Source organism: Chiloscyllium plagiosum, unplaced genomic scaffold (genome assembly GCF_037043375.1).
Source record: "Chiloscyllium plagiosum isolate Xiang-an unplaced genomic scaffold, Cpla_swu_hap1 HiC_scaffold_1, whole genome shotgun sequence".
NCBI classification, from domain to species: domain Eukaryota; kingdom Metazoa; phylum Chordata; class Chondrichthyes; order Orectolobiformes; family Hemiscylliidae; genus Chiloscyllium; species Chiloscyllium plagiosum.
The window spans coordinates 141,411,856-141,634,136 of record NW_028270139.1 but is presented as its reverse complement, the minus strand read 5'-3'; the positions used below and the strand labels follow the sequence as shown (position 1 = coordinate 141,634,136).

At 43.5% G+C, this 222,281-nt stretch overlaps 1 protein-coding gene across 4 annotated transcripts; it reads right to left on the bottom strand.

Annotated features, from left to right (window-relative positions):
- Positions 1-36,729: 36,729 nt before the first annotated feature.
- LOC122557992 (uncharacterized) lies at positions 36,730-202,042 on the bottom strand. 4 transcript variants are annotated; one of them, XR_015758372.1, is made up of 6 exons: positions 201,970-202,039; positions 90,959-91,080; positions 64,327-64,436; positions 47,867-48,034; positions 43,822-44,003; positions 36,730-39,577 (listed from the first exon to the last, which is right to left on the bottom strand). XR_015758372.1 is itself a non-coding variant. In XM_087991237.1 (6 exons), exons 5-6 carry the CDS (start codon positions 43,945-43,947, stop codon positions 39,239-39,241), a joined length of 438 nt encoding a protein of 145 aa, XP_087847363.1. In that variant the 5' UTR covers positions 43,948-44,003; positions 47,867-48,034; positions 64,327-64,436; positions 90,959-91,080; positions 201,970-202,039; the 3' UTR covers positions 36,730-39,238. The 4 variants fall into 4 exon arrangements, 1 of the variants encoding a protein (XP_087847363.1); XM_087991237.1 differs by having other exon boundaries at positions 36,730-39,550; XR_006313990.2 differs by lacking the exons at positions 36,730-39,577; positions 43,822-44,003; positions 47,867-48,034; positions 64,327-64,436; positions 90,959-91,080 and adding an exon at positions 166,238-166,795 and having other exon boundaries at positions 201,970-202,042.
- Positions 202,043-222,281: the final 20,239 nt, after the last annotated feature.

Genomic DNA, 222,281 nt, shown 5'->3' with positions numbered 1-222,281 from the left:
TAGTTGTTGCAAACTTAAGTTATGGCAAATAATCACTAAAAGATAAGAATGATTTAATTGGTGCTGGGGGCACTGCCTCACAGCAGCAGGATCCCAGGGTCAATTCCAGCCTTGAGTGACTGTCTGTGTGGAGTTTGTACATTCTCCCCGTGTCTGCGTGGGTTTACTCCGGATGCTCCGGTTTCCTCCCACAGTCCAAAAATGTGCAGGTCAGGTGAATTGGCCATGCTAAATTGCCTATAGTGTTAGGTGCATTAGTCAGAGTGAAATTGGTCTGGGTGGATTACTCTTCAGAGGGTCAGTGTGGACTTGTTGGGCTGAAGGGCCTGTTTCCGCTCTGTAGGGGACCTAATCTAATCTATGGAGAAGAGAATGGGAGCGGTTAGGCAGACGGTGAACTTTCTGAGTCTAGTCCATGGACCTGGCAGCAGCATTACATTAACTTGACTGACCTAACGTGGGTAGTTATCATCAGAGAATGCATCCTCACATGACATATCCAACATAGTTCAACACTCATCACTCACCAGGCAAAGGCACTCAGGACTGACAACTAACAGCTATGGACAATAAAGAGCACATGGGCATGTGAAGGGTTAAACATGATGACTGGTGGAATGTTACAAGGATCTGTGGAATACTACACTAATCGGGTATAGAACAATGGTGGTATAATTAATGTTAATTTGGTAATATAATTAGGGTAGGTACCAATGGCAGCACAATCAGGTTAATCAAAGCATGTGACATATAAGTAAATGTTAGCATATTGTAAAAGGGCCAACCTAGGGCTGAAGCCTTTTGTAATACTAAATATCTAATTGTAATATAGTAAAGTAAGATTAAGTTTGAAGTAGGAAAAACCATAGTGGCAGAAGTAGAGAGATAACATGAACTAACATTATTGGTTTGTTGCATAACTGCAAAAAGATAGCCCTAACTAACACAGTTGGACATGCTGATAAACTCAAAGAAAGCACGATAACTAAAAGATATAAAAAATAACGGACTCTGCAGTTCTGCGGCAATCATGAATTCGCTTTCTGGTTGTCACGGCTTTTGTTTGCAAATAAAAGATCATCTTCTTGAAGAACTCTCCGCGTCTCCTGGTAATTCTCCACAATAACCCCATCCCTCGCTGCCTCCAAATAATTCCAATTGTATATCTGTGGCAGGCACATCACCAAAATATAATGCTACACAATCATAGAACGTAGAACATAGAAAAGTACAGCACAGAACAGGCCCTTCAGCCTATGATGTTGTGCCGAGGATTAATCCTAATGTAAGATAAAAATAACCATACCTACGCACCCCTCAATTCACTGCTGTTCATGTGCATGTCCAACAGTTGCTTAAATGTCCCCAATGACCACCGCTAGCAACGCATTCCATGCATTAATAACTCTCTGTGTAAAGAACCTAACTCTGACGTCTTCTCTATACCTTCTTCCTAATATAGGTAAAAACAATGACTGCAGATGCTGGAAACCAGAGTCTAGATTAGAGTGGTGCTGGAAAAGCACAGCAGTTCAGGCAGCATCCGAGGAGCAGTAAAATCGACGGTTCGGGCAAAAGCCTTTCATCAGGAGTAGAGGCATAGATAATATCTTAAAACCATGATCCCTCGTGCCAGTCAATCCTGCCCTGGGGAAAAGTCTCCGGCTATTGAATCTGTCCATGCCTCTCATTATCTTGTACACCTTGATCAGGTCACCTCTTTTCTCTCTCTCGAGAAAAGTCCAAGCTTAGTCAACCTCTCTTCATAAGGCAAGCCCTCCAGTCCAGGCAGCATCCTGATAAACCTTCTTTGCACCCTCTCCAAAGCCTCTGAATCTTTTCTATAGTAGGGTGACCAGAACTGGACACAATATTCCAAGTGTGGTCTCACCAAGGACTTCTTAAACTCGATCCCCCTGTTAATGAAAGCCAAAACACCATATGCTTTCTTAACAACCCTATCCACTTGGGTGGCAACTTTGAGGGATCTATGTACTTGAACACCAAGATCCCTCTATTCCTCCACACTGCCAAGAATCCTGCCTTTAATCTTATATTCAGCATTTGACCTTCCAAAATGCATCACTTTACATTTATCCAGGTTGAACTCCATCTGCCATTTCTCAGCCCAGATCTGCATCCTGTCTATGTCACGCTGCAGCCTACAATGGCCCTCAATACTATCAACGGCACCTGCAAACTTTGTGTCATCTGCAAATTTGCTAACCTACCCCCCCAATCTCCTCACCCAAGTCATTTATAAAAACTACAAAGAGCAGAGGCCCAAGAACAGAGCCCTGCAGGACACCACTCAACACTGACCTCCAGGCAGAATACTTTCCATCTACAACCACTCTCTGCCTTCTGTCAACCAACCAATTCTGAATCCAGATGGCCAAATCTCCCTGTATCCCATACCTCCTGACTTTATGGATGAGCCTACCATGGGGAACCTTATCAAATGCCTTGCTGAAGTCCATATACACCACATCCATTGATTGACCTTTGTGGACCTATCTTGTCACCTCCTCGGAGAACTCAATGAGATTAGTTAGGCATAACCTGCCCCTCACAAAGCCACGCTGACTGCCTTTAATCATGCTATGCTTTTCCAAATAGTCATAAATCCTATCTCTCAGAATTCTTTCCAACACCTTCCTGACCACAGATTGACTGATCTGTAATTGCCGGGGATTTCCCTATTACCCTTCTTGAAAAGAGGAACAACATTCGCCTCCTTCTAATCCTTCGGTACGACTCCCTTGGAGAGTGAGGAAGCAAAGATCTTTGCCAGCAGCTTAGCAACCTCCTTTCTCACTTGCCGGAACAACCTAGGATAAATCTGGTCTGGCCCTGGGGACTTATCAATCTTAATTTTTGCCAAACTTTCCAGCACATCAACTTCATCAATCTTGATCTGGTCAAGCCTGTATCCCAGCTCCTCAAAGTAGGTCCCTTAGTGAAAGCTGAGGCAAAAAACTAATTTAGGGCTTTCCCTGTCTGCTCAGACTCCATGCACAATCACTGACATTCTACACTGCCTCTTTTGAAGCAAATGACCATCACAGAAATGGGACAGACAACAAGGAGTTGATGAAGGAGATAGTTGCCTACATTGTATGGCTGGATCCATGCTGAGAGCATTGCAGATGATTGCATGTTCCTCTCATATGTCATTTATGAACTCCCTTGCCATTTGGCACCATGAATAAATTACTGATGATTTGACCATGAATTCACACTTTACATTCTAAACCTGATTCCTTCATCTTATAGTTATAGATTTATACAGCATGGAAATAGACCCTTCAGTCCAACTCGTCCATGAAGGCCAGGTTTCCCAAACTAAACTAATCCCATTTGCCTGTATTTGGTCCATAGCCCTCTAAACCTTTTCTATTCATGTACCTGTCCAAATGTCCAAGAACTATTATGTGCAGAACTGCAACAGCCCAACGAAGATAAGCAAAAGCAACCAGACAAAACACTGGCTAACTAGCAGAAGGCAAAGAGTGGGGCAAAAGCTGTGATTGTCAGTGACTAGTTGAGTTCTGCAGAGGTCAGTGTGGGACCACATTTATTCACGATATACATTAATGATCTGGATGAAGAACTGAGGGCGTTGTTGCTACATTTACAGATGACACAAAGACAGGTGGAAGGACAGGTAGCGTTGAGGAAGTAGGGGGAGTGCTGCAGAACGACTTGGAGAGGCTAGGAGAGTGAGCAAAGAATGGTAGATAGAATATAATGTGTGAGGTCATGCACTTTGACAGAAAGAATACAGGCATGGTCTATTTTTTTAATTTGGGTAAATCTTCAGAAATCTGAATCGCAATAGGACTTAGGAGTCCTATTACAGTCCTATTAAGGTTCAGTTGGCAGTTAGGAAGGAAAGTACAATGTCATTTTGAGAGAGCTAAAATACAAGAGCAGGGGTGTACTGCTAAGGCTGTATAAGACTTTGGTCAGACTGCAGTTAGTATATTGTGAGTAGTTTTGGGCCCTGTATCCATCGAAGGATGTGCTGGTGTTGGAGGTTATACAAATGATCCTGAGGATGAAGGGCTTGTCATATGAGAAGCAATTGAAGACTCTGGATCTGTACTCCATGGAGTTTAGAAGGATAGAGGAGGGAATCTCATGTAAACTTACAGACTATTGAGCAGCCTGGATAATGTGGATGTTGAGAAGATGTTTCCACTAGTTGGAGAATCTAAGACCCAAGGGCACAGCCTCACGTGAAGGGTCGACCCTTTAGAACTGAGATGAGGATGAATTTCTTCAACCAGAGGATCATTAATCTGTGGAACCTGTTACAGTAGAGGGCTGTGGAGGCCAAGTTATTGAGTATATTTAAGACAGAGAAAGCTAGGTTCTAGTTTGGTAAGGGGAATCAAGGGTTACAGAGATAAGGCAGGAGAAAGGGTCTGGAACTGGGTGTGAACTAAGTATTTAGAGCCTAATCCAGCTGTATTTTGTCATGCAGAATGTGATGTTTCTTCTGCTCAATGTCCTCATCCTCCTTCTTGGAGTATTGCTCCGGCTCTCCCAGTTCAGTCTCCAACACAAGCCCTCATTGCCTGCTCCATTTGTGCACAATGCAGCATTCCAGGATTATGCATCACTCTCTCTCTTTGGAGTGTACTGTAAGCAGATCGAGCCAAGCAGTAGAATTGCAACTTCTTCGGCTCCATCACAACCGTGCTTGAAGAATAGGCTGCATTGTTGCAGTGCTCTGCTTCGGTTACTGATGGTGTCCTCAGCCATGGTTGCAATGGATAGCTATTGGCCCCCAGTAACCATCTTTCTGAGGCACCTGGTCCCTCAAATGGAACAGGAACACAAAGAGTTCTCAAGGATGTAGGAACTGCAGCAGCTGCTAAGGTGCCAGATACAAATGATTATGGGAAGGGTAGGACTAGTAGTTCAACATTCCTGGTTGTTTCAAGGATAAAGGAGGGGATTTGTGTGGACCCAGATGAAGTGGGTGAGTCCTTAATTGTACGTCACATTGATATTCACCAAAGAGTCACTTGGATGATGATAAGTTTAGAGAGGGGTTTGTTGATATTTTATAGCATGTCAATGTTAAGAAGGAGGACGTGTTTGCTGTTTTGAAAATCATTAAGGTGGGTAAGTTCCCACCGCATGATGGGATCTATCCCAGGATACTGAGGGAAGCATGGGAAGGGATAGCTGGCGACTTGACAGAAATCTTCGTATCCACTTTTGCCATGGACAAAGTCTCAGAAGACTGGAGAATAACCAATATTATTCCTCTGTTTAAAAGGGGTAATGGGGTAATCCAGGAAATTATAGGCTCATGAGCCTTACTTCAGTAGGAGGGAAACTTCTGAAGAAGATTCTTAGGGACAGGACTTTACTTGCATTTGGAGAAGAATACATTTAGTAAGGACAGTCAGCATATGCAGGGGTGTCTCAGAAACTTGATTGAGTTTATTTTGAAGAAGTGATGAAGCTAACTGATGAGAGTAAGGCAGTGTATGATGGACTTTACTAAAGCATTCGACAAGGTCTCTCGGGTAGGCTGGTCCAGAAGATCAAATCACATGGAATCCATAGTGAGTTGGCAAGTCGGTTACAAAATTAGCTTGGCCATAGAACACCGAGGTTATTGTCGAGGGATGTTTTTCTCATTGGAGGTCCGTGACCAGTGGTGTTCCGCAAGGATCAGTGCTAAGACCTCTGTTGGTCTTAATATATATATATAAATGATTTGGATGAAAATGTCAGCAGTCTGATTAGTAAATTTGTAGATGACATGAAAATCGGTGGAGTTGTGGACAACAAGAAAGGATATCAAAAGATGCAGCAGTATGGATCAGCTGGGAAATTGGGCAGAGAAATAGCAGATGAAGTTTAACCTGGACAAGTGTGAAATCATTTTGGGAGGTCAAATGCAAGAAGAAAGTAGACAGTAAATGACTGATCATTAGGAACATTGATACATGAAGGGATCATGAGGTGCAAGTTCACATCTCCCTAAAAGTGACAACATAACTGGATAAGGTGGTAAAGAAGGCATACAGCAAGTTTGCATTCAACAGTGAGAGCAATGACTATACAAGTCGGCAAATAATGGAGCAACTGTATAAGAGTTTGGTCAGGTCACATGAGTACCATGCACAGTTCTGGTCACCACCGTATACGAAAGATGTGGAGGCTTGGAAGAGGGTGCAGAAGAGGTTTACCAGGATGTTGCCTGGATTGGAATGTTAGCTATAAGGAGAAGTTAGACAAATTTGGATTGTTTTTACTCGAGTGTCAGAGGCTGAAGGGTGACCTGATAGACATGTATAAAATTATGAGAGGCATGGATAGGGTGGATAGTCAGAATCTATTTACCAGAGTGTAAATGTCAAATATTAGGGGGCACAGGTTTAAGGCGAGGGGGGAAATGTGAAAGAAGATGCGTGAGGAAAATTTTTTTATACAGAGAGTGGTAGGTGCCTGGAATGCGCTGCCAGGGAAGGCATTAGCAGATATGATAGCAATATTTAAGAGGCATTTAGACAGAGGCATGAACGGCCAGGGAATAGAGGAATATGGGCCATGTGGAAGCAGAGGGGATTAGTTTAAAGTAGTATCATGCTTGGCACAGACATGTTGGGCTGAATGGCCTGTTCCTGTACTATACTGTTCAATGTTCTCAATACCTTTGAAATGGAACTGGCGATCACAGCTCACTTGCACATTGATGGAATGAACTTTTTCTATTGATGAACTCAGCTATGTTCTTACCTCTAACTTCCAGGGCTGCAGCACTGACCCTGTCACTGGGGAATGAAATGAACCATAAGAACATTGTGAAATAGGAATAGGGGGCAGACCATTCAGCCCCTCGCACCTGCTCCACCATTCAATAGGATCATGGCTGGTGTGACATTCCTCATGTCCACTTTCGTGCCCTTTCCCCGTTACCCTTGATTCCCATGTGACCTTGCAAAGATGCCATGAGTCACATTCTTGATGCATTTGCGAATGGATGACCATGAGATCCTGAACAGTGCCCTGTGGTTCCCTGGAAGGAGACAGTTGCATAAAAGTTCAATCCAGCTGACATCTTGATAGCCACTCACTCCTCCATATCACAGGTCCTGATCCAGCAGTTGGCATAGTTCAGTGCCAGAGTTGAGGTACATCCTCAGTCTGTGAAGACATTGTGCCTCACTCATCTGGAGGAAACGTCATCGAGGTTGAAAGACACTGGCCCACCTCTGCTCTTAGACACATCCTGAGGTGCCCTTCAGCTGCAATCTCTTCGTTTGCTGGAGGCTGTTTTGTGTCTGCTGCAGTTCACTGCTATCAAGGGGTTGTTGGATCATTGGTTCTTTCTCTATCTTCATGTGGCTTTGTTGTAGTGGCAGTAATAATAACCCCTGTTGTGCCTAGGTCCATCTGCCATGCTTCTGTAGAATCCATGATGGGAACATAAGAGGTTCTCAGCAATGAGAACAGTCAATAGTCTCACCCCTTACAACTTAACATGCTCCTCCATGGAGATTAGGTGCATTCTGACTGAGGGCCATGTATTGACCCATCATTAAAAATCATACAAGACCAGGTTATAGTCCAAAAGGTTTATTTGGAAGTACAAGCTTTCAGAATGCTGCTCCTTCGTCAGGTAGCTAGTGGGGCAACCTGATGAAGGAGCAGTGCTCTGAAAGCTTGTACTTCCTAATAAGCCTATTGGACTATAACCTGGTCTTGTATGATTTTTAACTTTGTCCACCCCAGTCTAATACGGGCACCTCCACATCTTGCCTCATCATGGCACTTTGACACAGACCCATATTTCAACAATTGCTCCACTCGTCTTGTGCCAACTAGACAGCTCTTTGAGTACTGAACCCTTCTCCTCCCAGCCCCTCTTCAACCCATGTAACATGCCATTGAATGGAAGAGACTCTTACATTATATTTATAGTTCAAGTGGAGAGGGAACAAACTGGTTCAACGACTCAGTAATTTAAAAACCTCCTCTTAATCTACTGCTGAAGTTGAATATTTAACTTCCTTGACTGGTGCTCCTGAATTGTTTATTTTGTGATAATGATGGCGATGATCTTAAACTTACTCCTTTAAAGTCTTGCTTTTTAATGCATCTTCTAACTACTCTTACAACTATGATGTTTATAGGATTATGATGTTTTGGGACTGAGTCATTAATTAGGAATAAAAATGAAGATGGGTCATGTGATCTGCTCTGAAGTCTACCTGAAAACAGGCCTGGGGTGTGAGAGTTGTTAAAGATTAAAGATCCAAGGTGGTATTGCTAGGCAGACTGTGTTATCGGTTCCCACTTGCAGACAAGAAACTCCCAGGAAGATGTTTAGTATTTGGGGTTGTAAACACTTATGCTTTGAACTGTCCGTTTAATTCTGATTTGGGTTACATGGAGAGGGCAGGAAAATGAGTTTAAGAAACATATCGTCCATGATTGAATGGCAGAGTAGACTTGATGGGCTGAATGGCCTAATTCTGCTTCTATATCCTATGGTTTTATGGACTAAAATTGGGATTAAGGAGAGCAAATCAGTATATCTATCAGTATACAAGGACCATGTTGACAAAGAAATGGACTTGTAAAGATGAAAGGTTTTCAAGATATCCCTGAAACCTCACATACATACAAAACTAGACAGCATTGGGTTAGGGTGAGAGGGGAAAGATATAAAAGGCACCTAAAGGGCAATTTCTTCATGCAGAGGGTGGTGCATGAATGGAATGAGCTGCCAGAGGAAGCGGTGGAGGCTAGTACAGTTACAGCATTTAAAAGGCATCTGGAAGGGTATATGAATAGGAGGGATTTAGAGGGATATGGGCCAAATGCTGGCAAAAGGGAGTAGATTATTTGAGAATATCTAGTCAGCATGGACGAGTTGGACTGAAGGGTCTGTTTCTGTCCTATATGCCTCTATGACTCTACATAAGCAGCCTGTCAGTATCCTGGAGAGAGGAGGCAGCTGGAGGTAAAAATCTCTATGGTTCACACCACAGGAATGTGGGTGGAAACTCACCCTCTGATTTAAACAGTAAATTCATGAGGATTTGGAAAAAGACTAGAAAAATCACCCAGCTTACGCTATAGGGAGAATCACCAGAAAAAATACTGGGATGATTACTCTGGATTTGAAACATTACCAGCCTGGGAAAGGAAAAGATTAAATGTAAGCCTTTGGGTTCCAAAAATTATTTTGGACTCGGCCTAGGAAATTTGAATGACTGTGTAAAGGACAGTGTAAAGTATAACTGTGAGGTGGGGTTTTCAGATGTGTAAATGTAAAAGGGAAAGTATAAAATATAAATTGCCTACAAAAAAATAATAGGGAGAGACTGAATATGCTTGGGCTGTTTTCCCTGCAGTGTCAGAGGCTGAGATATGACCTTATAGAGGTTTATAAAATCATGTGGGACCTGTATAGGTTAAATAGACAAAGTCTTTTCCCTCAGGTGGGGGAGTCCAAAACTAGAGGGCATAGGTTTAGGGTAAGAGGGGGAAAGATTTAAAAGGTACCTACAGGGCAACGTTTTCACACAAAGAGTTATGTGTACTGTATATGGAATGAGCTGCCAGAGGAAATGGTGGAGGCTGGTACAATTACAACATTTAAAAGGCATCTGGATGAGTATATGATTGTGAAGGGTTTTGATGGATATGGATCAAGTGCTGGCAAATAGGACTAAATTAATTTAGAATATCTGGTCGGCATGAATGAGTTGGACCAAAGGTCTGTTTCCGTGCCGTATATCTCTATGACTGTATAATAGCGCTTTTAGTATATTTGTTACAGTACAAAGTCTGAAAACATGAATTTTTCTCATTCTCTCAGCAATCAACTGAAAGTTTGAACTTCTTTTTGTTAAAGTTATCAGTGTCTACAGTGTCATAACACTTTGAATAGGCAAAATTTTCTTTTTGTATGTATAATTAATTTCAAAAATGAACCGAGAATTTCAATCTCTCTTGTATCTATGATGTCCCTTGCTTTGATCCCTGGTATGTACCCAAATTGTGGACACAGATTATTGTTTGCTCTTCTTATTGATGAATCTGTCATTATCATGCCTGCATTAGATCTCCTCCCCTGAGTCACTAACATCTTTAGTGACATAGGAATGTCTGTTGCAGCTTCATAACTCAGGAGAGTCTGTGCTGCCTCTATCATTTCCTCTCCAGCTGTGAGGTGGCCAATGTGTGAAATGCCACCAATGTTTCTCAAATGTAATCCGTGTTCTCAGCAACTTGACTGGGAGATAGTTTGTTTTATGTAGAAACAATGAGTGGCTACAGCACAAAATGAGACCGTACAATGCCATGCCTGGGCATGTTGTCTGTAACAGATACTAATCCCACTCTACTGCCTTTTTCCCATAGTCCTTCATTTTCTTTCCTCTTCAGATGCTTATCCAATTCCCTTTTCAAAGTCATAATTGAATCTGACTCCACCACACTCTTAGGCAGTGTGTTCCAGCACCTAACCACACGCTGTGAATAATGTTTTGTCTGTTTTTTTTGGCAAATCATCTTAAAGCTTTGTCGTCTGATTCTCAATCTTTCCACCATTGAGAACCATTTCTTCCTATTTACTCAAACCATAATTTCATAATTTTAGCGCACTCTGCTCATGGTCAGGCACTTGAGCAGCGCAGATTCTGCTTGCCACTTGTAAACCTAAGCCTGAATGTTGTCAAATTTCACTTTGTGCATCCCAAAGTATTGCTGTCACTCACAATTACATCTAACTGCTGTTTGTGAGACATTCCTACATTCAAAAAGGGCTGCGGGGCTGACAGGCACCTGGAACTTATATGTAAAATATTTTAAGATATTTTTGAAGTTTTAAAATGACATAAACATCATGTTCAAATGATAATGCATCCAATACTTACATCAAACTAAAAAGACATTATTTGCTTACAGGGTGTGGTGCCATGATCAAATCCTACTAATTTACAAATACTATGTTTATAGCATCCAGAAAGGTCAGGATGGGAATGGAGCAGAGATTTAATTTCACTTGTCCCTTTAATTCAACTTTGGCAATCATCTTCCAAGAATCCTGAAATTCTAGAAAAACCTCAAAAGATTGAAAATCTACCACTGTTGAACCCATATTTGAAAGGAGTAGGGGAGAGGGACATTAAGAAAAAGGTCACTAAAGGACAGTTAGCTTAATATTTGTCGTTGGGAAAATGTTACGATATTAAAAAGCAGGGCATTTAGAAGTACGTAATATAATCAAACAGAGTCAACATGGCTTCAAGTACTTAATATGTTAAGAGCCCATGGTATGGGAGGTTCTATAGTAGCATGGTTACGGGACTGGCTAACTAATAGATAACATCATGCTATAACCATTGGAGTGCCACACGGATCAGTGCTGAGGTCAGAATTATTTATAATATATATTAATGACTTGGATGACGGAAGCGAATATACAATATCAAGATTGCAGATGACATGAAAACCATAAGATATGCAAGCAGAATTAGGTCATTCCACTCATCAGGTTTGCTCTCCTATCCAATCATGGCTGACGGGTTTCTCAACCCTATTCCCCTGCCTTCTCATCGGAACACTTGATTGTCTTACTAATCAAAAACCTATCTATCTCGGTCTTAAAGACACAAAGTGGTGGAAAGCAAAAGTGAAGATGACACAAAGCATCTATAGGGAGAGTTGACAAAAACTTGGCAGATGAAATATGATAAAATGTGACATGCATTTGGCAGGAAAAATAGAAAAGTTGAATATTGTTTAAATGGAGAAAGACTGCAGAAAGTGACAGCACAGGGGGATTTAAAGGTCCTTGTGTATGAATCACAAAAGCCAAGCATTCAGGTTCAGCAGGTAATCTGAAAGGCTTGTTGCCATTCATTTCAAAGGGGAAAGAATACAAAAACAAGGACATATTGCTATAATTATACAAGGCTCTAGTCAGACCACAGCTGGAATACTGAGAACAGTATTAACCCTCTTTATGTAAGATGTATGGTATTAGAGGGAGTCCAGAGAATTGAATTGAATTGAATTAGCTTTATTGTGAGTACAGTGAAAAGTTTACAAATCGCCACTAACGGTGACATCTTAGGTACTAAGGTACGTGGAAACTGATTCTTGAATACAAATTAGAGTCATAAAGTCATAGAGATATACAGCACTGAAACAGACCCTTTGGTCCAACTTGTCTGTGCCGACCAGATTTCCTAACCTAATCTACTCCCATTTACTAGCACTTGGTCCATATCCCTCTAAATCCTACCTATTCAAATACCAATCCAGATGCCTTTTAAATGCTGTAATTGGACCAGCCTCCACCATTTCTGAGGGAAAAAGGGAAATAAAAAGTCCAGCATTACAGATCTTCAAAATCTTACTCATAAATCAGAAAAACAAAGAAATAAAAGGTTCAGCACAACAGTCCTTCATAATATAATAAAGAGAAAGAATTTAAAAATAAGAATTTAAGACACAGTCCACTTAGTCCATTCTGGGTTCAAGGACCTGACCCCTGCTGGAATCCCGGGCTGTACCCACCATGACACTGAAGAAAATGCTGCATGGGGTCACTGACTGACTGAAGCCAGACCGATACTAATGAAAATCTCCACCAAAACGCTGAAAGAAATCCTTGGCTGCTGCCGAAGCTGCTGAAAGGAGTGAAGGAGTCCCAGGCTGGACCAGACCAATCATGCTGTTGCAAAGATATTGCAGAAACCTCAAGGAAACCCAGCCATTGGAATCCCGTCCTGGACCCACCTCGTCTTCAACCACCGTTGAAGCAGCCCAGTCAAAGGACCCACCAGGACACAACCACGAGAAACGGCCAGATACACACTGCATTCCCCATTGCAGCAGCCTGTCAGAACCTCCTTCCCCACCCGAAACCGCCATAAGAAGGTAAGATGAACTTGAGGTTAGAAAAAAATATTTAGGAATGTGGTAAAACAAATGTAGTATGCAGCAGTCCTGGTGTCAAGGAGCAGACAGGCCAGGATTCTGAATACTTCTTACCCTGCCACCACCATCTTGGTTGATTCTGGTTATGGAGGATTCTGACCAGGAGAAGAAGTTGAGTATTGAGTTGCTTATGCTGGTTGCAATTTAGAAGAATGAGTGATAACCTAATTGAAACATATATGAGTCTGAGGGGTCTTCACAAAGTAGATATTGCGAGGTTCATAGAACAGAAGAGGAAGGAAAGAGCCCACTGAGCTTGCACTGGATTGTTAAACAAGCAGTATTACCCACCGTCAAACTTATCCTTTCTCCCCAATCCCTTGCACACTATTTTTATCCAAATAATTATCCAACGCTCTCATGAATTCCTCAATCGAACTTACTTCCACACATTTTCAGGCCATGCATTCCATACCCTAAGTACTCACTAAGTGAAAAAAGTTCTCCTCACTTCACCTTTGCTTCTTTTAAACTTATGCCCTTTTTTTTTGTTCCTTTGATGAGTGGGAACAGTTTCTTGTTATGTATTCTATCTAGCCCACTCATGATTTTGAAACCTGATACCCTCTTAGCTTTCTTCTCTTCAAGAATAGTCCCAACTTCTTCAATCTGTTTGGCAAATGGGGTTAAGGAGAATCCAAAATGATACTACAAATACATGAAGGACAAAAGAGTAACTAGGGAGAGAATAGGGCACCTTAAAGATCTCCAAGGCTGTCTATTTCACATCAGTACTTATTGTGGAGAAGGACGTGGAAACTAGTGAACCTAGAGAAATAAAATAATGATATTTTGAAAAGTGTCCACATTACAGAGGAGGAGCTAGTGGACATCCTGAAATGCATAAAGCTGGATAAATTCCCAGGACCTGAGCAGAGTATCACAGAACTTTGCGGAAAGCTAGAGAAGTGATTTCTGGGCCCCTTGCTGAGATATTTGTATCAGCAATAGCCACAGATGAAATGCTAAAGACTGGAGGGTGGCTAATATTGTGCCATTGTTTAAGAAAGATGGTCAGGAAAAGCCAGGAAACTATAGACCAGTGAGCCTGTCATCAGTGGTGGATAAGTTGTTGGAGGGGATTCTGAGGGACAGGATTTGGAAAGGCAAGGACTGATTAGGAATAGTCAGCATGGCTTTCTACATGGGGAATTGTATCTCGCTAACTTGGTTAGGCTTTTTGAAGAAGTGACAAAGAAGATTGATTAGGGCATAGTTGTGGACATTGTCTACATAACACCATAAGACCATACAAGCAGAAATTAGGCCATTCAGCCCATTAAGTCTGCTCTGCCATTCAATTATGGCGAATAAATTTCTCAACCCCATTCTCCCACTTTCTCCCCATAACCCTTGATCCCTTTTACAATCAAGAACCTATCTATCTCTGTCTTAAATATACTCAGTGACCTGGCCTCCACAGCCTTCTGTGGCAGTGAATTCCATAGATTCATCATTCTCTGGCTGAAGAAGTTTCTCCTTATCTCCATTCTAAAGGGTCTTCCCTTTACTCTAAGGCAGTGTCCTCGGGTCTTCGTCTCTCCTACCAATGGAAATATCTTCTCAGCATCCACTCTGTCCAGGCCATTCAGTATTCTGTAAGATTCAATTAGGTCCCCCCTTATCCTTCCAAACTGTATTGAGTATAGACTAAGATTCCTCAAACATTCCTTGTATGTTAAGCTGTTCATTCCTGGGACTATTCTGATGAATCTCCTCTGAACAGGCTCCAGCTCAGTACATCCTTCCTGAGATATGGGGTTCAAAACTATGCACAATACTCCAAATGTGGTCTGACCAGAGTCCAATAGAGACTTAGAAGTACATCCCTGCTTTTATATTCAAGTCCCCTTTAAATAAATGTGATCATTACATTTGCCTTCCTAACTACTGACTCTTAAGAGAACCCTGGACTAGAACTCCCAAGCCTCTTTGCAGTTCAGACTTTTGGATTTTCTCCCCATTTAGAAAACAGTCCATGTCTCTATTCTTCCAACCAAAGTGTTGACCTCACACTTTTCCACATTGTACTCCATCTGCCACTTCTTTGCCCACTCTCCTAACCTGTCCAAATCCTTCTACAGCCTCCCTGCCTCCTCAATGCTATCTGTCCCTCTACCTATCTTTGTATCATCTGCAAACTTAGCCAAAATGTCCTCAGTTCCTTCACCTAGATCATTAATGTATAAAGTGAAAAATTGCAGTTCCAACACTGAGCCTTGTGGAACACCATTTGTCACCAGCTGCCACCCTGAGAAGGACCCATTTATCCCCACTCTCTGCTTTCTTCCATCCATGCATCTTGCCTGTAACAACATGGGTCCTTATCTTACTCAGTAGCCTCCTGTGTGGCACCTTGTCAAAGGCCATCTTGTGATAAAGTATTGGAGAATCAATGGTTAGAAGTCTCTATTTGTAATATGGTTTGCCTCTGGATGTAGGTTTGCTCGCTGAGCTGGAAGGTTCATTTCCAGATGTTTCGACACCCTACTAGGCAACATCTTCTGTGGGCCTCTGTACATGATTCCTGCTTTCTATTTATATGTTTGGGGTTCTTTGGGTTGGTGATGTCATTTCCTGTGGTGATGTCATTTCCTGTTCTTTTTCTCAGGGCCTGGTAGATGGGGTCTAATTTGATGTGTTTGTTGATAGAGTTCCGGTTGGAATGCCATGCTTCTAGGAATTCTCGTGTATGTCTCTGTTTGGTTTGTCCTAGGATGGATGTGTTGTCCCAGTCAAAGTGGTGTCCTTCTTTATCTGTATGTAAGGATACTAGTGAGAGACGATCATGTCGTTTTGTGTCTAGTTGGTGTTCATGTATCCCGGTGGCTAGTTTTCTGCCTGGTTGTCCAATGTAGTGTTTGTTACAGTTCTTGCACAGTATTTTGTAAATGTCATTAGTTTTGCTTGTTATCTGTATAGAGTCTTTCAAGTTCATTAGCTGCTGTTTTAGTGTGTTGGTGGGTTTGTGGGCTACCATGATGCCAAGGGGTCTGAGTAGTCTGGCAGTTATTTCTGAGATGTCTTTGATGTAGGGGAGAGTGGTCAGGATTTCTGGATGTGTTTTGTCTGCTTGTTTGCGTTTGTTACTGAGAAATCGGCGGACTGTGTTCATTGGGTACCCATTCTTTCTGAATACACGGTATAGGTGATTTTCCTCTGTGCTGCAGTGTGTGTTGACTTGTTCAAATAATGTTCTGATGCAGCTTCGTTTGTGGGTGATTGCTTCTGTAGTTCAATATTTGGTCCGTGTGTGTTGTTTTCCTACAGACTTTCAGACTACTCAGATCCCTTGGCATCATGGTAGCCCACAAACCCACCAACACACTAAAACAGCAGCTAATAAACTTGAAAGACCCTATACAGACAACAAGCAAAACTAATATCATTTACAAAATACTGTGCAAGAACTGTAACAAACATTATATTGGACAAACAGCCAGAAAACTAGTCATCAGGATACATGAACATCAACTAGACACAAAATGACATGACCCTCTCTCACTAGTATCCTTACATACAGATAAGGAAGGACACCACTTCGACTGGAACAACACATCCATCTTAGGACAAGCCAAACAGAGACATGCACGAGAACTCCTAGAAGCATGGCATTCCAACCAGAACTCTATCAACAAACACATTGAATTAGACCCCATCTACCACCCCCTGAGAAAAATAACAGGAAATGACATCACTACAGGAAATGACATCACCAACCCAAAGAGACCCAAACATATAAATAGAAAGCAGGAATCATGTACACTGCTTCACTGGAGGCCCACTGAAGATTTTACCTAGTAGGGTGATGAAATGTCTGGAAATGAACCTCCTGGCTCAGCGAGCAAACCTACATCCAGAACCTCAACCTGAGCTACAAATCTTCTCAAAACTCTCTAATGGTTTGCCTTACAAGTTCAAAATGGAAGCTGCAGTGACAGTGGCCATGAGAATCATGAAATACAAGAATGCAAGTGCCTTTCCATAACCTTGGAGATGTGCCTGTATACACTGCTCCCAGTACTAGAACTAGGCTGTTTTAAATTTTAATCAATAGAACATTGTTAACTACCTTGCTTTATCTACTTTCGATGTATGACAACAGTACCAGATGAGGTTACATTTAAATCAGCTACTTTGCTTCTCTACCTTTGACTTATGAGAACTATACTAGAGGTAATAAAATTAAATCATGTGGGAATGAGAAAAAGTGAATTAGTCATGCACATGAGGACTATAAAATATACTACTTTTGTGCTAGAGGGCAGAGATCTGTTAATGGTCCCCCAAGATAACTTTATTGCTACTCTGGGGTGTTGAACACTGATCTCTTGCTGGCTTAACTGAAATAAAGTGTGTGTTGAAATTGAAACCTTCGTGTGGTCCGAAACTTTTTGAGTCAATATTCTTGGTGCCTGAATAAATGACTGAGAGTTTGAATCAAGCATAATAGAGTGGTAGGGTGCCTGTGGTATTTTACCTCAGAGCATTCCTTGTGCTCGGACAGACGATCTGCCCCTTGCCCAGTGAGACTGGTAACTTGAAGGGATCAAGTGAACCATCTGAACCAAGATTATCAGGTAAAAGAGTTTTTTATGAGGTTACTCTAGGTTGCTGCGGGGTGACATTAGCTATTCTGTATTGTTCCTGAGATAAAGAGTCAGAACTGGGGACCACGGTCAGGGAAGTGGTCGCTACTACCTTAGTGAGCTGCCACCTTCAGATATGGCTGGTTGAAATTATAGGATAATAGAAAAAGGAGGGCAGACTCTGTTTTCCAGCAGGTAAAAACAATGACTGCAGATGCTGGAAACCAGATTCTGGATCAGTGGTGCTGGAAGAGCACAGCAATTCAGGCAGCATCCGACGAGCAGCAAAATCAACGTTTCGGGCAAAAGCTCTTCATCAGGAATAAAGGCAGAGAGCCTGAAGCGTGGAGAGATAAGCTGGAGGAGGGTGGGGGTGGGGAGAAAGTAGCATAGAGTACAATAGGTGAGTGGGGGAGGAGATGAAGGTGATAGGTCAGGGAGGAGAGGGTGGAGTGGATAGGTGGAAAAGCTTATCTCTCCATGCTTCAGGCTCTCTGCCTTTATTCCTGATGAAGGGCTTTTGCCCGAAACGTCGATTTTACTGCTCGTCGGATGCTGCCTGAATTGCTGTGTTCTTCCAGCACCACTGATCCAGAATCTGGTTTCCAGCATCTGCAGTCCTCACTTTTGCCTCGGTAAATTTCTCACTTGGATATGGCTGGTTGAAATTTGTTCATAGTAGAGCTAGGAGTCATAAGGTACAATGGGACAGTCCCTCGATGTAGTTGGAAAGGGGTCTCCCTTTCAGACTATGTGTGAGAGAATACCTGATCAGGAAAATGATTTACAGGGGTTAGAGGTCCTTCAGAGAAGTTGGACATTTTTGTAAATTCTTTGTGTGAATTGGGCAACTTATTAAATTATAATATACAAATTAAAGGATGTCCAATTTGAATGATTGCACGTGTGTGTGTGTGTGTGCGCTGTCCAAAGAATGGGGAACAACGTCTCTCATGAAGGGAACACCTTTAACTTAGATGTATGTCCATTACAGGCCTGATTCCAAAACAAAGACTTTGTCAACAAATGGGTGAAATGGGCACAAAGAACTGAGAAGCCATTTCCATCTGATGGCACATTTAATTATGATTGCATAAAACAATAGGCAGAAATTTGAGAAATCGAAAAGGCAAAGGAAACCAGGAGGGAGAGAGACAGAGAGAGAGAGAGACAGAGAGAGAGAGAGAGAGAGAGACAGAGAGAGAGACAGAGACAGACAGAGAGAGAGAGAGAGACAGAGACAGAGAGAGAGATAGAGACAGAGAGAGAGAGACAGAGAGAGAGAGAGAGACAGAGACAGAGACAGAGAGAGAGAGACAGAGAGACACCAGCTTTTGATGTTGCATTCACTGAAGTATTGGTCAGAGTATTGAGTACAGGAGTTGGGAGGTCATGATGCAGCTGTACAGGACATTGGTTAGGCCACTGTTGGAATATTGCGTGCAATTCTGGTCTCTTTCCTATCAGAAGGATGTTGTGAAACTTGAAAGGGTTCAGAAAAGATTTAAAAAGATGTTGCCAGGGTTGTAGAGACTGAATAGGCTGGGGCTGTTTTCCCTGTAGCGTCGGAACTGAGGGGTGATGTTATAGAGGTTTATAAAATCATGAGGGGCCTGGATAAATAGATGAGGATAAGTAGACAAAGACTTTTCCCTGGGGTGGGGGAGTCCAGAACTTGAGGTCGTAGGTTTAGGGTGAGAGGTGAAAGATATAAAAGAGACATAAGGGTGAAGTTTTTCACGTAGAGAGTGGTATGTGTATGGAATGAGCTGCCAGATGAAGTGGTAGAGGCTAGTATAATTGCAATATTTAAAAGGCATCTGGATGGGTATATGAATAGGAAGGGTTTGGAAGGATATGGGTCAGGTGCTGACGAGTGGGACTAGATTGGGTTGGGATATCTGGTCGGCATGGACGGGTTGGACCGAAGGGTCTGTTTCCATGCTGTACATCTCTATGACTCTATGAACTAAGTGTTAACTCTTTGTGGTCTGATTTGAATGTACTTTCGTTTGTTGGTAGTTATAGGTGGTCTTGTATAATATTTGTTCTTTTTTGTCCACTGGAACTCGAGATCCGGGACTGTTTTGAATTAATTCTACATTTTAGAAATGCATGCTGATTTGAAAATGTGGTCTGTGCCTGTATCAGAGTCGAGAGTGTGGAAAAGCACAGCCGGTCAGGCAGCATCCAAACATCAGGAGGATCGAGACCTTTCGGGCTTAAGCCTTCATCAGGAATGAGGCTTGTGGGCCGGGAGCTGAGAGATGAAGGTGAGGGAGAAGGTGATAGGTCAGAGGGGGGAGTGATGGTCAGGTCCGGAGGGCGGTGCTGAGTTGGAGGCTGGGGACTGGGATAATGTGGGCCGAATGGTTGCAGGGTCCTAAGTCGGAATATGAGATGTTCTTCCTCCAGGCATTGGGTGGAAATGGTTTGGTGGTGGTGGAGGCCCAGGACCTGCATGTCCTTGACAGAGTTGAAGTGTTCAGCCATGGGGCAGTGGGTTGCTGGGTACGGGTGTCCCAGAGATGTTCTTTAAAACGATCTGCAAGAAGGCGTCCTGTCTTCTCAATGTAGAGGAGACCACACCGGGTGTAAGGGATGCAGTAGATGACATTGGTAGAGGTACAGGTACATTTCTGATAGTTGTGGAAGGATCCCTTGGGGCCTTGGATGGAGGTAGGGGGAATGTTGTGGGCGCAGGTTTTGCACTTTGTGCAGTGGCAGGGAAAGGTACCAGGAATGGGGTGTGGGCTGGTGGGGGGTTTGAACCTGACGAGGGAGTCACAGAGGAATGGTCTCTCTGAATGCTGATAGGGGTAAGGAGGGAATATATCTTTGGTGGCGGGGGCCATTTGGAAGTCGTGGAGGATGATCCAATGTATGCGGAGGTTGGTGGGGTGGAAGGTGAGGACCGGGGGGTTCTGTCCTTGTTGCATTGGGAGGGGTGGAGTTCAAGGGTTGTGGTGAATGAAGTGAAGGAAATGTGCTGGAGGGCATCGTCAACGACGTGGGAAGGGAAGTTGCGATCGTGAAAGAAGGAGGCCATCTGGGACTTTCTGAGGTGGAATTAATCATCCTGGGAACAGATGTGGTGGAAATGGAGAAATTTGGATTACGTGATGGCATTTTTACAGGAGGTGGGGGGAGAAGGTGTAATCTAGGTAGCTGTGGGAATCGGTGAGCTTGTAGTTAGTCAGTTGCCAGAGACGATGATGGAGAGGTCCAGGAAGCGGAGAGAGGTGTCCAAGGTGGTCCAGGTGGATTTGAGGTCAGGGTAGAAAGTGTTGGTAAAGTTGATGAACTGTTCAACCTCCTCATGGGAGCATGAGGTGGCGTCGATACAGTCATCAATGTAGCGGAGGAACAGGTGGGGTGAGGTGCCTGTATAACTGTGGAAGATGGACTGTAACACGTAGCCAATAATCAGGCAGACATAGTTGGGTCCCATGCAGGTGCCCATGGCTACCTCTTTGGTTTGAAAGAAATGAGAGGATTGGAAGGAGAAGTTGTTGAGGGTGAGGACCAGTTCAGCCAGGCAAATTAGGGTATCGGTGGAAGGGTACTGGCGTGAGAGGAAGAAACGGAGGACTTGGAGACCTTCATCATGGCTGATCGATGTGTACAGGGACTGGGTGTTCATGGTGAAGATGAGGCGTTGGGGGCCGGGGAAATGAAAATCTTGAGGAGGTGAAGGGAGTGGGCGGTGTCCCGAACATAGGTGGGGAGTTCCTGGACTAAGGGGGACAGGGCGGCATCGAAGTAGGAAGAGATGAGTTCAGTGGGACAGGCGCAGGCTGAGACAATGAGTCAACTAGGGCATCAGGTTTGTGAATCTTTGGTCAGAGTTAGAATCGGGTGATGCAGGGTTCATGGACAATGAGGTTGGAGGCTGTGGGTGGGAGATCCCTGGAGGTGATGAGGTAGTGGATGGTCTCAGAGATGATGGTTTGGGTGATGGGAGGTAAGGTCATGATCAAGGGGGCAGTAGGAGGAGGTGTCTGTGAGTTGTCGCCTGGCTTCAGTGGTGTAGAGTTTGGTATTCTAGACTACAATGTGCCCCCAGACAGCCTCCTTCTTCCATGATTGCAACTTCCCATCCCATGTGGTTGACAATACGCCCCTGGTCCTCACCTTCCACCCCACCAACCTCCACATACATTGCTTCATCCTCCTGTTGAAGGCCTTATGCCTGAAACGTCGACTCTCCTGCTCCACGGATGCTGCCTGACCTGCTGTATTTTCCCAGCAACACACACTTGATTCTGATCTCCAGCATCTGCAGTCCTCACTTTCTCTTGTGCCTGTATCAGTGTGGATCATGCATGGTTAATCTAATGTCCTTTTGAGGAACTATCAATACTGGTGTAAAGTAATATCTGCCAGGAAATGTTGATTTAAAAAAACTGGGTCATAAAGGTGGGTAAAAATTTATCTCTTGGAATTGGAATTTATCACATTTGGAATTTCATTTTCTGGCCAGAGTGAATTTCTAAATACTGTTTTAACATAGAAGCTATTCTTTAATTCCTGATGACACAGTTTTCTCATTGTAAATGTACTTTGTGAAAATTGGAATTTTGGAAAAGCAATTCTGTTTGAACTAAGTTTTGGTAAAATGTTCTAAAATCTGAGAAAACTGATAAAGATGCGAGGGTGATGTTGAATGATATTCGGGTATTGAAGAGTTGCAGGGACACCTACCCGTTGTAAGTGCTATTGTAGCTCGATAACCTGTGATGCTAACATAATAAGAATCTCTTTAGGCTAGTCTTAAAAAAACTCTCCCTTCTCTGGAAAGAAGTAGTCTGCTGCTGTGGAATTAATATGTAGACATTTCAGCTAGTACTCTATGTAGTTATGGAGAGTAATGATTTCTTGACCCTTTCAGATAGGTTCACGTGCAAATATAACATTTACTCAGAATATTTCATGAAGATGATTATGGTAGCCAAAGAAGCAGTCATTTACATTTTATTGAAATGATAGAATTACTGGAATGGACACTAAAAGAGAAAATGCTGGAAAATCTCAGCAGGTTTGGCAGCATCCGTAAGAAGAGAAAAGAGCTGACGTTTTGAGTCTAACTGACCCTTTGTCAAAGCTCAAAGATTCCAGCATCCGCAGTAATTTGCTTTTATCTACTGGAATGGACAGTTTGACATGAGCATTCTAATCATAATCTGTTTAGTCACTTGGTTAACGGGAGATAAAATTTATGCTGTAACTGACATTTTATTCAGTTTTGAGTTTGTCCTACTTTTGTGAATGTAAAAATAGACATGATAAATCGATTATCTCTCAGGTTATAAATTAGTATGTTTGTGATCACATGTATATATTCATTTCCTATGTGGACTTGACCCATATTAAATGTTGGTTCGTGTGCACATAATAGGACAAGAATCGAGAGTGTAGTGCTGGAAAAGCACAGTAGGTCAGGCAGCATCCGAGGAGCAGGAGAATCGATGTTTTGGGCATAAGCCCTTCATCAGGAAGTCAATTCTCCTGCTCCTCGGACACTGCCTGACCTGAAGTTCTTTTCTAGCATCACACTCCTGACTCTGATCTCCAGCATCTGTAGTCCTCACTTTCTCTGCAGTCATAAAAGGACAATCCTGATACATTTTTCTGTATACAACCCTAAATAGATTTGAATCATTTTGTGATGACATTTAAGTCTGTTTGTTATTGTTTATTAATAGCAAAATGTCTCAGCCACTTGTTCAGTTTCCATTTCTCAATTATGGTTATATTAGTCAATATATTTTACACCATTTGTATTAGTGCTAATTTACAAAATCAGAATTAATTGGCAAGTTCAATTGATTTTTATACCTCTATAAATTGTCAGTGATCTGTGTCATTGCCTCATGGTTAACTTGAAGCATGGCTGTAATCATTAATGTTCACCTGCACCATCCTTTACAACAAATTGAGCATTGTACGTGCAATAGAAGTAAAGGCAATATGAGGGAAAGTGTAGGAAGCAGAATGAGAGAAAAACGTTAAGGGAGAGTGGCTCTGAAACAACTGGTTGAATAACCTTCTGTGCTGTTGCTATTTTGATTTTGTGTTACATGATAAGCTTGCTTAAGAGTAGGAAAAATCTAAATGTTGGGGTTATGTTTGAGAAATTCTTGAATACACAGCTATTTCTGGATAGTATGTAGGCATGAATTCTCTTGGATGTTCAAACTGGATGTGTTAATGACAGGGCAAAAAGGAACATTTAAAGAATTGAAAGCAAACGTTGCAAAAGACTGAGAAACCTTTCGGGGAAATTGCAACATTGGGCATGACTAAACTGATCAGCAGCCAAACTGACAGATGCAGTGGGTACATTGAAAATTTTAGGACAGAACCATAGTTAGTCAACTTATTTTAAAATTTAGAAAATTTAAAATTGAAGTGCTAGAAATGTTACTAATGATTGTAAATTTATTATTTAAACACTTTATTATACTATGTATATGACATTTAAGTCTTGATTCTGTACCCTCTGTATAGGTCAGGAAACTAGGGACCTGTCATACGGCCTATTGTGAACAGGCAGTAAACCTAATTTGAAAGAAAAATTGTACGAAAAAGTGGAAATGATTTATTAAAGAATGGAAGGATAAATCCGATAGTAAATGGAAAGATACTTTATTGGTCAGTTGGAGGAACAATGCAGGTGAAGGGGGGATAGAGGTATGATGTATGGCAGATGGAACTCCCAAGAGTTGGGAGACGTAAAAGCTGAGTGCGAATGGATAGACAGAAGGCAAGAAAGGGAGCAGGAGAAACAATGCAAAGACACTAAAGCTAAGAAAGACAGACAGTAAGTGTTAAAAGTACAGCGCTGTAAAATGAACTTAGATTCTACTCGGAATCCTGAGCCCAGGTCTGGCATTCTGACCCTCTTTGATGTGGGGCATGATACTGATAGAGATGAGGAATGAGGATGCTCTCCTAGATTTCCTGCTCCCCCTGTTTACCCGCCTATTCCTAATGCACTGTCCCTACTGCCGTACCAGGCTCTTGAGGGATTTAGTGTGACTGAACAGGTAAAATTAACCTCAGAAAGCAGGTTCAAAAGAAATCCTCTCATGAGGAGGACCAGTCCGATCTTTGTACCAGGGTTAGTGGACTCCAGATTGGTCTCAATTGCAGAATCCAATACGACAATTACCAAATGCCAGAGCTGCTGATGACGGTCAAGAACCAACAATTGGAGCTTCTGTCCCCTGGAAACCTCAAGAAATAATAATAGTAATGAACTTTCCCCCTGACCACAAGGAGAAACGGTCCAATTTGCTCAATACGTCCATAGGATAATACAGATATATAATGCCACTCCTCAGGACTTGTTTGCTCTTTGCCATATGATCCTGAAGAAGTTATCAAGTGGAAAGAACAGATGGGCTTGGGTGGTGCGGGGCCAGTCCACAGTTACAAAGAATTGAAGGTGGGATTCCCTAACAATGTGGCCCAGGTGGACCACTTAATCCAGTCAGCGGAACGTGGCTTTTACAACAACCTGTAAACATTAGTAAAGGATTGGAGTGCAGACCCAAACTGGGGGTGTTGGGAGGTGATTATTGGGAGCGGTTTGCTGTCTGTTACAGAAGATTTGCAGGTGATCAAGCCTTTAATTGAGAAGATGACTCACCTTTGTTTAACACTCTGCTTTTGCTTCGAGTATCTGCTTCTAGTATCGCTGACATGTTCAGGACAAACAATATGAACTGGTCCAAGAATTCCTGGTCGTAAATGAGGTGAGTGGTGGTCTTCTATTGGGATGGCCAGAATGAGCCCCAACCACAATCCAAGTTACAGGTAATAACTGAATATGTCCAGCCACCCTGTGTGCTAACCCTGATGTGGTTGATTGGGGCTTAAAAATATGTTGCTGGAAAAGCGCAGCAGGTCAGGCAATATCAAAGGAACAGGAGAATTGATGTTTCGGGCATAAGCCTTTCTTCAGGAAATCTTGTAGAGGGAGGAGGAGAGCTTCTTCAAGGAAGACATCCTTGCAAGAGGATTTGCAGTAGGTTAAAATCAACTAGAAGAAAGTGAGGACTGCAGATGCTGGAGATCAGAGCTTAAAAATGTGTTGCTGGAAAAGCGCAGCAGGTCAGGCAGCATCAAAGGCACAGGAGAATCGACGTTTCAGGCCTCTTCAGGACTTATGCCTGAAACGCCGATTCTCCTGCTCCTTTGATGCTGCCTGACCTGTTGCGCTTTTCCAGCAACACATTTTCAGCTCTGATCTCCAGCATCTGCAGTCCTCACTTTCTCCCTGTGGTTGATAGGGACCAGGATACCCAATGGGGGTGGAATCTACCTCAGATGTCTGTCCAGAGACCACTGCTGAGTTACCCTTTCCTGAGGGGACCCTGGAAAAGGGAGCAGGCAGGCCCCAATACTTCACCTTGGGGACTGGGAATAAGACAGCAAAATCCTCTACCCCCCGCCCCCCAACTCCCCCCGGGACGAATGGCAGGCCCTTATTTTGACCGTCGGAGATAAGGCCACTGAAGAGCAAAACATCCTTATCGTGACCATGAACTACCGCAGGGATTGACAGTCGTGCAATATGTGGATGATTTGCTCATTGCCAGCAATGGCGTGTCCAGCTGCGAAACCAATACCGCACTTTTACTGAACTTCTTGTCCTCCCTAGGATAGGAAAACATTGTTCAGGTTATGCGCTTGCTGAGATTGTTGAGCAAGCAGCATTTGAAACTTTACTGTCTGCACAGAAAGCTAAGTTTGTTTGCCCTGACTCGTGCTTGCAAATTAGCAAAGGGAAAATCAGCAAATATAAACACTGACTCTTGTTATGCTTTTGGCGTGGCCCATGATTACAGAGCCTTGTGGGAACATTGAGGATTTATAACTTCCACAGGACAGCCTATTAGTAATGCTGCTTTTGTGCATAACCTCTTGCAGGCTTTGCAATTGCCAACCAGTCCAGTGGTAATCAAATGTTCAGCTCACACCAGTGCAACAGATACAGTCTCCAAAGGCAATGAGTGGGTAGATGCTGATGCCAAGCAGGTGGCCTTACAGCCCATACGAGAGTTACCCCTTCAGGTAGAACATAGAACATAGAACATTACAGCGCAGTACAAGCCCTTCGGCCATCAATGTTGCACCAACCTGTGGAACCAATCTGAAGCCCTTCTAACCCACAGTGTTCTATTTTCATCCATATGTCTATCCAATGACTGTTTAAATGCCCTTAAAGTTGCTGAGTCTACTCCTGTTGCAGGCAGGCCGTTCCATGTCCCTACTACTCTCTGAGTAAAGAAACTACCCCTGATATCTGTCCTTTATCTATCACCCATCAATTTAAAGTTATGTCCCCTCATGCTAGCCATCACTATCCAAGGAAAAAGGATCTCACTGTCCACCCTAATGTAACCCTCTGATTATCCTCTGTTTCATTTAAGTCACCTCTTGTTCTCTCTAATGAAAACAGCCTCAAATCCCTCAGCCTTTCCTCATAAGGCCTTCCCTCCATACCAGGAAACATTCTAGTAAATCTCCTCTGCACCTTTTCCAGAGCTTTCATATCCTTCCTATAATATGGTGGCCAGAACTGTATACAATACTCCAAGAGCAGCTGCACCAGAGTTTTGTACAGCTGCAGCATGACCTCGTGGCTCCGAAACTCAATCCCTCTACCAATAAATTCTAATACACCATATGCCTTTTTAACAACCCTATAAACCTTGGTGGCAACTTTCAGGGAACTATGTACATGGAAACTGACATCTCTCTGCTCATTTACACTGCCAAGAATCTTACCATTAGCCTGGTACTCTGCATTCCTGTTGCTCCTTCCAATGTGAATCACCTCACACTTTTCAACATTAAACTTCATTTGCCATCTTTCAGCCCAGCTCTGCAGCTTATCTATATCCCTCATTAACCTGCAACATCCTTCAGCACTATGCACAACTCCACCAGCCTTAGTGTTACCGGTAAATTTACTAACCCATTCTTCTACGCCCTCATCCAGGTCATTTATAAAAATGACAAACAATAGTGGATCCAAAACAGATCCTTGCGGTACACCACTAGTAACTGAACTACAGGATGAACATTTCCCATCAACCACCACCTCTGTTTTCTTTCAGCTAGCCAATTTCTGTTCCAAACTGCTAGGTCATCCTCAATTCCTTGCCTCCGTATTTTGTGCAGTAACCTAATGTGGGGAACCTTATCAAATGCTTTACTGAAATCCATATACACCACATCAACGGCTTTACCCTCATCCACCTGTTTGGTCACCTTCTCAAAGAACTTAATGAGGTTTGTGAGGCACGACCTACCCTTTACAAAACCATGTTGACTATACCTTATCAACTTATTCTTTTCTAGATGATTATAAATCCTATCTCTCATAATCTTTTCCAACACTTTCCCTATAACTGAAGTAAGGCTCACTGGCCTATAAATGCTAGGGTTGTCTCTTCCCCTTCTTCCATTTGCTAGCCTCCACTCTTCTGGCACTATTCCTGTTGACAATGATGACATAAAGGTCAAAGCCAAAGGCTCGGCAATCTCCTCCCTGGCCCCCCAGAGAATTCTCGGATAAATCCCATCCAGCCCAGGGGACTTATCTATTTTCACACTTTTGAGAATTGCTAACACCGCCTCCTTGTGAACCTCAATCCTGTCCAGTCTAATAGCCTGTATCTCAGTATTCTCCTCAACAACATTGTCTTTTTCCTGTGTGAATACTGATGAAAAATATTCATTTAACGCATCCCCTATCTCCTCTGACTCCACGCACAACTTCCCACTACTGTCCTTGATTAGCCCAAATCTTACTCTAGTCATTCTTATATTCCTGATATAACTATAGAAAGTCTTAGGGTTTTCCTTGATCCTATCTGCCAACGATTTCTCATGTCCCTTCCTTATTCTTCTTAGCTCTATCTTTAGGTCTTTCCTGGCTAACTTGTAACTCTCAAGTGACCTAACTGAGCCTTCATGTCTCATCCTAACATAAGCCTTCTTCTTCCTCTTGACAACAGCTTCAACTTCTTTACAAAACCACGGCTCTCTCGCTCGACCACTTCCTCCCTGCCTGACAGATACATACTTATCAAGGACAGGAGAACAGATGACAGGAGAAATCGTGTGACTAGCCAATAGGAAAAGGAAAGCGTACATAGGGTCCAGGCAGCTGAGAATAGAATCAGGTGAATAGGACCAATCTTAAATGAGGAATCAAGCGGGCTAAAAGGGGTCATGAAATAACTTTAGTGAGCAGAATTAAGGAGAATCCCAAGGCCTTTTATTCATATATAAAAAGCGAGAGGATAATAAGAGAAAGGGTTGGTCCACTATAGGATAAGGAAGGCCATTCCCCTCAAGAACAAGTATACCGTTTTGGATACTTGTGGGGGGGATGACTTACCAGGGGTAAGTAACGGGGCTCAGGTCTCTGGCACGGAGCCTGTCCCCGTTACTCAGAAGGGAAGGGTGAAGAAGAGCAGAGCAGTAGTAATTGGGGACTCGATAGTTAGGGGCACAGATAGGCGGTTTTGTGGGAACGAGAGAGACTCATGATTGGTATGTTGCCTCCCAGGTGCAAGGGTACGTGATGTCTCTGATCGTGTTTTCCGGGTCCTGGAGGGGGAGGGGGAGCAGCCCGAAGTCGTGGTCCATATTGGCACCAACGACATAGGTAGGAGGAGTGCCGAGGATGTTAGACAGGCTTTCAGGGAGCTAGGTTGGAAGCTCAGAGTTAGAACGAACAGAGTTGTTGTCTCTGGTTTGTTACCCGTGCCACGTGATAGAGATTCGAGGAATAGGGAAAGAAAACACTTAAATGCGTGGCTACAGGGATGGTGCAGGAGGGAGGGATTCCGGTTTTTGGATAACTGGGGTTCTTTCTGGGGACGGTGGGACCTCTATAAACAGGATGGTCTACACCTGAACCTGAGGGGCACCAGTATCCTTGGGGGGAGGTTTGCTAGTGCTCTTGGGGGGGGGTTTAAACTAACTCTGCAGGGGCATGGGAACCCAGATTGTAGCTTCAGGGTGCAGGGCCTGGAGTGTAGGGAGGTTAGGAACATGGCATCAATTTCCAAGGAGGGTGTCTGTAAACAGGAAAGTGGCTTGAAGTGTGTATACTTCAATGCAAGAAGTATACGAAATAAGGTAGGTGAACTTGCAGCGTGGGTTGGTACCTGGGACTTCGATGTTGTGGCTATTACGGAGACATGGCTAGAACAGGGACAGGATTGGCTGTTGCAGGTTCCAGGATTTAAATGTTTTAGTAGGGTCAGAAGTGGGGGTAAAAGAGGGGGAGGTGTGGCATTGCTTGTCAAAGATAGTATTACAGTGGTGGAAAGGACGATGGATGAGGACTTGCCATCTGAGGTAGTTTGGGCTGAGGTTCGGAATAGGAAAGGTGAGGTCACCCTGTTAGGAGTCTTTTACAGGCCTCCCAATAGTCCTAGAAACGTAGAAGAAAGGATAGGGAAGGTGATTCAGGAGATGAGTGACAGTAATAGGGTGGTGGTTATGGGGGACTTTAACTTTCCTGATATTGATTGGGAAAGCTATAGCTCAAGTTCGTTAGATGGGTCAGTGTTTGTTCAATGTGTGCAGGAGAGTTTCCTGACACAATATGTAGACAGGCCAACAAGAGGTGAGGCCATACTGGATTTGGTTCTGGGCAACGAACCAGGCCAGGTGTTAGAATTAGAGGTAGGTGAGCACTTTGGGGATAGTGACCATAATTCGGTGATTTTTACTCTCGTGATGGAGAGGGATAAGTGTGTACTACAAGGCAAGAGTTATAGCTGGGGTCAGGGAAATTATGATGCGGTGAGGCATGACTTAGGATGTGTGGCTTGGAAAAGTAGACTCCAAGGCAAGAGTGTAAATGATATGTGGAGCTTGTTCAAGGAGCAACTATTGAGTGTCCTTGATAATTATGTACCTGTCAGGCAGGGAGGAAAGGGTCGTGCGAGGGAGCCGTGGTTTAATAAGGAATTGGAATCCCTTGTAAAATGGAAGAGCGCGGCCTATCTCAAGATGAGACGTGAAGGTTCAATTGGGGCGATTGAGAGTTATAGGGTAGCCAGGAAGGACCTGAAGAGAGAGCTAAGAGCAGCAAGGAGGGGACATGAAAGGTCCTTAGTCGGTAGGATTAGGGAAAACCCTAAGGCTTTCTATAGGTATGTTAGGAATAAAAGAATGACTAGGGTAGGAATAGGTCCAGTCAAGGATAGTAGTAGGAAGTTGTGTGTGGAGGCGGAAGAGATTGGGGAGACACTGAATGAATACTTTTCTTCAGTATTTACTCAGGAACAGGGCATTGTCGTCGATGTGAATACTGAGTCACAAATAAGTAGAATGGATGGCTTTGAGGTATGTAGAGAAGAGGTGTTGGAAATCCTGGAAAAGGTGAAAATAGATAAGTCCCCTGGGCCTGATGGCATTTATCCTAGGATTCTCTGGGAAGCAAGGGAGGAGATTGCAGAGCCATTGGCCTTGATTTTTATGTCCTCTTTGTCTACAGGAGTAGTGCCAGAAGACTGGAGGATAGCAAATGTGGTTCCCTTGTTCAAAAAGGGGAGTAGGGATAACCCTAGTAACTATAGGCCGGTGAGTCTCACTTCTGTTGTGGGCAAAGTCTTAGAGAGAATTGTAAGGGATAGGATTTATGCACATCTGGATAGGAATAATGTGATCAAGGATAGTCAGCATGGTTTTGTGAAGGGCAGGTCGTGCCTCACAAACCTTATTGAATTCTTTGAAAAGGTGACGAAGGAGGTTGATGAGGGGAAAGCGGTAGATGTGGTATATATGGATTTTAGTAAGGCGTTTGATAAGGTTCCTCATGGTAGGCTACTGCAGAAATTACGGAGATATGGCATTGAGGGTGAGTTGGAGGTTTGGATTAGGAATTGGCTGGATGGAAGAAGACAGAGGGTAGTAGTTGATGGCAAAGTTTCTTCATGGAGTGCCGTCACTAGCGGTGTTCCGCAAGGATCTGTTTTGGGACCATTGCTGTTTGTCATTTTTATAAATGACCTGGAAGAGGGGTTAGAAGGTTGGGTGAGCAGGTTTGTGGATGATACGAAAGTCGGAGGAGTTGTTGACAGTGAGGAAGGATGTGGCAGGTTACAGCAGGATATAGAGAAGCTGCAGAGCTGGGCAGAAAGGTGGCAAATGGAATTCAATGTAGCTAAATGTGAGGTGATTCACTTTGGGAAGAATAACAAAAAGATGGGGTACTGGGCTAATGGTCGGATACTTGGTAGTGTGGATGAGCAGAGGGATCTTGGTGTCCATGTACACAGATCTCTGAAAGTTGCCACCCAGGTAAATAGTGCGGTGAGGAAGGCATATGGCGTACTGGCTTTTATTGGTAGAGGAATTGAGTTCCGGAGTCCTGAGGTCATGATGCAGTTGTATAAAACTCTGGTGCGGCCGCATCTGGAATATTGTGTGCAGTTTTGGTCGCCATACTATAGGAAGGATGTGGAGGCACTGGAACGGGTGCAGAGGAGGTTTACCAGGATGTTGCCTGGTATGAAAGGAAGATCGTATGAGGATAGACTGAGACACTTGGGGCTGTTTTCATTAGAGAAAAGAAGGTTTAGGGGTGACTTGATTGAGGTGTACAAGATGATTAGGGGGTTAGATAGGGTTGACAGTGTGAACCTTTTCCCGCGTATGGAGTCGGGTATTACAAGGGGGCATAGCTTTAAATTAAGGGGGGGTAGATATAGGACTGAAGTTAGGGGTAGGTTCTTCACTCAGCGAGTCGTAAGTTCATGGAATGCCCTGCCAGCAGCAGTGGTGGACTCTCCTTCTTTATGGGCATTTAAGCGGGCATTGGATAGGTATATGGAGGATAGTGGGTTAGTATAGGTTAGGTGGGCTTGGATCGGCGCAACATCGAGGGCCAAAGGGCCTGTACTGCGCTGTATTCTTCTATGTTCTATGTTCTATGAAAGGTTGTGTGTCGAACCTGAGAAAATGGGTAATAATCTCAATGATGATTTTGCATCAGTGTTCACTGAGGAGAGGGACATGATGAAAGTTGAGATTAGAGTTAGAAGTTTGTTTGCTCTGGATCACATTGGTGTAAGGAGGGAAGATGTGTTGGGTAGGCTAAAGGATATTAAGGTGGACGAATCCCTAGGATCTATCCCAGGTTGCTGAGGGAGGCAAGAGAGGAAATAGCTGGGGCCCTGACAGATATCTTTGTTGAATCCTTAAACTCAGGTGAAATGCCAGAGGACATTTGTTGCTAATGTTTTCCCCCTGTACAGGAAGGGTAGTAGGGATATTCCAGGTAACTATAGACCAGTGAGCCTGACGTCAGTGGTGGGCAAGTTGCTGGAGAAGGTACTGAGGGATAAAATCTATTTATATTTGGAAAAGAATGGGCTTATCAGTGATAGGCAACATGGCTTTGTGCGGGGCAGATCAAACAGTCATAGAGTCATAGAGATGTACAGCATGGAAACAGACCCTTCGGTCCAACCTGTCCATGTTGACCAGATATTCCAACCCAATTGAGTCCCACCTGCCAGCACCCGGCCCATATCCCTCCAAACCCTTCCTATTCATATACCCATCCAAATGCCTCCTAAATTCTGCAATTATACCAGCCTCCACCACATCATCTGGCAGCTCATTCCATACACATATCACCATCTGCGTGAAAAAGTTGTCCCTTAGGTCTCTTTTATATCTTTCCCCTCTCACCCTAAACCTATGCCCTCTAGTTCTAGCCTCCCCGACCCCAGGGAAAAGACTTTGTCTATTTATCCTATCTATGCCCCTCATAATTTTGTAAACCTCTATAAGGTCACCCCTCAGCCTCCAACGCTCCAGGGAAAACAGCCACAGCCTGTTCAGCCTCTCCCTATAGCTCAAATCCTCCAACCCTGGCAACACCCTTGTAAATCTTTTCTGAACCCTTTCAAGTTTCACAACATCTTTCCGATAGGACAGAGACCAGAATTGCACGCAATATTCCAACAGTGGCCTAACCAATGTCCTGTACAGCTGCAACCTGACCTCCCAACTCCTATACTCAATACTCTGACCAATAAAGGAAAGCATACCAAACAGCAATTACTGTTTTACATGCTGTTGCATTATTTTTGAACTTTGGGGAAAAAAAAGTCAAAACAACAGCAGTTTTAAAAAGAGAAGAGCAGACAAAGGAAGCACATGGTGAGGACAGTGCAGGAGAGAGAGAGAGAGAGAGAAAGAGAGAAAGAGAGAACCTGCACAGTTACTGCCTTTGCTGTTTTTGAATTCGTGTATCGCTGGACATCGGAATGCATCTGGGAAAATTAACAAACAGTGAATTTCACAACTAATCTTGGAGGAACCGGTTTGACCGAAGTTCACAGCACAGAATCAGATAAGTTAATTGTTGTTTTAAGTCTGTCCAAGAGAAAGGCTGCATTAGTGAGTACAGTGGGTTATTTCTTGATTATATGTTTTTGGAGATAAGTCTCTTGATTAAACTTAAAATATAAGCCATAACTATTAATTTAATATCATGCCTTACTAACTTTATAGAGTTCTTTGAGGAAGTGACCAAGTTGATAGATGAAGTAAGGGCTATAGATGTCATATACATGGGCTTTAGTAAGGCATTTGATAAGGTTCCCCATGGTAGACTAATGAAGAAAGTGAAGTCACATGGTGTGCAGGGTGTTCTAGCTAGGTGGATAAAGAACTGGTTGAGCAACGGAGACAGAAAGTAGTAGTTGATTGGAGTTTCTCGAAATGGATATAGGTGACCAGTGATGTTCCACAGGGATCAGTGTTGGGGCCACTGTTGTTTGTAATATACATAAATGATCTGGAAGAGGGCACTGTTGATATGATCAGCAAGTTTGCAGATGACATGAAGATTGGTGGAGTAGCAGAAAGCATAGGAGACTGTCAAAGAATACAGGAGAATATAGATAGACTGGAGAGTTGGACAGAGGAGTGGCAGTTGGAGGTGATGGCAAATGTGAGGTGATGCATTTTGGGAAGTCTAATTGTAGAGCGAACTATACTGTAAACGGAAGAGCCTTGGGAAAAGTTGATGAGCAGAGATCTGGGAGTTCAGGTCCATTGTACCCTGAAGGTGGCACAGGTGGATAGCGTGGTCAAGAAGGCATATAGTATGCTTACCTTGTTTGGATGGGGTATTGAGTATAAGAGCTGGCAAGTTATGTTAAAATTGTACAAGACATTGGTTCGGCCGCATTTAGAATACTGTGTACAGTTCTGGTCACCACATTACCAAAAGGATGTGGATGCTTTGGAGAGGGTGCAGAGAAAGTTTACGAGGATGTCGCCTGGTATAGAAAGTGCCAGCTATGAAGAGAGGTTGAGTAGGTTAGGATTGTTTTCATTAGAAAGAAGGAGATTGAGGGGGAACCTGATTGAAGTCTACAAAATCATGAAGGGTGTAGACAGGGTGGATAGAGATAAGTTTTTTCCCAGGGTGAGGGATTCAATAATGACAGGTCATGCTTTCAAAGTGAGAGGTGAAAAGTTTAAGGGGGATACACTTGGAAAGTACTTTACACAGAAGGTGGGAGGTGCCTGCAACGCATCGCCAGCAGAGGTAGTAGAGGCAGGAAAGGTAGATTCATTTCAGGTGCGTCTGGACAGATGCATGACTAGGTGGGAAGCAGAGGGAAGCAGATCCTTAGGAATTGGGCAATAGGTGTAGACAGTGGTTTTGGATCGGCACAGGCTTGGAGGGCTGTAAATTTTCTTTGTTCTTTGACATACAGTGGCTGCTTCTTGAATAAGCTCCACATTTCAATTGTGCCCATCCCCTATAGTTTCTTTCCCCATCCTATGCATCCTAAATCTAAAGTACTCAAACTATAGTATTTCCAGTTAATATTTGGAAAGTTAAAGATCCCCCCATGACAACTACCCTATTCCTCTCACTCCTACCGAGAATCATCTTTGCTATCCTTTCCTCTACATCTCTGGAATTATTCGGAGGCCTATAGAAAACTCCCAAGAGGGTGACCTCTCCTTTCCTGTTTTTAACATCAGCCAATACTACCTTAGTAGACGAATCGTCAAATGTGCTTTCTGCCATTGACTAACAATGCCACACCTCCCCCTCTTTTACCATCTTATCTGTTCTTACTGAAACATCTAAATCTCGGAACCTGCAACAACCAGTCCTGTCCCTGCTCTATCCATGTCTCCGAAATGGCCACAACATCAAAGTCCCAGGTACCTACCCAAGCTGCAAGTTCACCCACCTTATTCCAGATGCTCCTTGTGATGAAGTAGACACACTTCAAACCACCTTCCTGCATGCTGGTACACTCCTGCGACCTTGAAACCTTATTTCTGACCTCACTACTCTCAACCTCCTGGACACTGGAGCTACAATTTAGGTTCCCATCCCCCTACTAAATTAGTTTAAACCCAAGTGAAGACCCTTAGCAAATATCCCCCGGGGATATTGGTACCCCTCTGGTTCAGGTGTAGACCATCCTGTTTGTAGAAATCCCACCAGAATGAGCCACAACTATCCAGTTATCTGAATCCCTCCGTCCTGCACCATCCCTGTCACCACGTGTTCAGCTCCTCTCTCTCCCTATTCCTTGCCTTACTAGAATGTGGCACAGGCAACAAACCAGAGATAACAACTCTGTTTGTTCTAGCACTAAACTTCCACCCTAGCTCCCTGAATTTTTTCCTTAAATCCATCCCTTTTCTGTCATTAGTGCCTATGTGGACCACAACTTGGGGTTGCTCCCCCTCCCCCTCAAGGATCCTGAAAACACGATCCGAGACATCACGAACCCTGGCACCTGGGAGGCAACACACCAACCGTGAGTTTCCCTCGTTCTCACAGAACTCCAATCTGCCCCCCAACTATGGAGCCCCCAACGACTAATGCTCTGCCCCTCTCCCTGCATCCTGCTGAGTAACAGGGACAGACTCGGTGCCAGTGACCTGTACCCCATTGTTTACCCCTGGTAAGTCCCCCCCCTCCCAACAGCAGCCAAAACGGTATACTTGTTATTGAGGGGAGTGGCCACAGGGGATCTCTGCACTGCCTGCTAGCTCCCTTTCCATTCCCCTGACAGTATCCTATTAGCGCGGATGAAATGATATCAGTCCGAGCCCAGAGTGTGGTTCAACAATCGGTAACGTTTATTACTGCAGTAACGCCGGCGGAGGTCAACCGAGGTTCGAACCTCGGCTGCTCTGCTGTTCCCGCGCGCAGCTTCATATTATATACTTTTAGTTGTCAGGATGTGTGGGATTTGAGGATGAATGGGATGATAGTTCCCCATCATCACTGGAGTAGGTGCGAATAGGCTGTTTCCTGCCGTCCCAGGAGAGTTGCAGGGCACGCACAATAGGGTGCTAATTGGTTTATGTAAAACGGGTCCGGGTATTATCTGCTTGTCTCTCTCTGTGAGGGCAGGGGCTAGCACCCCCCTTTGTTCCCTTGGGGTGTTGGTGTGTATTGGTCTGTCCGTACCTGTCTGGTGGATGCCTGTCCTTTGTGTCAGAATGGCTCCGTATCAATGGGTATGTGTGTGTTTCAGTCAGTCTCTTGATGTGATTAGGAGATGGGTTTCCATATTTAATTAATTCCGGAGTTTTGGCCCATGAGTCATGGGTAATGTTGGTCTAGTGTGGATTCCATCTGTCCTCTGTCTCCTATCTCCCGGTCACGTGGGCGGACCGGCGGCTGCTGAGTTCTGTGGGTTTAAAGCTGCGACTGCTGTTTAAAACACAAAAATGAATTCTTATTGTTTCCTGATGTAGGCATAGTCCCGTGGCAAATGCGGGGCGGCTCTGATGCCCGCTTGCAGTCCCCCCTTTCGGCAAGGGGTTGGACATGTCCATACCCCCGATGCCGATATTTTAAAAGTCAGTTCCTTGCCCAATACATTCCGCCGGCCGTCATGCTGCAGTCATGGGGCCTTTGGATAGTCCCGGGAGAAGGTCACATTAACTCGAGCCCTGTGAGCTCACGGTGCCTGATCGCCCGCCAGGAGTCGATGGCGTGGAGTTTGGTCTTCCTGGCCTTTTGTTTTTTGTGCTGGCGGCATGAATGACACGCCAGCAGGAGCCAGGCCAGAGCCAGCAGTAACTGTATGCCTATAATGGTGTGTGAGATGATTCGGATCCAGGGATGGATGTTTACGTTTAGGCCCCAATCCCACACCCTCTGTGCCCACCCCTGGGACTGCAGAGCTGTGTCTGTGTCCTCCTCTAGGTCCTTTACATGCGACTGCAACTGGTGATACAATTTCACTGAGTGTCCTACCCGGGTCCTAAGTTCCCGTAAGACCTCAGCCAAATGTGGGATTGGGGCTTGTTCAGGCCCCTGATATTTCCTGAGGGTGTCCCTGAATTTATCAGTAATTTGTATGGACTCGGGATTCCGTCGTCGGACCTCTGAGATGTGAGCTTGCCCAACCGTGACTGGGCGCCTGGGGGCGAAGCAGAACTCGTCCTGGGGAATCGGGCACTGCAGTCCATTATACCAAAATGAGGTTTCAAGAGTGGAGACACAGTATTGCCCCCCCCCCCTCCCCACCATATCCCGCCCTAGTGAAGTGGGGGCCCGTGGGTTCGATTTCAAGGGTGCAGCCCTGTGTCCGGTTGAACCCGCAGTCCGCTGTTTCACTCCTTCGTAAGGGGTGAGGGCAGATGGTAATCGCCCCCAGCTGCTTGCAGCCTGTAAGCGGCACCCCGTACACAGCGCCGTTTCAAGATATGGCTGTGTGATGAGCTAATCGATATTTGAGGGAAGCGTTTTCCCGTATGACTCCGATGTTCTCAATGTGAAACAGGGGAAATGGCCCCGACCCTGGGGTGACCACGGGGATCAGGAGGACAATCCTGACTCCTGTGGCCTCACTGACCTCAAAGTCGGGCATCACTGGGTATACTCTGGTCATACCCTTCAGAGTCCGGCTGTCAAGCGGCCCGGAGTGCCCCGCGAGTGAGGCCAGTTTGGCACTGTCGATCCAGTCGGGCACCTCCCCCCTTTGGACCTGGTCAAGATTATGTCGGATCTGGGCTACCATCCACAGGCCATACGCATGGCCTGGTCTATAAGGCGGTTAATGGTGTGGGCGTGTGTCTCCAGGACTGCAATGCCGTCGAGCTGGGTGTATGCTCCCTCTTCCCCCAGGCGTGCCTGGTCTGCCTGATTTGTGAGAGACCTCTGTAGCAGGTCCCTCATTACCCCTTTTAGTTGCTCGTTAAGGCCCTGGATGTCTAGGGAGTTTACTACGGATGTCCCCATGTTGAGTCCTGTGAGAGCATCGTTGACTATGTCCCGTCTGTGTCGTTGTGTGTGTGTGTTATATATGTCATTTCGGTAGTGGGTTGCCCCCATGGCGTCTATGGCCGTCTCTATAATCTCCTTCCCCATCATGGCGTATAGGGTGCGTACCTGTGCTGTGCAATAGTCCGGTACCTGGATGCCCGATATATTGGCCAGCACAGGCACGACCTCATGTTGGACGTTGCCATAAAGGGCCTCTCCCTCATCCCACAATACCAGTCCCCCTGTGGGCCCTGGTCCCAGAGAGGGGCATGGCAATATCTCGGGAGTCGTGGTCGGGGGCGGTGTGGTCGGGGCGGGTGGAAAGCACAAATACAAAAATACAAAGAGACTACTGCGGCATCAGTAGGCTCGTAATATCCACAAACAGACAGATCCCGTACAGTAAAGGGATCAAAGGCCGGGGCAGAGGAGAGGTGCAGAATAAACAGAGTGTCTGTACGCCCGGGAGGACCTGCAGCCAGGCGTTGTAGAACGCGTCGATCACATTGGGCTTGTCCCTTGCAGGAATACAGATGGCGTCGGACGCGTTGAAGGCAACACCGTGGCGGTAGAAGTTGTCATATATTTCGGGGAAGGAAGGCACTAGTCGTAGGGCGAAGAGGAGAGCAGGGAGGAGAGCGGTGCACCGGTGAAGCATGATCTGTGGGAAGAGAGGGAGAGAGGCACCCTTACCAAGGGTGTAGGGTTAGTGTGTGTAGGAGCAGGTCTCCCTGGAACCGGTCCACCCGTCGCGCTGTAAGGAGAAAGAGGGGCGGTTAGAGTCAAGTCAAAAGGGAGAGGGGTGGAGTCTGTCCGGTCGGGGCTTAAGGGTAGGGTTTAAGCTGGGACCAGTGTTTCCACCTGCCCTTTCCCTTCATGTCGACACAGGCGCACGTGTCGCTGGTGAGGATGATTTCATACTGTCCCAGCCACCGGGGGGCGAAGCCGGGCCGGTCGGGGGTGGCCCTGACTAGGACTTTGTCCCCAACGCCGGGAAGGGGTTGGGCGGGCAGATGCGGTTGCAGTTTTGCCTGGTCCCTAATGTCCTGCTCGTCGCGCGCAGTTTGTCTAAGGGCCCGCAGCTGCATGTCCAGCTGCCTGATATAGCACGTCACCCTGTCCCTCAGGGGGGCCATGTCTTCCCCCCCGACCATGACGTTCTCTGGTAGTCGCATGGCCCTCCCCGTCATGAGCTCGAAGGGAGTGAGGCCAGTGGAGCGGCCTGGGGTGGCCCTTAAGCGCATCAGTATGCAGGGCAGAACGTCCACCCAGCCCTGCCCTGTTTAGGCAATCGCCTGTGCGATCGCAGTTTTGAGGGTTCGGTTCATGCACTCGACCATCCTGGAGCTCTGGGGATGGAACGGGACGTGGAAGCGCTGTCTGATGCCTAGGAGGCGGCAGGCCAGTTTCATTGCGCGTCCGGTTAAGTTCGTGCCCTGGTCTGAGTCTAAACATTTTGAATTGACCTGCAGGGTCCAAGGCTTTTTACAAAGTGAAAGGTTAGGGTTTCTTCTACTCTTTGTGTGAAGAAATGCTTCCTGACATTATCCTTTTGCTGTCTGGCTTTAATTTTACACAGTCTTGCTCTTGATTCTCCTGCCAGAGGAAATCGTTTCTCTCTGTCTGCCCTTTCAACTCTTTTAGTTATCTTAAACAATCCAATTAAATCATCACCTTCATTGTATGGAGTATTTGGGTCTAATCAATGTGGAATTCATGCTCAAATTCTAATTGTTCTGTCATATTTTTGCTAATAGTCTTCCTTTCCAGCAGCTTCCTGGACATTATCTCCCCAGCTCAAGTTAAGCAAATCTTGCAGCCTCATTTTAAATCCTTAAAAATTTGGCCTTTCCAATTTGAGTATGAGGTTCCATCTGCGTTCCCGCAAGGTAAACATAGAAATTTGTTCTTGTTAACTTTGCTATTTGGCTTCCTCTTCGATTCTGGCAGATTAACTTGTGAACTTCTGGGATGTCTTCTTGTATCCAGCCAGATAGAAATGTTCATTCGCTAACCTTTAGTTTCCAACTATTGGACTCAAGTAAGTAATTTAGAGCAAAAATAAATTATAGTCTGGCATTCTCAATACCTGAGACTTGGAGACTAACAGTCTATTCACTTTTAACACAATCTACCATTGTCTACAAGTGTGAATATCTTCCCACGAAACCAACCAAGGGACACCTTTAATCTTAACAATCCAGTTTGCTGTCGGTAAAATTAAAATCTGCCTCTATGTTACCCTAATTTACTGACAGCCCCAAAATGTACCATCTTGTAAAAATAATTGTTTGGTAGTACTGAACTTAAAACATGTCTAAAAAGAGACATGAGGTTGAAGCTTTTTGGCTTGCACTCATCAGGATTGAAATGAAGCATAGCCTTAATAAGTTTCTTATTCTTGTCGGCTATAAAATGGGTAAGGGAACCCTCTGGCTCCCAATCTGGGTCTTCGGCCGCGCTCCCACCCATGGTAGGGGCGCAGCGGGTGTAACTTAGTGGGCGGCACGGTGGCACAGTGGTTAGCACTGCTGCCTCGCAGCGCCAGAGACCCGGGTTCAATTCCCGACTCAGGCGACTGACTGTGTGGAGTTTGCACGTTCTCCCCGTGTCTGCGTGGGTTTCCTCCGGGTGCTCCGGTTTCCTCCCACAGTCCAAAGATGTGCAGGTTAGGTGAATTGGCCATACTAAATTGCCCGTAGTGTTAGGTAAGGGGTAAATGTAGGGGTATGGGTGGGTTTAGCTTCGGCGGGTCGGTGTGGACTTGTTGGGCCGAAGGGCCTGTTTCCACACTGTAATCTAATCTAATCTAATCTAAATTTAACAGAAGCTACTTTAAAGTAAAGCTAGCAGGCGTGCTAAGGGATGTTGCTGGCACTGGCTTATTAATCTCCCAGTCGGGGAGCCCACTCCCTGTAAGTCGAACCCTAGCCCTGCGGGTCAACCTGGGAAGGGGGGGGATAGTTACAGACGGGGCGCGTGTCGATTCCCGAGCACGCAACCCCGGGTTTCCGTGAGTCTCTCTCTCACCGCCTGACGTTCAGCGGCCGTGTGTACCCCACAAACACTGGGCATGAACCAGGGGCCCGAGTGCAAGGGGGGGTGCGTGAAGTCAGACCTAACCGCGCCTGATCCTACAGAGGCCAATACCTCGGGACCGCGAGGTCAATCGGCAGAGCGTATAACTGCCGGTTGGCCAAAGGCCCCGCGTCTCGGGCTGGTTTGGAGGACTTCCCTTCTTGTAGCGCGCGTAGACCTCCCAGCCTCTACCGCGTACGCAAGGAAAGCACTAAAACCAGGCTCAACGTACAATGGGGTCCCCTAACTCCCACTGCAGGAAGGCTTGTTTGGTCGGTTTTTAAACAGGGGCGTCAATCTGTCGGGGTCTCGTACCTAAAGTCGTCAGTCCAAGGATAGTCCGTCAGTCACAGTAGCACATTGACAATAAACGACAATAATAATAATCACACACACTTTTACTAGTGTTCCCCGACTCCAATCGCCCACCCGCGAAGGATCACTCACACACACACACACACACGTTTAAAGAGTACTCTACCGTTACACGACTGCCGGACTCACTCTGTTCACAGGTTCAGATAACGGCCGGCAGTGAAGGCCCTTGCGGGGCACTGGGAGACTTTTACGCGAGAAGTAAAAGAGTAAAGATACTCACCCAGTGCCGTCGCAGGGATCCAGCAGCCATCGTTAACCAGGACGAAGCCCCCAATTGTTAGCGCGGATGAAATGATATCAGTCCGAGCCCAGAGCGCGGTTCAACAATCGGTAACGTTTATTACTGCAGTAACGCCAGCGGAGGTCAACCGAGGTTCGAATCTCGACTGCTCTGCTGTTCCCACGCGCAGCTTCATATTATATACTTTTAGTTGTCAGGATGTGTGGGATTTGAGGATGAATGGGATGATAGTTCCCCATCATCACTGGAGTAGGTGCGAATCGGCTGTTTCCTGCCGTCCCAGGAGAGTTGCAGGGCACGCACAATAGGGTGCTAATTGGTTTATGTAAAACGGGTCCGGGTATTATCTGCTTGTCTCTCTCTGTGAGGGCAGGGGGTAGCACCCCCCTTTGTTCCCTTGGGGTGTTGGTGTGTATTGGTCTGTCCGTACCTGTCTGGTGGATGCCTGTCCTTTGTGTCAGAATGGCTCCGTATCAATGGGTATGTGTGTGTTTCAGTCAGTCTCTTGATGTGATTAGGAGATGGGTTTCCATATTTAATTAATTCTGGAGTTTTGGCCCATGAGTCATGGGTAATGTTGGTCTAGTGTGGATTCCATCTGTCCTCTGTCTCCTATCTCCCAGTCACGTGGGCAGACCGGCAGCTGCTGAGTTTTTGTGGGTTTTAAAGCTGCGACTGCTGTTTAAAACACAAAAATGAATTCTTATCGTTTCCTGATGTAGGCATAGTCCCGTGGCAAATGCGGGGCGGCTCTGATGCCCGCTTGCAATCCCAATTATCTTCTACTTGTACCTGAGGTGTGACGACCTCTCTGTAACTCCTCTCAATAACCCCCTCCGGCTCCCGTATGATCCAAAGTTCATCCAGCTCCAGCTCCAGTTCCCTAAAGCGGTTCCCGCAGATGCAGTCAGCAGGGACCCAGGTGGTGATCCTTACCTCCCACATTCTGCAGAAGGAACACTCAACTGCCCTAACCTCCGATCCCATAATTCTAAATTCCCAAAGAGACTATTCAAAAACAAAGAATAAAAAAAAACTAGTTACCTTACCAATCCAGCACACAGAACTTTGTTTTGGTTTGAGGAAGAGGATGGATGGGAGACAGTGTCTCAGTAGTGTTAGAGGTAATGCAACCACCCAAATATATTACCTCACTTACTAAGCAGTCCCATGTCTGCTCCTGCTCAGCTTCACCTATTCATGAGGTAAGTTCTTAAAGCAATGATTCACCTTACCTGGTCGTCACCCCCGCTCTTCCTGCTGCTAGACAGAAATGGAGGGCCCCGACACTCGAAGTAAGCTCTTAAAGTAGTCCCATGGTTGTCTCCGTTGAGATTGTCTCTGGAAGGCCATATGGACATCAAGGGGACCTGGGGTAGTCCGATCTCCCCTTCCTGAAAGATTGGATATGCATATTCTAGGGGAGGAAGTGAGAAAATATCTGCATTAGTTAACCGAAACTCTTCAAAGTCTACAGTCACGGGTATGCCAAGTGGGCGGCACAGTGGCACAGTGGTTAGCACTACTGCCTCACAGCGCCAGAGACCCGGGTTCAATTCCCACCTCAGGCGACTGACTGTGTGGAGTTTGCATGTTCTCCCCGTGTCTGCGTGGGTTTCCTCCGAGTGCTCCGGTTTCCTCCCACAGTCCAAAGATGTGCAGGTCAGGTGAATTGGCCATGCTAAATTGCCCGTAGTGTTAGGTAAGGGGTAAATTTAGGGGTATGGGTGGGTTGCGCTTCAGCGGGGCGGTGTGAACTTGTTGGGCCGAAGGGCCTGTTTCTACACTGTAATGTAATGTAATCTAATCTAATCTATTGAGAGGGTGATGATTTGCTTGAAGGAGGTTACCTTACTTAGAACCTGGAGACTTTGTCCTGATTAAGAACTGGGACCGGCATAAGTAGGAGCCAAGATGGAAAGAACCATTTCAGGTGTTGCTGACCACCCCCATGACTGTGAAAGTGTAAGGACAACTCCGCTGGATCAATAGAACTGACTGTAAATGAGTGAAGGAACAGACAAGGATTAAGGAAGAAAACTACTTTGGATCCAGCTGACTTTGGTGACTTTTGGGGATTTCACTTTGGGAGCAGAAGGATTTCAGACTGACACCTCTATGTGCCTGGGAGGGTGACTAAGGAGACTAAGAATGCCTTTTTGTATTTAGCTTATCAAAGTGTCCATATGACAGGAAAATAAACTGATTGTTGGGTATATAGTCATGTGTTGCCCTATTCACAGGGGCTATTCCTTTGTGGCCTGTCTCCTTTAGCTGGCCCGAGATAGCCGAATGGCAAATACGCTGGAACTCTTCAGGTGATCCTGATAAAACTCAGGATGTTCGAGAATGGTGGTCAGCAGGGTACGATATGACTCTATTCAGAGATTGGTACTAATCTGGCTCTAACAGATCCCATCTACCCCCTTTTTTTTGGTAGACCTTAACAATACCAATAGCAACACTATTTAGCCAAGACAGGAACTTCTACATTTGTATAGGGTCTAGTTGGTGCTCGTTCATTATCCCATGGATTGGACCTAGCCAAAACGTAATGAAATTTGGTTACCTTTTGTTTGATTGGTCCGCTGTCCTTAATAAGACTGATGTCTTATAAGGCTCCCTCTGGAATGATCCTGCTCCCAATCATGGATGGGCGGATATTCTGGCCTAACGGCCTATAACAGCATCTATTTTATTTGCGAACTCAAAGCCAATCTGTGGCTTCCCTCATACTTGTGGGATCATGTTATATAGGATATGTTGTACTTACATTCCTGACAAATCCACCAATATTACTGACCTCTCCGAGCACGTTACCCAGGAGATCCAGAAAATCGGAGAAGTTGACTACGGCCTGCATGGGTTCAGTAAAAATACAGGATGGTGGCCGTTTGGGCGTCTCTTTGGGAATATTGGGGGCATGTTGTTACATTTCGGGATTATCATACTTACTGTAATTACCTGCATTCTTGCATTCAGATGCTTATGGCCACTGATATCTGATTGCTTTCATTATAGGCTTTAGGAATGACCTGATTGATCGTAAAATGATCAAAAGAAGGGAATGATAAAGTATTGGAGAATCAATGGTTAAAAGTCTGTATTTGCAATAATGGTTTGCCTTACAAATTCAAAATGGAAGCTGCAGTCACAGGGGTTGTGAGAATTACAAAGTAGAAGAATGCAAGCGCCTTTCCATAACTTTGGAGATGTGCCTGTATACACTTCTTCCCAGTACTAGAACTAGGATGTTTTTAGTTTCAATCAATACAGCATTGTTAACTGCCTTGCTTTATCTACTTTTGACTTACAAGAACAGTACCAGATGTAATAACATTTAAGTCAATAACTTTGTTTTGAATTATGTGAATAGCACTAGATGTAGTTACATTTAAATCAGCTACTTTGCTTCTCTACCTTTGCCTTATGAGAACTATACTAGAAGTAGTAAAGTTAAATATGTGGGAATGAGAACAAGTGAATTAGTTATGCACATGAGGACTATAAAATATACTACTTTTATGCTAGAGGGCAGAGATCTGTTAATGGCTTGATTGCTTCTCTGGGGTGTTGACTACTGATCTCTCACTGGCTTAACTGAAATAAAGTGTGTGTTGAAATTGAAATCTTTGTGTGGTCCGAACCTTTTTGATCAATGCCAGGGAGATAACATCCATTGGTTCTCCTTGGTCTCATCTGCTTGTTACTTCCTCAAAGAATTCTAGCAGATTTGTCAGGCATGATTTCCCCTTGATAAAGCAATGCTGACTCTGCTCTATTTTACCATACATGGACTTCAACAAAGTGTTCAACAAGGATCCACATGGTAGACTGGTTAGCAAGGTTAGATCACATGGAATCCAGGGAGACCGAGCCATTTGGACACAAAATTGACATGAAGGTACCAGACAGAGGGTTGTGGTGGAGGGTTGTTTTTCAGAATGGAGTCTGTGACCTGCGGTGGCCACAAGGATTGGTGTTGGGCCCACTGCTTTTCCTCACTAACCTACGAGGTATGGAGATTACACCAAAATTGGTGGTGTAGTGGACTGCAAAGAAGGTTAGCACAGAGTACAATGGGACTCTGATCAGATGGGCCAATGGGCCAAGCAGGGTCAGATGGAATTTAATTTAGATAAATATGGCATGTGGCATTTTGGTAAAGCTAGTCAGGGCAGGACTTATAGATTGAAAAATGTGTTGCTGGAAAAGTGCAGCAGGTCAGGCAGCATCCAAGGAGCAGGAGAATCGACGTTTCGGGCATAAGTCCTTCTTCACTTATAGACTTGATGGTAAGGTGCTGGGGAGTGTTGCCAAACCAAGAGACCTTGGAGTGCAGGTTCATAATTCCTCGAAAGTTCCTTGGAGGTGCAGGTTGACAGGGTAATGAAGAAGGCATTTGGTATGCTTGCCTTATTAGTCAGTGCCTTGAATATAGGAGTTGGGATATCGTGTTGCAGCTGTACAGGACATTCATTAGGCCACGTTTGAAATATTGCGTTCGGTTCTGGTCTCCCTGCTATAGGTGAAACTTGAAAGGGTTCAGAAAAGATTTACATTGGTGTTGCTGGTATTGGAGGGTTTGGGCTATACAGAGAGGCTGAGTTCCTCTTTTAAGGTATTATTCTTATAAACCACTTCTGCATTCTCTCCAACACATTTACATCCTTGCAGTATGGTGGCATCAAGAGTCTGTCTATGCATTTTTTGCCTCTTAGATACTTGATATTGCCTGTCTTTATTTGCTACAGCCCGATAACAATGAAACTCTCATGCTTTCAGCTCAAACACAACCACCTGATGAAGGAGCGATGCTCCGAAAGCTAGTGCTTCCAATTAAACCTGTTGGACTATAACCTGGTGTTGTGTGATTTTCAAATTATTAAAGTTAGTCATTGTCTTACTCACCCCTATGTATGGCACAAAGCAAGTTTTTAACTGTCCAACATTTGCCGAGGAATGTTTTGTCTTGATTGTTAGCCAGTTTAATATCAAAGCATACTTTAAATCAACTACTTTTTAAAAATTCCCTTTAAATTTCTTGGCAATTTTTCAAGGTGCATGAAGGCACACATAGAGCTAATATCACTTGGAGATATAATGGTATTATCCATTGGAATATTAATCCAGAGACTGGATAATGTTCTGGAGACCTGGTTCAAATCCTGCCATGGTAAATGGTGGAATTTGAATTCAGGAGTCTAAGAATGACCATGAAACCATTTTTGATTGTCGGGTTCACTAATGTCCTTCAGTGAAGGAGAATGGCATCCTTACCTGGATTGGTTCCTGGGGTGAGAAAGTGATGCTATGATGACTGGCTGAGTAACCTGGCTGTATATTGCCTAGAGGTTAGATGAAGGAGAAGTGATTTCAACTGTGATTCCAGACCTGCAGTAATGTGGTTAACGCTTCAATAAGTGCTGGCCTAGCAATTTTCTCATCCTGTGAATGAATGAAAAAAAATCACCACATTACATAATGGAACTGTTCCAGTCACGGTCTCTTCACCCCAGTTGACTATGAACTCAAACTGTTAAAGTTAATTTCTACTGCAAAAACAGAAAATTTTCCACTTCCCACAACCATCCAAACTTTTGTTCTATTGCTTCCGATCAAAAATTCTGGTTGTCCTCTTACAAGAAGGATATTAAGCTGGAGAGAGTTCAGAAGAGATTTTCCAGAATGTTGCTGGGAATGGAAGGTTTGAGTTATCAGGAGAGGCTGGATAGGCTGGGACTTTATTCACTAGATCATAGAAGGTTGCGCGATGACCTGATAGAGGTTTATAAAATCATGAGTGGTATACATAAGTGAATGGTAGGTGCCTTTTTCCAAAGAATGGGGGATTTTAAAACCAGGGGACATATTTTTAAAATGAGATTTAAAAAAGACATGAGGGGCAATTTTTTTTGCATTGAGAGTGGTGCATGTGTGGAATGAACTGCCAGAGGAAGTGACAGTCACAGGTACAGTTACAATGTGTAAAAGGCAACTAGACAAGTACATGAATACGAAATGTTTGGAGGGATATGGGCCAGGTGGGATTATGGTTGGGATTTAGTTTGGGATTATGGTTGGAGTGGACTGGTTGGAACAAACGGTCTGTTTCCAAGCTGTATGACTCTCTAACTGGGGCCAAATACTGTTAGCGCCATTCATCAAAAGTGGTTTACTAGGATTGGTTCCTGAGATGAGAAGATCGTTCTATGATAACTGGTTGAGTAAATTAGCTATATGTTATCTAATGTTTAGATGAAGGAGAAGTGATTTCACTCCACTGGCAAGGTTTTGACAGGTTTAACAGGAGAGGCATAGAGTCTGTTGAGCAGAGTAATCAAAAAATCAAAGAATCCTTACAGTGCAGAAAGGGGCCATTTAGCCCATCGAGTCTGCATCAACCCTCCAAAGAGCATTCCACCTTATCCCCATGACCCTGCATTTACCATGGCCAATCCATCTAACCTGCACATGGAATGCAGGGAGAAATCACAGCACCCAATAGAAACCCACACAAACATGGGATGAACATGCAAACCCCACAGAGCCACCCAAGGCTAGAATCAAACTGGAATCTGGCACTTTGAGGCTGCAATGTGAACCACTGAGCCATCTGTATATAGCCTCCTACCCTGGGTAAGTTGATTATTTCAGATGAAATTAGGAAATAGTTCCTTACTCATGGAAATTCTTGATCCCTAATTATTGTAGATGCTCCATGGATATATTTGATTGATTTATTGATTCATTCATTTATTGTTCACATGAACCTAAGTACAGTGAAAAGCTTTGTTTTGAAGCAGCAAAGGCAGATCATAGAGTGAAAAGAAACTAGACAGAGGCATTCAAGTTACATCACACAGGGCATGTGCTAGGCAAGATCAGCTTTATTTGAAATTACAGAGTCCATTCATCTGATGAATAGACTCTGTAATTTCAAATAAAGCTGATGTAACAGTAGGGATGTAACAGTAGGGAAGAAGCTGTTCTTGAACCTGTTGGTGTGTGTGTTCAAGCTTCTGTATCTTCTGCCTGATGGAAGAGGTTGTAGGAGAGCATTACTGGGGTCGGAGGGGCCTTTGATGATGTTGGCAGCCTTTCCACTGCAACGGATCATGTAAATGGAGTCCATGCATGGAAGGTTGGCATTCATGATGATCTGGGCTGTGCACACAACTTACTGTTGAAGATGTCAGTGAATACCTCTGCCAATTGACAGAGAGTGAAATGTTTGGTCTTTAAGAAAACCAAGGGATCTGGGGTATGGTTGGGAAAGTGGAGACAAAGCTGACGATCAGTCATCGTTATATTGAATGGTGAAGCAAGTCTATTTCCATTCATTTTTTTAAAGGCAATCTAAGTTAAGACTGACAAGCACAGAAAGATACTTGTCAGCCCATCAGATGTGGGTTCTTTGCAGAAATAATGAAAAGTCAATTCCACTGCCCTGGTCTCTGGCACTGTCTCTGTATCTTCAACTGTTTCATATATGTATCAACTTTCCATTAAATAACCTGTGCAACATGGCACGCATGGTTTATGCAAGAAATTTCTCCCAACTTCACATTCTGTAACAATTTTAAATTGATGAACTACCCAATGAAGCCATAATAAATATCCTTTTCAATTCTTCAGATGATATAATTGAAAATCGAAGGAACCGGTGGATGGACAGTAAGTACATACAGGACCAAGTCACTTGGGCTTTCAGACTCAGGTTGAAGGTCAATCCTTTTAATTTGAGGTCTTGCTGGAGACTTTTTAATTTTTTACTTACATCCTTAAGTCAATCCAACTTCAGTGACCTGGCCAAATATTCTATTCTTTGACACTTTTAAGAAGTCTCAATCATGACCCTCTCTCAGATCATTTCTTAAATTAACACAAGTTCAGTCCCAAGCATTGAAACTGAATTTGTCTTTTGTTTTGCTGTGAAATACACATTAAGAAAACATGATTAAAATGACAATGAGAAACCAGGCTTTATATCTGAAGTGAGGCTTTCTGGTCTGAATTCATCCCTGCCCAGAGTCGTAGAGTTGTAGAGCACAAAAACAGATCCTTCGATCCAACTTGTCCATACCGATCAGATAACCTAAATTAATCTATTTTGCCAGCATTTGGTCCATATCCCTCCAAACTCTTCCTATCCATATACCCATCCAGATGCCTTTTAAATGCTGTAATTGTACCAGCTCCATGACTTCGTCTGGCAGCTCATTCCACACACGCACCACCCTCTGTGTGAAAAAGTTGCCCCTTAGGTCCGTTTTAAATCCGTCCTTTCTCACCTTAAAACTATGCCCTCTAGTTTTGGATTCCCCCACCCCAGGGAAAAGACCTTGTCTATTTATCCTAACCATGCCCCTCATGATTTTATAAACCTCTATAAGGTCACCCCTCAGCCTCCGACACTCCAGGGGAAAAAGCCCCAGCCTGTTCAGCCTCTCCCTGTAGCTCAGATCCTCCAACCCTGGCAACATCCTTGTAAATCTTTTCTGAACCCTTTTATGTTTTATAACATCCTTCCAATACAAGAAAACATCAGTACTGAACGACTCTTTGGGACCCTGACTGAGCTGAGTGTAATCTTTATATCCATGTGATTGTTTCCCCCTCTGGGACAATCTGGATCAGGGTGCACAATCTTAGAGTTCGGTGTTACTCATTTAAGGCAAAGATGAGGAGGATTTTTTTTCTCTCTAAGAGGGTAGTGAATATGTGCAACTCTTTACTGCAGGGGACTGTTGTGGCTGGGCCATTAAGTATATCAAGGCTGAGATAGGCAGAGTTTTAATCAATAAGGGGATCAAAGGTTATGGGAAAATGACCAGAAGTGGCGTTGAGTATTAACATATTATCTATGATCTCACTGAATGGCAGAACAGACTAGCTGAGTGTTTTACATTTGCTCCACGTCTAATGATCCAACACAGACAGATTAAACTTCAACATTAATACACGCACAAACTAGTTCATTTTTTGTTTTAGCATTCTAGACTACTGTGGCATTTCCAAGGCAATTTCTGATAACATTTCTCTGGCTTGCATCCAAGATTTTTCTTGCATTCTACCAGATATTTTGTTTCCCCAGTTTGTCCCCAGGATTCCAATCTTTTAGATTTTATCTATTAGTGTTATAAAAATGTCAAAGGAAACTGCTTCCATCACCTTTTCAAAAAGAACATTCCAAAGACTCTCAGTCCTCTGAGAAAGAGAAATGGGCAACACCTAGTTTTGAAACATTCACCCTGAGTTCTTGACTTTCCCATAAGGAGAAACATCCTCTCCACGTTTAAACCCCTCAAAATCTTATATATGAAATCAAGTCACCTCTTCTTTTTAAAGTTAAAAAGTCGAACAAAGAAGCAGATATAAGTTTGAAGATTTCAGGGATAAGGTTCCAGAGAACACCAGAAGAGAGAATATTCTTACATTACAGAGAACAAAAGGAAATAAGTGCAGAAAGCAGAAGAGAATAAAATTCAATTCCGCAAACATTCAACTGGACAAAACTGGGCAGGCAACCAGCTGAAACCATTCTTTCAAAATAATATTTAAAATTTAACGTGCCATTGGGAGTCAGCTCCAAGCTGGACAAAGTAAAGCAAATCTAAATTGTAACAAAGCAAAAACCTTCTGAGGCAGAATATTCCCAATTCCTTTAGGGCGGCACGGTGGCACAGTGGTTAGCACTGCTGCCTCACAGCGCCTGAGACCCGGGTTCAATTCCCGCCTCAGGCGACTGACTGTGTGGAGTTTGCACGTTCTCCCCGTGTCTGCGTGGGTTTCCTCCGGGTGCTCCGGTTTCCTCCCACAGCCCAAAGATGTGCAGGTCAGGTGAATTGGCCATGCTAAATTCCCCATAGTGTTAGGTAAGGGGTAAATGTAGGGGTATGGGTGGGTTACGCTTCGCCGGGTCAGTGTGGACTTGTTGGGCCGAAGGGCTTGTTTCCACACTGTAATGTAATCTAATCTAATCTTAAGAATATGCGCCACAACAAGAAATTTGAGAAACTCAGATGAGATAACCAACGAGTACCATCCTGACATCGAGAGCAAAATGTCCAACCAAGTACTGGATGATGAGATGAGATTCTTGCTAGCGAGGGGTAAGATTCCTATTAACATGAATTCATTATCACCCTCGTTATTATTTCATCTCATCCCATTCTCCCATTCACAAGATTGAAAGAAGATGCTGAGAACTCCCAATATGGAAGTCAGAGCAGATACTCAGTGACTCCAGCTTCACACATACTGCTCTGAATCTCCACTTGGATACCCCACACCAACGTCCCAGTGCATGCTCCATGGGCAGTGGCTGCATGTACCTTATGCCCATAGACATTGGCATCAGACATGTATCAGGCACAGTTATAATGGTACAACTCTGATGCATGTATGTACGACTGCACTTTGGAGCACACCTACGCCTCTCATTGTATTGCTGTTGCCAGGAATGGACACTAAGCTCCTACACTGGAGCAGGCTGCATCTTAGTGCTGCTTGCTCACTTGCTCTTTTAGTGCTCACTCATTTTCTGCCCACTTGAATGCTCACAGCATTCCTGACTTGTCCCACTCAGTCAGAGCTTAAAGGCTCATAGTACTGTTGGCTTGTCTTTTAGCTCAGACTCAAAACCAGGCAGCTTGCCAGCAGTGATCAGTCAAGAGAGTGGACATATTGCTGTATGGTACCTACATACATCAATCTCACATCTCCACGAGGTGCCAGCTGTGTATATGCCAAACACACAGCATGTGCATCAACTGAGTGGCCACGTCTCAGAGTCTAAGAAGAATCATAGAATCCCGACATTGTAGAAACAGGCCCTTCGGCCCAACAAGTCCACACTGACCCTCTGAAGAGTAACCCCCCAAACCCATTCCCCTACCCTATTATCCTATATTTACCCGTGACTAATGCACCTAACCTACACATCTATGGGAAATTTAGCAAGGCCAATTCATCTAACCAGCACATCTTTGGATTGTGGGAGGAAACCGGAGCACCCAGACGAAATCCACACAAATATGCAAACTCCACTCAGACAGTTGCTCGACGCTGGAATTGAACCCGGGTCCCTGGTGTTATGATACAACACTGCTAACTACTGAGCCACTGGCCACCTGTCAAATGCAGGGAGATTCCCCTTAGGCAGGGGGTCCCAGTACAGCAAGTCAAGCACAGTATCTGTTACCAGTCTAAGGGCTTGAGCAAGGTGAATCTGTTGCTCATTGCAGTCAGGATAGACTCTATGACTCTATGACTGAGGAACTAAATGTCAGGCATTCCAACACACATCCACGTTCTTTCAGTTCTGTTGTGGGCTGTTTTCTCCTGGAATGAGAAAAAGGGAAGGATTAAGTGAGATGGAAGCGGCTGACACAGCTGTAAATACAGGGTGGCAGTGGATGTCAGGGAAAGGTCATGAAGTGTCCTGTGAGTGAGTAGGTGGCACAGAGGTTATTCAGGGTTAGTGGTGGGTGTGGGTGTGGGTGTGTGTGTGGTGGGGGAGGGGGGTTGGTTCGGGGGAGGGATTGAGATAAAATGAGGGAAGATGTTGTTGTAACATAGAGAATAGTGCAGAATGAGCCTTGGTGGGACCTGGGTGCAGTAGCAGAGATATAGTGAGTATGAGATAGCAGAGAGAAAATGGACTGGAAGTTCCTCTGGACAGCTGAGACTGCATTGACCCAGGCAGCGACCTCAGACCAGACCGAAATGGTCTGGTAATGTGGTCTCCTCTGTTAGTTCTGGGGGAAGTGGATATCCCTCTTCTGCACCATCCCATCTTCCAGGTCCCTGGTCACAAAGTGGGTCACTGATTTCCTCTTGTTTAAGGCATATGTCATGAACTCTACCAAGTAGCTTTAGAACATTAACCGTAACACTAAAAGGATACAATGAAAGCATATAAGAAAAGATAAAACACAATACAGCCACAACTGAAAGCATGTGGATCCCATAACAAGATTACTGAAAACATCCTGTTAATTAATAGTGTCTATAAAAGACTAAAGAGCATCTGGATGGATACCAAATCCTCATCATGTGCTGGGAGGTGGATGGTTTATCTGAATTCAAATGTTTTAAACAAATTATGCAGATTTGCATCATAGACCAAGTAGCTGCAAAACTGGTTAAACAAGACATGAACATTCTAATGTAGTCGATAACAAGAGGTTACACAAAGTCAATGCCTTGTGACTATCTGAACACTAGGCCTGCTAAGAAATGGAAGCTGAGAGTATTAATGAGTCAATTTTAGAAATTTGTCACTTAGAATCGATATCCTACAGGTAAGAGCATTAGCAATTGACACATCAGTTTGTCTGTGGATCTTGTATGATGAATGTGAGTTTTCTTAGAGATTGGACTGTTGGACTGGGTAATGAAATTGGTGATTGTCTCAAAGTTTAATCTCAGACCAGCTAAGGTCATCATGAAGTTGAGGTCACCTTCTCAACCTCTCTTGTCTGAGACATGGTGACCCTCAGGTTAAACTCACACAAGCCACCTCTCTTGCAATGAGGAAGCTGCCCTATGATTTGCTCAGACTATGGCAACTTTATCTTTGCTAAAATGTTCCAAAAAGACCTTTGGTAAAATACACAGGTAACAGTATTGATTCATCATTGACTGCTAAAAGATAGCAAAACACATGAAGCCAGTATGGCCGGACAATGGCAATCTGCATGAGAACCAAGAGAACAGCAGATGCTGCAAATCAGAATCAAAAACAGAAGCTGCTGGAAGTGCTCAGCAGGTCTGGCAGCATCTGTGCAGAGAAATCATAGTTAAGGTTTTGGGTCTCAGAACCATTCCGAGGAAGGGTTACTGCACCCGAAATGTTAAATCTAATTTATCTTCACAGATGCTGCCAGACCTGTTGAGCTATTCCAGCAATGTCTGTTTTTGACGCAATCTGCATGAATTAGGTGCAGCTAACAATATTGACATTGTAACTAGGAGACAAAAAGCAAACAAGCTTGTGACAAATGCAGTCTAATGCGCCCACTGCAAATCAGTCCTATGTAAGGGCATGTGGTACAAAAGGACACTGTAACATCAGTGCAATAATTCTGCAAAAAGACACAGCCAGAGCCTGCAGCAAGGAACAATGAAAGAGAAGACCAGTGCAGCTGTACAGTAATAACTGCATAAATATGAACTAATATGCAAAGTTCACAGCAAGACAGAACAAATTAAGAACAGGAAAAATTTACAATCAGCAGATGAAGATGCTTTTCATGTTCCAAATGTGACACATTGTACCAATGAAGGTAGGCACTCAGAAGCTATTGCTGCAATCAACATAATTTCCCAAGTTTGTGGATGCCACAAAAATAGGTGGGAGGGCAAATGATGATAATGACACAAAAGTATGCAAAGGGATAGAGAAAGGTTAAGTAAGTAGGCAAAAAGTTGGCAGATGGAATATAATGTGTGGTTCTGCACTTTGACAGGAAGAATATAAGAGCTGACTATTTAAATGGAGACTTTAGAAAGCTGCAGCGCTGAGGAATTTGTTGTACATGCCATCCAGACTATAAACACTGCTGTACCTGTTGTTCAGGGAGAGACGGCATGGTCAAATCCCACTGTTAGGGTCAGAATCACGCTGTCCCTCCCCAAAGTTTTTGATTTAATAAATTTGACTGACTTGCTTCTACATTTGAGTTTTATTAATTTTGCTACAACAAATTAGTGCTGTGAGCAGGTTCCTGTTCACGGTCCTGGGTAGGGTGACCACCTCCCAGGAGTCCGGGCAGGATATTGGACAAAAGCAGATCAAACTACAGAAGCTGTTGATCTTGTAAGAGTGAATGAGAGAGTGTCTGTTGTGTGGCCTCTGAGCTGAGTCATACTCAGACACCAATGTGATTGTTCCTCCTTGAGATAAAGGCTTAGGTTAAATAAGTGGGATAGGGGGAAATGATCACTCCTTAAAACAGGTACCGTCAGACTCTGATAGGAACGATTCCAGGTTTGACGCGGCCGGTGGGAAAACAGGCAGCAGTCGTGGTTGGTGGGTAAATGTGATCAACCGACAGAGGATCTGTAAGTATAAACCTATCTATGTTTTGGCAGGACAGGGAGATCAATAGAGACCTCTAGGGTCTCTCATTAACCAGTATATGATAGACAGACATTCACTCATTAGACAGATGAGAAAGAGCGGGTGGGATCTGTCCCAGACCCTAGCTCAACAGCGAAATTGGCTCATGGGTGAAAAGAAAGATAAGAAAATAGGTGTTCTTTTGGTCCATCATAGTTCAGACTTTGGAATCCACAAAGAAATAGACCGAGGAAAAACAAATGCTTCAATCCCGACTAAGGGAACTGGAAAAGAAAAGTCAGTTTCTGGAGAATAGTCAGTGGGGATCATTGCCATCTTATAATGCCTGGGAGGGCCTGGTCGCAGCCCCCAAAACCATCGGACAACCCTTCCAAGGATCTTACTTGGGCCCAGTAACTCATAGTGGGGGAGAAGCTAACGCAAATGCAAATTATAAGCCATTTATACCAGGTGAATTGTCGCAGGTTCTAGGTTCTCTGGGTCGCTTACAGCCCTGCAGTAATAACGCAAAGTTTTGGGCTGAATTAGATACCATCTGGGTGGACAACCAATTACATTTAAGGGATATCCACCAACTAGTCCGGGCTGCATGCCCTCCGGGACAAGTGGCGTCTAGCATCTGACATAGCCGATGCTGCACAGCAGTGAAGTCAAGATTATAGGAGAGGCAGATGGACCACCCCTATTAAAGCAGACATAGAGGATCAGCAGGAGCTCTTCAGCAGATTTAAGGATGAAAGCCAGTGTGTACTGGAGAAACTGTCCACCAATTGGCCAAAAATAACACAAAAACCAAACAACAGAAGGGGGAGGGTGCCTCCGAATATGGGGAACAACTCTTTAGGGTCTACTAAGAATGCTCAGGGCTTCCGCAGATGCTCTGACCAGGCATTCATTCAGGCTCTCAATGAAGGGCTGTCTCCCGCACACCAGGCCGTCCTAAAAATGGGGGTCGTTGTTCTCCAAGACTATGATGCCCTGGTAGAATGGGCAACAGGAGGACACAGTAGGAAAGCAGGAAGACCCAGGCGCCATCACAAAGACAAAATCCAGACCCACGTGTCACGGTTGTGGTAAGACGGGCCAATTTGTCCAGCAGACAACGGGAATCCCACACGTGTCTGTCAGTAATGTGGTAAAAGGGGCCACTCTGCAGACACTTGTTTAGATTAGATTACTTACAGTGTGGAAACAGGCCCTTCAGCCCAACACCGACCCACTGAAGAGCAACCCACCCCCCCTACATCAAATACATACAGGCAATTTAGCATGGCCAATTCACCTAACCTGCACATTTTTGGACTGTGGGAGGAAACCGGAGCACCCGGAGGAAACCCACGCAGACACTGGGAGAATGTGCAAACTCCACACAGACAGTTGCCCGAGGTGGGAATTGAACCCAGGTCTCTGGCGCTGTGAGGCAGCAGTGCTAACCACTGTGCCACTGTGCCACCGTGCCGCGATTTCAACCTTTTCTCACAACATTCTTCCCTTGACAAATCTGAGCTCATTCCATACACATACCACCCTCTGCATGAAAAAGTTGCCCTTTAGGTCCCTTTTATATCTTTCCCCTCTCACCCTAAAACTATGCCCTCTAGTTCTAGACTCCCCGACCCCAGGGAAAAGACTTTGTCTATTTATCCTATCCACGCCCCTCATAATTTTGTAAACCTCTATAAGGTCACCCCTCAGCCTCCGATGCTCCAGGGAAAACAGCCCCAGCCTATTCAGCCTCTCCCTATAGCTCAAATCCTCCAACCCTGGCAACACCCTTGTAAATCTTTTCTGAACCCTTTCAAGTTTCACAACATCTTTCCGATAGGACAGAGACCAGAATTGCACACAATATTCCAACAGTGGCCTAACCAATGTCCTGTACAGCTGCAATATGACCTCACAACTCCTGTACTCAATACTCTGAACAATAAAGGAAAGCATACCAAACGCCGCCTTCACTATCCTTTCTACCTGCGACTCCACTTTCAAGGAGCTATGAACCTGCACTCCAAGGTCTCTTTGTTCAGCATCACTCCCTAGGACCTTACCATTAAGTGTATAAGTCCTGCTAAGATTTGCTTTCCTAAAATGCAGCACCTCGCATTTATCTGAATTAAACTCCATCTGCTACTTCTCAGCCCATTGACCCATCTGATCAAGATCCTGTTGTATTCGGAGGTAACCTTCTTCGCTGTCCATTACACATCCAATTTTGGTGTCATCTGCAAACTTACTAACTATACCTTTTGTGCTCGCATCCAAATCATTTAAGTAAATGTTGAAAAGTAGTGGACCTGGCACTGATCCTTGTGGCATTCCACTGGTCACAGGCCTCCAGTCTGAAAAGCAACCTCCACCACCACCTTCTACCTTCTACCTTCGAGCCAGTTCTATATCTAACGGGCGGCACGGTGGCACAGTGGTTAGCACTGTTGCCTCACAGCCCCAGAGACTTGGGTTCAATTCCCGCCTCAGGCGACTGACTGTGTGGAGTTTGCACATTCTCCCCGTGTCTGCGTGGGTTTCCTCCGGGTGCTCCGGTTTCCTCCCACAATCCAAAAAATGTGCAGGTTAGGCGAATTGGCCATGCTAAATTGCCCGTAGTGTTAGGTGAAGGGGTAAATGTAGGGGAATGGATCTGGGTGGGTTACGCTTTGGCGGGTGGGTGTGGACTTGTTGGGCGGAAGGGCCTGTTTCCACACTGTAATCTAATCTCATCAAATGGCTAATTCTCCTTGTATTCCATAAGATCTAACCTTGCTAACCAGTCTCCGATGGGGAACCTTGTCGAACGCTTTACTGAAGTCCATCCACAATCTTAAAGGGCTCTCCCGACCCACAAAATCTTTACTGTACTGGATATCGTGAATGGACTTTGGTCTTCCTTCCCCCATTGTGACTCCCTAGATAAGTTTGCATTTACTGTCAGGGGTAAACGGTATACCTCGACCAGACTGCCCTAGCCATCTTTCACCGTGTAATGAGTGAGGTACTCAGGGAGATTGGAGTTGAGAGTGTGTTGCTGCAAAAGCACAGCAGGTCAGGCAGCATCTGAGGAGCAGGAAAATCGACATTTCGGGCCAGAGCCCTTCATCAGGAATGAGGCTGACTTGCCCCCCGTCAGTACAATACTCCAATATGTCGATGACATCCTCCTGGCTTCTGAATCCAAACCAAAACTTCAGGAGGCACTATACTTAGTTCTGAAGCACTTGTAGGACAGAGGTTTAAAAGCCAGCCCGAAGAAAGCTCAAATTGGGAAAACTGGGACATTTAATTTCCCAAGGCATGAAAGAAATGCCAGCAGACAGGAAGACAGCTATACAACAAATGCCATGGCCCTGACAGTTCGTGGTGTGAGAAAGGTCTTGAGTTTGTTTAATTACTGCAGGAATTTTATCCCTGGGTTTGCCAAAGTTTTCGAGCCCATACAACCATTGGCGAAAGGGGGTAAACCTGCAACGGACTCCGTTGACTGGGGAGCGGAGCAGGGCGGCACGGTGGCACAGTGGTTAGCACTGCTACCTCACAGGCGCCAGAGACCTGGGTTCAATTCCCCCCTCAGGCAACTGTCTGTGTGGAGTTTGCAAATTCTCCCCGTGTCTGCGTGGGTTTGCTCCGGTTTCCTCCCACAGTCAGGTGAATTGGCCACGCTAAATTGCCTGTAGTGTTAGGTGTAGGGGAATGGGTCTGGGTGGGCTACTCTTCAGAGGTTGGTGTGGGCTTGTTGAGCCGAAGGGCCTGCTTCCACACTGTAAGTAATCTAAAAAATGATGATTCCTATACAAAACTGAAAGCAGAGTTAATTTCAGCACTGGGACTGGGATTACCAGATGCTAGTAAAGACTTCCACATTTACTGCATTGAGATGGAGGTTTTTACTTGGCAGTAGTAGCCCAGCTCCATGGCAATAAGCAGCGACCTATAGGGTACTACTCTATTGCTGAGGGTCCCATAGTGAACGGCTTGTCCAGATGTATAGCTGCTTTAGACTGTGAGGGTCAGTGAGCCTATTGCGATGACAGGGAATATAGTCTTGGATACCAAACACACCCTCATAGAAATGTTAAATACGGGAACATTGCGCACAATTTCTAACAATGAGAAGAGCGAAATAGAAGGCTGTTCTTTTGCCACCAACCAAAGCCATTACCATTGTACGAGATACCTGGGAAAACCCAGCAGAAGGGATTTTAGGCAATGGTCAACCACCTGTATGTGGGAATGTGGACAATGAAATAGAGGAAAGTAGGATAAAGGATGTACCCATTGCAGCACCAGATGAGACCTTGTTTGTGAATGGCTCACGGAAATATGTTGACCATTCGCCACAAAGGGGATGGACAGTAGTGAATGTGGAACTACGAGTTGTCCAAGTGGGGAGAATAGAGGGAGGCCTGTCAGCCAGGTAGTGGAGTTAGTGGCCCTCACCCAGGCCTTCATGGAGGCAACAGGGAAGAGGGTTAGCATTTACACTGATAGTAGATATGTTCGCGATTGTCCACGATTACATGACCGCTTGGGGAGGTGGGGTTTTGTCACCACATGTGGCACCCCTGTCAAGCACGGGCAGATAATAAAGACCTTACTGGAGGCCAGTGAGCATCCATCGGAGGCTGCAGTGTTGAAGGTCAAGGCCCACCAGAGGAAACCAGATAAACAGAATCGTGAGTGACAAAGTTGCTCAAGCAGCCCTAGAGACAGAAGACATCCATCCTTTGTCTGCCACTTTTGCTGAGGCTGGCCCCACCATAAGCATTATCCAACTGCACCTGAGGGTGAATGCGTCAGGTGGAAGGTGCAGGGGGGCACACCAGACGAGAAAGGTGTCTGGAGACTGAATGACAAGGGTTTATGCCCGAAACGTTGATTCTCCTGCTCCTTGGATGCTGCCTGACCTGCTGCGCTTTTCCAGCAATACATTTTTCAGCTCTGATCTCCAGCATCTGCAGTCCTCACTTTCCCCATGTGCATCCAACATACTCTTATACAATTACACCATGGCATTTCCCACGTGGGGTGTAATGCTATGAGAACCAGCATTTGGAAGGAATGGTGGTGGAAGGGCATGAGCAGAGATATAGCTCGATTCTGTCACCATTCTGTGACGTGCGCCCAGCACAACCCAGGCAGGCCCATTACAATTAGAATGGGGCACCAAAAGGGGTCCTGGGAGCATTTACAGATAGAGTTTATGGGACCTCTTCTCAAATCCCACAGGAAGACGTATTGCCTTGTGATTATTGACCAATTCACTAGGTGGGTCCAGGCCTACCTTACCTGGAACTGCTCAGCTAACACTGTTGCAAGGATTTTAGCTGAGTAGGTGATTCCAAGGTGGGGCGGGGAAACGGGGGTTGCTGTCCCAGATCGACTCTGACCAGGGGACCCATTTTACTGGAAGATTTATAAAAACCATATGTCAGCTGATGGGCATTAAACAGAAATCTCACAAACTCTACCATTCACAAAGTTCTGGCATGGTGGAGCAAATGAACAGAACTCTTAAACCCGCCCTTGCTAAGGCCACGCAGACCTCTGACAAAAGTTGGACTGAGGTCCTACCTGCTATACCCATGCAACTCCGCTTCACCACAACCCGGTCAATTGGTCGACCCCTTATGAGTTGATGTCAGGTAGGGCAATGCAACTGCCCGAGACCATCACCATGTTGGCATTCTCCGTGATAGACTACGTCGCTATGTGCTTGAACTGAGCGCCTATCTGAAGGAGATGCAGAAAACAGTCAGGGAGAAACGGGGGGGGGGGTGGGGGCGGGATGAACAGAAACAATTAGAGGATTGTCTGGAGGTCAATCAGCGGATGGTAAGGTTATGGTTAAGACTCCACCCACTAAACCTGGCTTCTCCCCTAAGTGGAATGGTCCCTATTAGGTTATCATTAGCGGTGGCAAATGTGCCTGTATTGACACATAAGGGAAGGGGGTCTGGAAATACTGGTCACAACTGAAGAAATATACAGACACTGGTTTGTATATTTGTATATAATCCTCACCCTCTGCTTTCTTTACAGACTGGCTCCTCACGCAGCCTACTGATGTCATTTGTGTGTGAACAGTTGTTGTAAACAGACCAAGAGCGTGGGCTGTTGAGCGCAGGCGATATAGTCTTTGGACTATTTTAAAACTCTGGGATATTTCTGTGTATTTTTGCCTTTGCTTTTTGTCTAGTTGCCACTGGGGGGGGGGGGGGGGGGAGAGCAGCAAAGGAATTGTGCCTACTTCGGTTCACTGGAGTAGGCACAGGTTACAAGTTAATACTTACCTATACATGTCCTATATGCACGCGCAGCAAAATAATATCTCTAAATGGTGGGTCTGTGCTCGAAATCCCTGCACACTCTAGTGGGGGGATTCCCCTGAGACCCATTCCATTTAATAAATCAGAAATGGTAGAATGGTGGTTGGACCAGGACCTATCCTCACAATTATCCATTGGGGGGGGTGATGGGGTAGGTCTGACAGAGAATCTCACGAATCATTCATGCGAGGCCCTGACCAGACCATTTATGTTGCCAATAATAAGGTTACCTGGAAGACCGCAGATTATAATATACAAAACTATAAAAGTTGGGGTTCCAGTCTCACTACAATGTTTCGCATACACCCCTGGCTCTGTTCCTCACGAACATCACAGGTGAAGGGATGCCCACGGGGATTATTTGTTATAAATGTCAGGGTGGAATGCCGGAACCAGCAAATGTTCCCATTCCCTGCTCCTTACCCGTCTGGACACTGATCGTTTCTGTCTGGAAGTATTCTGAGCCTTAACGTTGTCAACGTGACTACAGGTAAAATGTTTAAAACCATTTGGACTGCAATTCAGACTGATTACCCGAGGATTTACAATGGGACTTATTTTGTCTGTGGTCTCAAGGCTTTGCCTATATGGTGCCTTTTGTTTTCCATTACAGTTCCCTCTGCCTTTATCCCAACCTACATCTACTTCAATCCAAATGGTCCATCACTGAGATTGTGCGATTCTTTATGATCGCCTTCCATGCCTATGGGATTACTAAGGCTGCTAGGGAACTGATCAATATGGCCTCAACCTTGGAAAGGCTGGCCAATGAGACTGCAGCTGTTAGCACAGCCATCTCCGAGGTGTCGGCTGAGGTCATGGCCACTCGTACTGTCGAGTTGCAGAACCATTTGGCCCTTGACTATTTCTTAGCGGCACAAGGTGGCACCTGTGCTGTTATTGGCCCCGAGTGCTGCACGTACATTCTGGATGCCTCAGACAACATAACTAATCGAGCGGGTCACATCCGCTTGGAGGCTGATAAGATCCAGCAGGAAGGGAAACAGGTCCATGATTATAATCCCCTGGGGTGGCTAAGATGGCTACAAGGCGGATATTGAGGTTCATACTTTTTGCATGTCTTCATCATGTTCAGTGTTATTGTCATCGCTTGTTGTGTTCTTATGGCTGCCCTTAACTCATGTTTTAAAGTTTTGACAGCGAGAATTATGCCGAGTGCTAGCCTCCACTTTGAGTCACCTGGGGGTCACCCCCCTTTCTGGCCCCACTGATGATTCCTGGATGTAGACGGTCTGTTTGTCACACTCCCATATGTCTCAGATCACAAGGGGGAACTGGAGACAGAAATTAACTAAAGAAGAAATACTTACAGAACACAATAGCGTGGTATGCTGCTCCCGGAAACAGCGATCTCTGCGTGCACATGCACAGGACACAAGAAACCGTCTTCCGTCATCTGGACTATTAAAAACTGCTGTACCTGTTGTTTGGGAACAGATGATGTGGTCAAGTCCTGCAGTTAAGGTCAGAATCACACTGTCCCTCCCAAAGCTTTTGATTTAATAAATTTGATTGACTTGCTTCGAAATTTGAGTTTTACTAATTTTACTACGACGCAAAGTTTATGGGGAAAAGGAATAAAGAACAGATTGAGGATTATCAAATTAGCCATAATTTAACTGAATGGTGGAACAGACATTATGCTGAATGGCCTGCTTCCATAATGTATGGATCCTATGATTTTAATTTGATGCACATTGTTAACAAATGATTCCTAGTAAAAGTAAAAGGGGACAAGTAACAGGATAGGTTAGAGTCAGCATGGATTTATGAAGGGGAAATCATGCTTGATGAATCTTCTGGAATTTTTTGAGAATGTAATTCTGAAGATGGATGAGGGAGATCCAGTAGATGTAGTGTACCTGGATTTTCAGAAAGCTTTTGATAAAGTCCCACATAGGAGGTTAGTGAGCAAAATTAGGGCACATGGTATTGGGGGCAAAGTACTAACTTGGATTGAAAGTTGGTTGGCTGACAGGAAACAAAGAGTAGTGATAAACGGCTCCATTTCGGAATGGCAGGCAGTGACCAGTGGGGTACCGTAGGCAGAGTGCAGGGACCGCAGCTTTTTACAATATATATTAATGATATAGAAGACGGTATTAGCAATAACATTAGCAAATTTGCTGAGGATACTAAGCTGGGTGGTAGGGTGAAATGTGAGGAGGATGTTAGGAGATTACAGGGTGACCTGGACAGGTTGGGTGAGTGGTCAGATGCATGGCAAATGCAGTTTAATGTGAATAAATGTATGGTTATCCACTTTGGTGGCAAGAACAGGAAGGCAGATTACTACCTAAATGGAATCAATTTAGGTAAAGGGGCAGTACAAAGAGATCTGGGTGTTCTTGTACACCAGTCAATGAAGGTAAGCATGCAGGTACAGCAGGTAGTAAAGAAGGCTAATAGCATGCTGGCCTTCATAACAAGAGGGATTGAGTATAGAAGCAAAGAGGTTCTTCTGCAGCTGTGCAGGGCCCTGCTGAGACCACACCTGGAGTACAGTGTGCAGTTCTGGTCTCCAAATTTGAGGAAAGACATTCTGGTTATTGAGGGAGTGCAGTGTAGGTTCACGAGGTCAATTCCTGGAATGGCGGGACTACCTTACGCTGAACAACTGGAGCGACTGGGCTTGTATACCCTTGAGTTTAGAAGACTGAGGGGATCTGATTGAGACATATAAGATTATTAAAGGATTGGACACTCTGGAGGCAGGAAACATGTTTCCGCTGATGGGTGAGTGTCAAACCAGGGGACACAGCTTAAAAATACATGGTAGACCATTTAGGACAGAGATGAGGAGAAACTTCTTCACCCAGAGAGTGGTGGCTGTGTAGAATACTCTGCCCCAGGGGACAGTGGAGGCCCAGTCTCTGGATTCACTTAAGAAAGAGTTGGATAGAGCTCTCAAGGATAGTGGAATCAAGGGTTATGGAGATAAGGCAGGAACAGGATACTGATTAAGGACGATCAGCCATGATCATATTGAATGGTGGTGCAGGCTTGAAGGGCAGAATGGCCTACTCCTGCACCTATTGTCTATTGTCTATTGTCTATTTTGATTCTGCTACAAACCCGGTACCAAAACGCTGGGAATACAGGGAACAAAGAAATGGCAGAAGAATTGAATTGGTACTTCAGATCTGTGTTCACTGGGGAAGACACAAGCAATCTCCCTGAGGTAACAGTGGCTGAAGGACCTGAACTGAAGGGAATTTATATTTGCCAGGAATTGGTGTTGGAGAGACTGTTAGGTCTGAAGGTTGATAAGTCCCCGGGGCCTGATGGTCTACGTCCCAGGGTCCTGAAGGAGGTGGCTTGAGAAATCGTGGATGTGTTGGTGATTATTTTCCAGAGTTTGATAGATTCGGGATCAGTTCCTGCGGATTGGAGGGTGGCTAATGTTGTACCACTTTTTAAGAAAGGTGGGAGAGAGAAAGCAGGAAATTATTGACCAGTTAGTTTGACCTCAGTGGTAGGAAAGATGCTGCAGTCTATTATAAAGGATGAAATTACGACACATCTGGATAGTAGTAACAGGATAGGTCAGAGTCAGCATGGATTTATGAAGGGGAAATCATGCTTGACTAATCTTCTGGAATTTTTTGAGGATGTAACTCTGAAGATGGACGAGGGAGATCCAAAATACCAAACCTTAGAAATGCTGAGCAGGTGGCCCAACTCATACATGGATGCAGATATACCAACTAATGTACAAGTCAATAGCATGAATATTGAGATGGAAGATGTGTTCAAGGTTACTCCAGTCCATGCTGGTTAACATAAAATGTGACCAAATTCACTCAGAAACTGCTAATGATCCAGACCTAAAGGCACTGAGGAAGGTGACCTCATTTAAGGATGGCCTGAAAAGGTAAAGAGTTGCCAGACATTCTCAAATACTTTTGACCTTTATAGAAATGAGCTTAGCATCTTAAGTGGTATTATCTTCAAAGGAAGATAAGTTTTTTTTTCTGAAGGTCTCTGCCAAGAATATCATCACAACTACACTAAGGATTTGTGGGCGCAGAACAAATGAGATGATCGCACGTGGTACAGTCAGCGACCGCAGATCAAATGTGACAATGATCTATCAGTGAGAATGTTTATCAGAGTCACCAGCCACAGAAAAATAGAGAACCTCTTCACCATCATGGCTCAGTGATTAGCACTGCTGCCTCATAGTGCCAGGGAGCCGGATTCGATTCCAAATCTGTCTGTATGGAGTTTGCACATTAACCTCATGTGGGAAACGTATGGGTTTTCTCCAGGTGTTTCAGTTTCCTCCCACAGTCCGTGGATGTGCAGATTTAGTGGATTGACCATACTGAATTGTCCACAGTATCCAGGGATGTGCAAGTTAGGTGGATTAGCGATGGGAATGCAAGGTTACAGGGATAGGATAGGGGTCTGGGTGGAATGCTCTTTGAAGGGTTGGTGTGGACTTAATGGGCCAAACGGCTTGCTTTCATACTGTTGGGACTCTAATTCAGATTCAAAAGTACCACTAATCTCTTTACCATAAATGTGGACTGTAACCTCGTGTTGGGGATGGAATAAATTATGCAGTGGGTGGCTCGCTCATGGCAGTCCACTTTGGAGGAACAATGAATCATGCCACATAAAACTTGATTCGAATAGATTCCCTACAGAATGCAAACAGGCCCTTCGGCCCAACAAATCCACACTGACCCTCCGAAGAGTAACCCACACAGACACATTGCCCTACATTTGCCCCTAACTAATGCAGCTAACACAATGGGCAATTTAGCATAGCCAATTCACCTGACCTGCACATTGTTGGATTGTGGGAGGAAACTGGAGCACCTGGAGGAAACCCACGCAGACACAGGGTGAATGTGCAAACTCCACACGGACAGTCGCCCAAGGTGGGAATCAAAACTGGGTCCCTGGCGCTGTGAGGCAGCAGTGCTAACCACTGAGCCACCATGCCTCCCCAGAGTTATTGGCTGTTTATTCGTGAGCTCACGGGGAGAGATATGTCGACCTAATGGTCAGATGTCACTCCGACGAGATATAGAAAGTTGCATGATTGAATAGGTTTCTATCAGCTAACAATTAGCAAACGGTTAATTTCAGTACAATGAGTAAGTAGGCAGTTTGCCCAGTCACTAGCCCCAATCACGTAGTGTCTGGGCAGTGCTAGTAGCTGATAAGCAAGTGTTGGTTTACATTAGATTCCTGTAAAAGAAGAACATTCCCATGCTGGGAAAGAGTTTCACTGTCATATGTTAGTATAACTGCAATGTCAACCACCTCACCGAGCCTGGGAATGCACACGCTTAGGAAGCAGACACTAACATGAGATTTAAAATGGTTTTCAGGTTTTTAATATGTAACAAGATGGCTGCTTTGGTTATAAAAGATTTCCCACACCTAGCCACCAATTATTTCTCCAAATTTACAATTGTCGGACAAGTATAAGTAAGTATAAATCTGTAAGGTTTTCCTCTGGTACCACCACCTTCTCTGGCAGTTTGTTCCATACGTGCACCACAGTCTCGTGAAAATTGGGCCCTTGAAGACAGAAACAGGGGAATATATTACAGGGAACAAAGAAATGGCAGAAGAATTGAATTGGTACTTCAGATCTGTGTTCACTGGGGAAGACACAAGCAATCTCCCTGAGGTAACAGTGGCTGAAGGACCTGAACTTAAGGGAATTTATATTTGCCAGGAATTGGTGTTGGAGAGACTGTTAGGTCTGAAGGTTGATAAGTCCCCAGGGCCTGATGATCTACATCTCAGGGTACTGAAGGAGGTGGCTCGGGAAATCGTGGATGTGTTGGTGATTATTTTCCAGAGTTCGATAGATTCGGGATCAGTTCCTGCAGATTGGAGGGTGGCTAATGTTGTACCACTTTTTAAGAAAGGTGGGAGGGAGAAAGCAGGAAATTATAGACCAGTTAGTCTGACCTCAGTGGTGGGAAAGATGCTGGAGTCTATTATAAAGGATGAAATTATGACACATCTGGATAGTAGTAACAGGATAGGTCAGAGTCAGCATGGATTTATGAAGGGGAAATCATACTTGACGAATCTTCTGGAATTTTTTGAGAATGTAACTCTGAAGATGGACGAGGGAGATCCAGTAGATGTAGTGTAACTGGACTTTCAGAAAGCTTTTGATAAAGTTCCACATAGGAGGTTAGTGAGCAAAATTAGAGCACATGGTATTGGGGGCAAAGTACTAACTTGGATTGAAAGTTGGTTGGCTGACAGGAAACAAAGAGTAGTGATAAACGGCTCCATTTCGGAATGGCATGCAGTGACCAGTGGGATACCGCAGCTTTTTACAATATATATTAATGATATAGAAGATGGTATTAGTAATAACATTAGCAAATTTGCTGATGATACTAAACTGGGTGGTAGGGTGAAATGTGAGGAGGATATTAGGAGATTACAGAGTGACCTGGACAGGTTAGGTGAGTGGTCAGATGCATGGCAGATGCAGTTTAATGTGGATAAGTGTATGGTTATCCACTTTGGTGGCAAGAATAGGAAGGCAGATTACTACCTAAATGGAATCAATTTAGGTAAAGGGACAGTACAAAGAGATCTGGGTGTTCTTGTACACCAGTCAATGAAGGTAAGCATGCAGGTAGTGAAGAAGGCTAATAGCATGCTGGCCTTCATAACAAGAGGGATTGAGTATAGAAGCAAAGAGGTGCTTCTGCAGCTGTACAGGGCCCTGCTGAGACCACACCTGGAGTATTGTGTGCAGTTCTGGTCTCCAAATTTGAGGAAAGACATTCTGGCTATTGAGGGAGTGCAGCGTAGGTTCACGAGGTCAATTCCTGGAATGGCGGGACTACCTTACGCTGAAAGACAGGAGCGACTGGGCTTGTATACCCTTGAGTTTAGAAGACTGAGAGGAGATCTGATTGAGACATATAAGATTATTAAAGGATTGGATACTCTGGAGGCAGGAAACATGTTTCCGCTGATGGGTGAGTGCCAAACCAGGGGACACAGCTTAAAAATACGGGTAGACCATTTAGGACAGAGATGAGGAGAAACTTCTTCACCCAGAGAGTGGTGGCTGTGTAGAATGCTCTGCCCCAGAGGGCAGTGGAGGCCCAGTCTCTGGATTCACTTAAGAAAGAGTTGGATAGAACTCTCAAGGATAGTGGAATCAAGGGTTATGGTGATAAGGCAGGAACAGGATACTGATTAAGGATGATCAGCCATGATCATATTGAATGGTGGTGCAGGCTTGAAGGGCAGAATGGCCTACTCCTGCACCTATTGTTTATTGTCTTTTGAAAAGGTTACTCTTCGGGTCCTTTAAACTCTTTTCTCTCTTGCCTTAAACCCATACCCTCCAGTTTTGGACTCCCCCACTTTTGGAAAAATACGTTGGCTATTCTTCCAATCCATACCCTTCCTGATTTTATAAACTTGTGCAAGGTCAGCCCTCTGCCTCTGACACTCTAGGGAAAAAAAGCTTCAGCCTATTCAGCATCTCCCTATAACTCAAATGCTCCAATCCCAACAACTGCTTTGTAAATCCTTTCTGCACCCTCTCAAGTTTAACATCTTTCCTACTGAAGGGTGACTAGAATTATGTACAATACTCTAAAAGTGGCCTCATCAGTATACTATACAACCCCAACATGACATCCCATCTCCTAATATCTCCAACAGAAAGCTATTAATTAGTTAATTGCATCTACACTTTCCTTTCATTTGATATAGTCCTTTTAACTACATCCAAATTGAGGCACTATTATCTCTATTTGAGGACATGTCAGTTTTCCCTATCACTATGCCATAATTCTCGGCATCCTCATTAATTTATCATTCTATCTGTATTGGGATCTCTAGAGAAACCTTCCAGTACAGCTTTTTAAAAAAAGTCCATTATATTTTTAAAACAGAAACCAAGTATGACTGTGTGGTTTCAAGCATCACTAAATTCTGCTTGTTTGCTCTTATATAAAAAAAAATTCTCAAAGGTATCATGCTAACATATACTCAACTTTCCTTTCTTTTAAAGTGATCCTAAATTCAAGGATGGCAACAGTAGACTTGAAGGTTTCTTTTATGTACAGCCTCAGCAGTTTTGTTCAGATGACAAGTTTCATTAGTGGTCAGTTAATTTCTTTCAAAATAATCTTTCCCCGCTTGATTTGATACAAATTAAATCGATCTCGGCTGTTTCCATTGGCTCTTGTTTTAAATTTCAGAAACAGTTATGTCCAGGCTTGGTGGTTTTAAACAATGATTTTATATTGGAAATTCAAGCAATTTTTTCAATTCAAGTTTCTCCTGTTCCCAAAGACTTTGTCTCAGCAAGATTTCCAGGTCCCTCATGGAGTTGTGAAATCTACTTAAAAACCCCAATGGGTTAATAATGCCCAAATCTATCTGTAAATTTAGAAATACAGAATTTATTCCTATCCAAAATCACACCCCACACCACACAGAGAAGCTTCATAGATTTCAAAGATGTCAACTGAAAGAGCTTACTTTGTTGGTCTGTGGAGGGACAGGGCCCAAATAACTGGGTGAAGTCAGACCATAAGACATAGGAGTAGAAGTAAGGCCATTCGGCCCATCAAGTCCACTCCGCCATCAATCATGGCTGATAGACATTTCAATTCCACTTACCCGCACTCTCCCTGTACCCCTTAATTCCTTGCGAGATCAAGAATTTATCAATCTCTGCCTTGAAAATATTTAACGTCTCGGCCTCCACTGTGCTCCTTGGCAGTGAATTCCACAGGCCCACCACTGTCTGGTTGGAGAAGTGTCTCCTCATTTCCATTCTAAATTGACCCCCTTTAATTCTAAGGTTGTGCCCATGGGTCCTAGTATTCCTGCCCAGCGGAAACAAATTCCCAGCATCCACCCTTTCTAAGCCATGCATTACCTTGTAAGTTTCTATTAGATCTCCCCTCAACCCTCTAAACTCTAATGAATACAATCCCAGGATCCTCAGCTGTTCATTGTATGTTAGGCCTACCATTCCAGAAATCATCCGTGTGAATCTCCGCTGAACACGCTCCAGTGCTAGTATGTCCTTCCTGAAAAGTTATGTTGTACTTTCACATACACTGTTTAAAAATCTTTCAAAATCTTCTGATAATTTCAATCTGGCTTTTAAAATTCCTGTCTTAAAAGAAACCTTTAAGATTTTTTTTAAAGACCTTCTTCAAAGAAGTAACGTAAGTAAGTAAGTATTCATTTCTCTTTCTAAATTTTGAGTTCAAGTTGGATATCGCCCAAAAGGATGACATGTTTTGAGAACAAGCTAAACCATTTTTTCCATTACAGTCTTTTCTACAGCAGTTTATAAAAGACACTTTTAATATTTTTTTCATGAAATAAGATTTGAAAACCTTAAACCTATGATGCCAACAGACTACGCCCTATTTTAGTACAGATTTCAGTCAGATGTAAGAGATGCTCTCATTGTAATTATCATGAGAGTACAATCCAATTCTCACAAACTGTTTATTTAACTTCACTGGGGGAAAGGGAATTGTTGATCTCTTCTTCAGCTGTGTCTAATGATTAATTTGCCCACCTCTTTCAGCTCCTTGGTGACATTACACACTGACTGTCTCAATACATCGGGATGAAACAGTGGGGAAATGCTTGACTTGTCTTTCATGTAATAGTCCCAGCTGTTGACTATTCAAATTTCTGTCTGGGATGTTTTGATGTCGCTAAATCAAAGGAGTGGTCCACGTTACCATCAGTTTCAAAGTCAATATGCTGTTTCTCTAGTTGCAATACTAAAAAAAAACCGAAAAAAACTACGGATCTGTAAATCAGAAATAAAAACAGAAGTTGCTGGAAAAGCTCAGCAGGTCTGGCAGCATCTGTGAAGAGAAATCTGAGGAAGGGTCATGGGACATGAACTCTGATTTCTCTTTACAGATGCTGCCAGACCTGCCAAGCTTTTGCAGCAATTTCGATTTTTGCCCAGTTGCAAGGTTGAATCCACTTGCAGCCTTTTACTCGTATTATGTATGATGGGTACATTACTCTCCTGTTGGTAATCATCTTTACCCCATGGCTTTTTTTAACCAATTCCTGCAGCTTTTTATTGTCCTTATGCAATTGTAAAGCACACAAATGGGCACAATAGGCTATCTTAATTTCAGACTGTTTCTAACTCTGTTATTCCTTCCATAACCTTTTTGGAAAGTCTATCTCAACACACTCAATTACTATTAACATATTTCTACAATTTTCAGTACAGTCCCTCTACTTATGATCCTAATTTTTCCAGTAAACTATCAATCATATTATGGTAACTAAGACCACTACTATCCCCACTTTCTCTGACTTAAAGCCAACTTAACCCCAACTTCTGTGATCCTATTGTCATCGCTAATTTTGTTTTAGGGATTCATGACATTTAAATTATGAAGGGAATAGATCAGATAGAAGTAGAGAGGATGTTTCCACTGGCAGGTGAAACTAGGACAAGACGGCATAGCCTCAAAATGAGGGGGAGCAGATTTAGGACTGGATTGATAAGGAACTTCTTTATTCAGAGGGTTGTGCATCTGTGGAATTCCCTGCCCAGTAAGTTGACGTTACTTCGTAAATGTTTTTAAGGCTAACATGTATTTTTATTGAACAATAAAGGAATTAAGGGTTATGGTGACAGGGTGGGTAAATGGAGCTGAGGCCTTGAAAAGATCAGCCATGATCTTATTGAATGACGCAGCAGCTCCAAGGACCAGATGGTCTACTCCTGCTCCTGGTTCTTATGTTTGTATGATATCAGTTACTTACATCAATGGAGCATTTCACTTGATTCCCATTGACTCCAGTTTTGTCAGGGCTTGTTGATGCTGCACTCAGTCAACTGTGCCTTCAAGGGCAGTCACTCTCATCTTACCTCTATAAGTTTGGCTCTTTTTCCCATGTTTGAACTAAGTCAGAGACAAAAAAAAAGCTGCAGATGCTGGAATCCAAAGTAGACGAGCAGGAGGTTGGAAGAACACAACAAGCCAGGCAACATCAGGAGGTGCAGAAGGCAACGCAGGGGCTGACCTGACCTCCCAGTCACCACCCATTTTAATTCCCCTTCCCACTCCCTTTCCGACATGACCATCTTTGGCCTCCTCCATTGCCGCAGTGCATCAAACTGCAAATTGGTGGAAGAACACCTCATCTTCCACCTGGGCAGCCTACAGCCCGAGGGACTCAACACTGAGTTCTTCAATTTCAAATAACCTCCTGTCCCATCACTCGAATCCCTTCCCAGTCCCTCCCCCTCCCTTCCATTTCTCTCATCAACCCTTTCTTCAGCTACCAACCGGAGTCATTCCTCCTATCGACCAACCAGATCGTACCCTTTACCAAGACAGGTATTTACTTATCCCTACCTCACAACTCCGTCCCTCTACCAACCCAAAACCCTCCACCACCATCTCCCCACTTATCTGCAGCAGCCCTCTGTACACCCAGTCCAGTCCTGAAGAAGAGTTACACCCGAAACATTGACTTCTCCACCTCCTGATGCTGCCTGGCTTCCTGTGTTCTTCCAGCCTCCTGCTTGTTTACCATGTTTGAACCAAGGCTGTAATGAAATCAGGAGCTGAGTGGTCCTGGTGAAACTCAAACTGGGCGACAGTGAGCAGATTATTGCTGAGTAGGTGCTGATGATATACTGTTGACAATTCCTTTCAGCAATTTACTGATAGACAATGAAGGCTATCCTCAATGTGAAGACAGGCCTTATCCTCCACAAGGACTGTATGGTGATCATTCCTATCTCTGTTAGGTCTGTACTGTGAGTGGGAAAAGAAATATCCAGGGATGGTGATGCAATATTGTCTGTAAGGTGCGATTCTGAGAGTATGACTACCTCAGCCTTGCTGACCCACCTGAGAGAAAGGTCTCCCAATTTTGGTGCCTGCCTCCAGATATTAGTAAGGAAGACATTTAAAGGTGAACAGGACTGAATTTACTCCTGTTGATTCTGGTGCCTAGGTCAAAGGTTCATATCAAGTGGACCCTCCAGCTTCGTTCCTTTTTTGAAGTTTTTGATTGCTTTGATACATCTGCTAAGCCTTTTTTTTCAATGCTTTTAAGAGTCAACCACGTTATGGGTCTGGAATCAAATGTCGACCAGACCAAATAAAGATAGCAAATTTCCTTCCATAAAGGTATTTGTGAACCAGATGGATTTTTTTTTATGACAATCAACAATAGTTTGATGGTCAACAACAACAAAACCAGAAATTGCTGAAAAAACTCAGCAGGTCTGGCAGCATCTGAAAAATCAGAGTTAATGTTTCAGGTCCAATGACCCTTCCTCAGAACTGAAGAATAGTTTCGTGGTCACCAGTAGATTTTTTTTTTAATTCAAATTTCACTCTCTGCCATGATAGAATTTGAACCAGGGTCCCCAGAATATTACCTGGGATCTCTAAACTCCTAATCCCATGACAATACCACTGTTCCACCACCTCTCCCTTTAAACTGCTGCTGAGGATCTCCATCCACTTTTCTGTCACTCTCATAGGCCTTCTCTCCCTCAATTCCTACTCTCCCATGTATTCTGTTCATCAGGAATGTGTAAGTATCCTATCCAGATGCATCAGGGCTTGGTATGGTAACTGCTCTGTCCAAGACTACAAGAAATTACAGAGAGTTGTGAACACAGTCCAATCCATCACACAAACCAGCCTTCCATCCATTGACTCTGTCTATACTTCCCATTGTGTTGGGAAAGCAACCAACATAATCAAAGACTCCTCCCACCTTGGTTATTCTCTCCTCCACCCTCTTCTGTCAGGCAGAAGGTGCAAACGTTTGAAAACATGTACCAATAGATTCAAAAAAGCTTCTTCCCCAATGTTATCAGACTTTTGAACAGACCTCTCATATATTAAAGTTGATCTTTCTCTGCACCCTCTCTGGAGCTGTAACATTAGATACTGCATTCTTTTCTGTTACCCTGACGTACTTATGAAAGGTATGATTTACTTGGATAGCATGCAAAACAATACTTTTCACTGTATTTCGATACATTTGACAATAATAAATCAAAGTCCAGTATATTCAACTAACAGAAAAGAAATTGTCATATTAGTTCGTGAATGAGGCAAATCGAAAATGATGAAAGGATAATGAGAGAAGTGACAATAGGACAGTGAGTCCAAGAGGGTTAGAAGTTGAGTACTTAGATCAGGGATAACCGCTGCAAGCTGACTCATCTGTAACACACCCACCAATGAAGTGCAAGACTGAGTCTATGTTCAAGATTGTGGATTTATATGGTCAACTCAACTCCCTTTTTGAGTCGCACATGCCCACATCCTGTTTGCTTTTCACTGTTTATCATGAGACTTGAGCTGTCCATGTAGATAGCCCATCCTTTGAAGTGTATTCCATAGTGTATGCTTTAAAGCCACTTTGGGTGTCTCATACTCCTGAGGCAATGTGAAAATAGGGCTTTCACCTGTAATTGAGGTTTGCTGCTTGTTTAGGGTCACTAATCATTTTTCCACTATAGTCTCATACCTTCCAAATAGAGGATCCATCTGGTGACCAATGCAATGGGTAGAATCCCTTCCTTAATTACCTCAACAAGGAACAGATGGGATGTAAGGATTAATAGGTTAATGGACAGAATCCTGTGAATACTAAAATTTCTCATAACTGAAAAGGTGGCCATTCAGCAATAGAATAATCTTTGTGTGTGACAGAATACATGGGAGAGTAGGGATTGATGGAGAGAAGGCCTATGAGAGTGACAGAAAAGTGGATGGAGATCCTCAGCAACAGTTTAAAGGGAGAGGTGATGGAACAATGGTATTGTCATGGGATTAGGAGTTTAGAGATCCAGGTAATATTCTGGGGAGCTGAAAAAGTGTTGCTGGAAAAGCGCAGCAGGTCAGGCAGCATCCAAGGAACAGGAGAATTGACGTTTTGGGCATAAGCCCTTCTTCAGAAATGAGGAAAGTGTGTCCAGCAGGCTAAGATAAAAGATAGGGAGGAGGGACTTGGGGGAGGGGCGTTGGAAATGCGATAGTGGAGGGAGGTCAAGGTGAGGGTGATAGGCCGGAGTGGGGTGGGGGCGGAGAGGTCAGGAAGAAGATTGCAGGTTAGGAAGGCGGTGCTGAGTTCGAGGGATTTGACTGAGATAAGGTGGGGGGAGGGGAAATGAGGAAACTGGAGAAATCTGAGTTCATCCCTTGTGGTTGGAGGGTTCCCAGGCAGAAGATGAGGCGGTCTTCCTCCAACCGTCGTGTTGCCATGGTCTGGCGATGGAGGAGTCCAAGGACCTGCATGTCCTTGGTGGAGTGGGAGCGGGAGTTAAAGTGTTGGGCTACGGGGTGGTTGGGTTGGTTGGTCCGGGTGTCCCAGAGGTGTTCTCTGAAACGTTCCGCAAGTAGGCGGCCTGTCTCCCCAATATAGAGGAGGCCACATCGGGTGCAGCGGATGCAATAGATGATGTGTGTGGAGGTGAGGTGAATTTGTGGCAAATATGGAAGTGTCCCTTGGGGCCTTGGAGGGAAGTAAGGGGGGAGGTGTGGGCGCAAGTTTTGGATTTCTTGCGGTTGCAGAGGAAGGTGCGGAGAGTGGAGGTTGGGTTGGTGGGGGGTGTGGACCTGACGAGGGAGTCACGGAGGGAGTGGTCTTTTCGGAACACTGATAGGGGAGGGGAGGGAAATATATCCCTGGTGGTGGGGTCCGTTTGGAGGTGGCGGAAATGACGGCGGATGATACATTGTACATGGAGGTTGGTGGGGTGGTAGGTGAGGACCAGTGGGGTTCTGTCCTGATGGCGGTTGGAGGGGCGGGGCTCAAGGGCGGAGGAGCGGGAAGTGGAAGAGATGCGGTGGAGGGCATCGTCGACTACCTCTGGTGGGAAATTGCGGTCCTTGAAGAAGGAGGTCATCTGGGTTGTACGGTTTTGGAACTGGTCCTCCTGGGAGCAGATGCGGCGGAGACGAAGGAATTGGGAATATGGGATGGCGTTTTTACAGGGGGCAGGGTGGGAGGAGGTGTAGTCTAGGTAGCTGTGGGAGTCGGTCGGTTTATAGTAAATGTCCGTGTCGATTCGGTCACCCGAGATAGAAATGGAAAGGTCTAGGAAGGGGAGGGAGGAGTCTGAGACGGTCCAGGTGAATTTGAGGTCGGGGTGGAAGGTGTTGGTAAAGTGGATGAACTGTTCAACCTCCTCGTGGGAGCACGAGGCAGCGCCGATACAGTCATCGATGTAGTGAAGGGAAAGGTGGGGGGTGGTGCCAGTGTAGCTGTGGAAGATGGACTGTTCCACATATCCTACGAAGAGGCAGGCATAGCTGGGGCCCATGCGGGTGCCCATGGCTACTCCTTTGGTTTGGAGGAAGTGGGAGGATTGGAAATAGAAGTTGTTCAGGGTGAGGACCAGTTCAGTCATTCGAAGGAGGGTGTCAGTGGAAGGGTACTGGTTGGTATGGCGGGAAAGAAAGAAGCGGAGGGCTTTAAGTCCTTCGTGATGGGGGATGGAGGTGTACAGGGACTGGATGTCCATGGTGAAGAAAAGGCGTTGGGGACCGGGGAAGCGAAATCATGGAGGAGGTGGAGGGCGTGGGTGGTGTCCCGAATGTAGGTGGGGAGTTCTTGGACTAAGGGGGACAGGACCATGTCGAGGTATGCAGAGATGAGTTCGGTGGGGCAGGAGCAGGCTGAGACAATGGGTCGGCCGAGGCAGTCAGGTTTGTGGATTTTGGGCAGGAGGTAGAAACGGGCGGTGCGGGGTTGTGGGACTATGAGGTTGGAGGCGGTGGATGGGAGATCCCCTGAGGTGATGAGGTTATGGATGGTCTGGGAGATGATGGTTTGGTGGTGGGAGGTGGGGTCATGGTCAAGGGGGCAGTAGGAGGAGGTGTCCATGAGCTGGCGTTTAGCCTCAGCGGTGTAAAGGTCGGTGCGCCAAGCTAATATTCTGGGGACCCTGGTTCAAGTTCCCTCATGGCAGAGAGTGAAATTTAATTTTTTTAAAAAATCTAGAATGAAAAATCTACTGGTGACCACGAAACTATTCTTCAGTTCTGAGGAAGGGTCACTGGACCTGAAATTTTAACTCTGATTTTTCAGACCTGCTGAGTTTTTTCAGCAATTTCTGGTTTTGTTGTTGTTGACCATGAAACTATTGTTGCTTGTCATAAAAAAATCCATCTGTTTCATAAATATCTTTATGGAAGGAAATTTACTATCTTTATTTGGTCAGGTCGACATGTGATTCCTGACCCATAACGTGACTGTCCTGCTCCTTGGATCCTTTCTGACTTGCTGTGCATTTCCAGCGCCACACTTTTTGAATCTGCTTTCTATCGTGCACCTCTAAAAATTGGTAAGGGTCATTGTGGAGTACTGCTCCAAGAAGGCACTAAAAACGTGGTGACTCTTTGCAAGCTGGACTTCCAATTCTCATTGAGCAATAGGGCTTATGCCGGAAACGTCGATTCTCCTGTTCCCTGGATGCTGCCTGACCTGCTGCGCTTTTCCAGCAACACATTTTCAGCTCGTACCTGTTGAATTACTTGACTCTAAATCTAATAAAACCCAAACGATTTTTGTTTGCACAAGACGTAACCTCGGTATAGCATAGATGATTCTTGATAGGAGCAAGAGTGACAGGGTAGTTGTTATGGGGGACTTCAACTTCCCAAATATTGACTGGGAATACTATAGTTCAAGTACTTTAGATGGGTCAGTTTTTGTCCATCGTGGGCAGGAGGGTTTTCTGACACAGTATGTAGACAGGCCAACAAGGGGCGAGGCCAGATTAGATTTGGTACTGAGTAATGAACCCGGCCAGGTGTTAGATTTGGAGGTAGGTGAGCACTTTGGTGATAGTGACCACAATTCAGTTATGTTTACTTTAGCAATGGAAAGGGATAGGTATACACCGGAGGATGAGAGCTATAGCTGGGGGGAAAGGCAATTACGATGTGATTGGACAAGATTTAGGATGCATAGGATGGGGAAGGAAATTGCAGGGGATGGGCATAATAGAAATATGGAGCTTATTCAAGAAACAGCTACTGTGTATACTTGATAAGTATGTACCTGTCAGGCAGGGAGGAAGTTGTCGAGTGCAAGAGCCATGGTTTACTAAGTTGAGTATCTTGTCAAGAGGAAGAAGAAGGCTTATGTTTGGATGAGATGTGAAGGCTCAGTTAAGGCAATTGAGAGTTACAAAATAGCCAGGAAAGACCTAAAGAGAGAGCTAAGACGAGCAAGGAGGGGACATGAGAAGTTGTTGGCGGATAGGATCAGGGAAATCCCTAAAGCTTTCTATAGGTATATAAGGGATGAAAGAATGACTAGAGAAAGATTAGTGCCAATCAAGGACAGCAGTAGGATTGTGCATGGAGTCAGAGGAGATAGACGAAGCGCTAAATGAATATTTTTCATCAGTATTCACACGAGAAAGACAATGGTATTGAGGAGAATACTGAGAAACAGGCCACTAGACTAGATGAGATTGAGGTTCACAAGGAGATGTCAGAAATTCTGGAAAGTGTGAAAATAGATAAACCATGATTTAGCAGTTTGGATCAGAAACTGGCTCGCTGGAAGAACACAGAGGGTGGTGGTTGATGGGAAATGTTCAACATAGAGTTCAGTTACTAGTGGTGTACTGTTTTCGGGCCACTGCTGTTTGTCGGTTTTATAAATGACCTGGATGAGGGTGTAGAGGGATGGGTTAGTAAATTTGGAGACAACACTAAGGTTGGTACAGTTGTGGATAGTGCCAAAGGATGTTGTAGGTTACAGAGGGATATAAAGAAGTTGCAAAGCTGAGCTGAGAGGTGGCGAATGGAGTATAATGCAGAAAAGTGTCAGGTGATTCACTTTGGAAGAAGTTACAGGAATGCAGAGTACTGGGCGAATGGTAAGATTCTTGGTAGTATAGACGAGCAGAGAGATCTCGGTGTCCATGTACACAGATCCCTCAAAGTTGCCACTCAGGTTGATTGGGCTGTTAAGTAGGCATAATGTGTGTTTGATTTTATTAGCTGAAGGATTGAGTTTCTGAACCATGAGGTCATGCTGCAGCTGTACAAAACTCTAGTGTGGCCACACGTGGAGTATTGCGCGCAGTTCTGGTCACCGCATTCTAGGAAGGATGTGGAAGGTTTGCAAAGGGTTCGGAGGAGATTTACTAGGATGTTGCCTGGTATGGCAGGAAGGTGTTACGATGAAAGGTTGAAGGACTTGAGGCTGTTTTCATCAGAGGGAAGGAGATTGAGAGGTGATTTAATTGAGACACATAAGATAATCAGAAGGTTAGACAAGGTGGACAGTGAGAGCCTTTGTCCTCAGGTGGTGATGGCTAGCACAAAGGGACATAGCTTCAAATTGAGGGGTAATAGATGTAGGACAGATGTCAGAGGTAGTTTCTTTACTCAGAGAGTAGTAGGGGCGTGGAACACACTACCTGCTACATAGTAGACTTGCCAACTTTACGGGTATTTAAATGGTCATCGGATAGGCATATGGACGAGAATACAATAGTATAGGTTAGATGGGCTTCAGATTGGTTTCACAGTGTGGCGCAATAGCGAGGGCTGAAGGCCTTATAATGCGCTGTAATGTTCTACGTTCTAGTATAGACAAAGATGAATTCTCAAGTAGCAAATTAAACAAAATTTTAATAGGAATAAGTATACGCTTCAATACAGACAGATGTTCACAACTCAGTTGAGTGTTTAGATTGATTCAAGTTGCAGAGCTTTCTCCAGTTCCATTCATCAACAGAAGCTCTTTCAGATTTTGCCTTGGCAGAACTCAGTGGTGTGGCATATTGGATGATTTTAACAGGAGATTGACTATCTGCGTATATTGTTCATACAATGGAACAATATTTCTTTCATAGTGTCCTTTCACATCTGATTTTATTCAATTGTCCATTGTCCATTCTGGTCTATGAGAGTGATGTAATCTTAGCACATCATATTTGCTTTCATGCTAATTTGAAAGTAGGATCTTGCAGCAACACTATTAAACTTGTCATAATTTTTATCCAGAGATAGGGACACTACCACTGCCAAAGTGCCACAAGAAACTCTAAACATTAAACTTATAGATATTTTCGAATCAACCTTGGGGTTGATTGTTCAGCGATGTTATTACCCACCCCTGGACCAAGTGGGACTTCAACTGAGGTCTTCTGTTCAAAGGCAGGGACACTACCATGTAGTCATACCATGCATCATACGGGAAGCTGAACCTTTGGTCCAACTTGTCTGTGCTGACCAGATTTCTCAAGCTAAACTAGTCCCATTTGCCTGATATATATATATATATATATATATATATATATATCTGTCCAAGTGTTTTACAAATATTGTAACTGTACATGCATCTAACACTTCCTCTGGCACTATACACAGCTACACACTATTAAACTTTCAAGCTTTTCAGTCCAGCCTTGATATGACTACTGGATTAATTAGTAATTATCAGTCAGAGCATTGAGTATAGGGGTTGGGAGGTCATGTTGTGGCTGCACAGTACATGGGTTAGGCCACTTTTGGAATATTAAGTGCAATTCTGGTCTCCCTGCTACAGGAAGGATGTTGTGAAACTTGAAAGTTTTCAGAAAAGATTTGCAAGCGTGTTGCCAGGGTTGGAGGATTTAAGCTACAGGGAGAGGCTGTATAGGCTGTGGCTGTTTTCCCTGGAGCGTCGGAGGCTGAGGGCTGATCTTACAGAGCTTTATAAAATCATAAAGGGGCATAGATAGAGTAAGTAGACAAAGTCTTTTCCCTGGGTTGGGAGAGTCCAGTACTACAGGGCATAGGTTTAGGGTGAGAGAGGAAATATTTAAAAGAGACCTAAGGGGCAAATCTTTCACGCAGAGGGTTGTGCCTGTATGGAATGAGCTGCCAGAGGAAGTGGTGGAGTCTGGTACAACTACAATATTTAAAAGGTATCTGGATGGGTATATGAATAGAAAGGGTTTAGATGGATGTGTGCCAATTGCTGGCAAATGGGATTAGATTAATTTAGGATATCTGGTCGGCATGGATGAATTAGACTGAAGGGTCTGTTTTGGTGCATACATCTCTATGATAGGAAAAGGAGGATAGAGCAGATGAATGCATGGCTGAGGAGCTGGTGTATGGGAGAAAGATTCACAGTTTTGGATCATTGAAATCTCTTCTGGGGTAGAAGTGACCTGTACAAGAAGAACGGATTGCACTTTCCTTGGAAGGGGACTAATATGCTGGTGGGGAGATTTGCGAGAGCTGCTCGGGAGGATTTAAACTAATAAGGTGGGGGTGAGGTGGCCCAGAGAGTTAGTGAGGAAAGAGATCAATCTGAGACTGGTACAGTTAAGAACAGAAGCAAGTCAAACAGTCAGGGCAGGCAGGGACAAGGTAGGACTAATAAATTAAACTGCATTTACTTCAATGCAAGGGACCTATAAGGGAAGGCAGATGAACTCAGGGCATGGTTAGGAACATGGGACTGGGATATCATAGCAATTACGGAAACATGGCTCAGGGATGGGCAGGACTGGGAGCTTAATGTTCCAGGATACAAATGCTACAGGAAAGATAGAAAGGGAGGCAAGAGAGGAAGGGGAGTGGCGTGTTTGATAAGGTATAGACAGGATAGATCAAGTGAATCCTTAGAGTATAAAGGCAGTAGGAGTATACTTAAGAGGGAAATCAGGAGGGCAAAAAGGGGACAGGAAATAGCTTTGGCAAGTAGAATTCAGGAGAATCCAAACGGTTTTTACATATACATTAAGGACAAAATGGTAACTAGGGAGAGAATAAGGCCCCTCAAAGATCAGCAAAGTGGCCTGTGTGTGGAGCCGCAGAAAATAGGGGAGATACTAAACGAATATTTTGCATCAGTATTTACTGTGGAAAAGGATATGGAAGATATAGACTGTAGAGAAATAGATGGTGACATCTTTCAAAATATCCATATTACAGAGGAGGAAGTGCTAGATGTCTTGAAACACATAAAGGTGGATAAATCCCCAGGACCTGATCAGGTGTACCCTAGAACTCTGTGGGAAGCTCGAGAAGTGATTGCTGGGCCTCTTGCTGAGATATTTGCATCATCGATAGTCACAGGTGAGGTGCTGGAAGACTGGAGGTTGACTCACGTGGTGCCACACTTTAAGAAAGGCAGTAAGGACAAGCCAGGGAACTATAGACCGGTGAGCCTGACATCGGTGGTGGGTAAGTTGTTAGAGGGAATCCTGAGGGATAGGATGTACAAGTATTTGGAAAGGCAAGGATTGGTCAGGGATAGTCAACATGGCTTTATCCGTTGGAAACCATGTCTCACAAACTTGATTGAGTTTTTTTGAAGAAGTAACAAAGAGGATTGATGAGGGCAGAGCAGTAGGTGTGATCTATATGGACTTCAGTAAGGTGTTCAACAAGGTTCCCCATGGGGGACTGATTAGCAAGGTTAGTTCTCACGGAATACAGGGAGAACTAGCCATTTGAACACAGAACTGGCTCAAAGATAGAAGACAGAGGATGGTGGTGGACGGTTGTTTTTCCATCCGAAGGCCTGTGACCAGTGGAGTGCCACAAGGATCAGTGCTGGGTCCTCTACTTTACATCATTTACATAAATGATTAGGAAGCGAGCATAATAGGTATAGCTAGTAAGTTTGCAGATGACACCAAAATTGGCGGTGTTGTGGACAGCGAAGAAGGTTACCTCAGATTCCAACAGGATCTTGATCAGATGGGCCAATGGGCTGAGAAGTGGCAGATGGAGTTTAATTCAGATAAATGCAAGGTGCTGCATTTTGGGAAAGCAAACCCTAGCAGGACTTATTACTTAATGGTAAGGTCCTAGCGACTGTTGCTGAACAAAGAGACCTTGGAGTGCAGGTTCATAGCTCCTTGAAAGTAGAGTAGTGGGAAGATAGGATAGTGAAGAAGGAGTTTAGTATGCTTTCTTTTATTGGTCAGAGTCGTGAGTAAAGGAGTTGGGAGGTCATGTTGCAGCTGTACAGGACATTGGTTAGGCCACTTTTGGAATCTTGTGTGCAATTCTGGTCTCCTTCCTATCGGAAAGATGTTGTGAAACTTGAAAGGGTTCAGAAAAGATTTACCAAGGATGTTGCCAGGGTTGGAGGATTTGAGCTATAGGGAGAGGCTGAACAAGCTGGGGCTGTTTTCCCTGGAGTGTCGGAGGCTGAGGGGTGACCTTACAGAGGTTTACAAAATTATGAGGGGCATGGGTAGGATAAATAGGCAAAGTCTTTTCCCTGGGGTCGGGGAGTCCAGAACTAGTGGGCATAGGTTTAGGGTGAGAGGAGAAAGATATAAAAGGGACCTAAGGGACAATCTTTTCACACAGAGAGTGGTACGGGTATGGAATGAGCTGCCTGCCAGAGGAGTGGTGGAGGCTGGTACAACTGCAACATTTAAAAGGCATTTGGATGGGTATATGAATAGGAAGGGTTTGGAGGGATATGGGCCAGGTGCTGGCAGGTGGGACTAGATTGAGTTGGGATATCTGGTAGGCATGGACGGGTTGGACCGAAGGGTCTGTTTCCATGCTGGACATCTCTATGACTCTATGACTCTTCGACTTAATTTAGTCAATTTACAAGTGTTTCGATAAGAATTAGAAGAAATTTGCATATTGACCTTGTTAGCTTCCAGTAAGTATAATAAGTCTAATCACTGAAGTTGCACTAAAGTCTATTACCACAAACCAACTTACAGTCTCCTACGTCAACCATGTAATTGCTGGGCAACCACAACACTAACCCCAACCCAAACTCTTAATGCTTTCCAAGACCTTGCAAGGCATGCAGATTGAAAAGAGATTATGTTGTACAGAAGACTTGGCTTTTTCAGTATGTTCAAAGGGTACAGTAAACCAAGATTAGATTAAAAGCATATATATCCTTCTAGCAGGAACAACTAGGAGTGTGTCAAAAGTCATGCACTTACAGATGCATCGATAACATCGCCAACTAGACAGATCTGTTCAGCTGCACACTATTAAACTTCCATGATTTGGAAATGCCGGTGTTGGACTGAGGTATACAATGTTAAAAATCACACAACACCAGGTTATAGTCCAACAGGTTTATTTGGAAGAACTAGCTTTTGGAGCACTGCTCCATCATCAGGTGGTTGTGGAGTATAAGATCACAGAATTTATTGCAAAGGTTTACAGTGTGATGTAACTGAAATTATATATTGAAAGAGACCTGGATTGTTTGTTAAGTCTCTCATCTTTTAGAATGGGCATGTTGGTTTCAGTTCTTTTATCTGTAAATCCCAGAAATTTCTTAAAGTTATATTAGATTAGATTAGATTACTTACAGTGTGGAAACAGGCCCTTCAGCCCAATAAGTCCACACCGACCCCGCCGAAGCGCAACCCACCCAGACCCATTCTTCTCCATTCCCCTACAGCTAATACGATGGGCAATTTAGCATGGCTAACTCACCTAACCTGTACATTTTTGGATTGTGGGAGGAAACCGGAGCATCCGGAGGAAACCCACGCAGACACGGGGAGAATGAGGCGGGAATTGAACCCGGATCTCTGGCGCTGTGAGGCAACAGGGCTAACCACTGTGCCACCGTGCCGCCCATTCGCAAGTGAACTTTAACAATAGGTGCCATGTTGGCCCAGATAATGCATTGCAGGTGTGAGGTGCCCTGTGTGAGGCTGTTCAGACGGACCCTAATATAAAAAAGAGATTTACAGAATCTTTACAGACTATACATCATGAAATCTAACTGTATGTAATGTAAAGGACTCCTCACAGTCTTAGTGAGAATGAACTAATTTAACTTCTCCATAGTTGCTATTCTCTTGTTAAGAGAAGAGCCTCTTTTTATTAAGACTCAATGGTGATCAATCCTTTACAACTGTAAATAAATTATGCCTTTAGGTTCAGACAAGAGAAAGAGGATCGATGGCAGCATTCTTCTAGAACAAATATCACCTGAAAATCAAAAATGAACAATGTTGCCAAACACAACAAGGTTCTATGGTAGACATGATGGATTGAATATCCTCCTGCTGTGCTGGAAATGTCATACAGTCATACAGCACAGAAACAGATTAGAGTAGATTCCCTACAGTATGGAAACAGGCCCTTTGGCCCAACAAATCCACACCGACCCTCCGAAGAGTAACCCACCCAGACCCATTCTTCTCCATTTACCCTTGACTAATGTACCTAACACTACAGGCAATTTAGTATGGCCATTTCACCTGACCTGTACGTCTTTGGATTGTGGGAGGAAACCAGAGCACCCGGAGGAAACCCACACAGACACGGGGAGAATGTGCAAACTCCATACAGACAGTCACCCAAGGTTGGGATCAAACCCAGGTGAGGCAGCAGTGCTAACCACTGAGCCACCATGCTGCCCCAACTTAGCCCAATTTGCCTGTGCCAACCAGATTTCATAAATGGAACTAGTGCCATTTGCTTGCATTTGACCCATGCCCCTTTAAACCTTTCTCATTCATGTACCTGTCCAAATAACTTTTAAATGTTATAATTGCATTCACCTCTCCCAGTTCCTCTGGCCGTTTGTTTCGTATATGCATCATGCTCTGTGTGGAATATTTCTCCTTCAGAGTCCTTTTAAATCTTTTCCCTCTCACCTTAAACCTATGCCCACCAGTTTTGGACTTTCCCACCCTGGGAAAAGACATTAGCTATTTACATTATCTATGCTCCTTGATTTTATAAACCTCTATAATGTCACCCCCATGTCTCCTGTGGTCCAGGGAAAAATGTCCTACCCTAGTTAGTCACTCCTTATAACTCAAAACTTCCAGTCTTGGTAACATTCTTGGAAATATTTTTTGCACCTTTTCCAATTTAATAACATTCCTCCTATAGCTGGGTGACCAGAATTGTATGCACTATTCCAAATATGGCCTTACAGACGTCTTGTACAACTATTTCCTGATATTATACTGCCTCACAGTATCAGGGACCCAAGTTTGACTCCTGCCTTGGGCGACTGTCTGTGTCGTGTTTGCACATTCTCCCCGTGTCTGCGTGGGCTTCCTCCTGGTGCTCCGGTTTCCTCCCAGAGTCAAAAGATGTACAGATTAGGTGAATTGGCCATGCTAAATTGCCCGTAGTGCTCAGGGATGTGTCGGTTAGGGGCATTAGTCAGGGGAAATGACCTGTTTCCACATTGCAGGGATTTTATGGAAATGAGTAGCCTCTTACACCAACAGGCCACACATTATTACATTTTAGTCTATGTAATGCAAGGTTTTCCAACTGTTAATACATTAGTTTTTTTTTGCAGATCCTGCAGAGGACAATTAAAGTACCAATATTTGTCTGTACAAAAATTTATGTTGGGTGGCTGTGAGTTATAGTTTTCTCCCAGACAACATGAGTGCTATTACTACGACTGAGGGAGTGCTGCAATGTTGGCACTATTATGTTTCAAAAGAGCTGATAACCTGACCTGCCTGCTTCTGAATGCTACTGTTCTCATGGCACTGAGAGAAGAAGGAAAACAGTGAATATTCATATCATATCTTTTACAACTACAGGACATCTCAAAGTGCTTCTCAAACAGTACTGTATCATTTGAAAAGCAACTGCTGTTTTGAAATATGGTAACCGATTTACACACAGCAGAATTGCACAAATATCAATGAAAAATTCATGTGGCTGGGAAGTAGGTGTAGTTTAATGTCAAGGTTAAAAATCCATTCTGTACTTACAGCTGATGCAATATGAATGATTGTGACACTACCAGATCTTATGAAGTGCAATCCTATATCCAAAGGACTCCTCACAGTCTTAGTGAGGTTCTCTGCCTAGAAGTAACTTAGACCTAGGTGCTATTATCATAAGATAAGAGGCTACTTTTATTAAGACTCAACAGTGATCAGTCCTTTACAACTGTAAACCAATTACACCCTTCAGCTCAGTCAAGAGAAAGAGGATCAATGGCATCATTCTTCTAGAACAAATATGACCTGAAAATCAAAAGTGGGTGATGTTGTCTAACACCAGAAGGTTTTGTGGTGGATATTATGGGCAAAATGGCCTCCTTCTGTGCTGGTAGTGTCATAGAGTCATAGAACACCAAAACAGGCTGTTAGGGATGCCCACAACTGAGCAGCACAAAATGGCTGAAGGCTGCCCATGGCCAATGTAGCCGAACAGTTAGAGACCTGGGGAAAATATTTGCTTAATGTAGTCTTCACAAGTAGAACAATAGTAGCTCCTAGACTCAAGGTTACTGGACTGGAATAAAAGCTGCCGTTTCTTATGCTTTAAGAACATTTCACACTAATTAGTTGTTTGTCTTGAATTAGTTAATCAATCCGTTACAATATTAAGAATAGGTTTTAGTTATGATCCTTTACATAATCATAGATATAGATTCTGAAGTAGTCACAGATCCATCCATATACAAAAAAATTACTAAAAGCATTACAGGAAAAGATTCAAAGTAGTTTCAGACAGTAAAAGCAGCTCTCCACGCGCACACCCCACCCCCCCAACCTTATCATTACAGGGAGAAATGAATCATAGATACATAAATTAGCAGACAACAGAATATGGATTGAATGAATACATTAAGACTTAACTTGTTAGCTGAAGAATTCTAACATTAGGTATAGCCACATAAATCTGTTGGAACTGATCAAAAATCAATGCTCTTTGTATTTCCTGTAATGAGGAATTTAAAAGGTCCTGAAGTGATAGGCAAGAATCCAATTAATTCGCAGTTAACATGGTGCAGTTGGCAAATGCTACTTGAATACAGTATTTATTGTGAAACGCCTCAGGAAGGAAGATAAGAAAGTCTGGGAAACATCATGAAGGACCAGGGGTGGACCACAAGCCTGTCCATCTCTTTGTCATTCAGTGATATTATTAGCTTAATTGGAAATACATTGAAATTGCTAAGGCAAGCTTTAACTGTATGAGATGTTGTACCAGAGAACCAATTACAAAGGGATTGCTGCTGACTAATAGTAGTCAAAGGGGGTGGCGTGTGCGCTCTGAGTTCAAACAGTCTAAGTTAAGACCCTCTGAAGCTTTTTGTGTGCCTTGTTGCTCTGGAGAAATCGCAAAAAAAAGTTATCTAACACCACCCCATGACTTGGACATTCATTGGAAACTATGAGATCTAACACAGACCCTTCGGTCAAACATGTCCATGCCGACAAGGTTTCCTTAACTGAACTAGGTCCACTTGCCTGTGTTTGCCCAATATCCCTCTGAACTCTTCCCACTCATTTACCTGTCCAAATGCCTAATAAATGTTGTAACTGTACTCACCTGTACCACTTCCTCTGGCAGTTCATTCCATATATGCACAACTCTCTGCGTGAAAAGTTTCCCCTTAGGTCCCTTTAAAATCTCTTCCCTCTCACCTTAAACCTATGCCCTCTAATTTTCTATTCCCCTACTATGGGGAAAATACATTGGCTATTTACCTTATCTATGACCCTCATGATTTTATAAACCGCTATAAAGACACTCCTTAGCCTACTATGCTCCAGGGAAAAAAATTCCTAGCCTATCCAGCCTGTCCTTAAAACTCAAACCTTCTACTCTTCATAATATCCTTTCCAGTTTAATAATATCCTTCCTATAGCAGACAACCAGAATTATATAAAGTACTTCAAATGTGGCTTTACCAATTAGTCTAAATTCATATCATTTTCCTTAGTAAAGACAGGGCTGAAAGGTGATCTGATAGAGGCATTCAAATTCATGAAGGCTCCAGACAGAGACAATAGGCAGAAACTGTTCCCTTTTGAGAAGGATTCAATTAAAGAAGGTGCAGATTCAAAGTAGTTGATAAGAGAAGCAAAAGTAACATATGAAAAAACTTTTTCATCCATCAAGTAGATAATGCACTGTCTGAGAATGTGGTCAATAGAAACATTCAAAAATATATTATCTGAAAAGGAAGCAGAGTTTGCAGAGTTCTTACCTTTTATGCAGAGACAAGGGAGAAGGTAGGACACTAGGTGGACTGCTCATTCAAATAGATGGCATAGATATGATGGGCTGAAAGGCCTCATTCTGGACTGTAATAACTCTGTGAATCCGTCACTATTAATTGAGACATAGAGTACAAACGTCAGGAAGCTATGTTAAACGTGTGTAAAACACTAATTCATCTCCTGAAGTACTGTGCCTTATTCATAACCCCTTCCTTAACAAGAATGTGAAGTATTTGAGCATCTCCTAGAGATGAGGGATTGCAGTAATGCAGATAGACTAGAGAAGATGGTGTTGGCCTTCTTAAAGCAAAGCTGGCCAACAAGTGGTATTTAAAATTGGAGAGTTTATAAATAAAGAAAGATTGACTAAAGAATAATAAATTCCTGTGGCAAGGTAATTGGCAAAAGAACCAGAGGTCACAGCAGAAGAAAGCATTTATACTATAAATGGCATAATGGATCAACCACAATTTATTGAATACTTGAAGTGCTGAATGGCCTATTCCTGTTCCTGTTTTCTCTATTTCTAAATTATTAGGGTTTGGAATTGGTGACCTGATATACTTTCAATCGTGGCATTTTAAATGGAATGGGATCAATATTTGAAGGCAAAAACCTAAACAGAAATGGGGAATGACCAAGTGTATGGGAATGTGATGTGACAAACAAAATTAAAGAGGGCTGCAGTGGGTATAGGAGACCATTAAGGGCTTGAAAGGATAATATCATAGGGAATGATGGAGAGTGTGACAATACTATGGCTTAAGGGGTGTTTTCTTTATGAAGAGAGATTGAGACAAAGGTAATGAGCGGTCTGCTTCAAGCCAACAAAGTAAATAGCTTGTGTGGTCTTGGGTTCTTTTCTCAAAGGTGGAACAATAGGAACAGCCTGAATGGATGGGGTCAAGCTCCCACAGAACCAGGATTTTAGTTTTAGCTTTCAGTAGCTGCTGGGATTATGATAGCTGCTCCGTCTCTCCCTCTCTGCTACAGCTGAAAGTTTGGGTTCTCTTCCTGCTGCTAGCATTGTAAAGGGTATTTGTATGGGATGTGACTGTATTGGAACAGCTGCTGTGTAGTGGTTAAATAATCTGTCATTCTGTTAAACTTTCCAGTAGACTGAAGTTATTCCAATCCTTTCTTTTGTTTGTATTTTAACCATAGTGTATAAATAAAGTGTGTTTGCTTCAAGCCTGGTTTTGACTCCCTCAGTTGCATCTGGAATGCAACGCCTCGCTCTTGCCTTTAAATTAAGGAAACATTTGGGTCCAGGCTATCTGCTTGACAAGTTTTGAGGGGGTTTGGTCTGGTCCATAACAAGAGCCAGCAGAGATATTAAATCATTAATTATTAAATACAAAATATTAAGTAATTAGTTATCATAATATAATGATAAATAATGCATTATAATAATCATAATTATAATAAATATCAGAAATCAGGGAATATTTTTCTAAATGAGAAAACACAAAACATTGAGATAATATTTATAATAATAAATAGCAAGCATGTATTTCAAAAGGAAACATCTCACTTGATAAACTTAAATTTTTGAGGAGGTAACAGAAAGTAGACACTAGTAAATGTAATTTCTAAAAGAAAGTCTTAAAATGGCTTTCAACAAAGTATCCCATAATAATCTAGCAAATAAGGTCAGAGAATATGGAATTGGTGCTAAGTGGCAGATGGATTGTTAGCTGGCTTAAAGATAGTAAACAAAGAGTGGGAATAAAAAGTAAGTACGCAGAATGACAAAGGGTGAAAGTGGCATTCCTTAAGGATCAGTGTTGGAAGGGCTGTTCAAAATTTACATTAACCTTTTGGACTTCTGAACCAAAAAATCTGAATGGCACCTATGGGAGAATAAGAAGATACTGAGAAGGAAAATAATAAATTAGAGGAGGATATTAATTAACCTGCTGATGGATCAAATAGGGAAAGTCTAAGTGCAGCAGAGCAGCAAAAGGATCTCCGAATACAAATACAAATATACCAATTATCAGAGATTGCAACAACACAGAAAAAAAAACAAGTACAAGATTTTGTAGTTTGAGGGGCAAAATTGGAAAACCAGAGAAGTAGTGGGAGAATGGGGTTGAGAAACTTATCAGGGAGAAAGTGAGGACTGCAGATGCTGGAGATCTGAGCTGAAAATGTGTTCCAGTACTGAACAACCCAGATGGCTTCCTTCTTCAAAGACCGCAATTTCCCCCCAGACGTGGTCAATGATGCTCTCCAACACATCTCCTCCACTTCCCGCTTCTCCGCCTTTGAGCCCCGCCCCTCCAATCGCCACCAGGACAGAACCCCACTGGTCCTCACCTACCACCCCACCAACCTCCATATACATTGTATCATCCGTCGTCATTTCCGCCACCTCCAAACGGACCCCATCACCAGGGATATATTTCCCTCCCCTCCCCTATCAGTGTTCTGAAAAGACCACTCCCTCTGTGATTCCCTCGTCAGGTCCACACCCCCCACCAACCCAACCTCCACTCCCGGCACCTTCCACTAGCAACCGCAAGAAATGCAAAACTTGTGCCCACACCTCCCCCCTTACTTCCCTCCAAGGCCCCAAGGGATCCTTCCATATCCGCCACAAATTCACCTGCACCTCCACACATATCATTTACTGCATCCGCTGCACCCGATGTGGCCTCCTCTATATTGGGGAGACAGGCCGCCTACTTGCGGAATGTTTCAGAGAACACCTCTGGGACACCCGGACCAACGACCATAACAACACGACGGCTGGAGGAAGAGAGCCTCATCTTCCGCCTAGGAACCTTTCAACCACAAGGGATGAACTCAGATTTCTCCAGTTTCCTCATTTCCCCTCCCCCCACCTTGTCTCAGTCCCAACCCTCGAACTCAGCACCACCTTCCTAACCTGCAATCTTCTTCCTGACCTATCACCCTCACCTTAACCTCCTTCCACCTATCGCATTTCCAACGCCCCTCCCCCAAGTCCCTCCTCCCTACCTTTTATCTTAGCCTGCTTGGCATACTTTCCTCATTCCTGAAGAAGGGCTCAGGCCCGAAATGTCGATTCTCCTGCTCCTTGGATGCTGCCTGACCTGCTGCGCTTTTCCAGCAACACATTTTCAGTTGAGAAACGTATCAGCCATGATTGAATGCTGGAGCAGACTTGAAGGGCCAAGTGGCCTAATTTCTGCTCCTATGTCTTATGGTCTTAAATCTCCGAGCAACTCACTCTACCTGCACTCCAATGGTCTCACTGGATTTAGCAGAGTTCCTTATAATCTGCTCACCATAATCTTGCTGGAGAAATGTAATTTATTCTAAAGTCATGATGGCTGGTGAGAAAACCTCTTTGGAAGTCCACCCAAGGATATCAGACTTCCTGAGAACTTGCCTTTCTCATCTATGTCTCCTGGTACAGTCTAAATTCTTAGTCTGATGATTTGGAATTATTAGGATTCACTTTTTAATTGAAAGAGATTTATTTTATAAAACTATAAAATTACAAAAGAGATAGTATAACAATCTTATGGTACAACAACAATAACAATAATCTAACTACTACTCTACTTTACAAAACAAATCAAAAATACCAAAAGAAAAAGAAGTCTTCCCATACTACAATTCAATAAATAATTAGACAAAATAAATTAAATTAAATTAAGTTGAATTGAGTTAAACTAACTTAACTTACACCACTCAATGCCACCCCACCGAAGTTCCCATCATCGGGAGCAGCAGTTAACATACCTGTATTTACTCAGGATTCTTCCTCTCAGGGTCCCCGGCCCACCAAATCCAGTCTTTGTGACTGTACAAAGGCCCTAACCAGTATGGCTGACATGTCTGTGTCTATGTGATTCTAAAAGGGCCACTGTGTCTTGTAAAAAAGCTCAGTTTTCTGGTGCACCATAGTCATAAGAAGTCGAGGGAACATGCTCCGTCACTAACTTACGCCATCCCATCCCATTCCAAGACTCAGTTCATCAGAACGTTCTTCCTCGCAGTACGTAAGATTGTTAAACGGTTTCTTCCCATGCTCATCTGGAGAAGGCAGATTCGGCGATCCCAGAAGGAGGAATACCGGATCTGCCTCAACTTCAGTCCCCAAGATCTCCTCCAACACATTTGCTATGGCGCCCCAATATCTACAAGCCTTATGGTATGACCACAAGCAATGTGTGAGAGTACCAATGCCTGTTTTACATTTAGGGCACTTTGGAGATGCTACTTTTAAAAATTTTGCGAGCCACTCTGGGGCCAAATGGGCCCTGTGGACAATCTTGAAGAGTTGCATGGCCTGCATTTTATTACAAATCAAAATATTTCTCACATTCTCCCATATTTCTGATGGAATTTCTGCTCCCAATTCCTGATCCCAGATTCTGTAAAGCCTTTCAATAACTTCTGAGGCACCCTATCCCTGTAAATGATAGAGGGTACTAATCGAGAGAGCGTATGTGGACTCAAGCACTCTCATCTCCACACTGGACTCAGGGATGAAGCAATAGTGTGGTCCTTTCCCAAATAAAGTCCCAGATCTGAAATAAGCAGAAGAGGTCCCTATTGGATTACCCATATTTATGACTCAGCTGATCAAAAGACATCATGACCCCACCCCCTCAAATAGGTCTCCCAAACAGGAGACTCCCCTCGACTCCCATAATTTAAAGCCTGAATTCATCGATCTTGGCCTAAATCCTGGTATTCCATTATGGGGGTGAGCGGGGAGGTCTTACGTAAATTACCCTCGCTCTGTTGCATCATTCTCCATGCTTTGACCGTGTTAATGATGATCGGATTTTTACAATACTCCGTGACAGTTCTCATCCTGTCCATAAAAAGCACAGTAACGAGGGGACATTTTGCCTGGGAAGCCTCAATATCGAGCCATATTGACCTCGGATCCTGACAAGCCCAATCATTCACATAAGACAACAAAGAAAATTATTTAATGTCTTTTGATGTCTGGGAGGTCTACCCACCCAACCGCAGCTCCCCCCGCATCCCACTTACCCATTCTCCATGGCAGCTGCAGCTGAGCAAACTTAACGGGGAACCTGTGGTGCTAAATGAAAGATCCAAGCCAACCATCAAGTCTCTGCAGTGCCTGTCTAGGTATCACCAGAGGAAGCATTCGCATGGGGTATAGTAGGCAAGGAAGATCAGAGCTATTCAACCCAACCAGGATATTGGTAGCAACTCTCAACGCTGAAGGTCTTGTCTTATCTTCTCGAACAATTGTACAGTTGGTGAAAGGCGGGGGTAATGAAAATACCTAAATATAGGAAACCTCCCTGTGACTACCTAAGAGAAAATCGAATACCATCTTCAAGGTCAGGTATGCCCATGAAACCCCCCATGGGCATAAAATTGTAAAATTTCACTGTACAACACTGCCACCCTCCTGGTGAAGACTGGCCCAAAATCAAAGCGTTCCAAGACATAAAAAAGGTACGGCGATTCCATCCGATCAAACGCTTTCTCTGCATCTAAGGAGCGGAAGCCTGGGATTGACCTTTGCTGGCATACGTGGACCATATCCAACACTCTTCTTAGGTTGTCAGAGGCACTGTGTCCCTTAATGAAACCTGTCTGGTCCTCCTTTACAAAAGGGGGCAATTCCTTCTCCAGCCTCAACACTAACTTTTTTGGGCAGAATTTTAAAATCCACATTTAGCAGTGAGATGGGTATGTACGAAGTGCAGTCCTCAGGATCTTTCCCTCTCTTAAGAATAAGGGAAATATTAGCTTCCCTGTGAGAGGGCGGGAGGCAGTCCTGACTGTATGAATGGTTACATATGCCCAACAATGGCTTGACCAACATGTTTATAAACTCCTTATAAGCCTCGCTTGGGAATTCATCCGGGCCAGGTGCTTTGCCACTTTGGAGCTGCCTTGCTGCCTCTTGTATTTCTTGTGTTCAAAAGGGAGGCCTGCTCCGAAGTTATACCTAGAAGATCCAAGTTCTCAAAAAAGGACTCCATCCTTGCCAACCCATCCTCATAGCCCTCCGACCGATATAACATTGCATAAAATTTCCTAAATGCTGCTTTGGTATTTTCGGACTCACGAGTGGGAGTACCAGTACCCTCTCTAATAGACATAATAGATTGAGGAGCACTCCTCTTCCTGGCCAGATAGCCAAGTATTTACCTGACTTATCACTGTGCTCAAATAGTCTTCGCTTCGCGAAAGAGACCTCTCCTTTCGCTGTCTGGGTGAGCACGAAGTTCAGAGCAGCCCGGAGAACTGTAATCTGCTGTAACTTTGTCACAGACAGCCTGTCAAAATATGTTGTCTCAGCTACCTTCAACTAGGCCTCAAGTATACACTATTGCTCTCCCAGGTTGCTGAGTATGAGATAGTTATAAACCTTGAAGAAGCCTTGGCAGTCTCCCAGAGTACTGATGGGTTACTGATTGTACCCGAATTAATGTCACAGAAACTCCCTTGTGAAATACTTAATGAACTTACTATCTTTCAAGAGAAAAGGATCCATGTGCCAATGCTGCATATCTGTCCCATTACCCCTGATCTCTACCTCCAAATACACTTCCACATGGTCTGAAATGGCTATATGCCCAATCTTACAGGTTAGTACCAATCCAAAAAGGTCAGTGGGTCAAAGAAAATCGATCCTTGTGTAGCACTTGTGCAGGTTGGAGAAGAAAGTAAAATCCCTTCCCTTAGGATGAAGACATCTCCACACATCCACCAACCCCAACTCCCCACATAGGTCCACCAACTGTTTGGATTATGGGGAGATGCCCGAAAGACCCCTTGGCATCCTATCCACCTTGGGATAAGACGTTGAATCTCCCCCTATAATCATGTGGTGCACTCCAAGGGCCATCAGCCTGGAAAGTGCATCTGTTAAAAATTTGAGGGGGTGTGCCGGGGGGAGGGGAGGGGGCAGTAGATATTCAAAATACCGTAATCCTCCAAAGTATTAGGGTTTTGAGGATCACAAATCACCCATGCTCGCCCTTAATTTGATCTATCAACTGAAATGGTAGATTCTTCTGTCTTCGTATAGCCACTCCTTTGCTTTTGGGACGAGAAGAACACCGGCCAAAACCTCCCTGCTATAACTTTAGATACTCCTTATCATCTAAATAAGTTTCTTGTAGCAGAGCAACATCGACCCTCTCCTTTCTGAGACCCGAGAGCACTTTCTTTCTTTTAACCAGTGAGTCACTCCCTTTTATGTTCCAGGTGCACCATCTAAACAAACAACTAGCCACCACCATCAGCCCGTGACCACCCTGAGAGGAAGAACCCTATTCATAATGCACTGAGTGGAGATGAGAAAAGCTTCATAAAATCCAAGAATACAACTACAAACACTACCAAAACAAAAATTCTCATAACTACTCCTAAGGACCGGGTGGGGGTGCTGGTCCGATCTGGGCCTGTGCACCATGATCCTTTGAGCCCGCTCAATTCGCACCCAACCCGATTCGGCTCCCAGTCCCAGGAGCTGTGGGAGCCATTACTCCAGGAAGCTGACCAGCTGATCTCCTTCCTCTCGTTCTGGCGACCCAATAATGCTGGTATTTTTTCTCTGACCTCGATTCTCAACGTCGTTGACCTGCTTGATTAAGGCCCGCCCTGCTGAGGATTCTGCTGTGGTCTCCGACGCCGTGGTTTACTGCTCCAGCTCCTCCACACGCTGCCCAAGATGTTGGATCTCCTGCTCATGCTTTTGTAGCATGGCCAAGATTGGTTCAGTCTGGTCCAGGACCCCTCCAATGCTGTTTCAATTTTCTCTTGGAGTTTGATGAACTCCAAGGCCAAACTCTGCTGCTCTGGTAAGTTCAAAGGCGCCTCTGCGGGAGTCAGCGCTGTGGCCACGGGCATGTCTGTTGCTGCAAGGGAGGATCCTGCATATTGCGATCAATGCAGTCCCCTTCCTTTAGATAAAGAGTCACTGAGTCATTGAGATGTACAGCATGGAAACAGACCTTGTGGGCCTACTCTCCATGCCGACCAGATATCATAACCTAATCTAGTCCTATTTTCCAGCAGTTGGCCAATATCCTTCTAAACCCTTCCTATTCATATACAATCCAGATGCCTTTTAAATGTTGCAATTGTACCAGCCTCCACCACTTCCTCTGGCAGCTCATTCCATACACGTACCATCCTCTGCATTAAAAGGTTTCCCCTTAGATCCCTTTTATATCTTTCCCCTCTCACCCTAAACCTATGCCCTCTAGTTCTGAACTCCCCCATCCCAGGGAAGAGACTTTGTCTATTGACCCTATCCATGCCCCTCATGGATTTATAAACCTCTATGAGGTCACACCTCAGCCTTTGACGCTCCAGGGAAAACAGCCCCAGCCTATTCAGCCTCTCACTATATCTCAAATCTTCCAACCCTGGCGACATCCTTGTAAATCTTTTCTGAACTCTTTCAAGTTTCACAACATCATTCTGATAGGAAGAAGACCAGAATTGCACACAATGTTCCAAAAGTGGCCTGACCAATGTCTTGTACAGGCACAACATGACCTCCCATCTTCTATACTCAATGCTCTGACCAATAAATGAAAGCATACCAAATGCCTTCTTCACTATCGTCTTCCTGCGACTCTACTTTCAAGGAGTTTTGAACTTGCACTCCAAGGTATCTTTGTTGAGCAACACTTCTTTAGTCATCTTCCCTAAATGTCAAAATTGATATTTAAAAATTCTGGGGACTTTACACTACCGATTTTTATGAAACTGGCTAGTAAGGGGAATGTGAAAGCACCACTTTGCCTGGACTGTGGTGCGGAGCTCAGCAAGGCAGACCTGTTAGAGCACCACCATCTTCAATCCTCCATTAGCATCTATTTCTAAGTTTCCATTTGCAGTTTTGAAGAAAGCAGGGTAGGATTTGAAAGGCATGGCAGACAGAAATATTTGGACCTGAGACACTCTGTTGACATTTATTCACCTGTGGGTACGTGGATCACAGTCTTATACCTGGATATGTTCAAAGTTACCTGCATATGCTATCAAGTATCATAAAGATAGATAGCAGAAGGGCAAGTAGGAAAACGCAACACTCCTCTTCTGAGCAAGAATCCAATGGAGATAGATCTTAGTTTTCTTCCTCTTCATACTTATGATTGAATATTAAGAGACAGAATTTTTGCTCTATACATTAAGAAGCAATAGAAGTCTTTCAGAAAATTCCTCTAACATGTTTCAATATCATTCAGATCATTGAGAAAATATTAATGACACTGTCATACCAGTAATCTAGAATATTAATGCATATACTCCTAACCTTTACTTGGAATATAAATTTAAAACTGCATTCTTCTTAATGCTCAACAAGATAAATAATGCAAATACAAAATGTATGTGCAAATCCTGCAGCCAAACTTATGGATGATTACCAGGTCAGGGAGATGTCTGTCAATGATTGTGAACATTACAGTTCCATTGAACTGTTTGTTTAAAGGCTAGCTCAAAGCAATGGAAAGATCACTGCCTCATCGTTCAATGAACAGTGAAAGTCACTTTGGAAACGAGACAGAGTCAGAGTCCCTGGGGGCACAGGAATAATTACAACATTCATGCAGCTGCAGATGTGCTGGCAGAATGACGGGCATTGATGTGTATAATTCTCCAATGGTCTTGTCTAATTGCAGCTCTGTTGTTAATTAATGGACTGACTGGCTGTCGTATTCAAGAAATGAATCCCCTTTAATTTAATGTTCTTTTAATGTTGTAGTCATAATTTCCCACTCTGGTCTGGCAATCAACAAAGCAAGCAAACCCATCCAAGGTTAGCAGATAATAAGGTTGGCCTCAGGACTTCCTCTGAGATTAGCCTCATAAGACATCAGGGAATTATGCCTCCTGAATGCCTAGTTAAACCTACAAACCTGAAGCATTTTCTTAAAACACGTAAAGGTGGATAAATCCGCGGCACCTGATCAGATGTACCTAAAACTCTGTAAGAAGGTAGGGATGTGATTGCTGGGCCCCTTGCTGAGATATTTGTATCATCGATAGTCACAGGTGAGGTGCTGGAAGACTGAAGGTTGGCTAACATGGCACCACTATTTAAGAAAGATGGTAAAGAAAAGACAGGGAACTATAGAATGGCGAGCCTGACATTGGTGGCGGGCAAGTTGTTGGAGCGCATCCTGACAGACAGGGTGTACATACATTTATAGAACATAGAACATAGAAGAATACAGCGCAGTACAGGCCCTTTGGCCCTCGATGTTGCGCCGATCCAAGCCCACCTAACCTATACTAACCCACTATCCTCCATATACCTATCCAATGCCCGCTTAAATGCCCATAAAGAGGGAGAGTCCACCACTGCTACTGGCAGGGCATTCCATGAACTTACGACTCGCTGAGTGAAGAACCTACCCCTAACTTCAGTCCTATATCTACCCCCCCTTAATTTAAAGCTATGCCCCCTTGTAATACCCGACTCCATACGCGGGAAAAGGTTCACACTGTCAACCCTATCTAACCCCCTAATCATCTTGTACACCTCAATCAAGTCACCCCTAAACCTTCTTTTCTCTAATGAAAACAGCCCCAAGTGTCTCAATCTTTCCTCATACGATCTTCCTTCCATACCAGGCAACATCCTGGTAAACCTCCTCTGCACCCGTTCCAGTGCCTCCACATCCTTCCTATAGTATGGCGACCAAAACTGCACACAATATTCCAGATGCGGCCGCACCAGAGTCTTATACAACTGCATCATGACCTCAGGACTCCGGAACTCAATTCCTCTACCAATAAAAGCCAGTACACCATATGCCTTCCTCACTGCACTATTTACCTGGGTGGCAACTTTCAGAGATCTGTGTACATGGACACCAAGATCCCTCTGCTCATCCACACTACCAAGTATCCGACCATTAGCCCAGTACCCCATCTTTTTGTTATTCTTCCCAAAGTGAATCACCTCACACTTAGCTACATTGAATTCCATTTGCCACCTTTCTGCCCAGCTCTGCAGCTTCTCTATATCCTGCTGTAACCTGCCACATCCTTCCTCACTGTCAACAACTCCTCCGACTTTCGTATCATGTTTAATGTTGTAGTCAACACTGTCAACAACTCCTCCGACTTTCGTATTTGGAAAGGCAACGACTGATTAGGGTTAGTCAGTATGGCTTTGTGCCAATCGTGACTCACAAACTTCATTGACTTTTTTGAAGAAGTAGCAAAGAGGATTGTGATGGCAGAGTGGTGGACGTGATCTATATGGACTTCACAAAGGTTCGACAGCTCGAACAAATGAACTGGGCATTGACTTCAGGAAGGAGGCAAACCCCTGTCTACATCAATGTTGCTGAGATGGAGATAGTCTTAAAGTAGGAGAAAGTGAGGACTGCAGATGCTGGAGATCAGAGCTGAAAATGTGCTGCTGGAAAAGCGCAGCAGGTCAGGCAGCATCCAAGGAGCAGAAAAATCGACGTTTCGGGCATGACCCCTTCTTCAGGAATGAGTCTTCATAGTCTTAAGGTAAACTTGCAGGTTGCATCTTCAACCTCTCCCTGCAGCAGGCTATTGTCCTTGTCTGTTTCAAGAGGGCCAACCTCATTCCTATTCCTGTGAAGGTTCATGCAGCATGTCTCAATGACTACCACCCACTGTCCCTAACTTTGATGGTCATGAAGTGCTTTGAAAGGCTGGTCATGGCATTAATCAACTCCAGCCTCCCCACTACTCTTGACCCACTCCAATTTGCCAACGGACCAAGAGGTCTAAGTCAGATGCCATATCACTTGCCCTTCACTCTTCCTTAGAATGTCTTGACATCAAAAACAGTTACATAAGAATCCTACTCATTGACTACAGTTCAATCTTCAACACTATCATCCACTGCAACTGGATCCTCAGTTTCCTGACCCACAGGCCACAATCAGTGAAGATTGCGGACAATATTTCATCCTCACTAACACTCAACATTGGAATCCCCCATGGATGTGTACTCAGCTCCCTACTGTACTCTCTGTATACCCATAACTGCGTTGCCACATACCAGACTAATACCATTTACAAGTTCGCTGATGACATCACCATAGTTGATCGAATCTCAGATGACGACAAAACAGACTACAGATGGGAGGTGGAAGACCTGGAAAAATGATGCACTGAAAACAGCCTAGGCAAAACCAAGGAACTCATTACTGACTTGCGGCGCGATACTACTTATGCCCCCCCCCCCCCCACCCAATACATTATAAGCACAGAGGTGGAATGAGTGGAAAGTGTTAAGCTCCTGGGAGTGGTCATCCACAACAAGCTTTCTTGGATTCTTCATGGCACTGATTACAACGTCTCTTCTTCCTCAGGCAGCTGAGGAAATTTGGCATGATGGGAAATACACTTGCCAACTTTTATAGCTGCGCCATCGAGAGCATTCTGTCTGGATGTATCACTACCTGGTATGGCAACTGTACCATTCAAGATCGGAGATGGTTACAGAGAGGGGTATATTCAGCCCGGACAATCACAAAGGCCAACCTCCCATCTATAGAATCCATCTACCAGGCCCACTGTCAAGGAAAGGCCGCCAGCATTCTCAAAGATCCATCCCACCCTGGCAAAGTTTTTCTACAACCTCTACCATCAGGGAGAAGGTACAGAAGCCTGAACACACAAACCAGCCAGTTTTGTAACTGTTTCTACCCTACTATTGTTAGAATACAGAATGGAATCACAAACTCTTAACATTCGCCTATAACAGTGTTTTTGTTTTTGCTGCTATTTACCTATTATTTACTATCTATGCTACTTAACTCTGTGATCTGCTTGTATTGCTCGCAAGGCAAAGCTTTTCACTGTGCCTCAGTACACGTGACAATAAATTCAATTCAATTCAATTCAATAGTTAGGAAGGCAAATACAATGTTGTTATTCATCTCCAACAGACGAGAATATAAAAGCAAGGATGTACGTCTGAGGCTTTATAAGGCTCTGGTCAAGGTAATGTGAACAATTTTGGGCCCCACACCTCAGGAAAGATGTATTGGCCCTGGAGTGGTCCAGAGGAGGATCACAAGAATGATTTTAGGATATAAAGACTTAACATATGAGGAACATTTGAGGACTCTGGGACTATACTCGATGGAGTTTAGAAGGATGAGGGGGGAATCTAATTGAAACTTACAGAATACTGAATGGCCTAAACAGAGAGGACATTGGGAAGATGTTTCCATTGGCAGGACAGATGAGAACCCAAGGTCACAGCCTCAGAGTAGAACAAAGAACAAAGAAAACTTACAGCCCAGGAACAGGCCCTTCGGCCCTCCAAGCCTGAGCCAATCCAAAAATACTGTCTAAACCTGTTAGTCAATTCCTAAGCATTTGTATCCCTCTGCTCCCCACCTACTCATGCATCTGTCCAGACGCATCTTAAATGAATCTACCGTGCCTGCCTCTACTACCTCTGTTGGCAACGCGTTCCAAACGCCCACCACCCTCTGTGTGAAGTACTTGCCGCGTGTATCCCCCTTAAACTTTCCACCTCCCACCTTGAAAGCGTAACCTCTCGTTATTGAATCGTTCACTCTGGGAAAAAACTTGTCTCTATCCACCCTGTCTATACCCTCCATGATTTTGTAAACCTCCAGCAGGTCCTCCCCTCAATCTCCTTTTTTCTAGTGAAAATAAACTTAACCTACTCAACCTCTCTTCATAGCTAGCACCTTCCATACCAGGCAACATCCTCGTAAACCTTCTCTGTACCCTCTCCAAAGCATCCACATCCTTTTGGTAATGTGGCGACCAGAACTGTACACAATATTCTAAATGCGTCCGAACCAATGTCTTGTACAATTTTAACATGACTTGCCAGCTCTTATACTTAATACCTCCCGTCCAATGAAGGCAAGCATACTATATGCCTTCTTGACCACTCTATCCACCTGTGCAGCAACTTTCAGGGTACAATGGACCTGCACTCCCAGATCTCTCTGCCATCAACTTTTCCCAAGGCTCTTCCATTCATTGTATAATTCACTCGAGTATTAGACTTGCCTAAATGCATCACCTCACATTTGTGAAGACCCTTTAGAATGGAGATAAGGAGAAACTTCTTTCACCAGAGAGAGAGGTGAATCTGTGGAACTCATTGCTGCAGAAGGCTGTGGAGGCCAGATCATTGAGTATATTTGAGACAGAGGTAGATCGACTCTTGATTACTACAGGGATCAAAGGTTATGGGGAGAAAGCAGGACAATGGGGTTGAAGTACCTATCAGGAGAAAGTACAGACTGCAGATGCTGGAGATCAGAATCGAGGATGTGGTCCTGAAGTCAATGCCCAGCTCTTTTATTTTGCTGAGGTTATCTTTACACCATGCAATCAAGAACTCTATGTTTTCCTGTATTCTGTCTTGTCATTGTTTGAGATCCAGCCTACAACGATCGTGTCATCAGTGAACTTGTAAATTAAGTTAGGATGAAATTTGGCCACACAGTCATGAGTTATGAGGGAGTATAGTAAGGGTCTCAGTATGCATCTTTGCAGGGCACTGGTATTGAGGATTAACATGGAGGAGGTGTTGAATGTGGTTGAATCTTAACTTCCTTCTCGGCAATTAGGGATAGGCAATAAATATTGGCCCAGCCAGTGAAACCCACATACCATGATTCAATCAAAAATAATTTTCAGGGGTGTGGCATCATTTCATCACAAGGAAGCAAACAGACTTTAAATCATGCTCTGTTTACATTGCAGATTCCCAAATTGAAATGCACTCAATGCAGCAGTCTGCTCCAGCTGCTCTCCACACTGAGGATCCATACTGGGTAGAGATTACAGGAGAGGATTAGGAAGGTGACTCAGAAGCAAGAGTTGGCCCACCTACCTCCCAATGCCTAGTCCTTTGAGTTGCCGCACAGAGTACCTGATTACAAACCTTGACAAGATTTACGAGGTGACCTGTGGGAAGGAGATGCAAAGTAATTCCTTCACTTGGAAGGAAATGAATGTCTGGAATTCTTGACCCAGAGAGTTGTGAAAGTATTTAAAGAAGGGCTGGAAAGATTTTTGAAATATCAGGGAATTGAGGGTTATAAGGAGCAGGCACAAAATAGGAGTTGAAGCCTGAGATAGATCAGCCAAGATTCTATGATGTATTAGGCTTGACTAGTTGAATGGCCTACTCTTGCTGCCTATACCTCAGCATTCCAGTATTAGCATCTATTTTTAACTCTTTGTTAGTATAACAGAGTGGTTATGTTATGGGCACTTATGACTGGAAATGTGTTTCTTGCAAACTCTGAGAGATTCAGTGTAGTTACATCTTTGGATTAGGGAAATATTCTCCCTTTCACTGCTCCCCAGGGAGTGTGTGGCTGGGCAGAGTTTACCTCCTGGGTCTCTTGCTCCAAAACTGACTCCCACCCAAAATTGGCAAAGAATTACTGTTACTGCCAGTGGGCAGCAGTCAAAATCATTGATTGTACAAGTCTGCTCTTGAAGTTGGGGCAAGATAGGGTTTTAAAGTATATGTTAGCATGCAGAACTAATAATCTGAAAGGCCTAGATTAATGCTAAGGATCCATGGATTCAAATTGCTGATGAAGGGCTTTTGCCCAAAATGTCGATTCTTCTGCTCCTCGGATGCTGCCTGACCTGCTGTGCTTTTCCAGCACTACACTCTCGACACTAAAAAACCTATCAGCCATAATTAAATGATGGAGCAGACTTGATGGGTCGAATGGCCTAACTTCTGGTCCTATGTCTTATGGACTTATGGAGAGTGTCAAGTTCCTAGAGGTGATGATCACCAACCATCTGTCCTGGTCCACCCACATTGATGCAATGGTCAAGAAAGCACAACAGCGTCTCTACATCTTCAGTAATCTGTAAAGATTCTCACCAATTTTTATAGATGCACTATAGAAAGCATTCTATTGGGATACATCCTATGTTGGTATGGCAACTGTTCTGCCCAGGACTCTAAGCAACTACAGGGAGTTGTACATATAGCCCAGTCCATCATGCAAGCCAATCTTCCATCCACTGACTCCATCTATACTTCGTGTTGCCTCATGAAGGCAGCCAACATCATCAAGACCCCTCCCAACCTAGTCATAATCTCTTGCAACCTCTTCTGTAGGGCAAAAGGTTAAACACACATACCAACAGAGTCAAGAACAGCTTCTTACCTGCTTTTATAAGACTGCTGAATGAACCCTCAACTTTTAAATTTAATGTTGATCTTACTCTTTGTGCACATTTTCTGCAGCCAAAATGTTGCATTCTTTGTTCTGTTCCAATACTCTAATGCACTTTGCATGGCATGATCTGCCTGTCCAGCACGCAGAACAAACCTTTTCACTGGATGTGAATGTAGAAGATATGGTTAGTAAGTTTGTAGATGACACCAAAATTGGTGACATAGTAGACAATGAAGATAGCTTTCTCAGATTACAAAGGGATCTTGATGAAATGGGTCAATGCGCTGATAAATGGCAGATGGTGTTCAATCTGGATAAATGCAAGGTATTGCATTTTGGTACAACAGGGGCAGGACTTACGATTAATGGCAGACCTTGGGTGGTGTTGTAGAACAGAGGGTCTCGACATAATTCTTTTAAGTTTGCATCACATATAACCAGGCTTGTTAAAAAGGTGTTTGGCACACTTGCCTTCATTGCTCAGTCTTTTGAATATGGGAGTTGGGAAGTCATGTTGAGGTTGTAAAGGACATTGGTGAAGCCTCTTCTGGAATACTGTGTCCAGTTCTGGTCACCCTGTTATAGCAAGGATATTATTAAACTGGAGAAGGTTCAGAAGAGATTTACAGGATGTTGCCCAGTGTGGAAGGCTTGGTTTATAAAGAAAGGCTAGATAGGCTGGGACTTCTTTCACCGGAGCATAGGAAGTTGAGAGGCAACTTTATAGAAGTTTATGAAATAATGAGGAGTATAGGTAGAGTTAATGGTAGTTGTCTTTTCCCTAGGACAGGGGATTTCAAGACAAGGGGGCATATTTTTAAGGTAAGAGAACAGAGATTTAAAAGAAGACATGAAGGGCAAATTTATTTTTTAACAGAGGATAGTTTGTGTGTGTGGGAAGGAAATTCCAGAGGAAGTGGTGGATGTGGGCACAATTACAACATTTAAAAGACGTTTGGATAAATCCATGAATAAGAAAGGTTTGGAGGGATATGGGCCAGGAGCAGGAACTGGGACTTGTTTAGTTTGGAATTATGGTCAGCGTGGAGTGAAGGACTTTTATGACTCTATGACTGTATGACTGTACCTAGGTACATGTGGCAATTTCGAGTTTTTGAGATGATTTGCAGCTCAGGTTGTGGATGAAGTTGTGGATTCATTCACCGAGCCTAATATGTTACTCTGCAAATGTTTGTCGCCCCGCTAGGTGGCATCATCGGTACCTCTTTGTTAAGGTGTTGGTGCTCTGTCCCGCCTGGTATTTATACGTTTCTGTTTGTTGGTACTTCCGGTTCTGTATCTGAGTATTTGGTATATGGGGTTCAGTTCAATGTGCCTATTGATTGAGTCTGGTTGAGATGCCAGGCTTCAAGGAATTCTCTGGTGTGTCTCTGTTTCGCCTATGCTTACGTTGCCCCAGTTGAACTTGTGTCCTTTGTTGTCTATGTGGTTGGAAATGGTCATGTCATGCAGTGGTGAGCTGATGTTTGTGCAATTGTATGATCAGTTTTCTTCCTATGTAGTATTTGTGAAGAAAAGCACAAGTCCACAAGCCCATCAGGTCATCACATGGCATCCTTGAGACCCTGTGGGAAAAGGAGAGGGTGGATCCTGTCGGGGTGTTCCCTGAGCAGACTGTCAAAATCATTTGGCACAATGCCTCATTGCCAGAACATTTGAACAGGTGTCACTTAGCTGGTGGTGAAAAGAGCTGTCTAGAGATCTTTTGTGCACACTTGGACTCTGCACTATTACACGCTGCCTTCAATGGGTGTTGCAGAGATGAGACTGTCACACATCTTCTGCTAGAATGTGCCTATGGAAAGGAGGTATGTATGTTTTTGTCGAGGTTTGTCCTAAGAGGCTCCGAGATGTACGACTCTGTGCTCTATGGTGTTTGTTCCCTTGGATGCACAGCAAGACAAACCATCAACTCAGTGAAAGATCCTCTTTGGTCTGCCAGAAGTTGTTGGTCTTCTCGAGTAAAGAGTTGGCCTCGACCGAGTGTTGCAGACTGGCACATTCCAAGGTCTAGGACTATGTGCTGAGGAAAGCTTGGGGCAGCTGTTGTCGAAGTACAATGGGGAAAGACTGCTGTCTAAGAGCTTTCTGCCAAAGTACAATGAAGCTCCGTTCAGTTATCAGACCTTCATTACCTCAAAATGTATGTAAATAGTATGAGTGGGAAATGCCTTCGTTTGCAACTGCAGGGAACATCAAATTCAACATTTGTTGTTTTTTATATATCTGTAAGGAGTGTGGAAAGTATCCTGCAGTCATCATCAAGGTGAAGTTGGGGAAAGTGAGGACTGCAAATGTTGGATATCAGAGTTGAAAAGTGTGGTGCTGGAAAAGCACAGCAGGTCAGGCAGCATCCAAGGAGCAGGGGAGTCAACGTTTCAGGCATAAATCCTTCATCAGGAATGGGCTTCCCGATGAAGGGCTTATGCCTGAAACATTGACTCTCTTGCTCCTCGGATGCTGCCTGAACTTCTGTGCTTTTCTAGCACCACACTTTTAGAGCAGGGTGAAGATGTCTGGGAAGAGAATCCTGCAGTCAGCATCCCAGTGAAGCAGTCTGGAAGAGTCTGTCCTTCATGAAGAAATTTACAAAGATAAACACCTTTGACCACAAGCCGTCAGGAAGTGGTCAGCGCATAGCTTCCTCAAGACCCTTTGGTAAAAGGAGAGAGTGGATCCTGTTGAGTTGTTCCATGACCAAACTCTGAAAGTCATTTGACAGAATGCCTCATCACCAGAAATGGTGGTGAGAAGGACACTACCTGGGAGATCTTTCTGTATGCCCGGACTATCTGAACCATCGCAGCTGTGGAAGCAGATGCATGGGGTGGGATGATTACAGAGTGTCACACAACTCAGGCTGGAAAGTGCAAAGGAAGTCTAGATAGAGAAGCCGTATCTTCTGTTGAGGTTCATCCCGAGCAGCTGTGTGACACAGGACTCTGTGCTCTGCGCTCTGTTCCTCAGGATGAGACACATATGAGACACATATCGACTGTCCCTGGGGGTGAAAGATGCTCTTTTTTTCTGTCCGAAACTTGTTGGTTTTCCAGTGCAAGGAGCTGACTTCGACTGAGTGTTGCAGATGGCTTTTTCCAAGATTCAGGAGTACGTTCCGAGGAACAGACTAAAGTTTGAAGCAGCTGCCGCCAGGGCGCAGTAGGAAAATACCACCAACTGAGACCTTTCGGCCCAAGTGCAATAGGTGTCCATTTAGTTATTGGACCCTCCCTATGCCTCAAATATATGTAAATACAGTCTTGTATAAGTAAGAAATGCCTAGGGTTTGTTCTTCATATGTAAAGACAGCACAGAATTGAACTGCTCTATGTGTGTATATAAAGAGAGGTTTTATGAATAAAGTATATTTTTGTAATTTAAAAAAGTCTCGGAAGACTGTTCTTTCAATCAGCGTCGCAGTGAAGCAATCTGCGGAGAAAGAATGCTGCAATTTCTAAATTGTAATAAATAGTAATTGTGATAAATTATTACCAAACATCAGAAGTAAGTGAAAGGCAGGATCAATATCGTAAAATAAGCCAACGTAGGTTTAGGGTAGGAGAGAAACTTTAACATGAGGAAAGTAAGTTTCAGACTAAGAATATACAGCAGTGGAGTTCAATCCTGTTGCCTGATCTGCTGAATGTGGGAAATCCTGGTTACACGGATGACCACATCTCCAGCAAGTACAGATTAGGATTGATCAGTTTAAGTGCCAGGCTTTAGAGCTTGAATATTGGCTCCAGGCACAACAGAGGTAGTCACTCCGGAACTTAAGGAACTGTATTCAGGGAGGTGATCACCAATCAGGAGAAGCGAGACAGGCAAGTTATCAGGAAAGTACCAGAGTGCGTCTTACTCAGGGGCAATATTTCTCTGTTGGAAAATGAGAGTGACAGTTTTTCTAGGGGTTACAGCCAGAGCCCAGCTCATAACGGGCAAACAGACATAGACTCAGAACAATAGTGGTCAGAGATTAACCAGTGAAGGGCACAGAGAGATGTTTCTGCAGCCGCATATGTAAGTTTACAGTGGTGTGTTGCCTCCCTGGGGCCAGGGTCAAGAATGTCACTGAACAGCTGCAGCATTCTGAAGGAGGAGAACAGTCTTAGATCATGGTTCACATAAGGACCAACAGCATAGCCAGACAGAGGAATGAAAACTGAGGGAGCTAGGTAAGAGGTTAAAAAGTAAAGCTTGTCATCTCTGGATTACTCCTGGTGCCACATTCTGTGTATAGAAATAGATGGAAAGTGGAGATGAATGTATTTATAGGGTGGCAGGGTGGCTCAGTGGTTAGCACTGCTGCCTCACAACGCCAGGGACCCATGTTCAATTCCACCCTTGGGCAACTGTCAGTGTGGAGTTTACATATTCTCCCCGTGTGTGCGTGGGTTTCATCTGGGTTCTCTGGTTTCTTCCCATAATCAAAAGATGTGCAGGTCAGGTGAATTGGCCACGCTAAATTGCCCATACAGTTCACGGATGCCTAGGTAAGGTGCATTAGTCAAGGGTAAATAGAGGGGAATGGGTCTGGGTGGTTTACTCTTTGGAGGGTCGGTGTGGACTTGTAGGGCCGAAGGGCCTGTTTCAACACTGTAGGGATTCCATAAAAAGGAAGTATAGCTGAAGAGTTGTTGCAGGAGGGAAATCTTTAAATTCCGAGAACACTGGGACTGTTTCTGGGGAAGGTGTATGATGAGCTACACTTAAGACGAACATCCTTGGAGGGAGGTTTGCTAGTGCAACTGTTGGGAGCTTAATCTAATTTGGCAGGATGGTGTAGTGGAGGTACAGTATGGGATGATCCCCAGACAAGAACAGATGAACAAAGTCTGTCTGGAAGTTGGTACGAATATAGTCAAGTTAAGGCAAAAGAAAGCATGACAAGGATGAATGGGGTTTGTTTTAATGCAAAATGTCTTGTGAGTAAGGTAGGGAAAGTCAGGATGTTGAATAACACACAGGGATATGATATGGTTGAGAGAGGAACAGGGCTGGCAGGGTATATTCCATGGTATAAAATATTTAGTTGAGATGGGAAGGGGGTTTAAAAGAAGAGGTGGAGTTGCGATATTGATCCAAGAGTCAATTGCTGCTGTGAGGGAGGGATGATATCAGAGAAGGTTACTCAGATGAGGCTAAAAGGCTTGTACTAACAAAAAGGGGCAATCACTTTATTGGGGTAATGCTAGAGACCAGCCCCTCACATTCGAAAACCAGTCAGGTAAGATATTCAGACAAATCTCCAAGTATAATTCAATAGGACAATAATACTAGAGGATTTCAACTTCCCTAATATTACTTGGGACAGATAAAGTGTGAAAGGCTAAGAGGGAGTAGAATTTATAAAGTGTCCTGAGGAGAATTTTTCAAGCCAGCACACGGAAAATCCTACTGGTGCTGAATCTAAGTTTAGGGAATGAATCTGGACAAGCGGCAGATGCAGCACTGGGGAAAATTTCTGATAGAATGAGTAAAATTTCAGGAAATTATGACTACGGACAAAAATAGGCCAGAAACAAAAGTTCTGAATTGTGAGATGGACAGGATCTGACCAAAGTGGACTGACAGGAGTTACTTGCAGGAAAATCCACATCAGTGCAGTGGGAGATACACAAAAGAGAGTCAGTGGCGTAGTAGTAATGTGACTGAACTAGTGACCCAAAACACAGCTAATGCTCTAGGGACTTGGGTTGGATTTAAGTCAATTAAAAAAAAAGCTAGAATTGAAAGCTGGCCCATGTTTGACCATGTAACCACTCTCAGTTGTTGTACAAACCATTTGATTCATTAATATCCTTTATGGAAAGGAATCAGTCATCATTACCTGGTATGATTACATGTAACACTTGAAGCAAACAACTCAGATGAAGGGCAATTAGGGATGCTGGCCCAGCCAGTGACGCCCTCATCCAATGAATGAATCAAAAATAAGTGTGTAGACCAACATATTCCTGTAAAGGTAAAGTGTGCAACCAACAAGTCCAGAGAACCCTAGAATGAAGGGACATACAGGATTGCATAAAGAGGAAAAAATGAAGTTATGGTAGATAATTTAGATAAATATGTGGTGCTACATGTTGGTAGGACAAATCAGGGCAGGGCTTATACACTCAGTTGTATAGTCCTGGGGAGTGCTGCCAAATAAAGAGGCATTGGAGGATAGGTTCATAGTTCCATGTAAGTGGAGTCACAGCTAGTGAAGTAGGTATTTGGTGCCCTTGCTTTTATTGGTCAGTGCATTGAGCTTAGGAATTGGGAGGCCATGTTGCAGCTGTGCAGGAAAAGGGTTAGGCCACTTTTGGAATATGGCATTCACTTCTGGTCTCCCTGCTAGAGGAAGGATTTTGTGAAACTTGAAAGGATTCAGAAAAGATCCACAAGAAGGTTGCCAGGTTAGGAGGATTTGAGCTATTTTCCCTGGAGCATCGGAGGCTGAGTAGTGACCTTATAGAGGTTTATAAAATCATGAGGGGCATGGATAGGGTGAAGTATCAAGGTCTTTTCTCCAGGATAGGGGAGTCCAAAATTAAGAAGTTATAGATTTAAGGTGAGAGGGGAAAGATTTAAAAGGGACCTAAGGAGCAATTTTTCACACAGAGGGTGGTGCATGTATTGGAATGAGCAGCCAGAGGAAGTGGTGGAGGTTGGTACAATTACAACATCTAAACATTCAAAAGGCATCTGGATAGGTATATAAATAGGAAGGGTTTAGAGGGATATGGGCCAAATGCTGGCAAATGGGACTAGGTCACTTTAGGATATCTGATCGACATGGATGAGTTGGACCGAAGGTCTGTTTCCGTGCTGTACAGCTGTACGACTCTTTGAGATGTTAAAAGCTTAAAGCAGTGGATGCCCTCGAGGAGTAGAGAAAAAGCAGGACGTTGCTTAAAAAAGTAATAAGGAGAGTGAAGAGGGCGCATAAAAAAAACACTGGCTGGTAACAAAATCCAAAGGCATTTTGTAAGTCTATTAGGGACATGAGAGTAACCAAGTAAAGAATAGGGCCCAATAAGGACCTTGGCAATTTGTGTGTACACAGCTGAGTTTTAAGTGAATAATTTGCATCTGTATTCTCGGCTGCTGTGGGATGGGAAGGTGATGGTGGGATCTCTGATATTAATTTTCAAATTTTCTCTGACAACAGGACAGGTTCCAGAGGATAGCTAATATGATATCATTATTCAAAAAGGACGGTAGGAATAAAACTGGAAACTATATTGTGGTAGGGAAGCTACTGAAGACAATTCTGATGGACAGAAGCAATTTCCACTTAGTGAGGCAAGCGGGAAGATCATGTCTAACAAACTTAATTAAATTACCAAGGTGACAGTTAGCTTTACAGCTGTGGGTAGTATAGTTGAATGTAGGCAATATGGATTACAGTAAGGCTTTTGACAAGGTCTCATATGGCAGACCGAGTTAAGAAATTAGGGAGGCCATGGGATCCAGGGCCATTTGGATCCAAAATTGGCTCAGTGAAAGAAATAGAGGGTGATGGTCAAAGGGTGTTTTTGTACTTGAAGCCTGTGTCCAGTGGTGCACCACACGGTTTGGTGCTGGGACCCTTACTGCTTATTGTACACATTAATGATCTAGACATGAATATAGGAGGTATGATCAATAAGTTTGCAGACATGAATTTTTAAAAATTCATTTGTGGGACTTGGGTGTCGCTGGCTGGCCAGCAAAGATAGCCCATCCCTATTTGCCCTTGATTGAGAAAGTGGTGGTGAGCTGCTTTCTTGAATCGCTGCAGTCCAGGAAATGATATAGCCAGGAAAGGGATTGAGGATCTGAGAAGTGACTACAGAGAATTAGGTTGGAAGCTGAAGAGCAGGACGAGTAGAGTAGTGATCTCAGGTTTGCTACTGGTGCCACGAGATAGTGAGATGAGAAACAGTCAGCGAATTCAGCTTAACACATGGCTGGTGCGGGAGGGAGGGCTTCAGATACCTAGACCATAGGGGTACCTTCTGGGGAAGGTGGGACCTGCATGAAGGACGGGTTGCACCTGAACTGGAGGGGCACAAATGTCCTGGGTGGTAGATTTGCTCATGTGATTCAGAAGGGTTTAAACTAGTTTGGCAGGGGGAATCAGAGCCACATGTCTGAGAGGGGGTCCGTTGCAAACGGGGCAGTGACAGGATGTATTGAATCTATCAGGAAGGTTTCTCACGCGATGAAACAAAGAGATTGGTTAAAGTGTGTCTGCTTTAATGCAAGGATTGTCCGAAATAAGAGTGACGAACTTAGAGCATGGATCAGTACTTGGGGCTATGATATTGTGGCCATAATGGAGATGTGGGTTTCACAGGGGCAGGAATGGTTGCTTGATGTTCCAGGGTTTAGAACATTTTAAAAAGAACAGGGAGGGTGGAAAAAGAGTAGGGGGTGTAGCATTGCTAGTCAGAGAGTACATCACAGCTACAGAAATGAAGGTTGTTGAGGAAGGTTTGTCTACTGAGTCAGTATGGGTGGAAGGTTAGGAACAGCAAGGGAACAGCCACAGCATTTGGGGGTTTTCTACAGATCACCTAACAGCAGTAGAGAGATTGAAGAACTCATAGGCTGACAGATTCTGGAAAAATGCAGAAATAGCAGGGTTGTTGTTATGGGTGATTTCAACTTTCCCTATATCGACTGGAACCTCTTAAGTGCAGATGGTTTGGATAGAGTTGTTTTTGTCAGGTGTGTTCAGGAGGGGTTCCTTACTCAGTATATAGACAGGCCAATGAGGGGAGAGGCCATTTTGGATTTGGTGCTCGGCAACGAGCCAGGACAGGTGTCAGATCTCGCAGTGGGAGAGCACTTTGGTGACGGTGATCACAACTGCCTCACATTTAGCATAGCCTTGGAGTGGGAAAGGAGCAGTTACCAAAAAAAGATATTTAATTGGGGAAAAGGAAACTATGACACTATCAGACAGGAGTTGGGAAGTACAGACTGGGAGCAATTGTTCCACAGAAAGGGCACAGCAGACATGTGGAGACTATTTAAGGAGCAGTTGTTGCGAGTGATGCACAAATTTGTTCCTCTGAGACAGGTAAGAAGGGGCAAGATTAAGGAACCTTGGATGATGAGAACAGAGGAACTTCTCATCAAAAGGAAGAAGGCAGCTTACGTAAGGTGGAGGAAGCAAGGATCTAGCACAGCTTTAGAATATTACAGGCTTGCTTGAAAGGAGCTCAGAAGTGGATGAAGGAGAGCCAAGAGGGGACACAAAAAACGCTTGGCAAGAAGGATTAGGGAGAACCCAAAGGCATTTTACTCATATGTGAGGAATAAGAGAATGATCAGGGAGAAGGTAGGGCCGATCAGGGATAGCGGATGGAACTTGTGCATGGAGTCTGAGCAGATAGATTACTTACAGTGTGGAAACAAGCTCTTCTGCCCAACAAGTCCACACCGACCCTCCGAAGAGCAACCCACCCAGACCCATTCCCCTACATTTACCCCTTCACCTAACACTACGGGTAATTTAGCATGGCCAATTCACCTGACCTGCACATTTTTGGACTGTGGGAGGAAACCGGAGCACCCGGAGGAAACCCATGCAGATGCGGGGAGAATGTACAAACTCCACACAGACAGTTGCCTGAGGCGGGAATTGAACCCGGGTCTCTGGCGCTGTGAGGCAGCAGTGCTAACCATTGTGCCACTATGCCGCCCATAAATGAGTTTTTTGCTTCGGTTTTTACCAAGGAAAGGGAACTTGTTGTAAATGAAAACTTAGAGGAGCTGGGATACAGTCTTGACCAGATCAAGATTGATGAAGTTGATGTGCTATAAATTTTGGAAAACCTTAAGATTGATAAGTCCCTAGGGCCAGACCAGATTTATCCTAGGCTGCTCCAGGAAGCGAGAAAGGATGTTGCTAAGCCGCTGGCGAGGATATTTGCACAGGAGTCGTACCGGAGGATTGGAAGGAGGCGAATGCTGTTCCTCTTTTCAAGAAGGGTAATAGGGAAATCCCTGGCAATTATAGACTAGTCAGTCTATGGTTAGCAAAGTTTTGGAAAGGATTCTGAGAGATAGGATTTATGACTATTTAGCAAAGCGTAGTGTGATTAAAGGCAGTCAGCATGGCTTTGACGGGCAGGTCATGCCTCACAAATCTTATTGAGTTCTTTGAGGAGGTGTCAAGACAGGTTGACGACGGTCGAGCAGTGGATGTGGTGTATATGGACTTCAGCAAGGCATTTGATAAGGTTCCTCATGGTAGGCTCATCCATAAAGTCAGGAGGTATGGGATACAGGGAGATTTGGCTATCTGGATTCAGAATTGGCTGACTGACAGAAGATGGAAAGTATTCTGCCTGGAGGTCAGTGTTGAGTGGGATCCCACAGAGCTCTGTTCTTGGGCCTCTGCTCTTTGTAGTTTTTATAAATGACTTGGATGAGGATGTTGGGGGGTGAGTTAGTAAATTTGCAGATGACACAAAGGTTGGAGGTGTCATCGATAGTATAGAGGGCTACTGCAGGCTGCAGTACATAGACAGGATGCAGAGCTGGGCTGAGAAATGGCAAATGGAGTTCAACCTGGATAAATGCGAAGTGATGCATTTTGGAAGGCCAAACTCGAATGTTGAATATAGGATTAAAAACAGGATTCTTGGCAGTGTGGAGCAACAAAGGGATCTGGGTGTGCAAGTACATAGATCTCTCAATGTTTCCACTCAAGTGGATAGGGTTGTTAAGAAAGCATGTGGTGTTTTGGCTTTCATTAACAGGGGGATCGAGTTTAAGAGCCGCGAGATTTTGCTGCAGCTCTACAAGTCCCTAGTGAGACCACACTTGGAATATTGTGTCCAGTTCTGGTTGCCTTACTATAGGAAAGATACAGAGGCTTTGGAGAGGTTGAAAAGAAGGTTTACCAGGATGCTGCCTGGACTGGAGGGCTTGTCTTATGAAGAAAGGTTGAATAAGCTCGGACCTTTCTTTCTGGAGAGAAGGAGGAAGAGAGGAGACCTGATTGAGGTGTACAAAATAATGAGAGGAATAGATAGAGTCAATAGCCAGAGATTTTTCCCCAGGGCAGGATTGACTGATACGAGGAGTCATAGTTTGAAGATATTAGGAGGAAGGTATAAAGGAGACATCAGATGTAGGTTCTTTACGCAGAGAGTTGTGAATGCATGGAATGCTTTGCCAGCTGTGGTGGTGGAAGCAGAGTCATTGAGAATATGCACATGGATAGCAGTGAGTTGAGGTGTGCGTAGGTTAAGTTACTATATTTTACATTAGGATTAACCCTCAGCGCAACATCGTGGGCCAAGGGCCTGTTCTGTGCTGTACTTTTCTATGTTCTATGTTCCACTTGCTGTGGGTTGACCTACAATGCCGGTTGGGAGGGAATTCCAGGATTTTGACCCAATGACTGTTAAGGAATGGTGGTATATTTCCAAGTCAGGGTGATGAGTGGCTTGGAGGCGAACGTGTAGGTGGTAGTGTTTCCAAGTACTTGCTGCCCTTGTTCTTCTAGATGGAAGTGGCCATGGGTTTCAGAAGGTGCTCTCTGAGGATCTTTGGTGAATTTCTGCAGTGCATCTTGTAAATAGTACACACTGCTGCTACTGAGCACTGGTGGTGAAGGGATTGAAAGTTTGTATATATGGTGCCAATCAAGCGGGTTGTTTTGTCCTGAATGGTGTCAAACTTTTTGAGTGTTTTTGGAACTGCACCCATCCAGGCAGATGGGGAGTATTCCAACACACTCTGACGTGTGCCTTGTAGATGGTGGATAAACTATGGGCTGTCAGGAGGTGAGTTACTCACTGCAGTATCCCTAGTCTCTGACCTGCTCTTGTAGCCACTGTGTTTATGTGGTGAATCCAGTTGAGTTTCTAGTCAATGGTATCCACAAAGATGTTGACAGTGGGGGATTCAGTGATGGTAACACCATTAAATATCAAAGGGTGGTGGTTAGAGTGTTTCTTATTGGTGATGGTCATTGTCTGGAATTGTGTGCCACGAATGTTACTTGCTACTTGTCTGCCCAAGCCTGGATATTGTCCAGATCTTGTTGCATTTAAGCATGGACTGCTTCAGTATCTGAGGAGTCATGAATGGTGCTGAACACTGTGCAGTCATCGGCAAACATCCCCACTTCTGACTTTATGACAGAGGAAAGGTCATTGATGAAGATTGTTGGGCCTAGGACACTACCCTGAGGGACTCCTGCAGAGATGTCCTGGAGCTGAGATGACTGACCTTCCACAACCACAGCCTTTCTCTTTACTACCACCACAATAGTGGCGAGGTAAAGAGCAAGGAGGAAATCCTTAGACTACAGGATAATAGAACAGGGCTCATCAGTTTGGCTGAATAATGGGAAATGGGATTAATCCTGAAAAGTGTGAGGTGATGCATTTTGGGAGATGTCTTTTCAGTAGAAAAGCCAAGTGAGTATACGTTGAATGGTGGAACCCTAGGAAGTACAGAGGATCAAAGGGATCTTGGTATGTTTGTCCACAGATTCTTTCAGGTAGCAGGACAGGTAGATAAGGTGGTTGAGAAACATTATGGGATATTCACTTTTATTAGTCAAGGTATTGAATACAACAGCAAAGAGGATATGATGCAGTGGTATGTAACAACTGGAATACTGTGTGCAGTCTTGGTTGCCTATTGGATGGATATGATTATACTAGAGAGACCGCAGAAGAGATTCGCTGTATGTTACCTGGGCTGGAGTGATTCAGTGATGAAGGGAGACTAGACAAATTAGGGTTGTTTTCCTTAGAGCAGAGAAGGCTGAGAGGAAACCTAACTGAGGTATACAGAGTTCTGAGGGGCATGGACAAGGAAAATAGAGAAAAACTCTCCAGTGACCCCTTAGTCAGGGTAACTTTTTAATGTAGGGAGTAGGAATTTCAGAAAAATAGTTTTGACACAGAGGGCTGTGGGTGTCTGTAACTCACTGACTAAAAAGCTGATTGAGGCAGCAACCCTCAAGACATTTAAGAACGATTTAGATGAACACTTGAGACACAATGTGCTGAAAAATAGGATTAGAATAGATGGATGTTTGGTGACCAACATGGACATGCTTGGCCGAAGGGTTTCTTTCTGTGTTGTTAAAAACTCAATGACTTCATGACATCCTGCTATCCCAAATACATGCGCATACTATTGATACTTAGGAGAAGGCAGTTCAGGATAAACCGTCTAATGTGATTGGTAAATTCCATGCTTCGACTCCACCATCCTCAATATCTTGCACAAAGAGCTGGATATATTAAGACACTATTGTTATGCCAATATTGAACTGTTAGCAGACTCTACTTGACAACAGAGCTTAAAAAAAGTCTTTAGCACCTTAAATTCAGTTTAAATTGATTCAAGCAAATGGAGGAAAGTTTTCTCTTTTAACCCCTTGTTGTCTCTGTCCAAGGGCTGTTTGATGAGGATGGTGTTGGGGAACTTCGCTTTCTACTTACTTTGAGTTCAGATGAGTAGAAGAATCCTTACTCTGTATTTTAACCTCTTGTTGTCCCTGAGCTGTTTTTTGATGGGAATGGTTCAAGAGAACTTTACTTTCAGTTCAAAAGAGTCAGGGAATTTTATTTCCAACTTATTTTGAGTTTGAGGGGTAGAGAAAGCTTTATTCCATTTTTAACCCCATGCTGTTACTGTTCTGGGGGTGTTTGTTGGGGATGGTGTCGAGGGAACTTTCCCTTCGTTTCTCATCTAATACAGTGGAGTGAGTTTTACACTGGATCTAACCCCATACTGACCCTGCCCTCAGAGTGTTTGATGGAGATTGCGTTGAAGGAACCTTGCTTTCCATTTGCTTGTCATTTAAAAGATTTATAACAGAGCTATTCCAGAAAATACCCAAGGTAAAATGTCATGACAGGTATGGAAAGCAATCAGAAAGGCTAATGGAATGCTGGCCTTATACAGAGGACCAGAATAAGATTAAAATACTTACGTGCTTGTTTTTGACCAGCACAGGCTTGGAGGGGCAAAGAGTGTTTTTCAATGTTGCCGACCTTTATAAAGTAAATGCTGGGTGTCATGGACCAAGCCAGACCGCCTCAAAATATTTTAAAAAGGTAGCCTAAACTTTCTTATTTTAAAGGCAGACATGAAATGGATAGTCCAGAGGTGATATGCAGCCGGTCAAACCACTCGGCTTTAAGCAAAACAGAATTTATTTAAACACTACAGTTGAAACATGAACAAAAGAAAACGGAATTTAGAATAACCTAATTAATGGAAAACTTAAACAATCTGATACAGCAATTTAACTAAGGAACTGTTCCAATCCAGTAAGATCCATACACACACTTCTTGACTAAAAGGTGAATTGAAACACAGATTCTTACAGGCAGGAGGGAATAACATCCAGAGATTTCAGTGAGAAAGTCAGTCAATAATATTTTGCTGCTCAGGTCCACTGAAGTTTGCAACCTTTCCTGGACTTCATTGTCTTGTAATGCCACAGCTGAACCAAACTAGAAAAAAACCTGAACTGGGAGAACTGGCTATTCCTTTGCCATTGTTAAACTTCGCTCTTTCTAGACTCCTTGGCACCTCTGCCTTTAAGACCTCTCTTAAAAAAAACTCAAGGACAAAATTATCTTGATAAAGTGACAGCATTGTCACATAGGTTTTGGAGTCAAGATTAGAGTGGTGCTGGAAAAGCACAGCAGTTCAGGCAGCATCCGAGGAGCAGGAAAATTGATGTTTCGAACTATAGCCCTTCATCAGGAGCTTTTGCCTGAAAATTTTATTCTCAGGATGCTGCCTGACCTGCTGTGCTTTCCCAGCACCACTCTAATCTTGTCTCTCATCTCCAGCATCTGCAGTACCCACTTCTGCCACATAGGGTTTGGAATTGAGGCACCAGATGCACAAAGTGCTAGTTAAACAACTCCTGGAGCACAATGTTTAATTTTGTGTACAACGGCAGCTTTAATATTCAACAAATTAAGTGACATTGTACATTATTTAAGAGAAATCTTGACAGATGTTTGAATAGGCAAGGAATAGTGATACAGGCTTTGTAGAAGCAAAGTATTTTTGATTTAGAGAGGCATATGATCTTGGTGGGCTGAAGGGCCTGGTCCTGTGTTATATTGTTCTTTGTTCTATTAATTGGCAGTAAAGGAATTCAGGTCTTGGGCAAGGGTTAACATTTGCTATTGGTTTTGTTAAGTAAGTGGCTGGCTACTCCACCTAAAGCACTTTTGAAATGTTGGATTTGTGGGAGAAAATGAGCAACTTTTGCTCACATCCTTTTCATTCCTGAAGCATTTCAGATGTTTCTGTTGGAAATTTGCCCACTGTCCAATCAGTAGATTCCAAGGTGACTGGGAACAGGCGTGGATTCTGTGGGCCTGAGCAGCAAAATATTATTGCATAAGCTAACAATTTGAGTGGGAGTAATTATCTTGAGGAGATTATCCAAAATACCAGCTAAGCTTTCATTGTCCTTTTCATAGACTTGTTTTACGATTGAAGAAATTGCATTTGGAGATCTTGTGGCTCAGTGGTGGAAGGGACATGATTGAGATGTATAAAGTTAAGAGAGAAAGAGATAGGGTAGACAGAAAGAGACTTTTTCCCTGCTGGGGGGCTCAGTGGCCAGGGGACATATAGGTAAGGAAAGGTACAAGTGGTTTAGAGGAGATTAGAGGAAAATGCTTTCTTGAACCTTTGCAGTTTTGGGGGCATAAGTACAAGTACAATGCTGTTAGGTAGGAAATTCTAGGATTTTGATCCAGTGACAATGAAAGAACAGCAATAGGTCCAAATCAGGATGTTATGTCCTCATGTGTCTGCTGCCCTTTCCATTTAAGTGGGAAAGATTGAGGATTTTGAAGGTGTTGCCAAGGAGCCTTGTGAGTTACTGTAGTGCATCTTGCAGATGGTACTGACACTGGGTCCAGAGTCATGAAGTCAAACAGCACAGAAAAAGACTCTTTGGCCCAACTCATCCATTCAATGTGTTGGTGATGAAGGGAATGAATGTTGAAATTTTTGGCTGGGGTGCCATTCGAGTGCATTCAGCGGGGTTGTTACAAACCTCAGGTATGAATGAGATTGAACCCAGGCTTCCGGCTCAAAGATAGGTACATTATCACTTTCCCAAAAAAGCCCAATTAGCAGCTGTTTCCAGGTTTAAACAAGGTATATTTGATCATAAAGTAGAAAGCAAAATATTTCAAATTTTAAATTATTTTACTCTCACTCTTGGAGCTGAAGAACAAATACTGATATTTCATTAGATAATCAAAAATCCTAAATCGACAAATATTTGTCAATTGTGCAAGTAAGGTTTCATAACAAAGTAATTCACAACTAATGCAGGGTTGTAAAATACATGGAAATTATTTAATGCTTGGGTAAGGTCCTATATTTTAATTTTTAAACTAAAATTCATTTCTTAACTTCTATATGTTCCACTCTGCCGCCTTTATCTTAAAGGTGTTCTGCGTAGGTACAGGCAATGACCATCACCAAGACAGAATCTAGCTATCATCTTAGTATTCAATGGAATTGTCATTACTACTTCCCGACTACAAACATCCTACAGTTATCATTTACTAGAAACTGAACTAGAGTCATAGAAATGTACAGCATGGAAACAGACTCTCCGGTCCAACCCGTCCATGCTGGACAGATATCCTTCCCTAATATAGCCTCATTTGCCAACACTTGGCCCATATCCTTCCTTGCAAACCCTTCCTATTCATATACCCCTCTCATTCCATACACAAACCACCCTCTGCATGAAAGAAGTTACCCCTTAGATCCCTTTTATATCTTGCCTCTCTCACCCTAAACCTATGCCCTCTAGTTCTTGACAGGAAACTAGTTACATAAATATTAGGCAACAAAAGGAGTGGGTCAAAGGCCAGGAATTAAAGGCTGAGTAAATCACCTCCTAACTCTCCAAAACCTACTTCCTGTCTTCAAGACACAAGTCAGGGCTGTGATGGATTACTCCCCCCTTGCAGACCCAACATTCAAGATGCTTGACACTATCCAGGACAAAGTAGCTCATTAGATTAGATTCCCCACAATGTGGAAACAGGCCCTTTCGGCCCAACAAGTCCACACCGACCCTCCGAAGAGCAACCCACCCAGACCCATTTCCCCTACACCTGAGACAATGGGCAATTTAACATGGTCAATTCACCCAACCTGCACATTTTTGGACTGTGGAAGGAAACCCGAGCACCCGGAGGAAACCCACGCAGACACGGGGAGAATGTGCAAACTCCACACAGACAGTTGCCTGAGGCAGGAATTGAACCCAGGTCTCTGGCGCTGTGAGGCAGCAGTGCTAACCACTGTGCCATCATATCCACTGTGCTATCATATCCTCATTCATTTCATCCCTCACCAGTAGCAGCGTACAAAATGTACTACAGAAATTAATCAAGGATCCTTAGGCAGCATCTTTGAAACCCACAATCTCTACCATCTAGAAGGACAAGGACAGCAGATACATTAGAACATCATCATCTGCAAATTGTTCTCAAAACCACTCACCATCTTGATTTGGACTCATGAGTTCATCAGAACCAGGACTTAAGAAACAGACATGAATAAAAAGAGACACAATTTAAACAGAGCAAAAAAGGGTGCTGATTGTTTGGGACATCATTAGCACAGAGACACAGCACAAACAGTTAACAGTCAATCTTAATTCTCAAACCAGGTAGGAGATTCAGATTGGTCAGAGCATTATCACGAGGATACAGCAGAGTTTGGCTGTCTCCCTGATCATTTTATTTTGTTGCAGCTTCTAGGACACCCAGATACATCACACTGCCAGCCCAGTTGACGATGTTAAGAGTCTTGGCCATTCAAAAAACCTATTTATTGATGTCTGCATTTCCTGTATTTCTGCATGTCCTGCTGCAGGAATTTCATGGGCTACTCACAATATTTCCTTACAATGTCTGGGTGGTACCACTTCCTGATGAATATCCATCCATTGTTAATTTGCAGTTCTGTGAGGATGTCTTCACTTCCTCATCAGAGCTCTGTTTTCAATATAATTGTACTCTGGAACTCTTTCAGCCTAAGCTTCCTTATATACAAAATTATTTAACACTGGATCTAGTGCCATGGAGTCTTACAGTATGGAAACAGACTCTTTGGCTCAACATTTTCCATGCCGACCATATTTCCTAAAATGAATTGTCCTATTTGCCCCGTGTTTGGTCCATATCCCTCTAAACCTTTCCTATCCATGCACCTGTCCCAAAAGTCCCAATATGTAATTGTACCCACCTCTACCACTTCTTCTGGCAGTTTGTTCTATATAAGCACCACCTCTGTGTGAAAATATTGCCCCTCAGGTCCCTTTTAAATCTCACCTTACAACTGTGCCCCCTAGCTTTAGTCTCCCCTACCCTTAGCTATTTACCTTATCTATAACCTTCCTGATTTTATAAACTTCTATAAGGTCTCTCTTCAGCCTCCGACGCTCCAGGGAAAAACGTTCCAGCTCTGTCCAGCCTCTCATTATAACTCAAACTGTCCAGTCTCGGAAACATCCTTGTAAATATATTTTTGCACCTTTTTCAGTTTAATAAAATCTTTCCCATAGCAGTGTGATTGGAATTGTGTGCAGCTCTTCAAATGTGGCCTTACCAATATCTTGTACAGCCATAACTTGATGTCTTAAATGTACTTAATGCTCTGACGATGAAGGCAAGCATGCCAAACACCGTCTTCACCACCCTATATTTCTGTGTCATCACTTTCAAGGAACAACGTACGGGATCCACAGGTTTCTCTGTTTGACAATATTTTCCAGGGCCCTACTATTAATGTCATTCTGAGCTTCAATGAACAATGACATGATAAACAATTCTTTTGAGTTTCTTTAGGGTTTCAGCTACCCTGTCACATGGTTGAGTTAATACGTTGACCTCTGGTGAGGGACTTTGTTTAATCATTAATCTGGTTACTAGACTTGATGCAAAGATATCCAGAATTGTTTTGTTTCTTTACCTTCGTTTGGACTTTACATGATCAGAAGGCAAAACTATAAATATCATTTCAAATAATCATTCCCTAGTGGTAAATCAATTCTGTTCATAAATAATTTACTAATGATTCTGACTCCCTTGAGTTCAGACATCAAGTTACACTCCAACTGGGCTTTGTAGAATGAAAATATACTCTCCATCTATCCTGTTTACTAACACCAAGTTTCATTGAACTCTCTGCTACAAACTCTTAAATCCTTCCTCCGCAAAATCCTTGTTGTGGGTTTGACTGCATCAATTGAAGAAAAGGGAGTTGCCTCCCCTTCAAACAAAAAGCTTTTTAATCTCTCACCTACTCTATTTGCTTCTGTGTTACCTGTCCAGGATTAAGGGCATCTCCCTGGGGCTGGAGAGGAATGTGGATTGAGGGGAGGAAGGATTCTATTATTGTCAAGGTTGGCACCATTGACATTGATAGAAGTATAAAGGAGATTCTACTGAAAGAATTTGAACTGTTAGGAGCTAAATTAAACAGAACTTCAAAGCTAAAAATCTCTGGATTACTAACGAAGTCGTGGGCAAACCGGTAAAGGAGAAATAAAGTTAAGGAGTTCAATGTGTCACTCAAAAGTTGGTGTGGAGGAAATGAATTTGGCATCATGGGCCACAGACACCAATACTGGGGTAGAAGAAACCTTTCTACCCCAGTCATTCTTCACTTGAACTGTGCTGGGACCAGACCCTTGCTGAAGGAAATATCTAGGCTTTAAAGAGTGCTTTAAACTAATTAGTGGGGGGAGGGATTAGAGGAGAAACATACACTTACAAAATAAAAGGGTGAGGCAACTATCTAGAACAATCAACAGTAGTTTCATAGTCATCACTTTAATTCCAGATTTTTATTGAATTCAAATTGCACCATTTGCCTTGGTCGGGTTTGAATTCAAGTCTCCAGAACATTACCTAACTCTCTGGATTACTAGTCCAGCAACAGTATCATTAGGTTGAGACATCCCCAGGTTAATTACCAGTGAATAAGGGTAATTACAAATTAATGAGGGCAGAGTTGGCTGGGTAAACAGTTCAGTGAAAAAGCTGTTTGAGAAATGATGGTAGAGTATTAAGAACATACTCAATGTGTTATGAAATTGAAAGAGCGTATGGTCATTTTAAGATAGTGAGTGTTTTCTGAACTTTAAAGTAAATTTAAATAGCCACAGCTGGCAGAATACAAAACAGCTAAAAGACTGGCTGTTGCAAAATAGATTCATGTAACAATTAGCTGTTAAATGGATACCTGAGGTTTGGTTGCTGTTTTGACAACAATTCAAATTTAACCAATTAACTTAAACTGCCCAGGATACTAAAACATAATTGAATTTGTATTTATTGCACTGACAACACTGGATCAATGAGAAGGAATGATTTTGGGGATATATAACAAAGGCATTTTGAAAATTGGTCAGAGCAACTGCTGTAGAGCCAGAGAACAAATGCCATCCAAAGAAATAAACATCTTGCTCGTAAAGAAATCTCAGAAGGGACGTTTTCCTGTAAAAGCAGTAAAAATTAAGAAGATGACCCAGGGAGAAGACAATAGAATCGGAAAGATAGAAGGAAGTAACAGACTCAGAAGACCAGAAGGAAGACAGCAGAAGAGACTGTATAGATTTGAGTTTAATAATTGTTATTGGAGCAACACTTTTACAGAGTTGGAGTCAGATAGTAATTAGCTAAGAAAAAGGAGACTTGGAATTTGTTAGTAGTCTTTGTTTAGTGTTAACTGTTCGAGTTAGGAAAATAAGTTGTTATTGTTTCTTTAAATAGTGGAAAATTCTCTTTCTCTCATTCATAATTTTAGCAGATTAAGAGGTGAGGCGAGCTTTTCTGGGTGTTTGGTTTTAATCAGCAGACGGGTTATAACCTCCGTGTCATAACAGTTTGGGGGCCCATTATCCAGGAATTGGACAGGTTTAGGCGGATCTGGATGGATCGGGTCCAAGATTTGAACAGATCTGGGGTACAAAAGGTTGTAGCAGATTTTAACACTAGGTTAAAATGAGTAGTGTCCTAGATGTTTAGGTGAGAAAAATCTGTTTAATTTCGGCTGCTAGTAGTTGGTTAGATCAAGAGTGAGAAAAATGGCACTTTAGTTACTAAATGTTTTCTGGGGGTTGAAGAAGTGCCTTTGGAAGGTGAGCAAGGGAAAGCTGCTGCAATTGGGAGACAAGCTGGAGCTTGAAAAAAGATGAGGTTATTACTGAAATAGCCCAGCATTTAAATGTGCTGAGAATCTTTGGAAATGGCTAAAATTCAACTGCAGAGAGAAGATTCTTAGCGGAGCAAAGAGAAAGAGAGAGAGGTGTAAGGGAGAGACAGTTTAAACTTCAGAAGTTGTAAATTAGTCAGGAAAGTCAAGTTAACAGGATGGAGATGAAAGACGAAGGTAGGGATGTATACAACTATGTTAAAATGCTGCCACATTTCGATGAGAAAGATGTCAAAGTTGTTTTTATTTCATTTGAAAAATTGGTTAGGTAGATGGAGTGGACAGAGACCTTGTGGGTAATGCTGGTTCAGACTAAGCTGGTAAGCAGGGCTAGTGAGATATTTGCAGCGCTGTCAGATGCGGGGTCAAGAGAGCTTGCAATGTCAAACAGGCTGTTTTGAGTGCTGATGAATTGGTACCAGAAGTGTTTAGACAACGGTTCAGAAACATAAAGAAGGAACCCGGTCAGACTTGTGTTGAGTTCAAAACAATTAAACATAGCAATTTTGATTGATGAGTGCGGCCTTAAAGATAGACAAGGCATATGATGCTTTAGGAGAGCCTCTTCTGCTGGAAGAGTTTAAAAACTCACTTCCAGAGATGATAAGAACTTATTTGGATGAACAGTAAATTCAAGAAGTGAGAAGGGCTGGAGAGATGACGGATGAATATGCACTGATGCATAAGGCGAAATTTACCTTCCGACAGGAATTTCATCCCATGAGGGTTGGAAATTGGAAGAAGGGTCTCCCACTACCAAAGAAAAAGTAGGTCACCCTAGAAATAGCTTACCACAGATGAAAAAAGAAACCCAAAGGGGTGAAAAGGAGGTGAAAGGCCTCAGGTGTTTCCACTGTGGTAAGGTGGGACATGCTCAGTACCTGTGCTGGTCCTTGAATGAAGGCACTGGGGCAAAAGATATGGTAAAAGAGACTAAACCAGTGGGATTAATGGAAGTAGTAAAGGAAATCCCAAGACAAGTCTAGAAGCTGCAGGAGAGTGCACAGTCTAGGAAGGGGCTGGGTAATGAGTTAGTGCCCGATCTCTATAAAGGCTTCACCTGTATGGGTAAAATGTACTGATGAAGATCGGGGGAGAAAGGAAACAAGTTACAGTTTTGAGAGATACAGGATCTGGTCAGTCTCTAAAAGCAGGAGATGAAAGTATTTGCACTCTTTCTGACTGTTACCTGACAGGGTGATAATTTGTGGAATAGATGGATGGAAATTTAGCTTTCACCCTTGTAAAATCAGGTTGGAGAGCCTAATCAAGACTGGGGAAGTAACAGTGAGAGTGGAGTGTCAGTTCCAGGAATAAAGTTTGTCCTTGGAAACAACCTAGCAGGGTCCAAGATGGGAGTGATGCCCCTTGTGCTGGAGAAGTCAAAGGAAAATCAGGGAACTGAGGAGTTAAAAAAAAATACCCTGGAATTTTTTTCCAGACTGTGTAGTAACAAGATCCCACTGTCATAAGTTACAGCAAGAAGGAAAAAAGAGGAAGGAATTGAGGTTCAGTTAGCTGACACCCTGTTTGATGTGGTGGTACAGGAAAAACCTGAACAGGTAGAGCGTCAGGCAGAGGTGTTTAGTCCTGAAAGACTAATGGACTTACAAGAGGAAAGTGAGATGATAAAAGATCTATATCATGATGCATACTCAGAAAAGGAATCAGAATATATTCCCAAGGGTTATTATCTTAAGGGTAGAATCCTAAAACAAAATGGAGACTATGGCAGGTCAGTGCAGAAGAGAAATGGGCAGAAGTGCATCAGATTGTTTTGCCGATACCATACAGACAGGAAGGATTACAGATAGCTCATGAATTACCAGTAGGAAGTCATCTAGATGTGAGACAGAATCAATTAGACTAAGGTACAAAAGCACTTCTATTGGCCCGCACTGCATAAGGATGTAGTTGTGTTTTAAAACCAGTACCTTTGTTGCCAATTTCTACATTTGAAGAACCTTTCACGTGGGTTTTGATTGATTGTGTAGATCTCCACCCTAGAACTAAAAGTGAGAACCAGTATTTGTGAACCAGAATGGATGTGTCTACCAGATTTCTGGAAGCAATTCTATTTACAGAGTGTTAAGGCAAAAAGGTTGGTGGAGGAGTTGTTAGCTTTCTTTACCCAGTATGGGCTACTCGGGGAGATTCAGTCAGTCTAAGGGTGTAATTTTACTGCTAAACTATTTAAGGAAGTTAAGGGAGTCCATTTTTTCAGGAGCTGCAAGGAGAGAGGAGCACAGGCTGCCGGAAGGTAGGTTTCTCACTTAAAAGGAACTTCGCTTAAGAGTCAAGCCTCCATTGTTTCCAAAGCTGTGAGGAGAGAGGGAGAGAGGAGCAGGGACTGCCGGGAAGGTAAATTTCCCATTTAAAAGGGATTCACCTCGAGAGTCACAAGCCTCCATTTTGTTGGGAGCAGGAATCTCCTGTGGCTATCCCCATCTCAAAGAAGTATGCTGTTTTGGAAAATGTAAGGGGTGATGGACTTTCAGGGAAATGCAGCACAAACAGCCAGGTTTCTGGTGCCGAGAATGGCTCTAATGTAGTGAGGGGTACGTCAGGTTTCAAACCATCGATTGTGATAGCGAACTCTCTAGTCAGAGGCACGGACAGATGTTTTTGTGGCTGGCAGCGAGGAATCAGAATGGTGTGTTGCCTTCCTAGTACCAGGATCAAGGAAATCTCGGTGAGCATGTAGAATAGAACATAGAACATAGAAAAGTACAACACAGAACAGACCCTTTGGCCCACGATGTTGTGCCGAGGTTTAATCCTAATATGAAATAAAACAATTTAACATATGCACCCCTCAATTCACTGCTACACGTGCCTGTCCAGCAGTCACTTATTTGTCCCTAATGACTCTGCTTCCACCACTACCGCTGGCAACACATTCCATGCATTCACAACTCTCTGCATAAAGACCTTCCTCTGACATCCCCTCTATACCTTTCTCCTAATATCTTAAAACTATGACCCCTCATGCCAGTCAATCCTGCCCAGGGGAAAAGTCTCTGGCTATATCCATTCTTCTCATTACCTTGTATACCTCGATCAGGTCTCCTCTCTTCTCTCCAGAGAGAAAAATCCGAGCTTTGTCAACCTCTCTTCATAAGGCAAGCCCTCCAGTCCAAGCAGCATCCTGGTAAACATTCTTTGCAATCTCTCAAACCTCTGTATCTTTCCTATAGTGGGGTGACTAGAACTGGACACAATATTCCAAGTGTGGCCTCACCAGGGACTTGTAGAGCTGTAGCAAAACCTCGCGGCTCTTAAACTCGATCCCCCTGTTCTCAAAGGGGAGAGGGACGAGCAGGAGGCAGTTGTACACATTGGAACAAACAACCTAGGAAGGGAAAAAGATGATTTCTGAAGGGAAAATGTAGAAAATCAGACAGGAATTTAAAAAAGAGGTCCTCGAGGGTAGTATTATCTGGATTACTCCCACTGCCACATGCTAGTGAGGGTAGAAATATGAGGATAGAGCAGATGAATCCATGGCTGAGGAGCTGGTGCAAGGGAGAAGGATTCACATTTTTGGATTATTAGAATCTCTGCTGGGGTAGAAGTGACCTGTGTGAGAAGGATGGATTGCACCTAAATTGGAAGGGGCTTAATATGCCAGCAGGATTTACTGGATCTGCTCTGGAGAATTTAAACTAGTAAGTGGGGGTTGGGACCCAGGGAGATAGTGAAGAAAGAGATCAATCTGAGACTGGTACAGTTGAGAAAAGAAGCAAGTCAAACAAACAGGGCAAGCAGAAACAAACCAGGGAGTGAAGTAGGACTGATAAATTAAAATGCATTTATTTCAATGCAAGAGGCCTAACAGGGAAGGCAGATGAACTCAGGGCATGGTTTGGAACATCAGACTGGGATATCAGAGCAATTAAAGAAACATGGCTCAGGGATGGACAGGACTGGCAGCTTAATGTTCCAAGATACAAATGCGATAGGAAGGATAGAAAGGGGGGTAACGGAGGAGGGGGAGTGGTAGTTTTGATAAGGGATAACATTACGGGTGTACTCAGAGAGGATACATCTAAATTCCAAATTCCTGGGAGGAACTGAGAAATAAGAAAGGGATGATCACCTTATTGGGATTGTGCTATAGACCCCCTAATAGTGAGAGGGAAATTGAGAAGCAAATTTGTAAGATCTCAGTTATCTGTATGAATAATAGGGTGGTTATGGAGGGGATTGTAACTTTCCAAACATAGACTGGGACTGCCATAATGTTCAGGATTTAGACGGAGAGGAATTTGTTAAGTGTGTACAAGGAAATGTTCTGATTCAGTATGTGGATGTACCTACTAGAGGAGGTGCAAAACTTAACCTATTCTTGGGAAATAAGGCAGGGCAGGTGGTTGAGGTGTCAGTGGGGGAGCACTTTGGGGCCAGCGACCATAATTCTATTAGTTTTAAAATAGTGATGGAAAAGGATAGACTGGATCTAAAAGTTGAAGTTCTAAATTGGAGGAAGGCCAGAAATTTCAAAAGTTGATTGGAGGCAGATGTTCACAGGTAAAGGGACAACTGGAAAATGGTAAGCCTTCAGAAATGGATAAAAGTCCAGTGACAGCATATTCCTGTTAGAGTGAAAGGAAAAGCTGGTAGGTTTAGGGAATACTGGATGACTAGAAAAATTGAGGTTTTAGTTAAGACAAAGAAGCAAGCATATGTCAGGTATAGAGAGCAAAGATTGAGTGAATCCTTAAAGTATAAAGGCAGCAGGAGGATACTTAAGAGGGAAATCAGGGCAAATCAGGGAAACAAAGGGGACATGAGATAGCTTTGGTAAATATGGTTAAAGAGAATCTAAAGCGTTTTTATAAATACATTAGGGACAAAACAGTAACTAGGGGTAGAATAGGGCTCCTCAAAGATCAGCAAGGCAGCCTATGTGTGGAGATGGGGGAGACACTAAACAAGTATTTTGCATCAGTGTTTAGTATTGAGAAGGACATAAAAGATATAGAATGTTGGGAAATAGATGGTGGCATCTTGCAAAATGTCCATATTACAGAGGAAGTGCTGAATGTCTTAAAATGCATAAAGGTGAATAAATCCCCAGGACCTGACCAGGTGTACCCTCAAACTCTATGGGAAGCTAAGGAAATAATTACTGGGCCTTTTGCTGAGATATTTGTACCATCAATAGTCACAGGTGAGGTGCTGGAAGACTGGAGGTTGGCTAACGTGGTGCCACTATTTAAGAAAGGTGGTAAGGAAAAGCCAGGGGACTATAGACTGGTGAGCCTGACATTGGTGGTGGACAAGTTGTTGAAGGGAATCACGAGGGACAGAATTTAGATGTATTTGGAAAGGCAAGGACTGATTAGTGATAGTGAACATGGCTTTGTGGGTGGGAAATCGTGTCTCACAAACTTGATTGAGTTTTTTGAAGAAATAACAAAGTGAATTGATGAGGGCAGAGCGGTGGACGTAAACTGTATGGACTTCAATAAGGGGTTTGACAAAGTTCCTCATGATAGACTGGTTAGTAAGATTATGTCTCATGGAATATAGGGAGAACTAGCCATTTGGATACAGAACTGGCTTGACAGTAGACAGATAGTTGTGGTGGAAGGTAGCCTTTCAGACTGAAGGCCTGTGACCAGTGGTGTTCCAAAAGGATCGGTAATGGGTTCACTGCTTTTCGTCATTTATCTAAATGATTTGGATGTGAACATAGGAGGTATAGTAAGTAAGTTTGCAGATGACACCAAAATTGGAGGTGTAGTGGACAGCGAAGAAGGTTACCTCCAAATACGATGAGATCTTGACCAGATGGGCCAGTGGGCTGAGCAGTGGCAGATAGAGTTTAATTTAGGTAAATGTAAGGTGCTGCAATTTGGAAAGGCAAATCAGAGCAGTACTTATAAACTTAGTGGTAAGGTCCTGGCTGCTGAACAAAGACACCTTGGAGTGCAAGTTCATTGTTCCTTGAAAGGGGAGTCGCAGGTAGATAGGATAGTGAAGAAGGTACTTGGTATGCTTTCTTTTAATGGTCAGAGCATTGACTATAGGAGTTGGGACTGTACAGGACAGTGGTTAAGCCACTTTTGGAATATTGTGTGCAATTCTGGTCTCCCCCCATAGGGAAAGGGTGAACAGGCTGGGGCTGTTTTCCCCAGAGTGTCGGAGGCTGAGGGATTACCTTATAGAGGTTTAGAAAATCATGAGGGGTACGGATAGGGCAAATAGACAAGGTCTTTTCCCTGGGGTGGAGGATTCTAGAACTAGATGGCATAGGTTTAGGGTGAGAGGGAAATAATTTAAAAGGAACCTAAGGGGCAACTTTTTCACGCAGAGGCTGGTGCATGTATGGAATGAGCTGCCAGAGGAAGTGGTGGAGGCTGGTACAATTACAACATTTAAAATACATCTGGATGTGTATATAGATAGGAAGGGTTTAGACAGATATAGGCAAATAGGACTAGATTTGATTAGGATATTTGGTCGGCATGGACGAGTTGGACCAAAGGGTCTGTTTCTGTGCTGTATGTCTCTACGACTCTGGCTGAGACAGACTAGGCCTAGGGGCAGCTGTCTGGAATGGGATTTAGCTTGTAAAGCAAAAGGAAGGCCCCCACAAACACTTCAGCTAAAGACAATGAACACCAGCCTGCAGCTCAAACAACTGAGACATTCTGGAGTCTACAAAAATGCAAAATCATTCAATGGTGGTTCAGTGGTTAGCACTGCTGCCTCACAGCACCAGGGTCCCAGGTTCAATTCCAGCCTCTGTGTGGAGTTTGCACATTCTCCCCTTATATGCGTGGGTTTCCTCCGGGTGCTCCTGTTTCCTCCCACAGTCCAAAGATGCGCAGGTCAGGTGAATTAGTCATGGTAAATTGCCCATAGTGTTAGGTGCATTAGTCAGAGGGAAATAGGTCTGGGTGGGTTACTCTTTGGAGGGTCGGTATGGACTGGTTGGGGTGAGGGATGTTCCAACACTGTAAGTAATCTAATCTTTTAATCATTTTGCTCGGACACAAAGATACTGAACATTCCACACCATTGTATTACATGCAAACCTGTTTGCCTTTAAATGTGAAGGCCTTACACTACCAGTAAAACTTTAACCTACATCCATCCAAGAGAAATACTGGACATTCAATACTACTGGAAACCAATTCACTTTTATTGGAGAACTATTCACAACTCATGTAATAATCGGGAGGCTTATTCATCCCCAAGCAGAGGAACAGCTCAGTAATCAAATCCAGAATTGGCAGGAGATTAGGGGATCCTACAGTCGGTATAACTGAGAAACGCTGATTTCAAAGGGAGGTTGTATTCAGCAAGAGGTTTGGCCAGAGTTGAGAGAATCAGCCACAGCCAGTCACAGTGAGTCACACACTGTAAACATCACAGGCTCAGGAAAAGAAAGAGGACAAACGATCTTCTTATCCATGAACCTCCACATACAAACAAGAAGGGACAGAAGCAACCAGAGAGCTCAGATACTGACCAGGGCAGCACCAGCGACATCCACCACTCATCCAAGCCAACAGAAGCCACTTCAGGGGTGAGCATAAGGTCATCAAGACCTTCTGTTCCAGCACAGTTAGATAGGGTAGGAAGGGTGGGCTGTGGGGCTGACAGTACAGGGCACCTATAGGGATGGGAGGCAGGATAGGACCCTGGGATTAGAATTATCTCTCTCTCCCCTTTCCCCTGTCACCCAGCTCTCTGTCATTTTAAACCCACAGTACCAAGTCGGGTCTGCAAGGGTTAACTGGGGTGCTCAGAGAACACCTCTAGGACACCCAGACCAACCAACCCCGTGGCTCAACACTTCAATTCCCCCTCCCATTCCACCAAGGACATGCAGGTCCTTGGACTCCTCCATCGTCAGACCATAGCAACATGATGGCTGGAGGAAGAGTGCCTCATCTTCCGCCTAGGAACCCTCCAACGACAAGGGATGAATTCAGACTTCTCCAGTTTCCTCATTTCCCCTCCCCCCACCTTGTCTCAGTTCCAACCCTCGAACTCAGCACCACCTTCCTAACCTGCAATCTTCTTCCTGACCTCTCCGCCCCCACCCCCACCCCCACTCCAGCCTATCACCCTCACCTTATCACCCTCACCTTGACCTCCTTCCACCTATCGCATTTCCAACGCCCCTCCCCCAAGTCCCTTACCCTTACCTTTTATCTTAGCCTGCTTGGCACACTTTCCTCATTCCTGAAGAAGGGCTCATGCCCGAAACATCGATTCTCCTTTCCTTGGATGCTGCCTGACCTGCTGCGCTTTTCCAACAACACATTTTCAGTGCTAATTAGCTGTCAGGTAAGTCTCACTTTGCTTGATCCGTAACATTGGATTTTTTTGAAATATTCATTTTCTTCTTCAGTTATTGTACAGATTTTCAATTTTGCTTGTTTTAATAAAATCAGAGTTTTCTTTGCTGCTGAAACATCTGCCTCCTGTGTTTTGTACACCACACCACATCTCATGACACAAGCCCAGTGTCAGAACCAGGGAGTTGGTGTGCCATAAACCAAACAGCATTCCCTACACCATCCTGAATCCCAGAGAGCCTTGGAAAGGTGGCAAACACACCCTGAAGACCATATTAAGAGTACTGTCAGGATTACCCAAATGATTGGGATAAAGGGATCCCATCTGTATTGTTTGCCATTAGAGATACCCAAACAAATCTACTCAGTTTATTCCCTTTGAGTTACTATTCAGACATGAAGTGAGAGGGCCTTTGAAACTAATTAAGGAAAAATTGATAGGATCGAAGTCAGAGATCTCGCACTTAAATTATGTGTCTGAGGTGAGGGAGAGATTAAACCGGATACTTGAATTAGCTAAACAGTACCTGAAGAGGGAATAGCATATAAATGAAGCAGGAGGCAGATAAAAACACGGAAATGAGACATTTTCCTGTGGGGATGATATATTAATGTTGTTACCAGTGGTAGAAGATCCCTTCAAAGCCAGGTTTAGTGGTCCCTATCAAATTGAGAAGAAGTTGAGTCAGGTAAACTATCTGGTAAAGATTCCAGATAGGAAAAAACTGTAGTGGGCATGTCATATGAATATGTTGAAACCTTACTAAAGTAGAGACAGGGAACTGGAGAAACAGCTGTTAGTTACTTCTGTGCAGAATCAAATCCAGATGACATGGATTTCGATGTGACTCAAAATAAGTTAAATAATGATCTTCAGTCATTCATAGAAAGATCAAATGGTGCAGTTGGCAGAGCTCTTTGAATGATTACATAAAGCAAAACTGGTAACAAACTTAAAGAAAACAGAATTCGCGAAGCAGAGGTGACGTTCTTGGGGCATAACATTGGACATGGAACGTTGACCCAAGGAACGCAAAGATGAAGGCCATTGAGGAATTTCCATAACCATCCCCGAAGAAAGAGGTGCTCTGATTTTTGGGACTTAGCGGATTCTACTGGAAATTTGGAGGGCTTTTCACCACAGTGCCTACTGCATTCTCTCACTATATCTTAATTACAACTGAACGAACTATGGATAATGGAAATCAGAAGCAAGAATGGAAATTGATGGAAACATTTAACAGGTCTGGCAGCATCTGTGACAGAAAGTAGAATTAACTTTTTGAAATGTCATGAAATGTCAATTCTGCTTTCTCTCCACAGATGCTGCCAGATCTGCTGCGTTTTTCCAGTAATTTCTTTTTTTGTTGCCTAACTGCCTATCCTGTCCCTGTGGCATTCCTCATGTCCTATTCCAACCCTACCTCACCATTCTCAGAATAATTCACTACTCACTCTCCACTAAACCCAGTGGCCATGCCATTCTTTAATGGCAGCTGTGCAACAGGATGGGCACTGACAATCTGAAGCTAACTTGGTTAATCAAGGACATTTCTGGAAGATTTTGGAAAATGGGACAATGATACTGCAGTTGTCTTACAGGGACCTGGAGGGCCTGGTTGAAGGGGGAGGTGGTGGGGGGGGGGGGGGAGGTAGGAGAAGGAGGGCCCTCCTCTTCTTGGAGGAGAGGCAGGGGAGGCTGCACCACCAGATCTTGGCAGCCTGTACTGAGGTTGCCATCTTGGTCAGCATGGTGTTGAGAATGGCTAACAGAAGAGTAAGAAGATCAATGACCTCTGTTTTCATCACGGTAAGATCCACAGTTCTCTCTGCTAGCTCACACTCAGTTTATCCCTGCTACTGCATGCTCTTTCCACCTAGGCTCAAGAACTGTCACTCTCATTGTTGCCTGCTACATCTTCCCTCATTCGTTTTTCCTGCCCCCACTAATCCTGCATGCCCTCTGCACTGCCTACTCACTCCTTTAGAACATCTCACCGCTTATTGTCTACCTTCACCAGTTCTAATAGACATGCCACTCACTTTGATCTCACTCAATGCCTCCCTTTTTCTCAACACAGGAGAAGGCAGCCCATAATGGGGCAGAGCGAGCTTGCAGGGGGTGGAGTGCTGCCATGTATTGAGCTCCTTATCCCCCACGAGGAAAGAACACCAACCATCACAAGGGAAGACCAGAACTGCTCTTGTGTGGATGTTGTGACATCCATATCCCCTCAATTGAATAAGTACCATTCTTCCTTTCACTGTAACTCTCACATTATCATTCATTGCACCATTTTTAACCATTGCCTGCGACACGTTTTCTCTCTCTTTTGTCTTACAGACATTGCCAGCATCTCCATCATCAACATCAATCCGTTCAGCCAAGCATGAAGCCACTTCCTGGACCTTTACAGTTAAGCATACAGAAACCCCAGAGGAAGCAAAGCCAAGGCTGCCTTCTGACTTCATACCAATCCAGATACTGACACCTCAGTATGAACATTAGGTTTTGAGCGTGTTAAGTACAATCTGGTGAGCACCTCACATTGACAGCTCCAGAGTTGACTGAGGAAGGAACACCACAGGCTCTTGCAAAACTGCTGGAGACCAGGCACCTGTTTAGTCCCAGCTAGAAGAGGGCCCTGTAGCGTTGGAACCGAGCTGGAGAAGGAGGCACGTACAGTCCCCTCAGATGTCTCTCCTTAGGAAACCCCAGAGGTAACCAGGCCCTCAACCTTCACCTTGCCTGCTCCCCTGCAACCCTCGGAAGTTCACTCAGACCCTCAGCATGTCTGGCTTGTCCAGACACAAGTGCATCAGAGTCACCATACCAAACCTCCACTGCTATGGGCCCATAGACTCCACTGCTGAGCAGGCTCCCTCTGCCATAACTGCAGAGCCATTACACAAAGACATTATGAGAGGGAGATGAAGATCTATTGAGAGCATTTTGGTGGCATGGGTGACAATGGATTGTAATTTGCATTTTTGTATAAATATCATTGATGCAACTGTGTTTTTCAGTTTCTTTGTGTAATCTTGAATGTTATTGTTAAAGCATCAGTCATGACCACCGATGAACTTCTGTGGATAGTCTGCTTTGAGAGCTGGTCGCATCATCCTGGAGCGAAAGGCAAAATACATGGAATTGGGTCATGCTGACACCTTTAGCCCTCCTTAAACAATATCCCTATTCTTTCACCTTCCCCTCTGAGTTGGCCAGTGATGTCTGTGGCAAGAAAGTGCAACATACAGAATGGGGCAATGCATTATAGCCGCCAAGGAATAGGACCTCACAGGTCTGTATCCTGTACAGTACATGAGTCTGTGTACCATGAGCTTTCTATTTAAAATCCGAACATTGGTGAGTTCTGAAGTCCCCACCCTCACAGGTGGAGTCACTCACTCCATGTATTCCAAGGCCACATGCAGGAATTAAATCCAGTATATCATAGCCCTTTCTATAAACTTCCTGTCAACTGTAGGTCATAGCTCTTGGCACTTTGCACCTCACAAGCCATTAACTTCAGCTAGAAATGCTGCATGGATTATCTAATTTAGCCTCTTCCAGAGATCCCAGGATGCCAGTCTTTAGCCAAATTGATTCATTCCACATGATATCAAGAAACTGGATACTGTGAAGGCTACAGACTCAGACAACAATCTAGCAATAGTACTGAAGATTTGTGTTCCGAAACTTGCTGTGCCCATAGCCAAGCTATTCCAGTACAGCAACTAGCATCTACCTGACAATGTGGAAAATTGCCCAAGTCCTATCCACAAAGTTGGGAGGGAGGGTGAACCGTGACAAGGATGTAGAGAGCCTCCAGCATGATCTGGATAGGTTGTGTGAGTAGGGAAATCAACAGCAGAAGTAGTATAATTTGGATAAATGTGAGGTTATTCACTTTGGAAGCAAAAAGAAGACAGATTATTACCTGAATGGCTGTAAATTGGGAGAAGGGAGTGTACAATGGGACCTGGGTGTCCTTGTGCACCAGTCGCTGAAGGTAAGCATGCAGGTGCAGCAGGCGGTAAAGAAGGCAAATGGTATGTTGGTCTTCACTGTGAGACACTTTGAGTACAGGAGCAGGAATTATTGCAGTTATACAGGGCCTTGGTGAGGCCACACCAGAATATTGTGTGCACTTTTGGTCTCCTTTCCTGAGGAAGGATGTTCTTGCTCCTAAGGGGTTGCAGCGAAAGTTTACCAGGCTGATTCCAGGGATGGCAGGACTGACGTATAAGGAGAGATTGACGAGGTTAGGATCGTTTTTGCTGGAGTTCAGATGAGGTGGGGGGGGGGAGTGGAATCTCAGAGAGACTTATAAAATTCTAACAGGACTAGTCAGGGTAGATGCAGGGAGGAGGTTCCTGATGGTGGGTGCGTCCAGAACCAGGGTCACAGTCTGAGGATTCAGGGTGCACCATTTAGGGGAGACATTTCTTCAACCAAAGAGTGGTGAGCCTTGGAATTCATTACCATGGAAAGTAGTTCATGCCAAAACATTAAATGTATTCAAGAGACAGCCAGATATAGCACTTGAGGCAAATCAGGTCAAAGATTATGGGGATGGCGGGACTGATGTATGAAGAGAGATTGACTCAGTTAGGATTGGTTTCACTGGAGTGATGGGGGGATCTCATAGAGATTCATAAAATTCTAACATGATTAGACAGGGTAGATGCAGGGAGGATGTTCCTGATGGTGGGTGTGTCTAGAACCAGGGGTAACAGTCTGAGGATTCAGGGTGGAGCATTTAGGACGGAGATGGAGAGACATTTCTTCATCCAAAGAATGGAGTTCATTACCACGGGAAGTAGTTATGCCAAAACATTGAATATATTCAAGAGGCAGCCAGATATAGCACTTAGGGCAAATCGGATCAAGGGTTATAGGGAGAAAGCAGAATTAGGCTAATGAGATGGATGATCAGCCATCATTGTGATGAATGGTGGAGCAGGCTCAAAGGGCCGAATGGCCTCCTCCTCCTCCTCTTCCTCCTATCTCTACGCCCATGTCATCACAGAATCATGGCAATGGAAGCATGCCATTTGGCCTATTGAGTCCACACTGATCTTCAGGAGAGCATCCCACTCAGAATCTCCCCACCAACCAAAATTCCAAAACAATGGAATAACTTATAAAACAGTAATTTCTGCTCCTAGAATTTGAGGAAATCAGCTCCAATACTGAAAATACCTCAAAACGAGGCAGGTCTTACAACCACAACTTTTTTCTTTTCTCTGTCTTGGATTACCCAGAATCAGTGCACCACAAGGATCGGTGCTGAGGCCACTGCTTTTCGTCATTTATAGAAATGATTTGGATGTGAACGTAGGAGATATGCTTAGTAAGTTTGTAGATGACACCAAAATTGTAGCTGTAGTGGACAGTGAAGAAGGTTATCTCAGAGTACAATGGGACCTTGATCAGATGCACCAATGGCCCGAGGAGTAGCAGATGGAGTTTAATTTAGATAAATGTGCGGTGCTGCATTTGGGAAAGGCAAATCAGAGCAGGACTTATACACTAGGAAAAAGTGAGGACTGCAGATGCTGGAAATCAGAGTCGAGAGTGTGGTGCTAGGAAAGCACAGCAGGTCAGACAACATCCGAGGAGCCTGCGAATCGACGTTTCGGGCATTAGCCCTTCATCAGGAATGAAGCTTGTGGGCCGGGGGGCTGAGAGATAAATAGGAGGGGAGTGGAGTGGGCAGCTGAGATGAAAGTGAGGGAGAAGGTGATAGGTCAGAGGGGGGAATGATGGACAGGTCCAGAGTGCAGTGCACCTGTCCATCACTCCCTCCTTTGACCCACCACATTCTCCCTCACCTTCATCCACCTATCGCTTTCTCAGCTACCCACCCCACCCCCTCCCATTTATCTCTCAGCCCCAGCCCACAAACCTCATTCCTGATGAAGGACTTATACACTTAATGGGAAGATCCTGAGGAGTGTTGCTGAATAAAGAGACCTTGGAGTGCAGCTCCATATTTCTTGAAAGTGGAGTCGCAGGTAGATATGATAGTGAAGAAGCCGTTTGGTAGGCTTGCCTTTGGTCAGTGCATTGAGTGCAGGAGTTGGAAAGTTATGTTGTGGCCCCATAGGACATTGGTTAGGCCAATTTTGGAATACTGCATGCAATTCTGGTCTCCCTGCAATAGGAAAGACATTGTAAAGCTTGAAAGAGTTCAGAAAAGATTTACGAGAATGTTGCCAGGTTTGGAGGGTTTGAGCTATCGGGAGAGGCTGAATAGGCTGGGGTTTTCTTCCCTGGTGTGTCAGAGGTTGAGAGGTCTCTGCCTTATAAAGGTATATAAAATCATGAGGGGCATGGATTGTGCAAATAGACAAGGTCTTCTTCCTAGTGTGGGGGAGTCCAAAACTTAGAGGGCATAGGTTTAAGGTGAGAAGGGAAAGATATAAAAGGGACCTAAAGGGGAACCTTTTCCGGCAGAGGGTGGTATGTGTATGGAATGAGCTGCCAGAGGAAGTGGTGGAGGTTGGTACAATTGCAACATTTAACAGGCATCTGGATGGGTTTGGAGGGATATGGGTGAAATGCGACTAGATCTATCTAGGATATCTGGTCGACATGGACCAAAGGGTTTGATTCTGTGCTATTTATCTCTATGACTCTACCTTATGCCTGAACACTTTGGCAATTTAGCATTATCAATCCACCTAACCTGCCAATCTTTGTGTTGTGGGAGGAAACTGGAGCACCTTGAGAAACACATGCAGACACAGGGAGAAAGTGCAAACTCCACATAGACAGTCTCCTGAGGCTAGAATTGAACTCAGGTCCCTGGTGCTGTGAGGCAGCAGTGCTAATCACCGAGCCACTGTACCGCCCCAACTGAATAAAAAAATGAATAGAATGTTGGTGTGTATTTCAAAGGGAATGGACAATAAAAATAGGGAAGTCTTGCTAAAATTATACAAGGCACAAATTAGGCCACAGCTGGAATACTGTGGGCAAATTTAGACCTCTTACCAGCATTGGAGCCAATCCAAAGTAGGTTCGCTAATTTGATTCTGGGCATGGGGGGATTTTTTTAGGAGGATTAGTTGAATAGATTGAGCTAGTACTTAATGGAATATAGAATGAACGGCAACCTATTAAAATATACAAAATTCTTCAGGGACTTGATACAGTAGATGTGGAAAAGTTGTTTTCTCTTGTTGAAAAGTCTAGAACTAGATAGCGTAATCACAGAGTAAAGGATCTTCAATTCGGACAGGGATGAAGCGGAATTGCTTGTCTCAGGCAATGAATCTGGAATTCTTTCTCATGGAGAGCTGTTAAGGCTGGGTTATTAAGTACATTCAATGCTGAGATAAGTAGGTTTTTAATCAGTAAGGGAATCTAGGTCAAGGGGAAAAAGCATGAAAGTGAAGATGAGGATTATTAATTTAGTCAATCTTATTGCATATTGGAGCAGACTCAGTGATGTGAAAGCCTACTTCCGCACAAACATCTTATGGTCTTACAAGTTCTAGAACTCATATTGACAGTCCCCAATTTACAAACGTCCAATTTACTTATTAACATTAATTTGAAAGATCCCACATGCAAATGCTTTGCTCATACTTACTATTTTATATTGAACTGTTCCAACTCATGTACAAATTGACTTACAATCCTACTCAGAAATGAAACCTGTTTTAGAAGTGCAGCCACTCATTCTCTGCTGTAATTTATCCCACTTTGGTTCACAATCCAAAATAAAATAAAATGTAAAGATGTCGTTTTTCGAGCGTCCTGACCAAATTCCAGCAGGGGTGCTGGAGGCCTGTGCTGCAGAACTAGCCATGCCTTTAGCAGCAACACTGGCAGCTACTCGGCACTATTCAAGTGAAAAATTACCCAAGTACAGCCTATTCACAAAAAGGAGGACAACTCCAAAACAGCCAAATAATGCCCTGTCTATTCTTGAGCATCATGTGAGCAATGGAAAGGATCATCAAGCAGCACTTACTCAGCAATAACTTGCTCACTGATGCTCATTTTTTACACTAATTCCAAATAAAAGCCAAAAGAACTCCAGATGCTGTAAATCAGAGAAAAAAATAGAAATTACTGGAAAAGCTCAGCAGATCTGGCAGCATTTATGAAGAGAAATCAGAGTATAGCATTTAGGGTCGAGTGACCTTTCCCCAGAACTGATTCGATGAAGGATAACTTGACCCAAAACACTAACTCTGATTTCTCTCCACAAAAGCTGCCTCACCTGCTGAGCTTTTTCCAGCAATATCTATTTTTGTCTCTTACATTAATTCCATACTGTCTGTGCTCAGATGCACCTGTAGGAAAACATTTATCATGTTAGTTCAAAATGCACACTTCCTTAAGTAGTTCTTAAAAGAATTCTCACATTGTCAACGCTTTGTTATCTGAACAAACTGTAGTGTCGTTTCCCTTTCAAAGTCCTTCTGACTGATTGGTACGTCCGGTTTACCTGCAGAATTTGATCTGAGATAACACCTCTAGTAATTAAATTGGAAATTTTCTGCCCATAATGCCCAAGCCTTCACCTGGGGTTCAGCTTGTACATCTGTCAACTGTGAAAACAAAAACAAAACTAACAGTGAATTTAATTATAAGAAGCTTCAAATGCAGGGGTGGGTGGTACCCACTTGTGGCACATTGGTATTATCCTTAACCTCTGAGTTAAGAGGCTCTGGTTCAGATATGTGCAATAAATTTCTGAACAGGTTTATTAGAAAATCTAAAAAAGACACATGATAATCATTCCAAGTGCATGCGGTAAGCTACCAAACCCTCCAAGAAGATAATAATCAGATAAACATTGGCAGACAGTCAGTCACATGTGTGCCTCAACATCCAGCTGGCAACTTTCTGTGTTTAGATCCTGCAGCAATACCTTTCCACTGAAACTCCCCCCAGATGGTGCACCCTGGTAATATATTTCTTCTGCCAGGTGCATGACCTCAATTATAACATGCACTTCCTGTTCATAGGCCGCAAGGATCTTCAGGTCTCCTTCAGAATGCTGCCTGTCTTTTACCTGATTAATGTCTGGATTATGGTCGAGATCTGCCAGGACTTTCTACTTCCAGGAGTAGCAGCTATCATCAGAGAACTGTTGCTCAGGAATCTGCAATTCCTTTATTGTGGGTTTGAGTGGAGGGGTGACCAGAGTTGGGGATCCACTGAGTGGTGGAGACCTGGGCTGGATGCTGTTGCAGGAAATAGCAAACAGGTCAGCAGTGCATCCAGCTCACAGCTTATGCCATCCGTTGTCTGAAAAGAGCAGCACTCAGACCTGATGTTGTGCTCCAAATGGAGGATGCTCAGGTGTGCGGTGGGATCCTGTCTGTGCATACCCCAACTGAGATGGAATTTCATATCGGCCCTATGGTCCTGAGACTCCCTGAGGAGCTTGTGCCCTACAACTTGAACTGCTTCATGGGAATGTCCTTCTCCCTGGCATGGAGGTGCTTTTTTGTACAGGCTGTTGCTGCACATCATCCACTTCACCTCCTTAATCTGCCACCCAGACATGCCTTGGCATTCTTTTTTGTTATGGAGGGCTCTCTATGTGAAAGTCCTCCCACTTTTCATTGGGGACCTGAGGCGGAAGATGTTGCATACAACAGTAACTACAGATTGTCGTGGTTCACAGACCCCCAGCCCAAATGTTTACTTTGCAGTGCTGTGGGATCCATGGATCGTATATATATTGGTGTGGGTGATTGTATCCCATTATTTATTATTTGAAAAATCTTCTGTTGTGCATTTGGTTGCAATTCAGCCCTAGTGTATAGGTGTGTTGGCAAGTCAGAGGATCTCCTTATGGATCTTTTCCTGGGTGAGGTCAAGCTGATTATTAACAGGTCCAGGCAGTGGGATGATAGTTGCTGACTGTCTGCATCCCTTCTGCTGCTACATTCGTGCCCTGATGTTCTTGGAGAGAGAGCGTGTTGTTTTCACTAATACTCTTTAGAGGGATGGCACCGTGGGGGTGGCATGCTTTATTTCTGTTTTCAACTCATTTTGATTTGGGGTTCCCTTCTCACCTTTGATGGTAAGCAATGCCCTCAATGGGGTTCGCATGTAAATTAATCCATTGGAAAACAGAGGTGATTTATTGGTGGTAGTTAACAGAGGAAATAAAATTATCATGGCTGATGGGAAATAAAAACTGTTCACTTGGTGTAAGACCACTTCTGGATTTGAGAAAAAAAATCAAATATATGGGTGGGGTGTGCTCTTGTGGCACCATGGTAGTGTCCCAACCTCTGATGCAGGAGACCAGATTCACTAATGTTCTTCAGGGAAAGAAATAAGCCATTCTCTTGAACAGATATCTCTAGTCATCTCGAGCTCCCTACTCCTGCTATCCTTGCTCTTACACCTGGACTCTTGTTATTCTTGCTGGTCATGACATTAATCAACTCCAGCCTCCCCAGTACTCTTGACCCACTCTAATTTGCCTTTTGGACCAACAGAGCCACGTAAGGTACCATATCACTTGCCCTTCACTCCTCCCTAGAACATCTTGACACCAAGAACACTATGTAAGAATCCTACTCATTGACTACAGTTTAGCCTTCAACACTATCATTCCCTCAAGACTGATTACTAAACTCAGTGATCTCGGACTAAGCCCCACTCTCTGCAACCAAATCCTCAGTTTCCTGACCCACAGGCCACAATCAGTGAAGACTGGGGACAATATTTCATCCTCACTAACACTGAACACTGGAACCCCCCCCAGGGGTGCGTACTCAGCCCTCTACTGTACTCCCTGTATACCCACAACTGCATCACCAAATACCAGACTAATGCCACTTACAATCTCGCTGATGACACCACCATAGTTGGTCGAATCTCAGATGGCAACAAAACAGACTACAGATGGGAGGTGGAAGACCTGGAAAAATGGTGCACTGAGAACAACCTAGCTCTCAATGCCGGCAAAACCAAGGAACTCGTTGTTGACTTTTGGCGCGATACTACTCATTCCCCCCCACACATTAACAGCACAGAGGTGGAGAGTATCAAGCTCCTGTGAGTGGTCATCCACAACAAGCTTTCTTGGACTCTTCATGTGACGCACTGGTTACAAAGGCCCAACAACGTCTCTTCTTCCTCAGGCAGCTGAGGAAATTTGGCATGATGGGGAATACCCTTGCCAACTTTTATAGGTGTGCCATCGAGAGCATTCTGTCTGGATGTATCACTACCTGGTATGGCAACTGTATCATTCAAGAGCAGAGACAGTTACAGAGAGGGGTGAACTCAGCCCGGACAATCACAAAGGCCAACCTCCCATCTATAGAGTCCATCTACCAGGCCCGCTGTCAAGGAATGGCCACCAGCATTCTCAAAGATCCATTCCATCCTGGCAATGTTTTTCTACAACCTCTACCATCAGGGAGAAGGTACAGAAGCCTGAACACACGCACCAGCCGGTTTTGTAACAGTTTCAATGCTACAGTTGTTAGAATACTAAATGGACTCACAAACTCTTAACATACGCCTGTACCAGTGTTTTTGTTTTTGCCGCTGTTTACCTATTATTTACTTATCTATGCCACTTAACTCTGTGATCTGACTGTATTGCTTGCAAGACAAAGCTTTTCACTGTGCCTCGGTACATGTGACAATAAATTTAATTCAGTTCAATTCAATTCAATTCATAGTGTTATGACATGGGGTAAAGCCTCCTGCTTAATTTAAAACCAGCAACACAGAAAAGATTTATCCCATGCAGTAATCTGTAAACATTCCAGTGGCCAAGAACTATTGAAAGTAAAATTAACAACTTTATTTCTTAAAGTATAACAGAAAATAATTAACTAACAACTATTTACAAGTTCTTACTTTAACCAATCTTTTACCTTCTCTTCTATAATACTAGTCCGATAAAACTCCCAATTAAGATTTACAAAACAAAACTTCCTATCTCAAAACCAGGCAGCTTTTGGTTCTTCTATTTGGATTTTCCTATGTGTTCTTTTCGTCTTCTTAGGGATTCTGCTTCACAGGTTACTGATCGAAAACTAAGAGAGCTATTTTTCAGGCAGTCTGTTTACTTGCTGTTCAACCTTTCCCCTATCTTATACCCCCAAATCCTCAGATTGTGTCATTGGCTTTTAAGATTGTCAATATACTCAATTCAAACTTGATTGGAATTTGGCATTTTTCGGGGTATAATTTAAACTGGTTGGCCTAACTTGAGTCTGTTTTTTGCCATTTCCAGACAGCCAGCTACTCCAGTAGTTGGAACACATGTTACATTGTGTCTTATTGAGAACACTTGGTGCTGTCACTGCTAGCTTTTACTCTCTTAATGTTATAGTTCACCCACATCTTCATAACACCTCCCCCTTAAGAAAAAATGAACCATCATAATGAAAAGATGGCTTCATTTTTTTCTCTACTTTTTAAATACATTACCATAACATACAGATAACTTTAATATAAGTTCACCTTAACTTCTTCCCATATGCCTATATATATATTAAAAAAATTAAATAAAGACAAATCTCATCTAAACTTTATCAGTTAAATCCGCGATAATGCATCTCTGATTCTTCCAACCTGCAACCTGTACGACTTTTAAAGTAAAAATCTGTAACATAAGACTCCAACGAAATAGTCTCATATTCTTATCTTTAAAACATTCTAAGAATGTAAGTGGATTGTGGTTAGTGTACACAACTATCTCTGACACATTGTTTGTGACATACACATTAAAATGTTGTCAGGCCAGTACCAATAGTTCCTTTTCAATTGTGGAGTATTTCTTCTGATGGATGTTGATCTTCTTTGAAAAGTAACCAGCTGGCAGTTCAATCCCATCCTCATCTTCCTGTAGAAGGACAGCTCCAATTGCAATGTCACTAGCATCGATGACGACTTTAAGAGGTTTTGAAAAGTTTGGTGTAGCTAAAACTGATTTGGTGATTAATATTGATTTCAAATGGTCGAATGCCTCTTGGCATGGCTCTGTCCACCGAAACTTTGTGTTCTTCTTCAGCATATCGGTTAATGGTGCCACTACACTGCTGAAGTTTGGAATAAACCTCCGATAGAATCCTCTGAGTCCTAAGAATCAAAGCACCTCTTCCTTTGAGGTTGGTTGTGGAAATTCCTTGATGGTCTTTGTCTTTGTGCTCTGTGGGATCACCTTCCATGACTGATGTTATGTCCCAAGAACATCGCCTCTGCTTTTGCGAATTCAGTTTTATTTAAGTTTATCACCAGTTTTGCTTCTCGTAGTCATTCAAAGAGCTCTGCCAACTGTACCATGTGATCTTTCCAGGACTTGGGAAAGATCATCACATTGTCCAAATAGACTGCACGGTTTGTTAACCCAGCCACAACTCTGTTCATGAGTCTTTTGAATGTGGCAGGTGTGCTCTTCATTTCAAAGGGCATCACTTTAAACTGATATAGCCCATCTGGTTTTACAAACGCAGAGATTTCTTTTGCTAACTCTTATAACCACATATTAAGTCCAACTTGGTGATGTAACTGGCTTATCCGACTTTCTCAATACAGTCCTCCAAATTAGGAATTGGATATGACTCTGATTTTGTAATGGCGTTGACCTTCTGATAAACCACGCAGAATCGTTGAGTCCTGTCCGGTTTGGGAACTAAGACGATCGGTGAACTCCACTCGCTCTGACTCAGTTCAATGATGTCCTCATTGAGCATGGCCTCCACCTCCATCTGGACCTGTCTGGCTTTGAACGGATTAAGCCGATAGGGGTGTTGTTTTATCAGAGCAGTATTCCCTATGTCTACTTCATGCTCAATAGCATTAGTCCTCCCCATCTGATTCTTACTTATATCCTTGTACTGTAGTAACAAATCTTTCAACTCCGGTCTATGCTCCTGAGACAGATAGCTTACTAACCTAGCCCACTCGTCAAGGACTTCCTCATCTTTTAATCTATTTTGAGGCACATCAAAATCCATATCATCTGGATTTGATTCCTTACTCTGCGGGGCAGTAAATAACACTTGTTTCTCCAGTTCTTTCTCTCTAGTATAATACGGTTTCAACATTCACATGACATGCTCGATACCTTTTTTTCTATCTGGCATCTTTACTAAATAGTTCACCTGACTCAATTTTTTCTTAATTTGATAGTGACCACTAAACCTGGCTTTGAAGGGATCTCCTATTGCTGGTAACAGTACTAACACATTATCCCCTTGGGAAAACGTCTGAGCCTCAGAGCTGGGTGGAAGTGAGGTCGGTGCACAGAGGCTTTTTTTTTAGATTAGATTACCTACAGTGTGGAAACAGGCTCTTCGGCCCAACATGTCCACACTGACCCTCAGAAGAGTAACCCACCCCCCTCTGACTAATGCACCTAACACAATGGACAATTTAGCACGGCCTTTTCACCTGACTTGCACATCTTTGGAATGTGGGAGGAAACCAGAGCACCCGGAGGAAACCCACGCAGACACAGGGAGAATGTGCAAACTCCACACAGATAGTTGCCCAAGGCTGGAATCGAACCTGGGACCCTGGTACTGTGAGGCAGCAGTGCTAACCACTGAGCCACTGTGCTGCTCCAAGGAATGAAGCGCTGGGCAGCGCCTGTAGTTAACTGGACACGAACATGCGATCAGTTGGATTTCAAGGAAATCGAAGTAACTACTGAGCCAAAGCCAGGGACAAGAAGGGCATTTCGCTCGAGCCAGGTAGGATGTTGGGAAGGTTAGTGAGTGCTATTTATGCAGGTGTGCTCTAGGCCCCAGTAGGGCCTCCCTCCCACCCTCCTCCTCTAACCTAATTAAGAGTCCACAGACTCAAAGCAAAAAAAGGGGGTTGAGGGAAGTGTCTGGTGAGAAAAGTGTGTGTCTTTGGCTCAGGAATCTTCGGCAAAGAGGCTGATTAAGGAGATTATACCACAGTTGAAGAGGGTGAAGAAACGACTGCCAAGCTGAGTTAGTGTGCTGCTTGCATGATGTGGGAGGTCAGAGACACTGATGGTGTCTCTGGCTCCTGTAGCTGTGGAAAGTGTGTACACATTCAGCTTCTGAAGGAGTATGTTGCAGCACTGAAGAAAGAACTAAATGATCTTAGGCTCATCCGAGAGAACGAGAATTTTCTGGACAGGACCTTTAGCGAGGTCGTTACACCGAGCATACCAGAAGAGAGAAGAAGGGAGAAGACGATGAGGAAGGAAGAGATGATTCAAGTACAAGAGCCACAGGATAAGTACCTCTCGAAAACAGGTTGACTCTCTTGGAAACTGTCGAAACAGACGACACTGACAGCCCGAGAGGCCCGAGAGGTTCGCCAATCGAAAATTGGCGTGGAGGCAGAGCCGAAAAGTCAGACATCATGCAGAGCAGTTGGTAATAGGGGACTCCATAGTGAGAGGGACTCATAGAGTCATAGAGATGTACAGCATGGAAACAGACCCTTCGGTCCAACCCGTCCATGCTGACCAGATATCCCAACCCAATCTACTCCCACCTGCCAGCCCCTGGCCCATATCCCTCCAAACCCTTCCTATTCATATACCCATCCAAATGCCTCTTAAATGTTGCAATTGTACCAGCCTCACCACTTCCTTAGGCAGCTCATTGCATACACGTACCACCCTCTGCGTGAAAACGTTGCCCCTTAGGTCCCTTTTTTTATCTTTCCCCACTCATCCTAAACCTATGCCCTCTAGTTCTAGACTCCCCGACCCCAGGGAAAAGACTTTGTCTATTTATCATATCCATGCCCCTCATAATTTTGTAAACCTCTATAAGGTCACCCGTCAGCCTCCGGCGCTCCAGGGGAAACAGTCCCAGCCTGTTCAGCCTCTCCCTATAGCTCAGATCCTCCAACCCTGGCAACATCCTTGTAAATCTTTTCTGAACCCTTTCAAGTTTCACAACATTTTTCCAATAGGAAAGAGACCAGAATTGCACGCAATATTCCAACAGTGGCCTAACCAATGTCCTGTACAGCCGCAACATGACCTCCCAACTCCTGTACTCAATACTCTGACCAATAAAGGAAAGCATAACAAACGCCTTCTTCACTATCCTATCTACCGGCGACTCCACTTTCAAGGAGCTATGAACCTGCACTCCAAGGTCCCTTTTGTTCAGCCACACTCTCATGACCTTACCATCCCTGGATGCTGCCTGACCTGCTGTGCTGTTCCAGCAATAAAGTTTCAACTTTGATCTCCAGCATCTGCAGACCTCACTTTCTCCATTAAGTGTATAAGTCCTGCTAAGATTAGCTTTCCCAAAAGTGCAGCACCTCGCATTTATCTGAATTAAACTCCATCTGCCACTTCTCAGCCCATTGGCCCATCTGGTCAAAATCCTGTTGTAATCTGAGGTAACCCTCTTCACTGTCCACTACACCTCCAATTTTGGTGTCATCTGCAAACTTACTAACTGTACCTCTTATGCTCGCATCCAAATCATTTATGTAAATGATAAAAAGTAGCAGGCCCAGCACCGATTCTTGTGGCACTGCACTGGTCACAGGCCTCCAGTCTGAAAAACAAACCTTCACCACCACCTTCTGTCTTCTACCTTTCAGCCAGTTCTGTATCCAAATGGCTAGTTCACCCTGTATTCCATGAGATCTAACCTTGCTAATCAGTCTCCCATGAGGAACCTTGTCGAACGCCTTACTGAAGTCCATATAGATCACATCGACTGCTCTGCCATCATCAATCCTCTTTGTTACTTCTTCAAAAAACTCAATCAACTTTGTGAGACATGATTTCCCACGCACAAAGCCATGTTAACTATCCCGAATCAGTCCCTGCCTTTCCAAATACATGTACATCCTATCCCTCAGGATTCCCTCTAACAACTTGCTCACCACCGAGGTCAGGCTCACCAGTCTATAGTTCCCTGGCTTGTCTTTACAGCCCTTCTTAAACAGTGGCACCACGTTTGCCAACCTCCAGTCTTCCGGCACCTCACCTGTGACTATCGATGATACAAATATCTCAGCAAGAGGCCCAGCAATCACTTTTCTAGCTTCCCACAGAGTTCTCGGGTACACCTGATCAGGTCCTGTGGATTTATCCACTTTTAACCATTTCAAGACATCCAGCACTTCCTCCTCTGTAATCTGGACATTTTGCAAGATGTCACCATCTATTTCCCTACAGTCTATATCTTCCATATCCTTTTCCACAGTATATACTGATGCGTATAAAGAAAGTAGGAGTATACTTAAGAGGGAAATCAGGAGGGCAAAACGGAGACATGAGATAGCTTTGGCAAATAGAATTAAGGAGAATCCAAACGGTTTTCACAAATATTTTAAGGACAAAAGGGTAACTAGGGAGAGAATAGGGCCCCTCAAAGATCAGCAAGGAGGCCTTTGTGTGGAGCCACAGAAAATGGGGGAGGTACTAAATTTGTGAGAAGATTTGTAGCTCGGGTGCTCGTTGCTGTGGTTCTGTTCGCCGAGTTGGAAGTTTTTGTTGCAAACGTTTCGTCCCCTGTCTAGGTGACATCCTCAGTGCTTGGGAGCCTCCTGTGAAGCGCTTCTGTGGTGTTTCCTCCGGCATTTATAGTGGCCTGTCCCTGCCGCTTCCGGTTGTCAGTTTCAGCTGTGCGCTGTAGTGGCCGGTATATTGGGTCCAGGTCGATGTGTTTGTTGATGGAGTTTGTGGATGAGTGCCAAGCTTCTAGGAATTCCCTGGCTGTTCTTTGTTTGGCTAAATGAATAGGACTGAAAGGGGTTTCTGTGGCAATAGGTGACATTTGAGGATGGTGTGTTGCCTTCCTGGTGCCAGGATCTCAGAATGCAGGGAATCCTCAAGGGTGAAGGAGAAGAGCCAGAGGTGATGGTGCATGTCGGCGCAAATGATGTCAGGAAGAAGAGGAGGGACATTCTACAGCGGGATTTCAGAGAACTTGGAAGAAGGCTTAAAAGCAGGACTTCCAGGGTGGTTATGTCTGGTTTGCTTCCAGTTCCTCGGGCTGGAGAGGGCAGGAACAGGGAGATAATGGACTTGAATGTGTGGCTGAGGAACTGGTGCAGAAAGCAAGGATTTAAATTTGTGGATCACTGGGGTATGTTTTGTGGTAAGGATAAATTACACAAGAGGGACAGGGTGCAGCTTAATAGGTGGGATGCCAGCATTCTGGCAGGCAGGCTTGCCACTGCAACATGGGTGTGTTTCAACTAAGTAGTGTGGGGGAAGGGACAAACTGGAAATTTAAGAAGCAAGTTAAAGGGAAAGTGAGAATAAGAGAAGTTAAGAAAGACAACAGAATCAACGGAGCAGAAATCTCAAGAGGGGATCATACAGTATGGTCAAGTGAAATAGGGATTGATAGTAAGGGTGAGGGGAGTAACAAATTAAAAATATTATATATGAATGCATGAAGCATAAGAAATAAGGTGGATGCACTTGAGGCTCAGTTGGAAATTGGCAGGTATGATGTTGTGGGGAGAATTGAGATGTGGTTTCAAGTGGACAGGGTCTGGGATATTCAAGGCTATATGTGCGATTACAAGGATCTGGACGAGATGGGCCAGTGGGCTGAGAAGTGGTAGATGGAGTTTAATTCAGATAAATGCGAGGTACTGCATTTTGGGAAAGCATATCTTATCAGGACTTATACACTTAATGATAAGGTCCTATGGAGTGTTGCTGAACAAAGAGACCTTGGAGTGCAGGTTCATAGCTTCTTGAAAGTGGAGTCGCAAGTAGATAGGATAGTGAAGAAGGCGTTTGTTATGCTTTCCTTTATTGATCAGAGTATTGAGTACAGGAGTTGTGGGGTCATGTTGCGGCTGTATAGGACATTGGTTAGGCCACTGTTTGAATATTGCGTGCAATTCTGGTCTCCTTCCTATCGGAAAGATGTTGTGAAACTTGAAAGGGTTCAGAAAAGATTTACAAGGATGTTGCCAGGGTTGGAGGATCTGAGCTACAGGGAGAGGCTGAACAGGCTGGGGCTGTATTCCCTGGAGCGTCGGAGGCTGACGGGTGACCTTATAGAGGTTTACAAAATTATGAGGGGCGTGGATAGGATAAATAGACAAAGTCTTTTCCCTGGGGTCCGGGAGTCTAGAACTAGAGGGCATAGGTTTAGGGTGAGAGGGGAAAGATAAAAAAAGGGACCTAAGGGGCAACTTTTTCACACAGAGGGTGATACGTGTATGCAATGAGCTGCCAGAGGATGTGGTGGAGGCTGGTACAATTGCAACATTTAAGAGGTATTTGGATGGGTATGTGAATGGGAAGGGTTTGGAGGGATATGGGCCAGGTGCTGGCAGGTGGGAGTAGATTGGGTTGGAATATCTGGTTGGCATGGACAGGTTGGACTGAAGAGTCTGTTTCCATGCTGTACCTCTCTATGACTCTATGACAGACTGATGGGCAGAGGGGCTAGAGTGGCCCTATTGATGAGGAGTGATATTCAGTCCCTTGCGAGGGGGGACATAGAATCAGGAGATGTAGAGTCAGTATGGATAGAGCTGAGAAATACTAAGGGTAGACAGACCCCAATGGGAGTTATCTACATGCCCCTAAACAGAAGCTTGGATGTGGGGTGTAAGTTGAATAAGGAGTTGAAATGGCCTGTCGCAAAGGTATCACTACAGTTGTTTTGGGGGATTTCAACATGCAGTAGACTGGGAGAATCAGCATGGTACTGGACCCCAAGAAATGGAGTTTGTGGAGTGCCTCCGAGATGGATTCTTAGAACAGCTTGTACTGGAGCCTTCCAAGGAGAAGGCAATTCTGGGTCTGGTGTTGTGCAACGAACCGGATTTGATCAGGGACCTCGAAGTAAAGGAGCCATTAGGAGGTAGTGACCATAATATGATAAGTTTTAATCTGCAATTTGATAGGGAGAAGGGAGAATTGGAAGTGTCAGTATTGCAGTTGAACAAAGGGAACTATGGAGCAATGAGGGAGGAGCTGGCCAAAGCTCAATGGTTCAATACCCTGGCAGGGATGGCAGTGGAACAACCAATGGCAGGTATTTCTGGATATAATGCAGAAGGTGCAGGATCAGTTCATTCCAAAGAGAAAGAGAGATCCTAAGGGGAGGCAGGGGCCGCCATGGCTGATGAGGGAAGTTAAGGACTGTGTAAAGATAAAAGAGAAGAAGTATAACATATCAAAGATGAGCAGGAAGCTGGAGAACTGGGAAACCTTTAAACAGCAACAGAGGATGACTAAAAAGGCAATACATGGAGAAAAAATGAGGTACAATACAAACTGGCCAAAAAAAAAAAGGAGGATAGTAAAAGCTTTTTTAGCTATGTGAAAAGATGAAAAAATGGTTAAGACTAAAATTGGGTCGTTGAAGACAGAAACGAGTGAAGTTATTACGGGGAACAAGGAAATGGCAGAAGAGTTGAATAGATACTTTGGATCTGTCTTCACTGGGAAGACACAAGCAATCTCCCAGATGTAATAGTGGCTGAAGGACCTAGGTTAATGCATGAACTGAAGGGAACTTATATTGGGCACGAAATGGTGTTGGATAGACTGTTAGGTCTGAAGAGGTAAAAACAATGACTGCAGATGCTGGAAACCAGATTCTGTGCTGGAAGAGCACAGCAATTCAGGCAGCATCCGAGGACAGGCAAAATCGACGTTTCGGGCAAAAGCTCTTCATCAGGAATAAAGGCGGAGAGCCTGAAGCGTGGAGAGATAAGCTAGAGGAGGGTGGGGGTGGGGATAGAGTAGCATAGAGTACAATAGGTCAGTGGGGGAGGAGATGAAGGTGATAGGACAGGGAGGAGAGGGTGGAGTGGATAGGTGGAAAAGGAGCTGGGCAGGAGATGTCGGCGGAAGGCGGAGAGGCATAAACCAAATCATCCACCGACATTTCCACCACCTCCAAACAGACCCCACCACCAGGGATATATTTCCCTCCCCACCCCTCTCCGCCTTCAGCAAAGACTGTTCCCTCCGTGACTACCTGGTCAGGTCCACGCCCCCCTACGACCCACCCTCCCATCCTGGCACTTTCCCCTGCCACCGCAGGAACTGTAAAACCTGTGCCCACACCTCCTCCCTCACCTCCATCCAAGGCCCTAAAGGAGCCTTCCACATCCATCAAAGTTTTACCTGCAAATCCACTAATATCATTTATTGTATCCGTTGCTCCCGATGCAGTCTCCTCTACATTGGGGAGACTGGGCGCCTCCTAGCAGAGCGCTTTAGGGAACATCTCCGAGGCACCCGCACCAATCAACCAAATCGCCCCGTGGCCCAACATTTCAACTCCCCCTCCCACTCTGCCGAGGATATGGAGGTGCTGGGCCTCCTCCACCACCGCTCCCTCACCACCAGACACATGGAAGAAGAACGCCTCATCGTCCGCCTCGGAAACTTCAACCCCAGGGCATCAATGTGGACTTCAACAGCTTCCTCATTTCCCCTTCCCCCACCTCATCCTAGTTTCTAACCTCCAGCTCAACACTGTTCCCTTGACTTGTCCGGACTTGTCCGACCTGCCCAGCTCCTTTTCCACCTATCCACTCCACCCTCTCCTCCCTGACCTATCACCTTCATCTCCTCCCCCACTGACCTATTGTACTCTATGCTACTCTATCCCCACCCCAACCCTCCTCTAGCTTATCTCTCCACGCTTCAGGCTCTCTGCCTTTATTCCTGATGAAGGGCTTTTGCCCGAAACGTCGATTTTTGTCTGTCCTCGAATGCTGCCTGAATTGCTGTGCTCTTCCAGCACCACTGATCCAGAATGTTAGGTCTGAAGGCTGATAAGTCCCCGGGACCTGATGGTCTGCATTGCAGAGTACTTAAGGAAGTGGCTCTAGAAATCGTGGATGCATTGGTAATCATTTTCCAATGTTCTATAGATTCAGGATCAGTTTCTGCGGATTGGAGGGAGGCTAATGTTGTCCCACTTTTCAAGAAAGAAGGGAGAGAGAAAACAGGGAATTATAGACCGGTTAGCTTGACGTCAGTGTTGGGAAAGATGCTAGAGTCAATTATAAAAGATGAAATTATGACTCATTTGGATATCAGTAGTAGGATAGGTCAGAGTCAACACGGGTTTACGAAGTGGGAATCGTGCTTGACTAATCTGGAATTTTTTGAGGATGTAACTATGAAGATGGACAAGGGAGAGCCAGTGGATGTAGTGTACCTAGACTTTCAGAAAGCCTTTGATAAAGTCCCACATAGGAGATTAGTGAGCAACATTAGGGCCCATGGTATTGGAGCAAAATACTGACTTGAATTGAAAATTGGCTGGCTGATAGGAAGCAAAGAGTAGTGATAAATGGGTCCCTTTCAGAATGGCAGGCAGTGATCAGTGAGGTACCACAAGGTTCGGTGCTGGGACTGCAGCTGTTTACAATATACATTAATGATATAGATGAAGGCATTAAAAGTAATATTAGCAAATTTGCTGATGACACAAAGCTGGGTGGCAGGGTGAAATGTGAGGAGGATGTTATGAGAATACAGGGTGACTTTGGACAGACTAGGTGAGTGGACGAAAGCATGGCAGATGCAGTTTAATGTGGATAAATGTGTGGTTATCCACAGGAAGGCAGATTACTATCTAAATGGAGTCAAGTTAGGTAAAGGGGAAGTACAACAAGATCTAGGTGTTCTTTGAGGAGAAAGTGAGGTCTGCAGATGCTGGAGATCAGAGCTGGAAATGTGTTGCTGGAAAAGCGCAGCAGGTCAGGCAGCATCCAGGGAACAGGAGAATCGACGTTTCGGGCATAAGCCCTTCTTCAGGATTACCCTGCTGCGCTTTTCCAGCAACACATTTCCAGCTCTAGGTGTTCTTGCACATCAGTCAATGAAAGCAAGCATGCAGGTACAGCAGGCAGTGAAGAAAGCTAATGGCATGCTGGCCTTCATAGCAAGAGGAATTGAGTATAGAAGCAAAGAGGTCCTTCTGCAGCTGTACAGGGCTCTGGTGAGACCACACCTGGAATATTGTGTGCAGTTCTGGTCTCCAAATTTGAGGAAAGACATTCTGGCTATTGAGGGAGCGCAGGGTAAGTTCACGAGGTCAATCCCCGGAATGGGGGGACTATCATATGTTGAAAGATTGGAGCAACTGGGCTTGTATACCCTTATATACAGTTTAGAAGGATGAGAGGGGATCTGATTGAGACACATAAGATTATTAAAGGGTTGGACACTCTGGAGGCAGGAAGCATGTTTCCGCTGATGGGTGAGTCCAGAACCAGAGGACACAGCTTAAAAATAAGGGGTAGGCCATTTAGAACAGAGTTCAGGAGAAACTTCTTCACCCAGAGAGTGGTGGATTTATGGAATGCTCTGCCCCAGAAGGCAGTGGAGGCCAAGGCTCTGGATACTTTCAAGAAAGAGATGGATAGAACTCTTAAAGATAGTGGAATCAAGGGTTATCGGGTTAAGGCAGGTACAGGATACTGATTACGGATGATCAGCCATGATCATAATGAATGATGGTGCTGGCTTGAAGGGCCGAATGGCCTACTCCTGCACCTATTGTCTATTATGTTACCGGCAACACAATCTGGTGCAGTTCAGCCCATTTCTCCTCTGCACTAACCTGCTGTGATCTCCATTTTCGCCTTAGGATTCTGTCTTTCAGATAATAACCTTCCGGAATATTCTCTGCCTCCTTTTCAGTGTAGGCATTCACGTATACATCTTTTATCATCTTGTCTTGCGGTTGCAAGTCTCTTTGCCTTTCAGGACTAAACACTTCTGTCTGACCTTCCGCCTGTTCAGGGTTTTCCTACACCATTATGTCAAACAGGGTATCCGCTAACTGAACCTCAACTCCTTCATCTTTCTCTTTACTTTTTGCTTCGTGCTGTGACTTACGATAATGGGATCTGGGAAAATTCCAGGATATTTCTGTTTTAACTCCTCAGTTTCTTGGTCTTTCTTGGGCTTCTCCACAACAAAGGGCATAACTCCCACCTTGATCCTGTCAAATCATTCCCAAGAACAAACTGAATTCCTGGAACTGACACACTGTCAATCACTCCCACTGTAATTTCTCCAGTCTTAAGTTAGCACTCTAGCCTGATCTTACATAGGGGAATGTTAAATTTCTGTCTATCTATCCCACAAATTACCACACTTTTGGGTAACAGATCATAAAGAGATGCATATTCGCTTATCCCTTACTATCAGCGACTGGTTAGATCCTGTATCTCTCAAAATGATAACTTCTTGTCCTTCTCCCCCTGTTCTTTCTGAGTAAACTTTACCCATGAGGCAAATTCTTTGTAGAGATCAGGTACTAACCCCATCCCCAGCCCCTGTCTAGGCTGTGCATTCTCCTGCAGCTCCTCAGCTCTTCTTGGGGTCTCCTTTAATACCTTCACTAATGCCACTGGCTTAGCTTCTTTTATCACATCTTTTCCCACAGTGCCTTTCTTTAAAGACCAGCACTGTGTCTTTACATGTCCTACTTTACCACAGTGGAAACATCTGAGGCCTTTCACCTCTATTCCACCCTCTTGAGCTTCTTTTTTATCCTGTGGTAAATTCTTACTAGTGCTCTCTACTCTTGATTTAGCAATGTAGGAGCTCCCCTTCCCCCAACTTCTATCTCACACAGGGCGAAATTCTGGCCAGACGCTTGTCTTATGCACCAACATGTACTCATCTGTTAATTCTGCTGCCCTTCTCACTTCCTGAACTTTCTGTTCTTCCATGTGAATTCTTATCATCTCTGGAAGTGAGTTTTTAAATCCTCCAGCAGAATAATCTCTCTTAGAGCCTCAGATGTCCTATTTTCAAAGCACGCACCCATCGATCAACCTCAACATAAGTCTGATCTGGTTCCTTCTTTGTGTTTCTGAACTGCTGTCTATATGCTTCTGGTATCAATTCATAAGCACTTCAAATAGCCTGTTTAACCTCTTCATAATCTCTTAACACCTCATCTGACAACGCGGCAAATACTCTGCCTGCCAGTTTAGTCTGAACTAGATTAGCCATAAATCCTCGGACCACTCCATTTGCCTAGCCAATTTTAAAATGAAATAAAGAAGGCTTCATCATCTTTCTCATCAAAATGTGTCAGAGTTTTGACATACTTATATGTATTATTACCTTCTCTTTTAATTTCCATCCTGTTAACTTGACTTTGCAGCTTAAGTCGCAACTTTTCAAGTTTGAATTCTCTCTCTCTCTCACTTTCTTCTCTCTCTGTGTTTGCTCAGCCAAAAGCCTTCTCTCCCATTCCTTTTCCTCTCTCTCTCTTTGCTTATCTTCTAACTCCATTTTCCTCAATTGTAATTTAAGTTTTTCTACCTCTACTGCACTTGTTCGTTTCTTGGATACACCTAAGTGTTTGAGTAACTCTCTTACAATTTCAGTCTTAGTTTTGTCCTTGGTTAAACCCAAACATACCTTATTTACTAATTCTAATAGTATGGCTTTTTCTTCCTTCAAAACATTCTTGGCAAATTTGAGAATCATCTTCAAATCCGAGAACCTTTTTAGCAATTTTAAGAGACATTTCTCTCACTTTTAGTTTAATCAACCACAAGTCACCGAAATTAAAGAAATTGTCTCACCTACATTTTATTTAAAGATCTAGGACCCTCACCTGCAAATGTTTAAATCTGCTGGGATTTTTTGTACCCCCAAATCTATTCAAATCTGTCTAAAACAGTTCAAATCCTGGACGAGCCGCGAAAATCTGTAACGAAATGGGGTAAAGCCTCCTGCTTAATTTAAAGCCAGCAACGTAGAAAAGATTTATCTCATGCAGTAATCTGTAAAACTTTGAGTGGCCAAGAACTATTGAAAGTCAAAATTAACAACTTTATTTCTTAAAGTATAACAGGGAATAATTAACTAACAATTATTCACAAGTCCTTACCCTAACCTATCTGTTACCTTCCCTTCCATTATACTAGTCCGGTAAAACTCCCAATTGAGATTTATAAAACAAAACCTCTTATCTCAAAACCAGGCAGCTTTTGGTTCTTCTTTTTGGATTTTCCTGTGTCTTCTTTTCTTCTTCTTAGGGATATCTGCTTCACAGATTACTGATCAAAAATAGTACCTTTTAAGAGAGCTATTTTTCAGGCAGTCTGCTTACATGCTGGGGTTTGTTCAATTCCCCCCCACCAGTCTTATACCCACAGCATCAGATTGTGTCATTGGCTTTTAAGATTGTCAATATAGTCAATTCAAACTTGATTGGAATTTGGTATTTTTCAGGGTATAATTTAAACAGATTGGCCTAATTCAAATCTGTCTTTTGCCGTTTCCAGACAACCAGCTTCTCCAGTAGCTGGAACACATGTTACATTGTCTTATTGAGAACACTTGGTGCTGCCACTGCTAGCATTTATTCTCAGGTACTCTCACAACAGTTAAGAAGCATCTGGATGAACACTTAAAATGCTAGGGCACAGTCATCTATGGGCCAGGTTCAGGTAAATAGGATAAGTGCATTTTGGTATTTTTTGGTTGGCATAAACATGGTGAGCCAAAGGACCTGTTTCTATGCTTATGATTCTATGTAATTTATCAGCGTAGAGATTGAGAGTGTGGTGCTGGAAAAGCACAGCAGGTCAGGCAGCATCTGAGGAGCAGGAGAATTGACGTTTTGGGCATAAGCCCTTCAACAGGAATGAGGCTTGTGGGCCGGGGGGGCTGAGAGATAAATGGCAGGAGGTGGGGTTGGGGGGAAGATAACTGAGAATGCGATACCTATCGTTGGTATGACGAACAGGAAACCAAAGGGAGACTCTCCTATTTCTTTTTCTGACACCCCAAACATGCCTGACCTCGAACAAATACGGACCCATCGGGTATGCCTCTGATGAGGAAAAACAAAGTTGGATGAACCATGGTTGTTATCTAAATAGTTACAATATATGGGTTACGCTGGTAGGACAGAGATGTCTGCCCTACTCACTTTTGCCTATTCTAGTTGATTATATTCATACGCATGTAGATAAGGAGGGAACGGTGGACAGAATTCTCCAAACTTGGTGGAATCCCCACCTGTAAGAAAAAGCAAAACAAGCAGCTGCCTAATTTGTCAAAAGCATAATCCCGGGAAAAGTGTAAAGTGTCCACAACGTGAAACTCCCTTGCCAAGTGCACCTTTTCATACTATCCAGTTAGATTTTATAGAGTTACCTAGATATCATTATTATAAAGTATTGCTTAGTGATAATCGATGTATTTAGTAAATGGATTGAAGCTTATCTCTGTACTGACTGCACAGCAACAACTACTTGAAAAATTCTAATAAGGGAAATCATAACCAGATTTGGAATACCACTTACATTCTTTTCCGATAATGACCCCCACTTCTGTGCGGAGCTAAACAAGGCACCATGTAAGAGTTTGAATATGAATCAAAAATTCCATTGTGCCAACCATCCCCAAGCAGCGGGAATTGTAGAAAGAGCCAATGGTAAGCTAAAAGGTTAGCTACGCAAGTTGGTAGAAGATACAGGCCTTAATTGACTGCAAGTACTCTCAATTGCTAGCATTTTTAATATGAGAACCATGACACAGAAAAAGACGGGATTCTCGGCAGCTGAACTGATATATGGAAAGCTCCTGAGGACTCCCTGGTCTGCACCATTAACTGCCCAACACCTTAAAGAAGGAGGCATTGGCCCGCAATGTGGCACTTACATTGATGATTTCTCAAAGGACATTTTGGACGACACAGATGTTATCAACAAAACAGGACAAGATGCAGGGAAGATACCTGCCCCACCATCGCCTGATTCATGTGGATGGAGTGTTACTTGCTGGCTATGGTCGCTGTACAGATAGATCGTGTGGGACGTACTGATAGTCCTTGGTCTTATCCTGGGAATATACATTGTTGTTTGCTTATGCATGAAATGGACCGTACATTGCTTTTTGCCTAAGCCAAAGAGGAATCTGGTTAATCAACCCTTGTCTACTCCTGTACCTCCATGCCTGAACTCCCATGCTGAAATCCAGTATCTTTCAGACTCTGCTCCTCTGGATGATGACTCGCCAGAGGAGGCACTTGACTTATTAAGAATACAAATTGATTAAATGGACTGATTATACTTGTATAAGCTATGTAGTTGTCATGAAATGACAAAAAGGGGATTAAAAAGTTAATAGCCTTAAATGTTGTCCTTAAACATTTAGACTAAAATGTAATTTTGAATTATAGAACACATTTGCTGCACACTAGAAATAGTATGGCAGGGAGGATAAGATAGTTAAGAACATTTGCCTGAACATTAGCGAATCTCTATAAACAAGACACCGAATGAAAACATTCATGGCTGTTCCTTTGTGAAATTAATAAACAATGTTTAATTCTGACCTCATAACAAAACTCGGTATCAATTAACTTCTCTCCCGAATTATTGTCCTTCACTATTATCTGTCTAGTTCAGAACATGCAGTGCTTTCGTTAACTTTTGTGTTTGTGACAGTAACGCCTTTGTAAACCTGTGTATAAAAATAGTTTGTTTTGATAGTACGATGGTGTCCCTGCCAGGGCTCTTGAAGAGCTGATGTTCTTCTCTCCTGAATTATGAGAATCCTGTTAGCCTGGTTTATAGGTATCAGTGTTATGTTGTGACAGTGATGCTATTAGTAAATGAAGGGAATGATTAAAATTAAACTAAACTGTCTTTAAGAGTTTTTTAAAATTCCAAACCACCAATGAGTACGATCTCCGGGACGAACCGAGAGGCTTACAAGTCAGAGTCCACAAGGGATTCCCTGGGCCATCTCATATCTGTACTTTAACAGGGACGGGCATGATAGCGTCATTTAAGATATATCTAGGCAGAGTTAAAAATCACACAACACCAGGTTATAGTCCAACAGGTTTAATTGGAAGCACACTAGCTTTTGGAGCGTCGCTCCTTCATCAGGTGGTAATGATGAAGGAGCGACCTGATGAAGGAGCGTAGCTCCGAAAGCTACTGTGCTTCCAGTTAAACCTGTTGGACTATAACCTGGTGTTATGTGATTTTTAATGTTGTACACCCCAGTCCAACACCAACATCTCCAAATCATATCTAGACAGATATATGAATGGGCAGAGAGCAAAGAGATCCAGACCTTTAGAAAATAGGCGACAGGTTTAGATGGAGGATCTGGATCGGTGCAGGCTTGGAGGGCCAAAGGGCCTGTTCCTGAGCTGAAATTTTTGTTTTAATTCTTTGATGACAACAATTTTGTTGTGTGTTTGTCTCTCACAGAACAGTGACTTTAAAAAGAATAGAATTCTTCATTAAGATGAAAACTGAAGCAATCAAATCCAAAACTAGGGTCCTGAATCTAACTAAAGGGAACTATGAGGGTACGAGATGCAAATTGGCAAGATGGGCTGAGGATCCTTACTGAAGGGTTGATGGTAGATGGGCAATGGCTATTATTCAAAAAACATGTTTATGAATTACAACAATAATTCTTTCCTGTCTGGCACACAATAAATCAGCAAAGGTGGCTCAACCGTGGCTTACAAAATAAGTTTGGGACAGTGTTAGATCCAAGGTGGAGACATATAAAATTGCCAGAAAAAGTAGCAAGCGAGCATTTCAGTATTCGGCAACAGAGGGCAAAAAGTCTGATTAATGGGGGAAATTGAATGATTGATTGCTTTATTGTCATGTGTACCAAAGTATAGTGAAATACTTTGTTTACAAACAGTACAGGCAGATCATAGTGAGCAAGCATGTATAGAACAAAACAGATTTAGACAGAGGCATACATTGCAGAGTGTACAAAAGAGATCAATGCTAGCAAGATAAGTATTATTTGAGGCGACAGAGTTCATTCAATACTCTAATAATGGTCGTGAAGAAGCTGTCCTGAACCTGCTGATGTGTGTGTTCACGCTTCGTTACCTTCTGCCTAATGGAACAGGTTGTAGGAGATTGTTACTGGGGTGCGAAGAGTCTTGATGATGTTGGTAGCTTTTTAGCAGCAGCGGGCTGTATAAATGGAGTCCATTGTTGGAAGGTTAGGTCCCGTGATGGCCTGGGCTGTGCCTCCTGTAGTTTCTTACAGTTCGGGGCATTGCAGTTGCCATACTAAGTTGTTATGCAGCTGGACAAGTGTGCTCTCAATGGTGCATCTGTAGAAGTTGGTGAGGGTGCAGTAAACATAGAAACTGATCATAAAAGTTTCTGCAAATATGTGAAAAGGAAAAGATTAGTGAAAAGAAATGAAGGTACCCTTACAGTCAAAAGCCAGGGAAATTATCATGGTGAATAAAGAAATGCAGAACTGAACATATACTTTGGTTTTGTCATCACAAAAGATAGCACACATGTCCCAGAAATGTTAGAAATGCTAGGAAAATTAATGGGGTTAAATGCTGACAAATTACCAAGGCTTAATTTGAGGAAATGGCCCTGGAAATATTGGATGCATTGCAGGTCATCTTCCAAAGTTCCATGGACTCTAGAGCAGTATGGGCAAAGGATAAAGGAGGGAACTTGTGCTTGGTGGCAGAGGATGTGGACGAGATCCTAAATGAGTACTTTGTGTGTCTGTTCCTCTAGCAATTTCTGTTTTTATTTCAGATCTGCGGAATCCACAGCTCTTTATTTTAATTTAATATATATAATTTATATTGATGACTTAATTCATGTTAGTATTCATTTTAAGAGAGCTAGAATACAACAGCACAAATGTACTGCTGAGGCTGTACAAGGTTTTGGTTCGACCGCATTTGGAATATTGTGAGTAGACTCAATGAGTTAAATACCCTAATGCTCCTATGTCTTGAGGATGTTGTAATGATGCTGCTTCTTTAACAAGGTTATGTTGTCCATATTTCAAGAGGGGTTGCAAAAGGCAGAGGTTCCGATTATATATTTACCTCGTTATAATGCACCTAACACTATGGGCAATGTAGCATGGCCAATTCACCTGGAATGTGAAAGGAAACCGGAGCACCTAAAGACAACCCATGCAGGCACAGGGAGATTGTGCAAACTCCACACAGACAGTCAGTCGCCCAAGACAGGAATCGAACCCGGGTCTCTGGTGTTGTGAGGCAGCAGTGCTAATCACTGAGGCATTGTGCCGCCCACTAGAAGAAGGAAATGTTATCTCATTAAAGCATACAATGTTTTTACAGGGTAGATGCAGTAAGATGTTCCTCAAAGCTGAGGTGATTCAGACCAGGAGACACAAACTCAGGATAAGAGTTGGATCCTTTCAGATTTAGCTGAGAAGGAGTTTCTTCAATCAGACTGTGGTGGATATTTGGAAGGCTCTACCCCAAAGCTGGGAATCACAGTCATTGAGTATATTCAAGACAGATATTGTTAGATTTTTAGATAGATATCAAGGGATATGGGGTTAGTGCAGCCAAATGGTATTGTGGTACAAGGTCATCCATGATCTAGATGGTAGAAAAGGCTTGAGGGTTAAATGGCTCTTATTTCTTATGTTCCTACTAATATGGATCATGACCACACTGAGATAAGTAAATGCGTCAACGAAACAAAAAAGAAATTTATAAGTAATTCAATTTAAATGAATTATGAGAGAACAATTATTTAACATTTTTCATAATCTCAGGAGGGTGCAAGACATTTAAAATTATTGCGGTATAGTTACCAAACATAAGGACATAAGAAACAAGAACAGAAATAGGCCATCTAGCCCCTTGTGATTGGTTCATCATTCAATAAGATGATGACTGCCTTGATCTTGGTCTCATTTTCATCTTCCTGTCTATGCCCTATAAGCTCTCGAATCCTCTATAGCTTGGACGTTCTCCCATCTCAGCCTTGGTAAAGCAGGCTATGACTGTTATTAGTCTATGTATATCTATGAGAAATAGTACTCTGATTATGGTAAAAATGCAGGATCTCTAAGGAATGATTTTAGCTGAAAACAAAAATTGCTGGAGATCACAGCGGGTCAGACATCATCCACAGAGAGAAAGCAAGCTAATGTTTTGAGTCTAGATGACTTCATCAGGGATGAAGTGAAGTGTGGTGGGGTAGTGTCACAAAATTGGTATGCAAAAAATGGGAAACTTGTAAAATGGGAGAAAGCATTGTGACATCCTTTTTAAATGCTTATAGATTTAAAAATGAATGTCTGTGGGCAGCAGCTACAGGTGCATAATTTGACACAATGTCTGAAAACACTGTTCAGTTAGCAGGCCCAAGTAGCATTTTTACCTAGACAATTCAGCCAGTTTAAATTCAGCCAATTAATTTAAAAAGCTACTTGGAGACTAAGGGCCAATTAAATTCAAATCTAATGGTGTTGATAACCTGAAACTAATAATAAGAATTGAATATGTTATCGAGGGGTACATAACAGAGGGGCAATTGGACAGAAAGCAGAGTTAACTGCCATCTGAACAAGTGAGAGAAAATGCCATCTGAGAAATAAACATCTTGCTCCTTCAAGATCTCGCAGAAGAAAAGCACCATCTATCTATAAAACACAGCATGTTTAGTGAACATTCTTGACACTACAATTTGATACATTCAGAACCGAAGAATGACAAGAAAACATTCCCAACAGCAGAATCAGCAGAGAGGACAAGGTGCATTCTAGAAGATGTATTTTTGCTGCAATTTTGAGAGACTAAGTTTTAATTTATTGTTTTGTTATTTAGGTGGAACTTGTATTTATTTGAACAGCATCCTACTGGAATTTAAGTTAGTAAAGAATTAATTAGCAGTTGGAGGAATTGTTCAGTTTGTTAGTTGTTCTATTAATTTGTTTACTGTTGGAGTTAGATAAATAAATTGTCAGTTGTTAATTATAGAGTGGACTAAAGGATTCCATTTCACTTAATCACTCCTTTGTAACAAATTGAGTGTAAGTGATAGATTGCATCATTTGTCACACTTTTATGTCAGATTACGAGGCGAGGTGAACTTTTCTGGGTGTTTCTGTTTTAATTATCAGAGGTGTTGACCTCCACCCTGTAACAGTAGCATTCATGCAACATTGGAGGGATGAAGTTGGAGTGCAGGGGGAAAAACAATGTTGATAGTTCAGTTTAAGTGATCAGAATGAGAGAATGATTTTAGCTGTTCGATTCATTTCTACACAACTATATGAGTGATCCTCTAGTGAGAAAGCATTATTTCATATTTCTGAATCATAAACATTCTGCATTCCTCTAATTCAGTACATTTGCTGCTCACTTTGTGGTTTCATCTCGGTCAAAAATAATCAGTTGGTATATTTTCAAGATATGTATGTGGTTACCGCTTGTTACATTATAGTTTCAGCTCCTTCCTGTACAAAATACAGGCTTCAAAAGCTGCATTTCTGCACGAGCTGCTATTTTAATACATGAAAAGCAGCAAATAGGCATCCTGCTGCTTATGGTAAAAACAATGACTGCAGATGCTGGAAACCAGAGGCGAGATTAGAGTGTTGCTGGAAAAGCACAGCAGTTCAGGCAGCATCTGAGGAGCAGTAAAATCGACGTTTTGGGCAAAAGCCCTTCATCAGGAATACAGGCAGAGAGCCTGAAGGGTGGAGGGTAGATCCTGCTGCTTATGTTACTGATACCTTGTCCATGTGCTGGTATTAGTACATGAAGGGTTTATTCATTCCTCTAGATCGTGCAGGTTTGCATCCCTCTCTTGGGCTATAGAGACCAGAAACGGCATTCTCTTCTTACATAATTCAGTTTGCGATTTCATGAAGGACAAAATGATAGTTCTTGACTTTATGCAATAACATAAAATTGGCGATGAACCAGCAATCCATTTTTACTTCACATGTTTTAATTCTCGGAAGGCAAGAGAATGACAAAGAGGATGCAAAATCATCCAGGTCCTTTCATTCTGATATATTCAGTCTGGATCCAACTGAAAATATTTACTTGTTCTCTGCTAATTCAGTACAATTCAGTGATGGCAATGCCATTACACTTATAGAGTCATAGAGATATACAGCATGGCAATAGATCCTTCAGTCCAACTCGTCCATGCTGACCAGCTATCCCAACCTAATCTAGTCCTACTTGCCACCACTTGGCCCATATCCCTCCAAGCCTTTCCTATTCATAAACCCATCATGATGTCTTTTAAACCACTTCTTCTGGCAGCTCATTCCATACACATACCATCTGATGTAAACATTGCCCCTTAGGTCTCTTTTATATCTTTCCCCTCTCACCCTAAACCTATGCCCTCTAGTTCTGGACTGCCCCACCCCAGGGAAAGGACTTTGTCTATTTACCCTATCCATGCCCCTCATAATTTTGTAAACCTCTATAAGGTCACCACCTCAGCTCCGACACTCCAGGGAAAACAGCCCCAGCCTGTTCAACCTCTCCATATAGTCAAATTCTCCAACCCTTTCAAGTTCACAACATCTTTCCAATAGGAAGGAGACCAGAATTGCACGCAATATGCCAAACGTGGCCTAACCAACATCCTGTACAGCTGCAATATGACCTCCCAATTCCTGTACTCAATACTCTGACCAATAAAGGAAAGGATTCCAAATACCTTTTTCACTATCCTATTTATCCGCGACTCTACTTTCAAGGAACTACACACCTTCATTCCAAGGTCTCTTTGTAAAGCAACATTCCCTAGAACCTTACCATTAAGTGTATAAGTCCTGCTAAGATTTGCTTTCCCAAAATGCAACACCTCACATTTATCTAAATTAAAATCCATCTGCCACATTTTAGCCCATTGGCCCATCTGATCAAGATCCCATTGTAATCTGAGGTAACCTTCTTTGCTGTCCAATTTTGGTGTCATCTGCAAACTTACTAACTATATTCACATCCAAATCATTTATATAAATGATGAAAGGTAGCGGACTCAGCACCATTCCTTGTGGCACTCCACTGGTCACAGGCCTCCAGTTTGAAAAACAGCCCTCTACCACCACCCTCTGTCTTCTATCATTTATCCAGTTCTGTATCCAAATGGCTAGTTATCTCTGTATTCCATGAGATTTAATCCTGCTAACCAATCTCTCACTGGGAACCTTGTTGAATGCTTTACTGAATTCCATATAGATCACATCCACCGCTCTGCCCTCATCAATTCTCTTTGTTACTTCTTCAAAAAAACTCAATCAAGTTCGTGAGATATGATTTCCCAAGCACAAAGCCATGTTGACTATCCCTAATCAGTCCTTGCCTTTCCAAATACATGTAAATCCTGTCCCTCAGGATTCCCTCCAACAACTGCCCACCATCGACATCAGGCTCACTGGTCTATAGTTCCCTGGCCTGTCCTTACCACCTTTCTTAAATAGTGGTACCACATTAACCAAACTCCAGTCTTCTGGCACCTCACCTGTGAATATACTGTCTTTGGACTCCCATTATCTCATTTTTGAAGGCTTCACATTTACCGGCCGTCCCTTTACCTGTGAACATCTGTCCCCAATCAACTTTTGAATGTTCTGTCCTTCCTCCAATTTAGAACTTCAACTTTTAGGTCCGGTCAATCCTTTTTCATCACTATTTTCAAACTAATACATTTATGGTCGCTGGCCCCAAAGTGCTCCCTCACTGACACCTCAGGCACCTGCCCTGCCTTATTTCCCAAGTGTAGGTCAAATTTTGCACCTTCTCTAGTAGGTACACCCACAAGAATCCAAAAAACTTCTTGTACACACTTAACAAGATCCTCTCCAGCTAAATCCTGAACGTTACGGCAGTTTCAGTCTATGTTTGGAAAGTTAAAATCCCCTACCATAACCACCCTATTGTTCTTACAGAAAACCGAGATCTCCTTACAAATTTGTTTTTCAATTTCCTGCTGACTATTAGGGGGTCTATAATACAATCCTAAAAGGTGATCATCCCTTTCTTATTTCTCAGTTCCACCCAAATAACTTCCCTGGATGTATTTCCAGGAATATCCTCCATAAGCTCAGTTGTAACGCTATCACTTATCAAAAATGCCACTCCTCTCTTGCCGGTCTTTCTATTCTTCCTGTAGCATTTGTATCCTGGAACATTAAGCAGCCAGTCCAGTCCTGTCCATCCCTGAGTCACGCTTCTGTAATTGGTCTGAAATCCCAGTCCCATGTTCCGAACCATGTCCTGAGTTCATCTGCCTTCTGTGTTAGACCTCTGGCATTGAAATAAATGCACTTTATCAGTCCTACCTTGTTCTGTGCTTGTCCCTGCCTGGCCTGACTGCTTGAGTCACTTCTTTTCTCAACTGCAGTAGTCTCAGTTGATTTCTTTCCTATCTCCCTGGGTCCCGGTCCCCTGCCCTCCCCAACCTTTACTAGTTTAAATCCTCCTGAGCAGCTCGAGCAAATCTCCCCTCCGGTATATTAGTCCCCATCCGATTCAGGTGCAATCAAACATTAAAGGATTATGGTTAGATTCTCTTTATTTCTTCTTTGGTTCATTTTGTAGTGTGTTTGTTATTCATGCATTCTTTGCATTTCTAATTTCTTCAATTCTTCTGACATATGTGTCATTTAAATATTTAGTTACCTGTACACATTCTGTTCAGTCCAGCCCTTTAAGCCAGTGAATGTGGAACTGTTTCTACTTTGTGGTGAAAGGCAGGGAACTTTATTTTGTGGCCTTATTTGCCCCTCACCCTAGATTACCTTGTCTATATCTTAGTCTCTCAAGTATACTGTAATGTTAGAGCAGTTTATTTAAAACACTTAAGCTCCTGGATCATTGATCAGGAATTTTTACAAGACTTGAGAAAGGATTTTGTAATGATATTAAATTACAGAACATTTGTTCATTGATTGAAGTATGTTATTGCATCTCTTACAAGTATGTGTTGTGAAAACATCAATGTATAATTTCTATAAAGCTATTCCTAGTATTAATATTGTTTTATAAACTCATAAGTATTAGGTTTTGTTAACTTCATCTCAATTATTTTCAGGGAGTTTTCTCATCTGGCATACATTTAACCATTTGATTAGAATGGGATTGATAGAGAATTAATTCATTACAGAATTGTTATAGTGCAGAAGGAGGTCATTTGGCTCATCATGCCTGCACCAGATCTCTGAATGAGCATTAGGGAACTCAGTGCCGTACTCCTGCTTTAATCCTAATCATTGTTTTTGTTTCTATTTAAATAATCATGTAATGGCCTGCTAATGCCTCAATTTAATCTAACTCCATCACATTTCCAGGCAGTTCCAGACCCTCACTACTCAATGTAAAAATGTTTTTGTTGCATTGAATTTCACCTGCCATCTATCTGCCCACTCCATCAACTTGTCAATGTGCTTTGTAGCTTTAATTTGATTTGATTTGATTTATTATTCTCACACGTACTTAGGCACAGTGAAAAGTTTTATTTTGCGTGCAGACCATACCATGTAAAGTGTATTAGAGTAATAGAACAGAGCAAAGAATACAATGTTACAGCTGCAGAGAAGGTGCTGAGAAAGCGAGATCAACATTAAATTTAAAATGTGAAGTATAATAACAACAGGGAAGTAGGTATTCTTTAATCTATTCAAATGTGTATATAAACATTCGTATCTTCTATCTGAAGGAAGAGGGTGAAAGAGGTTATAACTGGGGTGGGAGGGCTCTTTGATCACGTTGGTTCCTTTCCCGAGGCAGCGGGAAGACTAGATGGAGTCAATGGATGGAAGGCTGGTTTTCATGACTCTCTCTAGTTTCTTGTAGTCTTGGGAAGAGCAGTTGCCAAACCACACTATGATGCATCCAGATAGGATGCTTTATTTGGTGGAGAAAGTGAGGACTGCAGATGCTGGAGATCAGAGCTGAAAATGTGTTGGTGGAAAAGCGCAGCAGGTCAGGCAGCATCCAAGGAACAGGAGAATCAGGAAGAAGGGCTTATGCCCGAAACGTCGATTCTCCTGTTCCTTGGATGCTGCCTGACCTGCTGCGCTTTTTCAGCAACACATTTTCTGCTTTATATGGTGCACCTATAAAAATTGGGAAGAGTCATTGTGGACATGCAAAAGTTCCTCAACCTCATGAGGAAGTGCAGACACTGTTGTACTTTCTTGACCATTGTGTTGACATGGGTGGATCAGAACAGACTGTTGGTGATCATCACTTCCAGGAACTTGATGCTCTCGATCATCTCCACCTCAGCACCATTAATGCAGGGGTATGCCTTCTACTCGCTTCCTGAAGTTAATGACCAGCTCCTTTATTTTGCTGATGTTGATGGAGAGATTGTTGTCTTTACACCATGCCACTAAGCACTCAAATCTCTTTCCTGCATTCTGATTGGTTCCTGATTGAGATCTGCCCTGCAATGGTGGTGTCATCAGCAAACTTGTACATGAAGTTGGAGCATAATTTGGCCACACAGTTGTGACTGTATGAGGACTGTAGGAGGAGGTTGAGTACACAGCCTTACAGAGCACTGGTGTTGAAGATTATGGTGGAGGAGGTGTTGTTACCTATTCTTACTGATTGCCACCTACGGGTCAGGTTAGTTTAGAGATGAGTTTGTTCAGAATTAAGGTGATGGTGGTGGAACTGTAATCAATAGGTAGGAGCCTGATACAGGTATCCTTGTTATCCAAATGTTCCATGGGTGAGTGTAAGGCTAGGGAGATGGCATCTGCTGTGGACGTGTTGCTCTAGTAGGCGAATTGCAAATGATCAAAGGTAATTTGGTAGGCTGATGTTGATGTAAACTGTGACTAACCTCCCAAAGCACTTCATAATTGTGGATGTCAGACCATCAGGCAGTAGTCACTGAGGCATGCTGCATGAGTTTTCTTTGGCACTGGGGTGATGGTGGTCTTCCTGAAGCAGGCAGGGACTTCAGATCATACTAAGCAGGGTTTAAAGATGTCTGAATACTCTCACCATCTGGTCTTCACAGAATCTGAGTACACAACTAGGGACTCCATCTGGGGGGGGGGGTTGCTTTTCATGGGTTCACTCTCAAGAATGCTGATCTAGCATCTGTGGTACGACCATGGATACATGTGTGTCCAAGGCTGTTGGGATTGTTTCATTGACCTTCTGCTCAATGTGAGCGTAAAATGTACTAAGCTCATTCGGTAGGAATGTACTGTTGCCCACTATTCTGTTCAACTTCACTTTGTAGCTCGTTATGTTGTATAAGCCTTACCACAAATGAAGGGTGCCCATATGGTTAGTCTGGATCTCAAGCATAGTTTGATATTGCCTCTTGGCATCTCTGATGGTCTTATGAAGATTGTACCTGAATTTCCTGTATAAATTAGGATTGGCTGACTTGAACACCTCAGACCTGGACTTCAGTTGGGACTGGATCTCCTGGTTCATCCATGGTTTCTGGTTGGGAACATCTGGATCAACTTCTTCCGCACACAGTCTTTTTACACAATTACTAATGAAGCCTGTGATGTTAGTGGTGTACTCAGTTAGGTTGGCCACTGAGTTCTTGAATATGGCCCAGTCCACTGACTCTAAGCAATCCCATATAAGACATTCCGTTGCTTCAGACTAACACTGCACCACTTTCTGTATTGGGTTCGCATGTTGTCATGCATCATGGGTGATGCATTTTGGAAGATCTAATTCAAGAGTGAACTATATGGTTCACCTGATCTGGGTGTTCAGGTCCATGGTTTCTCAAAACTGGCAACGCAGGTCAGTAGAGTGGTCAAGAAGGCATACCGCATGCTTTCCTTCATCCGATTGGGTATTGAGTACAAGAGTTGGCAGGTCATGTTACAATTGTATCGAACTTTGGTTTGACCACATTTGGAATACTGTGTATAGTTCTGGTCGCCACATTACCAAAAGAATGTGAATGCTTTGGAGAGGGTGCAGAGGAGGTACACCAGGATGTAGTTTAATATAGACGGTGCCAGCTACGAAGAGAGGTTAAGTAGATGAGGATTATTTTCATTAGAAAGACGGAGGTTGAGGGCAGACCTGATTGAGGTCTACAAAATCATGAGAGGTATAGACAGGGTGGATAGCAAGAAGCTTTGTCCCCAGAGTGGGGTCTCAATTACTAAGGGTCACAATTTCAAGGTGAAAGGGGAAAAGTTTAAGGGAGATATGTGTGTAAAGTTCTTTATGCAGAGGGTGGGGGGTGCCTGGAATGCGTTGCCAGAGGTGGTAGAGGCGGGCATGATAGCATCATTTAAGATGTATCTAGACAGATACATGAATGGACAGGGAGCAGAGGGATACAGATCCTTAGAAAATAGGCAACAGGTTTAGATGGAGGATCTGGATCGGTGCAGGCTTGGAGGGCCAAAGGGCCTGTTCCTGTGCTGTAATTTTCTTTGTTTCAATTTCTGCTTGTAAGCGCCAGCATTGTGATCTGAGTTTTCAAAATGTGGATGGGGGATGGAGTGAAAGGCATCTTTGATGGTTGTATAACAACGGTCAAGGATTTTCAGACATCTGACAGGAGATGTGTTGATGGTACTTCAGTAACATGTTTTTCTGGTTGGCCTGGTTGAAGTCACTGGACATGATGAATCAGGCATCGAGAAACAAGGTCTCAAGACTGTAACATTGTATACTTTGTCAAGTGCACTCTTCACTTCCGCATGGAATGGGATGTAGACAGTCTCAGGATAGTGGTGAAGTCCCTTTACTGCAAGGTACTTTTCTGTAAGATATTCAAGGTCTAGGGAGTAGTAACTTTACACTATCATCCCTTCAAGTTTTGTATCATCTGCAAATTTGATCAGATCACCTATGAAAAAGGGCCACTGGACCCAAAATGTTAACTCTGATTTCTCTCCACAGATGCTGCCAGATCGCCTGAGTTTTTCCAGCAATTTGTTTTCGATCAAACTCATTCCTGGTATGGCAGGACTGATGTATGAAGAGAAGGTAAATCACTTAGGATAATATTGATTGGAGTTTAGAAGAATGATGGTATCTCATAGAAACCTATAAAATTCCTACAGGACTAGACAGGGCACACACACAGGAAGGATACTTCTGATAACTGGGGAATCCATTTAGGACTGAGATGAGAAGATTTTTTTTCCACTGTTTCAATGTTTTAATTAAGTCACCTCTAAATCTTCTGACCTCCAGAGGATGCAGACCTAGCTTGAGTAGCCTTTCCTCATAAAGGAATCACTCATTCCATATTACTCCAGTTTTAAGAAGAAGAGTTAACAGGGAGACATGGATTATAAACTTAACTGTAACCTCCTTGGAGATATCTCAGACTCTGAACATAATGGGAAAAAACAGACAGTAATCTGGGCAAAAGACATATTTACAATTCTCCTTTCAAAAAATACACAGAAACAGGGGTTAAAAGCAGACTTTAACCATGCTTCATATATGTTAGTGGCCTGATGCCATACAATATGGATTGGTGTGCTCTGAAGGCCACAGTTTGAGAACAGCCATTGAATACCCCTGTATTACAGGTAGAGGGTTTTCTTTCTCTGAGTGGTAGAAACCAGCTAACCAACAAGCCAGTTGAAAGGATACAGGACAAGAGAATTTTAATCAACAGCAAAGCAAGAATGCCAAAATCAACAACTCAAATATCAGCATCTTATTTTTCAACAGAGAAATTGATCCATACATCTTTTAAATTTTACCTTTTTTATGCTCCCTGTTTTTGTTTCTAATGATGTGGATGTGGACTGGGGTGGTTAAAGTTAAAAATCACACAATACCAGGTTATAATCCAATAGGTTTATTTGAAAGTACAAGCTTTCAGAGCATTCCTTCGTCAGGTAGCTAGATCATAGGACACAGAATTTACAGGAAAAGATCAAAGAGTCATACAACTGATGTGATGTATTGAACAAACCTAGATTGCTGTTAAGTCTTTAATCACTTAGAATGAGGATGCAGGTTTCAATTGTGCAACATTTAAAAGGCATCTGGATGGGCATATGAATAGGAAGGGTTGGAGGGAGGTGGGCCGGGTGCTGGCAGGTGGGACTAAATTGGGTTGGGATATCTGTTCGGCATGGACGGGTTAGACCGAGGGGTCTAGGCTGTACATCTCTATAATTCTACATGTAATGTCCAGAACTTCTTTCAAGTCACAGTCTAAGATAACTTAACATTTTATTATGTAAAGAAAATGACATCTCAGCTCAGACAATGCATTAAAGGTGTGAGGTTACAGTCTGTCTGTATCTCATCCTTGAATCAGACTGGTTCTGTTTCCAAAGTAGGAATTCATAAAATGTCACATTGACTGACTGCCTACAGATTGTGTATTTTTCAGTAAAATACAATGTATCTGCAAATTTGCAATCTGTAGGCAGGCAGTGTGTCATTATCACCACACTATATGAGGGATGGGATCACACTGGAGGGGGTGCACAGGAGATTCATGAAGATGTTACCAAGGATGAAACATTTTAGATAAAAAGAGAGGCGAGATAGACTCAGGTTATTTTCTTTAGAGCAGAGTAGGCTAAGGGGTGTATAAGATTATGAGGGGCAAGGACAGATTGGATCGGAAGCAGCTGTTCCCCGAAGTTGGAAGGATCAATAATGAAAAGATAGTTGAGGAAATCTTTTTTCACCCAGAAGGTGGTGGCAGCCTGGGAGGGTAGTAGAGGTGGGAAACCTTACCACCTTTAAAAAGGTACGTAGATGAGCACTTGAAAAGTTATGACATTTGAAGCTATGGGCCAAATGCTGGAAAATGGGATTAATTCAAATAGGTTAGTACAGCCTCGGTGGCAGAAAGGCCTCTTCTGTGCCATATGAATCTAAGATTTCCCTTTTGAAAATCCATGCTGACAGTGACAGGATCAGAAACAATCTTCCAAGTATTCTACGATTAAATGTTTTATAATAGACTGCAGCATTTTCCCCATTACCGATGCCAGGCTAACTGGTCTTTAATTCTCCGGTTTCTCTCTACTTCCTTTAAAAATAGTGGGATTATACTAGTACTCTCTTATCCACAGAAACTGTTCCAGTATCTGTATTATCTTGGAAGATGACCTCTACCCAGGATATAAATTATCAAACCCAAGGGAATTATTGGCTTTTATCCATTAATTTCGTAACGTTATTTCCCTCCTAATTTTTTATTTTATTTTACTCCCTCCTCAATAGACCATGTGTTCCCCAATATTTTAGGGACATAATTTGTGTCCTCCAGTGTGAAAATGAAACCAAAACATATATTTATTTGGTCTGCCATCTTTTTGTTCCCCATTATAACTTACCCAGTGACTGTAAGACACTTATATTAGTCTTCACTAATCGTCTTCTCTTCACATATTTATAGAAGCTTTTGCTATCAGTTGAAATGGCCCCAGCAAGCCTACTCTAGCATTCCATTTTCCACCCTTTAATCAACCCTTGTTCTTCTTTGCTGAAATTTAACCTGCTTGCAAAAGCTCAGGTCTGGTGCTTTGTTTTGGCAAATTTTTATGTCCCTTCCTTGGATCTAATAGTCATGGAGAGGAATTGGAGCAGACAGTATGGGAAAGTAAATAATTGGGGGCGGGGGGGGGAATTATAATGCTATTAGGCAAGAACTGGTGCACCTAAATTGGGTTCTCAGGAAACTGCACATGGGCGGCACGGTGGCACAGTGGTTAGCACTGCTGCCTCACAGCGCCAGAGACCCAGGTTCAGTTCCTGCCTCAGGCAACTGTCTGTGTGGAATTTGCACATTCTCCCTGTGTCTGCGTGGGTTTCCGCCGGGTGCTCTGGTTTCCTCCCACAGTCCAAAAACATGCAGGTTAGGTGAATTGGCCATGCTAAATTGCCCGTAGTGTTAGGTGAAGCGGTAAATGCAGGGGTCTGGGTGGGTTGCGCTTCGGTGAGTCGGTGTGGACTTGTTGGGCCGAAGGACCTGTTTCCACACTGTAAGTAATCTAATCTAAAAAAAAGTAATCTAAATATGGAGGTTGTTTTGGGAGCACTTGCTGATTGTGCTGGATAGGTTTGTCCCACTGAGGCAAGGAAAGGATGGTAAGGTGAAGGTACCATGGGTGACAAGGGATGTTGAACATCTAGTCAAGAGGAAGAAGGAAGCTTACTTAAGGTTGAGAAGGCAAGGATCAGACAGGGGTCTAAAGGGTTACAAAGTACTGAAGACGCAGAAGGGGCCAGAAGGGGCACAAAAAAGCTTTGGCGGGCAGGATTAAGGAAAACCCTAAGCCATTCTACACATACGTGAGGAACAAAAGGATGGCCAGAGTGAGGGCAGAACCGATCAGGGATAGTAGAGGGAACTTGTGCCTGGAGTCAGAGGAGGTAGGGCAAGTCCTTCATGAATACTTTGCTTCAATATTCACTACTGAGAGAGACCTTCTCATCTGTGAGGACAGTGTGAAATAGGCTGATATGCTTGAACAGATTGATTTTAAGAAGGAAGATGTCCCCAGGCCAGATGGGATATACCCAAGGATACTACAGAAAGTGAGGGAAGAGATTGCTACACCTTTGGCAATCATCTTTGCATCCTCATTGTCTACTGGAATAATGCCAGATGCTATTCCGTTGTTCAAAAAAGGGAATACGGATAATCCTGGGAATTACAGACCAGTCAGTCTTACATATATGGCGGTAAAATTATTGGAGAGGATTCTGAGAGACAAGATTTATGATTACTTGGAAAACCATAGTTTGATTAGAGATAGTATGGCTTTGTGAGGGGCAGCTCATTCCTCACAAGTCTTATTGAATTCTTTGAGGATGTGACAAAACATATTGATGAGGGTAGAACAGTGGATGTGGTGTAGATGGATTTTAGCAAGGTGTTTGATAGGGTTCATGGTGGTAGGCTCATTCAGAAAGTTCGGAGGCATGAGTTCTGGGAAATTTAGTTGTCTCAATACAGAATTGGCTGGCCCATAGAAGACAGAGTAGTAGGAGATAGAAAATATTCAGGAAGGTAAAAACAATGACTGCAGATGCTGGAAACCAGATTCTGGATCAGTGGTGCTGGAAGAGCACAGCAATTCAGGCAGCATCGAGGACAGGCAAAAGGATGCTGTCTGAATTGCTGTGCTCTTCCAGCACCACTGATCCAGATAGAAAATATTCAGCCTACAGCTCTGTGACCATTGGTGTTCTGCAGGGATTGTTTCTCGGACCTCTGCTCTTTATGATTCTTATAAATGATTTGGATGACGAAGTGGAAGTTTAGTAAGTTTGTGGATGACATGAAGGTTGATGAAGTTGTGGATAGTGTGGAGGGCTGTTATAGGTTGCAATGGGACATTGATAGGATGCAGAACTGGGCTGAAAATTGGTAGATGGACTTCAACCTGGAAAAGTTTGATCTGATTCATTTTGGAAGGTCAAGTTTGAACGCAAAATACAGGGTTAAAAGCAGGATTCTTGGCAGTGTGGAGAAACACAGGGATCTTGGGGTTCATGTCCATAGATCTCTCAAAGTTGCCACCCTAATTGATAGAATTGTGAAGAAGGTATATATTGTGTTGGTTTCCATTAGCAGGGGGAGTTTAAGAGTTGCGAGGTTATGTTGCAGCTCTATAGAGGTATGGTTAGACCACACTTGGAATATTGTGTTCAGTTCTGGTCGCCTCATTATAGGAAGGATGTGGTAGCTTTAGAGAGGGTGTGGAGGAGTTTTACCAGGATGCTGCCAAGACTGGAGGGCACATCTTATGAAGAAAGGTTGAAGGAGCTAAAGCTTTTCTGACTGGAGCGAAAAAGGATGAGAGGCGACTTGACAGAGATACAGGAGATGATGGGAGGCATTGATAGAGTGAATAATCAGAGACTGTTTCCTACGGCAGAAATGGCTATCACAAGGGGATATAATTTTAAGGTGATTGGTGGAAGGTTTAGGGGAGATGTCAGAAGTCAGTTCTTTACACAGGGAGTGGTGAGTGCATGGAATGCGCTGCCATTTAAGCGACTCTTGGATAGGTACATGGATGACAGTAAAACGAAGGGTACGTAGGTTAGTTTGATCTTCGAGTAGGATAAAAGGTCGGCACAACATCAAGAGCCTGTACTGTGCTGTTCTATGTTCTAATATTATCCTTAAGTTGCCATGGTTTGATCACATTTCCCATTTATTTTTGTACCAGACAGGAATGAACAACTCAGTTGAGAATGTGGTGCTGGAAAAGCACACCAGGTCAGGCAGCATCCGAGGAACAGGAGAATTTACGTTTTGACCATAAGCCTTCTTCAGGAATGAACAATTGTTTATCATTGCCTATTGATCCTCATCATTTTAAGTGATGTTCCTCAATTTATCATGGTCAAATTATGCCTCATACCATTGTAGTTTTCTTTATTTATATTCAGGAGCTTGATTCAAAATTAACTAAGCCACTCACTAACTTAATGAAGAATTATTGTCACTCTCCCCCAAGGAGCCTCACACAAGTAGACAGCCAATTATTCCTTTCTCATTACATAATACCCAGTTGGTTCCTTAACAACTTGATCCAGAAAACCACCTGTTCATGCTCCAGGAATTCCTCCTCTGCCGTATTGATACTGATTTGATTTGCCTATTTATTTGCAGATTAAAGTTCCCCATAATAATCATAATTATCAGAACATTCATGAATATAGGACATGTGCGGGAAATTGGGATTTGCGCACTTTTAGTGGTAGTTATGTCGGTGCAGACTCGATGGGCCAAAAGGTCTTTTCTGGGCTGTATGAATCCATGAATCTATAATTATAGACATACCTGACATCATTCATTATACCTTGCCAACTAGAAAATGAGCTATCTATGCCTACTCTCTACTGTTAGCTAGATAATCTACCCATTTCAACATGATACCTTTACACTAAGAGCAGTTATTTTCTGCAATATTTGGCAACTTTTCAAATGCCTTTTGGAAATCTAAGTATAGCATGTCAATTGGTTTCCCCTTTATGCATAACTTCTACAAAGAACACCAATAAATTTGTTAAACATGACTTCCCTGTCATAAAAGCATTTCAATTCTGCTTAATTATCATGAACTGTTGTAGCTGCCCTGATTTAAAGAGCTTAATAAGAGTTTCTGGAATTTTCTGTATGACAGATGTAAAGCCAACTGGATTCTGATTTCTTGTTTCTCTTCCTTTTTAAATAAAGGGCTTGCAGTTTATTTCCAAATCTAAATGCATCTTCCTTAAACATATGGCACATTGGAAAATGAAAACTAACACACCAACAATTTCATCAGCCACTTCTTTTAAGACCTTTAGATGAAATATTCAGGAGCTGTAAGTGTGAAAGTCCAGCAATTTGCTCAGTTCCACATTTCTGGTGATTGTAATCTTCTTGAAACATTCCCTCCCTTCTATTCCTCGAATTACAGCTATTTCTGAGATTGTTGCCAGTATTCTCAATATTGAAGATCAATTCAAAACACCTGTTCAGTTCTTCGTCCAACTCCTAAGTTTCCATTATTAATTCTCCAGACAAACATTCTACAGAACCAAAGCTGACTTTGTTATTTCCTAGCTACCATCTGAGCTGTATGAATCCATGAATCTATAATTATGAGGAAGGGTCACCAAACCGGAAACACTAACTTTGATTTCAGGCAATTTCTGTTTTTGTTTCTGATTTACAGCACCTGCAGTTCTTTCGGTTCTCACTATTTAAAAAAAAATGTAGGAATGAATACAAACTCTTACTGTTTGCTTTTTACAGTTCTCAGAAGCTTGTCCTCTAATTTGTCCCTTCTTATTAATCTTTTAGTCATTTTTTGTCGTTTTTATATTCTGTCCAATTTTAAGGCCTGTCATTTATCTTTATACAATTTCCTATATCTTATGGTTTTTAGGTTTTGATATTATCTTTAACTTTCTGGTTAACTAAGGGTGCTGAGTCCCTCCTTACAGTTGTTCTTCCTTCTTAGAATATATCTGTTCTGTGTATCCCACAATATACCCTAAATGTCTGCCACTGTCATTTAACATAACTTCTCACTCATTTTAGCTAGCTCGCACAACCCTCATAATTGCCCTTATTAAAATTTAAAACACTAGTTTTAGATACACTCTTCCTCAAGTTTTATGTAAAATTCAATCACATAAGGCTCCTACCTTGGAAGGCATTTGATTATTAATTAATCATATCTCATTGGAAATACAAGGTCTAAAATAACCTCTCTCTGGTTGGCTCTAGTAAGTGCCATACGAAGAAACTATCCTGAAAACATTCTATGCTACCTTTGCTCAAGAAGGAAGCATCTGTCAGGTATAGACAGGATAGGTCGAGTGAATCCTTAGAAGAGTGTAAAGGAAGTAGTTGTATACTTAAAAGGGAAATCAGGAGGGCAAAAAGGGGACATGAGATAGCTTTGGCAAATAGAATTAAGGAGAATCCAAAGGGTTTTTACAAATATATTAAGGACAAAAGGGTAACTAGGGAGAGAATAGGGCCCCTCAAAGATGTGGAGCCACAGAAAATGGGGGAAGATACTAAATGAATATTTTGCATCAGTATTTACTGTGGAAAAAGATATGGAAGATGTAGACTGTAGGACATCTTGCAAAATGTCCAGATTACAGAGGAGGAAGTGCTGGATGTCTTGAAACGGTTAAAAGTGGATAAATCCCCAGGACCTGATCAGGTGTACCCTAGAACGCTGTGGGAAGCTAGAGAGGTGATTGCTGGGCCTCTTGCTGAAATATTTGTATCATCGATAGTCACAGGTGAGGTGCCGGAAGACTGGATGTTGGCAAAGGTGGTGCCACTGTTTAAGAAGGGCGGTAAATACAAGCCAGGGAACTACAGACCGGTGAGCCTGACCTCAGTGGTGGGCAAGTTGTTGGAGGGAATCCTGAAGGACAGGATGTACATGTATTTGGAAAGGCAAGGACTGATTTGGGATAGTCAACATGGTTTTGTGTGTGGGAAATCATGTCTCACAAACTTGATTGAGCTTTTTGAAGGAGTAACAAAGAGGATTGATGAGGGCAGAGCAGTCGATGTGATCTATATAAACTTCAGTAAGGCGTTCAACAAGGTTTCCCATGGGAGACTGATTAGCAAGGTTAGATCTCATGGAATACAGGGAGAACTAGTCATTTGGATACAGAACTGGCTCAAAGGTAGAAGACAGAGGGTGGTGGTGGAGGGTTGTTTTTCAGACTGGAGGCCTGTGACCAGTGGAGTGCCACAAGGATCGGTGCTGGGTCCTCTACTTTTGTCAGTTACATAAATGATTTGGATGCAAGCATAAGAGGTACAGTTGTAAGTTTGCAGATGACACCAAAATTGGAGGTGTAGTGGACAGCGAAGAGGGTTACCTCAGATTACAACAGGATCTTGATCAGGTGGGCCAATGGGCTGAGAAGTGGCAGATGGAGTTTAATTCAGATAAATGCGAGGTGCTGCATTTTGGGAAAGCAAATCTTAGCAGGACTTATACACTTAATGGTAAGGTCCTAGAGAGTGTTGCTGAACAAAGAGACCTTGGAGTCCAGGTTCATAGCTCCTTGAAAGTGGAGTCGCAGGTAGATAGAATAGTGAAGAAGGCATTTGGTATGCTTTCCTTTATTGGTCAGAGTACTGAGTATAGGAGTTGGGAGGAGAAAGTGAGGACTGCAGATGCTGGAGATCAGAGCTGAAAATGTGTTGCTGGAAAAGCGCAGCAGGTCAGGCAGCATCCAAGGAACAGGAGAATCGATGTTTCGGGCATAAGCCCTTCTTGATTCCTGAAGAAGGGCTTATGCCCAAAACGTCAATTCTCCTGTTCCAGGCTGGGGCTGTTTACCCTGGAGTGTCGGAGGCTGAGGGGTGACCTTATCGAGGTTTACAAAATTACGAGGGGCATGGATAGGATAAATAGACAAAGTCTTTTCCCTGGGGTCGGGGAGCCCAGAACTAGACGGCATAGGTTTAGGGTGAGAGGGGAAAGATATAAAAGATCTAAGGGGCAACCTTTTCACGCAGAGGGTGGTACGTGTATGGAATGAGCTGCCAGAGGATGTGATGGAGGCTGGTACAATTGCAACATTTAAGAGGCATTTGGGTGGGTATATGAATAGGAAGGGTTTGACAATAGACAATAGGTGCAGGAGTAGGCCATTCTGCCCTTCAAGCCTGCACCACCATTCAATATGATCATGGTTGATCATCCTTAATCAGTATCCTCTTCCTGCCCTATCTCTATAACCCTTGATTCCACAATCCTTGAGAGCTCTATCCAATTCTTTCTTAAATGAATCCAGAGACTGGGCCTCCACTGCCCTCTGGGGCAGAGCACTCTCTGGGTGAAGAAGTTTCTCCTCATCTCTGTCCTAAATGGTCTACCCCATATTTTTAAGCTGTGTCCTCTGGTTCGGCACTCACCCATCAGCGGAAACATGTTTCCTGCCTCCAGAGTGTCCAATCCTTTAATAATCTTAAATGTCTCAATCAGATCCCCTCTCAGTCTTCTAAACTCAAGGGTATACAAGCCCAGTCGCTCCAGTCTTTCAGCGTAAGGTAGTCCCGCCATTCCAGGAATTGACCTCATGAACCTATGCTGCACTCCCTCAATAGCCAGAATGTCTTTCCTCAAATTTGGAGACCAGAACTGCACACAGTACTCCAGGTGTGGTCTCGCTAAGGCCCGGTACAGCTGCAGAAGAACCTCTTTGCTTCTATACTCAATCCCTCTTGTTATGAAGGCCAGCATGCTATTAGCCTTCTTCACTACCTGCTGTACCTGCATGCTTACCTTCATTGACTGATGTACAAGAACACCCAGATCTCTCTGTACTGCCCCTTTACCTAAATTGATTCCATTTAGGTAGTAATCTGCCTTCCTGTTCTTGCCACCAAAGTGGAAAACCATACATTTATCCACATTAAACTGCATCTGACCACTCACTTAACTTGTCCAGGTCACCCTGTAATCTCCTAACATCCTCATCACATTTCACCCTGCCACCCAGCTTAGTATCATCAGCAAATTTGCTAATGTTATTGCTAAGGGATATGGGCCAGGTGCTGGTAGGTGGGACTAGATTGGGTTGGGATATCTGGTCGGCATGGACAGGTTGGACCGAAGGGTCTGTTTTCCATGCTGTACATCTCTATGACTCTATCTAAGATTTAACCATCCCACCCCACAATGATTATCACTGTATGTTTTTGATAAGCTCACGTTATTTTTTTTCTTTATGATTCATCCTACCATGTGATTACTGTTCGGTGGTTTGTATATTGTTACCTCATTTCCACATGGGACTTCTTGCGTTTAGGATTGCTCATCTGGTATTTCAACTCCACATCCCTGCCTATCCCAATACCCTTTCAGCCCCCTTTCTGTTTACATGAGAGTCATTCACCTTTGTTGGTCGCAACCAAAATCACTTATTGACAGTCAAAATTTTGGGCTTACCTTTATGAATTATAGTGAACGATATGGCTAATAACAAAATAGATTATTTCCCTTTGACTTCACTGAACTAAATCCCCCAAGATCCTTTATTCACAGTTGTTAAACTCACAAAGTTACCCCTCGGTTGGGACATGCAGTAGTGGGTTGAGTATTCTGAAGGCTCGATGAAATGTTTTCCCTGTTGACTCCGTCTGCTGTGTTGTGTCTTCTCTGGTAAAAGTCCTTGGGACTGTACCTTTTTGTTGCGATATACGACTTCCTTTGGTCCTAGTTGTAGAGACAGATGCTGCTTTGATGTACGGATTTTATAGATCTGTGTGCTTCTCGTTTCTTCTATCCTTTTTGAGGTTGTTCTCGTTGTATGGTTTTCTGACTGCTTTGCTCAGTCGGCAAATAAAAAACAAAAATTGCCTTGATTGTTCCCCTGGACAGAATCTTCTTTTGAATGCTTATTACTTTTCCACCTCTTATCTAGCTGTATCGCTGGATAATGGAAACTCCTGATCTTGAATATTATATAATGTGTGAACTGCCTTTTGGTATGGTCTTCTTGATCATACCAAAACAGCGGATGTCTGTCTCCTGAACCACTTTGAGGCTGGACAATAAATAAATAAAACATTTTTTAAAAAGTTCCATAAATCATGATCCTCTGATAGAACAAAACTTCTCCTTACCACTGGCTTAAACACCTTATTTTTGAATAGTTCCAATTTTCAGAGGTGGAAATACCTTTCAGCATCCACTCTGTTGAGTCCCCTTGAATGTTATCTGTTTCAAGAAGATTATCTATCTCTCCCTCTCTTCTAAATTCTAAGTTGTGTGTTTCCAACCTGACCAATCTTTCCTCAAGATAAATTTCTCATTCCAGGAATCAGTTGCATGAAGCTGCTCGGAATTTTTAAAACGTTTTAATTCACTTGTTGCTGGCTGGACGGCATTTTTCATCCGTCCATAGTTGTCCTTGAGAAAGTTGTAGTGAACTGCCTTCTTGAACTGCCATAATCCATGTGCTGTAGGATGCCATTAGGGAGGGAATTCCAAATTTTTGCGCCGTCAACACTGAAGGATTGGCAATTATGGGAAGGCAATGACCTAGTGGTATTACCGCTAGACTATTAATCCAGAAACTCAGCGAATGTTGATGGACCCCGATTCAAATCCTGTCATGGCAGACGGTGGAAACTGAATTCAATAAAAAAAATCTGGAATTAAGAGACTACTCCATTTACCTGTCTTTGGCCCACTTCCCTTAACACCTTTGCTTAACAGTTCGCTATCTCAGATTTAAAATTAATAACTAATCAAGAATCATCAACAGTTTGTGAAAGACAGTTCCAAACCTCTATCACTCGTTGTGTGTAAAAGTGCTTCCTACAAATTCTCCTGAATAGTTTGGCCCTAATTTTTAGATTATGTCTCCAAGTTCTAGAATCTTAAATCTTTGGAAGTACTTTATTTACCATTTCTTTTCGTATTATTATCTTGAAGACTACCATCTGATCACCTTTAACCTAGTCCAGGTACCATTCTCACAAGCTTATGTTGTAGTGCCTCAAGGCAAATTTATCCTTTTGAAGATGTGGTGCTCACATCTGTGCAGAGTAGGCCAAATGGTCGAACTAGGGTTTTGTATAACTGCACCATAACTTCTGCATCCTTGTACTCCATTCCTCTAGATGCAAAGGCCTAAGCCTTCTTGATTATTTACTGCACCTATTTGTGGCACTTTAAAGATCACTTGAATCCCAAGGTTTCTTTGGACATCCTTTGTATTTAACTTCATACCTAGAGAGCAGTCTGGAGGCAATTAGCATACCCAAAAGTTTTGTTGCCTTTATCCTTCCGGATGGACACAGTTGACTTTTTCTACTTTTGTCAGAACATGTCAGGCGTAGGTTTGGAATGCACACAGGTAAAGGCATTGGAAAAGAATGTATGAATGTAAGAACTAGGAGCAGTCGGTAATTCAGCCACAAAAGCATCCTCTGCCATTTAATATGATTATGGCTGATCTCATCTTGGCCTCGGCTGCTTTGGATTTCCTGACTGCTCCCATAACTTTTTAACCTATTACTAAATAAATATCTATTTCCTACAGTCAATATTATGACATGCCACAATCTCTCTTATAACCCACTACAGTGCATTCGTGTTACTAATCATTAATATCGCAGTCTGAATAGTTTATTTCAAATCTTAAAAGACCTATGGATGTTGTTTTCACATTGATTCATAAGCTATTTATTGAAGCAACGTTAACTATCACCTTGGATATCATCAATGTCCTGAGAACCTATTCCTGCCACGTCAAAAGATGTACAAGGATGTTGTCAGGGTTGGAGGTTTAGACCTATAGGGAGAGGCTGCATAGGTTGGGGCTATTTTCCTTAAAGCGTCGGTGGCTGAGGGGTGACCTTATAGAAGTTTATAAAATCATGACGGGCATAGATAGGGTGAATAGACAATGTCTTCTCCACAGAGTAGCAGAGTCGAAAACTAGAGGGTATAGGTTTAAGGTGAGAGGAAGGATTCAAAAGGGACCTAAGGGGCAAATGTTTCACGCAGAGAGTGGTCCATGTATGGAATGAGCTGCCAGAGGAAGTGGTGGAGGCTGGTACAAATACAAAATTTAAAAGGCATCTGGATGGGTATATGAATAGGAAGGATGTAGAGGGAGATGGGCCAAATGCTGATAAATAGGACTGGATTAATTTTGTATATTTGATCAGCATGGATGAGTTAGACCAAAGGATCGGTTTCTATGCTATACAGCTCTATGACTCTGTCACCAAAGACTTGAGAACCTTCTCCTGCCACGTTGTTGCAACAATCTCTTTAATCATCATATTCTACAGGATGCTCTGATTTCTAAGATAAACCTTTGTGTAATGAGCTCCATCTGGCCATGTTTTTTTAATCAAGTTATTCATAACCGTGGGATCTTCTTCACTATCAGCAAAAGAGATCAGTTGTTGCTGATTAATTCTTATTTTGAATAGGTTCTGGATTTCTGGGTCCTGAGACAAGATGTTACTCCATCCTTTGAGGAAGAATAGTAGTCGCTCTATTCGATGCCACACTTTCATATTCACTAATGAGCTTCACCCAATGAACACCCTTCTGACTTACTAATTATCTCCTTTGGCCATACGAAATAGGAACGTGAGTAGGCTGTTTGGCCCCTTGAGACTGCTCCAGTTTTCAGTTGGATAATGGCTGATCCAACATTCCCCACATCAACTTTCCTGTATTGATCCATAATGTAGATTCTTGATCAGTAATGGAATCAATCTATATCAGCCTTAAATATAACGAGGACTTTGGCAAGGATTTGCAGAGAGTCTCAACCCTCTGAGAAAAGAAGTTTCTCCTCATCTGCGTCTTAAGCTGGTGCTCCTTTATTCTGGGACAATGCACTCTGGTCCTAGATTCTCCCATGTGATGAAACATTCGTTCAGTCTTTACCATGTAAAATCCATAAAAATATAAGTTTCAATGAGATCATAACTCATTCTTCTAAAGCTCCAGTGAGTAGAGTTCAAACTAAGAATTCTGGGGGTCAACCTACAGTTGTGGACAGCAGCAGTTCAAGAAGGCAACGCATCACCACCTTCTCAGGGGTAGCTAGGGACAGGGAATATATGCTGGCCAGCCAGCAATACCCACGTCCTATAAGTGATATTTTAAAAACTTATTTAGCCTTTGCTTGTAGACAATTCCTTCACGCCAGGGACCATCCTATGAACATTTTCTGAACTGCCTTCACAGAAATGATATGTTTCCATAAATAAGGGGACCAAAACTGCTCACAATACTCCAGGTGTGGTGCTAAATTTCCATATTTCAAGTACAAACACCCCAAGTCCCTTTGTGTTGCAGCTTTCTGCAGTTTAATAATATTTTCTTTTGCTTTTACTTCCAAAATGAACAACTTCACATTATACGTCATTTGTATGAGGGGAGGCGATGGCCTTCTGGGATTATTGCTAGGACAGTAATCTGGAGACGCAGGTTAAGCTCTGCAGAGAATCCCACCTTGGCTGGTGGTAGAATCTGAATTCAATATTCAACCATGAAACCATTGTCAATTGTCAGGAAAAACCCATCTGGTTCACTAATGTCCTTTAGGGAAGGAAACTGCCATCCTCACTTTGTCTGGCCTACATGTGACTGCAGACTCACAGCAATGTGGCTGACTTTCAACTGCCCTCTGGGCAATTAGGAACTGGCAATGATTGTTGGCCTAACCATTAAAGCCCAGATCCTGTGAATGATGTTTTAAAAAAATGTCAACATGCTGCTCACTGATTTAATCTGTCAATACCTCTCTGTAAAGTGCACCCCTCTCACAAACTTCCTTTCTACTTATTTAAGTCATCTGCAAATCTGACAACATTACACTCACTTCCTTCCTCGAAGTCATTAATATATATTAATGATAGTTGCAGTCCAGCATTCATCCCTGTGGAACACCACTGGTCATGGGTCGCCAACCTGAAAAAGAACTCATGTGCACTTACTGTTTCCTGCCCATTGTCAATTCTCTATCCATGCCAACATATTACCTCCACACCATGGGCTCTTATTTATGACAAACCTTTCTGAGGTACCTTGTAGAATAGATTTAGAAATCCAAATACAACACATCTACTGGTTCCCTTTTATCCACTCTGGTTAAGACTTCTTCAAAAACCCAAAGAAATGAGATAAGATTTCCCTTCCATGAAGCCTTGCTGACTCCGTTTGGTTAGATTATGACTTTCTAAATGTGCTGCCGTTACATCCTTAATAATTGATTCCAATACATTTCCAACATTATTTGTTAGGCTAATCTGTCTATAATTGCACGCTTTTTATCTCTGTCCCTTTCTGAGTGAAGTGTCATAATAACAGTTTTCCAGTGCTTCTCTGGAATCCAAGGCTTTTTGGAAAATTACAAGCAATTCATTCATTAGCTCTGTAGTTACCTCTTTTAGGATCCTAGGATGCAAGCCAGGGGACTCGCCTGCCTTTGGCCCCATTAGTTTGGCAAGTACCAAATTTCTAATAATGGTGTTGATAGTTAATTCCTCCTCTATATTCATTAGAATTAATGGGATATTTGAAGTATCTACCACTGTAAAATACCATTGAAACAATATATGTTTCACCCCTCTGCCTTTTCCTTGTTCCCCAAAACTATCTCTGCAGATTCATTTTGTAAGAGGCCTACCTTCACTTTCACCTCTCTTCCATTTTATATGTTTAATAAATTTCTTGCCAGTTTTATATGCCTTGCTAGTTTGCCCTCTTAGTTGATTTTCCCTATCTTTTTAAACTTCCTTTGCTAGATTCTGAGGCTATCATTGACTTTGGCCTATTCAAACTAATAGGCTTACTAACTTACTTGGTTAGGCACGATTGGTTTATCCCTCTCTTAGGATGTATTTTTACTGAGAATCATGAATTATCTGTTTAAATGTCTGCCAATGCGTGTTATTGTTACTTCTGCTAATCTGTCCACCCAGCATGGTCAGGAAGGAGAGATCACATCTGGAGTAAGACACACCTTGAAATATGAGCTGAAAATGTGTTGCTGGAAAAGCGCAGCAGGTCAGGCAGAACAGGAGAAGGTCAGGCGGAACAGGAGAATCGACGTTTTGGGCATAAGCCCTTCTTCAGCAATGAGGAAAGTGTGTCCAGCAGGCTAAGATAAAGGTAGGGACTTGGGGGAGGGGCGTTGGAATTGCGATAGGTGGAGGGAGGTCAAGGTGAGGGTGATAGGCCGGAGTGGGGTGGGGGCGGAGAGGTCAGGAAGAAGATTGCAGGTTAGGAAGGCGGTGCTGAGTTCGAGGGATTTGACTGAGACAAGGTGAGGGGAGGGGAAATGTGGAAACTGGAGAAATCTGAGTTCATCCCTTGTGGTTGGAGGGTTCCCAGGCAGAAGATGAGGCGCTCTTCCTCCAACCGTCATGTTGCCATGGTCTGGCGATGGAGGAGTCCAAGGACCTGCATGTCCTTGGTGGAGTGGGAGGGGGAGTTAAAGTGTTAGGCTACGGGTGGTTGGGTTGGTTGGTCCGGGTGTCCCAGAGGTGTTCTCTGAAACATTCCGCAAGTAGGCGGCCTGTCTCCCCAATATAGAGGAGGCCACATCGGGTGCAGCGGATGCAATAAATGATGTGTGTGGAGGTGCAGGTGAATTTGTGGCGGATATGGAAGTGTCCCTTGAGGCCTTGGACGGAAGTAAGGGGGGAGGTGTGGGCACAAGTTTTGCATTTCTTGCGGTTGCAGGGGAAGGTGCCGGGAGTGGAGGTTGGGTTGGTGGGGGGTGTGGACCTGACGAGGGAGTCACGGAGGGAGTGGTCTTTTCGGAACATTGATAGGGGAGGGGAGGGAAATATATCCCTGGTGGTGGGGTCCGTTTGGAGGTGGCGGATGATACGTTGTACATGGAGGTTGGTGGGGTGGTAGGTGAGGACCAATGGGGTACTGTCCTGGTGGCGGTTGGAGGGGTGGGGCTCAAGGGCGGAGGAGCGGGAAGTGGAAGAGATGCGGTGGAGGGCATCATCGACTACGTCTGACGGGAAATTGCGGTCCTTGAAGAAGGAGGCCATCTGGGTTGTACGGTTTTGGAACTGGTCCTCCTGGGAGCAGATGCGGCTGAGATGAAAGAATTGGGAATATGGGATGGCGTTTTTACAGGGGGCAGGGTGGGAGGAGGTATAGTCTAGGTAGCTGTGGGAGTCGGTCGGTTTATAGTAAATGTCCGTGTCAATTCGGCCACCCGAGATAGAAATGGAAAGGTCTAGGAAAGGGAGGGAGGAGTCCGAGACGGTCCAGGTGAATTTGAGGTCGGGGTGGAAGGTGTTGGTAAAGTGGCTGAACTGTTCAACCTCCTCGTGGCAGCACGAGGCAGCGCCGATACAGTCATCGATGTAGCGGAGGAAAAGGTGGGGGGGTGGTGCCAGTGTAGCTGCGGAAGATGGACTGTTCCATATATCCTACGAAGAGGGAGGCATAGCTGGGGCCCATGTGGGTGCCCATGGCTACTCCTTGAAATATGGACTTTGTTAACAAGACAGCATTAGTTCACTTTTCTAGTTACCCTTGAGGATGTGATGCAGAGCTGTTTTTTGAACCACTGAGCACAGGACTCAGCACCTGCTATATAATCGGTGGAAATGACAGTGGTATTCTTGTTTGGGAGGTGGGTGTTGCTCTTAAGGTTACCTCCTCAGGTGGCTAAATTAGCTCCTATTTTCGATGTTTCCTCATTTCTTGAAATCGGCCTGCAATGTCTTACCCCATCTTCTGCCTCTGGTATTGATACCAATTGGATTACGATCTCTGGCTCTTCACCTGTCCATCCCCAGAACATCCTGCAGCCACCTAGCTCCTTGACACTGGCACTGGGGATGAAACTTACCAGCATGAAGTTAAGGTTACAGGTGCAGAAACACTTGTCTCCTCCATAATATCCTACATTCCTTTCATATTTTCTTGCGACAGCATAGATTAGTGAGTGTGTGCATGGCAGTGATCTCTGGAATTGGAAGTCGAAGCATCCACACCCTGATTGAGTGACTGTGCACCTGTAACACTGGTGCTAACTCTCGAGTTCCTGATCAGTATTGCTTTCCTAAACATGCCACTCCCCACTTCCAACATATCTAAGCAGTCCTTAATATTTGGAACTTGGCTGTGGCTGCATTCTGCAGATATCAGGGCTACATTTGACTGGTGTGTGGCATAAAAGAGACATCACAAATCTAGAGTCAATGGGAGTCAGGGGAAAACACTTGGCTGGTTTGAGCCATTCTGAACACAAATTAAGATGTTGGATGTGGTAATGTGAAGTCAGACATATCAGTTGAAGACACCTCTGCAGGAGTTCCTCAGGGCAGTGTCCTAACTGATCATCTTCTGCTGCTTCGTCAATGACTTTCTCATCATTATTTTGACTGATGATCACACAATGTTCAGCACTATTCAAGAAATCTCAGATTCTAAAGCAGTCTATTTTCAAATTGCAAGTAATCTTCATATCAAATGCTAGCAAGACCATAAGAGAGAATCTAACAATCACTCCATCAGGAGAGTGATTGAATACAGTAACCTCCACCAACGTTCCCTCTGAGCTCCCCAGATGCAGGTGCATACAGGTAGCTGCTCCAAGGTTCTGCACACAACTGACATACCGATCATGGCACTACCAGTTCTGTACATAGGTAAAAGCAGGACTGCAGATGCTGGAAACCAGATTCTAGATTAGAGTGGTGCTGGAAAAGCACAGCAGTTCAGGCAGCATTCGAGGAGCAGGAAAATCGACGTTTCAGGCAAAAGCCCTTCATCAGGAATAGCTGTACATAGGTGCATAGGTCTTAGAGGCCCGTGGACCCAAAAAGAAAATTAGAGGGAATGTTGCCTGTGTTATGATTCCAGCTAATGTTTTGACTGAATAAGTCATATCCAAGACTGAACTCTGCCTTGAAAGATCATATTTTGTTTTTTGGTTTTAATCAGGTGGTCTTTCATTGAAACACTCACTACCCTAGATTAGAGTTTAGCAATAAAACATAAATTTACCATGCAAAAGAAATGAAGGTAAAATGGAATAGATCAAACTATTTATATACAACAGAATTTAAACATACTGAATCCTATTTATGTTTGCAACACTCCTTTACAGACCTCACACTAGAGTGCATTTCATTCTGATTCACATCTATGGGGCTTAATTTAATTGTGGCTTTCATTCCCCATCTTAATAAACTGATAGCTCAATTGTAGCAAGGCTGCAGCAAGAAGCTAAGGCCTTTTGAGCTTCAAACAATCCTTTCAGAGTTTTAAACAAAAACTTAGAACATAGAAAAGTACAACACAGAACAAGTCCTTTGGCCCATGATGTTTGCCAAGATTTAATCCTAATGTAAAATATAGTAACTTAACCTAAGCACCCCACAACTGACTGCTATCCATGTGCATGTCCAACAGTCGCTTAAATGTCCCTAATGACTCTGCTTCCACCACCACAGCTGCCAACGCATTCCATGCATTCACAACTCTCTGCCTAAGGAACCAACCTCTGATGTCTCCTTTATACCTTGCTCCTAATATCTTCAAATTTGGCTTGGATCTTTGAAACCAAAATTTCTCCACTGGGTGATATCTTTCTTACAGTCTTAGAACTACTTCTTTTTCTCAGTAGCAACTCTTCTACATATCCAGCTTCAGTTGTATGTTCAAGACTTCTACAAACTGAATCTAAAAAAAATGCTTTTCCAAGCTGTAAATGTTTCGAATAAGCCCCCTGAAGAAATTCCAAAATCTTCGGTCTGAAAGCCAAATTAACTATACTATTCATAAATTAAGACTTCTCTACTCTTTTACTTCAACCCCCTTGAAGTAAGCTTGTAAACTAATGCAAACAAATTCCCATTAATCTCCAAACTGCCAAACTCATTTTAGAAAGGCAATAGAAAGGCTACATATCTGCAACAACCTTTTCTGGGTCAGCTCCAATGCCAGCATATGTTTCGGAAGATAAGAATACTAAAATTGTTCAGTTTTTCAGATGCGGTTTAACTACTGCCTTGTATGGTTTTAGCAAGACTGCACTTTTTTTTTTACACTTGATTCCATTTGAAATAAAGACCAAATGCCTACCCAACTATGTCTTGAATTAGTTGGCCCTTATGTCAAAGGGGTTGCAGTATAAGAGTAGGGGTATCTTAGTGAAACTGTACAAGGTGGTGGTGAGATCACAACTAGAGAAGTATGAGTAGTTTGGGTCCTTTCATTTAAGAAAAGATATAATTTCATTGGAGGCAGTTCAGGGAAAGTTCGCTATGATGATCTCTGGTGTACGGAGATTGCCTTATCAGTAAAGGCTAAGCAGATTGGGACTCTACTCACTGGAATACAGAAGAATGAGACATGATCTAACTGAAAATATAGAATTCTTAACAGGATAAATGCTGACAGTATTTTTTTCTCACGGGAGAATCTAGGACCAGAGGGCATAGTCTCAGAATAAAGAGGTGCAAATTTGAGGACTTTCTTCTCAGAAGGTTCTGAGTTTTTGGAACTCCTTGCAAAAGAGAGCTGTGGGGACAGAGTCCTCACGTATATTTTAAGGTTGATATAAATAGATTTTTGACTAGTAGAGGAATTAAGGGTTCTGGGGAAGATGCAGGGAAATAGATATGAAGAATTTTGGATTAGCTCTGATCACATGGAGTGTTGGAGCCAGCTCAAGGGGCCAGTGGCTTACTCCTGATCAAATTTCTTGTGGTCTTTTTATGGTTTACGTACAAGCAGCCATATAATCCTCTGTGTAGCAGCTTTCTGTGGTATTTCTCAGTTGAAATGATATTCATTTCCTATTTTCATCTTGCATCATCGCACATTGTCCCACAATATCTTTTTTCTGCCAAGTTTTTTTGGCCATTCACTGAACCAGTCTATACTGCTGTCATTCTTACCACTTGCCTTCTCACTTTTTTTATGCATTTGCAAATTTAGTTACAATTCACTTCTAAACCTGTAGTATATCTCTAGCTACAGGTAGCCAACCTGAAAATGCCCCCTATATACCAACTTTGTCTTCTTTTAGTTAGCTAATCATCCAAGCATGCTAATATACAACTTCAGAGAGAAAGTGATGTCTGTAGATGCTGGAATATCAGAGTTGAAAAGCATAGCAGGTCAGGCAGCATCCGAAGAGCAGAAGAGTCAATGTTTTTGCCAGAAGCTCTTCATCAGGAATGTGGGAGAGAGAAGGGGGCTGAGAGATAAATACGAGGATGGGGGTTGGGGGATTGCGGGGTGGGAAGGTGGCTGGGAAGGCGATAGGTAGATGCAGGAGGGATTGGTTGACAGTGATAGGACAGAGGGGAGGGTTGAGTGGATAGATTGGAAGGTAGATGGACACGTAGGACAGTTCAAGAGGACGGTGCCAGGTTGGAGAATTGGACCTGGGATGAAGTGGGTGGACGGGAGATAAGGAAACTGGTGAAGTCGACGTTGATGCTGTGTGGTTGGAGGGTCCCAAGGTGGAAGATGAGGCGTTCTTCCTACAGTTGTCGGGTGGCTTGGATTTGGCGGTGGAGGAGGCCCAGGACTTTCACGTCCTTGGCGGACTGGGAGGGAGAGTTGAAGTGGTTGGCCACAGGGCGGTGGGGTTATGGCGTGTGTGTCCCAGAGATATTCCTTGAAACATTCTGTGAATTCTCCCCAATGTACAGGAGCCCAAATCAAGAGTAACGGACACAGTAGAGGAGGCATTTGAATGTGCAGGAAAATCTCTGCCGGATGTGAAAGGATCCCTTGGGGCCTTGGACAGAGGAGAGAGGGGAGGTGTGGGTGTAGGTTGTACACCTCTTGCAGTGGAAAGGGAAGCTGCCAGGAGTGCAGAGTGAGTTGGTGGGGGCGTGGACCTAACGAGGGAGTCACAGAGGGAATGGTCTGCTGAACACAGATAGGAGTGGGGTGGGAATAATATCTCTGGTGGTGGGGTCTGATTGTAGATGATGGAAATAGAGTCATAGAGATGTAAAGGGCAGAGGATAATGTGCTGTATCCAGAGATTAGTAGGATGGAAGGTGAAGACCAGGTGTTCCATCCTTGTTGCAGTTGGAGGGGTGGGGTTCAAAGGCGGAGGTGCGGGAAGTGGAGCAGTTGCACTGGAGGGCATTGTTGATTAAGTGGGAGGGGTAATTGCAGTTCTTGAAATAAGATGCCAACTGGGATGCCCTGAAGTGGAATTGCTCCTCCTGAGAGCAGATATGGTGGAGGCGGAGTAATTGGGAGTAAGGGACTATGGGTGAGAAGAGGTATTGTGGGAATTCATGGGTTTGAAGTAGATGCCTGTATTAAGTCAGTCACTGGAGAGGTCCCAGAAAGGGAGGGTGGTGTCTAAGTTGGTCCAGGTGAACTTAAGGTTCGGGTGGAAGGTGTTGGTGAAGTTGATGAACTGTTCAACCTCCTCGTGGGAGCATGGGGTATCGCCAATACAGTCATCGACGTAGCAGAGGAAAAGGTGGGGGATGATGCCAGTGTAACTGTGGAAGAAGGACTGTTCCACTGATGCGGAGGCAGGTACAGCTGGGGCCCATGCAGGTGCCCAGAGGGGCGCTCATTCTTGATGAAGGGGTTATGCCCGAAATGTCAATTCTCCTGGTCCTCTGATGCTGCCTGACCTGCTGTGCTTTTCCCGCACCATACTCTTGACACCCCAAGGGTGGTATTGAGAACATTGCTTTTTTTGTTAAGCATTAATAGTCCAGATCTTAAGTGGAAGGGACTATTTCAAAGTTTACAGATGACAAAATATGGAAGAATTGCAAACTGCGAGGAGGACAATGCAAAATTGCAAAAAGACATAGACAAGTCTAGGGAAAACTGCCCTAGCCTACTCAATCTCTCCCTATAGCTCAAATCCTCTAACCCTGGCAACATCTTTATAAATCTTTTCTGAATGGTTGGGGCTGTTCTCCTTGGACAAAAAGTTAAGATGAGATCTGATATTGGTTTTCAAACTCATGAGTGGGCTAGGTTGAGGAGAAAGGGATAAACTATTCTCACTTGTAAATGGAACAAAAATGAGAGGACATTCATTTAATGTGATTTGCAATAGAAGCAAAAGGCAACTTTATTTAAAAAGAGTCAAAAGGTTAGTTAGCTTAACATCTGTTATTAGGAAAATGTTAGACTCTTGTGAAGGATACAATAGCAGAGCATTTATTAAAAACATAATATAACCAAGCAGAGTTTAGATCAGCGTGGTGCCACTTTGGAGGCTTCCTGCCTCTATTCCTGATGAAGGGCTTTTGCCTGAAACGTTGATTTTCCTGCTCCTTGGATGCTGCCTGACCTGCTGTGCTTTTCCAGCACCACTCTGATCTAACTCTGGTTTCCAGCATATGCAGTCCTCACTTTTGCCTATAACCAAGCAGAGTCAACATGGCTTTACGTAGGGGAAATCACAGAGAGCATAGGTAGGTCATTCAGCCCCTGAGCCTGCTCCACCATTCAATAAACTCATGGCTGATCAGTGGGCCCATATTTCTTAATACACTTGCTTAATAAAAAAAATGTTTTTCTCAGATTTAAATATAACAATTGAATTAGCACTGGCTGTTGTTTGGGAAAGAGACTTCCAAACCTTCACTGCTCTTTACATATAGAAGTGCATTCTAACATCTTTCCTGAATGGCCTGGCCCTAATTCTTAGACTATGTTCCCTGGTTCTAGAATCTTCAACCAGTAGAAATAGTTTACTTTTATCTATCCTTTCTTTCCCTGTTAATGTCCTGAAAATCTCAATTAGATCACTCCTTAACCTAGAAATTCTAGAGAACAAACACCTAAATCACCTTGATAAATTTGTTGGAAGTCGAGGAGATAATATAGATAACTTGTTTTGGTACCCTTACCCAAGATATATTGAGGCAGTCAGGATAAGGTTCACAATGCTGAACCCAGGTACAGAGATAATGTCTTAAGAGGAGAAACTGAATAACTTTTACACATCAGGGTCTAGAAGAATGCAAAATTACCTTATTGAGATATACAAGATTCTTAGGAGACATGACAGGGTTGATGCAAAAATCCTTATGGGAGGAGTTAGGACCAGAGGATTTACTTGCAGAGTAAGGAATCACCCATTAAAGACTAAATTGAAGAGGAATTATGGAATTCTTTACTACTACGGGCTGCTGAGGCTGGGTCAGTAGGTATTTCAAGGCAGAGAGAGATTTTTTTTTAATCAGTCAGAGAATCAAGGGTTATGCTAAAATGAAGGAAAATAGATTTGAGGTTTATTAAATTAGCCACGGTCTCACTGAAAGGAGGAGCAGAGTTGATGGGCTGAATGGTCTGTTGTTGCTGCTTCATCACTGTTCTCACTCAGCCAGAGTGGCATGGAATGTCCCACCTGGAACAACAGCGGAGACAGATTCACAACTGAGGGTGAACGCAGAGGGCACCAGAGATTATTCGGACAGTGATAATGCGGGACTACGAGGGGAGGACGAAGAAGAAAGCAGGAGATACCACGATACAACGACGCTCGTTCAAAGAGATGGCGGAGAATTTTAAACCAAGTGTTCTCCGCCGCTAATGCGGCATAACGCTAAAAAATCCCCTTTACCTTCTTCCGAGCGACTCGAGCGTGTGACGAACAAATTGAACCATCCACTGCCTCTCTGCGAGATCCGTTCCCCCCGAAGACCGACCCCCGCGATGTCCCGCCCCCTTTCCGACCAACGGCCGAGAGGCCTTTCCATGTGCCCGCCCCGTTTCACTGTCAATCATGCAGGATTCGGAGCAACAGGCGATGTCATTGGGCAGTTTCATGTCAGTCAATAGTATGTCACAAACCTCCACCTTAGTGGCGCGTGTCTTTGGCCTCGCTCCACCCACTTTTTCTCGACGACGGTTATATTTCTTAGCTCCCTCACTTTCTTCATAACCGTCCTTCCATGGTGTTCAGTTTGAGTTTAGTTTGGGTGGGAATATGGGGTTGCAAGTTGTATTTTCAATAGGTGTGTGTTTTTAAATGGATGAATTATTGCGAGTGGAGTGGGGGAGGAACATACTGTTTTTTTTAAACAAATCACGAGTGAAGCATTTTTCTTTTGACACAACCTTCTCCGCTTTTGTAAATCACCTGCTCCCTCGTTCCATTTCTCTCAGTCCCTGCAATAAAAACGATGAGAAGAACGAAAGAAAAAGGGTAATGACTGGCGTGTTACTGGATGTAATAATGAATAGGAAACGGGATGGAGCCGAAAGGTAAGGTTGGGGAGATGTGGAGGTTTATTCCATCATCGCCCCGTTTTCGGTCTAATCAGAACGAATTTCTCACCAGATTTTTCTTCTCGTGATTTATTAATTTCGTATTTGTTCCTGGATGTTCGCTTTACAATCCGAAATGCAAGGTTTCGGCGATAAGGATGCGTCTGTTGTAATCGCGCCTTACCGAATGCTATGGGGAAAAAAAACCTCCATCATGCTTAAATTTTTTATACGTTTTAGCAAAAAGTACTGCATGTGGATCTATGGGCTTTCCAGTTTAATGATCGTTTTGTTTGGTCCCAAGAATTGCTGCTTTTTTTTTTAAAAAAGAGAATTTTGGTTAGCATCCGTACGTTCAAAGACTGTTTCAGTCTTTTCTATTTTAATTACTCCAGCTTTTTTTTTGGAGGAGTGTGCGTGGTCTTTGTTTCTTTAGAAAACGCGTGAATAAGCTGTCGGTTTATTTATTCTGCCGCCGTTATGTGCATTGGCTGAAGATCTATACTTTGCAAGAATGCTATTCACGATCGACACTTTTTTTTCCCCCATTTAATCCGGGTACGTGATAAAAATGTTGCCTGGCAAGTGGACTGAATATATACGCCCATATACAAATCCATAATTTTGTCTGTGCATTGACCAGCAGTATCGATTTTTTTACAAATCCTGACACAGCAAACTATTCGGACAGCAGAAGAAAAGCTAACCTTTCGGACTGATATTCTGAATTGACTTATTATGGAAGGATCCGTCTTACTCGAGTACCTTCTGAACCGTATTTCAGAAAAATATGCTGCAACATTGTTTTTTCATATTGGGAGTCATAACGAAACTATCTTTATAAAATGTTTTTCTCCCACTTCCCAGTCGTCGTCTAAGGTCATAGCAGTTTTAATTTGTTTTAAACTCAAAAAATGCCTCGCGATTTAACTTGACAAATTAGTAAAATTGCAACGTTGCCCAGCAATGAAAATATGTGCTCCTTCATCCAGCACTCCTGTAACTTTAACCTTTTTTATTGACTTGATGGGGGACTGAGGACTTTTAATTTCCTGGTATCGTCGGTGAGATTGATATATGAAGTGCAAACATTAAACTATTTTACGTATTTTGAAACGTAGGCACATTGCCACCTTACAGTAGTTGTATTTGATAGTACTGTGTATGGCAGTACGATGTGGTGCATTTTAAAGTTTCATAGCTGTTTGATTACCATTCCACCTGCTGGCTGTAGTAAAGAAACCAAAGCAATCCCTTTGTGGTTCTTGTGGTGTTACCATAACATTATAAGGCAGGCAGCAAAATAAATTAAAGCTATTTCTGTTTATAGTAATGAAGAATACATCCCATTTACATCTAAAATTGAGGTGGTGTAATTTGTTTTTTTCATACTGGGAGTCATAACAAAACTATCTTTATAAAATGTTACTAGTTGTCATTTTTGATTTTTTTTTCTGTCTGAAGAATCTGCCATCAGTTTTATTTCAAAATATACTTTATTCATTGAAAAACTCACTGTGTATAATATACATTGACACAAAAGCAATTTGGTTCTGCACAATTGCATATCAAGTAAACGCACAAAACATTGGAGTTTGACTATCCACAAAGGGATAGTGGCTCAGTGTTTAGGACTGCAGCCTCACAGCACCAGGGTCCCAGGTTCGATGCCAGTTCGGGTGACTATCTGTGTGGAGTTTGCACGTTCTCCCAGTGTCTGCGTGGGTTTCTGTTGGGTGCTCCGGCTATTAGAATACAACACTAATATTTACATATATTTGACACACTAGGAGAGTCCAATAACTAACTAAACAGATCACTGTTTCTCTCAGCAGGAAGACCTCAGATTGTGGTCTTTCTCCACTGTGCTTTGGTGGCAGAAGATCTGTGACAGTCTCAATCCCTCCACAGCTGCAGGCTGACTGGGCACATATGATGGATCTCACACGTCTGTCGTCTGATGTCAGTTTGATATCCCTTCTCACCATCAGCCAAGTGATGTCTTGGTGATTGTTGGGAGTGCTCTGGTGATGCATTCAGCTGAATGAATTTGACCACCTGCTCAGGGAGCCACGCAACAGGATCCACCCTCTCCTTTTCTTTCAAAGTCTTGAGGGCGCTAGATGCTGACCTTCTTTCTGAAGGATTTATGGTCAAAGGTGTTTTTCTTGACAAATTTCTCTACAAAGGGTAGGTGATTATAGAATAGTCCAACGGCTTAGGGCGTTCTGCGGCAGCTACGCCAGTCCCATCCTTCTCAACACCGGGGACAGGTAGAGCCTCAGTATGTAGTGTTAAATGTTGTAATTGTACCAGCCTTTCACCACTTCCTCTGGCAGTTCATTCCACACTCTCACCACCCTCTGTGAAAAAGTTGCCCCTTGGCGGCCTTTTATATCTTTCCCCTCTTGCCTTAAACCTATGCCCTCTAGTTCTGGATTCCCTCACTCCAGGGAAAAGACTTTGTCTATTTATCCTGTTCATTCCCCACATGATTTTATAAACCTCTAATAAGGTCACCCCTCAGTCTTCGATGCCCCAGGAAAACAGCCCCAGCCTATTCAGCCTCTCCCAAGAGCTCAAATCCTCTAACCCTGGTTACATCCTTGTAAATCTTTTCTGAATCCTTTCAAGTTTCACAACATCCTTCCAGTAGTAAGAAGATCAGAATTGCACGCAATATTCCAACAGTGGCCTAACCAATGTCCTGTACAGCCGCATGACCTCCCAACTCCTATACTCGATGCTCTAACCAGTGAGGGAAAGCATACAAAACACCACCTTCACTATCCTATCTACCTGCAACTCTACTTTTAAGGAGCTATGAACCTGCACTCCCCAGGACCTTACCATTAAGTGTATATGTCCTGCTAAGATTTGTTTTTCCAAAGTGCAGCACCTCCCGTTTATCTGAATTAAACTCCATTTGCTCCTCAGCCCATTGGCCCATCTGATCAAGATCCCGTTGTACTCTGAGGTGACCTTGTTTGGTGTGCACTACACCTCCAATTTTGGTGTCATCTGCAAACTAACTATATCTCTTCTGTTCACATTCAAATCATTTTTATAAATGATGAGAAGTAGTGTACTTAGCATCGTTTCTTGTGGCACACTTCTGGTCACAGGCTTCTATTCTGAAAAGCAATCATCCTGTGTCTTCTACCTTCAAGTCAGTTCTGTATCCAAGTTCTCCCTATGTTCCATGAGATCTCAATTTGCTAACCAGTCTCCCATGGGAAACCTTGTTAGAATGCCTTCCTGAAGTATATATAGATCATGTCTAACGCTCTGTCCTCATCAATCCTTTTTGTTACTTCGAAAAACTCAAATCAAGTTGATGAGAGAGATTTTCTAGCACACAGCCATGCTGACTATCCCTAATCAGTCCTTGCCTTTCCAAATACACGTAAATACTGTCCCTCAGGGTTCCCTCCAACAACTTGCCCATCACAGATGTCAAGCTCACTGGTCTATAGTTCCATGGCTTTTCCTTACCACCTTTCTTAAATAGTGGCACAACATTAGCAAACCTCCAGTCTTCCAGCACCTAATCTTTGACTATTGATGCAAATATTTCAGCAAGGGGCCCAGCAATCACTTCCCTAGCTACCCACAAAGTTCTAGGGTACACCTGATCAGGTCCTGGGGATTTATCAACTTTTATGCATTTTATAGACATCCAGCACCACCACTTCTATCATATGGACATTTTTCAAGATGTCACCATCTATTTCGCCACATCCGATATCTTCCATATCCTTCTCCACAGTAAATACTGATGTCAAATACTCGTTTAGTATTTCCTCCATCCCCTGCGGCTCCACACATAGGTGATCTTTGAGGGGCCTTATTCTCTCCTTAGTTACCCTTTTGTCCTTAATGTTATAAGATCCCTTTGGATTCTCCTTAACCCTGTTGACTAAAGCCATCTATGTCCCCTTCTTACCCTCCTGTTTTCCAGCATAATCAACATTTTCTTGTACACACTTAACAACTTCTTCCCCATTTAAACCCAACACTATAGTAGTGCGAGTCTATATGTAGAAAGTTAAAATCCCCAATCATACCCACCCTATTATTCTTACAGATAACTGAGATCTCCTTACAAATTTGTTTCTCAATTTCCTGCTGACTATTAGGGGTCTATAATATAATCCCAATAAGGTGATCATCCCTTTCTTATTTCTCAATTCCACCCAAATAACTTCCCTGGATGTATTTCCAGAAATATCCTCCCTAAGTACAGCACTAATGTTATCCCTTATCAAAAATGCCACTCCCCTCCTCTTTTGTGCACCCCCCACCCCCTTATATCTTTCCTATAGCATTTGTATCCTGGAACATTAAATCCTGTCCATTCTTGAGCCATTTTTCTGTAATTGCTCTGACATCCCAGTCCCATGTTTCTAACCATGCCCTGAGTTCATCTGAGATATATTTTTTTCTTTAATTTGCCTGCGTTATCTGTTGCCCCTGAAACTTTAAAAAAATTTGATTATTCGTGCAAGTATACTGGGTTGAAGTCCCTCCTGCTTTAGAGATGTGTAATAACAGCTCTGAAAGGATTAATTGCCTGAATAATTAGATTGCAGCCTTTTAGGTAGTCTGAGCAGGCTTAAACTACTGCAGTCCTTGGAGTGTAGGGACACACCCAATATGCTGTTGAGAAGGGAGTTATTGGGATTTTGACCGAGCAACACTGAAGGAACGATATAGTTCCAATTAAAGATGGTATATGGCTTGGAGGGGAACTTATAGCCATGCATCTGGTGCTCTGTCTTTCAGGTGGACGAGGGATAAAGGAACCTTTTTAGTTGTTGCAGTGCATTTTGTTGTTGATATACATTACTGCCACTGCATTGGTGGTGTTGGAAATGAATGGCTGTGCATTAGATGGGGTGCTAATCAAACAGACTGCTGTGCCCTCGATAATTTCAAAATTCATGAATGCTGCTGGAGCTGCATTCATGCGGGCAAGTGGACAACATTTCCTTTGTAAACTCAATTGTATTCATTCAATTAGTTAGCAATGTGACTATATTGTATGCTTTTAATTTTTAGGTTAATTGTATTATGACCATTTACTTGATTGCCATGGTGATAACATTAGAGATTGCAACTCCATCCTCTCCAACTGAAAAGCTGCCTGCCGTGCTTCCCAGTCTTGACAGAAGCAGCATTGAGATAGGTCTTCTAATCTTTAATTAGCTCTGTCATGTAATGCATCTCCAGCCAATAGAATTTGTCTCTGCAGCAGCGTGGTAAACCTTGTTGGAAGTATGTCATCCACTAACAAACTTGCAGAAGTAAAACTGGTTTGGGTACAATATTTCTAGCTGAATGGCATAAAGTTCCATACAACAGACTACGATAGTCAAGCACAGAATTACAGCCCCAGTCTCTCTCTTTCTCAGTAAATCATTTTTCAAACGCATAAATTGTGCATTTAGGAAAAGAGTAATCTTTGTACCATTAATGAAAGGTTTTCATTCTTCGTTGGTAAATATTCCATCACTCCCCTGCAAATTATGTGCACGACCAATTGGTCCACCAAACTAATCTGGTACTGGTGTGGTACAACTCCTCCATAATGTCAACATCATTTTTTCTCCCACCACTCACTAATGTTACCTGGGAGACAAAAAATACTTTTTCATTTGGTGAACTTCATTTTTAGTGAGCTGTTGTTGATTAGACTTCAACCACCTTTCAAAACATTTGCTTGATCAATGGTTTGTGGGCAACTCACTGCTAAACGATCAAGGATTACTGTGTTCCTTTTTTCTTTCAATTGCCAGCCCTAATCCTATTATAAAGACTGTAACTTTGTAGGAATAGGAGTAGACCATTCGGTCCCATGAGCCTGCTTTGCTATTCAATAAGATCATGGCTGATTCAACACTTCCCACGACTATTTTGCTGCTTCCCTCGTAACTTTCAATTCCCCTACTGATTGCCTTAAAAATGTACAGGGACTCTGACCCCATTCCAGCCCTCTGAGAGAATAATATCCTTCTCATCTCTCTTAAATTGGGTTCCCTTTATTCTGAGACTATGCCCTCTGATCCCAGATCCTTCAATGAAAGGAAACATCTTCTCAAGCATTTACCTTGTCGAGCCCTTTAAGAAGTCCTGTATGTTTCAGTGAGATCACCTCCCGATCTTCTAAACTCCATGGAGGTAAGGTCCAAACTGTTTAGCCTTTGCTCAAAGACATATCCCTTCATATCAGGGATAATCCTACTGTAACTGTATTCTGGCTCTGCTGTAAGTTGATATCACCATTAGAGTTGCACTTGGCATTTAGAAGATAGCGGTGGTTTACGGTAAGGACAAGCCAGAGAACTATAGACCGGCGAGCCTGACCTCGGTGGTGGGCAAGTTGTTGGAAGGAATCCTGAGCACAGGATGTACATGTATTTGGAAAGGCAAGGACTGATTAGGGATAGTCAACATGGCTTTGTGTGTGGGAAATCATGTCTCACAAACTTGATTGAGTTTTTTTGAAGAAGTAACAAAGAGGATTGATGAGGGCAGAGCAGTAGATGTGATCTATATAAACTTCAGTAAGGCATTCGACAAGGTTTCCCATGGGAGACTGATTAGCGAGGTTAGATCTCATGGAATGCAGGGAGAACTAGCCATTTGGATACAGAACTGGCTCAAAGGTAAAAGACCGAGGGTGGTGGTGGAGGGTTGTTTTTCAGACTGGAGGCCTGTGACCAGTGGAGTGCCACAAGGATCGGTGCTGGGTCCTCTGCTTTTTGTCATTTACATAAATGATTTGGATGCGAGCATAAGAGGTACAGTTAGTAAGTTTGCAGATGACATCAAAATTGGAAGTGTAGTGGACAGCGAAGAGGGTTACCGCAGATTAAAACAGGATCTGGGCCAAATGGGCTGAGAAGTGGCAGATGGAGTTTAATTCAGATAAATGCGAGGTGCTGCATTTTGGGAAAGCAAATCTTAGCAGGACTTACACACTTAATGGTAAGGTCCTAGGGAGTATTGCTGAACAAAGAGACCTTGGAGTGCAAGTTCATAGCTCCTTGAAAGTGGAGTCGCAGGTAGATAGGATAGTGAAGGCGGCGTTTGGTATGCTTTCCTTTATTGGTCAGATTATTGAGTATCGGAGTTGGGAGGTCATGTTGTACAGGACATTGGTTAGGCCACTGTTGGAATATTGCTTGCAGTTCTTGTCTCCTTCCTATCGGAAAGATGTTGTGAAACTTGAAAGGGTTCAGAAAAGATTTACGAGGATGTTGCCAGGGTTGGAGGATCTGAGCTATAGGGAGAAGCTGAACAGGCTGGGGCTGTATTCCCTGGAGCGTTGGAGGCTGAGGGGTGACCTTATAGAGGTTTACAAAATTATGAAGGGCATGGATAGGGTAAATAGGCAAAGTCTTTTCCCTGGGGTGGGGGAGTCCAGAAGTAGAGGGCATAGGTTTAAGGTGAGAGGGGAAAGATATAAAAGAGACCTAAAGGATAACTTTTACACACACAGGGTGGTACGTGTATGGAATAAGCTGCCAGAGGAAGTAGTGGAGGCTGGTACAATTGCAACATTTTAAGAGGCATCTGGATGGGTATATGATGGGTTTGGAGGGGTATGGGCAGAATGCTGGCAGGTGGGACTGCATTGGGTTAGGATAACTGGTCGGTATGGACGGGTTGGACCGAAGGGTGTTTCCAATCTGTACATCTCTGACTCTAGGAGTTTCTCAGGGTCGTATCATAGGCCCAATCATCTTTAACTGCTTCACCATTGACCTGCCCTCTATCATAAGGATAGCAAAAGCATCTATAGATACATAAAAGGGAAGAGTTGGTCCCTTGGAAGGTGAAATTGGAGAGTTAATAGTGGGGAACACTGAGATGGCAGAGATGCTGAATCAATACTTGGCTTCAGTTTTTGTGGTGGAGGACAAAAGTACCATTCTTGTTGGAACAGGTAAGCCAGAGGCAATAGATAATTTAAACTTAGAATAATCAACATTTTTAGGAAAAAGGTATTAAACTATTAGGATTGAGGGCTGACTAGTCCCCCGAGCCTGATGACCTATATCATTAGGGTATTAAAGGAAGTAGCAGCGGAGATAGTAAATCCATTGGTTACAATCCTAGAATTCCGCAATGTGGAAACAGGCCATTTGGCCCTACAAATCCACATCGACCCTCTGAAGAGTAATCCACCCAGACCCATTTCCCTGCTACTCTACATTTTGGCCCTAACTAATGCACGTAACCTATCCATCCCTGAACACTATGGGCAATCTTACCATGGCCAATTTACTTAATCCGCACATCTTTTGGAGCCCATGCAGACACTGAGTGTGTACAACCTTCGCACACAGCCACCTAAGGCTGGAATCGAACCCGGGTCCCTGTTGCTGAGGCAACAGTGCTAACCACTGAGCCATAGTACTCCAAAATTCCCTGGGCGTGGGAAACATTCCAGTCGATTGGAAAATGGCTAAAATTCAAAAGGAGGGAGGCAAAATGTGAGCAATTACAGTTAATTTAATATCTGTTGTTGGGGAAAGTGTCAGAATCAATTATCAAGGAAGCACCATTTTCTTGGTGGCAGTTGGGGTGGGAGGAGCAACAACAAGGACCAGATGCCTGAAGGGAAGGGAGGACTAAAGTTTAAAAACTTACCTAATGTATAGGCAGACCTCACTCTCCGCAGGAGCGGACACTGGACTGCTGGGTAGGTGATGCTTTATATTTGGGTGGTTAATTACTCTGATCCTCTGAAGATCTTGACTCCCCGGGAGGGGTCTGTCAGTTCTGCGATTGGTCAGAAAAACAGTTCGGTCCGCTTCAGCAAGATTTCACACTGTAATCAGTATCAACTGGGTTAAATGCTTCTGTGTTCCTTGGAGAAACTGCTGCGCAATCGCTTGAGGCAAGACCATTTGATTAGATTCCCAACAAGTCCACGTATGGAAACAGGCTCTTCGGCCCAACAAGTCCACACCGACCCTCCGAAGAGTAACTCACCCAGACCCGTTCCCCTACCCTATATTTACCCCAAACTAGTGCCGCCTGAATTTTTATATGGTTCTTAAGAAATAGTACACCCTTAATTACAGAGTAAATCCAATAGTGTAATAAAATGACATTATGGACAGCAGGTTAACCTGAAAGTATTTCCTGGGAACCAACATTGTTTTGAACATGTTATCTCTTTACACCTGCGTCTCCAAGGTTAACTAGGATGGTTAGTAATCTCCTATCCAGCTTGGTTAATTCCATACTGTGAACAGAACATTGTCTGGTAATCTTTGATTCAGTTAGCTCAGGAATTCAGCTTTTAGCAGGGTGAAAAGCCATTTTAAACCGTGTTAATTTGCAGCCTAAAAAGCCATTTTGTTATGTTACTTGCATTAAGAAGCCATTTTATAGTTAGTAAAAGCATGAATTAAATGGTTGCTGCTGACAACAGCCTTATTCCAAACTTTAGATCCTCACCTCCTCTGACCAAAAAAAAGGTTGTGGGCTAGATTAATAAGGTGACTAGTCTTTTTTTTCCTTTTTAACTTTTCAGTAGGTTCATTGGGAATTTAGAAAACTGGGAAGGGAGGTTAGGGCAGTTGAATGTTCCTTCTGCAGAATATGGGAGGTAAGGACCACCACCTGGGTCCCTGCTGACTGCATCTGTGGGAACTGCACCCAACTTCAGCTCCTCGAACAGCGTTACAGAGCTGGAGCTGGAATGAACTTTGGATCGTGTGGGAACCGGAGGGGGTTATTGAGAGGAGTTACGGGGAGATAGTCACACCTCAGGTACAAGTAGAAGGTAGTTGGGATACTGTCAGGGGAATGGAAAGGGAGCTAGCAGGTAGTGCAGAGATCCCCTGTGGCACTCCCCTCAATAACAAGTATACCGTTTTGGCTGCTGTTGGGGGGGACGACTTACCAGGGGTAAACAATGGAGCACAGGTCACTGGCACCGAGTCTGTCCCTGTTACTCATTGGGAAGCAGGGAGAGGGGCAGAGCATTAGTCGTTGGGGACTCCATAGTTAGGGGGACAGACAGGAGGTTCTGTGGGAACGAGGGAGACTCATGGTTGGTGTGTTGCCTCCCAGGTGGTAGGTTTCGTGATGTATCTGATCGTATTTTCGGGATACTTGTGGGGGAGGGGGAGCAGCCCCAAGTCATGGTCCACATAGACACCAGTGACACAGGTAGGAAGATAGATATGGATTTAAGGCAGAAATTCGGGGAGGTAGGGTGGACGCTTAGAGCTAGGACAAAGAGAGTTGTTATCTCTAGTTTGTTGCCTGTGCCATGTCTTAGCAAGGCAAGGAATAGGAGAGAGGGGAGTTGAGCACGTGGCTACAGGAGGGAGTGTTTTGCATTCCTGGATAATTGGGGCTTTTTCTAGGGTAGGTGGGACTTCTATAAACAGGATGATCTTCACCTGAACCAGAGGGGTTCCAATATCCTGGGATGAAATTTGCTTATGAACTTTGGGTGAGTTTAAACTAATTCATCAGGGGGACGAGAGGCTAAATTTGTAATTTGAGTATAGAGGGGGTTGAGAGTAGTGAGGTACAAATTAAGGTTTCGGGGTTGAAAGAAGTCTGGTTGAAATATGTCTATTTCAACACTACGACCATCTGGAATAAGATGGGTGAACTTGCAGCACCGATCGGTACCTGAGATTTCGATGTTGTGGCCATTTCACAGGCGTGGGTAAGCAGCGACAGGAATGGTTGTTGCCAGTTCTTGCATTTAGATGTTCAGTAAGAACAGAGAAGATAGTAAAAGAGGTGGGAGTGTGGCATTGTTAGTAAAGGATGGTGTTACAGTGGTAGAAAGGATGTTTGAGGGCTTGTCAACTGAGGTAGTATGGGCTGAGATTAGTGGCAGGAAAGGAGAGGTCAGCTTGTTAGGGTTTTTCTATAGGCCTCCAAATAGTTCCAGAGACATAGAGGAAAGGATAGCAAAGATGATTCTCGATTGGAGCAAGAGTGACAGGGTAGTTATGGGGGACTCAACTTTCCAAATATTGACTGGAAGTACTACAGTACTTTAGATGGGTCCGTTTTTGTCCATTGTGTGCAGGAGGGTTTTCTGACCGTATATAGACAGACTAACAAGGACGATGCCACATTAGATTTGGTATTGGGAAATGAAGCTGGCCAGGTGTTAGGTTTAGAGGAAAGTAAACACTGGTGATCGTGACCACAATTCAATTATGTTTACTTTAGTTATGGAAAGGGTTAGTTTACTGGATATAGGTTTGCTTGCTGAGTTGGAAGGTTCATTTTCAGACATTTCATCTTTGAGAAGGAAACACTGACTACACTATTAGAAGACCCAAAGATAACCAACCAACTTCATCAGCAAGGACAGTATCATCAAGCTAGTGGACCTATGCCTTACCACCCACATGGTGGTATGGTGATGAAACGCCTGAAAACGAACTTTCCAGGTCAGCGAGCAAACCTATATCCAGAACCTCAACCTGAGCTACAAATCTTCTCAAAACGCGCTAGGATTAGGTATGGAATGAGCTGCCAGAGGATGTGGTGGAGGCTGGTGCAGTTGCAACATTTAAGAGGCAGTTGAATGGGTATATGAATAGGAAGGGTTTGGAGGGATATGGGCCGGGTGCTGGCAGGTGGGACTAGATTGAGTTGGGATATCTGGACGGGTTGGACCGAAGGGTCTGTTTCCATGCTGTACATCTCTTGACTCTTAGTATACAGTGGAAGGCAAGAGCTACAGCTGGGGGAAAGGCAATTACGATGTGATTAGACAAGATTTAGGATGGGGAAAGAAACTGTAGGGGATGGGCACAATAGAAATGTGGAACTTATTCAAAAAACAGCTGCTGTGTATACTTGATAAATGTGTACCAGGGAGGAAGTCATTGAGCGTAGGAGCTTTACTCAGCAACTAAGGACTTTGAATCTCTTGTCAAGAGGAAGAGGGCTTATGTTAGGATGCGACGTTAAGGGCCAGGAAAGACCTAAGCAGATAGCCAAGACAAGTGAGGAGATTGGTGGATAGGATCAGGGAAAACCCTAAAGCTTTCTATGGGCATATAAGGGATAAAATAATTACCACAGTAAGATTAGGGTCAATCGAGGACAGTCATGGGAAGTTGTGCATGGAGTCAGGAGATGGGCAAAGCACTAAATGACTATTTCTTTTTCAGTATTCACTTTGGAAACACAGTGTTGTTGAGAACCGAGAAACCGGCCACTAGACTAGATGGAATTGAGATTCACAAGAAGGTGGTGTTAGAAATTCTGGAAAGTGTGAAAATAGATAAATCCATTGGGCTAGATGAGATTCTTCCTAGAATTCTCTGGGAAACCATGGAGGAGATTGCAGAGCCTTAGGCAATGACAACAAAGATCAAAGCCAACAGGAATAGTACCAGAAGACTGAAGTATAGCAAATGTTGTCCACTTGTTCAAGAAGCCACCCCTGGTAATTATAGACCAGTGAACTTTACTTTGGTTGTGGGTAAAGTGTTGGAAAAGGCTTTAAGAGATAGGATTTATAATCATCTCCAAAAGGAATAAGTTGTTTAGGGATAGTCAACACAGTTTTGTGAAAGGTAGGTCGTGCCTCACAAACCTTATTGAATTCTTTGAGAAGGTGACATAACATGTGGATGAGGGTAAGCTGTTGATGTGTATATGGATTTCAATAAGGCTCCCACGGTAGGCTATTGCACAAAATACGGAGGCATGGGATTGAGGGTGATTGAGCAGTTTGGATCAGAAATTTCTCGCTGAAAGAAGACAGGGTGATATTTGTTGATGAGAAATGTTCATCCTGGAGTTCATTTACTAGTGGTGTACTGCAAGGATCTGTTTTGGGTCCACTGCTGTTTTGTAATTTTTACAAATGACCTCTGAGGGCATAGAAGGATGGGTTAATAAATTTGCAGACGACTTGAAGGTTGGTACAGTTGGATAGTGCTGAAGGATGTTGTAGATTACAGAGGGACATAGATAAGATGCAGAGCTGGGCTGAGAGGTGGCGAATGGAGTTTAATGCAGAAAAGTGTAAGGTGATTCACTTTGGAAGGAGCAACAGGAAGTTGCCACTCAGGAAAGATGTAGTGTCATCGGAGGTAGTTCACTAGATTGATGCCAGAGATGAGGGGTTTCTCGTATGAAGAGAGATTGAACAGTTTAGCCTATATTCTCTGGAATTTATAAGAATGAGTGGAGATCAAATTGAGGTATTCAAGATGATAAAAGATATGGATAAAATAGAAATGGAGTGGATGCTTCCTCTTGGGCATTCTAAGACAAGAGTCTTAGGATAAGGGGTAGCAAATTAAAACAGTTGAGGAGAAACTGCGACTCCCAAAGGGTTGTGAATATGTGGAATTCGCTACCCCAAAGTGCGGTGGATGCTGGGACAGTGAGTAAATGTAAGGAAGAGTTATAGATTTTTGGTAATGGGCTAAAGAGATATGGAGAAAAGACTGGAAAATGGGGGTGATGAGCATATCAGCCATGATTGAATGGTGGAGCATTTATAGTTGAATGGCCTAATTCAGCTCAAACTCTTATGAACTTATCCGGAGATGTTCAGCACCATTTGCAACTTCTCAGATACAGAAGCAGTCCAAGTTCAAATGTAACAAGATCTGGACAGTATCCAGTTTTGGGCTGACAAGTGGCAAATAATGCACACGTTCCAGGCAATGACCGTCTCAATAAGGCATACTGTAAAAAAAAAAAATTCCCATTGACATTCAGTGGTGCTACCATCGCTGACCTGACCCCCACTCCCCCACTATAAACATTCTCAGATTAACATTAACCAGCAACTTGACTGCACTATAAGTACAGTAACTACATGAGCTGCTCAGAGAGTAGGAATATTGTACAAGTGACTCTCCTGACTACCCATGCCTGTCGAACATCTACAAGCCACAAGTTAGGATCATGATGGAATACTCTCCACTTCCTGAGTGTAGCTCCTCCAACACTCCAGAAGCCTGACAGTATCTAGAAAAAAGACACCTGTTTGATTGACACCATAGACACAAGCATCCTCTCCACTCCATATCAGCTGCATGTACTATCTACGAGTTACATTGAAGGATCTTTGGCAAATTTCTGCAACAACATCTTCCAAATCCACAACCATTTCCATCTAGAAAGACAAAGGCAGCAGATACATGGGAACACCACCATCTGCAGGGGGAGCCAATGGCCTAGTAGGATTGGACTGTTAATCCAGAAATTTGGGTAATATTCTGGGGGCGTGGATTCAAATCCCACCATGGCAGATGGTGGAATTTGAATTCCAATAAATTATCTGGAATTAAAGAGTCTAATGATGACCACAAATTCATTGTTGATTATCAGAAAAATCCATCTGGTTAACTGATTCCTTTTAGGGAAGGGAGCTTGCCATACTTAAATGGTCTGGCCTACATGTGCCTTGAGCAATGTGGTTGACTCTTAACTGCTCTCTGTGCAATTAGGATGGGCAATAAATGCTGGCCTAGTCCAGAGATGCCTTCATCCTGTAATAGCTGTTCCTGATCGCGAAGGTCGACAAGCCCTCCGTTTCTTCGTCTCTTGCTGACCCAACCAGTCCCGTCTCCCCACTTACACACACACACACACACACAAACATATAAATAGAAAGCAGGAAACAACAGCTTTGCTTCACTTGGAGGTCGCCACTGATGATGTTACCTAGCCAGGTAATGAAACATCTGGATATCAAACCTACAGCTCAGCGAGCAAACCTACACCTTCAACCTCAAACTGAGCTACAAACCTTCACAATCCTTGCACACTCAAATGGCGGAACTGGTCCTCGCCCTCACAACTTCTCGTTTTAATCCTCCCTCTTCTTACAGACCGGAGGGGTAGCCATACGCACCTATATAGGCCCCAGCTATGTCTGCCTCTTTGTAGGATACATCGAACATTGTATCTTCCGCAGCTATACCAGCACCATTCCCCACCTTTTCCTGTGCTGCATTGATGACTGTATCGGCGCCACCTTGTGCTCCCATGAGGAGATGGAACAGTTCATCAATTTCACTAACGCCTTCCAGCCTGACCTCAAGTTCACATGGACAATCTCTAACACCTCCTTACCCTTTTGGACCCCTCTGTCTCCATCTCTGGCGACACGCCAGACATCCTATTTCAAACTAGCCAACTCCCACAGCTACCTTTACGACCTGCCCTACTCCCAATTCCTCTGTCTGTCGTATATGCTCTAAGGGGGAGCAAATCCACTCCAGGACATCTCAGCCTGCTATTTCAAGGAAGGTTGTTGCCAGGGTTGGAGGATTTGAGCTATAGGGAGAGGTTGCATAGGCTGGGGCTGTTATCCCTGGAGTGTTGGAGGCTGAAGGATGATGCTATAGAGGTATTTAAAATCATGAGGGCCACAGATAAGATAAATAGACAAAGTCTTTTCCCTGGGGTGGGGGAGTGCAGAACTAGAGGGCATAGGTTTAGGGTGAGAGGGGAAAGATATAAAAGAGACTTAAGGGGCAACCTTTTCACACAGAGGGTGGTACGGGTATGGAATGAGCTGCCAGAGGAAGTGGTAGAGGCTGGTACAATTGCAACATTTAACAAGCATCTGGATGGGTATATGAATAGGAAGGGTTTGGAGGGATGTGGGCTGGGTGCTGGCAGGTGGGACTAGATTAGATGGGATTTCTGGTCAGCACGGACAAGTCAGACCGAAGGGTCTGTTTCCATGCTGTACATCTCTATGACTGCAATTTCCCCTCCCGTGTGATCAACAATGCACTCCAGTGCATCTCCTCCACTTCTTGCATCTGTGCCCCCAATCGCAAAAAGGATAAAACCCTCACCAACAACGGCCCTGACTTTCCTCTCCATGAATCTCCAGATACAGCACATTATCCTCTGCCATCTTCAGTCAGACCCCACCATTAAACCCTGTCTGCATTCCACAGAGACCATTCCCTTCACAACTCCCTTGTTGGGTCCGCGGCCTCCACTACTCATCACCCTACACACACCTGGCATCTTTCCTTGCTGCTACACGAGATGTAAAACCTGCACCCGTACCTCTGTCCAAGGCCCCAAAAGATCATTTCACACCCAGTGGAGATTTTCCTGCACATCAACCCACCTCACCTATTGTGTCCTTTCCTCTTGATGTGGTCCCCTCTACGTCTGGGAGACAGGACGGCAATTTGCAGATGGTTTAGGGAACATCTCTGGGATGCACGCACCAAATAACTTCACTATCCTGTGGCCAGCCACTTTAGTGACCCCCTCCCACTCCCCCAAGGATATGCAAGTCCTGGGCCGCCTCCACTGCCAAATCGAAACCACCCTCCAATTGGAGGAAGAATGCTTCATCCACCGCCTTGGGACCTTACAATCACACGGCATCAATGTTGACTTCGATAGTTTCCAAATATCCCCTCCCCCACCTCAGTCCAGATCCAAATCGCAAACTTGGCACTGCCCTCCTGACCTGACTTGTCCTATCTGTCCATCTTCCTTCCCATTTATCTGCTCCACCTCTCACTGATCTATCAAAATTAATCCCCACCTGCATCCACCTATCACCATGTCTCATTTCAATGTGTTTTCCCTAGTCCTCACTTTTCCAGTATCCGCATTCACAGGATCATCTCCTGCAATTTCTGCGACTTGCAGCAAAAAACCATCACTAAGCTCGTATTCCCCCTCCCTTCTATTAACAGTATTTTACAGGGATTGTACCTTCTTGGACACCCTAGACCGCTTCTGTCATTCTTTGCATTACTTTCAGTTGCTGGCATTTCAATACACCCACTTGTTCCCATGCCAACATTTCCCTCCTTGGCTTGCTGCAGTGTTCCACTAAAGCCAATGCAAGCTGAAGGGTTCTACCTAAGCACTCTTACAGCCTTCAGAATTCAACATTTGAGATCAACAATCTCAGAACAAAGTATGTCCGACTTCACTCGTTGAGTTTTAATTGTTTGGGTTTGCTTTCAGCAAAACCAAACCAGTTTTGACAATGTATAGCTGTAATTTATATCCATTTGGCACATTTGAGATCAGTCCTTTGTTATCAATAAGATTTTTTTTTTACTTTATCTCAGCATACTTACCATCTATTCCATTCGTTCATCCTTCTGTTTTGTCAACAATGCAAGTGCCATCGTCCTCCAACATAATTCATTTCCAAATAAGAGTAAAGGGATTCAAAACATTAACTCCTGTTTCTTTCTATACTAGAAACTACCAAAGTCACTCCATTGCTCTAGTTTCCTACCCTGTCCTTTATTAATATTGATACATTCTACCCATTAGATATTTGCATTTTATTGTTGGTAGTTGATTGTTTCAAAACCGTGAATGTACCATCAGTAGTTCAAGTGTACATTAGTACGTCAGGTCCTGTATTTGTTGCTTTTAAACTTCAACATGCTGAAATTCCACTGTAGATATGTAGACACCAAAAAAAAATAGAGAAGCATATTGCTGTTTTGGAAATGTGTCCAAAACAGTTGTTCCCCAATTTAACTCGCTTTTAAAACATTTTGGATACATAAATAGGAAGAGTTTAGAGGGAAATGGGCCGAGGGGCGAGTTGGACCGAAGGCCTGTTCCTGTGGTGTACATCTGTGACTCTATTTCTTTCCTTGCTTAGATTTTCTGCAAGTCAGTTTTTTTCTAATATCTCTTCAGAGCAAAAATTTGTGATCTGATATATCATTGATTGAAATTGCATCTGGATTATAAGTGAGTTGAAAAAGACAAACGTCTGTCTCTGTCTCTGTGTCTCAACTTGTACCAAGTTCACTGAAGGTGAAGGTACTTCTCTACTTAGCTACTAACCTGTGATCGAACCTGACTCTGTATGAAGACATCCTTTTTCAGAAATTTGCCCTCGAGTTGTTTTCATTAGATTATTGGAATAAGAATGTCATTGTTTCTTCCTAAAAGAAGAAAAGTAGAGTTGATGCTAAGACAGAAGAACACCCATCAGTCAAAATATTTACAATTTTTAACCAGTTAAGTTTAATATATTTTTAAACAGCATTTCATAACTGGTTGCCAAAATTATATTTTACCAGAACGCCAAAGTGAAATAATTATTTACTTGTGCCCTACCATAGCTCTGCAAATATATCCTTTTCAAAGAATCTGTTTCACTCCTGCATTGCAGCTGTTCAAGAAAGCAGCTCATCACCCCCACCTTGAGGGCAATTAGGGATTGTTGATAATGTTGGCCTAGTCAGTGAAGCTCATATCGCCTGAATGAATGAATTTAAAAGAAATTACTCTGCTTCCACCACACACTCAGCTGGGCGTTGTTAGATGGAATGACTCATTGTGCAGAGAGACAGAGACTCCTTTTAGGATAGAAGAATGGAAAAACATGTTGCTGTCCTGGAATCAAGTCCAAGAGAGCTATTTTCCCATTTGGATTTGATATCTCGTTGCCCTTACAGAATCATAAAATTGTTACTGTTCAGAAGGAGACAACTCAGCCCATCGTTTCTGTACTAATTCCCCATATACGTAATTCATTCAGTGTCATTCTTTTTCCTCCCCATAACTGGATATACATTGCTCCCTTTCAGATAGCAGCCTTTTGAATGTTTGAATTGAATCTGCCTTGAGCACAGCCTGAGTGCATTCTGGACACTAGCCATTTAATGTCTGAAATTGTTTTTCTCGTTACTTTTGCTGACTATGAGGAAATTGTAGAGGTCTTGCAGAAATATTTGCATCATCTATAACTATGGGTGAAGGGCCCGATAGCTGGAGCGTGGCTAATGTTATGCCTTTGTTTAAAAGGGTTGTAAAGAGAAACTAGGGGACTGTAGACCTGTGAGTCTGACTTTGATTGTGGATAAGTTGTTGGTGATTCTTTTTTAAAAAAAAACGTTTTGAAAGGCAGAAACTGATTAGGAATAGTCAGCGTGATTTTGTTTGAAGAAAATTGCATTCCAAAAACTTGAGTTTTTTTGAGGAAGTTACCAAAAACTTCCTCAAAATATAGAGAACCACCAGGAGAAGCTGAGAGTTCTTCAAGAAGTAAGTCTTTTATTTGCAAATAAAAAAAACTGTGACACTGAGAAAGAGATTCTCAAATGCCCACAAACCTTCAGGTCTGTGGATTTTTATATCTTTTTTTTTTAATCGTGTTTCTGTTAGCTTATCAGCATGTCCAACTATATTAATCAAAGTACCTCACTCTAGCAACACAATAAACCAGTAATGTGAGTTCCCATTATCTCTTTAATTGTACATTCTACTTAATGCTATTCTAATGTCACGGTTAGATATTTATTGCTAACTCTGCTGCAGTGATCTTTCCATTCCAGACTAACCTGTTATGATAGATACTTAGCTATTACAATAGTCTACTGTCTCAAGTTGACTCTACTAACTATTAATTAGATATTTCAGTGTCATGTCCCAAATATTTATTGTCCCAATCCTGTCATAATAACACTTAACAGAGAAACTTGTTTTATTACTTGTGTTATCTCCTCTCGCCATAGTGACCTTTCAGCCTTAACCTTACTCTGCTAATTGGTGTGAGAACATTCCACTATGGTTATCCCATCCTGCCTTCCACAGAACACAGATTGCCAGTGGTTTTCATGCTTTAACCCTTCCCATGCTTTCATGTTCTTTACTTTCCATATAGGGACTTGGGTAGAG

Bases quoted from the DNA above. Each gene is read 5' to 3' on its own strand.
- LOC122557992 (XM_087991237.1), bottom strand. From the start codon at position 43,947: ATGTCCATATGGCCTTCCAGAGACAATCTCAACGGAGACAACCATGGG. The intron at 39,551-43,821 runs GTAAGGTGAATC...CTCTTCCCACAG, and splicing joins AGAGCGGGGGTGACGACCAG to ATCATGCTTCACCGGTGCAC.